General features: G+C 35.0%; 2 protein-coding genes across 4 annotated transcripts; one reads left to right on the forward strand and one right to left on the reverse strand.

Annotated features, from left to right (window-relative positions):
* Positions 1-4401: 4401 nt before the first annotated feature.
* VPS13A (vacuolar protein sorting 13 homolog A) lies at positions 4402-233640 on the forward strand. Of its 3 annotated transcripts, XM_053575663.1 has the most exons (72): positions 4473-4757; positions 19064-19107; positions 19835-19877; positions 21034-21129; positions 21499-21600; positions 31631-31740; positions 32421-32480; positions 34824-34883; positions 35097-35177; positions 35558-35615; positions 39494-39621; positions 39779-39885; positions 41194-41365; positions 47065-47127; positions 47612-47744; positions 48625-48719; positions 49079-49221; positions 53673-53862; positions 53950-54064; positions 59452-59588; positions 61708-61840; positions 64909-65026; positions 73572-73710; positions 82916-83000; positions 92816-92970; positions 94274-94430; positions 98397-98476; positions 100044-100103; positions 100304-100457; positions 101141-101257; positions 101333-101436; positions 105451-105618; positions 107499-107803; positions 120115-120262; positions 120773-120920; positions 127705-127832; positions 128166-128335; positions 128868-129085; positions 130104-130336; positions 136906-136998; positions 137472-137828; positions 139037-139138; positions 141015-141173; positions 141343-141598; positions 143080-143240; positions 155613-155716; positions 159879-160161; positions 162067-162462; positions 162742-162846; positions 162993-163139; positions 168318-168446; positions 169811-169944; positions 174740-174869; positions 179843-180075; positions 184255-184408; positions 185247-185393; positions 185597-185678; positions 187513-187582; positions 188407-188512; positions 191815-191928; positions 193282-193427; positions 194627-194708; positions 195955-196068; positions 196953-197028; positions 197115-197278; positions 197591-197636; positions 197745-197868; positions 205191-205302; positions 224490-224575; positions 227904-228027; positions 229604-229678; positions 232222-233640. In XM_053575663.1, the coding sequence occupies exons 1-72, from the start codon at positions 4658-4660 to the stop codon at positions 232270-232272; spliced, it is 9519 nt and encodes a 3172-aa protein (XP_053431638.1). In that variant the 5' UTR covers positions 4473-4657; the 3' UTR covers positions 232273-233640. The 3 variants fall into 3 exon arrangements, with proteins under 3 accessions (XP_053431647.1, XP_053431638.1, XP_053431656.1); XM_053575672.1 differs by lacking the exons at positions 224490-224575; positions 227904-228027; positions 229604-229678; positions 232222-233640 and adding an exon at positions 205483-208433 and having other exon boundaries at positions 4402-4757; XM_053575681.1 differs by lacking the exons at positions 224490-224575; positions 227904-228027; positions 229604-229678; positions 232222-233640 and adding an exon at positions 207686-208430.
* On the reverse strand, positions 43067-44589 carry LOC128574792 (high mobility group protein B1-like). Its single transcript, XM_053575695.1, has one exon. It carries the CDS (start codon positions 44139-44141, stop codon positions 43509-43511), a length of 633 nt encoding a protein of 210 aa, XP_053431670.1. The 5' UTR covers positions 44142-44589; the 3' UTR covers positions 43067-43508.
* Positions 233641-239187: the final 5547 nt, after the last annotated feature.

Here is a 239187-nt window from a genome sequence, read left to right on the forward strand (position 1 = left end):
CAGTTTTATATGCACTTATGTGTGTGTGTGTAGTTTTATGTAACTTTATGTAACCACCACCACACTCAAGATACAGAAGCATACCAGAAACACAGACTCGTTCCTGGTATCCACTGTGGCCACACCTACCCACCTTGCTCATACCCAACCTTTGGCCACCTGTGACCTGTTCTCAATCTCTGTAATTGTGTTATATCAATAATGTTTTATAAATAAAATCATATGCTTTTTACTTAGTCTAATTCCCCTGAGCTTCAGCCAAGCTGTTGCACCTATTGAGAGTTCATTCTGTCTTATTGCTGAGTAGTATTCCATAGTATGGATGTACCACAGTTTATTTAATTATTCACAAGTTGAGAAACTTTGGGTTATTTCTAGGTTTTGGCTATTGTGAATGATGCTGCTATGAAAATTCATGTACAGTGTTTATGTGAATGTAACTTTTCATTTCTCTGGGGTAAAGGTCCAGAAATACAATTTAATCCATTGGTTCATGTGGCAAGGGCATGTTTTGTTTTTGCAGAAACTGACAAATCGTTTTGCAGAGTCATTTTACAGTCTTACCTCTGTTGAATGAATGATCCATTTTATTCATATCCTTACCAGCATTTGAGGTTATCACTACTTTTTGACCATTCTGGTAGGTTTAGTATGATAAGATATTCTGATACCTCATTATAGTTTTCATTTTCATTTCCTCAGTGACTAATAATGGTGAACATGTTTTCACATTCTTATTTGCCATCTGTATAATACTCTTTGGGAATTGTTTGCTCATATCTTCTGGCAGACTTTTGAGTCACATGCTTTTCTAAATCAATTCTCCAACAAGGTTGAGACCCTGCTCGCAACAATTCATCCATGTGCATATATAGTTTTCCTAAAGAATTATAAAAGAACATATAATATAATAGCATTTCTAACACATCTGTCTTCACCAATTTGGAAGAATAAATTAAAACATTTTTACTGTAAAAAAAATGAAATAAAAGAAAAAATACACTAATTATCTAAAGTCTTACCATCTAGTGATAACCACTGTTTGTGAACATATGTCTAGATTTCTTTTCCTATGTATATTTTTGGCACATGTAAAATCATGCCCACAGTTTATATAACTGGTGTGATACTATTCTGTACCTTGTTTTGCACAAACATATACTATTGATATCCTTCTATATTAGCATCAGCAATAGATCTTCATTATCATTTTAAAGCCTTCATAGAAACCCATTGTTTCCATTTTTTTTTTTTTTTTTTTTTTGCTATTATAGACAATGCTTTAATGATTGTTCTTGTCGGGATAGTTTTTTGGATCTTTATAATTATGTTCTTAGGGTAAGACTGTAGAAGTGAGATTGCTAAATAAAAAATCATATATAATAGGCAGGGAGAGGTAGCACATCTGTAATCCTAGCACTCTAGCACTCTGGGAGGCCAAGGCAATAGACTCCCTTGAGCTCAAGAGTTCAGACCAGCCTGAGCAAGGGTGAGAATCGGTGTCTACCAAAAATAGAAAAATTAGATCCCTTGAGCTCAGGAGTTCAGACCAGCCTTAGCAAGGGTGAGAATCTGCCTCTACTAAAAATAGAAAAATTAGCCGGGTGTTGTGGCAGGTGTATGTAGTCCTGGGTACTTTGGGAGGCTGAGGCAGGAGGATCACTTGAACCCAGAAGTTTGAGATTGCTGTGAGCAAGACTGATGTCACAGAACTCTCGCCTGGGGACAACAGAGTGACACTCTGTCCCCAAAGCAAAAAAGGTCACATATACATGTGTATGTATATAATATACACTAATTATATATGGTTATATAAATAATGTAAATGTTTAGGAACTGCTTTGTAGGAAAATTGTGTCAATTTTTTACATTCCTCCCATCCCCTGCCCTGAGATTCTTATAAGGTTCTTAGCCTTTTGCTTGTTCCCCTCCCAACAAATTTCTCTCTCTAAGGATTGAAACATATAAATTCAAATAAGTTTTTGTTGTTTAAAAAAATTAAACTACTAACTGAGACAGAGTGCAGGGCTCTGTGAGGTTAGATCAGTAAAAGTCCTGAAAAACAGCTATCTTCTAGACCCACTCCTCCAAGACACCTTTTGTGAATTGGATCTGCTTCAATGGCTTTGTAATCTGGCTATCTAGCCTGCTACCTGCTACAACAAGACCCCTGGGGAATAACAAGGACAAGCAGCACATCAATGATGTTTACTTGTGGACAGAGAAATTAAGATTAGAAGAGGAAAAAAATCCAAAATTACTACCAGCATGGCTATATTTCAAAGACAGAAAGATACGACATGTAAAGTAAACATAAAATGGCAAGCCCTACTTGCAAAGTTAGAGGATCATTGTAAAATTGGATGCTATTGCAGTCCAGGGTCATTTGAATGCTTTTTTTGTTTTTTTCATTTAGTCAAATAAGTATAGCACTTTTATTATAATCTAGGGAAAGAATAACTTACACTGACATATTCCCAAATTTGAAAGTAACTTTGGGATAGTTACTTTGAAAGTAGTCATTGGGATTATTTTTCAAGGTCCAACAGGTTTATTCCTCAATAAACCACTGAGTTTATTGGTTTAAGGAGTGCATTTATCTTTTATATTATGACAATATATTTTTGCTTATAACTTCCTCAGATGGATTAAACACCACAAGAATGCAAAATAGTATCTTCTAGTAACCAGAAAACATGGTCGTGATATAGCATATAATACTAGGTAAAAATTCAGTTACAATATGCACCATCTTATTTATTTCTTTTTTTTTTTTTTTTTTTGGCCGGGGCTGGGTTTGAACCCGCCACCTCCGGCATATGGGACCGGCGCCCTACTCACTGAGCCACAGGTGCCGCCCCATCTTATTTATTTCTAACTCTTCCTCAGAAGAATTTCTTTCATTGCTCTGTTTAGCAATTAAATACTTATACTTCTAATTTTTCAGCTTCCCTTTGCCTCTTTACCCAATTCCAAAAGATTTTCCTGGATTGTAGAATACTGGTATAAAAGTGTTGCAAAGTACTTAAGAAGTATTTTTGGAATGAGTTCTGGAAGTTCCTGTAACTTTAAATTTATGCCCTTAGATATAACAGTGGAATTTTGCAGCTACTATGCGTCTGGCCTCGTATTCATATCATAGTAGCAAAATACCTCATTAAAAAGACCTTTTCCCTTTCCTTTTATCCTCTGTTATTTTCTCTGTGCTGGTTTTCAGAGGTAAGTTTCCACTGTCGTTAGCCATAGAGGCCAATCAGAAGAACCAAGTTCCCTATCTACTTCCATAGAACCTTAGTTGTGTGACCTTGTACAAATCCCTAACAGCTCAGCTTCATTATATTTAAGACCAATAGGTTGGAGACCTCACAAAGGCCCTTCAAATATAAGCTTATATAATAAAATAATTCATAAATTTATGTAAAATATCACACTTTTTTGTCAGGCCTTCTACTTGCAAAGGCAAACCTTAAACCTTTAATTTTGAAAAATCTAGTGACTATGCACAAAAAGTCGTAAAATGATAGAGGAATTAACAGAAAGTTACGACCATTCATCTGACATGCAAAGAGTAAAAGTTCAAAGTGTACCCTTAAGTCCTTAAGAAGATGATTAATTATAGTTCTCTATACCTCTCATCTAGCCTGTGATCTTAAGACTTTGGGACTATTTCTACATAAGACCAAACGGGTAGGGCTGAAAGAGCATTAATTTTTATTTACTTATTTTAGGTCAGTAATTCTGTGGAGGCTCAGGACTCCCAGTATTCCTTAGAAGGCGCTCAGTGTCCAAATCTGCAGAGAAACGTGCCATTCTTCGGGAAGAAAGACGGATCCTCATAAATGCTCATCTGTTCATCTCACATATAAGGAAGGGGCCAGAGAATTCCATCCTCGACTTTACTCTTCCTCGCCCACTTCTCCCCATCCCTCCTCGTTTGCGTGCGGCCGGGAAGTCAAGTCATCGCAAGCGCCGGAGAGAATCAAGTTGGAGGGTTACAAGGGCCCGGACACCAGGCTGGCCAGTCTCTCCCAACCTGTCAAGACCGGAGGATGCTCCCTGGGACACGCCCTCATGAAGTCTCCACCTTTACAGCTAAGGGGCTGGAATGCCCCCAAGCCTTAGTTAGGAACAAGCCCTCGGGCCCTGTCACGGCTGGAGAACGTAGGTAGTCTTCTGTGCCGCGAGAGGGGCGTTACAGTCCCGGGTACTTGTGCCCCGCCCCGGGGGACCGTCCGGACTGCAGGAGGGGCGGGGTCGGAACAAATTTTGCAGCTCCTGAGACATGTCCGTTGCCAAGCGATAAAGAGGGGGTGGAGCCGACGGGAAAGAGGAGCCGACCCCGGCCCAAAAGGGACGCGAGCTGGATCCGGGGCCGCGCAGCCGCCCTTTCCGCCAGTCGGGGCGGCGCGCTCGGAGCCGCGCAGCGCTCCGCCCCCACGAGCGGGCAGAACTGCGCACGCGTGCGGCGAGCGGCCGTCTGCGCCCCTTGCTGGGCTCGCGCTGGGGCTGCGCATCCGGCTAGCCGTGGCGCCGCAGCCGGAGCCGCCCCGGAGCCGGTGAACCGAGCCGTCTCGTGGGAGGGGCGCGGGGAGAGAGGCGCAGGGAGAGAAGCGCGGAGCGTCTGGGACGGCCGCCGTGCCCACCACTGCTGAGGAAAATGGTATTCGAGTCGGTGGCCGTGGACGTGTTGAACCGGATCTTGGGGGACTATGTGGTGGACCTGGACACGTCCCAGCTCTCTTTGGGCATCTGGAAAGGTAACGAGACCGCTGCCTCTCCCGTGTCGCCTGCCTCCCGGCCCTTTAGCTGCTGGAACCCGGGTACTGTCTGGGGCTCCGGGCCCCAGCTCGCCTGGTGCTGCCACCTGCCGCCCGCCCTCCCTCCCGCCTCCGGGTCAAGTTACATAAAGCCGGGCGGCGGTTCCCAGGCCTCCGCCAGCGGCTTGTTTATTTCGGGGGTTGGGGAGAGAAGAGGGTCGTGGGTGCCGGATGAAAAGGTCTGCCTTTTCCCAGTGGAGCAGCTCAGGGAGCCCGCGGTGGGTTCCACGAGTCTAGAGTTCAAATCCCGATGAGGAGCTCTTTTCTGCCCGTCGTCCAGTGCTGGGAGAGGAGGACGACGTCACGCTCCTGGGTTTGGTCTTGTCCCTGTCATTTCCCCCCTAGCGTTGTGACGAAGGGCCTGGAGAGCCCACGGAGTGCCGCACGCCGCTTCGCACGTGGAGGCAGGGCGCTGTGACCCAAGACGCTCTTCTTCCTTCCCAGCCTCGGCAAGGCTAACTCCAAGGCGCTTTCTCGCCTCCGGGTTCTGGCGGTACAGCCTGGGTCGTGCTCGCTTGGGTTCCGCCGATCATGAAAAGGCAACTCACGTGGAGAAAAACTCAGACGCTAATGAAAAGGCAACTCACGTGGAGAAAAACTCAGACGATTGCTTGTGGGTTTTTAACTCACGACCTGACCCAGGAATGTGTCCCATTTTCACTGTTCTGGGGTTTGTGGGTCAGAGTGAGTTGCTGATTTTTTTTTTTTTTTTTTTTTAAATAGGCGCACTGTGCAAAGTCTCAGACCTATTAAAGACAGGGGTGAACTTGCCCTTGCTCTGCTTAGATCGTGAAAGATGGAAACTTTACTTGTTTCCGTTTGCTCTGTTTCTTTTTTAGAGTTTAATTTTTAGTGCTTCTTTTTCTTATACCCTCATTTGATTTTAAACACCTATTGGAAACTAGACTCCGTTATTATATGGATTTCTTAGGCCAAAGAGACGATTAATTTTTGTGTGAACTATGTATTATATTAATGTACAATTATACGCTGTATATTTTATGTATAATGTATATTATACATTTTAAAAGTAATTTTAACAATTGGATGTGCACACTTTCTGGCTTCTAAAATACTTATTTATCTTTATGAAACAAGGTAAAACAAGTAATTTAGTTTGAAAAAAAGAATCGTTACTTGTTTTTATTGTTGGTGTTTGGTACCATGATGAAAAGGCCTACACAAACTAGGGGCATAAGCTATAGCTCAGCCTTTCTGACTGGTACCCGAAAGTTGCAGACTGCTGCTTTTCGGTTGCAAAGTGAAAATAGTAAAACTTGTCTCCATTTGTCTCAGAAGGAAGCCTAAAAAACACTTGCAGGAGCTTTTATCTTTAGTGGAGCATTGCTTGTGCATTTAATATGGAGGTTTTGTGATTAATCAGTGGATTTAGGTACTTATTTTTACTTACAGTAAAATTCACTCTTGTAGTACAGTTGTGTCTGGCTTGACAAATGCTAAGAGACATGTATCTCCTGTGGTAACAGTGTCACAGCCAATAGTCCACCAAGCTCCCCTCATTCCCTCTGCTGCCTCTTTGTGGTTCACCCCACCACAACTCCTGTTGGTTGCTGATCTGTTTCCATCCCTGTAGTTTTATCTTTTCCAGAGTGCCTATAAATGTGCTTTTTTGGTATGTTTGGGTCTGGCTTCCTAGTTTCATTTCCTACATTTCTTAGAATGCATTTGAAAGTCATCTGTGGGTTACATACATCAATAATTCGTTCTTGTATTTTTGAGTAATGTTTTGTTCTATGGATGTACTATAAATGTCTGTTGGCCAGTTGAAAGATAATTCAGTTTTTTAAGATTATGAATACAGCTGCTGCAAACATGTACAGGCTTTTGTGTGAACATAAATTGTTATTTCTCTTGGGTAAATAAGAGTGGATTTGTGGAGTCCTATGTTAAGTGACTATTTGGTAGTTGTAAGAGATTGTAAGAAACTACAAAACTGCTTTCCAAAGTGGCTATATCATTTTCCAATCTCACCCAGCATGGGTTCAGGTTTTAGCTGCTCTGTGACCTTACCAATACGTGATATTGTCCTTAAAATTATTTCTTAGCCTTTCTCATAGGTATGTTGTGGTAAAGCATTGTGATTTTAATTTGTATTTCCTTAGCGATTTGTGAAATTGAGCATTTTTTCTTGTTCTTTGCTGTCTATTTCCATTTGTGAAGTACCCAAATCTTTTGCTTATTTTAAATCGGGTTGTTTTCATTTTCTTTTTCTGTTTAGATTCAATTCCCATATCATAAAATTCACCCTTTTAAAATGTACAATTCAATATTTTAGTACAGTCACAAAATCATGCAACCACCACTGCTGTCTAAATGCAGAATATTTCGATACCCCTCCAAATAAACCTCATGTCCATTTCCTCCCATTCTTTCCCACATTGCTTCCTTCCCACCATTCGTTTGCTTTCTGTCTTTATGGGTTTGCCAGTTCCATTCCATTTAAATGGAATCATATGACTTATTTATATAATTAAGGTTCATCTTATATTTTCATCATTATATGATAAGGATCATCATTATATTTTCAAAGTTTGCCTCTGTTGATGGATGTGTGAGTATTTCATTCCTTTTTATAGTTGAATAATTTCATCAGACAGATATACCTCATTTTATCAGTTCACCAGTTGATATTTAAGCTTATTTTTATTTTTTGCCTATTACGAACTATGTTTCTATGAATATTCATGTTTATGTATTTACTGGACATACGTTATAAATTCTTCTGGCCCTGTACCTAGGGGTGGAATTGCTTAGTCATATAGTAACTCTATAATTAGCTTTTTGAGAAACTGCCAAACTTTTTTCTGAAGTGTTTGTTTCTTGTTGTTGAGTATTAAGTTCCTTAAATATTATGGATACAAGTGTTTTTGTCAGATATGTGATTTGAAGGTATTTTCTCCCTGTCTTTTCCCACTCTGTCTTTTGCAGAGCAATTTAAAAAATAAAGTTCAGTTTATTAAAAGTTCTTTTAAGAATTATGGCTTTTGGTGTCATATTTATGAAATCTTGGCTTAACCCAGAGTCACAAGTATGTTCTCCTATGTTTTCTTGTAGAAGTTTTATGTTTAGGTTTTTGATTCATTTTTTTGAATGGATGTGATATAGGTTGAAGGCTGAAGTAGAATTTACATGTGGATGCAAAATATCTAGTTGTTCAGAACCATCCTTTGGATTTATTTTTGAACCATATTCTGTCCCCATGGTCTGCTTGTCCCATCATTTCATCAGTACTATACGGTCTTGATAACTATAGCTTTTTGGTTAAATCTAACAGGTGATGTGATTTCTCCAACTTTGATCTTTCTCATATAATTTTTAAAATAACATGTCAGTTTTATCTATGGAAATTGGTTATATTTTGATATATAAAACTTTAATAGCTGGAGTAGTTTTAAAAGATATGAGTATTTCAAAAGTAGTAACTTTTTTTTTCTTTGAGACAGAGTCTCACTTTGTTGCCCTGAGTAGAGTACCGTGATGTCACAGCTCACAGCAACCTCAAACTCTTGGGCTCAAAAGATCCTCTTGCCTCAGCCTCCTGAATAGCTAGGACTATAGGCGGCCCACCACAATGCCTGGCTTGTTTTTTCTATTTTTAATAGGGATGGGCTCTTGCTTTCTCAGGCTGGTCATGAACTCTTGAGTTTGAGCAATCCACTGGCCTCGGCCTCCTTAGAGTGCTAGGATTACAGGAGTGAGCCACCTGCGCCTGGCCTCAAAAGTAGTCACTTTTGATAAACTTTAGAGTATTTTTAAAAAACATTGTTTGAAAATTTTGATAATATAAAATAAATGCCATATAGGAAAAATTTTAAGATGATAGACTTAATATTTTATGATTTAGTGTGAAGGACCTGTTACTTGTAAATATGTGCTTTTGCTAGGGTTTGTGTAATAATTGAGCTAATTTCACGATTAGCATATTTAAAGTGTCAATTGGCATTGAGGCAGTAGTAATAATGGGTAGTGTTCTGAAAATTTGTTTCTGATTATTTGGAAATCAGAATCCATTTTTCCTTAGAAACATTATATATGAATGAAGAACTTCCAGAAACCTGTTTTATCATACTGTAGTAGAGGAGTGCTGCTATACTGGGTCCAATAGACTAAGTAGACTGCAGGAAGTATACACTTTGTAGGAAGAGAAAAAGAAAAATTCCACGACTGACTCTTGGCAAGTTTTGATGTTGGTAAAGTATACTTTTTATCTGTATCTATAATTCTCTACCCTTCTCATTTATCAAGTTAGGGAGGTTGTAATATTTCTTAGACTCATGTGAGATACATTCTTTGAACTTTGTCAAGCATTTAGCCTTTCACCTACTTCCTTTAAAAGCTGGACAGAATCTAATTTCAGAGTCAGTCATAGGTATTTGTTAGAAATACAGATTTTTGAACCTCTCCCCAGAGATTATTATTCATTTATCTAGAATGGGACGTCAAAAAAAATTTTTTTAAACAAATGACACTGGGGATTGTGATGCATAACTGGATGTATTTTAAGAGGACATTCAGGGAAAAAAACATCAGAAAGTCGAAGAGACAGGAGTAGTAGTAAGGGTGGCTTGTGTGATAGAGTTATCATTTGAAACACAGGAAGTACCTGTACTTTGTATTTATAGCTCCTTAATTTAGTCTTCCAAATTTATTTTCTTTCATTCTCCAAAATTATGATACTCTGACAAATCTGTAATTTTTTTTAAATTCTTGGTATCTTTATGTAACTTTAGAGACTCAGATTTCTTGTTTTTTAATTAACATGCATATTGTGTTTTTAAAATGTTAATCTCCCAGTTTTCTCTTTAAAAAAAAAAATTATTTATTTATTTATTTTTTTTTGAGACAGAGTCTCACTATGTCGCCCTCAGAGTGCTGTGGCATCACAGCTCACAGCAACCTCAAACTCTTGGGCTTCAGCTATTCTCTTGCCCCAGCCTCCCAAGTAGATGGGACTACAGGCACCTGCCACAACGCCTGGCTATTTTTTGTTGTAGTTGTAGTTGTCATTATTGTTTACCAGGCTCTGTCAGGGTTCGAACCTGCCAGCCCTGGTGTATGTGGCTGGCGCTCTAACCACTGAGCTATGGGCGCCACGCTGCAGTTTTCTCATTATAATAGAGTCTTACTGCATACCTCTTTATACCAGGGGGTTGCACAGGAAGATGAAGATTCAATTAGGATATAGTTTCTGATTTTAAGAAGTCACTTATCTGTGATAGGAATATACTGGAATGAATGATTCTTAAGTCTAGTGATAATTACCAATTCTAATTTCTTAAGTATTATTTTTATATCTGTGTTCTAATATACAATACTTTTATAGAACTTTGAAGGTGATGGAACATTTTACTACAAAAAGTATGAGATTTTACAGTACACATCCATATGCTATCTATATTTTATAATTAATATGTATTAACAGTTTTGTTGAGATATAATTGACATAGTAAAATATACATATTTACAATCTATAGTTTGGTAAGTTTTGGCTTATACATGTATGTCCACAAAAGTAATCATGGTTACAATCAAGATGATGAACATATCTACCACATTCAAAGCTTTCTTTGTGCCCCTTGGAAATCCGTGACATCTAACCTTCCTTGCCTCTTTCACCCTTCTGGTTCTCAAGCAGCCATTGATTCAGTCTGTTACTGAAATTTTGTATTAATAGGGTTGTATGATATGTATTCTTTCAGTCTGACCTCTTTTCAACATAAACAAAGGCTGCAGAACAGATTGGTTGCTCAAGTTGATTGAATTCCTATTATCTCCAGAGACTTTCCCTTCCTCCTTATAAGAGTAGAAAGAAAAAACTTTATTCTTTGACAATACCATATTTAGAGCTGTTTCCTGTTCCTTGTACCTCTTTATTTCCTTTTAAAAATCCCTCTTGTTTTGGTTTCCCTGGTTTTAATTGAGCATTTTGTATGATTTTGTTTTTTCTTCTCTCTTAGCATATCAATTATACGTCTTAATATATATACATATATTTTTTAGTGGTTATCTTAAAGTATGTGGTATTCATTTAGAACTAAGGTAAGTTTGCTTTCAAGTAACACTATACCGCTCCATGGATAATGGAGGTGTCTTACAATAAAGTATTCAAATTTTTCCTTTCCACTCATTGTACCATTTTTGTCTTTAATTCCACTTATCTATAAGCTGTAATCATCTAATCTCTTGCTATAATTACCATTTAAACAACTAGTTTTCCACTAGATTATTTAAGAATAAGGAAAATACAAGACTTAATTTTACCTCTGGGCAGCACCTATGGCTCAGTGAGTAGGGCCCCAGCCTCATATACAGAGGGTGGCAGGTTCAAACTTGGCCCCGGCCAAACTGCAGCAAAAAATAGCCGGGCGTTGTGGCAGGCGCCTGTGGTCCCAGCTACTTGGGAGGCTGAGGCAAGAGAATCACCTAAGCCGAGTTGGAGGTTGCTGTGAGCTGTGATGCCATAGCACTCTACCGAGGGTGACATAGTGAGACTCTGTCTCTAAAAAAAAAAAAAAAATAATAAATAAATAAATAAATTTTACCTTCATTTATTACTTTTCTAAAGCCCCTGTAAATCTGAATTGCTGACGTATTATTTTCCTTGTCTCTTAAGTACTCTTCTTTAACATTTCTTGCAAAGGAGATCTGGTAACAAATTATATCTGTTTGTTTATCTTGAAAAGGCTTTATTTCTCCTTTATTCTCCCTTCCCATTGAAAAAAATTGTGGTAAAATACATATAACATTTATTGTTCAATCATATTAAGTATACACTTTAGCGTCAATAAGTACATTTGCAATGTTGTGCAAACCAACATAGTTATCCACTTTTGGAACTCTTTATCTTGCAAAACTGAAACCCTGTACCCATTAAGCAATGACTCCTTATTTGGTATTCAGTGTAAGGGGATTTATACAGTCTTTGCCCTTTCTGACTTAGCCTAATGTTCTCAAGATGCATCTATGTTGTAGCCTATGTCAGGATTTCAGTAATTTTTCAGGCAGAATAATAACTCACTGTATGTTTGCATACACTACATTTAATTGTGCTTTTTTTTTTATTTTTATTTTTTGCAGTTTTTGACCAGGGCTGGTTTTGAACCCGCCACTTCCAGCATATGGGGCTGGTGCCCAACTCCTTTGAGCCATAGGCGCCGCCCAACACATACTACATTTTATTTCTCCATTCATCTGTTGGTGGATATTTGGGTTGTTTCCACCTCTTGGCTGTTACGAATAATGCTGTTAGGAACGTGACTATTTTCTTTTGAGTCTGTGCTTTCCCATCTTTTGTGTATATACCCGAAGTAGAATTGCTGGATCATATGGTCAATCTAATTTTTTGATGAACCATCATGTTCCATTGTGGCTGCACTGTCTTACATTCCTGCCAGTAATGTACAAGGGTTGCAGTTTTTTCACATTCTGGCCAATATTTATGTTCTTTTCTTTTTTTTTTTTTTGAGACAGTCTCAATATGTCACCTGCAATAGAGTGCTGTGACGTCACAGCTCACAGCAACCTCAAACTCTTGGGCTTAAGCGATTCTCTTGCCTCAGCCTCCCAAGTAGCTGGGACTACAGGCACCCACCACAATGCCCGGCTATTTTTTTGTTGCAGTTGTCATTGTTGTTTTAGTTGGCCAGACTGGGTACGAACCCACCAGGCCTGGGTGTATGTGGCTGGCCCCCTACCCACTGAGCTATGGGGGCTGCCTATGTTCTTTTCCTTTGATAGTATCATAGCTACTGTGAAGGGTATGGGTATGAGGTTCTGTCTTCCAGTGTTCATTTACATTTCTGTAATTAGTGATGTTGAGCATTTTTTCATGGGCCTATTGGCCATTTGTATATCTTCATTGGAGAAATGTCTAAGTCTTTCGCCCATCTTTAATCAGGTATTTGAGTTATAGGAGTTTTAAAATTTACATTCTGGATACTGGCCGCTTATCAGATATAGGATTTGTATTTTTATATATTGTCAATAGTGTCCTGTGATGTACAAAGGTTTTTAAATTTGATGAAGTCCAATTCACCTGTTTTCTGTTATTGCCTATACTTGTCATATCCAAGAAATCATTGCAAAATCCAATGCCATGAAACTTTCCCCCAATAGTTTATTCTAAGAGTTTTATAGTTTTAACTTTCACATACAATTCTTGGATCCATTTTAAGTTAATTTTTGGATATGGTGTAAGATAAAGATTCACCTCCATTCTTTTGTTGTGTATATACAGTTCTTTCAACAGCTTTTGAAAGAAGCTGTTCTTTCCAAATCCAATGGTCTTGTTGAAAATTATTTGGCTATTTTTTAAATATGTGAGGGTTTATTTCTGGATTTTCTTTTCATTTCCACTGATGTGTGGGTTTGTATGCCAGTAAGTTTTAAAGTCTGGAAGTGTGAAACTTCTTTATTCCCTTTTTAAAAGATTGTTTTGGCTGTTCAGGGTCCCTTGAGATTTCATGTGAATTTAAGCATGGATTTTTGTATGTCTTCAAAAATTGCTGGGATTTGGATGTGGTTTGCATCGAATCTGTAGATCGTTTTGCGTAGTATTTACACTTTAGCAATATGAAGTCTTGCAATCCATGAACATGAATTGTCATAACATTGTGTCTTTAATTTCTTTTAGCAACATTTTATAGTTTCAATGCACAAATAATTAGCCTCTTTCGTTAATTCCTAAGTATTTTTGTTATTTTTGATGCTATTGTAGATGGAATTATTTTATTTCCTGTTTGTATTGTTCATCGTTAGTGTGTTTAGAAACAAAACTGATTTTTGCATGTTGATTTTGTATCCAGCAACATTGCTGAATACCTTAATTCTAACATTATTATATTTTTTTTGGTGGAATATTTAGAGTTTTTTGTAATACATATAAGATCATACCATCTGTGAACAGATAATTTTACTTTTTTCTTTGCATTTGGGTTGCCTTTTATTTCATTTCCTTGCTAAATCGCTATGGCTATGTTTTTCTGTGCTATGTTGATTAGAAACAGCAAAAGTGAGTATCCTTATCTTATTCCCGATGTTAAGAGGAAAAGATTTCAGACTTTCGCCATTGCGAATGTTAGCTGTGGCTTTTGATACGTGGCTTTTATTATATTGAGATAGTTTCCTTTCATTCCTTATTTGTAGGGTGTTTCATTGTAATAAAAATAAGTGAATTTCTTCAAATTCTTTTCTGCATCAGTGAGATGATTGTGTGTTTTTAGTGGTGTTTTACCTTGATTTTTCTGTGTTGAATCATTCTTGCATTCTAGGAATTAATCCTGTTGAGTCATGATGTATAATCCTTTTAACATAAAAGAATTAATTTAAATTGATAGTAGTAAATAGCTCCTTCATTTCTTTCTTTCTTTCTTTTTTTTTTTTTTGAGACAAGAATCTCACTATGTTGCCCTGGGTAGTAGAGTGCTGTGGCATCGCAGATCACAGCAACCTCACTCTCCTGGGCTTGAGCCATTCTCTTGCCTCAGCCTCCCAAGTAGCTGGGACTACAGTCGCCTGCCACAACGCCCAGCTATTTTTTGGTTGCAGATGTCATTGTTGTACAGCAGGCCTGGGCTGGGCTCAAACCTGCTGGCCTTGGTGTATGTGTCTGGTGCCCCCCTCACTGAGCTATGGGCACTGAGCTTCTCCTTCATTTCTGGTTTTAGTTATTTGGGTATATAACTTTTTTTGGTAGTTTACCAAATTATCAATTTTGTCAATCTCTTTGGAAAACTAATTCTTGGTTTTATTGGGGTTTTTTCTTCTATTTTTCTATTTTGGTTACTTCTGCCCTATTTTTTATGATTTCCTTCCTACTACTGGAAGTGGGCTTAATTTTCTGTTTTTTTTCAAGTGTCAATTTAGATAGATAGTTAATTGGGAATATTTCTTCTTTTTAAATATGAGCATTTGTAGCTCTAAATTTTCCTCTCAGCCTTGCTTTCACTGCATGTTATTAATTACAATGACAGGTCTCAAGATATTTTCTCATTTCTCTTATGATTTCTTCTTTGACCCGAGTAGCTGGAACTACAGGCGCCCACTACAGCACCTGGCTATTTTTTTGTTGTAGTTGTCATTTTTGTTTTTAGCAGGCCCGGGCCGGTTTGAACCTGCCAGCTCCAGTGTATGTGGTTGGCGCCCTACCCACTGAGCTATGGGCACTGAGCCGTTTGACCTATTTTTTCAGAATGCTTAATGCTCATGTATTTGTGGATTGTTTTGTTTTTCTTCTGCTGTTTATTTCTAGATTCATTCCATTGTTATCTGAAAGGATACCTTGAATGATGTAAAAACTTTTAAAATTTAAAAGATTTTTGTCTTTAATTTACATATAATAATTATATATATATGGAATACAGTGTGGTGTTTCAAAACATGTATACCTTGTATAATGATGAAGTCGGAATTTGGCATGTCCATTATTTCATAACGTTTGTGTTTCTTTGTGATGAGAATATTAAAAAATCCTAATTCTCTCTTCTAGCTAATTTAACATAATACAATACAATATCCTTCACAGTCACCCTACTGTGCAATGGAAGGCTGGATTTTACTCCACCTGTCTAATCCTAACTTTGTATCCATTGACCAATTTATTCTTATTCTCTCTCCACCCCTAGTCTCTGGTAACTACAGTTTTACTCTTTACTTCTATGTGTCACTTTTTTAGATTCCACCTATGAGTGAGATCAAGTGGTATTTGTCTTTACATGACCCACTTATTTTACTTAGCATAAATATCCTCCAGGTTCATTCATGTTGCCACAGAGGGCAAGGTGTCAATATTTTTCTTATGGGCATTAGTATTTAGTTGTGTACATATGCCACATATTGTTTGGTCATTCATCTGTTGATGGACACTTAATGGTATTTACTGTGAATAGTGTGCTCTTGTGTATAATGTACACCCACATTTTTGCCCCGGTTTACGTTTTTACATTTTTGGCCTAAACGTTTGGGAAAATGCCCCTGGAAAAAGTGGCCAGCTGTCAGCCAGGAGAGACATATCTTACGAGGCTAGCGCTCCCCTGGTAAATGTGCAGATTGCACTGCTGGGCCCAGCTGTCTGCTCTGTGAAGGCCGACCCATCTCTCCCTTCTGGGGGCTTTTCCTCCCTGCCACGTTGCGGGCCGTGGCCAATATGGCTAAGTATGTGGCTGGTGGGGCAGGAGATTCCTAGAGAGCTTAGCCTGTGGGCAGTCAGGCCAGCCCCTGGGACCTTCACGGGGCTCCTTGTCCTCTTACATGGTCATGCCTTGGGCCTTGGCCTTCACCCCACATGGCCACAGACCACCTTTTCAGCCCCACCACCCCCTTCTCCTAATCATGGTGCTCACTGAAGGCTCGTAGGCTGGCTCCCACAGGATCCAGCATCCTCCCAGACTGGAATCACGTGTGCCTGACAGGCCCATGAAGGGGGTTGTGGCAGCCCCAGGAAGCCTGCAGGGCTCCTCTGCTCCTGAGCTGTACTACCCATGTATAAAGAGCATCCTTACATTTTCCTTAGAAATGTGGGCAAAAAAATGCACAATGTACATGGCAAAATACGGTCAGTTGTTAGTAGCCAACTACGGCAATACTCGGCTATTATGAATAGTACTTACAGTAAACACAAGAGTGTAGCTATTTCTTTGACAGAATTATTTTATTTCCTTTGGATATTTAGCCTGTAATGGGATTGGTAGATCATACAGTAGTTCCATTTTTAATTTTTTTAGGAATGTGCATACTGCTTTTATTATGGTTATACTAATTTAGTTCTCAATAACAGTATGTAAGCGTTCCCCTTTCTTCACAGTCATGCCAGCATTTGTTATTCTTTATCTTTTTCATGATAGCCATTCTAATTGGAGTGAAGGGATATTTCATTGTGGTTCTTGTTTGCATTTGCCTGATGATTGATGTTGAACATTTTTTCATGTATCTTTTTGCCCATTTTGTATGTTTTCTTTTCTCTTTTGTAACTTTTTGACACTTGTTTTATGTTCTAACATATGGTGTGTCATGGAGAATGTCCCATGTGCACTGGAGAAAAAGTATATATTCTGTTGTTAGGTTAAGTGTTCTCTATTTTTTTGATCCATTTGGTTAATGGTGTTGTTAAAGTCTTCTGTTTTCTTATTAATCCCCTGATGGCTCTATCCACTGAAAGTAGGGTATTGAAGTTGTCATTGTAGTGCAATAGATTTTTCTCAATTCTGTCAGTGTTTTACTTCCTGTGTTTTGGTGGTCTGATGTTTGGTGCATGTATGTTTATATTAATATGTAATACCTTCTTAGTGAACTGTCTTTTATCATTGTATAATGCCATCCTTTGTTTCATTGTAACAGGTTTTGACTTAAAGTCTGTATGTCTAATATTAGTACAGGTTGAATATCCCCTACCTAAATACTTAGGATCAGAAGTGTTTTGGATTTTTTTTCAGATTTTGGAATATTTGCAAATAAATGAGATGTTATGGAGATGGGATCCATGTCTAAAAATGAAATTCATTTATGTTTCTATATACCATATGCACATAGCCTCAAGGTAATTTTATAGGATATTTTACATAATTTTGTGCATGAAACAAAGTTTGTGTACATTGAACCATAGAAAAGCAGCAGTATCACTCTCTCAGTCACTTATGTGAATAATCTGTAGTTACTTGGCATCATTATTCCTGACTCTTAATTTATATGCTGCCAATAGCAGCATTTTCTTACACTATTCACACATACTTAATAGTAAGAAATAAAATATACCAACAATACAGTAAAGTAATGCGTTAAGTGTAAGGCAGCAGGACAGTGGCATCTCTAGCATACCTTATATCAGCTTATAAGCAACAGCAACAACAAACACAGCAGGCTTTTAATTTCTACCTACAGTGTTGAGTTTTGAATAAAAGGCTACTGTATACTGTACTGTATTTTTTAGGTGAGAAGAAACATCAGAAGCATTGAGGGACCAGGAATTGGTTCCTGTAGGGGTGAGGAGGCATTCTGCTGGATGGGTTTTCACTCTGCTTCTTTAGAGCCATCTGCCTTACTAACAAAGCGGTTTTGGTCTCAAAAGTCTCTTTGATTTTATAACCTGACATGATTTCTTGTTCTGAATGTTTGCTGCTCTGGGTCCTTCAGTAAGTCCACGGACACATTTTCACCTTGTGTTCTGTAGATACTTCTGCACTGTTAACAATGTCATCTTTATCTTTTTCTTTTTTTTTCTTGGTTGCTATAGATCCTTAATTGGTTTCTAGAGTTCCCCACAGAGTTATTTTGGTCAGTCTGTTTACTTGATGTTTCTTTGGGGAAATGAGGGCCTATAAGCTGCCTGGATTGCCATCTCTCTGACATCATTCCCTCCTCTTTTTAATTTCAAAGGGTAACTTCAGTGAATACAAAATTCTATATTGGTTATTATTTTCATTCCACACTTTACATATTTTCCTCATTTTGCTTTCATGGTTTATAAAGAGGTGTGATATAATTCTTCTACTTGTAGTTGTGTAGGTATGGTTTTTTTCTCTCCCTGCTTTCTCTTGAAATTGTCTTTGATTTTTTTGCAGTTTGATCATGATAATGCCTACCTGTAGGTTTTTTGGTATATATCCTACTTGGTGATTTCTGAGCTTCCTGAGTCTATGGTATTTTTATTACTAATTTTGGATTTTTTTTTTCTACTTTCTCTCTTTCCTTTTTCCTTTAGTACTCCTCATCACCTGTGTGTTACAGCTTTTATAATTGCCCTACAGTTCTTGGATATTAATGTTCTATTATTTTTCTCATTTTCTATTTTGCATTTGAATTAGGGAAGTTTATGTTACATATCTTGGAGCTAATTAACTTTGGATTTTTAACAATTTTTCCCCTGAGCCGTTCTTTACAGGTATATTTAAATATAATTCACTTTTTATATATTGATCTCATGTCATGCCTCCCTTGTTCGATTCACATTGTTCATACAATTCTGATTAAAATGTGTGTATACATTAAAGGAAAAAAATGTGTGTATACGTTAACATGGAGCTACAACTTGAAATAAGTGAAGTTTTGGTCAAACATTACCATTGTAGACAGGGTAGAAAAGTAAGCTAAAAAAAATCATAGATTCTATTTTCTGTTATGTGCATTATTTATGATTATTTTTCATTAGTATGGTTAGGAGTGAAGTATACTTCACTTCTTAAAATGAAAAATATTTGATTATTTCAATTTTTTTTTTTTAATAATTTTTTTAGGAGCTGTGGTCCTCAAGAATCTTCAAATTAAAGAAAATGCCCTGGTAGGTTTTAACTATGGTGAATTTGTAATGTTGTTGCATTTAATTATGTATACTTCTTCCTGATTCATTTTGCCTCCTTAAATTGGGAGTTGTAGGAGTACTTTATATATTTTGCATATTGATGATTTGCAGGTATTTCCCCCCATTCTTGTGGGTTGCCGTATCTCATAGTATCCTTTGATGCACAGAAGTTTTAAATTTGATAAAGACCATTTCAACTGTTGTTTTCATTGCCTGCGCTTTTGTTGTCATATCCAAGCAGCATTGCCAAATCTAATGTCAAGAAGATTTTCCCTTGCATTTTCCTCTAAGGATTTTATAATTTTAGGGTTTTACAATTTTAGCTTTTCTGTTTAGGTCTTTGATCCATTATGAATTAATGTTTGTATATGGTACAAAATAACGGTCCAGCTTCATGTTTTTGCAAGTGAATATCTAGTTTTCCTAGTGCTATTTATTGAAAAGGGTGTCTTTTTACCCATCAAATATGGTCATAGACTAATTATAAAAAAAGAAACATCCTGAATTTGTGGATTTGAGGATAATATTGCAGTTGCATATATATATATATATATATATGTTTAAGCATCGAGGGCAAAGAGAATGTGAAAATTAATTAAAAAGTCCTTCAAATAATTTTTTGAAGAAAAGTGTAGTTAACTGTTGTTGAACTCTGTATGTATTAATATTTTGCATATGTATATATTTCTATAAATTTTTTTTGTAGAGTCAACTGGATGTACCATTTAAAGTTAAAGTTGGCCATATAGGTAAGCCATATTTATTATTGAAATATCCTCCTTGCTGATCTGCAATAGAATAATATGGCTAATATCTCTATAATGTGATCTTTTTAATGTTTCTGGTCATTTATTGAAAATAATCATGTTTTTGTCTAGGTGGAGCTTAGTTGTGTAACATAAAAATATTGTGAAATCCATATATTCCTTTTTCACTTTTGTTTTTGGAGACAGGGTCTTGCTCTGTTGCCCAGACTAGAGTGCAATGGTGAGGTCATAGTTCTCTGCAGTGTTGAACTTTGGGGCTGAAGTGATCATCCGCCTCAGCTTCCCAAGTTGTTTGGATTATAGGCACATGCCAACATGCTCAGCTAATTTTTTTATTTTAATTTTGTAGAGACAGGGGTAGGAGGTCTTCTGTGTTGCCCAGGCTGGTCTCAAACTGTTGACCTCAAGTGATTCTCCTGCCTTGGCCCCCCCAATGTGTTGGGAGGGGGGTTAGCTACTGTGCCTGGCCTTAGGTGTTAAAATTGAATTAGTGACCTAACTGGGTTTTGTAGTCTTCTGACTAGTTACCATTGCTGTGTTCTGATTGATACTGGGTATGTGGTATAAAGAATAGGGTCTGGATCATCCACACATTGTGGATAGGGGCCAATCTGAAAACTCATTTCTGCTCTATAAGTTTTTCTAGGTTTCCAGAAAATATTGTGCTATTTCTTATTCTGCATTATTTTACCACTGTTTATAGTTTATATTTTAACTATATGGGTTGAGTAGAACTGGCAGAATATGAAGTTTTAAACATGCTTAATAAAAACTTCCCTTGTTTCTTAAATTATGTTGTAGTTTTATTGGTTTAAAGATCATGAAGATGGTCTGTCTAATTAGGGAGGAATATAGATATGTTTGTGCTACAGATCATTATAATAGAAACTTGTAAATATTTAGAATATAATCTACTTAGGTTTCCAATGATACTGACATAAATACAGTCATTTCAATCATCACAACAGAGCTTTATTATTTTTGATTATAGTTTTCAAAAAAGTCACTGAGCTCTTAAGGACAAAAGCTACTTTATTTCTCTTCTGATGCCTTACAGAAAATAGAATGATAGTAAATGCAGGTTAAATGAATAATGTTTTTTTGTCCTGTTTTATTTTTTTCCTTCAAAATATTGTAGGTAATCTTAAACTTATAATTCCATGGAAAAACCTTTATACTCAACCAGTTGAAGCTGTATTGGAAGAAATTTATTTACTCATAGTGCCTTCTTCTAGTAAGTCAAATTTTGAAAACTATTATTTTTTAGACAGAGTCTTCTCTTGCTGGGGCTAGAATGTAGTGGCATCATCATAGTTTCACTGCAACCTCAGATTCCTGGCTTAATGGCTGGAGCCTCCCTAGTAGCTCGTCTACAGGTGTGTGCCACCATATCTGGTGAAAGAGAAATCTTTGTTCAAAATGCTTTTGGAGAATCTCTTGAGCTACTATAATATTTAAATTTGGTATTATTCAAATTAAATTGGTTTTTAACTTTAGATTTTTGCAGACTTTGAATTAGTGGTTGTTTTAAAGAATTATTTGGGGGGGGTAAGATGAGTATATTTAAGGTAATTAAGATTATTCTTTTTTATGCTTCCTATAGGAATAAAATATGATTCTTTAAAAGAAGAAAAACAACTCATGGAAGCAAAGCAACAGGAACTAAAAAGGATAGAAGAAGCAAAACAAAAAGTAGTTGATCAAGGTAAAGAAGACAGTACATGTCAGTGGTTAGTAGAAAAGACGTTAGTATTTATCATAATAGAATGCTGTTTTTCTTTGGAGGTATTGTGATTATTTAACATATGTGAGAGAATCTTACTACATAGAGAATTTTAATGTCATTTTTGTGCTTTATCATGGGTACAGAAATTTTGTAGAAATTTAAGGCAAATAATAAATCTAGCTTATGTGGGTGAGTTTTAACCATAGTAATTAATTTTATCAAACATATATTTTTTACTTTTCTAGCCTTTGCTTTTTTATTCTTATATCATTAGTTCTTTATTCTTTTGGAGATACCTTGTTTCTTTATATGCAGTACATATTTTATTTTTGCCTTAATCTGTTTATTTGCCCTCTTTTCATCTTTCTCTCTTCAACTTAGACCACATGATCCATTACTACAGTCCCCTATTCTACAGCAGAAGAGCTGTCCTGCAGAAATCTTAATTCTTTTTCTCCTGTCTTCTGGTCATCATCACCAGCTACTTTTCACATACTTTGTCTATCATCTCTTCCCCTCCTGGGTCTTTCTCCTCAGCATGTAAATACAATGTAGCCTCTTCTTACCTTGAACCATAAAGTCTTCTTCCTCTTCCTAACCTAGTCATTTGTTTATCTTCTCCTCCTTCCTTTGTTTAATAGCCAAACGTGTTAAAAATGTGTGTGCACTGACTTTGCTATTCCTCCAGTGTATTGATATTTTTAAATAAAAAAATAAACTTCAATAATAAATGTTTTACCTGTTGATAAAAAGTAATGGAGATTTACCATGTACTCCATGGCAATACCTTTTGTAATTCTGTTTTCTTCTCCGTCACAGTTCTTTCATATCTTGTATAGTCATTCACCCCTACCCCTAACCCTCCCTACGTCTCCTAGGCTTTTTCATTTTTAAAGTTATTTTTACTTTTTCAAGGTAATACATAGACATAGCTTTAAAAGTTCAGTAGTGCTATAGAACACATAATTTCATTTATTTTTTATTTATTATTAAATCATAGCTGTGTACATTAATGCGATCATGGGGCACCATACACTGGTTTTATAGACCACTTGACATATTTTCATCACACTGGTTAACATAGCCTTCCTGGCATTTTCTTAGTTATTGGGTTAAGACATTTATATTCTACATTTACTAAGTATGTACCCTTGTAAGATGCACCACAGGCGTAATCCCACCAATCACCCTCTCTCCCCTCCCTCTCCCCCTTTCCCATATTCTTAGGTTATAACTGGGTTATAGCTTTCATATGAAAGCGATAAATTAGTTTCATAGTAGGGCTGAGTACATTGGATACTTTTTCTTCCATTCTTGAGATACTTTACTAGGAAGAATTTGTTCCAGCTCAATCCATGTAAACATGAAAGAGGTAAAGTCTTCATCTTTCTTTAAGGCTGCATAATATTCCATAGTGTACATAATACCACAATTTATTAATCCATTCGTGGATCGATGGGCACTTGGGCTTTTTCCATGACTTAGCAATTATGAATTGGGCTGCAATAAACATTCTGGTACAAATATCTTTGTTATAATGTGATTTTTGGTCTTCTGGGTATATATCTAGTAGAGGAATTATGGGATTGAATGGCAGATGTATTTTTAGATCTCTAAGTGTTCTCCAAACATCTTTCCAAAAGGAATGTATTAATTTGCATGCCCACCAGCAGTGTAGAAGTGTTGTTCCCTTTTCTCCACATCCACGCCAATATCTCTGGTCTTGGGATTTTGTGATATGGGCTAATCTTACTGGAGTTAGATGATATCCCAAAGTAGTTTTGACTTGCATTTCTCTGATGATTAAGGATGATGAGCTTTTGTTCCTGTGTTTGTAGATTGTGCGTCTGTCTTCTTTAGAGGAGTTTCTCTTCAAGTCCTTTGCCCACCCTGAGATGGGATAACGTGTTCTTTTCTTGCTTATACGTTTGAGTTCTCTGTGGATTTTGGTTATTAGACATTTATTGGAGGTATAACCTGCAAATATTTTCTCCCATTCTGAGGGCTGTCTGCTTGCTTTACTTACTATGTTCTTGGCTGTGCAGAAGCTTTTTAGTTTGATCAGGTCCCAGTAGTGTATTTTTCATAATGCTTCAATTGCCTGGGGGGGAGTCCTCATAAAATATTCACCCAGGCCGATTCCTTCAAGAGTTTTCCCTGCACTTTCTTCAAGTATTTTTATAGTTTCATGTCTTAAGTTTAAATTTTTTATCCAGTGAGAGTCTATCTTAGTTAATGATGAAAGGTGTGGGTGCAGTTTCAGTCTTCTACAGGTTGCCAGCCAGTTTCCCCAGCACCATTTGTTAAATAGGAAATCTTTTCCCCACTGAATGTTTTTAATTGGCTTGTCAAAGATCAAATAACAGTAAGTAGCTGGATTCATCTCTTGGTTCTCTATTCTGTTCCAGACATCTACTTCTCTGTTTTTGTGCCAATACCATGCTATTTTGATCACTATCAATTTATAGTACAGTCTCAGGTCTGGTAGCGTGATTCTTCCTGCTGTGTTTTATTGCTAAGTAATGTTTTGGCTATTCTAGATTTTTTCTGATTCCATATAAAATGAAGTATTATTTTTTCAAGATCTTTAAAATATGATAATGGAGCTTTAATAGGAATTGCATTAAAATTATATATTGCTTTGGGTAGTATAGACATTTTAACAATGTTGATTCTTCCCAGCTGTGAGCATGGTATGTATTTCCATTGGTTAACATCTTCAGCTATTTCTTTTCTTAAAGTTTCATAGTTCTCTTTGTAGAGATCTTTCACGTCCTTTGTTAGGTATATTCCCAAATATTTCATCTTCTTTGGTACTACTGTGAAAGGAATAGAGTCCTTGACTGTTTTTTCGGCTTGGTTATTGCTGGTATATATAAAGGCTACAGATTTATGGGTGTTGATTTTGTAACCTGAGACATGGCTGTATTCCTTGATCAATTCTAAAAGTTTTGTAGTAGAATCCCTAGTGTTTTCCAGATATACAGTCATATCATCCACGAAGAGTGAAAGTTTGATCTCTTCTTACCCTATGTGGATACCCCTGATCACCTTTTCTTCCCTAATTGCGATGGCTAAAACTTCCATTACAATGTTAAATAGCAATGGAGACAATGGGCAAACTTGCCTGGTTCCTGATCTCAAGTGGAAATGACTTCAATTTAACTCCATTCAATACAATATGGGCTGTGGGTTTGCTGTAGATGGCCTCTATTAGTTTAAGAAATGTCCCTTCTATACCGATTTTCTTCAGTGTTCTGATCATGAAGGTATGCTGCATATTATCAAAAGCTTTTTCTGCATCAATTGAAAGAATCATATGGTCCTTATTTTTTAGTTTGTTTATGTGCTGAATTATATTTATAGATTTACGTATATTGAACCAACCTTGAGACCCTGGGATAAATCCCACTTGGTCATGGTGTATAATTTTTTTGATGTGTTGTTGGATTCTGTTTGTTAGGATCTTATTGAGTATTTTAGCATGAATGTTCATTAGTGATATTGGTCTATAATTTTCTTTTCTTGTTGGGTCTTTTCCCTGGTTTGGAGATCAAGGTGATGTTTGCTTCGTAGAATGTGTTGGGTAATATTCCTTCTTTTTCTGTGTTTTGGAAGAGGTTTAATAATATAGGTACTAGTTCTTCTTTAAAGGTTTGGTAGAATTCTGATGTAGGGCCATCTGGTCCTGGGCTTTTCTTTTTAGAAACATTTTGTATAGTTGATACTATTTCAGAACATTATATAGGCCTGTTCAACATTTCCACTTCATTCTGGCTAAATCTTGGTAGGTGGCGTACTTTCAGGTATTGGTGGATTTCTTTCAGATTTTCATATTTCTGATAGTAGAGTTTTTCGTAGTATTCGTTAAGAATTTTTTTAATTTCTGAGGGGTAAGTTGTTATTTCATCGTTACCATTTCTGTTTGATGGAATTAGAGATTTTACTCATTTTTTCCTGGTTAGGTTGGCCAAAGGTTTATCTATTTTATTGATCTTTTCAGAAAACCAACTTTTGGATTTATTGATCTATTGTATAATTCTTTTGTTTTCAATTTCATTTACTTCTGCTCTGATTTTGGTTATTTCTTTTCTTCTGCTGGGTTTGGGGTTGGAGTGTTCTTCCTTCTCCAGTTTCTTGAGATGTCCCATTACGTTATTAACTTCCTCTCTTTTTGTTTTCTTGAGGAAGGCTTGCAGTGCTATAAATTTCCCTCTTAGGACTGCCTTTGCAGTATCCCAGAGATTCTGGTAATCAGTGTCTTGATTGTTGTTTTGTTTCAAAAATTTGGTGATTTCCTTCTTATTCTCGTATATATCCCATCTATCCTTCAGCATAAGGTTGTTTAGCTTCCATGTTTTTGTATGGGTACCCAGGTTCCTGTTGTTATTGAGTTCAACTTTTATTCCATGATGGTCTGAGAAGATGCAAGGAATAATTTCTATTTTTTTAAAATTTGCTGAGGTTAGATTTGTGGCCTAGGATGTGGTTGATTTCGAGTATGTTCCATCGGCTGATGAGAAGAATGTGTATTCAGTTTTGTTGGGATGAAATGTTCTGTAGATGTCTGTTAATTCCAGATGTTGAATGGTTAAGTTTAAATCTAAAATTTCTTTGATTAGCTTTTTTTTGGAGGATCTATCCAGCACTGCTAAAGTGGTGTTAAAATCTCCAACTACTATGGAACTGGAGGAAATCAAGTTGCTCATGTCTGTTAGAGATTCTCTTATAAATTGAGGTGCGTTCTGGTTGGGTGCTTAAATATTAATATTTGAAATCTCATCATATTGAGTATTACCTTTAACAAATATGAAGTGTCCATCCTTATCCTTCCTTATTTTGGTTGGTTTAAAGCCTACTGCATCTGCGAATAGTATTGCAACGCCTGCTTATTTCTGCTTTCCATTTGCCTGGAGTATAGATGACCATCCCTTCACCTTGAGTCTATATTTGTCTTTAAATGTATGATGCGATTCTTGTATGCAGCAGATATCTGGCTGGAGTTTTTTTATCCAGTCAGCCAACCTGTGCCTCTTTAGAGGACAATTTAAGCCACTCACATTATTGAGAATATTGATAAGCCTTTTGAGAGTCCGGTGGACATTTTTAATCCTTTTGCGACTGTGGAAGTTGGAATTTGATCAGAATTTTCTGGGTGGCTTTACTTTTGTGGTGGGGGATTATGCTGGTCTTTATGGAGGATAGGTCTGAGAATATTCTGGAGAGGTGGTTTAGTTATGGCAAATTTCTTCAACATGTGAATGTCATTGGAGTATTTAATTTCTCTGTCGTAAATGAAACTCAGTTTAGCTGGGTACTGGATCCTGGGTTGAAAGTTATTTTGTTTTAGGAGATTAAAAGTCAATGACCATCCTCTTCTAGCTTGAAAGGTTTCAGCAGAGAGATCTGCAGTTATTCTAATATTCTTCCCCTTGTATTTGATGGTTTTCTTTCGTCTGGCTGCTTTCAGAATTTTCTCCTTCATATTAACTTTAGTGAAGTTGATTATGATGTGTCTGGGGGATGTCTTATTTGGGTTGAGTAGTGCTGGAGTTCTGAAATTGTCAGCTATCTGAATTTCAGAATCTCTTGGCATGTCTGGAATGTTCTCCTTCATAATCTGATGGAGATGAGACTCTGTGCCTTGTGAAACTACTTTGTCACTTTCGAGGATCCCTGTAAGATGAATATTGATTTTCTTCGAATTATCCCCGTACTCTCTGAGAGAGTGATCTCTTTTTGACCTCCATTTCTCTTCCTCTTTGAGAGTTTGGGAATGTTCGAAAGCTTTGTCTTCAATGTCAGAAATCCTTTCTTCTGCTTGTTCCATTCTGTTACTGAGGCATTCTACTGTGTTTCTCAGATCTTTGAGGGCTGCAACTTCTTGTCTCAATGTGTCAAAATCTTTGGTTATTTGGTCTTTGAATTCGTTGAATTCTTGAGCTATCTTTTGGGTTACTGTTTGGAATTCTAATTCGATCTCATTTGCTATCCATATTCTGAATTCGATTTCTGACATCTCAGGTATTTGTTTGTGCATGGGATGTTGTGCTGTCTGCCCCATTGATCCTTGGGGAGTTGATCTACTCTGATTATTCATATTGCCAGAGTTTTTCTGTTGATTTCGCCTCATGATTGTTTTTCACCATTGCCTCTGGCCGTCCTCAGATTTGGGGAGGTGTCTCTCCAAGAACCCAGCGGGATCACTATTGTTGCTGGATTTTTGTAGGGAGTGACCCTGGGTAGCTCCTCTGGGGCTGCCCCAACCAGGGAGTTCTGGTTGTGGAAGCAGCTCTGGAGTGTGACACACCTGGATCCAGCAACAGGGCAAGAGGTGGTGCGCACAGTTTTGAGAGTGCCTGTTGCCCAGTGACTTTGGCACAGAGAGCCCAAGGCTTCAGCAGTCTCTGGCCAGGAGAAGGGCTCTGCACAGAGGCAGGTAGGGCCCTGGAGGGCATGCAGCTACCAGAGTCCCTGGCCAGAGGAGTGGGCCGGTGTGGAGGCAGGGAAGGTACAGGAGGGAGGACGCATGGTTGCGTGGTAGTTCCTGGTCAGGGCATGCAGAGGCCTGGCAGGTGCGGGTCGCGGGTTGGGGGGGGGTCTCTGCCCAGCTCTTATGGAGGTGCGGGCGGCGCCAAGCCCAGGAGTTTGAGGTTGCTACGAGCTGTGACACCACAGCACTCTACCCAGGGCAACGGCCTGACCCTCCAGTGTGCCAAAACCGGTCTTACTCTGCCCTGAGGGTTAAGGCTGTAAGGCAGCTCAGTCCCCCCCCCTTTAGGCTGCTCAGTCACTAGGTTACTAGCGCCCCCCTGATCCTTGCTCTGCAACCCTGAGGGCGGAACTTGCCAGGGCAGTTCTCTCACAATGGCTCCCTGCGGCCCACAGCCAAACACTATTAGCTCTGTCCAGGTCAGTGGCTCAGTGGCTCAGTCTGGGGCCCCAGACAATGCCCAAAGTTCTCCCCAAGGCAGTTCAACTGAGTGCCAAGTCTAAAAACACCAAAACAGTTCACAGCTAAGGCCTCTCCAGTTTGCTATCTCACCGCTGCTTGTACTCACGGCTGCCGGCGGGACTAGGTTGATCGAATACATGGAACCACTTGCCAGTTTTCCACTGTTTTTGTCCTCCTCTTGGAGTCCAGAAGTCTCTTGCTGACTCCCTGTCTCCTCAAAGGGATGATCATAGGCAGACCCCACCAGCCAGAGATGCCTGGAGTCTTATCTCCCCAGACTCACCGTGCCCAGTTGCAGGGAAGCTGTTACTTAGCCGCCATCTTGCTCCACCTCTCCTTTTTTTTTTTTTTTTTTGAGATAGAGTCTCACTTTGTCATACTTTGTAGAGTACTGGGGTGTCATAGCTCACAACAACCTGAAACTTTTGGGATTAAGTGATTCTCCTGCCTCGACCTCCCAAGTAGCTGGGACTGCAGTCCCCTGCTACAAAGCCTGGCTATTTTTTAGATTTGGGGGTCTCTCTCTTGCTCAGGCTGGTCTCGAACTCCTGACCTAAGGCCATCCACCTTCCTCAGCCCCCCAGAGTGCTAGGATTACAGGCATGAGCCACTGTGCCTGGCCTAGGGTTCTATTTTTTTTAAACTCTCCTTGTGTTCAATTGTCATCTTCATCTATGGGCATTTGGGATTGAGTTTCTTCCTCTCTTCTGTATTCTAAGGTCATCTGCTTTCCAGCTTCTAGATTTTTGTTGCTTTTTCATTTATTCTTTCTTCTGTCATCTTTCTTTTGACTTGGGGGTTTATTCTTCCCCCCCCTTTATATTTGATTTAATGAGGTTTTACTGAAGAATAGAGAAATGCATGTAATTTGCCATGTTAAATGAAAAGTTCCTCCTATTTATATGTAGGTCTACAATATAAATGTCTAATCATACTTAAAATTCATAGGTGAAGATATATCAGAGATCTCATGATCTGAATCCTGCCTACCTCTGCATGCTGATAACTGGCCTCATCATAAATCCTTTATTCTTTCCTCTAGCCATACAGAACTATTTGTGGTTTACCAAATATGACAAATTTTCTACACTTTATGTTTTCAGTATATGTTTGAAAGTTATCAGCACTAGGATGATAGTTTAGGCTGTAAGGTCTGGTTGAGCTTCCCTTCAGCAGTAAAATAGAGTGAGAAAAGAAATAACCTAGGACTGAGCCATAAGGAAATCAAATACTTTGTGATTGTATGGAGGAAAACAGACAAAGGATCAAAAGGAAAGGTAGGAGGAAATTTGCAGTTTATGGTTACATGGAAAAAGGGCTGTTTTAAGAAGCAAATAATGTATCAGATGATGCTGAGATGTTGGCTAAGAGGAAGATGAAGAAATCATTTATTCATGATATGTGGGTCTTTGGCCACCTTAGGAATAGCTGTATTGACTGAGTGAGGATGGCAGAGGAATTACCTTCCTCTGGCTTCTTTTTCTTCCAAAACTGGGGGCAAAGTCATCTGCTGAGCGTGAAGATAGCAGGGAGAGAGTTGTTGGAACTTTGAGGAGAATCAAAACAAAATTTAAAATGATGGTTCCAGAGAGTATGAGCATGCTGACCAGAGAAATGTAGAAGGTTGCTGGCGTTGAAATTGTGAATGACTAGTTTATTATAATTCCAATCTGTCTGGTTGTGGTTTTTTTTCCCCTTTAGTACTGGCAAGACTAGACTTAATTATCTCACCTGGCAAGACATAGGCATAGGCATGTTTTTATATTCATAGTTGGTTTTATTCAGCGTTGGGGCTTTATTGTCAAAGGAAAATGAGAAAAAAGAAGAGAGGAGTTCCAGGTGTTGGTGAAATGATGTATCATGCAATCTGGAGCATAAGGAAGTCAGGAGGAAGCTAGTGTGTAGTGAAAGAAAGATTTAGCATTTAATGTAATCACAATGAATTTAAAAGAGCAAGGGATTTATTAGATAGTCATGGGATTAAAGATAGAATATGATCCTCTGTCTTCAAAGAGCTTGACTGATACTGTTGTTTGACTTAATTCTCTAGTCCTTTTATGTTTAAATGTATTCTCTTAACTCTGGTGTCTTCATCAGATTTCCTTTTCCTAAGGCCCTCTGGGCTACGTGCTTTACAGAGTATGAATACTATCTACATGTATAGGACTAGAAATATGAAAGAAGGAACAGGACTAGAAATATGTGAGGATGTATAGCTTTTATTGGCATTTTTAAAGGGGGCAAAGGGATAGTAATTAGTGGTTATCAAAGTTGTATTTCAAAAAACTAGGAATCTCAATTCTTTATTATTTCCATTTCCTTGGAAGGCATTGGAACTAGAGATAGTAAATACTGTTTTCTGAAAATGAGAGAGATGATGAATTTCTTTCATCCTTTGAAAGAGGAGAGGAAGAGGATCTTATAATTTACTATTTTGCATTTACCAGGGGGAGGAACATATTCAACTATTTTATACCTGTAAGCACAGACAACTTATGAATGGTATCACTAATTTTAAGGGAGAATCTGCTTTATTGGATTTTCTAATTTCAACCTATTATAACCGCTACCTAATAATCTGCATTGTTTTTCGTATCTATTTGTACTGAAGCATATAGTTAAAAGATAAACTATAAAATTTAATGTTAGTAACTTCTACATATGGTTGGCTTATTTAAGACTCCTGGCACAAGAAACTGGCTTTTGAAAAATTGTGTTTATGGGAGGGAGAGTAGCCAGCAGGGAAGTTGTGGGTGCGGTGGTGTGTTGTGGCGTGGAAGGTGTGTACGGGTGGGCGAGTGGGGACATGAATGTGTGAGTGTGAGTGTGTGTGCCTCCCTACACATCTCCCCCTTTAAAAAAAAAGAAAAATTGTGTTTGCCTTTGAAAGACTTGGAAAGCAGGCTACTAGTGTTACATTCACAGATGTATATATGTATATAGATGTATATTTTTTTCTTTAGCAAGGAAACATAAGTATGTTATCTCAATGTGTGGATGTTTTTAGAGTATATTTTTTATTCAAGTTAAATAAAGGAATATTTGCATTTGTAGACCAACCTCAGGAGGAGAAGCAGGACACTTTTGCAGAAAAATTAGTTACTCAGATCATAAAAAATCTTCAAGTGAAAATTTCCAGCATCCATATTCGGTATGAAGATGATGTAAGTATTTTAATAGGTGACTGTTTTTATAATCATAATGTAAGTTATTTTATGGTTTATTGACACTTACTCTGTAGTGGCCAACCTATTAAATGCTGGGAGATGGAGAGATACAGAGCTGAAGATAACATCTTTCTTTTCTATAATTATAGGTGAATTTGTGGTAAGGGGAGTCCTTGATTTTACTCTTTCCTAAAATGGGAAGTTTCCTGATCATGAAGGAAAAAGCCTTGGGAGTTATAAATTTAATAGTTCTGCTTACCCCCTGGACCAGTGGTTCTCAACCTTTCCAATGCCGCGGCCCTTTAATACAGTTCCTGTGGGTCGTGACCCACAGGTTGACAACCGCTGCCCTGGACAGACCACTGGTTTAGGAATCAGTAGATTACACTAAACTGCTTGATTTTAAATGGGTCATTTGTTCTCTCAATGTATTATGTAATACATAATTGCTTGCTTTATAATCCAGTGTGTGTCCATATTTTTTTAAACGAAACTTATTTTGTAAACTGAAAAACATGCTGATATAGTATTATACAACGTGGATACATCAGTCATGTTCTGATTTATTTTAGGGAAAATAGTAATTTTTTTGAATGTTTGAAATAGGATACTTTTTCTATAAAGTGAATTTTGTTTAACTAAAATTCCAAGTAAAATTTACTTTCTTTTCTCTTTAGATTACTAATCGAGACAAACCACTGTCATTTGGCATTTCCCTTCAAAATCTCAGTATGCAGGTACTTAGATGTTAAAAAAAAAATCTTGGGTGGCTCCTGTGGCTCAAAGGGGTAGGGCGCCAGTCCCATATGCCAGAGGTGGCAGGTTCAAACCCGGCCCCGGCCAAACACTGCAAAAAAAAAAAAATCTTAACCATATTTAATTGTGTAGTATAGTCAAACTACTAATTACTATTTGCATATACCAGTATCAGAAATAGGTCTCTATATAGAATTGGTATAGAAAGGGTGTAGATTGGATTGGAATTGAGGATAGATAATGTTCACATTTCAAAAAATTGTTGACAATCAAATTCAGTTTAAAATACAGGGCTTATTATTGGTAATTATGTTAAATGCTTTTGCTTAAAAAATTCATTTCTAAATTTTTAATGAGTAAGTACAAAATAAAAGTAACAAATGTTCATATCAAAACTTTGATAAGTCTTGAAAAACATAAATCATTTGTTTCCTTACCGTCATTATGAATATTGTGGTATAATTTCTTTGTTTAATTTTTGATGAGGGATTTAGAAAATAGAGGAGCACAGAGAGATTTATGAAACATTGCTTGCCTTCAGAGTGAATGGATGCTTACATTTTTCATTTGCTTATAGTTTTAAATATTTTTATAGGAGTAAGCCATTATGAATAAAGTTTAAATCCCTTTTGTTCTCTGTTCTTACCTTTCCATCCTCCCCAGAGATTATTATCCTAAATTTTGAAACTTTTATATAATATTACCATTAAAAAATATATAATACTATTAAAAATGTAGCTTTTAAAAGGTTTACATAAACATTTTAGGTGTTTCTTTTATAAGTTCCTTTTTCACTTTACAGTCTTTTTTTTTTTTTTTTGACACAGAGTCTCACTATGTCACCCTTGGTAGACTGCTGTGGTGTCACAACTCACAGCAACCTCAAACTCTTGGGGTTTAAGTGATTCTCTTGCCCCAGCCTCCCAAATAGGTACAGGCGCCTGCCACAATGCCTGGCTATTTTTTTGTTGTAGTTGTTATTGTTGTTTGGCAGGCCCGGTCTGGGTTTGAACCTGCCAGCTCAGGTGTATGTGGCTGGCACCCTAGCCGCTGAGCTACAGGCGCCAAGCCCATTTTACAGTCTTTTTGACATTTATCCATGTTGCCATCTATAATTTCATCATTCAGTTTAACTGTTGTGTAGTATTTTATTACATACTTTTATTTGTTGTATCTGTTAGATTTTGGGTATGATTTCCTTTTAAAACCTGGCTCCACTGCAAGCAAAAAGAAAAATTAAAGAGAATAGCCAAGGGAAAAGTTATTTAGTAAAGAAGGGTGGAGTAAACTGTCAAATGTTACTCTTAGGTTGAAAAATAAGGGCAGAGAATTAGCCCTTGGATTTGGCAGTGTGAAGATCCTTGGTAACCATGTCAATAGTGGTTTTAATCATCACTTTTGGAGGTTCTTGGAAACCCAGACCTACATAAACCTAGCCAGGCGTAGTGGTGGGCACCTGTAGTCTCAGCTACTCGGGAAGCTGAGGCAAGAGGATGGATCAAGCCCTAGAGTTTGAGGTTGCTGTGAGCTGTGATGCCACAGCACTCTATCCAGGTCAACAGAGTGAGACTCTGTCTCAAAAAAAAAAAAAAAAAAGTCTAGGGCTGGGAATTGAGTAATCTATATTTTAAAAAGCCCTCCAGATGATCCTAATGTATACCTAAGTTTGAGAACCACTATTCTAATTAATCTTTTCAGTTCTCTATATAAAAATGGAAAAACATCTTTCTAAAATAAAGATCAGATAACTATTCTCATGGTTTTTCACTGCTGTTAGAATAAAGTCTGTAGTTTTGTCTTTAAATAGCATATGAACTTTTTTTGTAATGTAACTCCAGGTAGCAGTTCACCTCTTTTCTGTGTTTTGTATTATATTCTGTGGCCACACTGAACGGCTCTAGTTCCCTGACCATGACATGTATTTGGATACCTTCGGACTCCTCCTGCTCTGAATTATATTCCCTGTCAACCTTAGAATCAATAATTTTAATCTATATGTTAAATATAGGTTTATATATAACACTAATTTATCAATCTCCTGAATTTGATGCTTCTGCAATGTTCTCTCAAGTGAACTGTGTATTTAACCCCATCGTGGCACTAACTTATGTATAATTGCTTGCCTTTGTTTGGTTTTATGACCAGCAATAGGCTTCTTGAAAGCAGAAACTTTTTTTGTGGTCAGTTAATATTCTTTGACTTAATGATATATTTTCATAGGCATTTTCATGGGACATTTGTCTAGGTATGATAGTTAATGATGTATCACTCTGCCATTTCACATGTGATGAACTTATTACTGCTTTTCTTTTTGTTATTTTCAGACAACTGATCAATACTGGGTTCCATGTTTACATGATGAAACTGAGAAACTAGTTCGTAAGGTAAAATAAATAAATAATATATTTGTCAATCCCTGGACTTGATGAATGAGAATTTTAGAAAGATAAATGATAATATATAAATAAGGACTTATGTGAAATGTATTCTTTTTGCTTAATACTGTGATATGGCTTACTTAATTATTTGAGACTTTTGAAATAGTTTGTTAAAAATTCTTCAAAGGAAAAGAGACCTGTAATAAATTTTATTTTCAGTTAATCCGATTGGATAACCTTTTTGCCTATTGGAATGTGAAGTCTCAGATGTTTTATCTTAATGATTATGATGAATCATTGGTAAGTAAGTTTTTTGATCTATGTATATATTTCTGTGGGTACTATCTTTTGCATAAGGTTATTTTATTTTCTTTTATATAACACTATAGTTAGCATTTTTTTCTAGGCAAAATCCATTATCAAAATTTACAGGAATTGGTGAATATGTATGTGCCTACATACAAACAAGTACACCCACACACACTGTAATAGTTCCTGGAGCATTCTTTTATAATAGTGGTTTAATGGGATGTTGTTGCCATAGCTAAGTTCTCACAAGTTTGAGTTATTTATTTTTTTAAATTGCTTCTAAACATTTTTATTTTGTGGGTAATAGAATTTCTTTTTAGGATAAAGGTACATTGGCATAGTATAAATAAAAGCAATTTGTCTTTTAATAGGATGATTTGAGAAAAGGTATTGTCAATGGAAGTCTTGTTCCACAAGGTTATGATTTTGGTAAGTGCATTTCAAAAAGTAAAAAATGTAATTAATCATTAGAGGTTTTAAATTAACACTGTTAATACCACTAATATTTCACATTAAATTTTCTCTTCTACAGTTAAATATATTTATAATGTATATACAAAAGCAAAAAATTATCTTTTCTTTATACTTTATTGTTGTAGGTCCTTTCACTACATATCAAAACTGTATGGGAAAAAGCCCAATAAAAGAGGATGTAAATGAATTCTGATAAATTTCTAAGGATTATTAAGTAACAATTTGGCTGACATTTATAAAGACATTTTGAAATGTCAAGTATAGTTTAATAAGGCTAGTTCCTACAGCCAGTAAGGTGATCTTACTATTTTAAAAATGCACATTTAAATTTTCTTTCTTCTATCCTAATTTCCAAATTTTCTAAAATGAACATATATTACTTTAATAATCAGAAATGGATTACTAAAATATACAGGGAAAAGGAGTGCTGTTCTCTGTACTCTGAGGGCCCTCAACAAATGTTTATTGGCAGCAGATAATAGTCTTTGAATTTGCCTGCTTGATGTCACTGCCCTTTCTTACTTTTTTTCTTGGCTTTAGTGATACTGTTTTGCCTGTATTTTCTGCACTCATGATTACTCCTTTTTTCCTCAAGTGGTCCTTCTTGTGCCCACTCTTAAAGTACTATTTTCAGTGGTTTGAATTTGTTTTCATTTTCTTCATTCTCTCCTCATAGGAAACATTCAGAACAGATGAGTTACCTATTGTGTTAGTCTGTTTTGCATTGCTATAAAGAAAATACCTGAGACTGGGTAATTTATGTAAAAATGAGGTTCATTTGGCTCACAGTTCTTCAGGCTTACAAGAAACATCATGCCAGCATCTGCTGCTGGTGAGGGCTTCAGGGAACTTCCAAACTGGCAGAGGATGAAGGGGGAGCAGCAGGTTTGCCCTGTGGCAAGAGCAAGAGAGGGAGAAGGTGTTTATGATTTGACTTATTTCTCCTTTGTCCTACAGTCATTTCCTGCTGTATCAGTCAAGGACTGATGAGGAGAGAGAAATCACATAAAGTTTAATATAAGATGTAATTTCTATTAAGAGGAAATTGAACTAACAAGGGATTGGCTAATAAAAAGAGAGAATGCTAAAGAATGTAGGCCTAGTAGTTAGAAGGTAGGCCCTACCCTACGGCCAAGATGGGGTGTCTAGAAAAGAAGGCCCCCCCCGCCACAGGACTAAAATCTAGACCTTGTTAGAGAAAATATGGCATGGCTCATCGAATGGTGGGAAAGTCTCAGTGGTGCTTTGCCAGCAAAACATATTGGAAACTCACCCAGGATGCTGGGGGAAGTTGCTGCTTCTGGCTGCAATGGCAAGTGCTGAAGTCCTCATGCTGTAGGAACCAGATACTGGAGAAGCCACCTGTTGGTAGGTAGGAATTGAGTGCTGGAGACGCTGTGCCACTGCAGGAGCCTTTTGAATGAGTGCGCTGGAACTCCTTCCTCTTAGGTGTCTTTCCAGTGTCCTCTGTTGATAAAGCTCAACATTATGACAGCTGGTAGAAGAAAAATATTTAAACGTTCCAAAACCATTTCTCAGAGTAGGCAATTAAAGGTGAATTTAGGTGGCCAGGTGTGGTGGTTTATGCCTGTAATCCTAGCACTTCAGGATGTCAAGGTGATAGGCCAGGAGTTGAAGACCAGGCTAATTAACACAGTGAGATACTTGTTTACGAAGAGGGAAAATGGAAAAATTAGCCACATGTGGTGGCACGTACTGGTAGTCCCAGCTTTTTGGGATGCTGAAGTGGGAGGATTGCTTGAGCCCCGGAATTTAAAGTTGCAGTGAGCTGTGATGATGCCACTGCACTCTAGCCCAGGCAATAGAGGAAGACTCTGTCTTTAACAAAAAAAAATAAATAAATAAAAGAATTTGGAGCTTATGGCAATAAATTAATAACTAGCATACCAGCTGGAGAGGGAAAGAGGAATGAAGTCTTTTTTTGTCTATTTGATTGTTTTTATATTAAATGTGATAGATGACAGCTTGTTCATAGGCTGAGATTGGAACAATGCAGGAGAAATGTGGTGCTCTAGAGGAGAATTTTGTTTGTAGATAGGACCATGGTCAGTTCATTTATAAGACGAAGTTTAAAAAAGAAGTCCCACATTGGGTAGATGAGTAGATACAATGAAAGAAGTTTAAGGAATTTCTCATCTGAGCTCTGTTTTTTTTTTCTTTTTTTAATATTGGATTATTTTGGAGGAGAATAAAAGGTTATGAAGTAAGCATGTTATTATAGGAGTGAGAATGAATGTGTGAATTGATCGGGGTAGTATTCTCAAAGTATGGTTTAAACTAGCAGCATTAGCTTATTTATAAATGCAAATTTCTAGGGCCTATGCCAGATCTGCTGAATCAGGGTGAAGCTCAGCATTTGATACTTTATTAATCTCTCCAGGTGATTCTGACAAACACACAAATTTGAGAACTATTGGAATAGGGTAGGGGTTGGACAATTTTTTTGAGAAGGGCCACATAGTAAATTTAATATTTTACATATTGCAAGCCACATGTAGTCTCTGACACATTCCTCTTTGCTTCCTTTAAAAACATCCCTTTAAAAATGTAAACGTAATTTTTGGCTAACTGGCCTTGCAAAAATTGGCAGTGCCATGAATTTGGCTGATGCATTGACTAAAGGAATGTGTGATTGCGCAGCAGTATTAAGGACCCACGTCAGATTTGTGATATTTAAGTGACACTGAGCCGTGTGATCATACGTATTTTTTTCCCAGCCACATTCAGCTGCTTACAGATGTGGAGTTGAATCTCATTAGGCAAGTAATGACAAAGTTAGAATGGCAGAGAAGTTAAAGGTGAATGTAAGAGAATGATTAACAAATGATGGAATTTCAGGAGAGTGGGGATGGAACAGAGGACGTGAAGTGGAAGTGAAGGACAGAGGAAAAGGGGAGCATTAATGAATTGTAGGTCTAGGGTAGCGTCTGTCACCAACAAGATTAATTTATCTTTTCTTATTGCAGTTGTGAATGGAATGCAGAAGAAAGAGCAAGATCTTTAAGCATTTATTTCTGTTCAAATAGAAAATAGTTTCGAATGTTGAATATGTAAAAACTTCATTGTCAGTTCATAGGGATGATTAAAACAAAAAGAATATAGTTCATAGGGATGATTAAAACAAAAAGAATATATTATCTTTATTTACAGATTAGATTATAATTTAATGATTGATCTTTGTCTAGATTCTGCTATTAATACGATCTCGCTCTGTATGGTTCTAATTCTTCTCAGCACTAAATACAGAATTGAGATGAATTTTTCTTAGATTTTAGATTGAGCCAATCAGATTATGCTTGAGCAAGCAGATATTCCTGGGCAAACTCTCACTCGCTTTCTTCCCTTTCCTTTTACCAGTTAGGAGGGATAGGTAGCTTCAGAGAAATTGATCAGAAATTCAGAAATTATATAATGGAAATCAGTGTTAAATATTATCTTTTTTCCTCTTAGCATTTCTAATGTTCATTCATCCCCTTAAAACTGTACTTTTATTAGAACTATTTTATTAGACTATTTTTCCTTCTAGAGACTGTTTCTACTTGGGGTTATATTGGTGTTTTGAGGGGGAGTTCAGTTAGCCTTTATTGTACTTATAGAAGACAGTGAATTAAAATTAAGAAAAAGATACAAGAATCTTTTCCACTAATTAAGGAACAGTTTACGTAAACAAATCATGGCAGTGTGGACTTCTGGAAACTGTAGAAAGTTTATAAAAGAAATGAAAGTCAGTGGGTTTGACTTAAACCCTTTAATGTTTAAGTCTTTTGAAATATAACTCCATTTAATTTTTTTCAATTTGTATTATTTTTCAGTATTTCGCCCCATATCTGCTAATGCCAAACTGCAAATGAAGCACCGATCAGATTTTGACTTTTCTGACCCCAAAATAAACCTGGATGTTGAGTTACATAACATAGCAGTTGAATTTAATAAACCACAGGTGATTTTCTTTAATGAAATTTTTAATTGTGAGCTGCTGTTCAATGAAAAACAACTGAAATTTTAAATGTTTTTCCGAAATTGATGTTTAACATTTTTTTAACTGAACTAAAAAGCTGAAAAATTTTAAGAGCTTTAATTTTTCCATTCTTACTTAGTATTTCAGTGTTATGGAGCTTCTTGAATCAATTGATATGATGACACAAAATCTGCCATATAGGAAATTCAAACCTGATGTACCTCTTCACTACCATGCCAGGGAATGGTAAATGCCTTAACATTTTCTTTCTTTGGTTAAGATTTAAGAAATGTGTTAGGAAAGTAAATTTTTGATTTTAAGGAAAAATTTTGAGAGGTCTGATGCAAACTGTAATTGATTTGTGGCTAAGAATGTATGTAGCTGCCTTAGCTTATTAAGTTATTGAAATTGATTTTAGGTGTTCTAACACCATTTACAACTGGAGATAGTAGAATACCATAGTTTTCATTTAGTGTAGAGCGATCAGCATTTTTGGAATTACTTAAAAGCTTTATCTTATCAGGAATGGGTAACCTTTTTTCTTCTTTGCCATGCATTTGAAGAAGAGTTGTCTTGTGCCACAAACATTAATGATAAGCCAGGAAAAAAAGGTCTGTGCATAATTTTCACAATGTGCTATACCACAGATAAACAAAAAGTCTTCCTATCATCTGCATGTGGCCTGTGGGCCTCAGGTTGGATATCCCTGTTCATTTTCTTTTATTTATTTATTTATTTTTTTAAGGGATATTGAGGAAAGTTCTTTTTTTTTTTTGTAGAGACAGAGTCTCACTGTACTGCCCTCGGGTAGAGTGCCGTGGCGTTACACGGCTCACAGCAACCTCTAACTCTTGGGCTTCCGTGATTCTCTTGCCTCAGCCTCCCAAGTAGCTGGGACTACAGGCGCCCACCACAACGCCCAGCTATTTTTTTGTTGCAGTTTGGCCGGCGCTGGGTTTGAACCTGCCACCCTCGGCATATGGGGCCGGCGCCCTACTCACTGAGCCACAGGCGCCGCCCATCCCTGTTCATTTTCTAGCAGTCTCTTTTTTTCTTCCATCAAACTTCCTTATCAGGCATAGTACACCTGTATTACTAAACCTGTAATTTAAAACCTGAAAAAGTTACGGAGTTTACATAGTATAACCCAATTTTAAAATTCGTAAGTCTTGTTATTCTGGTTTTCAAACTATTTCCTAGTTTCTAAAAATTATTAATATAATTACTCTCTCAATTGACTTGTCAGTTATCATTGAGACAGCAAAATGTTATCTGCCAATATACTATCTTAACTAGTTCTTGTGTAGCACTATATTTTTAACAAAATTGAATGATTTTGCTTATTTTCACTTAGGAAAAAGGTAAGAGTAACAATTAATGGGTTGTTAATACAAATAGGGTTGGGTAAAAAGGAAATGCTGAGGTAATATGCCATTTTCATGGTCTCTGCGTTATAGTTATATATGTTGTTACATTAGAAGCAGTATAAGTTATGTTTCATATTGTTTATTCACAGGTGGTAAGTGTGGGGTTTTTCTTTTGTTTTTTAACTAGGTGGGCCTATGCTATCCATGGTATTCTTGAAGTAAATGTTTGCCCCAGATTACGGATGTGGTCATGGAAGCATATTAGTGAACATAGGCAAAAAATGAAGCAATATAAAGAACTGTATAAAAAAAAGTTAACAAGTAAGAAGCCATCTGGTGAAATTCTCATGTCTTTGGAGGTTAGCATTTAAAAAAAATTGTTGAATGTTTTGTACTGTTAACTATTCCTCAGTTTTTACTGACTAATTACTTCCTCTTTATTTACTCTTACTTTTTATTGACCATCTGTGTCTCTTTTGTTTAGTCTTTTTTGTACTTGTGCTCTTAACTTCACTTGGGTAATAAAAGATTTGGTGAAATTGTCCTGTGAGATTTTGAAATTTAATCTTGATCTGAAGGAATTTGGGTTCATGCATGTAGTAATTTGAAACCTCTATTTATTAAGGCATTTTTAACCATAAAAGCTTAAGAAGTGTTTGCTCCATTGATTCCAAACTTCTCTGTGCTGTGATTTCAAAACTTGTGTCTCCAGTACATTTCCTTTATGTCACCGTCTGACTGTGGATTGATGAAACTTTTCCTGTCTTCTGTCTGTATGATGCTCATCCTTACAGCCAGAGATGTGCTCATAAGGACCGTTTACCCTTCCTCACCTCTTTTCATATCCCAGTTCTATTCATCCCTAAAGTTCTGTATTACTTGCATGAACTTCCTTGAACTCTTCTGCTTATACATGTCATATCTCCAATTAATTATTTGGCTTAAGGTATGTACTATTTTTTTATTGGTCATTTAGCATTCGGGTGTATTATAAAAGTGACTCTTTTACAGATGAATGAAGTACAACTTAGACTAAGAGGAATTAGCATCTTGAAATTACTGTGACTATTCTGAATCCAGAGTGGAGTTCTAATTAGTAACTCTCTAAAGATTGAGTTTTACTTTAATTTTCAAGGTGGGAGACTTTCCAAAGACCTAGGGCTGTTAGGAATGCTTGGTTTTAGAGGCCTTTTTCGGTGTTGCTTCTGATTTTATTACTTAATTTTGAATCTTGACCCAAATCTTCCAAGTCCTGCTAGACAGCAGGACCCTGAGTCAAGTTGGTTTTCAGATAATAGTGGGTTGTGGTTGCTTCTCTTGGGGGAGAAATGGTTTGAGCTTGGAATTCTCAAAAGTGATCATGGATATATATAGGTATGGTAAAAGATTTAGCATATCTCAGTTTATTTAAATAATCATAACTTTGAGAAGTATAAATGTTAAAAATAAGTTTTAAATGTATCTAGGCATATCTCGTTTTATTTACCTTGCTTTATTGTGTTTCACAGGTATTGTGTTTTTTTACAAATTGAAGGTGTATGGTAATCCTGCCTTGAGCAAGTCTGTCAGTGCCATTTTTCCAACAAAAATCTATTCAGTTATATTCAGTGTATTTATTTCATGTCACTCTGTTACATTTTGGGAATTCTCAAAATATTCCAAACTTTTTTATTATTGTGTCAGTTATGGTGATCTGTGATCTTTGCTATTACTATTATTATTGTTTTGGGATGCCATAAACTACACTCATATAAGACATTGAACTTAATAAATGTTGAGTGTGTTCTAACTGCTCCACTGACTGGCCATTTTCCTGACTCTCTTCTTGAGCTGCCCTCTTTCCTAAGACAGAATATTGAAATTAGACCAATTAAGAACTGCTATGAAGGCCTCTAATTGTTCAAGTGAAAAGAAGAGTCACCCATCTAATTTAAATAAACGCTAGAAATGATTAAGCTTAGTGTGGAAGGCATGTTGAAAGCTGAGCTAGGCCAAAAGCTAGGTCTCTTGTGCCAAACAGCCAAGTTTTTTTTTTTTTTTTTTTTTTTAATAAAAAAAATTGTATTTACTTAGAAGCATTCAGAATGTCAACAAAACAGCTGCAACTTTTTTTTTGCAATTACAGAGTGGTATTCAGTTAACAGAACAACAATTATTTCATATAAGCTGCATCAGAGACAACTGAAGATGAAAAAACTACCATCCCCATATATAACTAATTTGTGCTGTGCACCAACAAGAACCTGCTTTAAATTTCCATGCCAATTTACAACCCCCATACTGTACCAGGCAAGGTTAGTGGCTATTGAAAATACCACCAGGACAGGGCTATCTAAAGACACATTCGGTAGTGTGTTAACTATACAAAAAAAGACACTGTACAGTTTAAAAACAAATCTTACACAGCCTTACATTTCAATTTTTTTCTTTAAAAGGAGTGAGTTGTGTGCAGGAGGGTTAAATGCTTTATAGACAAGAAAAAAAAACTGCGCTAGAACCAACTTATTCATCATCATCATCTTCATCTTCATCTTCCTCCTCCTCTTCATCCTCTTCGTCTTCCTCATCTTCCTCCTCTTCCTTCTTTTTCTTGCTTTTTTCAGCCTTGACTACTCCCTTTTTCGCTGCATCAGGCTTTCCTTTAGCTCGGTCTGCAGCAATATCCTTTTCGTATTTTTCCTTCAGCTTTGCAGCCGTCTTTTCATCAGGCTGCTTGTCATCCGCAGCAGTGTTATTCCACATCTCCCCCAGCTTCTTTGCAACATCACCAATGGATAGGCCGGGATGTTCTCCTTTGATTTTTGGGCGATACTCAGAACAGAAGAAGAAAAAGGCCGACGGAGGCCTCTTGGGTGCATTGGGATCCTTGAACTTCTTTTTTGTTTCCCCTTTAGGAGGGATATAGGTTTTCATTTCTCTTTCATAACGGGCCTTGTCTGCCTTTGCCGTATCTTCAAATTTTCCTTTCTCTTTAGCAGACATGGTCTTCCCCCTCTCTGAGCACTTCTTAGAAAACTCTGAGAAGTTGACTGAAGCATCTGGGTGCTTCTTCTTGTGCTCCTCCCCACAAGTTTGCACAAAGAATGCATATGATGACATTTTGCCTCTCGGCTTCTTAGGATCTCCTTTGCCCATGTTTAGTTATTTTTCCTCAGCGAGGCACAGAGTCACCCAGTGCCCGTCCGGCTCTCACTTGCCCTGGCGCTGTCTCTATGGAGCTCAATGTACTGCAATGGCTGTGAGAGCGGGAGCCAGACACCCAAACAGCCAAGTTTTGAATGTAAAGGAAAAGATCTTGAAGGAAATTAAAAGTACTGTTCTGGGGACACATGAGTGATAAGAAAGTGAAATAGCCTTATTGCTGATATAAAGATCGAGTGGTCTGGATGGAAGGTCAGACCAGTTACAGCACTCTTGTAAGCCAGTGGTTCTCAACCTGTGTGTTGCGACCCCTTTGGGGGTCGAACGACCCTTTCACAGGGGTCACCTGAATACATCCTGCATATCAGATATTTACATTACAGTTCATAACAGTAGCAAAATTACAGTTACGAAGTAGCAACGAAAATCATTTTATGGTTGGGGTCGCCACAACATGAGGAACTGTATTAAAGGGTCGTGGCATCAGGAAGGTTGAGAACCACTGCTCTAAGCCAAAGCCTAATCCAGAGCAAGGCCCTAACTCTCTTCAGTTCTATGAAGGCTGAGAGGTGAGGAAGCTGGAGCAGAAAAGTTTGAAGCTAGCAAAAGTTGGTTTATGAACTTTAAGGAAAGAAGCCATCTTAATGATGTAAAGTGCAAGGTGAAGCAGCAGGTGCCAGTGTAAAAGCAGTAGTGTTACCGAAAATATGTGACTGAGGTCATTGATGAAGGTGGCTACGTGAAACAGTAGATTTTCAATATAGATGAAACAGCCTTATGTTAGAAGATGTTATCTGAACTAGAGAAGAAGTCGATGCCTGGCTTCAAAGGTGGAGGAGGGTAATCGGTGGACCTCACCTATGGTGCATATTGCAAAGGTACATGTCAAATCTATTAAGAGTAGAGTATAAATGTCTTAACACAATAATTAAGTGAGGTGAAGGCTATGTTAACCAGTTTGATGTAAGCATTCCAAATTGTATATAAAGTCAGCACATTGTACCCCATAAATGGATTAACGTATAGTTATTCATGAAAAAGTTCAAAACAAAACAAAAAAAGATTCAAAGGACAAGCTGATGACTTCAAGTTGAAGCCAATGCTTATGTACCATTCTAAAAATCCTAGGGCCAAGAGCCCTTCATAATTACACTAAATCTACTCTGCCTGTGCTCTAGAAATGGAAAAACAAAGCCCCAGATGTCAGTACATCTGTTCACAGCATGGTTTACTGATGATCTTAAGCCTACTGTGGAGACTGACTGCCCAGAAAAAAAGATCCCTTTCAAATACAGTATAACCTGTGTAAGAGGATCACCCCTTGAGAGACTGTAAGACTGGTTAGCACACTGAGGTGGGAGATGATCAACATAAGGAACTAGGCCTACTGTACTGATATGTACAGGTGGTGCATATTTGGTCTGTGAAAATTAGGAGAACTTGAGGAGGTGGTCAGCTATGGCGGTTCTACTGTATTACTGCTCATTGACAATGGACTCAGTCTCACAGAGCTCTGTTGGAGATATGCATATAGATGCATGTTTTTATGACTGCTAACACAACGTCCATTCTGTAGTCCATGGATCAAGGAGTAATTTCAACTTTAAAGACTTAGTTAGGAAGTACATTTCGTAATGTGATAGCTGCCTCACAATGTAATTAACAATTCCTCTGATAGACCTGGGCAAAGTAAATTAGAAACTTTCTGGAAAGAATTCACCATTCTGGATGCCATTAAGAACCTTGTGATTCATGGGCTGAGGTCAAAGTATTAACATTGACAGGAGTTGGAAGAAGTTGATTCTTCTAGCTTTATCTTTAAGGGGTTCAAGACTTCAGTGGAGGACGTATCTGCAGAAGTGGTGGAAATAACAAGAGAACTAGAAGTGGAGCTTGAAGATTTTACCGAATTGTTGCAGTCTCATGATAAAACTTGAATGGATGATCATTTGCTTATTATACAAGAACAAGGGAAGTGCTTTCTTGATATGAAATCTGATGAAGATACTGTGAACATTATTAAAATGGCAACAAAGGATTTAGAATAGTACAGAAATTAGTTGATAAAGTAGCAACAGGGTTTGAAAAGATTGACTCCAGCTTGAAAGAATTCTCCTTTGGGTAAAATGCCATCAAACAGTATTGTATGCTACAGAGAAATCTTTTGTGAAAGGAAGAGTCATTTCATGCAGCAAACTTCTTTGCTAAGGAATCGCCACTGTCATCTCAACCTCAGCAGCCTCTACCCTGGTCAGTCAGCTGCCATCAACATCAGGGCAAAAGGTTACACTGGCAGAAAGGTTACAACTCTTTAAAGGATCAGATGATTGTTAACATTTTTGAGCAATATAATACTTTTAAATTAAGATATGTACATTGTTTTTTAGAATGCTGTTGCACACTTAATTGCACTATAGTTTAAACATAATTTTTTTATATGTACTGGAACACAAAAAGAATTTTTCTGCTTTGTTTTACTGTGGTGTTCTACAACCCACCCTGCAATATCTCCAAGGTATGCCTGTATCTTAATAATAACTTACACACTGTACATATAACCTGGTGGATTTATAATCTTATTTTATGGTTAAAAATGTCACTGACGTGCTGTATTTACACTTTGTTAAAACTCAAATATAAATCATTTTAAACAGTGGGTGCATATTTTTGAGTATGTTTTTATAATTCTGTAACTCTTACATTCATGACGTGTATTATTTTATTATTTACAAAGTTACTCTAATTTACTGTTTCTAAGCTGATGTATATTCCAGCCTGCTTCCCAGAATTTAACCAGATACATTATATTGATGGGTATTCTGTTTTTTGCTTCTTGTCATACATTTTCTTTGTGCAGCAGTCTGATAGATTATATTCTTATTATTTAAAGTTAACACATTTTCATTTATATTTTCAGGAGTTGGAAAGAACTCTGGATGTCTTTAATATAACTATAGCTAGACAGCAGGCAGAAGTTGAGGTAATTCAAGATTATTTTTCAGTTATAAAAATTATTCAAAAATAAATCTGAATTCCATATAGCTATGCAGACATTGTGGTATTATCATTGTGAATTGTATTATAACATTCTATTTTCTAAAAACGGTTCAATTTTCCTATTCTGTGTTAGAAGAAAATTTGATTTAATATTAGCCACATCCATTTAACGCAGCCAGAGTTTCTATGGGAAAAATTTTTTTCTAAATAATTTGGCTTATCAAATATTCAGAGTTCATATGAAGCCGTTTTTTTCCAGTTATGATCTTTTGTAAGATAGCAGGGAGAACTGTGTAGTATTTCTAAATTCTTACGTTTAGCTAACGTTCCATTTATTGTGGTGGTGTTAGTGTGTGTATTATTTACATTCATTTGCTTAAGTAAGTAAATCTGGAAATACTGTGCCTCTATTTCTATTGCTAAATACAAGACAGTGTGTCATTTATTTGAAAATTCATTCATTTCAGGTAAAGAAAGCTGGACACAAGATTTGTAAAGAAGGGATAAAAGATTCAGAGGATAATAAAGGATGGTTCACTTGGCTGTGGTCTTGGTCAGAACAAAATACTGATGATATACAACCAGATGTTAAACCTGGAAGTATGTCCATTTCATTTTATGTTACAGTCAGTAATTGAATATGAAAAAGCTTTGCAAAGAAATTTTTCTCTGATTAAAGTAAATAGATAATGTAAGTAGTTATTAATGACGTATAGTTTTAAATTACTAGTCAAACATTTTAAAATGTATATGGTAAATAAAAATTAAATAAAAAATGTTTCTAATCTTTCTCATGCTTACAAAAGAGTTTTATACCTAGAGGAGTTAGTGAATGCATAGATAAACATTCCAAAACAGTTTAAATAATGAGCCTTTATAAGTTTACTGAAATTGTTTCTTGGAAAGATTTTTTTAAAAGAAATTCTTAAGATCACAGCTTTGGCAGCTTAGAGACTTATGTGTGTATTGTAGCTCTGTCACTTATTAGTAGTATGTCTCTGGCAAGTGATTTAAACTCAGTAAACCTCAGTTTTATCTGTAACATGTGGAAAAATTATAATAGTAATACTGCCTACTTTGTATGCTAAGTGTGTTGATTCCCAGAGTGCTATATCAAGTGCCAGTACAGTTAGCTATTTTTGAGCTCTTAATGCAAACATTTAGAAATTTATATTGTTAAGTTTATATATTTAGTAATTTATATATACATATATATCTATTTTTTTTTGGCAGTTTTTGGCTGGGGCTGGGTTTGAACCCACCACCTCTGGCATATGGGGCCAGCGCCCTACCCCTTTGAGCCACAGGTGCCGCCCCAGTAATTTATATTTTTGGAGAATTATTTCATACAATTGCCAGTGCCTTTCTAACATTTGATGTCTATAATTTCTTAAAAGCATTAGAAAAAGAAAGTAAATTTTGTATTTCATTTATTAAAGCTAGAAAAATAATGTGTTTTTTTTTTTTTTATGATTTGTAGCTCTCGAAGAAATGTTGACACCTGAAGAAAAAGTTTTACTGTATGAAGCAATTGGCTATAGTGAAACAGCAGTTGATCCAACTTTGCCAAAAACAGTAGGTTTTTTTTTGCTTTAAACCTTGGAATTTAATATTATAAATGTCTATTTTTTATTCCTTTTGAAAATACAGGATGCCCATAAATTTCAATTGCACATGAAATTTATGGCCACCCTGCATATTACTGACTTATTCTGGAATCTCTTTTGGGTTTATAATTGCATTTATTTTAATTTCCAACATAGGAATAAAAATTGGCCCTTGATTTTTCTTTTGTGTTACTGTGGTAATTCTTTAATAGATAAAGTGTTGTTTTAGAGTTTTTGGTGAGTTGTGAAATGAATAGGCGGTAAGAATAAGATTTGTGGATTTTATATGTGTATTGTTTTCATTTTATTCTTCTGAATATGTTCTAGTATGAAGCCGTGAAGTTTTTTGTTCACTTGAAAAGCATGTCTATGGTTCTAAGAGAAAATCATGAAAAACCTGAGCTGTTAGATATTGTTATAGAAGAATTTAGCACTTTGATTGTGCAAAGACCAGGAGCACAAGCAGTAAAGTATGTATTCATTTTTTTTAATCATATAAGAACAAAATTTCACTGTGAGATTGGAAGTTAGGTCACAATCTTGCAGTCTTTTGTAAAGAGTACCATGCTTTAATGTGTCTTTTTGTGTTTTGAGGAACTTAGTTTTTCTTTTCAATAATACGTATATTTGGGAATTAATAAAATAATATACGTTTAGTAGAAAACTACATGCCAATGAAACATAGAAGATCTTTAAAGAATAGTACAAAAAATACCACACAAAAGGAAACATCATTAATAAGGTGGCTTTTATCTGATAATATTTTTATTTTACTTTAGTTTTTAAAAAAAAACTTTTTTGAGATATAGTTCACATATCATACATATTAAGTAGCTGAATTGTATGATATGTGAACTATATCTCAAAAAACTATATCTCAATTCAGCTATTTAATATGTGTGATTCATTGGTTTTCCAGAACTGTATTATATATACACTAAATACACATTGGTATATTTATAAGGTTATACAAGCATCACCACTGACTAATTCCAGAACATTTCAGCAACCTAGAAAGAAACACTGTAAACATTAGCGGTCATTTCCCAGTGTCCCTTCTGACAACTATTTCTAAGGACTTGGTCCATTCTGGACCTTTCATATGAATGGAGTCACGTGATATGTGGCCTTTTCTTTTTGTCTTTTTTCAGTTAACACGATATTTTCAATGTTATAGCATGAATTAGTACTTCCTTTTTATTAGCTAATATTCCATTGTATGGATATACCATATTTTGTCCATTCATTAGTTCAGAGTTTTTGTTTACTGATTTACCCCTTACTGGTTGTACATTTTACTATGGACCTATAAATAGGTTTTTAAAGGTTAAATTAAATTTTACTACAGTAAAGTTTTACTGTAAATCGATAGTTTATAGGTTCTCTAGTGTTCTTGTCTTCTCGGTTTCCTTTGCACTCTAATATGTATTATTATTTTTTTGTGAGCTTTGGATTTAGTTTGCTCTTCTTTTTCTAGTTCCTTAAGGTATAAACTGAAGTTATTTTAATATCTTGCTTTCTTTATGTAGACATTTGTAGGTGGAAATTTTCTTATGCCCACTGTTTTGGATATATTCTCCGTGTTTTGGAATGTTGTGTTTCATTTCCATTTATTCAAAGCATTTTCTAATTTCTGTTGTGATTTTTTTTTAACCTATTGATTGGTTAGGAATGTTTGTTTAACTTCCACATATTTGTGTATTTTTTCAGTTTTCCTTTTGTTGAGTTCTAATTTGATTCTGTTATGATCAGAGAAGATGCTTTGTAAAATTACATTGTTAAATTTGTTGAGACTTGTTTTGTGGCCTAACATTTGGTCTGTCTTGAAGAATGTTCCATGTGCCTGCATTTGAGAAGAATTTATTTTGCTGTTGTATGGCGCATTCTGTATCTCTCTGTTATATCTTTTGATTTATAGTATTGTTCAAGTTCTCTTTTGCCTTGTTGTTCCACTGTCTAGATGTTCCTCCTTTATTGAAAGAGCGGTATTAAAGTCTGTGATATTGTGGAGCTATTTATTTCTCCCTTCAAGTCTGTCAAAAGGTGATTCAGATATTTTTGAAGCTCTGTTGTTTAGTGCATGCATGTTTATAATTATTATGTCTTTTTTGAATTGATTCTTTTTACCAGTAAATAATCACGTTTTCTCTTTTAACATTTTTTGATTCTATGACTATTTTATATATAATTGTAACTCCCAGATCTCTTATGGTTGGATGGACTTTTATCCATCCTTTCTCTTTCAACCTGTATGTGTCCTTGGATGTAAGTGAATCTCTTTTGGAAAGTATATTGATGGTCCTGACTTAGGTTAGGTATATTAAATGCATTTTCAATTTAGGATGTTTTTAGCTTACAGTGGTCTTATTGGGACATAATCCATCATAAGTTGAGGACAGTCTGTGTTGTTGTGTCATGTTTTCTCTTCTCTTCTGCCAGTCTCTACCATTCATTTGGTAAATTTAGTTCCAGTTATGTTTAAAGCGATTACTGATAGGCAAGGAATTCTGCCATTTTGCATTCGTTTGCTGTGTGTGTTTTACCTTCCCTTCCTTCAGTTCTTCCAATACTGAAGGAGAGTCTTTTTTAGTGTTTAAATTTTTTCATAGTGTATCTTTTTATTTCTTCCTTGTGTCTTTTTCTATATATGTTTCAGTTGTTTTGTTAGTGGCTACTCTGGGGATTACAGTTAACATTTGGATTTAAGACGATTGAGTTTGAATTGACACTGATTTAATTTTGATAGCATATGAAACCTGTACTCCTATGTAGCTCCGTTCTTCCTTTTTATGATATCATTTTCACAGGTTAACACTTTACACATTGTGTGACCATTAATTTACATTTGTAATTGTTTTTATGAATTTTCTTTAAGTCCTAGAGTAAATAAAAAGAGGAGTTAAAAACGAAAATTACAACATTACTGCTTTTATTTCTGTGTCATGTCCTCTCAGTGCAGCCTTTAGGACTCCCTTTAACCTTTCGTGTAGAGTGAGTCTGTTAGTGCCAAACAGTTCAGTTTTTGTCCATCTGGAAGTGTCGCAATTGTGCCTTCATTTTATTTCTTTTATCTTTTCTTCTTCAGTTTAGAAGGATAGTTTTTCTAGACAGACTTCTTGGTTAATGTTTTCTGGGTTTTTTTGTTTTGTGGTTGTTCAGCACTTATATCATCTCACTGCCTTTTGCCTTCATGGTTTCTGAGGAGAAATAACTGTTAATTGGTTAAGTGTCTTTTATATGTGGAGGGTAGCTTCTTGCTGCTTTTAAGATCTTCTTTGTTTCGACTGATTATAATGTTGAACTTTTAAGTTTAAACTTTTAAGTTTATCCTAATTTATGGTCTTTGAGCTTTTTGGGTGTGTAGATTTGTGTCTTTTATCAAATTTGAGAAGTTTTGGGCCATTATTTCTTTGACTGTTTTTTGGTCTCTTTCTTTTTCTTTTGTCCTTCCTGAGATCCCATATTGCCTATGTTGGTCCTCTCCATGGTCTCTTGTTTTACACACTGCTCATTGTTCTTCATTTTTGTTTTTTTGCTCCTCAGATGCGATTTCAGTTACCCTATTTCAAGTTTGTTGGTTCTTTATTTTGTCTGCTCAGATTTTCCCTTCAACTTATCTACTCATGGTCCCCAACTTACGATGGCTTGACTAATGATTTTTTCACTTTACAGTGGTGCAAAAGTGATACACATTTTGTAGAAAATTGTAGTACCCATGCAAACATTCCGTTTTGATTTTCCATAATAGTATTTAGTAAATTACATGAGCTATTATAAAATAAGGTTTGTATTGGATAATTTTGCCCAGCTGTAGGCTAATATAACTATTTTGAGCCTGTTTAAGGTAGGCTAGGTTAACTTATGATATTGAGTTGGTTTGGTGTATAAAATGCACTTTTGACTTAACATTTTTCAGTTTATAATAGGTTTATTGAGATGTAATTCTTTTGTAAGTTGAGGCATCTGGATGAAGTTTTCATTTTAGCCATTATACTCTTCAAGTTCAAAAAAATATATTTTTTTTAACAATTTTTATCTCTATGTATATTCTCTATTCACATACTATTTTCCTCATTTTCTTTAGTTCTCTTTTCATGGTTTCCTTTGGTTTGAGATACTTAAGGTAGCTGATAGTGTCTTTGCTCAGTAAGTATAATACCAGTGTTTTCCTTTTCTGGGTACGTGTCACAGCTCACAGCAACCTCAGACTCTTGGGCTTAAGCAATTCTCTTGCCTCAGCCTCCCAAGTAACTGGGACTACAGATGCCTGCCACAACACCTAGCTAATTTTTGTTGCAGTTGCCATTGTTGTTTAGCTGGCCCTGTATTGAACCTGCCAGCCTCAGTGTATGTGTCTAGCACCGCAACCACTGTTACGTAACCACTGTAACCACGGGGGGCTGAGCCTTAGTAGATTTTTTTGAATAAATGGTTTTCCAGGTCAATTTCCAGAGATTTTATAGTTTTCACTACTTGTTTCACTGGTGGGTTTGCTGGGGAGAAGGTTTGCTAAGCTCCTCATCTAGTCATTCTAAAAATCTTGCCCAATGCTTGTTTTTTTTTTTAATGTTTATTTTTATTGTTACAAGAGGAAGTGCTTATAAAATTGTGTTAAACGTGAAAGACTTTCTAGTTTTTCATTGATTAAGCATTGTAGCAGTTTACAGTTATTTTAATTTTAGATTTTATCAGCAAATACACCAAACATTAGCTTTCTAACATAGAAATCAACATGTAAATAGGATTCTTTGTTAATTAATTTATATAAGTTCAGAGGAATCATTGGATAGTTTCATTTGATATGAATGGAGTCAGAAAATGCAAAGCGAGGTTATTTTCATTAATTTTTATCATTTTCAATTTGAAAAAATTTTTAAAATTGTAGTGATTGCTGATTTCTGTCTTATCCTTTTTCATGCAGATTAGAAACCAAAATAGGTTCATTTCATATTACTGGCTTACCAGATAATTCAAAAAAACCCTGCCTCCTTTCTTCATTGGATGATGCGATTTCACTCTTCCAGATTACATTTGAGATAAATCCTTTAGATGAAACTGCTGATCAAAGGTGTATCATAGAAGCTGAACCGTTAGAAATGATATATGATGCAGTAAGCATTTTTTTAATTATCAAGTTTTAATATAATTCAATTTTCCTTTGAATTTGTACCTCATGTCAATGATATTTATTTTAACAGAGGACAGTGAATAGTATAATAGAATTCTTTAGACCTCCAAAAGAGGTGCATCTATCACAGATCACTTCAGTGACTTTGACAAAACTTGAAGAATTTCGGTACAAGACAGCAACAGGTAAATGTCAATATTAATGTTGGTGAATTAAACACTGCACCCTATGTTAATCTGTATATTTATGGTAAAATGTACATTAAATTTGTTATATTTCTAGACCAGTTACATCTTAAGAAAAACTAATTTGGTGCTTTTAGGTTTGTTTGTTTCTTGCTCAGTGATAATCATGATTGTATCAGCTCTCTCATGTGCTCCTCAGGATCCACCACTAGAGAGCCAAGTGTTAACCCCTCCCATCTTCCTATTACCCTTCTTATCTTATCACCCTCCCTCCTCGCACCCCCAAGTTTGGCTTGTGGTTTTTGTTGTCAGTAACCCACTGCCTAAGGTCATGATCTCTTAAGATGAGACTCTCACAAGAGTTGATTGTGTGTGTCAGTGAGCTTTCTGTCTCTTTCTGTAATGAAGTCACTTGAAATTTCTTTACTGAATTAAAGAGTATTGGTAAAGTCTGTTTTGTGCCTGGAATACTTAGATCTGACTGCAGGAAGCTATTTGAGGGCTGCCTTGCTGGGTAGTGCTTCAGGAGAACTTCAGGGAGGTAGTTGTTCAGATGCCCTTGTCCCAACTCCTTGTTAATTTTAATTAGCTCTTTAAGTTGTTACCCATTTCCTGTGATTGCACAACTGCTTACTTTGATGTTACTTTGATGTTTGCACATCAAACAAGAGGCAGATGTTATAATGGATCCAAAGATATAGTGGAGTGAGGCTGAGGGAAAGTGAGAGTGAACATGTATTTTTAAATAATAAATTCTTAACTTTAAAGGTTGAATTAAGATACACTGATCTTCCTACTTTTAAGCCCTCTTACTTTAATCCTTCATAATAGTATACGATTAATATGGAGTCACAAAACATGAAAAGGTTTATTTGGGGGATTTGACTTTTGATGAAATACGGGTCAGATCATGGTAGTTCCATATAGAAATATTATGAACTGTTCAAATATCATTGAAGGTTCTGAATAAATTCTATTATAAAATTATAGTGTGGCAAAGGATTTTGGTTTAATCACTTCTCTTTAGTTCTTTTGGGATCTTTCCTAACTAAGACCTGTTCTGAACAAAATGTTTAGTTAGACTGCGTGTGGTCTTTGAGTGCAGCATGCAGATATACACATTGAATAAACTATATATCATTTAAATTTTTTTAGTCTACCCTATCAGAATTTTATATGTTGAGTCGTTAATAGTAATTTTAATTTTCTTATTATAATTCATGTTTTCAAAAATCTTGCCATCATGGTAGTTTTTATGTAGGTTTGCTTATTTACTTATTTTTTTCCTTTGAGATTCTTTATTTTTTTTATTAAATCAACACATAGATCGTGTATACATTAATACATTTATGGGGTACAGTGTGCTGATTTCATATAGAATTAGGCATGCTTATATCACACTGGCTAATATATACCTCACCCCATTTACTTAATTATTGTGTTAAGACATATTTATAATCTATACTAATAGATCTGATATGTATCCTTGCATTATGCATCATAGGTATGATCCCACCATTCACCCTCCCTTGATTTGACCTCCCCTCCCTTCCCTTCCCCCCTCCTTCATCTTGGGCCAGAGCTGTGATCTGTTCTTCATATGAAAGTGTGAGTGATTGTAAATTGGTTTCATAATAGTACTGAGTACATTGGATATTTTTTCTTCCATTCTTGAGATACTTTACCAAGTAGGATATGTTCCAGCTCCATCCATGTAAACATAAAAGAGGTGAAGTCTCCATCTTTTTTTAAGGCTGCATAATATTCCCTGGTATACATATACTACAATTTATTAATCCATTCATGGATCTATGGGCACTTGGGCTTTTTCCATGACTTGGCTGGTATGAATTGAGCTTCAGTGAACAATCTGGTGCATATATCTTTGTTATAAAGTGATTTTTGGTCTTTTGTATATACACCTAGTAGAGGAATTGCAGGATCAAATGGCAGGTCTACTTTTAGATCCCTGAGTATTCTCCATACTTTTTTCCAAAAGGGACATATTAGCTTGCACTCCCACCAGCAGGGCAGAAGAGTTCCCTTTTCTCTACATCCATGATCAAAACATCATGGTATTGGCACAAAAATAGAGAGGTAGATGTATGGAACAGAATTGAGAATCAAAAGATGAACCCAGAGACTTATTGTCATTTGATCTTTGATAAACCTATCAAAAATATAAATTGGGGAAAGATTCCCTATTAACAAATGGTGCTGGGAGAATTGGTTGGTGACTTGTAGAAGAATAAAACTGGACCCACACCTTTCACCATTAACAAAAATTGACTCTCACTGGGTAAAAGATTTAAACTTAAGACATGAAACTATAAAGATTCTTGGAGAGAGTGCAGGAGAAACTCTTGAAGAAATTGGCCTGGGAGGCAAATTTTTTTCCATTTATGAAGAGGACCCCCCTCCCCCCGGGCAGTTGAAGCAACACCAAAAATACATTGCTGGGATCTGATCATGAAAAGCTTCTGCATAGCCAAGAACACAGTAAATAAAGCAAGTAGACAGCCCTCAGAATGGGAGAGGATATTTGCAGGTTTTGCTTCTGACAAAAGGTTTGATAACCAGAATTCACAGCGAACTCAAACTTATTAATAAGAAAAGAACAAGTAATCCCATTTCATTGTGGGAAAGGGATTTGAACAGAAGCTTCTCTGAAGATGATAGGCGCATGACCTACAGACACATGAAAAAATGCTCATCATTTTCTTTTTTTATTAATTCATTTGTAGATAGATCATAAATACATTTATGCCATCATGGGATTCAATGTGTTGATTATTTGTATAAATTGGAGTGTCCTACTAAACAACGTAGCCTTCACCTCATTTACCCAATTACAGCATTAAGGCATTTGTGTTCTACACCTAATAGATCCAACTTGTACTTGCAATATGCTCCATAGGCATGGTCCCCCTCCTAACCCTCCCTCTGTCGACCCCCTCCCCCTTTTCCTCTCCCTCCCCTTCCATCCTTCATCCTTGGCTATAGTTGTGTTTCATTTTTCATATGCAAGTGTGAGTGATTATAAATTGGTTCCATAGTAGTACTGAGTACATTGGATATTTTTTTCCCATTCCTGAGATACTTTACTAAGAAGAATATTTTCCAGCTCCATCCATGTAAACATAAACAAAAAAAAATCCTTTTTAAATTCTGTATAGTATTCCATGGTATACATATACCACAATTTATTAATCCATTCATGGGTCAGTGGGCCCTTGGGCTTCTTCCATGACTTGGCAATTATGAATTGAGCTGCAATGAAAAATCTGGTGCAAATATCTTTATTGCCAAATGATTTTTGGTTCTTTGGATATACACCTAGAAGAGGAATTGCAGGATCAAATGGCAGGTCTACATTTAGATCCCTGAGTATTCTCCAAACTTCCTTCCAAAAGGAACGTACTAGCTTGCATTCCCACCAGCAGTGCCGAAGTGTTCCCTTTTCTCCACATCCATTCCAACATCTGTAGTTTTGGGATTTTGTGATGCGGGCTACTCTTACTGGAGTTAGATGGTATCTCAGAATAGGTTTGGTTTTCATTTCTCTGATGATTAAAGATGATGAGCAGTTTTTGGCCAGGGTTGGGTTTGAATCCACCACCTCTGGCATATGTGGCCGACACCCTACTCCTTTGAGCCACAGGCCTCGCCCAAGATGATGAGCAGTTTTTCATGTGTCTGTAGACCATGCGCCTATCTTCTTTAGAGAAGCTTCTGTTCATGTCTCTTGCCCACAATGAACTGGGATCACTTGTTTTTTTCTTAGTAATAAGTTTGAGTTCTCTGTAGATTCTGGTTATTAGACCTTTGTCAGAAATATAACTTGCAAAAATCCTCTCCCATTCTGAGGGCTATTTGCTTTACTTAGTGTGTTCTTGGCAGTGCAGAAGTTTTTAGTTTAATCAGATCCTGATAATGTATTTTTGATGTTGATTCAAGTGTCTGGGGTGTCCTTCTCATAAAGTATTCTCCCAGGCCAATTTTTTCAAGTGTTTCCCCTTCACTCTCTCTAAGAATTTTTATAGTTTTGTGTCTTAAGTTTAAGTCCTTTAACCAGTGAGTCAATTTTTGTTAGAGGACAAAGGTGTGGGTCCAGCTTGTGTCTTCTACAGGTCGCCAGCCAATTCACCCAGCCCCATTTGTTGAATAGGGAATCTTTCCCCCAATTTATATTTTTAATAGGCTTATCAAAAATCAAATGATGATAAGTGTCTGGGTTCACCTCTTGGTCTTCAATTCTGTTCCATACATCTACCTCTCTATTTTTGTGCCAGTACCATGGTGTTTTGATCATCGATTTATAGTATAGTCTGAAGTCTGGAAGTGTTATTCCTCCTGATTTGTTTTTATTTCTGAGTAATGTCTTGGCTATTCGAGGTTTTTTTCTGTTTCCATATAAAATGAAGTACTAATTTTTCCAGGTTTTTAAAGTATGACAGAGGTGCTTTAAATAGGGATTGCATTAAATCTGTAGATTGCTTTAGGTAGTGTGGACATTTTAATAATGTTGAGTCTTTCCAGCAATGAGCATGGTGTATTTTTCCATTTGTTAACATCTTCACCCATTTCTTTTCTCAGAGTTTCATAGTCCTCTTTATAGAGATCTTGCACGTCCTTAGTTAGATACACTCCCAGATATTTCATCTTCTTTGGCACTATCGTAAAGGGAATAGAGTCCTTGATTATTTTTTCCCCTTGACTATTGTTGGTATATATATAGATTTGTGCATCATCTTTAATCATCGGAGAAATGCAAATCAAAACCGCTTTGATATACCATCTAACTCCCGTAAGACTGGCTCACGTAACAAAATCCCAAAACTATTTACTTATTGTTATTTATGAAATTAGGTACACTTCTTTTTGAGTATCAGATCTTTTTAAACTTCATACATCAAAATATCTTTTGCTCACTCAAACTGATTTGATGGCTGCTTAATTTGTTAGGCCTGTATCTTTCTCCTTAGTTTTACCCAACTTGAGTTTATGGGTTAAAAAAATTTTTTTTGAGGATGACGCCTGTGGCTCAAAGGAGTAGGACACCAGCTCCATGTAGTGGAGGTGGCAGGTTCAGATCCGGCCCCGGCCAAAAAGTGCAAAGAAAAACAAAAAAAAAAAAATTTTTTTTGTGGAATCACTTTAATTTTATACTCAGTTAAATTAAGAGAGAGTGTGTGTGTGTGTGTGTGTGTGTGTGTGTATAGACTAAAATTTTAAATTGTTATTGGAAATACTTTGCTAAAGTAATTTTAAAACCACTACCAATTTTACATTATTTTAAGATTATATTATCAATTCATATATTTAGTAATACTCTATATCTTTAATTTGTGAAAAGTATTTATTGTGAAGATTTAAATTTCTTACAGGTCTACTGTATATTATTGAAACACAGAAAGTTCTTGATCTCAGAATTAATTTGAAGGCATCATATATTATTGTCCCACAAAATGGAACTTTTAGCCCTACATCAAATCTGCTGCTTTTGGATCTTGGTCATCTAAAGGTATCTGCTAATAATATTTGACTTATGACATGGCATTTAGGGTGTTTCCTCGTTTAAAATGTATTTTGTTTTTTAGACAATTTGATTAGGTTTATTGAATTTTTTTTTTTTTTTTTTGAGTGAAATAGTTTCATTTAACTAGGTGGCTTTCCTACATTTCTTTTTTTTTTTTTTAATTTGGCCGGGGCTGGGTTTGAACCCGCCACCTCCGGCATATGGGACCGGCGCCCTACCCGCTGAGCCACAGGCGCCGCCCGGCTTTCCTACATTTCTAAAAGCAAAGTGACCAATTACTTTCTGTAGGTCAGGGTTGAATCTAAGAATTATTTTAATAGAATTTGAGTCATACTTCTCTGAGAAGCTTATTTCCTTCTCAATTTAGATCTATTACTTCATTAATCGAAGTGTACAGAATGGGAGAGAATTCTAGACGTGATCAAATTTCATTTTCTGAAACTTTTGTAGATATTGATACTTTAATATTTCTATTAAGTAATTCTAAATTAAGAGATGAACTTTTCTTAAGTCATTTTCATTTCCTTCTAATTATGTACTTTCTAATTTAAAAATTTTCAGTAGGGAATAATTTTTTTCCTATATTTTATATTTGTAGTGTTCAGTATAGTCTAACCTGCTAGCCACATATGGTTATTTAAATTAATTAAATTAAAAATTAATTTTCTTAGTCACGTTATCCACACTTAAAGAGTTTAACAGTCAGAAGTGAATAGTGCTACTGTATTTGATAGGCTAAATATAGAATATATCCATCATTGTAACGTTCTTTTGGACAGCATTACTAAATCATTAAATGTAGAGGAATACCAATAATGATTTAAAGACTCAAGAGGGATGGATATTAGAATGCTTTTTCTAAATACTTTACAAACATTTCCTTTTCTTGTTATAAACATCCTCCCTTATTCTTTTTTTTTTTTTTAGCACTTATTAATTATATAGAACCTGCTGGTTATTATAGTTCTTATAAAATTTATGCAGCTGATTTTTCATATTTGAATTTGGTTATTGAATTGGTTTAAGGGTAATTGTGGTGTAGTAAAAAGAGTATAGGGTCAGGAGTAAGGGTATCTAATTCTGTGACTTTAGGCAATTTTCTTGACATAGTGCCTAAAGTTTCATTACTTTTGTAACAGATAATTTTTATTGTTTTGACTGTTTACTACATGACCTATATTAAATAGAGGAAAACATTATTAAAAAGAAATATATATATATATTATGTACGTATATATATTAAATATACATGTAAGATCTTTATAGTATATTGCTGTAGACTGACTTCCAGGATGCTTAAGTAAAAAAAGTCGTGTGCATAGTATGTCCAGAAAGTACAGATACAAGATACAGATGTAAGTGTAACTTGCCTGGTTTTGCATAAATGGCAGAGTTGGGACTAAAATTGAGCTATCCTAATATTTAATCTTAGACTCCTTTTACTTCTTTTATTTTTTTTTTCTTTTTGTGGTTTTTGGCCAGAGCTGGGTTTGAACCCACCACCTCTGGCATATGGGACCGGCACCCTACTCCTTGAGCCACAGGCGCCACCCTCCTTTTACTTCTTTTTTTTTTTTTTTTTTTATTTTTTATTATTTTTTTTTTATTGTTGGGGATTCATTGAGGGTACAATAAGCCAGTTACACTGATTGCAGTTGTTAGGTAAAGTCCCTCTTGCAATCGTGTCTTGCCCCCATAAAGTGTTAGTGAGTGAGTGTGTGCCTCCTTTTACTTCTTGTTATAAATATCTGTCATTGTGCCATAGACATATTTTATAAGCTAAATTTGTGTCTTGATCTTCTTACTGAGAAGGTTTCTTACAAGATTTTAAGAATTTGTAGATAGATTATTCTCTAGGACCTTCTGGGTTCCTCTCTTTCAAATAAGTATATGGGAAATATTATTAAATATGTAAAATTCACTTTATCCCTGACTACTTACACATCTCATGGATAAGGACCTTCTAATAGCCTTATAATGCATGTGAATTTGTGAGTTTATCCTCTCCTATTAAATTTTTATATTATAGGTCTGAAAGGTAAAAACTTCATACTTATACATTGAAGTATTTTCCATAGTCTAAACTATTAAAATTAACTTCAAGGTGACAAGTAAAAGTCGTTCAGAATTGCCGTGTATGAAGCAAGGTGGGGCTAATCGTGAGGAAATAATGCATAGAGCTTATGATTCCTTTGATATTCAGCTTACAAGCATACAGCTGCTTTACAGTACAGTTGGTAAGTATAAAATATATTATTCGTTAATTGATTTTGATGAAATGAGTAATTAGGGATGTTTTTGTTTTTTTTTTTTTCTTTGAGACAGAGTCTTACTATGTTGTCCACGGTAGAGTGCTGTGGCATCACAGCTCACAGCAACCTCCAACTCTTGGGCTTTAAGCAATACTCTTGCCTCAGTCTCCCAAGTAGCTGATGCCCAACTATTTTTTTTGTTATTGTTGTCATTGTTGTTTAGCAGGCCTGGGCCAGGTTCGAACCCACCACTCTCGGGGTATGTGGCTGGCACCGTAAACACTGTGCTACAGGCGCCAAGCCAGTAATTAGGATTTTAAATATTTTGTAGACCTTTCTCTTAGATGTGTTAGAACTTTTATGTTTTTGAATTAGAAATGATAGTAAATGTTGTCTAGTGGTTCTCAACCAAGAGATGTTCAACAGTGTCTAAAGACATTTTTGATTAGCACAGGTGAAGAATGAGGGGCACGCCTGCCATCTAGTGGTTGGAGGTCAGAGATAATTCTAAACATCCTTCAATATATATAGGTCAGCCTCCCACAACACTTACCTGGCCCAAATGTCAGTAGTACTGAGGTTGGGAAATCTTGATCTATACCAGTGTTTTCCAGTCTTTTACCAAAGTTGGCACAGATTGAAAATGATACTTGTATTATATAGTTGGGTAACCAGAAGGGACTATTTAAGACCAGAGACAATCAGCCGAGGGGCTCTGATAGTCCAGAGCCTGTATACCTGCATCCTGTTCACTGTGGTGTATAATCCGGAGTCTCTGATCTAGAGTGAGTTTTTTAGGTGACAACAGAGATTCGCTTGACAAGAGCTGTTCAGCTTTATTTCTAATCTCTCATAATGCGTACTGCTTTCCTAGAGTATTCGTGAATATTCAGATAATTTATCAGAGTTGATGTTACTTTACACATTGTGTCTGTGGTTAGATTTTAATGATCCAAACTGATAAAAGGAGAAACAATGAGAATCCATGGTAATTGTTATTAAAATCCTTCATTTATATAGGACTGAAACATTTTTACTTCTTTAATTACATTTGCTTTTGGATAATGAACATGGTTTCCATTTTTTGTTATATTCTAGTTGTTGTGGAATAAGCCCAGAAGTGTAGTAGATCTCGAAAGAAAATTGTTTTCATAAGTCATGAAATTCTTTTTCGGGGAAAAAACTGAGTGTATTTGAATTATATATTTTGTTCACAAGTTTTCAAAGTCCATGAATTACATTTAATATTTATGACATTGAAATGTTTTATAAAATAATTTTGAGAAGGTTTCATTGTTGTTGCCTGAAGATTATTGAAATTCCTTGGGTGGTTTTTGATAAAAAGTGTTTTTAAGTAGTTGAATTTTCTATTTGTGGAGCAGGTTTGGTTTTTTTTTTGACATTATGATTGTTTTAAATAATTGTTATAGAATGTCATGATAAATACTGAAACATAGGCTTCCAAAACATCTTAGTATTTTTTAATTTGTAACATGGGAAGTGAAGGAATTATTTTATTTATCTCAATATTGGTAGAATTAAAAAAAATAAAGTCCGGGGTGGCGCCTGTGGCTCAGTCGGTAAGGCGCCAGCCTCATATACCGAGGGTGGTGGGTTTAAACCCGGCCCCGGCCTAACTGCAACCAAAAAATAGCCGGGCGTTGTGGTGGGCGCCTGTAGTCCCAGCTGCTCGGGAGGCTGAGGCAAGAGAATCACTTAAGCCCAGAAGTTGGAGGTTGCTGTGAGCTGTGTGAGGCCACGGCACTCTACCGAGGGCCATAAAGTAAGACCCTGACTCTACAAAAAAATAAATAAATAAATGAAGTCCATTGTACCATCTATCTCTTAAGAGTATAATGTTTCCTTGATTTGGTTTTCCTTAACTGGGATTTTATCTGATTCACAGAATTATTAAGTTCAAATGAGGTAGCATGTTGAAAATGGAATATATTATTATATCCTTTCTGATTATAAATCCAACTATTTTAGAAAATCTGAGCAATTTAGCAAAACAAAATAGATCATCTTTTATCTTGCTGTTTCCACATGGACACTTGATATTTTGGTGCATATCCTTTTAGTGTTTAATGTATATGCTTATGAGTGTATGGGATGTGCTTGTGTGTGGAAGTAATTTAGATGTGTTTTTTAACATAATTTACATAGTTTTATATCTAAATTGTTTTTTCATTTAACTAGTAATATTTTGTCCACATGAATTCATGACTTTTATTGTCTTATGTTCAAGGCAATGCTGTCAATTATTTAACCATTCCCTTATTAAATATTTAGGCTAGTAACACGTTAGTATATGTTGCCGAGAGCCCACATGTTAGTAAATCTGGATGTGAATTTCAGCTTTATCACTAGCATATATACCACAGGCAAATTAAAAATTCTTCTAAGTCTTGCTTTTTAAAAAAAAATAAATTTTCTTTTTAGAGAAAGTATCTTGCTCTGTGGCTCAGGCTGGAATGCAGCGGTGTGATGACAGCTCATTATGGCCTTGAACGCCTGGCTCAAGAGATCTTTCTGCCTTCACCTTCTAAATAGCTAGATCTTCAGGCACGTGCCATTCTGGTTTTAAATTATTGGGCTCAAGCAGTCCTTCTGCCTTGGCCTCCCAGAGTGCTGGGATTATGAGCATGAGCCACTATACATAGCTTGAGTCTTTGTTTTCTAAAGTGGGATTATTATATATCATTTTGAGAATTAAAATGTAAACATTGCTCGGACTGTACCACTCATTAAATCTTGAATAAATGGTATCTTTTATTAGTTACTATTAAGGAATCTCACATCTTCCTACCTTTTCCTTCACTGTTTTATAGCCATATTATTTTTCGGGTAAGGTATCTGGTTTGCGTAGTGGATTATCAATGTATGCACAGTAGTTTTAATAACCTGCATATTTGTATGTACCTGGGAATGTGACATTAAAATTATCTACATATGGCAAGATTTCCCCATATCATACAATGTGTGACTATGAAATATTAATAGTAATTTTAGGTTTTGTGTGTTATTCAACATAAACTATTTTCTATAATTAGGTGATAATTGGAAAGAAGCACGAAAACTGAATGTATCTATACAACATATTTTGGTACCCATGCACGTCAATGTGGAACTCTCTAAGGCTATGGTTTTCATGGACATAAAGATGCCCAAGTATGTATTATCTGCTTCATGGGATTGTGGATTTTCTCAGCAATTCAGTAGCTAAGGAAACACCATATTTATTTGACTCTTTGTGTATATAGTAAAACAAACACAACATGAAATTTACTATTTTAATATCTGTAAGTATATAGTTCGGTGGCATCGGGTACAGTAGCACTGTTGTCCAAATCACCACCGCTGTCCATCTCCAGAACTTGATATTGCAAACTGAAACTCCATACCTATTAAACAGTAACATATCATTCTTCCCTGCCCTCAGCTTCTGGCAACCACTATTTAATCTTCTGTCTCTATGAATTTGACCATTTTAGGCATAATAATAATATTTGTCCTTTTGTTTCTAGGTTACTTTGCTTAACATAGTATCTTCAAGGTTCTTTCATTTTGTAACATGTCAGAATTTCATTCATTATTAAGTAATACACTGTTTTATTTATCCTTTCTTCTGTCAATGGACATTTGGTACACTGGCTGATGTAATGATGCTGCTATGTACAAGTACTTATTCTAGTCCCTGCTTTCAAGTTTTGGGGGGTATATGATCAAAATAGATCATTTTATAAGTCAGAATTTATGTTTTCGAGGAACACTGTGCTGTTTTTCATAGCAGCTGCCATATTTTACATTCCTACCAGCAATGCACATGGGTTCCAGTTTCTCTGTCTCTGCTCCAGGATTTAGTATTTTCTGTTTTTATTTTAAATAGTCATTTTAATAGGTGTGAGTGGTATCTCACTGTAATTTTGATTTGCGTTTCTCTAATTCTTGGTGATACTTAATATCTGCTCATGTGTTTATTGGCCACTTAAATATTTTTTCTCTTGGTGTTTTTATTAAATCATAACTGTGTACATTAATGCATTTATGGGGTACAATGTGCTGACTTTACATACAATTTGGAATGCTTACATCAAACTGGTTAACATGGCCTTCACCTCACTTACTTATTGTGTTAAGACATTTATACTCTACACTTAATAATGTACCCTTGCAATATGGACCATAGGTGAGGTCCCACCGATTACCCTCCCTCCACCTAACCTCCCCGCTCCTTTCTTTTCCCCCTCCTCTTTCCTCCTTCATTCTGGACTATAGTTGTGTTTTATCTTTCATATGAAAGTGTGGGTGATTATATATTGGTTTCATAATAGTACTAAGTACATTGGATAAGTTTCTTCCATTCTTGAGATACTTTACTAAGAAGAGTATGTTTCAGCTCCATCCATGTAAACATAAAAGAGGTAAAGTCTCCATCTTTTTTAAGGCTGCATAATACTCCATGGTATACATATACCACAATTTGTTAATCCGTTCATGGGTCCATGGGCACATGGGTTGCTTCCATGACTTGGAAATTAGGAATTGAGCTATAGTAAACATTCCGGTGCAAATTTCTTTGTTGTAAAGTGATTTTTGGTCTTTTGGATATATACCTTGTCGCTACAGGATTGCAAGATTGAAAGGCAGGTCTACTTTTAGTTCCCTAAGTGTTCTCCAAACTTATTTCCAAAAGGAACGTATTAGCTTGCATTCCCACCAGTAGTGCAGAAGTATTCCTTTTTCTCCACATCCACACCAACATCTGTAGTTTTGGGATTTTGTTATGTGGGCTACTCTTACTGGAGTTAGATATCTCAAAGTGGTTTTGATTTGAATTTCTCTGATGATTAAAGATGATGAACATCTTTTCATGTGTCTTTAGGCCATGCGCCTGTCTTTTTTCACTGAAGCTTCTGTTCAAGTCTCTTGCCCACAATGAGAAGGGATCATTTGTTCTTTTCTTATTAATAAATTTGAGTTCTCTGTGGATTCTAGTTAGAGAAATTTGTACTTAAGGTCTTTGTCCATCTTTTAATCTAGTTGGTTTTTCTTTTTTTTTTTTTTTTGTCATTGTTGTTGAATTGGAGTAAAGAATTATGTCCATATTTTGGATATGGACATTAACCTATTATTAGTTACATGATTTGCAAATATTCTCTCTCTCGGTTGCCTTCTCACACTGTTGACAGTATCCTTTGATGCATAAAAGTTTTTAATTTTGATCAAGTGCAATTTATCTTTGTTGTGTATGCTTTTGGTGTCATATCTAAGAAATTATTAGCAAGTCCAATGTCATGAAACTTTTTTTCTATATTTACCTCAAAGAATTTTATAGTTTTGGCTGTTTAAGTCTTGGATCTAATTTGAGTTAATTTTTCTATATGGTGTAATAAAAGGATACAGCTCATTTTTTTGCATGGAGATGTCTAGATTTCCTAATATCATTTGTTGAAAAGACTGTCCTTTCCCCCATTGGCCTTTGTACCCTTTTTGAAAGTTATTTGTCCATGTATGGAAGAGTTTATTTCTGGGATTTCTGTTCTGTTCCATCAGTCTCTATGTCTGTCTTTATTCCAGTACCACACTGTTTAGATTACTGTAGCTTTGTACCAAGTTTTGAAATCAGGAAATGTGAGTCATCCAAAGTACTTTTTCAAGTTGTTTTGGTTATTTGCGATCCTTTGATTTTCCATATGAATTTTTCTATTTTTACAAAAATTATTGAGAATTTGATATAGATTACACTGAATTTGTATATCAACTAATTAATTTTAAGACAGGATCTTAGTCACCTTGGGGTTGAGTGCTGTACAGCATAACTCACAGCAACCTCAAACTCTTGAGTTGAAGGGATCCTCTTGTCTCAGCCTCCCAAGTAGCTGGGACTACAGGTGCCCACCATAGTGCCTGGCTAGTATTTCTATTTTTTGTAGAGACGGGGACTCGGTTTTGGGTTGCTTGGTTTCCTGAGCTTAGGTGATTCACTGGCCTTGGCCTCCCAAAGTGCTGGGATTACAGGTGTGAGCCATTGCACCTGGCCTATGTCACTTTAAATGTATCGACATCTTAATAATATTGATGCTTCTAGTCCATGAATATGGGATGTTTTTTCATTTATTTGTGTCTTTAATTTTAGCAGCATTTTCTAGTTCTCTGCATAGTCTTTTGCTGACTTGGTTAAGCTTATTCTTTTTGATGCTCTTGTAAATGGAATTGTTTTCTTAATTTCTTTTTGGATTGTTTATTTTTAGTATTGAGAACTGAGCTGATTTTTATGTCCTGCAACTTTGTGAATTTGTTTATTCTAACAGGTTTAAGATTTTTTACATATAAGATCATGTCACCTATGTACAGAGGCTAGTATTTTCAATACTTTCTTAAATAGAAGTGGTTTAAGTTGACATCCTTCTTTTGATATTGAGCACAGAGGAAAACTTTCATTATTCCACTGTTGAATGTTACATTAACTATCGGGTTTTATGAATGACCTTTATTATGTTGAGGTAGTTTCATTCTAGTTTATGGAGTGTTTTTATTATGAAAGTGTGTTGAATTTTTAGAAATGCTTTTTCTAAATCAGTTGAGGGAATCACATTTTTTTCTTTCATTATGTGAATGGAGTATATTACATTGATTGCCATATTCTATTCTAGGAATAATTCCATTCCAGGAGTAATTCAATTCCAGGAATCAATCTATTCCAAGAATAAATGGAGCATAAGCCATTTATTAATGTGCTTTTGAATTTAGTTTGCTATTTTTCTTGAGTTTTGCATTAATATTCTTTGGGGATATTGAGCTATAGATTTCTTTTTCTTATATATCTTTGGTTTTGGTATCAGGGCAATGTTGTCTACATAGGACGAGGGAGGAAGTATTCTTTTCTCTTTAATTTTTAATTGCTTGATAGAATTCACTACTGAAGCTATTGTACTTGAGTTTTTCTTTGTTGGGAGATGTTTGACTACTGATTTATTCTTCATAGTAGTCTAGGTCTGTCCAGACTCCTGTTTCTTCATAATTCAGTATTGGTAGGTTTGTATTTCTAGGAATTTGTTCCATTTAGATTATCTAATTTGTTGGTATAAAAATTGGTTATAATACCCTCTTATTCATTCTATAAAATCAATAATAATGATCTCACTTTAATTTCTGATTTTACTTGTCTTTTTTTTTGTCCTAGATCTAGCTAAAGTTTCATCAATTTTGTGAGTCCTTTTGAAGAAGCCCTTCTTGGTTTTATTATTGTTTTTTCCTCTGTTTTTCTGTGCTTTCTTTTCTTTATCTCTCCTCTCATCTTTGTTATTTACTTATTTCTGCTAGCTTTAGGTTTAGTTTGTTGTTCCCTATAAATTACACCATGCAGTATTTTTATTTTCATTTGTCTTAAAGATACTTTCTAATGACCCTTGTTATTTCCTCGACCCATTGCTTGTTTAACAGTATGCTTTAAAAAACCATTTAATTAATTAATTAATTAATTATAGAGACAGAGTCTCACTTTGCCACTCAGGCTGGAGTACAGTGGTATGATCAGAACTTACTGTATCCTCAAAGTCCTGAGCTCAAGTGATCTTCTGGCCTCAGACTCCTGAGTAGGTAGGAGTACAAGTGTATTCTACCACACCTGGCTAATTTTTTTTTTGTTGTTGTTGTTGAGACAGGGTCCCACCCTATGCCCCTGACCAGAGTGCAGTGGGCGTGGTAGCTCACCACAACCTCAGACTCGGGCTGCGGGCACCCCGCTGCCTCAGCCTCCGGAAGCCGCTGGGATTACAGGCGCTCGCCGCGGCGCCCGGCTGGGTTTTTCCATTTTTTTCAACACCTGGCTAATTTTTAAGTTTTTTGTAGAGACAAGATCTTACTGTGTTGACCAGGCTTATTTTGAACTCCTGGCATCAAGTGATTCTTAGTCTTGGCTACCCAAAGTGCTGGAACGACAGGGGTGAGCCACGAGGCCTGGTCCCAGTAGTATGCTTTTTAAATTTCAGCGTATTTGTGCGTTTTATATTTTCCTTCTACTTTTGCTTTCTGAAATCATTCCATTGTTATTGGAAATGATGCTATTTATGATTTTAATCTTTCAAGATTTTTGACACAGTTTTGTGACTAACATGGAGTCCATCCTCGAGAATGTTCCATATGCATTTGGGAAAATTTGTATTCTGCTGTTGGGTGAAGTGTTCTCTGTATGTCCGTTTGGTCTAGTTGGTCAGTAATATTGTTCTAGACCCCTATTTCTTGATGGTTAAGTATTTCATAAAAATGTTTATTGTTTATTTCACTTCTGTCAATATTTCCTTCATATATTTTTGAGCTTTGTTGTTTGTGGTATCTTATATTACTTGATAAAGTGACACTTTTATCATTATCATTATGTATTTTTCTTTGTATCTTATGACAGTTTTTGAGTTGGAGTCTATATTGGCTGATACTGGTACAACCATTTCTGTGCTTTTCCGGTAATTATTTTCTTGGAATATCTTTTTCATTTTTTTACTTTTGACCTATGTGTTTTCTAGGATCTAATTAGATCTCTTAGAGCATATATAGTTGGATCTAGTTTTTTATTCATTTTATCCAACTTAAAGTCTTTTGATTGGATAGTTTAAACCATTTACATGAAGTAAATACTGATAGGGGAGGACTTACCTTTGTCATATCATTATTTGCTTTCTGTATGTCTGATAGCATTTTTTGTCCCTGGTTTCTTCCACTACTTCCTTTCTTTGTGTTTGTTGATTTTTTTTCTTTTGTGACATGTTTTATTCCCTTCAGATTTCCAGTTTTATATACATATATTCTATAGATAATTTCTTTGTGGTTATCATGGAGATACAATATCCTAAAGTTACAAGTCTCTTTAAAAGTGCCATCTTAACTTCAATTGCATAAAAAATTCTCCTTCTTTGTTTTACCCCTAGTTTATATTATTGATGTTAAAAATTATATTTTTATTTATTGTGTACCTATTAACATAGAATTATAGTTATTGTGTATGCATTTGTCTTTTAAATCTAGTAGAAAACCAGTAGTAGAGTTAAGACTGAAATTATAATAATTTTTATATTTGTACATTTATTCACCTATGTCAGGATCTTTCCATGTGTATTTTATTGTTAACTGAAACTACCTTAGATCATAAGTAGAGAAGTCTGTTGACTAGACTGGATTATTTAGGAGATTCATTCCTAAATAGTTTTAGATTGTAGGTAGTCGTTTCACCTCTTGTTTCTACCGGTAGCTTCTTTTTTTTGTTTTTCATTTCCTAACATTGAAATAATCAGCTACAAGTATGTTTTAAAATGTAACCAAAGACGCATTTAACATCTACTTTGTACTTCCAGGAGAATTACTACTGGTGAGGCAGTAAGAGATGGCTCCCATGGTGTAAGACTTAAGGTTTTATGCCAAGTGAAAGTGTAGGAGGAAGCATAGAAGCAATTAGGGACAGGCAGGCTTTTCCTGTAGGGTATGTGGTGTGGAACTTACTCTTCCTACTTACTACTCTTACCTTCTGAAAAGGAGAGACTTATAGCCTTATTGTTGATATTTACCTCATAGTGACTCTGTCTGCTAGCAGACATTGTCCATAGCTCTAAATCTTGTTCTAAACTTCCTTCTCTTAGAAAAGTTAAAGCAAGCTCAGAGCCTTGAGGCAGGGGGGTACTAGGCATATGGTTTAAGAGAGAGGGAAAGGAAACCATTTTGGACATTCTCTCTCTCTCTCTCTTTTCTTTTTTTCCTCATCTAGCTTTAGGTATGATTTGCTTTTAGAGACGAGGTTTAATTTCTTTGTTCTTCCCCACCTGTCCCCCTGCCTGTTTGCTCTTACCTGATATTTCTTACACAGTTTTTCAGTCTAGGATAAAGAGCAAAGATGTATATAATATCTTGTAAGCATATGAGTATGGATTGATATTTTTTTAGCATTAACTTCTTTTTTCTTGGCAATTATCCTGTAATCTAGGAAGTTGAGGATACAAGAGAAAAGGAGATGTGATAGTTCTCTGAGGGAATAAAAAGACAACTTACCTTTCTTTGCACTTGCTATGTCAGTATATAATTAGGGAGAATTTATGTCTGTGATGCAGGGAACACTTGAATGTAGTATAGTAGGAATTAAAATAGCTGATGTTAATATGTATACAATATAAGTATATCTATATTATATATCAGTATCAATAGATAGGCAATGGCCATAGGTTTGAACCAGGGAGGTATAATTAAAATAATCATGGGCCAGAAATCATGATGGCTTAGAAAGATGAAAACTGAGATATTTGGGGTTTCTATTTGGTAACATCTTGAACAGTATGAAGTGGGTATGATATTATGCAAAGTCATGGAACTCTACAAGTGTCAGAGTGGAGTAAGTTTAAGGCATATAAAAGGAAGCCTGTCATCTGGTAAATAGACAGTATTTTGATGCCCAGGATCATCAGAAGATACAACTTGTATCTTTCAAGAAAGTGAAACAGTTTAGGTATATTCAGGGACTGATTATAATGTGCAAATTATGGAGTAAGTTTAAGGCATATAAAAGGAAGCCGGTCATCTGGTAAATAGACAGTATTTTGATGCCCAGGATCATCAGAAGATACAACTTGCATGTTTCAAGAAAGTGAAACAGTTTAGGTGTATTCAGGGACTGATTATAATGTGTAGATTAAAGTAAGATTTATAGGATTAAATCCAAATACTGAAGCTTTTATAGGGAAAAACATAATTTTTTATAGGAATTCAGGTAAATTTTTAGAAAGATAGCGTTAGCAATTATTGTGTTAATTGAAAAAATAAGTTTCAGGGAAAATGCAGGAATAAAAATGGCAAGTTTCCTCTCTCTGATGCCCAGCTGTAAACAAAGAAGACCATCAAGGCAACTGAAAGAATTCTAAAGCACTCGGATCTTGTTTTACATCTTGGTTTTAGGTACATAATCTGTGGGACAAGCTATTTGAACTTGCTAAGGCTTAGTTTTCTTATAGGAACTATGTCCCCAACCTCTTGGCTGTAGACTGGTAGTGGTGGGTCCATGGCCTGTTAGTATCTGGGTCACATAGCAAGAGGTGAGCAGAACAGCAAGTGAAGCTTCCTTGGTATTTACAGCCACTCCCTATCTCTTGCACCATCACCTGAGCTCTCCTCCTGTCAGCATCACTGGGGACATTAGATTCTCATAGAGCAAACTCTGTTGTAGACTGTGCATGCCAGGGATCCAGGTTGCACACTCCTTATACGAATCTAATCCCATTCACCCCCCTGTCTATAGAAAAATTGTCTTCCATGAAAGTGGTCCTTGTGCCAAAAAGATTGGGGATTGCTGATGTACACGTAGGAACTTGCAAGAAATAGGGAGTGGAAATATTCTTGACTTCATAGATTGTGGGAACTATTTACAATAATGCATGTGAAGTGCTTTCCTCAATGCCTGTCACATAAACACTTGATAAATACTGATTTTCAACTATACTTGGTAAATAGTAAAGGAAAAAATACATGAATAATACTAGAAAATAAGCCTCTGAAAAAATCAAGAGGTAAGCCCATCTTAATGTAGACTGGTTAATAAGGTAAGATCAAAATTGGACTAGAGATTTTTAGTGCTTTAATCCCATGTGATTTGTATGCTTTGAGGGGAAGTCTTTAAAAATTAGTCCACTTACATCAGAATGAAACTTCTCCTATAATGATTCCTGTCTTTTAAAAACAGATTCAAGATTTGTGGAAAGTTACCTCTTATTTCTTTACGGATCTCGGATAAAAAATTACAAGGGATTATGGAATTGGTTGAAAGCATTCCAAAACCTAAGCCTGCACCGGAAGTATGTGCCCCTGCCAGGTCATCACAGGTAATTGTTATTTTAAAAATTAATGTATGTGTGAATGTAAAAAGAAAGTCAAACAGTATTTGAAACAAGCACAAAATACCAGATAAAACAATTTTCAATTCATTGAAGAGGAAGTTGATCAAATGGTAAAAATACAAATATATAGTCAAAAAAGATAGAAAATGATAAATCTACCTTTCTTCACTTTTGCAGCCTCCAGTCCTCTCCAGTGACACTGCTTCTCTAGTTTAAAAAAAAGGTTTATGGGTGGGCGCCTGTAGTCCCAGCTACTCAGGAGGCTGAGGCAAGAGAATCGCCAAAGCCCAGGACCTGAAGGTTGCTATGAGCTGTGATGCCATTGCACTTTACCGAGGGTGACAGAGTGAGACTCTGTCTCTTAAAAAAAAAAAGTTTATGGGATATGCTAGTATACACATATACGTGTGTGTGTGTGTATATACATGTAAATAAATTCTTACATTCTTAATATTTAGAGCATCATGCTTATTCTGAATCTGTATTCTTTCCACCACTGTTATCATATATGCTGTATACCTTGGAGAAATTTTCATGTTAGCACATACAGATCTCTTTTTTTCATGGTGATGTATTACTAAATTGAGTGGATATACTATCTTTTGCCTAATATAGCCCCTTTTGATGTACATTCATCTTGTTAATGTTTACAGATAACTTATGTTGAGTAGTCAGGATTTCATATTTGATTTAACAAATACTTTACATTTTTATTTGGGCTTGTAACAGTGTTGGGTGGAATTCATAACTTTTGCTACTCAGACATCAATGTCCATATGGATATTTTAGGCCTATGTGTATAATTGACTGAAATAAATAATGAATTGCCTGTACTTTTTTTCTACTCTCCTTGGATCCTGCCAGTGTTCTCTGCAAGATTGTAACAGTTTAAAATTAGATTTCATTACGGGCTCAATTTGTCTTCAAGTCTTATTGATAACAGTAAAGTCTGACTTAACTCATACTAAATTTAAATAGATTGCTTGGGGACATTATTTATCTCTACTGCTTTTAGCTGATTACTCCGTTCATAAGTTTTGTATCTTATTGCCTAGAGGAAAAAATTATTTTTTTGCCTGGTCTTTTGTATTCTTCCTGTCTTTTGTATTCTTCCTTTTGTAGCAAAACAACTTCTGCATTCAGACCTTGGTGACTGTGATTGCTAATATGATTTGAATCTTAGTGTGGTTGTTACTAGTATATAGAAATGCTTCTGATCTCTGTACATTAATTTTGTAGCCTGAGACTTTACTGAATTTACTTATCAGTTCTAGAAGTCTTTTGAAGGATTCTTTAGAGTTGTCTAGATAGGTGAATATTATATCATCACTGAACAAGGATTTTTGTTCTTCCCTTTTTTGATTTGGCTGCCCTTTATCTCTTTTTCTTGCCTGATGTCTCTGGCTTGGACGTCCACTAGTATGTTGAATATTAATGGTAGCAGTGGGCATCCTTGTTCTAATTCTTATGGGGAATATTTTCAACTTTTCCCCATTATATATGATGTTGGTTATGGATTTGTCATATATGGCTTTTATCATTTTGAGGTATTTTCTTTCTATGCCTAGTTTGTTAAGGTTTTTTATTATTAAGGGGTGCTGGATATTATCAAATGCTTTTTCTGCATCTATTGAGATGTGATTGTATGTTTTTTGGTTTTAATTTTTGTTTATATGGTGGATCCCATTTATTGATTTGTGTACGTTAAATCATGTTTCGCCTCCTTGGGATAAAACCCACTTGATCAAGTTGAATGATCTTTCTGATATGTTGTTGGATCTGGTTAGATAAATTAATATTTTGCTGAGGATTTTTGCGTCTGTATTTATGAGGAATGTTCATCTGTAGTTTTGTTGTTGTTATGTTTGTTATTTTCCTGGCTTTGATATCAGGCAGATACTGGCTTCATTGAATGAATTAGGGAGGATTCCCTCCTTCTCCACGTAGTGAAACAATTTCACTAGGATAAGTGCCAGTCTGATAGAATTCAGCTGTGAATTTTAGGTCTGATAGAATTCAGCAGTGAATATCTCCGTTTCTGGGCTTTTTGTTGTTGGGAGATTTTTTATAATGTTTCAATCTCTCTACTCATTGTTGCTCATTTAAGGATTCTGTTTCTTCCTGAATCAAGCTTGAGAGGTTGTGTTTTTCCAAAAATTTATTCATTTTCTCTAGGTTTTCTAGTTTGTGTCTGTGGAGGTTTTGTCATCACTTGTAATGTTTCTCTTTCTCTCTCTCTCTCTCTCTCTCTCTCTCTCTCTCTCTGTTTTTTTATTTCTGATTGAGCTTATTTCAATCTTTCTCTTTTTTTCTTGGATAAACTGTTACAGCTAGGGGTCTATCGACTTTATCTTTTCTAAGAACCAAGTTTCTCTGTTGGCTTTTGGTTCAGTTTCATTGAGTTCTGCTCTGATCTTTATTATTTATTTTCTTCTGCTAGGTTTGGGTTTGCTTTGTTGTTTTTCTCATTCCTTGAATTGTGACATTAGGTTGTTAATTTGTGACCTGTTGTCTTTTTGATTTAGGCTATTTGGTGATGTGAACTTCCCCCTTGGTGCTGCTTTTACTATATTTCAGAGATTTGGTAGCTTATGTCATCATTATTAAATTTGAAAAAATTTTTGATTTCCTTCTTGATTTTGTTACTGACTCAAGGATTGTTCAGCAGCATATTGTTTAATTTTCATGTATTTATGTAGTTTTGAGAGGTTTTGGAATGGATTTCTAGTTTTGTTCACTGTGGTCTGGGAAGATACATTGAGAGAGATCAGTTTTTTTAAAATATGGTGAGACTTGTTTTGTGAGTTAACATAGCTTCTATCTTGGAAAATGTTCCCTGTGCTGCTGAGAAACATATATTCTGTAGTTTTCAGTTATAATGTTCTGTAAATGTCTTAGGTCCATTTATTCTTGAGTCCTGTTTAATTGTATTGTTTCTTTGATGATTTTCTGCCTCAGTAATCTGTCTAGTTCTGTCACTATAGTGCCAAAGTCCCCATCAATTATTATGTTGTTGTTTATTACTTTCCGTAGGTGTTTTATGAATCTTGGAGATCCTGTGTTAGGTACATCTATAATTATAATTGTTCTGTCTTCTGCTTGAATCTTTTTATCATTCTACAATGACCATATTTGTATTTTTTTTTCCTACTTTTAATTTAAAGTCTATTTTATCTGATGTAATAATAGCTACTTCTTTTTTTTTTTTTTTTGTAGAGACAGAGTCTCACTTTATGGCCCTCGGTAGAGTGCCGTGGCCTCACACAGCTCACAGCAACCTCCAACTACTGGGCTTAAGCGATTCTCTTCCCTCAGCCTCCCGAGTAGCTGGGACTACAGGCGCCCGCCACAACGCCTGGCTATTTTTTTTTTTTTTTTAGTTGCAGTTTGGCCGGGGCCGGGTTTGAACCCACCACCCTCGGTATATGGGGCCGGCGCCTTACCGACTGAGCCACAGGCACTGCCCTTAATAGCTACTTCTTTTGCTTTTGGTTTCGATTTATGTGGAACATTTTTTTCCCACTTCTTTTCCTTAAGGCTTTGAGAATCTTTATGCGTCAAATGGGTTTCTTGGGCCTGGAGCAGTGGCTCTTTCCTATATTTCTAGCACAACGATGCCCCTTGCACTACTGCTATTCAATATTTATTAAAGTTTTAGCAAAAGTAACTTTACTCAGGAAAAAAAAATAAGGGCATTTAAATTGAAAAGGCAGAAGGAAATAATATCCTTATGCACAAATGATGTGATTTTCCATGGAGAAAATCTTATGGAATCTCACACATACTCACACAAACTACTAAATCTTAAAAAAAATAAAATAAAATTCAGCAAAGTTGTAGGGTACAAGTACAATCCACAAAATCAGTTATGTTTTAAGGTACCAGGAATGAATAGTCCAAGATGGAAGATAAGAGTAATTCCACTTAGTAATAGCAAAAGAATAAAATATCCAAGAAAAACATTAAGAAGGTAAAAAACTTGTATGTTGAAAACAAGACAGTGCTGATAAAAATCAAAGACAATCTGAGAAAAATAGTAAAATACCTCATATTTATGATTTGGAAGTATTAATATATTTAACATGGGGACACTCTATAAACTGGTTGTCAGGTTCAGTGCAATCTCTATCAGAACCCTAAGGCATTTTTCACATAAATGGAAAAGTCAATCCTCAAATTCATATGAAATTAGCAGAGGCCTAAATAATTAGAATGATTTGATAAAACAGAACAGATCACCCCCCTTCTCCCACTAGTCTGTGGAAAAGTTGTCTTCCGTGAAACTAGCCCCTAGAGTAAAAAATGTTGGGGACCACTGTTATAGAAGACCAGCATCCAAAATATATAAGGAAACTAACCAAAAACTGAATAATAAATGGGTAAATAGACAACAAGAAAAGGTATTTGACTTTTACTCATCAGGAAAGTATGAAGCATCTGTACATTAAAATACCATCACACAACGGTTAGAATGGCCAAAAATTAGAAGTCCCATGATGCCATGTCAAGGTATTGATACGAAGAGGATTTAAAACTCTTGTACATTATTGAGGGAACTTGAAAACTGTGTAACCCTTTTGTAAAAAAGTTTGGCAGTTTTTAAAAATAAAGTTAAATATATACTTTCCATGTAACTTGGAAATTCCACTCCTAGGTTTTGTCGTAAGAGAAATGAAATCATATGTCCACTAAAATACTTGGGGGACTAGAATGCTCACAGTAGAGTTAATTATGATAGTAAAAAGCTGCAAAAAACCCAGTTGTCCATTTGGAGGCAAATGGATAAAACATAGAAGTACATTTGTATAGTGGAAAAGGTATTAATACATACTGTATGGGCAGTGATGATGGGGAGCAACCTCAAAACTCCAGAATATTTTAGGGAATAATTGTGGGATTAATTGCCCACTCATTTTGTGAGCTAAACAAAATTTATATTCTAAAACCTAACAATTACGTAATAAAAAAAGAAAATAATAGAACAGTTTCTCTCATGAATGTGTATGTAAAAATTTCAAAACATTCCTTAAATTTAGGTCTTTTATCCATCTTGAATCAGTTTTTATAAATGGAGAAAGATATGGGTCCAGTTCTCCCAGCACCATTTGCTGAATAGGTATTCTTTCCCCCAGTGTATGTTTTTGTTTGGTTTATCAAAGATTAGGTGGCTGTAAGATGTTAGTTTTGCCTCCTAGTTTTCTATTCTGTTCCAGATAACTATGCCTTTACTTTTGTGCCAATACTATGCTGTTTTGATCACTATGGCCTTGTAGTACAGCCTGATGTCTGGTAGGCTGATGCCCCTGGCTTTGTTTTTATTACTAAGAATTGCCTTATCTATATGGGTTTTTTTCTGGTTCCATATAAAACAAAGAATTATTTTTTCCAAGTCTTGAAAGTATGATGTTGGTATTTTATTAAGGATGGCATTGAATCTGTAGATTGTGTTGGTAAGTATAGACATTTTAACAATGTTGATTCTTCCCAGCCATGAGCATGGTATGTTCTTCCATTTGTTAATATCCTCCGCTATTTCTTTTATTACGGTTTCATAATTTTCTTTATAGAGGTCCTTCACAGCTCTTTTGTTAGGTATATTCCTAGATATTTCATTTTATTTGAAGATACTGTAAAGGAGGATTGTGTCCTTAATTAGCTTCTAATCTTGGCTATTTTTGGCATTGGCTACTGATTTGTGGACATTACTATATTTTTTGATGACTTCCAGGAGTCTGTGGTTGAGTCTTTGGGGTTCTCTAAGTATAAGATCATATCATCAGCAAAGAGGGAGAGTTTGACCTCCTCTGCTCCTATTTGGATTGCCTTTATTTTCTTTTCTTGCCTGATTGTATTGGATAGAACTTTCAGTACTATGTTGAATAGTAGTGGCAATAGAGGACAACCTTGTTTGGTTCCATTTCTACATGGAAAAGCTTTTAGTTTTACTCCATTCAGTAAAATATTAGCTGTGGGTTTGTCATAGATGACTTCAATCAGTTTAAAAAATGTGCCACGTATGCCTATACTCTTCAGTGTTCTAATTAGAAAAGGATTCTGGATTTTATCGAATCCATTTCTGCATCTTTTAAGAGGATCATATGATTTTTGTTTTTGCTTCTCTTGATATGGTAAATTACGTTTATGGACTTATGTATGTAAATTTAAGTCATGAAATGATAAAAATCCTCAAAGCATGAGAAAAACACTTGAAGATAATGCCTGGGGAAAGACTTTGTAAAGAAGACTTCGGTGGCAATTGGCAACAACAAAAATAAACAAATGAAACTTAGGCTGAAAAGCTTCTGTACAACTAAGGAGACAACAACCAAAGGAAATGGACAACCTACACAATGGGAAAGGATATTTGTATATTTTGACAAATATCCACAAATCAGTAGTCTGTGTTTACACCAATAACAGCTAAGATGAGAAACTAGACAAAAGATTGATAACTAGGATTTATAAAGAACTCAAATTAATCAACATGAAAAAAGCCATCAATTCCTTATATAAATGGGGAAGAGAGATGAATAGAACCTTCTCTAAAGAAGACAGATGAATGGCTTATGAACATATGAAAAAATGTTCATTGTCTTTAATTATTAGAGAAATGCAAATCAAAACTACCCTGAGATATCATCTAACCCCAATGAGAATGGCTCACATCACAAAATCTGAAAACTGCAAATGCTGGTGTGGATGTGGAGAGAAGGGAACACTTTTACACTGCTGGTGGGACTGTGAACTAAAACAACCTTTTTGGAAGGAAGTATGGAGCACCCTCAACTCAAACTAGACCTCCCATTTGATCTTGCAATCCCATTACTGGGCATCTACCCAGAAGAAAAAAAATCCTTTTATCAGGGTGGTGCATGTGGCTCAAAGGAGTAGGGCGCTGGCCCTATATACCAGAGGTGGCGGGTTTAAAACTGGCCCTGGCCAAAAAAACTGCAAAGAAAAAAAAATCCTTTTACCATAAGGACACTTGCATTAGACTGTTTATCACAGCTCAATTTACAATCGTCAAAATGTGGAAACAGCCTAAATGCCCACCAACCCAGGAATGGATTAACAAGCTGTGGTATATATACACCGTGGAATACTATTCAGCCATTAAAAAAGATGGAGACTTTACATCTTTTGTATTAACCTGGTTGGAAGTGGAACACATTCTTCTTAGAAAAGCATCACAAGAATGGAGAAGCAAGAATGCTGTGTACTCAATTCTGATATGAGGACAATTAATGACCTGATACATGGTAGGGGGTGGGGGAAGGGGAGAGCAGAGAGCGGGAAGGAAGGAGGGGCTGAGGGGGTCACAGTGTGTGACACACCTTTCGGGGTTGGGACGCAATTATAAGAGGGTCTTTACTTAACACATGCAATCAATGTAACCTGGTTCTTTGTACCCTCTATGAATCCCCAACAATAAAAAAAAAGGAAAAATAATAACATTCTCAAAATAAATAAATATTTGAAAACCTTAAAAGTTGAAATTAAAGTAGCATAATGGTTACTTTTTGGGAGAATGCCTAATGATTGCAGGAGCGTGAGGTAGGCTTATTAAGTTGCTTGTATTGTTTTATACTGTATCTGGGTATTTGGGTATGTTTACTTTTTGAAAATTTATTGAACTTTGTACATATTATTTATGTACTTCTGTGTAGTAGATTATAATGTATTTCAACAAGTATTGCTGATGCTCCCCCAAACAGAATTTTTAAAAAGTCCATCAGAGGAAACTGTGATACGATATGTAACTATAATGTGTGTGAAATTCTAATTAAAACTATGGCAAAATGACCAGTGAGATTGGCAAAATATAAAATGTTTGAAACTCCTAAGAATTGTGACGATATGGAGAAAGATTACCTCTGATCTATTGCTTGTGTTAATATAATGTCAACCATTTATGTAAACAGTCTGATAATACTTGGTAAGTTGAACATAATATGATTTCACTCTTTTGAAGTCTTGCACATGAGCACCTGAAATCTTGTTCAAGGATGCCTACAGTGGTGGTCTAAGTAAAAGCGAAAATATGTAAACAATTTCACCAACAATTCAGTGGAGAAATAAGCGATCTATTCATAAATGTAGTATCATGTAACAGTGAAATACAGTAAACTATCAGTATGGTTAAAAATTAAAGATTGTTTTATAAAAGAGAGAAGTCACAGGAAAATATATGTAGTATTTCCTGGCTGCCTGTCACTGTCAGCCAGTACGCACAGATGGGGTTTAGGTCTAGGAAGCTTTGTTAGAAGCCAGCAATTCTGCCTGTCTGTTCTATCTTACCTCAGTTACAATTCTAATACCTTTAGTGGAATACAAGGAATCCAAACTAGAAATTCTTAACTTTATCTGATAGGAGGTAAAATCAAGGTATTCTCCATTCTAACAATACAAAATGTTTAAGCAACAGGTGATTTTTATTTTAACAAAATGTTTTCTAGATACCATCAAAATAACGTTTACTCTACCAGTATCACAACACCTATTGTCTGTGTGTGTCTACTTTGTCATAGTCTCCTGAGATAAAATCCTCACCAATTAATCGTGAAACCTTAACTAGATAATCAGAAGGGAAAGGTGTGTGGGGAAGAATGTGAACTCAGCAGACAAGGTTCACTGTGCTGCTTCAGCTTAGCTTCTCAGACTCCATCTTGTAGGCCACTTTTCTGGTTTCATTTACCATTTAGAAAGAGACAGGGGTAAACAGTGTATTATTTAGAGAATCATCATAAAGGCTTAAATATAAACTAAATGAAAGCAAAGTTTTTGTTTCTTGGCCTGGTTGGAGGATTCAGAGGTATCTCTTATTATTTTTTATTTTGTGTATTGTTTATATGCTGTATTTTTCCAAACAGTAAAAGGTAAACTTACTGAAATACCTTTTAAAAATTAAAAATAAATCTGAAAGCTCTTCAACTCTATGTCTGCTTTCAATCGATATCTTGAGATGGTTTCCCTATTTAGTAAGATGTCAATTTAAAATATAAGATCTATTCAAACCTTGTCATCAAGGAAGTAATTACAACCTTTTTAAAATCTACATTTATTGTTTATTTTTTCTAACTATACTTGGTATCTTCTCAGTGCATTCAAATTGAGCACTTCTTTGGCAAAACTGTTGTAGAGCTTTGAATAAATGTCTTTGTGCTAACTGACAGTATTACTTTTCTTTCAGATTCAAACATCTGCTTCTTTGGGAACATCCCAGTTTTCACAGAAACTATTACCTCTCTTGGAACTTCCGTCTGTTTCTGAAGATGGTAAAATATCTTCCTTATTATACAGATATTATTATAATACTTTTTATTTTTAGGTGTATTTTTCTGAAATGACCAGATAGGGCAAAGACAGTGTCTTTTCCTTTCAACCTGTGGGTTCTTGGCTGAGGCTTTGTTAACAAAAGACAGATTAACAAGGGGAAACCAGTAGAAAATACTAACATTTTTATCTTGTGTACATGGGCAAAACTCAGAGATGAGGAACTCAAAGGGCTGATTAAAAGTTGGATTTATTGACCAAGTCGAACTTAAAATATACAAAAGTGGTTTTGAACTTCTGGGCTAGTGGGAGGGGGACATATCCAGAGGCAACTCAGAAAAGTGTGGTAAACGAGGGTAAAGTCGGCACGTTTAAGTGGGTACGTTCTCCTTTGATAAGAATGTCTTGTGATTAAGACTCATCTTTCTTGGTACTGAGGAGATACTTTTACATAGGTAGATGTCTGTTATGAGTGTTAATTTCCCTTACAAAGGGGGAACTTATGCTCTGTCTTCAGAATTTTTCTTGTGTCTGCTGTTTCTTAGATAATCCCCTCAATATAATCCTTATGTCAGAAACACACGCTGTAGAGTGGCAATTTCTACTCTCTTACTGTCATATAAAAAATTTCAGGTAGTATCAGATAGTTGTATATTTTCAGGAAATTTTCACTAAAATTTCATTAATATAATTTGGATGGGGAGGGGAGACAAGATGGCGGACTGAAGCCAGCTTTCAACAGAGGCTCCCGTCCAGAAGGAGAGTTAAGGGACAGGAATTTAGTAAGTATCCTGGTGGACTTGAGCCTCACCAAGAGAGAAGGTTGAAGAACGCACATCAACACCGCTGAGGCAAGCTGTGATCACAAGGACGCAAACAAAAGGTACAAAATCCACCACCAAGCGGACGGGAGTCCCCCTCCCCCACGGGACCGGCTCAAGAGCCCCACAATTGAACAAGCGGGCAGAAATTAAAGGCCCTCCCACTACACTCCAGGGAGAGACCTTCTAAAAACTGGACCTACCTCCCCTACTGGGGTGCCATGGCGTTCTCCTGCCGGGCATAAAACTGAATAAAACTTTGGGAATCCTTTGCCGGCAACCCTGAATCCCCGGCGCTCCCCTCCCGCCCACTGAGGTCTGGAGGCCTGTCCCCCAGGAGTTCAGATCCTTGGGTGATTACTCAAGGGGAGTGGACAGTCCCCGAGTTGCGACTGGTCAGCATTGACTCTGAGGCGCGCAAGTGAGGAGAGGGCACCGGGCTGAGGGGGAGTCATGCCTCGCGGCACTTCTCTGCGGTGCAGTCAGCAACCCTTCCCGGGCAACATTACGGGCAGGCACAAGACTGAATAAGATTCTAGCCTCCCCACTGAGAGCTGAGAGCCCCTACTCTCACTCGGGGTCTGAGGGCCTATCCCCCAGGAGTTCGGCTCCTTGGGTGATTTCTCGAGGGGAGTGCACAGTGCCTGAGCTGCGTCAGGTCAGCGCTGACTCTGGGACACGTGAGCGAGGAGAGGGCACTCTGCTGAGGGGAAATCAAGCCTTGGCGGCACTTCCCTGCGGTGCAGTGCAGGAGCCCTCCCCGGGCCGTAGTGTTGAGTAAAACTGAATGAAACTCTAGCTTCCCCCCCCACTCCCAATCGGGGACTGGGGGCCCATCCCCCAAGAGTTCTGATTCTTGGGGGATCTCTTGAGGGGTGTGGACCCAGCACAAACTGCGGCGCTCAGTGCTGACTCTGGGGCACGGGACAGAGGAGAAAAGGGTCGCCTGAGTGCCCACACCAGAGCAGCAGTTCCCTGGAGGTAGATCAACAGCCGTTTTTTCTTTAACGGCAGAACGCTCACTTCTGGATATTCTGAGGCCACACCCCCTGTCTCCCTGGGCAACCAGAGGAGGCCACCGGTGAGCGGGGGATTTCCTGACACGGCTCACAAACCCAGGAAGCTTCCAGGGCGGGGCCGACCCAGAGAGGTGTTCGGACACAAATCTCCAGCAGCAAAGACGTTTGAACTCAAAACAGCCCGTCTTCTGTAGGCGATTTCGACAGGAACAGAGAAAGAACCCCGCAAAGTTGTCTGTTCTGTTCTGTTCTGTTCTGTTTGCAGCATCCATCAGGGACGGGGCTAAGCCTGAGTGAACACCTCCTTCCCATCACCTGCATCAAACACTCAAAGATGTCAGGCCCCATCTCCTCCTGCTAGATAGCGGCAGTCTGCGGGGACCTGGCAGACTTCCTTGCGATTCAGGCAGGTGCAAACCCCTGGAGTGTCTGTTCACTGCAGGCAACTGTGTTAGCCATCTGCAGAGATACCAGTGACTGGGTCCGACGGAGGGGCAAAGTGGGGAAGGAGACGTCAACCTTCCCAGACTGCTCTGTTTGCTGGGTGGCTCCTCCTGACTCCACGCTGCACTGGGGTGAGCCGTGTCAGAGGAGTCACCAGGCCCCTGTGATCCAGTTCCCAGAGACCTCTTGAACTCTCCCACCCGATACAAGTGCCGATTGAGACAGTTGATTTGGACCTTTTGAACTGGGCTAATAGACTGAAGACTTTTCAGGCGATGCCCTGGGTGTGCGATTGTAGGAAGGTTTGATTCTCCTTTTCCAACTGGGGCCAGAGGTGGGCAGGCGGGGTGACTTAATTGCTGATTTTTCCACACAGCTGAGACTTCAAGCCAGAGTAGATGTTGCAATAGGATCGAATAGAAACCAGCTGAAAGCAAGACAGAACCACTTTGCTCCACCACACCAGACAGGGCCTCAGTTTCTCAGGCCACAACACTGTACGGGCCCTCGATAAAACCCCAGGGGAAAAACCAAAGGGAGTAAAATAACCATGGGGTGGAATCAGCAGAAAAACTCTGGTAACATGAATAACCAGAATAGATCAACCCCCCCCAAGAAAAGATACGGCAGATGTGATCGAAGATCCCATTCATAAACAACTGGCTGAGATGTCAGAAATCGAATTCAGAATTGGGATTGCAGACAAGATTAATAAAATGGAATTAGGAATTGGAGGAGAAATTCAAAAATTGTCTGAAGAAGTTAACGAATTTAAAGACAAAACCACCAAAGACTTAGACACACTGAAGCAAGAACTTACAGCCCTCAAAGATATGAAAAATACAGTAGAATCCCTCAGTAACAGAATGGAGCAAGCAGAAGAAAGGATTTCTGACATTGAAGATAAAGTCTTCGAATGCTCCCAATCTCTCAAAGAGGAAGAGAAATGGAGAGCAAAAACGGATCACTCACTCAGAGAACTCTCAGATAATTTGAAAAAAAAGCAACATAAGGATTATAGGAATTTCTGAGAACGATGAAGTTGCCTCCGAGGGCACAGAGGCCCTTCTGCATGAAATTATGAAAGAAAATTTTCCAGACATGCCTAGAGAATCTGAAATTCAGATAGCAGACAGCTTCAGAACCCCAGCACGATTCAACCCCAATAAGTCATCCCCCAGACATATCATAATTAGCTTCACTAAAGTTAACATGAAAGAGAAGATTCTCAAAGCAGCCCGGGGAAAGAAAACTATAACGTACAAAGGTAAGAATATTAGAATAACTGCAGATCTCTCTGCTGAAACTTTTCAAGCCAGAAGAGGCTGGTCATCAACTTTTAATCTCCTAAAGCAAAAAAAACTTTCAACCCAGGATCTTGTATCCAGCTAAACTGAGTTTCATCTATGATGGAGAAATTAAATACTTCAATGACATTCATATGTTGAAAAAATATGCCATAAGTAAACCAGCTCTTCAGGATGTTCTCAGACCTATCCTCCACAATGACCAACCCAATCCTATACCACAAAAGTAAACTCACTCAGAAACTTCGGATCAAACTCCAACTTCCACACTGGCGAAAGGATTAAAAATGTCCACTGAACCTTTGAAAAACTCAATACCCAAAATTCCACCAGACTTATCAATACTCTCCATCAATGTGAATGGCTTAAACTGTCCTCTAAAGAGGCATAGGTTAGCTGACTGGATACAAAAACTCAAGCCAGATATTTGTTGCATACAAGAGTCACATCTCAACTTAAAAGACAAATACAGACTCAGGGTGAAAGGATGGTCATCCATATTTCAGGCAAATGGTAATCAGAAAAAAGCAGGTGTTGCAATTTTATTTGCAGATACAGTAGGCTTTAAACCATCAAAAGTAAGGAAGGACAAGAATGGTCACTTCATATTTGTTAAGGGTAATACTCAATATGATGAGATCTCAATTATTAATATCTGTGCACCCAACCAGAATGCACCTCAATTTATAAGAGAAACTCTAACAGACATGAGTAACTTGATTTCCTCCAGCTCCATAATCGTTGGAGATTTCAACACTCCCTTGGCAGTGTTGGATCGATCCTCCAGAAAGAAGCTGAGCAAAGAAATCTTAGATTTAAACCTAACCATCCAATATTTAGATTTAGCAGACATCTACAGAACATTTCATCCCAACAAAACTGAATACACATACTTCTCATCAGCCCACGGAACTTACTCCAAAATTGACCACATTTTAGGTCACAAGTCTAACCTCAGTAAATTTAAAGGAATAGAAATTATTCCATGCATCTTCTCGGACCATCATGGAATAAAACTTGAATTGAGTAACAACAGCAATCTGCATACCCATACAAAAACATGGAAGTTAAATAACCTTATGCTGAATGATAGCTGGGTCAGAGATGAGATTAAGAAAGAAATCGCCAATTTTTTGGAACAAAACGACAATGAAGACACAAACTATCAGAACCTCTGGGACACCGCAAAGGCAGTTCTAAGAGGGAAATTTATAGCACTGCAAGCCTTCCTCAAGAGAACGGAAAGAGAGGAAGTTAACAACTTAATGGGACATCTCACGCAACTGGAAAAGGAAGAACATTCCAACCCCAAACCCAGTAGAAGAAAAGAAATAACCAAAATTAGAGCAGAATTAAATGAAATTGAAAACAAAAGAATAATACAACAGATCAATAAATCAAAAAGCTGGTTTTTTGAAAAGGTCAATAAAATAGATAAACCTCTGGCCAACCTAATCAGGAAAAAAAGAGTAAAATCTCTAATATCATCAATCAGAAACAACAAAGACGAGATAATCACAGACTCATCAGAAATCCAAAAAATCCTTAATGAATGTTACAAGAAAATTTATTCTCAGAAATATGAAAATCTGAAGGAAATAGACTGATACTTGGAAGCACGCCACCTTCCAAGACTTAACCAGAATCAAGTGGAAATGTTGAACCAACCCATATCAAGTTCAGAAATAGCATCGACTATACAAAACCTCCCTAAAAAGAAAAGCCCGGGACCAGATGGTTTCACGTCAGAATTCTACCAAACCTTTAAAGAGGAATTAGTACCTATATTACTCAACCTGTTCCAAAATGTAGAAAAAGAAGGAAGACTACCCAACACGTTCTATGAAGCAAACATCACCCTGATCCCCAAACCAGGAAAAGACCCAACAAGAAAAGAAAATTATAGACCAATATCACTAATGCATATAGATGCAAAAATATTCAACAAGATCCTAACAAACAGAATCCAGCAACACATCAAACAAATTATACATCATGACCAAGTTGGTTTTATCCCAGGGTGTCAAGGCTGGTTCAATATACGTAAATCTATAAATGTAATTCAGCCCATAAACAAATTAAAAAACAAAGACCATATGATTCTCTCAATTGATGCAGAAAAAGCTTTTGATAATATCCAGCATCCCTTCATGATCAGAACACTGAAGAAAATTGGTCTAGAAGGGACTTTTCTTAAACTGATAGAGGCTATCTGCAGCAAACCCACAGCCAATATCATATTGAATGGAGTTAAATTGGAATCATTTCCACTCAGATCAGGAACCAGACAAGGCTGCCCATTGTCTCCATTGCTTTTCAACATTGGAATGGAAGTTTTAGCCACCGCAATTAGGGAAGAAAAGGCGATCAAGGGTATCCATATAGGGTCAGAAGAGATCAAACTCTCGCTCTTCGCAGATGATATGATTGTGTATCTGGAAAACACTAGGGACTCTACTACAAAACTCCTAGAAGTGATCAAGGAATACAGCAGCATCTCAGGTTACAAAATCAACATTCATAAATCGGTAGCCTTTATATACACCAACAACAGTCAAATTGAAAAAGCAGTTAAGGACTCTATCCCATTCACAGTAGTGCCAAAGAAGATGAAATATTTGGGAATTTGCCTAACAAAAGATGTGAAAGATCTCTATAAAGAGAACTATGAAACTCTAAGAAAAGAAATAGCTGAAAATGTTAACAAATGGAAAAACATTCCATGCTCATGGCTGGGAAGAATCAACATTATCAAAATGTCCATACTACCCAAAGCAATATATAATTTCAACGCATTCCCTATTAAAGCTCCACTTCATATTTTAAAGATCTTGAAAAAACATTACTTCGTTTTATATGGAATCAGAAAAAACCTCGAATAGCCAAGACATTACTCAGAAATAAAAACAAAACAGGAGGAATCACACTACCAGACCTCAGACTTTACTACAAATCGATAGTGATCAAAACAGCATGGTATTGGCACAAAAACAGAGAAGTAGATATCTGGAACAGAATAGAGAACCAAGAGATGAATCCAGCTACTTACCGCTATTTGATTTTTGACAAGCCAATTAAAAACATTCAGTGGGGAAAAGATTCCCTATTTAACAAATGGTGCTGGGTGAACTGGCTGGCAACCTGCAGAAGACTGAAATTGGACCCACACCTTTCACCATTAACTAAGATAGACTCTCATTGGATTAAAGATTTAAACTTAAAACATGAAAGTATAAAAATACTAGAGGAGAATGCAGGGAAAACCCTTGAAGAAATTGGTCTGGGTGAGTATTTCATGAGGAGAACCCCCCGGGCAATTGAAGCAGCTTCAAAAATACACTACTGGGACTTGATCAAACTAAAAAGCTTCTGCACAGCTAAGAACACAGTAAGCAAAGCAAGCAGACAGCCCTCAGAATGGGAGAAGATATTTGCAGGGTATATCTCTGACAAAGGTTTAATAACCAGAATCCACAGAGAATTCAAACGCATCAGCAAGAAAAAAACAAGGGATCCCATCGCAGGCTGCGCAAGGGATTTGAAGAGAAACTTCTCTGAAGAAGACAGGCGCAAGGCCTTCAGACATATGAAAAAATGCTCATCATGTTTAATCATCAGAGAAATGCAAATCAAAACTACTTTGAGATATCATCTAACTCCAATGAGACTAGCCTATATCACAAAATCTCAAGACCAGAGATGTTGGCGTGGATGCGGAGAAAAGGGAACACTTCTGCACTGCTGGTGGGAATGCAAATTAATACATTCCTTTTGGAAAGATATATGGAGAACACTCAGAGATCTAAAAATAGATCTGCCATTCAATCCTGTAATTCCTCTGCTGGGCATATACCCAGAAGACCAAAAATCACAACATAACAAAGATATTTGTACCAGAATGTTTATTGCAGCCCAATTCATAATAGCTAAGTCATGGAAAAAGCCCAAGTGCCCATTGATCCACGAATGGATTAATAAATTGTGGTATATGTATACCATGGAATACTATGCAGCCTTAAAGAAAGATGGAGACTTTACCTCTTTCATGTTTACATGGATGGAGCTGGAACATATTCTTCTTAGTAAAGTTTCCCAAGAATGGAAGAAAAAGTACTCAATGTACACAGCCCTACTATGAAACTAATTTGGGACTCTCACATGAAAGCTATAACCCAGTTACAACTTAACAATAGGGGGAAGTGGGAAAGGGGGGGTGGGTAGAGGGAGGGGAATCGGTGGGATCACACCTGTGGTGCATCTTACAGGGGTATTTGTGAAACTTGGTAAATGTAGAATGTAAATGTTTTGGCACAGTAGCTGAGATAATGCCGGAAAGGCTATGTTAACCACTGTGATAAAAATGTGTCAAATGGTTTATGAAGCGAGTGTATGATGCCCCATGATCATATCAATGTATACAGTTATGATTTAATAAAAAAAATATATATATATATATAATTTGGATGGTCCTTAAATTTGCTTGTACAGTGGAATTGTTTTGGAATAGAAAATTTGAAGTCGTAAGTTAATCATCTTTATTCAGCTGTGAGCTAAGAAACTCAACAAAACTTCATATTTGTTTAATTTATAATGCGTTATTTGTTTAGAAACTTTTACTATAGTAATTTTTTTAAAACTTTAAAAAATGTCTTTGTGATATTAAAAGAAAAAGTCCATTTTTAATGTCTGCATTTACATAGAAAGACTTACAAATATCCTGATATCAAGTATCTGCTTTTTAATGATCACATTAGAAAGAAAAAGGAGATGTGTTTCTGTATTTCTGAGCCTTAAAAAAAAAAAAAAAATAGCTAAGTGTGGCACAGCGGCTCATGTCTATAGTTCTAGCATTTTGGGAGTCTAAAGTGAAAAGATTGCTTTGAGCTCAAAAGTTCAAGACTAGCCTGTGCAAGAGCAAGATCCCCTCTCTACTAGAAATAAAAAAACTAGCCTGGCATAATGATGTACGCCTGTAGTCCCAGCTACTCAGGAGGCTGAGGCTGAGAGAATCACTTGAAGGTAGGAGTTTGAGGTTGCTAGGAGCTATAATGATGTCATTATACCCTATTGTGGCTGCAGAGAGAGTTTCTGTCTCTCCCTCCCCCCGCCACAAAAAGCTAAATGTTAAATAACATAAACTGCTGTGTCGATTCTTGATTTTTCTAGAGAACATTTTCGTTTATGGGTGGTCACCAGAGAGTAGATATTATTTGTGAGCTATCTACTCTAACTTCAATCTTAGGTTATTATGGATATACTTCTGATTGTTTTAGTTTCCTTTAAGCCTCTTTTTAATGATTTTACTAGTGGTTAAATATTTTTCTAGTTTGGATCCTTTTTAAGATCAATGTATAGTATGTGTGTATATACATTAATATGTATATATACACACACACACACTCCTACGTTTATTTCTACATATATAAAATAGAACTTGATCTCAGTTTGCTTCATTCAGACTTCGGGATCTGCCCTCTGCTGCTACTATTTCAATTTATAGCTAAGTCCCATTATACTATCTAGGAGGAGTGAGCAGCATATTAACCTATGAATATGCAACATATTACTTTGGGTACCCATGATGTGTGTAATCATAGGTATTGTCAACGCCTGTAAAATTTTCTTAGGGAATTTTAAAATTGACAAATGATTTCAAAAGATGATCTTTAAAGTTTACATTTTGTAATTTTTCATTTTTTTTGTTTTCAAAATGTTATTTGTTGCTGGGCACTGAGGCTCACTCCTGTAATACAAGCACTGTGGAAGGCTGAGGAGGGAGAATTGCTTGAACTTAGGAGTTCAAGACTTGCCTGAGCGAGAGTGAGACCCCGACCCCGAAAAACATGGAAAAACCCAGCTGGGCACCATGGCAAGCGCCTGTAATTCTAGTGGCTTCTGGAGGCTGAGGCAGTGGGATGCCCACAGTCCAAGTCTGAGGTTGCAGTGAGCTATGATGCCATTGCAGTCTGTTCAGGGGTGGGACTCTGTCTCAACAACAACAAAAAAAGCAAAGAAATATAAATGAAAAAAAAGTAAGGAAATGAAAAGTTATTTGTTTAAAAATACAGTGATCTCTATTTTCTTTTGTATTTGATTCTCATGTTTATATTCAGTTTTTAAAACATACCCTTGGTGTTTTAATGTTCGTATTTATTTCAGAAAAACTAAAATGTTATTAAATTGATTACTTTTATTATTGACTTAAATAATGTTCTATGTAATTTAGATTCAGAGGAGGAATTTTTTGATGCACCATGTAGTCCCTTGGAAGAGACTCTTCAATTTCCAGCTAGAGTTAAAAGTAATCGACCGAGAAAGTTACAAAAGCAAGATTTTTCAGTAAATATGACTACGTTTAAAATACGATTTGAAGTACCAGAGGTAAGTTACATGGTAAAATTAATGTGACTTATTCAGATTATTTGCCATTTCTAATATTACAACTCATTTATATAGTTTTATTGCTAATAAGCAACCTCATTGAGGTAAATTCTGGCGTGCTGTGTGCTTCCTCTTGTAGGCTTTTGCTCTGGGAAGTCTTGCTAAAAAAAATCACCTAACAAAAGGTAGATTAATTGGAGAAAAGGCATGGCAACTTATTTGCTCTTAATTTTCCATGACTTTGGAGCCTTCACAATGAAGACCCAGCCACCCATTGGGAAGCTTATATACTTAACTATCTTGAAGTTGTAGAAAAAATGAGGGTGTAGTCCTAGCAAAATGGGTGTGGGGAGAGGGTGAGAAGAGGAATTCTGTTAAGGACAGTAAACTATTACTGAACAAAACTTAGTAAGCTTGTGGAACATATATATGATGGTTTTGGTCTGTTTAGCCTCCAGTGTGGGCCATGGTTTGTGACAGAAATCTGTCCCGTTTTTTTTTTTTTTTTTATTGTTGGGGATTCATTGAGGGTACAATAAGCCAGGTTACACTGATTGCAATTGTTAGGTAAAGTCCCTCTTGCAATCTTGTCTTGCCCCCATAAAGTGTGACACACACCAAGGCCCCACCCCCTCCCTCCATCCCTCTTTCTGCTTCCCCCCCATAACCTTAATTGTCATTAATTGTCCTCTTATGAAAATTGAGTACATAGGATTCCTGCTTCTCCATTCTTGTGATGCTTTGTTAACAGTCTTCAGTCTGCCTTCCTTTGATATGGATTAAGTTTAAAAAAAAAAAAAAAAAAACTCAGGGAAGGGACCAGAGGTAATTGTTTTCTTCTTTGTTAGGTCTGGAATTCAGACAGGTAAGGGAACTTCAGAGGACATCTTCGTCCTGTGCTTTGGGAGAGGTAGAAGCTTGAGGGGAATGGGGAAGAGAAACCGTTTTTCCCCTTCGTGAGCCTGTCTGGTCTTTATGTAGATAGGGTAGAAGTCTCTTCTAGCATCTGTTGATCTCTGAGAGCCTTTTATTATACCACAGAGACATATTTTAGGGTGAAGTTCCATGTGCTACTTCACCCTCTTTTTCCGAAGATTAACTTTCTTAATCAAGAATTGGGTGTTTAGATGATATATTGTGGGTATTCAGTACATATTTTATAAGAATGATTATTTATGCAGTTCAAGCATGTATTGTATATATGTGTGAGTATAAAACCTGTCATAATTTTAAATACATGATTTTTAACCACTATGGATGTGTTTTGGTTTTATATAGTGGTAGTTTCTCTTTTCTTTTCCAGGTTTTGCTTCAGTGCTGTCATCTTGTAGGAGGATGTGAACTACCAGTAGTAGAAATTAATGTTTTAGGATTGGGTACAGAAATTGACATTAGAACATACGATTTGCGAGCTCATGCATTTTTGAAAGAGTTCTGCTTAAAATGCCCAGAGTACTCAGGTAAGAATCTCTATTCTTTTTTTTTTTTTTTTTTTTTAATTTTTTTATTAAATCATAACTGTATATAATGATATGATTATGGGGCATCATACACTCACTACATAAACCATTTGACACATTTTTATCACAGTGGTTAACATAGCCTTTCTGGCGTTATCTCAGTTACTGTGCCAAAACATTTACATTCTACATTTACCAAAACAAATTTATTCCATTGTGTGACTACCTCCTACTTTAGGCTCTGAATCAGTACATTTTCCAAAAATATTCTCAGAGAACTATCAACATTATGAGTTAATCTTTAACTTGTCTAGTTGGTAATCCACAGGAAAAAATGAAGACAATTTTTTTCATTAAGGAAAATCAAATTGTCAGCATTGAATTTTAAATCTATTTAACTGAATACTGGAATACTGAATTAGTTTTCTATTTTTGCTGTAACAGTTTATCACAGACTTAGTGTCTTAAAACAGCATATATTTGTTATCTTAACATTCTCTGGAGCAGAAGTCTCATACAGGTATCGCTGGGCAAAAATCAAGGTGTCAGCAGGAATTTCACTTTGAAGACTTCAGAGGAATATTCATTTCCTTGTTCGTCTGGTGTTGGCAAAATTCAGTTATGTGTGGTTTAAGTCTTTCCTTGTTGCCTATTAGCCTGGGGCTGCCCTTAGCTCCTTGAGACTTCTACTGGTCCTTGCATATGTCCCCTATATCTCAGAGCCAGCACAAGGTGACAGAGCCTCCTCACATGGCCATCTCTCTTAACTTCCTTTTCTGCCTTTTGCTTCCACTTTAAGAAAACTCTAGTGATTAAATTGGACCACCCTTGCTACTCTCCTTTTATCCTTACCCTTATTCAGGTCTTCAGAGTCCCATTTGCAGTAAGAGGTAACATATGCTCAGGTTCCACAGAAGTAGCGTATAGTCATCTTTGTTGGAGGTAGTAGAAGGCAGTATTCACCTTACTGCCTTTGTGTTCCAGAATCATAGTGGTTATGGTTTCCAAGAAAATATTGTTTTCTATGTTGGGCATTTGGGAAAGTACTATTAATATTATATTTCTTCTTTTACTTTTTTTGAGTTTCTCTTGAAAAAAATTGTGAATGGTAGAGAGAATGATTTAGATGACTGTTTAGTAGTTTAATTTCATTAAACATTTAAGCAAAATCATATTTGAGTAGAGGTGACATTAAAAAATTTTTAAATGGGCTTCATTTTTAGGACAGTTGTAGATTCATAGTACAGTTAAGAAGAAAGTCCAGAGATTTCCCTCATTGCACCTATACTTATATGGCCTGACCCATTATCAACACCCCTGCCAACGGGTACATTTGTTATAATTGATGAACCTATGTTGACATATCATTATCACCCAATATATAATAATTTATGTTAGGATTCACTGTTGTTTTTATACATTCTTTGTGTTTGGACAGATGTGTAATGCCATGTATTCACCATTGTGTTATCACACAGAGTAGTTTCACTGCCCTGAGAATCCTCTGTGCTGCACCTGTTTGTCTCTCCCTTGTGCCTAACCCCTGGCAACTACTCATTCAGTGTCCCCATAGTTTTACCTTTTTTAGCATGTTGTACATATAGTTGGGATCCCGCATGGTATATCCCTTTCGATTGATTTCTTTCATGTATTTAAGTTAACCACCTGTCTTTTCATGGCTTGATAGCACGTTTCTTTTTAGCAGTGAATAATATTCCACTGTCTGGATGTACTACAGTTGATCTATCCATTCACCTGCTGAAATACATCTTGGTTGGTTTAAGTTTTGACAATTATAAATAAAGCTGTTGTGGACATCCACAAGCAGGTGTTTATATAGATTTAAGCTTTCAGTTTCTTTGGGTAAATACCCAGGGGCGTGATTACTGAATTATATGATTAAGGGTAAGTTCGGTTTTGTAAGAAACTGCCATACTGTCTTCCAAAGTGCCTGTACTATTTTGCATTTTTTCTGGCAATGAATGAGACGCTGCTCTATATCCTTTCCAGTTGTCAGTGTTTGGGATTTTGGCTACTCTGATAGGTGTGTAGTGGTGTGCATTTCTCTGATGACGTGATGTGAAGCTTTTTTTCTATATGTTTATTTGCCATCTGTATATCTTCTTTGTTGAGATGTCATTTTTAAATTGGGGAGCAAGCTATAGTGGTTTATGCCTATAGTCTCTAGCACTTTGGGAAATTGAGACAGAGGATTATTTGAGGTCAGGAGTTCAAGACTAGCCTGGGCAACATAGCAAGACTTCTGTCTCTATGGAAAATTAAAAAAAAAAAAAAAAAAGCTGAGGATGGTAGCATGTGCCTGTGTTCCCAACTAGGTGGGAGACTCTACCTATAGTCCCAATTAGGAGAGCCTGGGAATTCCAGGTTGCAGTGAGCTATGCTTGCACCACTATACGCCAGCCTGGATGACACAGCAAGACACTGTCTTTCAAAAATATAAAATAAAATAAATTGGGGAGTAAATTAAGTACAGTGATCAGGGATATGATTTATTCACTCTTTGCCTCATGTTCTATACATGTTCTGTAGTTCTTTAGAACTTGAGTATGGAAGATTGTATTATGATTATCTCTTGCCAAGAAGATGTAGTAGATATGAAGTTATATTTTATTATGCTTTGTACGTCAAGGATCAGTTCGTTCTGTTAATGGTGGAAAAAAGTAACTTGACAGTATTCTCTAATAATCCTGAAGTATTATAGCAGTTGTAAATATTTACTTTTTTTGGTTTGTTTGTTTGAAGGAGATGGAATCACTCTGTCACCCAGGCTAGAGTATTATGCCGTGATCATAGCTCACTACAAGCCTCAAACTCCTGGACTTAAGTGATCTTTCTGCCTAAGCCTCCCAAGACGTTGGGACCGTAGGCACATACCATCATGTCTGGTTAATTTTTTTATTTTTAAGTTTTTGTAGAGACAGTTTCCTTATGTTCAAGGCTATTCTTGAACTCCTGGCCTTAAATGACCTTCCCACCGTGGTTCCTTAAAGCACTGCACATGAGCCACCATGATTGGCCTCAGTTTTATAATTTTTCTTATTTCTTATTTATTTTCCTAAGAGCAAAGAGTAAAACAACTCTTGAAAAACAATACATACAGGGTACAATTTTCACTGCATCTATTTTTGTAGTATCTTTACTTCAGTGTTCTCAGAGGGAATGAATTGTACAGTTTCTTGAGCAAAATAAATGATCAGTATGATAGCTGTCAGTGAATGAATAAATATGTAAACAAAGGGTTGACATGCAGGGTTAGCAAGCTCAGTATAAAGCTGGTTCAGCCGGTTCACGTGCTAATAAGCATTTAAGTTTGTAGGACTTCATGGAATTTATGGCTTTTTGTCTTCAAGAATAGTATTAGTTTGTAATCATTTTGGTCTCTAGATATTAATTTCCAGCAGCCATATGTAATTTGGTTATGATACTTTTAAATGGTTATATAAAGATCTCCTCAATAGTAGTTTTTCTAGTACAACAGGTTTTGACCAGAACTATATGGTATCAGGTTTATTTTAATCTAACCAAAATACAGAAAAACTTAAATTCCCGATTTGTTTTCTGAACAACTGGATTTTCAAGGTCTTTGATTTTTTTGTTTATTTTAAACTTATTTCTGTGATCCAGGGCCAGAACTTTTTCTGCCCTTTTTTCACGGTTCCTAAAAGCCATCTGGTTTTGCTTTAACTGATTGCCTTTTTTTTTGTTTTTTAACCTTACTATCTGGGTTTATAAAGGTATATGAAACTTCACTGTTGTGTTGCACAAGATAAAGAGAAGGAAATTTTGAGGAGAAATCAAGAAGAAACTTGACCTTGGTAAAGTAGAATCCAGGGTCCAGAACTGATTGAAGAAAGCTTTTGTTTCTAGTTGTATAATTATAGTATTCTTGCAATTATTTGCAGTTAATTGTCCTATGAAAAGATAATTTTTTAAAATTATTTTTAGATGAAAACAAGAAACCAGTTTATTTGGTCACAACACTGGATAACACAATGGAAGATCTGTTAACACTGGACTATGTGAAGGTAAGCAATTCCATTTATATCTACTTAGTATGGTAAGTAGGCTGATGATGTGTTACAATCAAGTTTTGTAAATTTAATAATCTTTAGTTCTTTAAATTTTCATTCTAATGTAATCTGTGTAACTTCTAACACTTTAAGGTGTTTTTCTCTCATCATCCTGTATTAAATAGTTGTGATTGATAAATGCTTTATGTAGCAAAATAGAGGTCTTTGTTTTACATAGAAATGACCAGCAATTTGATCTTTTTGCCCCAAAAGAGTATTGAAAAAGAACTAAATTTTTTAGTCTTGATATAATTTATTGTTGTAGATGATACAAGATGTTGCTTTCACTTCATTTCCCACTGTTGAGAGAATTTATCTGATTTTTGTAGTCTCAATAGCACCACTCCTTTCTTATTGATTAATGATGCCCATTTCATCATCTATTATGTTGTTTTATGTACTATGGACTATTTCTAATTTATTCTGTGTTTCTATTGACCTATTTTTATGTAAGTGCCATATTATTTTAACAATTATATTACTAACAACAATACTGAAGGAGCATTTTTATCACTTTTAAGGCCATTTTTGCTATCCATTATTGATGGAGATATTTTAGGATTTTTTTATATGTATTAAATAGCTTTTAGATTACGAAAGTGTTCTAGATCTAAAGGAAATGAATGGATAAAGAAAATGGGGTATTTGTGTATTTACACAGTGAAATACTATTCAGCCTTAAAATGGGGTGAAATCCCATCTATGACACTATGCTATGTGGCACAAGCCAAGCACAGGAAGGCAAGTGTTGCCTCATCTTTTTATGTAGAATTTTAGTGAAGTTGAACTCATACAAGTAGAGATTAGAATGATGGTTACCAGAGGCTGGGGGAGGATAAGGAGGGAATGGGGAGTTGCTGATCAAATGGTACAAAGTTCTAGATAGGAAGAATAATTTATGAAATCTGTTGTACAGCAGGGTGACTAGTCAATTGTATGGTATTGTATATTTCAAAATAAGAAAGTAAATTTCGAATGTCTTATCACAAAAAATTATGGGAAAGTAAAGTGATATACATACATATATGTGTGTATATATATGCTTAAGTTAATAATTTCCCATTATGTACTTATGTCAAAGCATCACATTGTGCCCCCTAAATGGTATGCAATTATGATTCATCAATCAAAAATAATATTTTTTAAAATAAAAGAGCAAATACCTCAGAGTATTTAGATACTTGAGGAACAATTCTGTCACAAATTATACTTTTAAATCTGAAAGAATTAGGAAGAACTGTACAGAGTTGTTTATGACTAAATGATTGTTTTCACACTTTGATAATATCCAGCATTTTCTCTCTTGATAAGAATGATAATACGCATCACTTACTGAGTACTTACTTCCTTGTAAAGAGTTCCATACTTACCAATTTTCTTTCATTCTGGTGAAGCAGTTATTTGGGTAATTTTTTAAACACACGGATGGACAAATTATAGAAATGTGTATTACGACTATCATGTGATTATATATACATATTTTCTTAACTTGTTCTAATAGACTTATTTTCTTTTTGGATAGGCTGAAAAGAATGTACCCAACTTCAAAAATGTCTATGATAATGTTTTACAACTGATTAAGGTATGAGTAGATAATGATTTATTTCTTAATTAGATATAATATTTTTATGAAAGTTATTTTCTAACTGAAATTACAGGATTCTTGAACATAAAAACAGAACATTATAAATAGTGTCCTTTATATCACAAGTGTAGTGCCTAATAGAGAGCAGACAAGTGAATATTAATTGACCTATTACTAAAATCAGCTTTGTTCTTTAGGTGAATTTTTCCTCTTTGGATATCCATTTACACACTGAAGCACTTCTGAATACAATAAATTATTTTAATAATATTCTTCCACAATCAGAGGAAAAATCAGCCTCAGTGAATGTTACAGAGACTGAAGACAAAGGAGAAGTCATTAAAAAATTAGGTATGTTTCTTTAAAAATTATATTCATTTACTAGTATATCAATAAGTCCAGGCCCTGGTTTTATTATTAATTTACAATGTTGGCTTCATAATTCTATTGCCTAGATTAGTGTCTAGGAGGATTCATTATAGGCTAGGTTAATTTTTAAAAATAACAGTAAAGAAAACTGATTACTGCTGAGGAAAATGTGGCTTTGTTTATTATATGTAATAATTAGTTTTAGTTGAAGGTTGGGCAGAAGTGTTTGATTTAGATTAAAATTTATGCATGTAATAGCATGATTACTTTAGATTTAAAAATTTGACTAAAATTTGACAAAAACTTTAGAGTAATATCAGAGCATATTTTAAAATTATAGGTTATTTGCAAGCAATGAAAGTTAAAATTTTGATGAAGTATTGCCTAATAATTGCGTTTCAAAACATTTAGGAATTTTTACCTATAGTTTCTTAGTTTCAAATGTTTCATCTCCTCTAGAAACAGTATTTTGTCTGTTTTTTCCATTAGATTTGATTGCTTTTATAGAATTCCCAATTCACTAGAAATTATACCTTGCTTGTGAATCAGATTTTTTGTAATATTGTCAGTACTTGTGGTGACATTTCAGTTATGATATATGTTTGATAAGATAGATAATTAAAATGTATTTTCTTATTTTTTATGATATGATCTTTTTCTGGCAGCTTTAAAAATATCCACGAATGAAGATATCATTACCTTGCAGATTTTAGCAGAATTATCATGTTTACAGATTTTTATTCAAGATCAGAAACGTAACATTTCTGAAATTAAGATTGAAGGTAATAACATTTTATAAAAAGTAAATTCAGGACTATTAAATGAAAGAAAAGACAGTCATCCTTTTATTCCCTTAGGACTTGATTCTGAGGTAATTATGAAGCCTTCGGTAACTGAAATAAATGCAAAGCTAAGGAATATAATTGTTTTGGATTCTGATAAAACAGCTGTTTACAAAAAGGTAAGAGTTTGTTTTTTATTTAAATAATAGTACCTCATTAAATTGGATTGCCCTTTAAAAGTGGTCATAGGTTTCAATTAGATAGACAGTTGTTGGAATTTAACAATGTGGCTTATTAGTCCATGGGTTTTGGAGTTAGGCATAGTTGGGCTCTTAGCTCTGTTCCTTAGTAGCTGTATGACCATTAGCTAGTTTCCTTATCTGGGATTATGTTTCTTTATTTATAAAATGAGAATTATAGTATCTCACAAATGAGGTAAGTATAAGTAATGCTCCTGGAACAGAGTTTGGGGAAGGAGCCTGGTAAATACCTTTTTCACTATTTTTGTTTCACATCTCTTCAAATACTCTGCGCTTTGTAATAACATTTTAGATTCATCTAGGGATCTGAAGTCTTAATTCAATATGGAGATATTTTAAAGTTTATTTTCATGATTATTAATATAGCTGTCATCATGTTAAGAGAGTAATTTGAACTGGATAGTTAGTGGTTGAAGGGTTAATTTGTTACTGTGTCTAACAGTAAGGTTCTCTACTGTTTTGGAGTTGGACAGGTAATTCTGAATATTGAGGCATACAGATAGAGTGGTATATTTAATGGAGTGAAAAGAATATGAAATATCAAGATCAGGAGTATCTGAAGTACCTACTGAGACAGGAAATCAACATTAGGAATGTGGCAGGAAGAAAGGAAGTAGATAACGTTTATATACTCAGCCAATAAAATTGATGATGTAGTGATGACCTGATGTTAAAAAAATCCTATTTATTCTGTCTTCTTCTTACGGCCTATTTAATGTGAGATAAAAATAGACTGAAAGCATCAAACAGGGATGGCTCATGAATAAGGAACAAGAACGTTTCCAGAATGGTTTTATTTGCTTCTGTTACTTTTACTTTAAAAAATCGTAGGATCAGACCACTTAAGAAGTAGATTATGTAATTTTTCCTTTCTAGAAAGTAAAGCTCATAGAAATAAAGGTAAATACTAAAAGTTATACAGGTGGTTACTGACAGAACTGATACAACCCAAGCTATTGATAGTTTTTCTCTGTAATTTTATTTTTAATATACCTACAAGGTTAAAAATTGAATTCACAAAAAGCTACGAAGTGAAAAATTTCTCTAAGGTCTGTCATCTTGCTTCATTCCCATTTCCCTTCTCCTGTTTTTGGATTCGATTGCAGTGTACATGAATCAAGTCACGTTACTCAGTAACTCTCCACATGTCAAGAAACCAGAGACACCTAAGCCTTTGCCCTATATCCTTGTGCCAGGATATACAAGATGCCATGAATGGGTTTTAGGTACACTGATACTTTGAGCCCCTCAACTTTGAAGGTTGGAGCCCATTCGACTCTGTCCTGGAGAAGCATTCTTCATTTTCTTTTTTTTTTTGCTGGGGCTGGGTTTGAACCCGCCACCTCCACCATATCGGGCTGGCGCCTTACTCCTTTGAGCCACAGATGCCGCCCTCTTCATTTTCTATTGTTGTTATGTGTGTATGACATAGGTAAAACAGGTTCCAGCTGACCTGGCAGGCTCATAAAATGTCATAGTAAGTTAGCTTCTTCTGTCTTCTTTAAAGAAAAGTGTTTCATAGTGAAGGTTTAACAAAAATATAATATAAAACATTTGTTATTTTAGGATGGTAGATACACAAATAATTCCTAATTATTCTGTACTTTTCTGGCTCTGTTATTAGGCTAATACTGGCTTTATAAAATGAGTTGAAACATGCTTTCTCCTATTTTTTGAAAATTTTTTGTAAAATGTGTGTTATTTCTTCCTTGTACATGTGGTAGATTGACCACTTTAAAAAAATATATACATATATTTTACATATCATGTGTTTATTAGGTTTCCACTTTTGCCTTCACAGAATTAAAAAGGCTTAAAATTTAATAACAATAACAATGTTTAAGATAAGGATTAGAAACAAAAACTTCATAAAGAACGAATGACAATAAATAAAATTCAGAAAAGAAATCAGATGATTACTGCATTGAAATATTAAGCAATAATAATGCTAATAATAATAAGAAGAAAGAAATAATAATACATTCACATTGTCAGATAAGAATATGTCTATTTTAGAATGGTTTGACTCTGAGGTTCAGTATGGAGTCATCAGTTAACTTCTTATTATTATTTTTTTCCCAAAGTCTCAAAAAATAGACAAGTAATATTTATAAATAAAAGTAAAAAATAATTAAAAAAAAAACAGTTCATGCCAAATCTTATAGACAATAGAAAAAGAAGAAATACTTAAAAATCATTCTACTTAATCTGGATACACCTGATATTAAAATTGGAGAAAACGTATTATTATAAAGGGGAAATTACAAACATATTTCACTTATAAATGAGGATGCAATATCCTAAACAACATATTAACAAGTTGAATTAAAAATTAATGTTGGGCGGCGCCTGTGGCTCAACAGAGTAGGGCGCCAGCCCCATATGCCAGAGGTGGCGGGTTCAAACCCAGCCCCAGCCAAAAACTGCAAAAAAAAAAAAATTTAATGTTTAAGTAAAAAATATTTCTTTTATATATTTAAGGCTGGAATTCAATTTTATTTTTTTCCACATATTACTTAATTTTTCAATATTGCTTACTGAAATAGCTATTATTTAACTTATTTGTCACAGCCCCATTGAGATCAGAACTTCATTGTTCAGTTTTACAGGTAGAGAAACTGAAGCATGTTACTTCTTGAAATCACACAGCTGGTAGAGCTTTATCTGACACCTAGATGTAAGAACCAGGCACTTTGTTTTCCTGTGACCTCAGATTTTTAATGGTTTTAAGAACACTGGGATTTTGTAGTTTATCTGGATTATTTTTTTTTCTTGTTGATAGGATGTGGAATGACCCTTACTCTGTCTTTGTGCACTGTAACCAGAGGCAGAACTGTAGACTTCTTTTCAGCCCCATCTTGTACCTCAACCTTCAGAGGACTTGCAACCTTGGTTTCTGAGGATTCTTTGTTCTGTGGTTGGCATTCATTTGTTTGTTGATTGCTTTTCAGTTCCCTGTTCTTGCTCTTCGATTCAGGAGAGTAGAGAAAGCTAATATACTCAGTACTCTGTTCATCTACCAATTTTTTTTTTTTTTTTAACAATTTACACACCTTGTTGTCACCACCATTTTTAACTGACATTGCGGAATTTGAAGTTTTAAATCACAGTAGGTAATTCCTGGTTGACAATTAAGATGGTTCTTCATGAACTAATAAGAACCAGAGGTATAGAGATAGGAGATTTCTTTCAAGAATCCGAAAAATCTATTCACATACTTTAAATATACAGAAGTGGATTTCAGTAAGTTGTAGTGTACAGTGTTTTTCAAACTTTTAACAATAAATCAGGAAATGTACTTCAGTATAAAAGTGCACATACAGAATGAAAGTGCATATTCTGGACTGGCATGGTAACTCCCACTCATAATCCTAGCATTCTGGGAGGCCAAGGTGGGAGAATTGCTTGAGGCCAGAGTTTGAGACCAGCCTGAGTAAGAGCAATATAGAAAAATTACCTGGGCATGGTAGCACGTGCCTGTAGTTCCAGCTACTTGGGAGACTGAGGCAGGAGGATCACTTGAACCCGGGAATATTGAGGTTGCTGTGAGCTATGATGATAAAATAGCACTCCACCTGGGGCAACAGAGTGAGACTCCATCTCAAGAAAAGACAAAAAGAAAGACAATACATATTTTGATAGTTTTCAATGTTTTGTCATTTAAACAAAAATGCTGGGCCAGACCTGTTAAATTGATTTCATGACCCACAAAGGGAGCTGCCACCACCAATTTGAGAAACTTTGCCATGAATATCCCAATAAAATGGGATTGTCGCCTTATTTGTACTTGCATGAATACCTGCAAAATGGTCCAAATATGTGTATATGTTTTGTTTGTTTGCTGGGGGTTTTTTTTTTGTTTTTTTTTGCTTTATGGTTGTACTGAAGGCATATCATTTCTGGATTGTGACAATTCAATTTTCTCTCATTTAGGCACTTTATATCACTGGAAAAGAAGTTTTCAGCTTGAAAATGGTTTCTTACATGGATGCAACTGCTGGTCCTGCATACACAGATATGAATGCAGTTGACATTCAGGTTAATTTAACAGTTGGTTGCATTGAAGTAGTGTTTGTCACAAAATTTCTATATTCTATATTGGTAAGTATTTTAATAAATTATTTTCTTTTATAGTAGTTGGATGTTTGCTGTATTTCAAACATGGGTAAAGAATAATGAATTCCTTGTTGTTTTTTTTCTCCTGATTTTTATAATTTTCTGATTACCACTTATCATAATGAAATGTATAGTACTTTACTAATATATAACATCATTTTCACAGGGGAAATTAAAATCTTCATTTTATACATCATTGGCTTAAGTCTTTGTTTTTCCTAAAACCCAACTCTATAATTAAAAAATACTCAATATAGAAGCCGAGTGTGGTGGCTCATATCTGTAATCCTAGCACTTTGGGAGGCTGAGGCAGGTGGATTGCTTGAGCTCAGGAGTTCAAGGCAAACCTGAGCAAGAGCAAGACCCCATCTCTAGTAAAAGCAGGAAAAAAAAATTAGCTAAGTGTTGTGGCAGATACCTTTAGTCCTAGCTACTTGGGAGGCTGAGGCAAGAAGATTGCTTGAGCCTGAGAATTTGAGGTTGCTGTGAGCTATGATGCCAGAGCTATGAAGCCAGATATCATCCTAGCGTGATAGAGTGAGAGTCTGTCTCCAACGCCTCCCTCCAAACAAAACCAAAATACTGAATATATAATTAAAGTTTGTTCTGGTCTCATGTTATCATTAAGAATATTGTATTATACATTGTAATTCTGTGAATATCAGGGATTTAAGGAGGTAGATTTAATCCCTATATGAATCTGCCTTAAGGCATTTCTACTTTTTGTAGTCTCTTTTCTGTGTTTTCCCTTTACTGTGTTTTTCTTGTGTCATACCTACATCTATGATCTCATTTTTTATTCTTTTAAAATGTGCCTCTCAATTTTGGTATATAAACTAGATAAATCTAATATTACATAGTGTGTCTCAAATGTCAACCCTCAAGTCACCATGCATAGGAAAAATTGAAAATTGTAGCCAAATGTACCTTTATTTACAAAATACTCCTTAAAAAATTTTATAAAGAGGTGGCCAATATGTAGAGAATTATTTTGTAAATAAAGGTGCATTTAGCTACAATTTCCCACTTTCCCTATAAATGGTGACTTTAGGGGCAACTTTTGAGATACCCTGTAGAATAAATAGGCCAAGTATGGCAGTTCTTATAAGCAAGGAGAGTATTTGTGTATTTATGTGGATATATTTGGAAATGTGGACCCCTTTATTGTTATTTGAGAATTTCAAGTTAATTCTAAAAGTGTCATTATTTTTGTGTTCTTTTAAATTGAGGCTACTGTGTAGCTTTTCCTATAGCCATAAAATATTTTTGTACACGTAAATGTAGAGATGAACAAGTATTCCTTGTTAATTTCTTTGTACAACTCAAAATATTATGTCACTGAGCCTTCTTGTAATAGTCTTTACTTAGAAGTTACTGAAAATGTCATTTTTGTCTTTGACCGTGAAATTTACATATAAGTCTGGATAATTTTACATCATTGACATATTTTTTTCTGGAATTCAGAAATTAGGAAACATATTTGAGAGTTCTTAAAGGAAGATTTTATTGCTTTTTCTCTTTAATCTTAGGAATATAAATAAGGTCCTCTGACCATTGAGGTTGTTTATAGGGATCTATTATTGTTTAGCTATTGGGCAAAGTGAAGTAATAAGAGAAAAAATGTTAATGAAACATTACCGCATCCCCACTTTTCTTTGTACCAGGGACTAGGTTTTTATTTTATCTATTTCTTTGTGTTTCTTAGTATTTGCAGCAGAAAGTTAATATTTAATATAGATAATCAGACTCTGAATAAATAATGCTTATGCCAAGTAAAAGTTTTTTTCATGGTAGTAAAATTATCAATGCATATTTAATGTTAATTATTAATTGCAACTTTAGGAACATAATTGTTATATTTGTAGGCTTTTATAGATAATTTTCAAGCAGCTAAACAAGCCCTTGCCGAGGCAACCGTTCAGGCGGCAGGAATGGCTGCTACTGGTGTAAAAGAACTGGCACAAAGAAGTTCCAGATTGGCATTGGATATTAATATCAAAGCCCCAGTTGTGGTCATCCCACAGTCTCCAGTTTCTGAAAATGTTTTTGTTGCTGATTTTGGACTAATTACAATGACAAACACGTTCCATATGGTAACAGAGAGTCAAAGCAATCCCCCACCCATTATTGATTTGATAACAATAAAGCTGAGTGAAATGCGACTATACAGGTAAGCTTTTCAGAAGTATATACCCGATCTTTTTCTAACTGTTTCACATTAATGGCTTTGGTATCTCAAGTATTCTTTTTGCATCGAGATTTTATTTTATTATCATTATGTCCCCCTTAGGTATATTCTTGCAGAATCAATGATGAGTCTTCAAGCTTTCAAAAACCTAGAAAGTAATAAAAATTTTTTCTTAGGTAATTAGAAAAAGGGTAAAATTTATTATGTGAGGAAGTATATTTGTGCCTTCCATGGTTCTTTAGAAATTATTAGGCTGTGGAAGAAATAGGGAAATTTCTTACAGAATACATTTATTCAGTTTGCAAACCCAGTATCATCCAACTACTCTGTCAGCTTTGTGCTATGGATTTGATGCTCTAATTGAAACGAACAAAGAGTAGCAGGTAATCTTATGAAATCACTGAGCATTGGATAGGGAAATAAATGAATATTCAAAGCAGTTCCAGACCTTTTATACTGTGTTCTCTGTGTTTCTGTGCTGTTTATAATCACTTGTTCTGGATTTATTGTCTGCTTTCTTTTTTTATTTGGATTCACCTCCATGCTTCTCATTTGCCCTTTCTTCCTGTCTTTTTTCTTTGATCTCATCCTATTATTTGTCTCATCACTTTTATTTTTATTTCATTTTCCACTTAATTAACTCTCAAGCTCTACTTCTGTTTGGCCTATGGCTGGGTGGTTTTTCCTTCTTCCCCTTCCTTCCATTAATTGAATATTTTTAAAAGCAGTTTTATTGAGAAATAATTGACATACAATAAAATGCATATGTTAAACATATACCATTTGAAAAGTTTTGACATAGCTGTCTGGGCCTAGAGTTTGCTCATGGGAAGTTATTAAAGTACAGTTTTCCTTTCCTTCATACATTTTGGGCTAGTCAAGTTATTTTTTTCTTGAGTGATCTTGACACCACAGCACTCTACCGAGGGTGACAAAGTGAAACTCTGTCTCAAAAAAAAAAAAAAAAATAAAAGGAATTTGTCCATTTCATTTAAGTTTTAGAATTTAATGTCATAAGGTTTTTCATACTATTCCCTTCTTATTTATTAATATCTATAATGTTATCTCATTCTTGATACTTATAATTTATGCCTTATTTTCACAGTCTGGCTAGCTAGTATTATTGATCTTTAAGACCCAGCTTTGATATTATTGTTTTCTCTATTTTTTGCTTTCTCTTTCATTGATTTCTGGTTTGGTAATTATTTTTCTTTCTTACATTAGCCTTGCTCTTTTTGAAAGTTTTTTAGGTGGTGCCTGAGATTATTGATGTAAATATTTCCTCTTCTAATAGAGGCTATAGTACTATAAATTCAAGTGCATTATATAGTGCTATGAATTTTGAGTTGCTCTCTGTTGCTCTCTTCTCTCTGGCATTTTCTTATAGAACTGTGCCTTTGTTTTGTTTGGTCATATCTTTTCATATATGGGAATTTGCTGGCCGTCTACTGAGTTCCTCCTCCCTGTGTCATGGCCTCAAAACAATGGTAAACTGCAGCAAGGACTTACCTTGTTTTTCCCCCCATCTCCTTGGAATTACTGTGTTTTGATGACCTGTGTTTTGAAAACTATTTTCAAATATATTTTGTCCTTTTGAGGGGGGAAGTGGGATGGGTTGTTTCAGGTAGGAAGGTACCTGAAACTGGTATCTTGTTACTCCATCTTGGATGGAAAGAGATGTTTCCATCAATTGAATATTTGAGCATTTATTAAGCATCAAATATATCCTAGGCACTATGCTAGAAACAAGAAACATACTGGTGAGCACTCTTTATAAGGGCTTAATAAATAGTACCAACCTCATTGTTGTAGGTACTACTAATAAACTTAGTGAGCTGATGAATAAAAATAGGAATAACCTTTGGATTTTGGAAAGGTAAGATATAGACAAAATTGGTGGAGGTTAAAAGAATGGTTTGGCAGCTATTGCAGTAATTTATATAAGGATCATAGATAATTTAGTATAAGGTAGGAAAATGAGGTAGTAATGTGAAAACCAGTTAATGAGAAATTTAAAAAGTAGAATTAACTGATAACCAAATAGATGTGGGAGTTAAAGGAGAGGGGAAATTAAAATTTTCTCTAGATTACATGCTGGGAAATAAGTATTTCATGATAATACAGTTCACTTTGATAAGAGAGCAATACAGAAAAAAATAGAATGAAGATAGTAATGATTTCTTCAGAGGACAAAGTAACTTGGAAATGGTTGTGTGGTTTCTATATGGAGAGATCTTGCAAGAGATCTAGAAGGCAGTGATATACATGTGTATGGATATTTGGAGAGTGACTGTGTTTAGATTTTAGTACTACTTAGAATTACTTTAGTAATACTTAGCTAATTCAGTACTTATTGAAGCCATTGGAAGATCAGACACAGAGACCTTGTAGAATGGACATATGGGGAAGAATACTGGGGAATGTCAATAATTAAGACATTGTCAGGGGGGTGGGACAAGATTGAGAACTAGAAATATCTCCTTACCAGCCTTTCGCAGTGAGCTGGTGGGAAAAAATATTCCAGCCACCTCTTGCTGGGGGAACCTACCCAGGGACATTACCCTGGGGGCACAGTGAAACAGTGGTAGAGTACATGAAACAGCAAAGAAGTCTGGAGCTGAGGAAAACCATCCAGGACTGGCCAGCCTGCCCACGGAAGAACAGGGACAGGAAAAGGTTGGCCTTCAGTTTTTCGATTTTAGTCTAAACTGCTCTCTGGAGCTGCCTTGAAAGGCCTAAATATTTGAGTGAGTGGACTGGAGTAACATCCAGAGGCCGGGATTGAATTCTGGGTGGGGTGTATCACCCGTGTGCTTGGCTACTCTCTGGGTGCCACCATTGTGGGAAGACTATGTGGGAGAAACAGTCTGTAGGATCCTAGTGCATGGCTGGCTCTGGCATGCCTGCTGAGCTTAGACATCAATCCGTGGAGTGAGCTGAGCAGCCCTGCACCCCCAGTAAGGCCACTTTGTTGGCAGGGGGCACTGTGTTACATGCCTCTGAAGGAATCTGGCAAGAGATTTAGGACCACAGTCTCGCGGGGACTGGATGCTGAAGAAGCAAACAGGTCCTGATTGAGGGTAAGTAAGTCAGAAAGATAGGACTGGATCTCCTCTGCAACTAGAGAATGGCTTTGGGCCCTAATTTTAAACTGTAAAACTAGCATGTGTTTCTATCTCCTAATAGCACAGCATCAATAGGGTCCAGCATATATACATATAAACATGCGTACATAGTTATATACACACACACATATAGTTATACACATACATATATTTTATTCATTTTTGCTTCTTTCCCCAATTTTTTTCCTTGAATTTTTTTTTTTTTGTAAATATTTGTAGTGCCTGTTGTTTTCAGTTTTGTTTTGTTTTTTGATTGTACTTTTATTTTTTCATTTTTACTTTTTTCAATAGCAAGGGCTCTACCATTTTTGTCATGGTTTTTGAGCCCCTTTTATTCTTTCTTTTTTTTTCTCTTTTGGTAGAGATTTTTCTACTTTTCTCATCTTACCCACATAAATTTCTCATACAACAGCTAAGATATCCCTTTTCTTTCTTTATTTTACATAATTGAATTTTTAAATTTTCTTTATTTTCATTTATTTTTTTCTTTAGGGGCTAGAGGAGGTCTTATTCATAGTCTGCCTGGGACTCACAGCATTGGTCTGGCTTAAGGAAGTCATGAGCTTATGGTCAGGGGTATCCTTCTAGCTTTGCCCTTCAGAAAGATAGTATTGGTAGGTCCCTACTGCAACATACTGCTGATTTTTTTTCCCTTTCTATGTTTGGCAGAGGTGGGGGGTCTCACTTTTCCCCATGTTGGTAAGGAGTTCCTGACTTTGAGACACCACCCAGCCCAGCCCCCAGAAGTCCTAGAGTTTCAGGTGTAGTCATAGCAGCCTGCCAAACAACACTGTCTCTTTCTCTCTTTCTGTCCTTCTCTTCTTTTGTTCAATTCTTTTCTTTCACCCCCCACCCTTCTTTTTTTTTTTTTCTTTTTCTCTTCCTACCTTATCGTTCTTCACCGTTCTCTTCATGTTGGCCTTACACACGAGGAGGAGGAGCCAACAGAAAAATTCTGGCAACATGAAAAACCAAAATAGAATAACTCCCGTAAAGGACCATGAGGCAGCTAGTTCAGAGGATTCCACCTATAAAGAATTAATGGAAGGGCAGCGCTTGTGGCTCAAGGAGTCAGATGCTGGCCCCATATGCTGGAAGTGGTGGGTTCAAACCCAGCCCTGGCCAAAAACTGCAAAAAAAAAAAAAGAACAAGAAAAAGGAATTAATGGAAACACAGAAAAGGAGTTTAAAATATGGATGGCAAAGACAATAAAGGAAATTGATGAGAAAGTAGAAAACTATAACCAAAAAATGGGTTCAACAAGATTTGAAAAATATGGGAAGGATAAGGTAGAGCTTAAGGAATTTAAGGAGTTAATTAGAGAACTTAAAGATGTACTAGAAAGTATCAATAACAGATTAGAACCTGGAGAAGAAAGAATCTCAGGCAAAGGGTAGAGCTGTTGAGCTAACCTAAATAGTTAAAGAGGCTGAAAAGAAGAGAGAGAAAGCAGAACATTCACTCAGAGAATTATAGGAATCAATGAAGCATTCCAATATACAAATTATAGTGACCTTTGGGAAGAAGAATGTCCCAAAGGAATGGAAGCCCTACTGGAGGATATCAGAAGTGAAAATTTACTAAGTTTCACTGAAGATTCTGAAACACACTTCTCAGAGGAATAGTGTACCCTGAGTCATCTCAACACAAATAGAACATCTCCAAGACACATTGTAATGAATCTGTCCAAAGTCAAGATGAAAGAGAAAATTCTGCAAGCAGCCAGAAATAAGGGTCAACTGACCTACTGGGGCAGATTCATCCAGGGTTGCAGCATTAAGAATGTTGAGAACTACTGCTCTAAAACAAAACCAAACAAAGATACAAGGGTCTTAAATATAACCCTAGAACAAATGAATTTAATTGACATATACAGAATATGGCATCCTAAAGCTAAGGAATATAAGTTCTTCTCATCAGCTCATGTATCATACGCTAGGACACAAATCAAACCTTAACAAAATAAAAATAATTGAAATTATACCTGTATCTTCTCAGACCACAAGATAATAAAGGTGGAACTCAACTCCAATAGAAATTTTCATCCCCACAGAAAGGGATGGAAACTAAACAGCCTTATGCTGAATGACAGTCGGGTTAAGGAAGAGGTAAAGGAGGAAATTGTTAAATTTTTTGAACATAACAACAATTAAGCTACAAGTTACCAAAACCTGTGTGATATTGCAAAAACAGTCCTAAGAAGGACATTTATCTCATTAGGTGCCTACACCTGAAAACAGGAAGAGAGCACATCAACAAACCAATGAGTTATCTCAAGGAAATAGAAGAGGAAGAGTAATCTAATCCCAAACCTGAGATAAAAAGACATAACCAAAATTAAATCAGAAATAAGACTGAAAACAAAAGAATATTCAGAAAATTAATGAAACAAAAAGTTGGTTCTTTGAAAAAATATCGATAAAACTTTCACCATATTAATTAGAAACAGAAAAGTGAAATTTCGGATAAACTCAATCAGAAATGAAAAAGTAAATAACAGCTATCACAGAGAAATAAGACATTATCTTTAACTAAACAAGAAACGCTATGCCCAGAAAATTGACAATGTGGAAAAAATAGACCAATGCCTGGAATCACATTATCTCCCTATACTTAACCAAGGAGAAATAGATCTCTTGAACAGACCAATATCAAGCACTGAGAACAATGAAACCATAAAAAATTTTCCAACAAAAACCCCTCAGGACCAGATGGTGTCACACCAGAATTTTATCAAACCTTCGAAGAAGAGCTTGTACCTATACTGCAGAAACTATGTACCTATACTGCAGAAACTATTGCAAAACATTGAGAAGGAAAACCTTTACCAACACATTCTATGAAGCAAACGTCACCCTGATTCCAAAATAAGGAAAGGACCCATCTAAAAAGGGGAATTACGGACCAATATCACTAATGATTATAGATGCAGAAATACTCAGTAAAATCTTAGTTAATAGACGGCAGCTACACATTAAAAAAATTATATATTATGATCAAGTAGGCTTCATCCAAGGGCTTCAAGGCCAGGTTTATATATACAAATCCATAAATATTATCCACTATATCAGTGAAAGCAAAAACTAAGACCATATGGTTGTCTCTATAGATGCAGAAAAAAACATTTGATAAAATTCAGGATCTTTTTCTAACAACAAGACTTAAGAATATAGGTGGTAATTTTATCTTTTTTTTTTTTTTTGTAGAGACAGTCTCACTTTATTGCCCTCGGTAGAGTTCCGTGGCGTCACATAGCTCACAGCAGCCTCCAACTCTTGGGCTTAAGCGATTCTCTTGCCTCAACCTCCCGGGTAGCTGGGACTACAGGCGCCCGCCACAACGCCCAGCTATTTTTTTGTTGCAGTTCGGCTAGGGCTGGGTTTGAACCCACCACCCTCAGTATATGGAGCCGGCGCCCTACTCACTGAGCCACAGGTGCCGCCCTATCTTTTTTTTTTTCTTTTAATTAAATCATAGCTGTGTACATTAATACAGCCATGGGGTACAATGTGCTGGTTTTATATACAATTTAAAATATTTTCATCAAACTCTTTAATAAACCCTTCATGGCATTTTCTTAGTTATTGTGTTAAGACATTTATAGTCTACATTTAGTAAGTTTCACATGTACTCTTGTAAGATGCACCATAGGTGTAGTCCCGCCATTTACCCTCCTTCCACCCAACCTTCTCCCTCCCCTCCCTTCCCCTCCCTTTCCCCATATTCTTGGGCTATAATTGGGTTATAACTTTCATATGAAAGCTATAAATTAGTTTCATAATAGGGCTGAGTACATTGGATACTTTACCTCTTTCATGTTTACATGGATGGAGCTGGAACATATTCTTAGCAAAGTATCTCAAGAATGGAAGACAAAGTATCCAATGTATAAGTTTCTTAATCTTATCGAAGTCATCTATGAAACCAAGTGTGACTCTGTCTCAAAAAAAAAAAAAAAAAGTACAAGACCTGTATACTGAAAATCATAAAATACTGCTGACAGCAATCAAAAAAGATCAGAAGTTATTTGATACTTAATAATCACAGGCAGCAAAATCATTTGGTTACAGTTTTACATTGTTGCCAAGGTTATTTTTCTAACATGAATACAAACCCACAGCTGATAACATAATGGAGTAAAACTGAAAGCTTTGACAAGTAGAACTGGAACCAGACAAGGCTGTCCTCTATCACCACTACTATTCAACATTGTGCTGGAAGTTCTATCCAAGGCAATCAGGCACAAGAAGGATATAAAGGGCATCCAAATGGGGGCAGAAGAGAACAAACTCACTTTTTGCTGATATTATGATCATATACTTAGAGAATGCCAGAGACTCAATCACAAAACTCTCAGAAGTGACTGAGAAATACAGTAAAGTCTCAGGATATAAAATCAGTGTCCCCAAATTTGTATACTCCAATAACAGCCAAGTTGAGTAGCTAATCAAAGATATAATTTCCCTTTACAGTAGCTTCAAAGAAAATGCAACACCTAGGAATATACCTATTAAAGGTGGTGAAGGACTTCTACAAAGAGAATTATGAAAGCCTAAGAAAAGGAATAGCAGAAGACATTAATAAATGGAAGAGCATACCATGCTCATGGCTGGAAAGAGTCAACATTGTTAAAATGTCTGTAGTTCCCAAAGCGATCTACAGATTCAATGCAATCCTCATTAAAATGCCAACATTATACGTTGAAGAACTGGAACAAATAGTTTTTTGTTTCGTATGGAACCAGAATAAACCCCATATAGCTAAGGCAATTTTTAGTAATAAAAAGAAATGGAGGCATCACTCTACCAGACTTTAGGTTACATTACAAGTCCACAGTGATCAAATCAGTCTCTTATAGCCATCTGATTTTCGATAAACCAAACAAGCATATAGCAGGGGAAAGAATCCCTATTCAGTAAATTGTGCTGGAAGAACTGGATAACCACACCTGAAAGACTGAAGCTTGACTCCTCCCTTTTACCACTTAAAAAATTGATTCAAGGTAGATAAGAGATGTAAATCTAAGGCATGAAACAGCAAAAATCCTGTAAGGAAGTGTAGGAAAAACTCTTGAAGATGTCAGCCTAAGGAAAGATTTTTATGAAGAAGACTTCAGTGGCAGTTCCAACAACAACAACAAAAATAAACAAATTGGACTTAATTAAACTGAAAAGCTTCTGGACAACTAAGTACAGAACAATCAAAGTAAATAGACAACCTTCAGAATGAGAAAAGATAGTTGCATGTTACAAATCTGACAAAGGCTTGATAACTAGGATTTATAGACAACTCACATTAGTCAAAAAAGGAGCTAACAGTCTCATCTGTCACTGGGCAATAGACATGAACAGAACCTTCTCTGAGGAAGACAGATGAATGGCTAAGAAACATACGAAAAAGTACTCATCATCCCTAATCATCACAGATGCAAATCAAAACCACACTGAGATAACATTTAACCTCAATGAGAACAGCCCACATCACAAAGTTCCAGAGTTGCAGATGCTGGCATGGGTGTGGAGAGAGAGGGACACTTTTACACTGTTGGTGGAACTGCAGAGTAATACAACTTCTTTGGAAAGAAGTATGGAGAATTCTCAAAGAAATCAAATTAGACCTCCCATTTAACCCTGCAATCCCACTACTAGCATCTACCCAGAAGAAAAAAAATCATTTTATCGTAAAGATAGTTGCGCTAGATAGCTTATTACAGCTCAATTTATATTTGCCAAGATGTGGATACAACCTGAATGCCAACTTAAGAATCGATTAACAAGCTATGGTATATGTACACCATGGAGTACTATTTAGCCAAGACAAAATGTGGTGACTTTACATCTTTTGTATTAACCTGGATGGAGTTGAAATATTCTTCTTAGTAAAGTATCACAAGAATGCGGATATCCAGTGTACTCTTTGATAATATGAAGCCAGTAGAAGATCTCATTTGCACCCACATAGGAGAAAAACTCATTTCAAGTTGAGGGATGGGAAAATGAGGGAGAGGGAAGAGGACAGGGGGATGTTTGGGGTGCTCCCACTTATTTGGCACAATGTAGTGCTGTATGGCATACCTTTTGGGGGTGGGACACAACTACAAGAGGGACTCTACATAACATTGAAATATTGTGACCTGGTTATTTGTGCCCTCACATTAACCTGAAATTAAAAATAAAAAAAAAGTAATTGTCTGAAGAGGAACACTCAAAAGAGATTAAGAAGAAGCAGGTCTCTTGAGATGTGAGAACCCAAGAAAATGTTTTGATAAAGTTTTAGAGACCTGTTGATATTGTTAACTATGAATTAATATAGTAGTATATGACTTTTTTTCCATTCAGTACTTGGTATTTTGTATTGGGAATCTAAAAGTCAGTTGGATCCAGGCAAGACTGAATAATCACCAGGCAAGTATGACTAAGGATCGTGGGATAGGATTTTAATGATTGATTGGATGTTGATGTTGATGGATGGTAAGAGAGAGAAGTTAGAAGACAAGAGGGTACCAAGAGTGTAATAGACTGTAAAGTGTGGTTTATGGACAGGAGACTAAGCCATCTCAAAGTCTTCAAAAATAAGCACTGAATAGTTGATGAATTATAGCACAAGTACAATATAGTAAAACTGCACATTTTTATTCTTAAAGGAATGAGAGAGTTGGGAAGTAGCATTGCAAATTATGAAAAATTATTTCTATTTCTTACTCTGAGATAGGATGTTAGAGAAAAATTGGCCTCTATTTTATAAAAACCCAGGGACAGGTTTCCCTTAAAGTAAGAAAGCAATGATAGATTTTGTGAAGATACTGTAAAATATAGAATGATTTCCTTATCCATCTATGATTTCAGAAATTACAGGAAAATATTGAGGTGAGAGATTTTTATATTGGTAGTAGGCTAAAGATACACGGTAATAAATTTCAGGGAGTTCATTGAATTGCAGTTTAAATTGTGTAAAGTCTGAATTGACTAAATATAAAATATTTATATATCTATAATTAATCATATCTTGTTTGATTTTGAGAAATTTTAGATGTATTAGTTGGAGGTCTGTAATAAAAATGGATTATGTACTATTAAGAGTTTATAAATATCTGTAGAGCATTAAATCATATTTCTTTCAGTTCATTTTATCTGCTTATATGTTTAACTTCAGAAAAAGTAGAATTATATTGTATGTTTTCTTTTTTACATTGCCTTTTTCCTTAACAATATGCTATAATTATTTTCCATGTTTTTTCCAGTACATAGTTTCGCTAAGTATTTTTATTTTATTCCGTAGTTTTTTAAAAATTCATTTTCTCTTTGTTAGATATTTAAATTCTTTTTTTTTATGGTTTTAAATATCACTATAATAATGATTGATATCTTTGTTCATCAGTACTTACGTGATTGTCCACACACTTCTTTGGGATAATTCACCTATTTAGGAAGAATGCCTATAAATCGGATTACTCAATTACAGTGTACAATCAATTTTCTTTGAAATAATTTTAAGATAGTTGATATTTAAAAATTTAGTTACAGCTTTTTAGAAAGTATGTTTTTATATTTGTGACTACCTGTACTGTTGTTTATACTTTAATATCTTGAATGCAACTTAGTGAATATTTATTGACAATATAACATGCTAATAATCTAAGCCAAGTACTGACAACACAGGAAAGAATAAGATAAACATAGTACCTGTCCTGATGAAGCTTTCATCATAACTGGAATGGTAGAGGACACAATAAACTAATAAAATGCAATATATTGAATGCAGTGATGGAAAAAGTTCAAGGTACTTGTGGGAGCACATAGGAAGAGCATCTAACTCAGATGTGGGGTAGTGGTGATAAAAATTTTTCCAGAGGAAATACATGGGGCATTATGAAAGTTTTGAGGTACTGAAAAATCAAGAAACATAATATCTGTGTGGACAGAAAAAAATGAATCCTTCCCAACAATACTGATGAGCCAAGCAATTTGAAACTTTCAGGAGGGAATCAGAAAGAACGCTGTTGACTGTTTTTTGGAAGTGAAATAGCAGACCATAACACAGTGTGTCTCAAAACTTTTCATAGTGACCCACCTAATCTTTTGACATAGCAATTTTCTTTCTTACAGTTGGTTTAAAGGAAAGAAATTTACTCAAAGATACATACAGAAATAATGATTCCAGTATTACAGTGAAGAATTGGAAACAGCATAATTTTAATAATAGAAGATTATTTAAATGGATGACTTATGGTATAGCCACACACTGTAATACATAGCCATTAAAATTGTGCATATGTGCAGTATAAGACTGTTAGATTTCTTATTACCGCTAAGTGGAGACTGCAAGGATGCATGTATGTATAAGTATAGTGTTACTGTACTGTTCATTTGTAAAAGGATTTGATATCAGGCATTCTGAGAGAGCCCTGATGAACTCCCTTATTTCTCTCTGAGTAAATGATAGCTAGACTTCTGTAGTCCTAGCCTCATACCCTACTTTAAGAATTTGCTGTCTGTTAAAATATGTTTACATTATTGAGGAGTAACACTTTCAGATTGTCACTTGAAGGTCAATGGGAGGCTTCTATGGTCACATTGCCACTTGAAGGGATTCAGTGACCTCCTGCTCTTTTTTTAGTTCCTAAACATCATTCTTACTTTTACAGGTGCTTGGAAAGGCAATTAGATTCAATCTAACTTGAAATTGTATATTTTAGCTATTCTGATTTACAGAAATACAAATTTCATGTCGTGCTACTTGTTTCTTATAAAGTCACAGGATATGCAGTGTTTTGTTACCTATCTAAATGAGTAAATTAAGTTGTTTTTATAATGCGGTCTTATGGTATATTTGTTTATAAATTATATAAAGATAATTCTTATTGTAATGGTTTACTGTAATAACTTACTTATTTTTGGCACTGTATTGAAAAATCCTTTTTTAATAATTCATTCCCCTATAATACGGAACACTTCAGCTCAGAGAAAGTCTCCTTGATGTCTAGTGGGTTGGAACATCTCTCATTTTGAATGTAAAAGCCTGATGGGTGTTATTTTTCTCTTTATATGTAATAAATAATAGTGATTTCTGTTATTTTATATAAAATGATAAATTTAAGTTAATCTTTTTTATTTTTAGTATTTGAATGTATAATTAACAATTTAAAAGAATTTTATTTATATTTACAGATCTCAATTTATTAATGATACATACCAGGAAGTATTAGATCTACTACTGCCATTAAATCTCGAAGTCATTGTTGAGCGAAATTTATCCTGGGAGTGGTATCAGGAAATTCCTTGTTTTAATGTAAATGCTCAGCTAAAGCCCATGGAGGTAATGTTTAGAAGCTTATTGATTTGTTTTGTTTGTTGAAAAATATTCCAACGGCCAAACAGCATTTTTTGAGTGGAATTTATATACACATTACGTTCGTCAGAATTGAAGGGCAACTATATTAATGTAGAATTCACTTAACAATCTCCATGCATTCTTCGAATAAATCCTGGAGTGTGTGCTATGTGCTAAGCCCTGAACCCTGTGGTAGATCCTAGAGATGGTGGCAAGGAAGCTATGATATTGTCTCTGATTTCCTGGGACTTACGAGTTTAGTGCAAGCATTGGTGGTGGTGGTGGTGGTCTGGAAGGTTTAGTAGTACTTAGTAAAAAAGGGGACTGGAGGTGGAGCTCAAATGGTGATGCTGTGTAGCCTTGTTCTTAGTAGGCCATGGACCGGTCCTGGGATTTGTAAGATTGAAATGAAAACAGTCTCATTTTTCTCATGAGAATTTTGACTACATGAAGTAGAGCAATGCTAAAAAGAACAAATCATTTTTTTTTGAACAGTTCATTCTCAGTCAAGAAGATATAACAACTATTTTTAAAACATTATATGGCAATATATGGTATGAAGAAGGTGGTAGTGCCTCACCTGCTGTCACAAAAGACCAAAGTAGTGTTACCAGTGTTTCGAATGCTGCATCCCATTCCGGAGGTATGTTCTTAACCTAAATTAGTTCTTGCCATGCTCTCTTTCTCTCTTCTCTGTTCTCTCTCTTTCCTCTCCTCTCCCCTTCTCTTCTACTTTGCTCTTCTAATTTCTCTCCAGCCCCCCTCTCTTTCTTCACTTTTTTAGGCATCTGTAAATTGTCTGTTATTAGTCAGTCTGATTTTTTTCTTTGATTCAAATTTTCTAGCCCTGTTGTAACAAAATTCCTTAATATTTATTTTTATTTTCCCAAATTCCCTGTAGGTCCTTATTTTCAATTGTCTTCCTTCTCCCCTCTTTTTTCTTATCCTGACTATAGCATTTTTCCCAGATGGAATATTTTATATTGATATTAGGAATATAAAAATATTAGAGAAACTAAGAGAGGGTTATCACTAATAGATGATAGATTTTAACATATTTGGAAGATAAATTGGGAGAACACGTAGAAGGAACCATAACTCAGAGGTTTCATTCAGCGTTGGGTCTAGTGTACTTTGAGGAATATGGCTGGGTTCTGAGTTTAATACCAGCACATACAAAGAGATGGGTTAGTTAAGGGTTCTAGGAAGATTTTTCTACACAAGAAGAGTTCTTATTCGGGTATTGTAGTTGATCAATAAACCTACCTATCCAGTGAGACCTACCAGTCCACAAGATCCACCTTAGCAAAGCTCTGGATATTACACAGAATTCTCACTCAGAGTCCTAACACAAAAACAAGCCTACATTTACAACATTACATGTAATCCTATCCTTACTAGATAGAATAACAACCAGTTATTTATTATAAAGTGTGAATGGTTAGATATGAAGAAAAGAACTCAAGGATGAAAGAAAGTAAGATAAGCAAAATAGTGTTTCTAAATGAAACAGAGATAATTGAAGGAATGGAAAAGAAAGTAAACGAACAAAAAAACCAAACTCCAGATAGTCTAAGAGGATTTCAAGATGACAATGAAGAATTGGATTCTGCCAGCACCACTAGCCCTGTAAAGATAGGAAGGAATTCTTGGAAAGCGAAAATATTGCTGAAATTTTGAAACAAAAATACTAAGTAAAAGGGGTAGACCTATTAAATTGGAACATTTGGTTGAGACAATCACCTATGATAGGGGAAAAAAGCTCTTTACCTTAAAAGATAAAACGTAAGAGTGAGGCTTCAGTTCAAAAAGATTCAATTTCAGAATAGGAAGTACTGTAGGAAAAATAGCTGAGAAAATGGAAGGGAAAAATCTTTCAAAGTAGTACAGTAGTGCCCCCTTGTCTGTGGAAGATATATTCCAAGACCCCCCCAAGGATGCTTGAAACTATGAATAGTACCAACCCCTGCATATGTTATGTTTTTTCCTATATATGCATACCTATGACAAAGTTTAATTTATAAACTTTATAAATCAGCACAGCACTGTTACAGTAGGCACAGTTCTCAGTATGAGTAATCTGTGCATAGTAAGAGATTAAAAACAATAATAGTAAAATAGAACAATTATAGCTAAATACTGTAATAAAAATTAAGTGAATACAGTCTCTTTCATAATAACTTAGTGTTTTTGAACAATGGTTGACCATGTTAACTGATGCTATGGATAAGAAAGGACTACTGGAACTCTTCAGACCCAAGTAAATACTGAAGCAAATTCTTAGATAAACAATCAACTGAGTTTCAAGCAGGTTAAGTAAACCAAAACTCTCTGTTGAAACAAATTTTTATGGACTGGGTGTGGTGGCTCATGCCTATAATCCTAGCACTTGGGAGGCTGAGGCAGGTGGATTGCTTGAGCTCAGGAGTTCGAGACCAGTGAACAAGAGCAAGACTCTGTCTCTGCTAAAAATAGAAAGAAAAAATAGCCAGGTGTTGTAGCAGGTGGCTATAGTCCCAGCTACTTGAGGGTCTCAGGCAATCTTGCCTGAGCCCAAGAGTTTGAGGTTGCTGTGATTAAGGTAAGATTTTTAAAGTTTCAGAAAAGAGTAACAGGCTATTTATCAATGGCTTGGGTACAAAATGATTAAATAATTTTTTTGCTTGTTTATCATCAATAGAAGTGGATGCAGTGAGTTGGTTGGATTATAGAAGATGATGGAGGAATGTATTCAGAATTCTAATGAAAGTGATTTTGAGGCTAGGATTCTATGCACAGCCAAACTGACACCCAAAATGTTAAAACAAAATAATCCACAGATTTTCTGACTCAAAGTCTACTCAATTTTGTCATACCCATTTCTAAAGAAATTAGTTTGAAAATATATCCCAGCAAGACAAACAAGGAATCTAGGAAAGAGGAAAATGAGAGAGCAAAAACTAGCCTACTCAGGAGGGCATTGATAAAAGGAATCCTCCAATTACCTCTGTGACTAGGCTGGAAAGGTAATTGATTTTCATTAAAAAGAAATTCAGAATACTTTAAGGAAAAGCTACATGAAACAATATCATAAAGAAGAAAACTAGCATAAATTTCACATAGTAATGTAGGATGAGGAGTTAACTACATTGTATAACTGATACAGAAAGGGAGACGTTTTCTGTTCTTAACAAAGAAATTGCCACTATCTACTGTGGCCCAGAAGTGAAGTGGACTAAATTGTGCATCATTGGAATGTGAGAAGAGAGAATCTTTTCATTTTTGAGATATGCACTCCCTGTAATAATGTGTCATCACAGGCAGTATTACTATGTCTCTTCATTGAAAAATGTTACGTAGTCAAGCAACACAGGAAAGGCTTGCTGTATAGATAAGAAAGTTAAGTGTTATCGACTATGATAACATAGAAGTAAAAAGGTAACTGACCAAAGCTGTAAAGAAGAGGATGGGAACAGGTGAAGGAAAAGGTAAGAGTTTAAATAGTGGCGAATATAAAGTAATGTCTAAAATTGATGAAACGTACCAAAGTAGAGGGGATAAGGTAATGAACCCATGTGTACTTGTCACCCATTTCAACAATCAGTAGCATGTGCCTAGTTTTATTGCCACACTAATTCTGCTCTTCTTCCTCACACTTAATAGATTATTTTAAAGCAAATCTCAGTGTTACACCTTTATTAGCTACTTATCTATATTTGATAAAGACTTTACTTTTAAAATGATAGTAACATAGTAACATAATCACCATTAAAAATTAGCAATGCTTCCATATAACTGTAGAAATATCCAATTAGCATTCATATTTCACCTAAATGTCTCATAACTGTCTTGTTACAAGTTTTATTTTTTAAAAAATAATGACAAAGGAGTCAGTTCACAAAGAAAATAGAACAGTCCTAAATGTGTATGTCCTTAATGACAGAGCTTCAAAACGTATACGGAAAGACTGACAGAACAAAAAAAGGAAATACTCATATATAGAGTCATAGCTGGGGATTTGAACACACCACTTTAAGTAATTGATAGAATGTGGACAACTAATTGAACTCTTGACCTAATTGACATTAGTATAGTATTGTAATCAACAATTACAGAACATAAAAGAGTCCTGGAATGTTCACAGAGATACCCCTTTTGGGGGCTGTAAAGTTTTCTGACCACATGGGATTAAATTAGAAGTCAATAGGCTATCAAAAAGCTTGAACTATTTGGATATTACATAATTTCTAAGTAACCAACAGGTCAATAATAAATGAGAAGGGAAATTAGGAAGTTGTTTGAACTGAATAGTAATGAAGATAACATATCAAAATTTGTAAGATCCAACTAAAGCAAGCCGTGAAGAAATTTTTAGCTGTGAAAGATCATATTAGAAAAGAACAAGAGTTTTAAAATCAAAGATAAATCTTCTACATCAAGAAACTAGAAAAACAGAGCAAATTAAGCTCAAAGTAAACAAAATGGAGACAGCAATAAAAATAAGAATAAAAACCAACAAAAGAGAATCACATGAATAATAGAGAAAATTAACAAAATCAGAAGGTTTTATTGGAAAGACAGATAAAATTGATAACCCCCTAGCAAGGCTGATGATAGAGAACACAGATTTCCAATATCAGACATAGATTACTACAAATAACTACCAGGACAATATGTGGATATTATGAATAATTTTGTGAGAATGAATTCTGCAACATGGATGAAATGGACAAATTTCTTATAAAGCACATTTGCCAAAATTGACATAAAAAGAAATAAAATGTCTGATTATCCCTGTTTTTTATGATAGGTATTAAATTTTACTGTTGAATTCTATTAAATTTTTAGACAAGAAATGATACCAGTGTTGACTATATAGAAAACCCTAAGAAGTCTTCAACAAATTAATAGAATTAATGAATGGATTTTATATATTTTGAATTTTGTATTTTTTAACAAAATATATCAATATATAAGGCTAACATGTAAAAAATGTTTTATCAGTTAATATTGGGAAATGAAATTTAAATAATATTTGCAGTAGCATCGTAAAACATAATATACTTAAGACATTTAACAAAAAGCATCCAAGACCCTTCCACTGAAAAATATTATACAATAATGATAGAAATGACTTAAATATGTGGAGAGGCATATATGCTATGTATGTGGACTGAAAAAAAATCTCAATATTGTTAAGATAATTCTTATCACTGCATTGATTTATAGATTGAACATAATTCGTATCACACTTAATAGAAATGGAAAGATTGCTTTAACAATTTCGGTGGACATTTTGAAGACCAATAATAGTTAAAAATACAATATTGTGAAAGACGAATAGGGACTTATACTATCTAAATTTTAAAATTTCTACAAATCTATAATAATTGAGTCATAAAATATTGGCATAACATAGGCATATGGGTTGGTGAAAGAGAATAGAGTCTGTTAGATACATAGTCAAGTCATTTTCAGCAAAGTTTATTCAGTAGAGAAAGGGTAGGCTTTTTAACAAATGGTATTGTCGCAACTAGATAAATGGGGAAAAACTTGAATCTTGCCCTTACACTGTATGCAAGAATTAATTTTTGAGTTGGATGAAAGATATAAATTTAAAAGCTAAAATGTTAAAGCTTCTAGAAGAAAATATGGAAGAATATCTTCATTGACCATGAGATAGCCAAAGACTTTTTAGGGAGATAGAAAAGCACTAATCATAGAAGAACAACTATATCAAAATTTTAAATTTCTGCTCATCAAAGATAGTAGCAAGAGAGTAAAGCCATTCCTCATTTTGAGACATATTTGTGATGTGCACATCTGACAATGTTCTTATATGCATAACATAAAGAACTTCTGTACTTCAACAGCAACTTTAAAAAAAATTAATAAGCAAAAAATTTGAATACTTGAGAAAGAGTGGTATGTAAATGGACAATAAATATGAAAAATTGCGAATGTGCTTACTTTATAATTGTGTACTACTATAAAATATTAAGAAATGTCTCAGCTTACCACACTAGTTAAATTTTAGAAACTGACAACACCAAAGGTTGACAAGAATGTGGAACAGCTGAAACTCTCCCATTTTGCTGATAGCAACATGAAATAGTATTACCACTTTTGGTAAAGAGTTTGGCAGTTAACATATACCTACATACCTAACAGGCCTGGGTATTAACCCCAAATCTACCTTAAAATAAGTGCATATATACAAATGACTTATTTAAGTATATGTGTTATAGGTTTATTCACAGTATCCAAAACCCCCAAAGTCACCAATAGTAGTATGGATAAACTGTTTATAGAGTATATGGCTTCTTAGCTATAAGAAAGAGTGAACAACTGGTACGTGAAATAACATGGATGAATTTCAAAAACATTATGTTGACTGAATGAAGCCAGATTTGAAATAGTACAATCTGCTGTATTACTCCATTTATGTGGAGTTTAAGTACAGACAAAACTAATCTATAGTGCTTAAAATTTGAATGGTAAGAAGGTTGGAATTGGCTGGGAAGAAGTAAGAGGGAACTTTCTGGAGGGATATAGATGTTTGGCACATTAAATGGAGTGTCAGTTACATGGATATATACATGTACCAAATCTTACTGAATTGTTAAGATTTTTATATTTCACTGTATGTAAATTTTATCACACTTAAAAATAAGTTACCTGGTGTGGTGGTACTTGTCTCTCCCTTGGTAGAATGAAAATTAGAAACTGATGTATTTTCATTTTATGTTCATTTGATATACACCATATGCATATAATACTTTGATTCAGTGTTTAAATGTAGGCAACACATTTTTGATTTTTCAGAATAGCATACCAGTTTTAAAAATGCCACCAATATCTTGTTTGGTTTTAGTTTTTTAAAGTAGCATTTGAATACTAAACTATGTGGCAGGTACTTTAGTATGCATTTCACACATGCTGTTTTATATTATACTTAATCCCCGTAATAAACCCAGTGGTGAGTTCATTATTTCCATTGTACAAAAGTGGAAGCAGAAGTAGCAAGAGGAAAAAGACGCACCAAATATTTGATTAGTATTCCCAACTGGGGATCAATAGGGGGCTTAATGTGGGAAAATTGCTGAGCCTGGGAGTTTGAGACCAGCTTGAGTAATAGCAAAAAATAAAAAAGTTAGCCTGGCATGGTGATGTACACACAAGTTCAACAGTGAGTTATTACACCACTGCAGTATAGCTTGGGTGACACAGCAAGACCCTCTTAAAAAAAAAATTGCAAATTATTATGGAGAGAGTTCTAAACCAAGAGTTACTGAGTTCTACATTTAAATTTTCTATTTTTTATTTCCTTGGGTGTCATTTTATTATACTCATTTAGTTAATAATTCTGTTAAGTCTATTTTAAAATTGTTTCAGTGAGATACTTTTCGTGATTTCTTTTTTTATTCAATAACTTAAAATTTTCCCAGGGACCACTGTGGTGACAGCTGCTGTGGTGGAAGTACATTCATGTGCATCACAAGTTAAGACAACACTAAATATAAGTTTCAGAACTGATTATCTCACCATGGCACTGTATAGTCCAGGTCCCGAACAGGTAAGTCAAGGGAGAAAAGAAAATGTTTTCACTTGTGAAAAATTGCATATAGGCGGATGGTTATTAAATAATAATCATTACTGTTTCATGTGGATTTTGTAGTATCTTCTTCCTCTGAGAAAAATGATGAATCTTTTCACTTTAATAATAACCTTAACCAATGTGAAAAATAACATTTTAAAATTGGGGGCTTTCATTAGAGAGTCCTTTGGAGATAGAGATAATCGATATTTTCTATAAGCAGAGGCAATAATTTGTGATGGTGCATATCATTAAAATATGCTTTAGACTTATGTTTTTGTATAATTTTTATATTAATTTCTCCTTCCATAGGCATCATTTACAGATGTTCGTGACCCTTCTCTGAAACTTGCTGAATTTAAATTGGAGAATATTATAAGTACTGCAAAGATGTATACAGATGACTCAACATTTTGTTCTTTCTCATTAAAAAACTGTATTTTAGATGACAAAAGGCCTCATGTCAAGAAAGCAACTCCTAGGTGTGTATTGTAATAGTGTTCCAAGGTTTCACTTGAGGAATGGTTGATAAATTTTACTGAACACTGTCTAAAGTTGAATGTTTATTTTGTTGGGGCAAACCTAAGGTCTTCAGAGTTTCAGTTCAGTCATACTATGATACTCAGTTAACATTTAAAATGTCCTAGTTCAGTTATGTGCTATTCTTACTGGATAGTTGATCAGTGAGTAAATGAAAATAATGAATGCAATTATATTTGTTTTTACATTCTCTACTATAAATTATATTCTCTAATATTAATCTAACAAATTATAGCACATGCTAATTGCAAGGGGAAATGCACGAAAAATTGAAAAAATATACTGAGATTCAAATTGTGGTAATTTGTTAAACCTAACACTTCCTAATTTATGATACAATTTTGCATCAGAAACTTGTAAGTCCATTATTTGGAATACTTTGTGAATCTTTCCAAGAGGCTTGACTTTAGAATGCTTGTTTGCTGCCTGTCAAAGTCTGGATTTTATTGCTATTATTGTGATTGTGTTTTTCAGAATGATAGGACTGACAGTTGGGTTTGACAAAAAAGACATGATGGATGTAAAATACAGGAAAGTCAGAGAAGGTTGTGTGACTGATGCAGTCTTTCAAGAAATGTATATCTGTGCAAGTGTGGAATTTCTGATGACCGTTGCAAATGTCTTTTTTGAGGCCTTCACCACGGGTACTACTGTAGAAACCAGTGTTCAAACATGGACTTCTAAAGAAGGAGGTTAGTTATGGGCTAAAATATTTAATCTTTGATTTATTAAAGTGCTACAGCAGCACTTACCTTGACTAGCCTTTTATATAATCAGGGTAAATGCATCAATAAGTTAAAATCTTTATTTTTCAAAGAAAAACAATGTATTTTTGGGAGAATGTGCAGTTTGCATTTTGTTTGAAAGTGCAAATATATATTGTGTTCAAAAATTATGAGATCTACAATTAGAATAAGTAATTATACTTCTCCGCAGGTAGTAATTTGAATTTTGTTGGGGAAAGAAACAAGCGGGGAGAATAATTAACCAGCCAGTTCTTTTCACAACTAAAGATAGTATTTCTATTTAAAACACTCATATTCATTCATTCATTCATTTCTTTCTTTTAAGACAGGGTCTTGTTTTGTTGCCCAGGCAGGAGTGAAATGGTATCAGTATAGCCCAATGTATCCTCTTCTTGAACTCGGGTGATCCTCCTGCCACATCCTCCTGGATAACTGAGACTACAGATATGTGGCATTGTACTTCACTGATATTTTTCTTTTTTTGTAGATCTGAAAAAATTGTTTGCTCAATCTGGTCTACAACTCCTGGGCTCAAGTGATCCTCATACCTCAGCCTGTCAAAGTGCTAGGATTACAGGCATGATGAGCCTCTGTACCCACCCTATTTTGCTGTATTTATTTCTAGCTTTTAACGTATATTTTTTTCTGTTAGCCTTGTACATGTTTCATTCATTGTGGTATAGTAGAAAGTGTCAAATTGAGAGTTGGAAACAGATTAGTTTCTAGCTTTGCCATTAAATAGTAGTTTTTTTAATCATATTTTTTAGTATTCTTATCCCTATAGCATCTTTAAATCTTTATTAAGAGAGTTGTAGGAGATTAGATCCTTTGTGATCTAAGATTATTTTACTTTTTACTTAAAATGAAAAAAGTTTCTCATAAATAATAATATGAGTAGGATATACTACCTATAACAAATACTCATAAATATTTTAAAGTATTAATTTATTTTTATTTGTTTTAGCACCTATACAGGAATCAGATAAGTGGGAAATAAATATTTTTATTAAAAATCCTGAAATTGTGTTTGTGGCTGATATGACAAAAAATGATGCTCCTTCATTAGTCATTACAACACAATGTGAAATTTGCTATAAAGGTGACCTTAAAAACAGTATCATCACTGCTGCCATTAAAGATCTCCAAGTGAGAGCATGCCCATTTCTTCCAGTCAAGAGAAAAGGCAAAATTACTACTGTGAGTTAACTGTTTAATTATCTGCTTAATTTTAAACTGTTTTAGATTTAGTATATGCCACTTTAGAAAATGAAAATTTCTTCCATGCTTTCTAACCTTGCTGTATAAAATACCTTTCTTTCTGCTCGGAGAGTCAAATTTGGAATATTACTTACCAGCTTTGACATTCTTTTCATTCTTCTAGATCTGTGGTTCTCAACCTTCCTAATGCTGCAACCTTCTACTACAGTCCCTGTGGGTCACGACCCAGAGGTTGAAAACCGCTGTTCTAGATGCTGCTTATTGTTACTTGTTTTTATGAGTATATTCTCACTAAAAATTGGTTTCATCTTGACATTTCAGTTAAGATCTTACTTTGACTCTCTAAGTCCATTCCAAACTACTCTTTAGCTTTTGAGACTTTCTCCTAGTTCTCGGCTACGTGTACAGATTACTTTCACTGCGTACTATGCCTATTATAAGAATACTGTGCCTATTTATAAAGTTTATAAATTAAACCTTTTCAGAGGGATGTATGTACAGGATAAAATGTAACATATGCAGGGGTTGGTATAATCCATAGTTTCAAACATCCTCTGGGGTTTGGGAACATAGCTCCCACAGAAAAGAGCACACTACTGGAATTTGAACGATTTTTCCCTTCCATTTTCTCAGCTGTTTGTTCTACAATACTTACTATTCTGGAATTGGATCTTTTGAACTGAAACATCACTCTTAAGTTTAATCTTTTAAGATAAAGAGCTTTTTTTCCTCTTTAAATCATACATGATTACTACTGTTAGTATAGCTATTCCAGTTTTTTTGTATGGCATATTTTTTCCCATTATTCATAACATTCACCCTTTCACTTACTTATCTTTAAACTGTGATTACAACTTTTGTAAGCAGTATTTATATTATTTTGTTTTATGTAGTTGACAATTATTTCAATTAAAATATTCATAGCCAGGCATTGTGATGGGCACCTATAATTCCAGCTAATTGGGAGGCCGAGGCAAGAAAATAGCTCAAGCCCAAGAATTTGAGGTTGCTGTCAGCTGTGACACCATGGCACTCTACCGAGGGTGACGTAGTAAGACTGCCTCAAAAAAAAAAATTTTTTTTCAGAGCTTTTATATTACTGTTATTATTGATATATTATTTATGTCATTTGTTCCTTATGTTTTATGTTCTGTTCTCCATGATCTTGCCATTTGGTGGATTAATAAGTACTTTTTTATTGTACTATTTTCCTCTTTATTTAGCTTGTTAGTTATGCAGACTTCCCCCACTTTCTATAAAAAAAGAAGGATGAATCAGAGGATAGAGCTAAGAGCCACAGATGATTATTCTTAGACCTTCAGATCTAATCAGGATATTCATTTGCCTGGATGAATTTCAAAATTGCTTTGGGCTAGTGGCTCCTTTTTCTTTCCATTATCCCAGTTTGAACGGGAATGTCTGTAACTGATATCCTTTGCCTGTTCAGCATTCTGTTTTGGAAGTGGTGGGGACAGATAACTCCTGTCTGTGCCCCAACAGCTGTACTTTGGATTAGACTGTGAACTGATACAAGATAGATGAGATTCTGAACTTTTGAATTAATGAGAGATGTAGATGAGATACATGATGAGAGAGTTAGGTGTTGAGATTTTAGACTGTAGGCTATAGTGGTGGGATGAGACTCAGGGATTATAGGAGATGAATTTGAGAAGACATGAGACATGCAGGGGATTTTACCACAGGGGAAATTCATTTAATCTAATTATATTAGAGAATTACTTAATAAGTCTAATGGATTTGTAATTTTTCTACTTGCCTTCTGTAACTTTTTCTGGTTAGATTAATTTATATCGTTTCAATTTTGTATTTTCTTTTTCTTTTTTATTTTTATTTCTTTTTATTTTTTAGAGACAGAGTCTCACTTTATTGCCCTCGGTAGAGTGCTGTGGCATCACAGCTCGCAGCAACCTCCAACTCCTGGGCTTAAGTGATTCTCTTGCCTCAGCCTCCCAAGTAGCTGGGACTACAGGTGCCCGCCACAATGCCTCGCTATTTTTGGTTGCAGTTTGATCAGGGGCCGGGTTCAAACCCCGACACTCGGTATATATGGCTGACGCCCTACCCACTGAGCCACAGGCATCACCCTTTTATTTTTTAATGTATGTATTTTTTTAATTTCAGGTTAATGTGAGGGTACAAACAACCAAATCATAATATTTGCATTTGTTAGGTAGAGTCAGTCTTGTAGCTATGTCCTGCGCTTAAAAGGTATACCATACACCTCCACATTGTACCTATTCAGTGGGAGTACCCCAAACCCCCCTCCCTTTCTGCCTTCCCTTGTTTCCCCTTGTCCAAGTTGACTTGAAATGAGTTTTACTCATATGTGGGCATGAATTAGAAGGTCTGCTGGCTTCATAGTAGTATTGAGTACATTGGATATTTGCTTTTCCATTCTTACGAAACTTAATATTGAGAAGAATGTGTTTGAGCTCTATCTAGGTTAATACAAAAGATATGAAGTCATCGTCTTTGTATGGCTGAATTGTATTCTGTGGTATACATATACCAGTTTGTTAAGCCATTCTTGAGGTGATGAACATTTAGGTTTTTCCACTTCTTGGCAATTATAAATTGAGCTGCAGTAAACAATCTAGTGCATATGTTCTTATTATAAAATGATTTCTTTTTCTTCTAGGTAGATGCCTAGTAGTGGGATTGCAGGGTCAAATGGGAGGTCTAATTTGATTTCTATGAGAATTCTCCAGACTTCTTTCCAAAGAAGTTTTATTACTTTACAGTTCCACCAACAGTGTAAAAGTGTCCTTCTCTCTCCACACCCATGCCAGCATCTGCAACTCTGGAACTATGTGTTGTGGGCTGTTCTCACTGAGGTTAAATGACATCTCAGTGTGGTTTTGATTTGCATTTCTGTGATGATTAGGGATGATGAGCACTTTTTCATATGTTTGTTTAGCCGTTCATCTGTCTCAGAGAAGGATCTGTCATGTCTCTTGCCCAGTGATAGATGTGATTTTTAGCTCTGTTTTTGTTGATTAATTTGAATTCTCTATGGATCCTAATTATCAAGCCTTTGTCAAATTTGTAATATGCAAAAACATTTTCCCCTTCTGAAGGTTGTCTATTTGCTTTGATTGTTGTGTCCTTAGTTGTGCAGAAACCTTTCATTTTAATTAAGCCCCATTTGTTAATTTTTGTTGTTCTTGTTGCATTTGCCACAGCAGTCTTCTTAAAATCTTTCCCTACACCAACATCTTCTAAATTTTTTCCAAAATTTTTTCTATGATTTTTGCCATTTCCTGCCTTAGACTTAAATCATTTATTTACCTTGAATCAATTTTTAGAAGTGATGAAAGGTGTAGGTCAGGTTTCAGTATTTTACTTATGGTTATCCAGTTCTCCCACCACCATTTATTGAATAAGGATTCTTTTCCCTTCCTGTATCCTTTTGTTTGGTTTACCAAAGATCAGATAGCCATAACAGACTGTTTCATCTCTTGGTTTTCTATTTGGTTCCAAATCCCTGTTTTTCTATTTTTTTCCAATACCATTCCATTTTGATCACTGTGGACTTGTAATATAACCTGAAGTCTGTTGAGTGATGCCTCTGTTTGTTTTTATTACTAAAAATTGCCTTGGCTATACGGGGTTTATAATGGTTCCATACGAAATGAAGAACTATTTTTTTCTAGTTCTTCAAAGTATGATCTTGGTATTTTAATAGAGATTGCATTGAATCTGTAGATTACTTTGGGACGTATAGACATTTTAACTATGTTTATTCTTTCCAGCCAGGAGCATGGTATTTGTCAATTTCTTATGCTATTTCCTTTCTTAGGGTTACATAATTTTCTTTGTAGAGGTCCTTTACCTCTTTTGTTAGTTATGTTCCTAGGTATTTCATTTTCTTTGAAGCTACTATAAAGGGAATTGTGTTTCTGGTTAGTTTCTCAACTTGGCTGCTATTGGCATATACAAATGCTACTGATTTGTGGACATTGATTTTGTATCCTGAGACATTAATGTATTTCTTGATCACTTCTAGGAGTCTTACAGTTGAGTCTCTGGGGTTCCATAAGTATGAGGTCATATTATCAGCAAAGAGTTAGAGTTTGACCAGCTTTACAGGAAATACACCTATTTTTAACACTGACTATCACAATAGACAGCCAGCAAAATAAACACCCTGAAACATAATGGACAAAACCTAGTTTCCATAGTGGCACAAAGGAAAAAAACTAAGCAGTGAACTGTCAGAAAATAAGATGAATAGAACTCTACCACACTTTTTAATTCAGTAAACATTAATGGCTTGAATTCCCCACTGAAGAGGTACAGACTGGCTGATTGCAAAAAAAGAAACCATAAGCCATCCATATGTTGTCTAGAGGAGACACACCTACCCCTGAAGGACCAATCAAAACTCAGGGTAAAGGGATGGAAGACAGTATTTTAGGCAAATGGAGATCAGAATAAAGGAGAGGTCACAATCTTATTTTTCAGATACCAGTATATTTAAAGCAACTGAAGTAAAAAAAGACAAAGATGGTCTCTTCATTCTGGTCAAAGGAATAAGGCAACAGAAAGACGCTTCAATTCTAAATATTTTTGTTCCCAGATTTATGAAACAGACCTTGATTGTTCTGAGCAATATGATATACCATAACACCACAATAGCTGGGGACTTTAACACCCCTCTGACAGAACTGGACAGATCTTCTAAACAGAAACTAAGCAAAGAGACAAGGAACCTAAAGTTCACCCTAGAACAAATGGGCTTAATAGATATATTTAGAATACCATCCAAAGCTAAGGAATATACATTCTTCTCATCAGCCCATGGAACATACTCCAAAATAGATCATACCCTAAGATATAAATCAAACCTTAACAAAATTAAAATAATTAAAATTATACCTTGTATCCTCTCAGACCACAGGGCAATAAAGGTGAAATTAAACTTCAGCAAAAACTGTCATTCCCACACAAAGGCATGGAAGTTAAACACCTTATGCTGAATGACAGTTGGGTCAAGGAACAGATATGGGAGTGGGGGATTGTTAAATTCCTCAAACATAATAATGAAGCTACAAATTACCAAAACCTGTGGGATACTGCAAAAACAGTCTGAAGAGGGGAAATTTATTGCTTTAAATGTCTACATCCAAAAAACAGAAAGAGAGCATCAATATATTAATGAATTATCTTAAGGAAATGGAAAAGGAACAAAAATTTAATCACAACCCTAGCAGAAGAAAAGAAATAACTAAAATTAATCAGACATTAATGAAATTGAGAACAAGAATCATTCAAAAAAATACTCAAATACTCATTCAAAAAATGAAACAAAATGTTGGTTCTTTGAAAAGATAAACCATTGGCCAGACTAACTAGAAACAGAAAAGTAAATCTCCAGTAACCTCAATCAGAAATGAAAAAGAGGAAAAACAACAGATATCACAGAGATACAAGAGATTATCTCTGACTACTACAAGAAACTCTATGCCCAGAAATTTGACAATGTGGAGAAAATCGACCAATACCTGGAATCACACCCTCTACCCAGATGTAACCAAGAAAAAATAGATCTCTTGAACAGACCATTATCAAGCACTGAGATTGAAGAAAGTATACAAAATATTTCAACAACAACAACAACAAAAAAATGCCCTGGAACAGATGGCTTCACACCAGAATTTTAGCAAACCTTCAAAGAAGAGCTTGTACCTAGACTGCAGAAAACTATTCCAAAACATTGAGAAGGAATTTTCCCCACCACATTCTATGAAGCAAACCTCACCCTGATAGCAAAACCAGGAAAAGATCCAACTAAAAAGGAGAACTACAGATCAATTTTACTAATAAATATAGATGCAAAAATACTCAGCAAAATCTTGGTCAATAGATTATAGCTACAGATTAAAAACACTATGCACCATAATCAAGTAGGTGTCATCCTAGGGATATAAGGCCAATTTATCATATAGAAATCCATAATGTAATTCACTATATCAATAGAAACAAACACAAGGACCAAGGACCATATGATCCTCTCAATAGATGCAGAAAAAGCATTTGATAAAATTCAGCATCCTCTTCTAACAAGAACATTTAAGAATATAGGCATAGGTGACACATTTCTTAAACTGATTGAAGCCATTTGCAACAAACCCACAGCTAATATCATACTGAATGGAGTAAAACTGAAAGCTTTTCCACTTAGAATTCATTTCAATTTTACAATGGAAAAAATAGTACAAATTTTTATTTTAGTAAGTAAAATAAAATAGATAAGTGTTACAGGTTCTTCATATATTTTAGTATTTGTAAGAAGTGCTTCCACTTACATTGTTATATTAATGTTACTGCTAATAGTGTTACCAACACATTATTATAAATAATCTGTAAAGAGAATAAGAAGTGTTACTGAGTCACTTGTTTTTTAATAAAGTTATTTTTACTAATTTGTTTATTTGACATAGATAATTACTAGGAAAGTCTTTAAATAGAAATGTTTTCATACATATTTAAGCATTAATTTAGTGTTATTGATTTTTCTCTTACAGGTTTTGCAACCCTGTGACTTGTTTTATCAGACTACTCAGATAGATACAAATCCGCAAGTGATTGATGTTTCAGTAAAATCCCTGACATTAAAGGTAAGTATAATCATTCAAATGTTTAGTATACTTTAAAAAAAATTAGTAAAACCCAGAAACAGGCAATTTTTATATTAAATCTTTTAATTGTTAAGCAAAATAGATGCATTCGTGTTTTTCAAAATATACTTTTATGAGTCACTTACACATTTTAAATGTGCTTTTGTAGTTAAATTAACATCTAATATCCCCATACTATATATAGTTGAAATTATACTTGGTGAATTTAGCATCTATGATTCATCTAAGTATTTTAACAAATCAAAATTTGATATGGTAATTTAAATTTTTTTATATCTTTAATAGTTTCATGGTAACGAAAACGTATCTATAATAAATTGTGTCTTATGATTTTGTAGTAGTGATGTTAGTTAAGTATTACTCATGACCTTTAAGTATATTTAATATTTTTTTAAATTATGAAAGTGGTATGTATAGATTTTTTTTTATTATGTTAATTTTTTTCTATTTAGGTTTCACCAGTTATTATAAATACCATGATTACCATAACTTCAGCACTGTATGCAACTAAGGAAACCGTTCCCAAAGAAACTGCTTCTTGTGCAACACATTTATGGGAAAAGAAGGATACGAAGAATTTAAAAATGTGGTTCCTTGAAGAATCAAATGAATCTGAAAAAATAGTTCCTGCAACTGAATTGGTACCCAATGGAGAGACAATAAAAATGAACATCGATTCTATTTTTATAGTTCTTGAGGCTGGAATTGGTCATAGAACAGTGCCTATGCTTTTGGCAAAGTCATGTTTTTCAGGGGAAGGCAAAAATTGGAGTTCCTTAATAAATCTCCACTGTCAGCTTGAGCTAGAAGTAAGCATATATAGTATTTTTCAAGTTTTGTAACAGATAATGACACGTGGAATATTATGGGAATCTTATTTTAGCTATATAAATAATGTTTATTATAAATACGTTGGCTCAAAAAGTTTTTGAAGAAAGCTTACAAATTTTTCTTTTGAATAATAGCTTTTATGTGTAACTACTTTTGCTTTTAAAGTATATATTCGCTAATTTATAGTGCATGTATTTCAATTGGTGTTACCAACTTAAAGATCATATATTACCAGACACATTGTTGGTTAAGGTCAGAATTCTTATTTTTAAGAGTTAAACTTGAATACTTTTTTTTTTTTCAAAGGATAATGGGTTGGATTTATGAATATGTGGATAATATCTTCTAATAGTAATATAACAAATTAGAAGGAATATGCCTTGTATTTTTATGTAATGTAAAATCTGTATATTTTAGTGACAGTCCATTAAGATCTTGCAAACTTTCATGAGTACTTTAAAGCCAGGTTTTTTTAGTTGATATTAAGAGTTACTTGATTTAAACAACATTTTGCTTCAGAATTTATCTATATAGAATCATCTCCAAGGTTTAAATTAATTTTTATTTCTGTTTGAATTAATCTAATATTCTGCCTTTATAACGGTGAATATGAAAATGTATATGCTGTTATTTAAATGTGTTGATACAAGGTTATATTATGTACTGATAGAGGTAAAACTGTGCCAAGATTTCACATTCGCAAATTTTGGTTAGCATTCTGTATATTTTGCAGATGATTTGATCTCGGATGTCCATTAAATTCAGAATATTTAAGTAAAAAGTCATTGAATAGTGTTCACTTATTTATCAGTGGTGTATTCATTGATGTGGTACTGACCTTCAAGGGATTTCAGTCAGTGAGAGTAGACAGACAGGTTTAAAATGTCAATAATACATGTATGTGTCAGACAAACACAGAGCTTGCCTGGAAGTCAGAGTGAGATGCTTAAAAAAGGGTTTTATCTGGACTAAATTATGAAGTACAAATAAAGGATTATGAAGTTAGCCAGGTGAGAAAAATGCCGAGGGAGTGCTTATATAGGAAGCTACTGAAAGCCATGTAGACTGGTTTTCACACAGAAGAAATGACAGGGCCGAAAGATGTGGTGATGGGTAACAGCATGGAAGATCCTATGATGAAATCTCAGAATATTTCATTTAAAAACTTAAAAATTCTGTCTTACAGGTGCATTATTATAATGAAATGTTTGGTGTGTGGGAGCCTTTGCTTGAACCCTTAGAAATTGATCAGACTGAGGATTTTAGACCATGGAATCTTGGAATTAAGGTATGTGAATGTGTTGTGTTAATGTGTGTGTGTGTATTTTAAAGTCTTTATTGTTTTTTAGGACAGATTTAGGCTCACAGAAAAATTAAGAAGAAGGTACAGAGATCGCTCGTATACTTACTTCCCTTGCATAACCTCCCCCTTTATTAACATTTTCTCGTCAAAATGTTTAAAATCTGAAATTTCAAAAATTGAGGATATTCATAGGATATTTACCTCAGTTACACACTAGACACTTGAATTTTAATGACAACAAAGTTCAGGTTGTGTCATCATGAGCCTTATCAACATGCTTCCCTGTTTGACCTCTGAATAGTCCAAGACCTATGCAGTGTGTGGTTCTAATACAAATAATCATGTAATCAGACATTGTTCTTAAAAAATGTATCTTGTTTTTAATCTGGACAGCAGGACTCTGAGGAGGGTATAGTTTTTATCCTTATTTTAACATGTGAAGAAACTGAGACCAGAGAGTTTAGAGTTCCCTGAAATAATGATAGCTACAAAGTGGAAGCAAATCCAGCTGCAGAGTCCCAGTCTTAAAACACTATGTTATAATGCCTCTATTGTCGTCTTGTAGTTTATTGTCCATCCCAAATTTCCTTCGTCCTCAGAAGGGTGAACACTACGAAGATAAATGGACAGATAGACTGATACATAGATAGAATGTATATTACTATTTTTAAAACATATATTGTGACTTTATGTAATTATAAGAATCAGGGCCTTTAGAAAAATTACGCTTCTAAAGCAAGAAACTGCAGAATTATGAACATGTCTCCTGCCTAATAATGATTCAGTTAAACTGCAGACAAATTTTTAGGGGCTTAAAGCCAGTTTAAGTAATGACAAAGGCAGCTTGGCATGTCCAGCCTTTTTATATTAAGGTCATTTCATTTAATTTTCCGGATATTTTAGTTGAACAATTTTAATAAAAGAATTCCTTTGGTTGTTTAAGTCAGATTATACATGGTCAAGGGATCTATTCATCCTAAAAAATGGCATTGATTATTAGTCCTAGGTTTGCAATGAGGTCCTGCTACTCTTGTCTGACTTTGTAAGGTTTCTCTATTTATTAGCATGACCAATAGACTAAATTACCTTAGTAATTAGGTACCTTCCATGTTGCTATGAAGTATGTGCTTTTAAATTACATTCAGATGCCACACATAGTAATTTTAAGGGTTCTTTTATGTCTAAATTCCACCTATCGTTTTACTATCAATGCAGATGAGATATGGTTGTTTTGTTTTTCAGTTTGTTGCATTTTTAAGAAAGAGTCTTGCTTTGTTGCTCATGCTGGAGCACAGTGGTGCAGTCATAGTTCACCGCAGCCTCAGACTTCTGGGCTCAAGTATCCTAACTGCCTCAGCCTCCTGTAGCAAGGACTACAGGCACACACCACCATGCTTGGCTACTTAAAAATTTCTTATATACTGGGCGGCGCCTGTGACTCAGTGGGTAGGGCACCGGCCCCATATACCAAGGGTGGCAGGTTTAAACCAAGAACCTGGCCAAAACCTGCAAAAAAAATTTTTTTTTACATAACAAGTCTCACTGTGTTGCTTTGACTTGTCTCTGACTCTTGCTCTCAAGTAATCTTCCTGCCTTGGTGTCCCCAAGTGCTGGGATTACAGGTGTGAGCCACTGTTCCCCACCAATGGGTGACTTTTTCCTCTAAAACTGTTCCTATCTGCAGTGACTTTAATTGGCTGATGTCCAAGTAACTTCAGTAAGACAGTAGAACAGATAAAATTTTTAGCTCTGTTTAACGTTATCATTGGGATTTGTCTAAATTTTGTTTTTACTATGCAGGACATTATTTTGTTTTCCTAGGAATAATTTTTTCTTATATTTCTATACTTTATCATTGTAGATGAAAAAGAAAGCAAAAAAGGCCCTTGTTGAGTCAGAAACTGAAGAAGAAAACTACAAAGTGCCAGAATATAAAACTGTCATCAGTTTCTATTCAAAAGACCAATTAAACATTACATTATCCAAATGTGGTCTTATAATGTTAAATAATTTAGTCAAGGTAAGAAGAGAAATTTGAAACTTTAAATGTTGAGATATTATATGTAGTCTGAGTTGATCTGTTTACTGAATAATAAGATTGTTACTATGTTATTTGTCATATGTGCATTAGTGTTCTGTTTGTTTAGTTTTCTACATTTTGTTTATCTAAGATAATTCTTCTTTATTAGGCATTTACAGAAGCTGCCACTGGATCTTCAGCTGTCTTCTTAAGGGATCTAGCACCATTTATGATATTAAATTCTCTTGGACTTACTATTTCTGTTTCGCCAAGTGATTCTTTTAGCGTACTTAATGTTCCTTTGGCAAAATTATATATATTGAAAAATGGAGAGAGTTTAAGTATGGATTATGTTCGAACTAAGGACAATGATCATTTCAATGCAATGACTAGCCTAAGCAGCAAACTCTTCTTCATTCTTCTCAGTAAGTGATTTATTACCTTTCTGGGGCTATAATTTGTTTTAAACCACACTTTACATGTCATTTTGCTCATTAGTGTTATCTTACTTTTTTTTTTTTTTTTAATCTCCTTCCTAGCAGATTGGGAGCTGTTTTTTCCCCTTTGCAGTGATCCGGTTGCTATTGGTACTAAACCTCTTTCTTTATCCACTGCTTTATTTAGAGCATGGTAATGTACTGGTTTGTTGTGGGGAAAGAAAATACAGGATGGCCATAAATAAATTGCACATGAACTTTATGGCCACCCTGTATTAGATTTCATTTTCACTCAGGTTTTACAGGCCATAGATATTTAGGTGGCGGTGGTTTTAATAATAAGTGGTATAACTTGATATTATTCCATTAACTTTTTAGGCTGAAGAATAAATTGAAATTATATTTTAAAACGGCATTTTTAATGGTTTTGGGATTTGTGAATGGTTTTTTATGTTCTGCCTATTGAGGTGGAAGTTTTTTCCTTTGTCTTTTCTGCTTCGCAGAGTTTTTTATTTTTATAACAGATGAAATATGTAAATTTTTAAATTATCCTAGTACCTAGTCATTTGATGTTAAATCGTTTGAAAGCCACATCCACTCCACTTTTTGTCACTCTGGCGTTTAAATAGTTATTGAGAAGGGCATCACTCGAAAGGCATTAGACTTGGGGTGGAGGCAGGCTACTAAAACATAGCTGGCGCATTCTTCTAGTTAGGAAATAATGTATAACAGGTGTTCCAGGTGCTGTCGTGGCATTGTCAGTGAATTGTTCTTATCAATTTTACCTCTCTTTGTTTTTGAACTAATATTTTAATGAATGGGGGTGGTGAATGAAATGTATGCAAATAAGTAATTTCATCCCCAGTTGAACATGTGTTTAATCAAATCCAAGATATAACTGAAAAGCAACACAAGCCATTGGAAAAATTAAAAACTCAAAAGTTACACCTACCTTGGTTATTTGCCAATTTCTTCCTGAAAGTTTTAAGCTCTGATTGTTATGACAACAAGCCAGAGATCAGTGTTAAGCTTCATAATTCCTTGCCTTACTAAGTTATTTTTGAAAGGTTACTATTGCTGTCTTAGCTTGAACTCTTTCTTTTTTCTTTTCTTTTCTTTTTTTTTTTGCAGTTTTTGGCCAGGGCCAGGTTTAAACCCGCCACGTCTGGTATATGGGGCTGGTGCTCTACTCCTATGAACCACAGGCGCCGCCCACTGAACTCTTGAATAATTTTTTTTTTTTTCAAAGAAAAAAATGCTTTTTTTATAAAATGCTTTAAAGGTTTTTGTGACTACTATGGAAATATATGGTGGCTTCTTAAAGGATCATTTTGTATGGATTATAGCCAAAGACCTCAGTGACTATTATTTATAAGTTTAAGATAATCATCAGACATTTTTCATATCGTATATTCAAATTAATGTTATGAATTATAATAAAAACTTTCAAACATATTCATTAAATTTAGCACCTGTTAATCACTCTACTGCCGATAAGATTCCTTTAACAAAAGTGGGACGACGTTTATACACTGTAAGGCACAGAGAGTCTGGAGTTGAAAGATCTATTGTTTGTCAAATTGATACAGTGGAAGGAAGTAAGAAGATAACAATTCGCTCCCCAGTACAGGTATGAAATCATCAATTTGGGGGGACATCCTATTATGTATATCTGTGTGCTAATAAAAAAACTAAAGTGAATTAGTACCAAAAGAATATAAATTCTTAGAGAAATGCAGCTAATATCAAAAAGAAGACTCATCACTAGTAATTGCCATACTCTTAATATGACCAGTGGTAGAATTTTGTTTAATATAATTTTTAACAAGACTATTTTGTAAAATCTTTTACTAATAAAATATTCATCAGTATTTTGTTTTAGGTCTTTATTAGTACCTGTTCATTCTTTCTCTTTGAGTAAAGAATTTAAAATTATACCAATAGAAAAAAATTTTACAGCTTTATTGAGGTATGCACATTCAGGATGTCCCTAAAGGCACCATACATAGGGAAAATGGGGACTTATAGCTGAATGTGCCTTTATTTACAAAATATTCATTACAAAATTTTACAAAGAAGTAGCTAACGTATTAAATATTTTGTAAGATTTTGTAATGAATATTTTATAAATACAGGCACATGTAGCCACAAGTCCCCTTTTTCCTTATGTATGACAACCTTTGGGACACACTGTACAATAAACTGTCAATAAACTGTATGTATTTAAAGTTGATTAAGTTTTGACCTAAAAATACACTTGTGAAACCATCATCACACTCAAGGTAATAAACAAATTTATTACTCAAAAAATTGTTCTAATCTTTCCACTTTCCCATTCCCAGGCATCCCATGACCTATTATCATTGTATATTAGTTAGACAGTCTAGAACTTTATATGAATAAAAATGCAGTGGAGTACAGATAGTGTTTGGCTTCTTTCACTCAGCAAAAGTTATATGTATGTATCAACTTCCATGTATCCATGTTGTTACATGCAGTTAGATGTTGCTGAATAGTAATCTATTATATGGGTATACCACATGCCCATTTTGAGTGAATCTTTATATATGGTGTGAGGTTAAGGATTGAGTATATTTTTCCATATGAATTTATCTGAAGGATTTTGGATTTTAAGTCCTTTTCATCCAATAAAACACAGTATTCAAATATCTTGGCAGAGCGATCTGTCATATAAAGAGCAAATTAAATTAACTACACAGACTAAAAACTATACAACCTACCGTCATCATTATCATTTAAATTTGAGAATCAGGTTATCAGTTTTTATCAAAAATTTGGATAAAATTGGCTTGTTTGGGGCGGGGGGGACGGTTTATTTGTGTTTGTGTGTTTTCGAGATGGGATCTCACTCTGTCTCCCAGGCTAGAATGCTTTGGTGTGATCACAGTTCATTGCCGCCTCAAGCTCCTGGTCTCATGCAGTCCTTTCACCTCAGCCTCCCAACTAGCTTAGATTATAGGTGTGTGCCAGCATGCTCAGCCGATTTTTGTTTTTGTAGAGATGAGGTCTCACCATGTTGTCCAGGCTGGTCTGGCCACTCTTTGCCTCAAGTGATCCTCTGGACTCAACTCTTCAAGGGCTGGGATTACAGGCATGAGCTACCACACTCAGCCTAAAATTGGCTTGTTTTTAAAATTCTGATTATTCATTGCTAGTATTTAGAAATACAGTGTCTTTCTTATTAACAAAACTTTGCAAACTTATACTCACATATTCTAATAGAATTTTGTAGATTTAGTTATGTTTGCAAATAAAGACATTTTACTTCTTTTCCAATTTGTATGTATTTTATATTATTTTTATTGCCTGTTATACTGATTGGAACCAAATAAATTTGAGTAGACATGCCAAGAGCCCATTTTTTTGCCTTGTTCACTTATTCACCATTAAGGTTGATTTGAGTTGTAATTTTTTTGTAGTGCCTTTTCTCAGGTTGAAAAACTTGCTTTGGTTCCTAGTGTGCTGAGAGATTTTTAATCCATAATGGATATGGGATCTTGTCAAATGCTTTTTCTATATTTATTAAGATGGTTTGTTTTTAAAATTTGTTAGTATGATGAATTACGTTTTTTTTTTTGAAATATTAAATCATCTTTGCTTTCTCAGGATAAATCTCACTTGATCATGAAATGTTATTAACCTTTCAGTATATTTTTGGATTTGATTTGTTAATATTTTGTTTAGATTTTTGCTTTTATATTCATGGGAGGCTATTGGTTTAGAGTTTTAATGTCTAGAGGGAAGATTTTTTTGTTTTTGAGATGGAGTCTCACAGAGTCTCTGTGGCATCATCGTAGCTCACAGCAGGAGATCCTCTTGCCTCAGCCTCCCAAGTAGCTGGGACTACTGGTGCCCATGTCAGTACTCAGCTAATTTTTTCTATTTTTAGTAGAGATGGGGGTCTCATTTTTGCTGTTCAGGCTGGTCTCAAACTCCTGAGCTCAAGCAGTCCACTCATCTGGGCCTCCCAGAGTGCTAGGATTATAAGCGTGAGCCACTGTGCCCGGCCTGGGGGAACATTTTAAAATCTTGCTCTTTCAATTTATGTAATGGATATAAAGCTATTCAGGTTACCTATTACTTTGGAGTAAGCTCTTCTAATAATTCTGTGTCTTTAATGACATTTGTTCATTTCATATAAGTTTATGGATTTTTTGACCTTAAATTGTTTATAATATTTCTTCATTTTAACATGTATAAATTTGTAGTGCTATCCCTTTTTTTGTTCCTGATATTGCTGATTTGTGGCTTCTCCAATTTCTCCTGATACTTTGGCTAAGTTTTATTGATCCTAAAGAATCAGCTTTGGTTTTATTTATTTATTTATTTATTTATTTATTTATTTATTTTAGAGACAGAGTCCTACCCTGTCGCCCTTGGAGTGCTGTGGCATCACAGCTCAGAGCAACCTCCAACTCCTGGGCTTAGGCGATTCTCTTGCCTCAGCCTCCCGAGTATCTGGGACTACAGGTGCCTGCCACAGCGCCCGGCTATGTTTTTGTTGCAGTTTGGTGGGGGTCAGGTTTGAACCCACCACCCTCAGTATATGGGGCTGGTGCCCTACCCACTGAGCCACAGGCACCACCCTGGTTTTATTTTTTTATTTAACTTTTTAATTTTTATTTATTTATTTTTTTTTTTGTCACCCTGGGCAGAGTGCCGTGGCATCATCATCACTCACAGCAACCTCAAACTCTTGGGTTCAAGTGATCTCTTTCCTCAGTTTTTTTCTGGGTTTTTTTTTTAGTAGAGATGGTTTCTCACTCTTGTTCAGACTGATCTCAAACTTCTGAGCTCTCACTGGAGTTAGATGGTATCTCAAAGTAGTTTTGATTTGCATTTCTCTGATGATTAAAGATGAAGAGCATTTTTTCATATGTCTGCAGGCCACACGCCTGTCTTCTTCAGAGAAGTTTCTCTTCAAATCCCTTGCCTAGCCTGCGATGGGATCCCTTGTTCTATTCTTGCTAATGCGTTTGAGTTCTCTGTGGATTCTGGTTATTAAACCTTTGTCGGAGACATAACCTGCAAATATCTTCTCCCATTCTGAGGGCTGTTTGCTTGCTTTGCTTACTGTGTTCTTGGCTGTTTAGAAGCTTTTTAGTTTGATCAAGTCCCAGTAGTGTATTTGTGAAGCTGCTTCAGTTGCCTGGGTGGTCCTCATAAAATACTTGCCCAGACCGATTTCTTCAAGTATTTTTATAGTTTCATGTCTTAAGTGTAAATCTTTGATCCAGTGAGAGTCTATCTTAGTTAATGGTGAAAGGTGTGGGTCCAATTTCAGTCTTCTACAGGTTGCCAGCCAGTTCACCCAGCACCAAAGCCTATATCACAAAATTCCAAGACCAGAGATGTTGGTGCGGATGTGGAGAAAAGGGAACACTTACACTGCTGGTGGGAATGCAAATTAATACATTCCTTTTGGAAAGAGATGTGGAGAACACTTTAGAGGTCTAAAAATAGATCTGCCATTCAATCCTGTAATCCCTCTACTGGGCATATACCCGGAAGACCAAAAATCACATCATAACAAAGATATTTGTACCAGAATGTTTATTGCAGCCCAATTCATAATTGCTAAGTCATGGAAGAAGCCCAAGTGCCCATCGATCCACGAATGGATTACTAAATTGTGGTACATGTACACCATGGAATATTATGCAGCCTTAAAGAAAGATGGAGACTTTACCTCTTTCATGTTTACATGGATGGAGCTGGAACATATTCTTCTTAGTAAAGTATCTCAAGAATGGAAGAGAAAGTACCCAATGTACTCAGCCCTACTATGAGACTAATTTAGGGTTTTCACATGAAAGCTATAATCCAGTTACAACCTAAGAATAGGGGGAAGGGGGAAAGGGAGGGGAGGTAGGGGGGAGGTGGATAGAGGGAAGGGGATTGGTGGGATTACACCAGCGGTGCATCTTACAAGGGTATATGTGAAACTTGGTAAATGGTCTGTGAAGCTAGTGAATGATGCCCCATGAATATATCAACGTACACAGCTATGATTTAATTAAAAAAAAAGAATATGAACAGCAAAAAAAAAATTATACACTGCATTACAAAGCTGTTATGTGTATAACGCAGTAAAGCTGTGTTGCAGTAAATGAAGTTTATCTTTACTTCTCTTAATTTGTTTTTAATTAGTGTATTTCAATATTAATATCAAGTCTGTAGATTTTATGGTTATGGTATGGTGTAGTATGGGGCATAGAATTTGTCAGGCCTACTTTTAATAGTAACTCCCAAGCAACAGGAAACTGGGAATCTACCAGTCCCCATTGGTGCAGGATAACAGGGATATGACTATATTATTCTCTTTATATTTATGTATGCTTTAAAAATTTTGTAATAGCTATAATAAGTGATACACTCAAAAAAAAACAAAAAAACAAACTTCTGAGCTCAAACAGTCTACCCATCTCAGCCTCCCAGAGTGCTAGGATTATAGGTGTGAGCCACTGTACCTGGCCAGCTTTGGTTTTATTGATTTTCCCTTATTTTTCTATTTTCTGCTTTATTAGCTTTCACTTTGATCATTATTATTTGCTTTACTCTGGTTACTTAGGTTTTAACTTTTTTCCTGCTTTCTTAAGGTGGTATTTGAGACCATTGATTTACAACCTGTCTCTTCTAATACAGGTGTTTAGTGTTATAAATTTCCTCAAGGACTTTTCTTATGGTATCTCACATATTCTTATATGTTGTTTATTCATATTCGGTGCATAATAGGTTATAATTTCTCTTGAATTTTTTCTTTGATTCATGGGTTATTTAGAATTGTATTATTGAAGGTAATCACAAATATTTGGGGATTTTATATAGGGATCTATTATTAATTTCTAATTCTACTTTAATTAGAAAAAATACATTGTATGACTTACAGTCTTAAGAATTTATGGCGAATTCCTTTGACTCAGAATATGGTCTAGGTAAAATTTCTGTGTACATTTGAAAAGAATGTCTGTTCTGTTGGCTTGAATATTCTATAAAAGTCAAATATGTCAAGTTGGCTTATAATCTTTTTCAGATCTTCAATTTTGTTTTCTGTTTACTTGTTCTCTCATTGACAGAGGAGTGTTGACATACATATTCAACTACAAAAATAGATTTATCTGTTTTCTCATTTCAGTTCTTTGAGTTGAACTAGGCAGTTCCATCTAGGGGTGTTGGGAGACAGTGACAGAGGAAGCTTTGCACAGCTGCAGTTCACCTCCTGTGCAGTTATCAGTCCTTAGGCCTGGGGATTGGGGCCTGCAGCTCTATAGTATTCAAAGTTTTAAACTGTATGTGTTAGCATCAGATTTGTTCTGCCTCCTCCTTGGAGGTGGCTCTTTACTAAGTCTTAGGTAGGATATACGTGTGCTGATCAGTATTCAAGTAAAGTACTGGGGAGAAGGGACACTTTTCTCAATTCTCAGGAGTTCTCTCACTGTACAGCATTCCCATCTCCACCCAGGGCTCGCTCTCCAGTACAGTGAGCTGTGCCTTTCAGCCGCATTGGTCTCCCCAGATTTTCAGATCTGGCTCTTCTGCTTGTTGATGTCCCTCTTTTCACACAGTAGACTGGAAACTTTACAGAGAGTAAAGTGGTTAGTTATAGGACTTAGCTTGTTGTTTTCGGTTTTTTTAGTTTTTTTTTACCTATGCTGCGTATTGCCCAATGCTTAAAAACTCTTGTGTAATGTGTTTGTTATTTCCCCGCTTTTTAGCTGTGTAAGGTAGGAAGGTATATCTGGTCCCTTTTATTCCAGCATAACTAAAAACAGAAATGCGTTCTCTTATTTTTTATTTATAATTAACTATTTTAAAGGCTATCAGCTTTACACATTACCAGTGAATATTTTGTAGCTTGATTAAATAGTTAAATGTTAATTTTGCATTTGCTACAGGTATTATTTATAGAAGTGCAAACATTTCTGTTGTTTCAAATATGTAGAGGAAACACTTTTTCTAGAATTAAGAAATTAAGATTATTCATGTACCAAATTCTTGGTTGTAGCATGTTTTATGATTTGGCATAATTTTTTTAAAATAGATTTTGGTAAGATATAGAAAGGTTGTAATAAAAAAATTACACTAAATAATTTGTTGTTATTCATCTTAAAGATAAATTTAAGTGTTTGGAAGTTTTTCTGATAATGTATAATAATTAGTATAACATTATCTTTTTGCCTCACTGTTGTATACCACTCACTGGATTAAATACTTTCCATACTTTCTCTCATCTAATCTTTAAAGAAATTATGGGTGTAGTGTTGATTCTCTCTTAAATGTGAAGAAATTAAAGCCCTAAGAAGTTAAATAATTAGACCAAGATATGTTTTTACTTAGTTTTTTATTGGAAAGCATAAATTAACTCAGACATGATTTTTTTTTTTGAGCGGTGACCATAAGAAGATTTTGATTTATTTAAAACAAGTTTATTAGCTACTTATAACACTTCATTGTCTATAACTTACCTATTACCTCTCCTGGCAGACAAACCAATTGAGACCTCTAAGATACTATTCATAGTTCTTAGTATTATTAAAAGTTAGAGACAAGCTGCATATCTATGAGAAGTTAGTTAGGAACACCACAGGACTATTGCAAATAAGAAGGAATTCTTAATATCATAGGTAAATGTTGAGACATTCAGTTCAGAAGATTATACAACAGTGTATAAAGGACTTCTAGTCTTGTTTTACAAAATACAATGTTTTTATTTACAGAGCAGTAAAAGATTTTAGGGATAATTACAAAAGGTTATTTATACATAGTAATGACTTACAGCTTTCTTGTTGCATTTTTCTGTTTATTGAATGTTCTCATATAGGCATAACTTGGAGATAATGTGGATATAATTCTCAACCATAGTAAAGCAAAGGTTTCAATAAAGCAAGTCTCAAAATGTTTTTGGCTTCCCAGTACATATAAAAGTGATTTCAACACTGTACTGTGGTCTGTTAAGTACCAAATGATATTATGTCTAAAAAAATGTACATACCTCAATTAGAAATACTTTATTGCTAAAAAATATTAATGATCATCAGAGCCTTCAGTAAGTCATATGTGACCCTTTTGCTGGTAGAGGGACTTACCTCTATATTGATAGCTGCTTACTGATCAGGGATGGGGGTCACTGAGGGTTATGATGGCTACAAGAATTCATAAGATAGAACAACAAAGAAGTTTGATGCTTCACTTGACTCTTCCTTTCACAGAAGATTTCTCAGTGGCATGTGATGCTGTTTGATAGCATTTTAACAATAGTATATCTCTTTCAAAATTGGAACCACTCCTCTCAAACTCTGCTACTGCTTTATCAGCTAAATGTATGTAATAGTCTCAGTCCTTTGATGTCACTTCAGCAGTAGTCATGGTATCTTCACCAGGAATACATTCCATCTCAAGAAACCACTTTCTCTGCTCTTCCCTAAGAAGCAGTGCTTGTCCATTGAAGTTCTACTGTGAGATGGCAGCAATTTAGCAATTTAGATATGCAGCTTGTCTCTAACTTTTCATAATAATAAAAACAATGAATTATCAGGCTCTGCTTCTAATTCTCTTGCTGTTTCTACCACATCTGCATTTACTTTCTCCACTGAAGTCTTGAACCCCTCAAAGTCATCTATTACAGTTGAAATCATCTTGTTCCAAACTCCTGTTAATACTGATATTTTAACCTCTCGTGAATTACAAATGTTCTTAATGGCATCTAGAATGCCATGTTTTTTTCCAGAAGGGTTTCAATTTTCTTTGCCCATATCCTTTAGCAGCGGTTCTCAACCTGTGGGTTGCTACCCCTTTGTAACAATGAAAATACATCCTGCATAGCAGATATTTACATTACGATTCATAAAAGTAGCAAAATTAACAGTTATGAAGTAGCAACGAAAATAATGTTATGGCTGGGGGTCACCACAACATGAGGAACTGTATTAAAGGGTCGCGGCATTAGGAGGCATTAGGAAGGTGGAGAACCCCTGCTGTAGAGGAACCACTATCTATGGCAGCTTCAGCCTTACAAAATGGATTATCTTTAATGAAGTTACTCCTTGATTCACAGGCTTCGGAATAGATGTGATAGCTAGCATGAAAACAAAGTTAATCTCCATCAGAGCTCTTGGGCAACTGAATACATTGTCAATAAATAGTAATGTTTGAAAGGGATCTTTTTATCTGAGCAGTAGGCCTCTACAGGAGGCCTTAAGATATTCAGTAAATTGTGCTGTAAACAGATGATCTGTCATCCAGGATTTGCTGCTTAATTTATAGAGCACAAACAAAATAGACTTTAGCATACTTCTTAAGGGCCCTATGATTTTTGGAATGGAATTTTGGATTCAACTTCAAGTCACCTAACATTAGTCCCTAACAAGAGCAGCTTTTAAGCCAGGCATTGATTTCTCTCTACTTATGAAATTTCTGGATGGCATCTTCTTCCACGTTGAAAATCGGGTGATTTGTAGAGTCATCCACATCAAAGATCTTGGCTAGATCTTCTGGATAACTTGCTGAAGCTTCTACATCAGGACTTGCTGCTTCACTTGGCATTTTCATGTTATAGAGATTGGCTTCTTTCCTTAAACCTCATGAACTAACCCTCTGCTACCTTCCACTTTTCTTCTGCAGCTCCCTTACTTCTCAGGCTTCATAAAATTGAGGAAGTTAAGGCCTTCCCTGGATTAGGCTTTGGCTTAGGAGACATTATGGCTGTTTGATATTCTATCAAGATCACTAAAACTTTCACTGTATCACCATAAGGTTGTTCTATTTTCTTACCATCTGCGTGTTCACTGGAGTAGCACTTTTTGATTAATTTCCTTCAAGAATATTTGATTACATTAATGTACACAGCTATGATTTAATAAAAAAAAAAAAAAAAAAGAATATTTTTGGGCGGCGCCTGTGGCTCAGTGAGTAGGGCGCCAGCCCCATATGCCAAGGGTGGCGGGTTTAAACCCAGCCCCGGCCAAACTGCAACCAAAAAATAGCCAGGTGTTTTGGCGGGCACCTGTAGTCCCAGCTGCTGGGGAGGCTGAGGCAAGAGAACCCCGTAAGCCCAAGAGTTAAGAGGTTGCTGTGAGCCGTGTGACGCCACAGCACTCTACCCGAGGGAGGTACAGTGAGACTCTGTCTCTACAGAAAAAAAAAAAAAAAAGAATATTTTCTTTGTAATCACAGCTTGGTTAACTGTTTGGCACAAGAGGCCTATTTTTTGGCCTATCTCAGCTTTTGACTTAAAGTGCAACTCTTCCTTTCACTTGAACACTTAGACGCCTTGGGAGTGTTATTTAATTGGCCTAATTTCAATATTATTTTGTCTCAGTGAATAGGAAAGCCTGAGGAGAGGGAGATAGGAAGGGTAAGATTCAACTGAGGGAGTAGGCAGAACACAACATTTATTAAGTTCACTATCTTATTGGGAAAATCACAGATCACCATACCAGGTATAAAGATAATGAAAATGGTTTACATACTGAGAAATAACCAGTGAAGTGAGCACAGGCTGTTGAAAAAATGATGCCAGTAGACTAACTTGAGAGGGTTTCCACAGACCTTTAATTTACAAAAAAATGTAAAGTATCTGCAAAGCACAATAAAACAAAGCAGAACAAATCAAAAATGATGTTATGACTTCATCACTTTAGTAGTCTGTAAAAATGGTATTTTTGAAAATAAAATTTGCCCAAAATCACACACCTAGTAAGGAGCATGATTTATCTCAGATTTGACTCACCTTAACATCCATGTTTATTCAGCTGTTACACTGCAGTTGTGTGATCATAAACTTTAGGTATTGTCCCAGCAGGATAAAGTTGCTTTTGTATGGATAGTTGCTTTCCTTTTCTCTGTCTCCTTTATCTTTCCAGGCTTGTTTCTATTTCTTTTTCCAGACCTTTGACTTTTCTTCAGATTTCAAATCACTAGTTTATACCCTGCTTCTAGCCAACTTCTTCCACACTAAATTTGATAGGGAAAACGAAGCAGAATCAAACTGTGGTAACTAACTTCACTTTCCAGTCACTGTTGAGAATGTATGTCCTAATAGATTCTATTTAGATCAGTAATAAGTTGAATGTGAAATTTATTTGAAAGTATATTTATAATAAAAATGTGATTATAAAACTTATAAATAGTATCTGTTATTGCTTTGCACATTGGTTATTGGTTTGGTATGAATTTCTTTATTAAGAGACATTATTCAATTCTGTTGTTTAATTTGAGAAGTTTATTGTAAGATCAGCTTCTTTATCAATGACAGAATTAAACAAATGTTAACCTTTAAAATTTTTTAAGAAAATAAGATATAGATGAAACTGAAGTCAGCTATTTTGCTTCCCTCTCAGTCCACTCTCTTTCCTTCTTCCCAGAGGTTATATGATCAGTTTGGTGACATGGTATATATATTTCTAGTCCCATGTTTTTAAGACTATTACCTGTGTCCATATATACTTGCTTTATTTTTAGTGTCTTATATAAATGTTGTATTACTCACCTTACTTTGCTATTTTCTGATTTCATCTATTATTTGGGGGATATAATCATACATTGATACACAGAGATCATTATTTTAGTTTTTCTTACATGAAATATTCATGAATATATCAACTAGAAGACAGTCTTTTTAATTGTTTCTCTGTTCTCGAGGTTGTTTTCATTTCGTTTTTTTAATAATAAAGTCAGTGCTATAATGAACATGAATGTCTGTAATGAATGTAGTGACCATGAATGAATGTACATGTGGAAATATTTCTCTCAGTATGTAACTAGGAGCAGAATTGCTAGGAAGCATTTTCATTTGTTAATAAGTTTTTGTCAAATTATCCTTCATAATTGTAAGTTTGCATTCTACCAGCAATGTATGAAAGTTCCTGTTCACTACATTTTCAACTGTCAATATTAGAAGACTTGGTTTTTGTTTTTCTTTTTTTTTTTTTAAAGAGAAGTCCTTTTATTGAAGAGCTGGCCAGCGACTGCCTCAGTGTCCCAACATGGAGTTTCTGAGAGCAGCCCTGAGTGCTTAAGGGGTCAGGGGTTTCTTTGTTTGTTTGTTTTTATTAAATCATAGCTGTGTGCATTAATGCTATTATGGGGTACAATGTGCTGGTTTTATATACAATTTGAAATACTTCCATCAAACTGGTTAACATAGCCTTCACTGCATTTTCTTAGTTATTGTGTTAAGACATTTATATTCTACGCTTAGTAGATTTAACTTGTACCTTTGTAAAATGCAGACTTGATTTTTTTTGTTGTTTGTTGGTATAAAAAGATATACTGTGGTATTAATATGTATTTTTTGATTACTAGAAAAATTGAGCATCTTCTCTTTATTGGTCATTTAGTTTTTCTGTTCGGTGGAAAACAGAATCACCTGTTTATATTTGTTTTCCTCTTGCTTGCAACTTTCTTTTTCTTTTTGATCACAACGTTCTTAATGATTTTTAGGATTTTTGTGTGTACTGGTTATAAAATGGCTGTTAAAAATACTACAGATATTTCCCAGCCTGTGGTTTATTTTTTATTTTTTCATTTAAATATTTAAAAATTTGATATTTTTTTGCTAGGTATTTTTTTTCTACTGTTCCTGTCTAAACAAAAACATTTCTCTAAACAAATTAGTCCCTATCCCAAAGGCAGGACGATATTATCTCATTCCCCTCTAGGATACTTAAAGGTTTTTTTTGTTTTTTTTCTTTTGGCCGGGGCTGGGTTTGAACCCGCCACCTCCGGCATATGGGACCGCGCCCTACTCCTTGAGCCACAGGCGCCGCCCAATACTTAAAATTTTGTTTTTGATATTTAAACTGTGAAACCTTTCCTTTTAGTTTTTAGGGCAAATAATTATTAGTTTCTTTTACAGTTTATATAAGCATGATGAATATTGTCTGATAGCACCTTTCATAGGATATTTAGATAGACATATTTTTGAAATATCTTTACATTCTTTGATTAATGACACTGAACATTATTTCTTTTTCTTTCCCAGATTAGAAATCATTTCTCAGTCCCACTCTCTGTTTATGAAGGGGATACCTTACTGGGAACTGCTTCACCTGAAAATGAATTCAACATACCATTACCATCTTACCGGTGATTTTTCTCTTTATTGTTTTATTTGCTATGAGATCTCTTGTGGAATTTTTATTTCTTAATCTATATGGATAACTTTGATCACATACACCCTACTAATATCTGACTTATTTACATTTCAGGCCATTTACATGGCTGTTTTAAAAAAGATGTATTATTTAATTTAATGTATTTAATTTATATCAGCTAAATTGTTTCACTAGTAAATAATTACTTGACTATAATATAACCATCATAAAACCATCTTATATGTGTTTATGAGTTTTAAAAATGTATAATAGATCATATTTGGTGGTTTTGGAATTACACTATTAGGAAGGTATTTTTACTGTTCAAAGGTTTTATAATAGATATATTTTGATATTCCTTTAGAAAATAATATTTTGTATTTTTATCTACATATTTATCTGTTCAATTATCAGGGCTAGAATTGTAAATAGAAATATGTACGACATGGCTCAGTGACTGTAGCTCAAGCAGCTAAAGCGCCAGCCTCATAACTCCAGAGCTGGCGGGTTCGAATCCAGCCTGGGCCTGCCAAACAACAATGACAACTACAACCAAAAAATAGCCAGGTGTTGTGGTGGGCACCTGTAGTTTCAGCTACTTGGGAGGCTGAGGCAGGAGAATCGCTTGAGCCCAGGAGTTGGAGGTTGCTGTGAGCTGTGATGCCACAGCACTCTACCCAGGACAACAGCTTGAGGCTCTGTCTTTAAAAAAAAAAAAAAGTACAACATAAATCTTAAATTAGGTAAAACTTGATAAAATGTTTTAAGAAAAGATTATTAAAAATATGACAAAATATAAATTAGGAGCTAGTCTTATAGTTTAATGTCATAAATAGTAAGTACTGTTGTTCAAGATATTTAATCTGGAAGTGAAAATAATCTCTTCTACGGTGATTAAACTCTACTGGAAAATAAACCCTTCTTGGAATTAAGCATTTGAGTTTGGTTATCATTTTATAACACACACTAGAAATGGACACCCCCCCCATGCTACAGAAGGATACAGGCAAAACTGCAACAATGCTTACCAGTCCCCTCCTTGCCTGTGCATGTATTCATTCTGACCTATGCCTAGAAGTTCAGGATGCAAGCCCTAATCCTTAGAAGTCAGTCTAGTGGTTTTAGACACATATTTTCATATAAATAGACTTGCTCTAACCCTCATGTGTATTTTATTGCTTAGTTAGATTTGCTAAGGGAAAGAATTGCATTGTGGAGAGATCAACAGAATACTTGTTGACAACATCTTACCAGTTCTAGAGAGGATTTAGGGTGGGTTATACATAGTAAGAATAGACTAAATTAAAGATAGTATGTAAGATGTTTAAAAATTTTTATGAAGGTGTGTGTTGCGCCTGTAGCTCAAAGGAGTAGGACACCAGCCTCATATACCAGAGGTGGCAGGTTCAAACCCAGCCCCAGCCAAAAACTGCAAAAAAAAAAAAAAATTTTATGGGGTGGCGCCTGTTGCTCAAAGGAGTAGGGCGCCGGCCCCATATGCAGGAGGTGGTGAGTTCAAACCCAGCCCCGGCCAAAACACTTGCCATTTTTTTTTTTTTTTTTTAATGAAGATCTTTCAATTCGTTTTGTTCTTGGCCACTATAAGTTAATGGCATTCTGATTTTTAATAAATGTCTAATTTTTAATAAATGTAAATATCTTTATACCTTTTTGCTGAAGTCCCAATGTTAATTTTTTACACGGCAGCTGATCCATCTTAATTAGAATTATTAGGGACTAAATTTTTAAACCTGACTTGATTAGATTAATTAGTGACTGACCAGCTTGAATTTCACATTAGATATTCTTTAGATCTAATAATCTGATGTAAGTGCATTATATTTAAGATATGAAGTTTAAATGGACAAGTGCCTGTGTTTGTGTATTGTATTTACTTTCCTAGATTAATTACATAGATTTAAATACAGACAAATATATATAAATACAGAGTACATTATATCAGCTATTTTAATGCAAATGAAATATACTGATTCTGAAATTTAATTCATTTAACAAATATTTATCCAGTGTTCCGTTGTGGATGAGACACTGTAGGGTACCAAGATGAATTAGATATGGCTGTTGCCATCAACAGGTTGATAAAGTATGTAAATGTATACAGTAGGTAACAGTGGGTTGCAGAGAGTTACAAAAAATGTTATAATCATAGAAAACTATGGAAAACACAAAATGTTATAATCATAGAAAGCTATGAAAAACGCAAAAGGGGTCTATGATTGACTCCTGGATGAGGTACATGAAGTATAGGTAAAATATAGTTTGTGGAGATTATATGGGGAGGACAAACTGAGGGTAAGGAATTGCATGAAATAAGATAAGGAACTACAAAAGCGTAATAGGGATATCAAGAGTAGTTTGGATTTCATTGGAATGTAAAGCTTGTATTAGAAGATGAAATTTGGAAGATAATTTAAATTTGGAAGTTAATTTAAGTTGCTACCTCATTTTCTTGCTCCATTTTCTTAAATTTTATCTCCGTTTCTGTTAATATAATCTGGTTTTTCCTCCTTATCTCAGGACATTTGAGTTTTTCTGTTTCAAGACCATTTATTCTAAAATCTCTTCTTATTTAGAACCTCCTGCTACTGGTATCTTTCTTTCCTCTCTCTTCATTCATTCCTGGAACTTTCTTTTAATCTTTAATTTCTTAACTCAAGCCTTCTCTTCAGAACATAGCTTTTTGGGAAAATTGTCACTTCTACAAAACGGATTGATTCTGTCTGGAAAGTGCTGATGACACTCTCATCGCTTCTGATGACTGTACACATGTGATTTTTGGTACCTTTCACAATACTGCAGTTATCTTGTAACATAGTATTTCCCATCTGATTGCGATCTTGAAAGTTAAAGTCTTACTCATTTGTATACTTTCAGATTTGCCTTCTTATCAGTCCAATAATGAGTCCAATAAATGTTTAATAACCGGATGAGTGTATTGGCATTAATTTAATTTGAAGAAAATTAAATTTTTAATCTTTAAGTATGAGAAGAATGTAAAGGAGAATAAAAATTATAGAGAGAATATAGAAATAGAATAGGTAAAATCTCCAAGGAAGAAAGAAAAGTCTAATACTATTTTAAAATCCAGAGGGTCAGTAGCTGGAAGTCACTGAAAAAGGATACACGGAGAAGTGGGTGTGTGAAGGGTTCTGTGTTCAGTCTAGCAAATTTAAAATTCCATTAAACATTATTACAGAAATAAACAGTATAATAGACAGTTTAACATTTTTGGACTACAGCTTATGAAAATAGTAAGGGACTAGAGGTTGTTTTGACAGTTCATCTGTAAGGGATAGTGTCACAGTGATAGCTAATTAGCTAATAAATTTTATATTACTTTTACAAATATAAAAATATTTCTTAAATGTTTATTCTTGGACACAGATTTAAAAAATCATTTAATCTAAAATGCTAAAATATAAACAAAAAATGATATATTCACATGTAAAGACTAATACATGTCAGCCAGTGATTTTCCCACTATTTTCTTAAAACTGCTTCCTTGCATTTATGGCCCACATTTTAGTAAAGTATCTATTGAAGGCTTTCATTTGATTAACTTTGAAAAGCTAGTGATTATTTTTTCAGTAGAAATCCCTTTTAGTTCATGAATTCAATTGTGACATTTCCTTTTAGGCCCACATATCCAGGAAAGCCAACTCCTTTCAGTTAACTATACAAGTGACAGATGCTTATATGTGGTTTGCTTTGCATATATGACTGATGAGGTTTTTTTTTTATGTTTTTGATTATGTATTTTTATAAGAAACCAGTTATTGTCTGATAAGTGTTCTTTTAAAAGAGTTAAGTTTGCAAGAAAAATACTCTCCTCTTAAAAGCCAAATAACTTGATTAGCTTCCAGAAAGTTTCTTTTATATTTATGTATCTTACCTGTATCTAAAAAATTATATGAAAATATAAAAATTTTAGTTGTGTCCCCCACCCAGGAAGTGTGCCATATACCCTTACATTGTGCCTCCACAAAAAAAATAAATAAAATAAAAATTGTATTACAGTATCATAAAAGGAGTTAGTTTTATTATGCTGAAACCTAATTTGTATCTATAAATTCATCTAACTTAATGTCTTCTTTTAAAGCATTTTAAAGTGTATTATTTAATCTTTTACGCAGATCATTCCTTTTTTTGAAGCCAGAAGACAAGGACTACCAAATGAGTGAAGCAGTTGACTTTGAAGAAATTAGAAAAAGTGACGGAGCTCTTCTAAAGAAGAAATGTAGATCTATAGACCCTTCTAAGAAATCATTTCTCATTAATATTGTCCCAGAGAAAGATAATTTGACATCTCTGTCAGTGTATTCAGAAGATGGTTGGGACTTACCATACATAATGCATTTGTGGCCTCCTATCCTACTCCGAAATCTTCTTCCTTACAAAATTGCTTATTATATACAGGTATTGTTGAATTTTTTTAGTGCCTTTCTGTCTTTGATTTTGTAGTTTTAGTTATATAAAATCATGAACACTAAAAATTGTTTTAGTTCTAATAAAAATTAGCATAACAGTAAAAATGAGAGTGCAACTATTTTGCAATAAGCATGAGAATTAGTATTGAAATAACATTCAAATACTAGTCTTAAAGAAACAGAAACCTTGGGCGGCGCCTGTGGCTCAGTCGGTAAGGCGCTGGCCCCATATACTGAGGGTGGTGGGTTCAAACCCGGCCCCCGCCAAACTGCAACCAAAAAATAGTCGGGCGTTGTGGTGGGCACCTGTAGTCCCAGCTACTTGGGAGGGGAGGCTGAGGCAAGAGAATGGCTTAAGCCCAGGAGTTGGAGGTTGCTGTGAGCTGTGTGAGGCCACGGCACTCTACCGAGGGCCATAAAGTGAGACTCTGTCTCTACAAAAAAAAAAATAAATAAAATAAAAAACAAAAAAAAAGAAACAAAAACCTGCTACATTATTTTATATTCCTTCATTGCTAATTTTCTCAAAGGATTGTGTGCTCTATAGAATTCCTTTTTCTCTTACATATTTGTTATTTTAGCAGATTGTTTGGTTCCCTTCTGTTTTTATAAAATAGGAATCTCTCCATCTTGAGACTTTATGTGAATATTCCATTTGCCATGCTCATCAAAGAAAGAAAATAGTTCTTTATTGTTTACAGTCTGTTAAATGTAGATTTATTTTACTTTGGGAATTACTGTATGTTTATACTTTTCTAATGCATCTTTTTTGGGGGAAAGAAGTTAATGTTTATAGTTTTAAAATATCTTTTTCCATACCACAGATGATGGTTTAAGAATTTTGCTGTCAGATAGATTTGAGATTATATCCTAACTGTGTCACTTTCTAGCTAGCTGTATATTCTTAGATAGGCTTTATTGCTGTCACAATCTTTTATCCTACTTTAAAAATGGGAATAATAATAATAAAATTTGCATGGTTAGCATAGCAGGAAAATAAAATTAGATGATTTATTGCAGTGCCAGACAGACACATGGTTGCCTTTTATTGACCACTCTAGCCCTTGTTATTTTGTGGAATCTTATTTGATATATAAAGAATCAGGAATTCATATTATTTTTGCTTTAATTTAAAATCTTGAGATGAAGAGATTTTTGTGTTATAATAATAAGAGGAAGGAGGGGGATGCTAGAAAAACTGGTGAGATACTCAGATGCCCTATTTACACTTACATTTTCATAGAACTTGCTATTTGATGCGTTTAATTCCACCAGTTTCCAAAAAATGTGATCAGTTTTTAGAAAGACAGTTTACATGTGGTATGAGGAAGAGACTTAAGGGGACAAGAGCCACTAGGAAACTCTTCGACTGAGAACTCACAATGACATGAATAAAAAGTGTGGGCAGACAGAAGTGAATGGTTTTGAGAGATACATAATACATAATATAAAAAGAGTAAAATTGGAAATGGGTAATGAAGGATTATCAAAGTGAATAATGAGAAGTAGTAGCAATTGCTTATTTTGTGGTTTTCTCCTGTATTTTTCATTATTTTGTAGCTTTCCAAACTAAAGTCACTAATGGATATGATTTTCAAAATTTCCAGTGGAGTTACCTCTTGTAACATTTAATAGAATCCTCATAATTGTCCTTTGAAGTAAGTCCTTTAGAGGATTTTACAAATACAATAACAAATACAGTAACTAAAATTTCAGATTAAATATTTTACAGAAGTTTACACATCTGACAGAGTTAGAACTTGAATGTAAGACTTTTAATGTGTTCTGACAGTTATTTCAAACCATGGTGTGTAGCATTTAGACTAAATTAAATACAATTTGGGGGCATATTATTCTGAAACATTTTTAAATTTGTTGTATTTTTTTATTACAGGGAATTGACAATTCAGTCTCTACTCTAAATGAGGGACATTCTGCCCAGATTTGTGCTGCACAGTTGGATAAAGCCAGGCTACATTTAAAATTACTTGACTATCTGAATCATGATTGGAAAAGTGAATATCACATAACACCTAACCTACAAGACATTACTTTCATCAATTTTACCTGTGTTACAGAAATAGAAAAGACTGATTTAGATATTGCTGTCCATATGACTTACAATACTGGTCAGACAGTTGTGGCATTTCATAGTCCTTACTGGATGGTCAATAAAACTGGCCGAATGTTACAATACAAAGCAGATGGAATCCATCGGAAGCATCCACCTGATTACAAAAAGCCAGTTCTCTTTTCTTTTCAGCCAAATCACTTTTTTAATAACAATAAGGTATGAGCTATTTCTTCTGACTTCCACTTTTCTTCAGCTATTCGTCTCTCCTTCGAGTGTTTAGAGTTTTAAAGAATAAAATGTTATGAAACTTGGACAAAGATAACATTTGTTAAATATTTGAGGTTAAAAAGATTAGAATTTAATATTGGGAAGGTTTAGTACATTAGCAATATAATATTTAATTTATGATAAAAGCAAAAAGTTTATTAATCTAATCAAGATTTTTTTTTTTTTGAGGTGCCTAAATCCTAATAATTTTGAAATATTTTTTCCTAGGTACAGCTTATGGTAACTGATAGTGAGTTGTCTGATCAATTTTCAATTGATACTGTTGGTAGTCATGGAGCTGTTAAATGCAAAGGCCTGAAAATGGAATACCAAGTGAGTTCAATCTGTGTGCATGAAGAAACTTTTATTTTATAAGTGTCTATTAAGTACTTAAATTTTATATGAATGCTATAATACTATAATAGTTCTGATGCTATGATAATATAGCAGTGTTTGAACTTTCATTTTTTTCCCCATAGGTTGGTGTCACTATAGACCTCAGTAGTTTTAACATTACTAGAATTGTGACATTTACTCCATTTTATATGATTAAAAACAAAAGCAAGTATAAGATATCAGTGGCTGAAGAAGGAAGTAATAAATGGCTCTGTCTTGATTTGGAGCAGGTGGGTAGATGAATTTCAGAGTCTCTTTGGATTCTAGTTTCTCCTTGAAATTAGTTACTTGAAATCACTATGTAATGTTTTAACTCCCCCTGCCTCAGTTTGGTTTCAGTTTCATGATCTTTTTTGAATATTTGTATCTAGATGTCTCATAATTAAAAACTAAGCCTTGCCATCTAGGAGCACATACAGGTAGCTTGATAAGAGAGGTAGGCATTTAACAATTACTAGCAAATTTGGCTAAATAAAGCAGTAGAAGACTATACAAGGGAAAAATGCATCAAAAAGAAGGAAATGATTGTGTTCAGAAAGCTGTTCAAAATATCTTCAGGTTAAGCCAGGCTTTGCTTAAAGTAATTTGGAGAAGCAGTAATAAAGTAGAACTGAAATTTTAATTCTGTGGCATCATTAGCTATTAAACTTTTAGATAAGAGTTTTCTAAACAATTGGCTGAAGTTGATACATTTTACTTTTTAACTTTTATTCTGAATGTTAGGATTATAAGAGTGGTGTTTGCTATTTTTATTCATTTTTTTTCTTTTTGCATATAAAACCATCCTAGTGGGATTACTCTTGAAATACTAGTACATCCTTTAGAATTTCCTTTAGAGCTAGTTTTGAAGGTAAATGCCATCCGTTTGTGTTTATAAAATTTTTATCATCTTCCTTTATTATAATTTTTCTTAATATCAATTTTAGGATGACATTTTTTTCTCAACATGCTGTAGATTTTTCCCCACTGTCTTCTCACTTTTGTTTTGTTACAGAATATGCTGTGAGTCTGTCGTTTTTTAGAGGTGATCCTTCTTTTCTTTCTGGCTCCCTTCATGGTTCTTCTCTTTGTCTTTGAAATTGTGCAGTCATCCTACTCTGTGTCTATATGTGGGTAGCTTTATTTATCCCATTGAGATGCTTTACTAATGTATTCATTTTTTCAGTATAATTAGCAGCTACCATTTTTTAAAATATTGCCTCACTTCCATTCTTCCATTTTTTCCTTCCAGGCCTTTAATCAGACATATACTAGACATTCACATTCTGTACTTCGTATCTCTTAATATCTATTTTATATTTCCTGTTTAACTTTCTTTGTTGCATATGGAATAAATTCTACTTTTTTTTTAGTTTTTTTACTTTGACTTTGTCTAAACTGATATTTAAAAATTACCTCAGTTTATTTGAATGATTACATTTATTTCTAAAAGTTCCACTTTTTTTCAAGTTTGTTCATTCAAGAAATATTTATTATGTACTTTTTATGTGACCTGCAACACATCTGTTAGGAAAACCACAGTTTTTGTCTTTGTATCGTTTACATTTCAGTGATGTGAAGGAAAATATTATTAATGGTTCAATGGATAATATATATAGGGAGTTTAAAGATGACAAGTCTAATGAGGGAAAAAGGAAAAAAGGCAAGGTAAGTAAGGATTATTAAGAGTTGTAGAGAGGAAGAAGGGTGCTGTAATTTTATATATCGTGGTCAAGATAGAACTTAATGAGGTCACATTTGAATAAAGACATGGAAAAAATGAAGTAGTTAGCAAGTGTCAAGAGCTTTGCTGGGTCTTTGTGATGTGGGCCATTCTCACGGGGGTTAGGTCATCTCTCAGGATGGTTGTGTTTGCATTTCTCTGATAATTAGAGATGATGAACATTTTTTCATTTGCTTGTTAGCCATTCGTCTGTCTTCTTTAGAGAAGGTTCTATTCATCTCACTTGCCCATGGATATTACAGGGGATTGTTGGCTTTTGGTTGTTGTTGCTTAATTTGAGTTCTCTGTAGATTCTAGTTATCAAGCTTTTGTCTGATGCATAGTATGCAAATATCTTTTCCCATTCTGATGGTTGTCTCTTTGCTTTGGTTGTTGTCTCCTTAGTTGTACAGCTCTTTAGTTTAATTAAGTCCCATTTGTTTATTTTTGTTGTTGTTGCAATTACTCCTGGAGTCATCTTCATAAATTCTTTCCCCAGGCCGATACTTTTAAGTGTTTTCCCCACATTTTCTTCCGTATTTTTATTGATTTATGCCTTAGATTTATTTAGATCTTTAATCCATCTTGAATAAATTTTAATGAGTGGGAAAAGGTGCAGGTCCAGTTTCAGTCTTTTACGTGTGGTTATCCAGTTCCCCCAGCACCATTTATTGAATAGGGATTCTTTCCCCCAGTGAATGTTCTTGTTTAGTTTTCAAAGATCAGGTGGCTATATGATTTTAGTTTCATCTCATGGTTTTCTGTTCGATTCTAGATGTCTATGTCTCTGTCTCTATTGCAATACCATGCTGTTTTGCTCACTATGGCCTTGTAGTACAGCCTAAAGTCTGGTAGCCTTGTTTTTATTACTAAGAATTACCTTAGCTATACAGGGCTGCAGATGCTGGCATGGTTGTGGTGAGAAAGGAACACTTTTACATTGCTGGTGGAACTGCGAACTAATACAATCCTTTTGGAAGGAAGTATGGAGAATCCTCAAAGAACTCAACTAGACCTCCCATTTGATCCTGCAGTCCCATCTACCCAGAAGAAAAAAAAATCTTTTATCATACAGACATTTGCACTAGACTGTTTATTGCAGTTCAATTTATAATTGTCAAATTGTGGAAACAACTTAAATGCCTACCAGGAATAGATTAATAAGCTGTGGTAAAGCGTACCATGGAATACTGTACAGCCACTAAAAAGGATGGTGACTTTACATCTTTTGTGTATTAATTTGGATGGAGTTGAAATACATTCTTCTTAGTAAAGCATCACAAGAATGGAGAAGCAAGAATCCAATGTACTCAATTCTAATATGAGGACAACTGATGCTAGCACATGGTGGGGGAGAAGGGGAATGGGGAAGGGGAGAGAGAGAAGGAGGAAGGGAGGTATGGAGCCACAGTGTATGGCACACCTCTTGGTGGTGGGACACTATTAATAGAGGGGCTTCACCCAGCAAATGCGAACAGTTCAATCTGGCTCGTTGTACCCTCAGTGATACCTCAACAATTTAAAAAAAAAAAAAAAAAAAAAAAAAAAGCAGCTTTGTTGGGCAGAATATGTGCTGCCTGGTGTCAGAGTAGCTGATTAAGATAAGCCAAAATGAAAGTAACAGGGCGGTGCCTGTGGTTCAAAGGAGTAGGGTGCTGGCCCCATATGCCAGAGGTGACTAGTTCAAACCCAGCCCCAGCCAGAAACTGCAAAAAAAAAAAAGAAAGAAAGTAACAGTCAAAGTTTCCCAAAAGTGCTTTAAAATATGAAACTTAGAGCACTAGTATAGCACTGTAAGTGAAAAGTTCTACACTTGACACATTTTTTCACTGTATGAATGGTATGTTACATTATTTACTGTTAAGTACTTAATGTGTGAATAATTGTAAGAAAATGATTGCTTATTAGTTGCGTATAAATTCAGAGCCAGGAATGCTGGTAAGGGCAAATAACTACACATTGTCCAGATGGGTGGGTGAGAAGGTGACCCATTTGATTTATGATGGCCCAGAGGTAAACAGTTTCATGCACAAATTTATTTTTAAAATACTGTATAAAATTACTTTGGGGTTATATGTATAGGATATATATGAAATATAAGTGAATTTCATGTTTAAACTTAGATCCCATTTCTAAGATACCTCATTATTTGTATGCAAATATTCTAAAATCCAAGAAAAATTAAGTCAACCAGTGTGATGAAAATGTGTCAAACTGTGTGTAAAACCAGTGTATGGTGCCCCATGATCACATTAATGTACACAGCCATGATTTAATAATAATAGAAAAGAGAATAATTTTGGTCCCAAGCATTTCAGGTAGGGATATTGAACCTGTATAAGGAGTGAGCTGAATCAGAGAAAGCACAATCTAGCCCTGTTCCCTGTACCTTTTTTTTTTTTTTATTTTTTTTGGATTAGTATTTTTTCCCCAAGGAATGGCATTCATTAATTGTTAGTTGGATCAGCACAGATAGAGCGATCGTCTCACTGTGTAGGGAGCCCTGAACAGAAGACTTCAGCAGTTTTATGGAGAATGGAGGAAGGCAAGGGTTAGGGCCAAAGAGTGGAAATGTACTGAGTGCTGAAAATGGAGAAAAAGTGACTTCAAGGTTCCTCCTCTCGCCTTGACAAAGAGGTCCTTCAGAGGCTCCTGAGGAAGTCCTATGCTGAGGGCCCTAGTAAAAAAACCCTTACCTTGTCTTATTTCTTTTTCCCCTCATTAGACTTGTCATCTTTAAACATGCCCAATGTAGAGTACGCAGGCAAGGAATGCAGATATGCATAAAACTCTGGGGAGGGGAGGGTCTTGAGTCCTTGAGACTGCAGTGCCCTGGCTGTGTACCAAGTCAGTTTACATTCTTCACTGTGTCTCATATCTACTTCTATTAATTACCTTTTGTGGTTGAATAAAACTGCCTTTAATAAGTTAAGAAACTTAGCTCTAACAGCCGGATTCTCCTACATTCTCCCCAGATCATGTAGTGATGATCAGTATCATGCATGAAAAATCTCATTGAAATACTATGTGAAGTGACCACTCTGATTAGGGCTTAATAATTTCAGGCCAGTACTCCATTCTTCTTCTTTTCTCTTTGTTTTCAGCTTCTGTTGTCCAGTCTTTTTCTGGTACCTTAATTGTCTCCTTTTAATTTAGCTTTCAGATCACTTACGTCCATGTTATTTCTTAAGACTCTGAGTTTCTTTTCTACTCAAAGTCTGGATACTTATTTTATTTTTTTATCCTTATTTGGTGTCCAGGACCCTAGGCTTATTATATGTCCTGACTTGCCATTCGTATGCACTTTGAGTACTGCTTTATTACCAAATGGTGCCCACAGCCTGATTTTGATTTTTAGTGACTGAATGTACTTTTGTTTTAAACCCATCTTCTGCTTCCCAGTTCTCAGCTCAGCTTTCTTGATGATTTTTCAACCACGACTACATTAAAATCTCTTTCCTGCCCAGAACTCCACTCACCATAGCTGTTCGGTGTACACCCTGTTGCTGCTGTGTTCACAGCGTCCTTAAGTGGCAACCCATATCTAACTTGCCAGTGTACAATGGATATAACTATCCCAATAACCAGAGCAGTGCTGAAAGAGATTTTTTAAAAAGTTTAAGTCTACTGTGATGGATATATTAAAATGATATAAGTATTTATGATGAAATCTGTGTTTTATAAATAAATGTAATATATGTTTTAGTGTATCCCCTTTTGGCCTGAGTATACTTCTGGTAAACTTCTGATTAAAGTTGAAAGGAGTGGAGATCCTCCCAAAAGGATATATTTTAACAAGCAAGAAAATTGTATTTTATTGCGTCTGGATAATGAAGTAAGTGATTTGTCATTGCATATTTCATTAGAATAACTAATAGATACTTAACTAGTATTTTTTTAATCAAATAATTACCTCTTTATTTTTCCCTTTTACCAAAAAAAGTACAAACATTTCTTTTTATAAAAGGAACAGATACCAAAAGGTAACAGAGATGTAACTTACAAGGTCTGACAATTAAGTTTGCGAATTTGCCACTGTGTGCTTACGTTGGCAGCACTGTACAAACAACTCGGTAAGGTTTCATAACCTTGGTATATCAGTGTCTCACAGCTGTGTTTGTCTCGGTGTGTGGTGATGTCTTGCTGAGTGGCATTCATTATTTTTGCATGTTTTTGTGGGCCAACACAAGAATGTCAGAGCTTGAATTAGAGCAATGAACAATCATTAAATTTCTTATTAAACTTAGCAAGAGTTTTGTTATTAATTCACAAATTAATAATAATTTGTTATTAATGGTTAAATCAGGGACATTTTAGTCCAAATTTGTGGGAATAATGCCATGGAGAAACAGCAGTGTATAAATGGAGAGAAAGTGTCACTGATGAAGAGAGGTCAGGGTGTCCAGCAATGAGCAGACCTGATGAAAACATTGTAAAAATTCATCAAATTTGTGCATCAAAATCAGCAGCAGACTCTTGAGAAGCATACCAGACTAAACAAACATTGATAGAGACACAAGAAAATCTTAATTGGAAATCTTGGCATGAGAAAGTTGTGTGCAGAAATGGTCTCTTGCATGATGGCAATGCACCAGTTCACACAGCACTTTCTGTGAGGGAATTTTTAGCCAGTAAGCAAATAACTTTTTTGGAATACCTCTTTATTCACCTTGTCTGGCCCCCCGATGACTTTTATCTTCACCTAAAGATAAAGGAAATATTGAAAGGAAGACATTTTGATGACATTCAGAACATCAAGGGTAATACGATGACAATTCTGATGACCATTCCAGAAAAAAGAGTTCAAAAATTGCTTTGAAGCATGGACTAGGCTGTAGTGTTAGTACATAGCTTCACAAGGGTAGTATTTCAAAGGTAACCATAGTGATACTGAGCAATGAGGTTGGTAGCACTTTTCCTAGGATGAGTTGACAGACTTAATTGTCAGACCTTGTAATTTGTTAAAAAAAAGTTACTTGGAATGCTGGGAATATTAGAATATACCACATCTGTAATGTCATTTATCTCTATACAGTAACTTTTCCCAGTAATGTAAGGCAAAATTCTGAATTATTTTTCAGTCATCCCAAAAAACTAAATTATCAAATTATGAATAGTTTTATTAAAACTAATATTTTTTAGTTAATATTCTTAAGAAAATAATCCCATTAAAGAATGTTTTTCTTTTCTTTCTTTTAGCTTGGAGGTATCATAGCAGAAGTTAATTTGGCTGAGCATTCTACAGTTATTACATTTTCAGATTATCATGATGGAGCAGCTACATTCCTGTTAATAAATCACACAAGGAATGACCTTGTTCAGTACATGCAGAGGTAAGATTATCACAAATACAATAACTCCTGATTTTAGCACTGTTTAGGTGGTAAACATTGACTTTATGATGATTTCTTAAGAATATTAAACTGATAGTTATATTGTATCTATGTAAAACAAAGTCCCATCTCTTAAAAAACATATATATCTTGAGGTATATAAGAGTAAAATTGCTTTGATATCTGTGTACGATGTATTTTTAAATGCTTCAAAGAAAGAAAAATGGGAAAACTGCAGCAAGTGTGGCAAAAGCTTCATCTTTTTTGCATCTGGTGAGGACTGTGTCAGGTTTGTTATAGGTGTATGAATTTTGTCTATTTTAAAATGTTTTCATATTTTTAAGATAATGTAAATATTTGAAATTTCAATTTTTTTTGAATAATAGCTGCTCTGTTTTTGTTGAGGTGTTTGGGAAAGGGACTGCTTCCTTAAAGGCCATAATTAAATCTTGATCATTTAGGACTACTCTTAAACATCATTTATTTTCATTTGCTTAATAGTTAATATAACTTTCTGACACTCTACTTAGTGGTCCCAAGCTGTCTTGAATTTATTTTGTCAACTTTCTTTGTTTATTTTCACTTATTACATGGGCCAAAGTTTATCACTGCATTTATACTTTGATTAAAATCAAATAGGCATTAAACAAAGACTACAGGGGGCTAGCATGTACCTAGAACTCTTTCTTGCCTATCATTCTCTCACTGTTTGATAATAAGAAAGTGAATAGCCTATATTTTATTACTATTCATATTATAAAAATAATAAATTGTGGGGCAGTGCCTGTGGCTCAAAGGGGTAGGGCGCTGGCCCCATATGCTGGAGGTGGTGGGTTCAAACCCAGCCTCGGCCAGAAACAAACAAAAAAAAAAACAACTTTATCCTGGGTGTTACCTGTGGCTCAAAGGAGTAGGGTGCCAGTCCCATATGCCGGAGGTGGCGGATTCAAACCCAGGCCCGACCAAAAAATGATAATAATAATTGTACATGTAATAAAATTGTACATGAATCCATCTTGGCTGTTAGAACAAAAATACCTTAGACTAGGTAACTTATAAATAACAGAAATTTGTTTCTTGCAGTTCTAGAGGCTGGGAAGTCCAAGATGAAGGGGCCAGCAAATTTGGTGCTGGATAAAGACAAAAACTCTGTTTATAAGGTGGCCCCTCTTTTTGCATGTTCACATGGCAGAGGGTCAAGGCACTTCCCTTCAACCTCTTATATAAGGGTACTAATTCCATCAATAAGGGCTCTCCATTCCTAAAGGCCCAATTTCTTAATGTGCTGTCATATTGGTGATTAAGTTTCAATATATGAATTAGGGGGGCATAATGAGATCATAGCAATTGTTCAATTAAAACTGACAAAAGCAAATTGAAATGATTGTTCACTTCTCCTTTAACCCATGTGCCTCAAGTAGCTTTCCCCCATCCATTGTTCACAGAGTTAAGAACTGTAGAAAATTATTTGAGTGACTAATTTCTCAGTTCTCTCAAGAGTGGGTAGTACATAGCTGGTAACTTTTTAGACACATAGGAGCTAAGTTAATTCTTTATATACCAAGGATGGCATTATAACTAGTTAATTCTCTGACAAATCTTACTGAGACTAGCTAAGGCTGAACTAGAGTCTTCGTAGTCTACTTTTTGGCCGTGACCTGTAGTTTTTTTAATGGTATAGTGCTGATCTGAGATGTTTAGAAACCTTGTCTGTTGCATTGTTACAGTTGGAAAAGAAAGGGACAAAGGAGATATACATAATAGAATATGATCTAGTATTGAAATTTTGAAACTTAAAAAATTATTTTCTTAGTGAAAATTTATAAAATTGCCAAACTAGAAGAGTGAACATTGGACTTGGATTTAGAATTGTCTGAAGAAGTAGTTATTAAATTAAGCTCTTGAAACTGGTTTAAAAGAGTATCAAATCCATAAGCATTTTGGAAGATTGCAATTGTTTCCATCCCTCTTTTTAACTATTTCATAGGCTTTTTCTTCCATCTGCCATTAAATATTAAATATAGATAGATATTTCTAGTCCCATTTTGTTCATATTTTTACCTAATTTCATTCACACCAGTAAATACATTAATTACTTATTGTATGGTAACTATCTCCAAATCTTTACTGCAGCATAGAGTTCTCATAAGTTTCAGTCTTCTATGTCCTTATAAATGTTTACATAAGACCATAAAGGGAGGCCGAGGTGAGTGGATCGCTTGAGCTCACAGGTACAAGACCAGCCTGAGCAAGTACAAGACCCTGTCTCTAAAAATAGCCAGGCATTGTGGCGGCTGCCTGTAGTCCCCCATACTTGGGAGGCTGAGGCAAGAGGATCACTTGAGTCCAAGAGTTTGAGGTTGCTGTGAGCTAAGACACTGTGGCACTCTAAATAGGACAAGAAAGTGACTGTCTCAAAAAAACAAACAACAAAAAACTATGAAGTAATTCAAAACTTACCTCATCATTTGCACTGCAAAATCTTCTTTTGTTTTTTCCTTCTCTTAGTAAAAGACAGTATCATCTACCTGTCATCCTCGATTTTTCCTGCCTCACTATACCATGCCATTAAACTCTAATTTTTTAATGAATCTTCTCTTCTGTCATTATCTTAGTTCAGGCTCCCAACATTTCTTATCTAGTTGACTAAACTTCTGATCTATCGAATCTAGTAAATCCTTCATATTCTGTCAGAGTGAGTTTCCCCCAAATACTAAATATAATCATATCTCTCTAAAAGTTTTTCCCATTTGTTTTAAAATATGTCACTAGTCTTTTTACCTTTCTAAATACTTACCTTTCTGTAGCCTTTTATGCTACACTTAAGATAATCTGAACTCTTTATTTCCTGAATGCCCGGGGTCTTTCCATGTGTTTCTACTGTATCGGTGTTCCTTTCTGTTAGAAAAACACCACTTCTATTTGATGCCTTCCCTTGCCACCTTAATCTGTATACCCAGTTTTTGATAACACCTTTGCATGTGTAAATTATAGCATTGTCACATTGTCTTGTCATTTTCTTGCGTGTTTAACACATGTGCACATACGTAGTCAATATCCTGAGGAGGACTGTGGTTTAGTTTTCTTTTTCTTTTAATTTCCATTGCCTATCAAAGATAGCCCAGTAAATTTTTGCATAGGAAATATTCTGCACTGAATTAGACAGATTAAAATTTGTATTTTTAAATAGAAAAACTAGGAATATGTGATTTTTTTTCTCTTCTACTTCGCCTTCCTTGGCTTTTTAATGGATATTAGTTATTTCCTAAATATAAAAATAGTTAATTAGTTTTTAAAATTATGTAGAAAAAATGTAAAAGGGAACTATAATTGCTGTAATACCAATACTATCAATATTTGGTACATTGTTTTTCTTTTCTTTCGCTTCTGTTTTTTCCTTTCTTCCTTTCTTTCTGTCTCTCATTTTAACAGATGTTGTGAGCATATAAATTTGCTTCAAATGAAAATTTTTAATGAATACATGATATTATATCATTTAGATATACTACAGTTAAATAATATTTTGTTGTTGAGAGTTTTGGTTGTTTCCAATTTTATAATTTTGAATATTTTGATTCTTATTAATCTTTTAATAAGAATTATTTGTGATTCTTTGCCTTTTTTTGGTAATATAGATTATTTTCATCTAAAGATTTTTTAAAAATCATTTGTTTTTGTTTCTGTTCTAGATAATAATATTTTTGTTCTTGAATATTTGATGCATTTTAAATCAATTCAGTATCTACTAACATGCCCGTAGAAAATTTGGAATTTTTTTGGAATTTTTAATATTTTCTTCAATCTCTTTTCAAATTTCCACCTCCTTGTGAATATAATTTGGGGTTACTGACTCAGGTTAATATAAAATGCTTTTTTTAATATGTATTATTTTAGTAAAGGCTCTTTTGGTATTTGCATTGATTTATGTTACCAAAAAGTTGACTTTGCAGTATGGCTTTTTGACATTCAACATAATATAACGTGTAAGATCAGCATTTTTATTTCTTTAAGGATAACTATGATTTTCATAGATGTTTATGGGTTTTTATCCCCTCTGTTTTCTTACAAAGGTATGTCTTGGATGTTACTCTGTTTTTATTAACGTTATCTGATACTCAATAAGATCTTTTAATCTGCAGGGTAAGCAACTTAAGCTCAGAAAAGCTACATTTTATTATTTAGTTTATAACTTTTATAACTTTTGTATTGTTTTTTCTTTCTAAGAATCTTTTTCTGTGAGTTGATAGAATTTCTTCCCATGTGTTGGGATTTTAAAATGGATTTTAAAAATAATGGAGGTATGTTTTCGCTACAGTAAGATCAATACTTAGAAAAGGGTTATCAATAAAATCTCTTAGAATTAGTATAGATAGGATAAAGTACTCGGAATACTTTTTTATGTAATTAATTTGTATTAAAAAATTGACAAAGTATGTTTAAAGACTTTGAAGACCTTTATTTCCTGAGTGGAACAAATACAGGCAATCTCTGGGTTACAAACAAAATAGGTTCATAGGTTTGTTCTTTGAATTTGTATCATTACATTTACTCTTTTCATAAGTACAAGTTGTTAAGTAAGTCGGACGTTTGTAACTGGGGTCTGCCTATGTTTTCTAAGTAGAAAAATAATGAGAAATAGTCATTACAGAATTGTATAAAGAAAAACTTTTAATCTGGTTTAACTAGAACTATTACTCAGTTCATGAACTAAGAATCAATGAGGCGTTAATTTTGGACTCTTTGTACACCTGTGTACTTGTATTTAATTTAATGTATATTTTTCTACTTATGTCAGTTCTCTCAGTGAAATAGAAGATTCCCTCCCTCCTGGAAAAGCAGTGTTTTATACGTGGGCTGATCCAGTGGGTTCTCGAAAGCTGAAGTGGAAGTGTGGAAAAAGCCAAGGAGAAGTAACACAAAAGGATGTAAGTACTGGGTTGATTATTATGGTGTTTGCAGCAGCCTTTTTTAAGTTTGTGTTGTTGTTTTCCTCAGCCGTCCTCATTTTAAGGACTGTTGTGGCTATACTTCTAAAAAATTTCCAAAACTTTTTAAAAGCAGTATTCAAGCCTTAATCAAAAATTTTCGAACCTGGAAGTAGTATTGCTACCCATTATTTGCTTCTACTGTGTTATGAAGTTTAAAGCTATGTTTAGAGAAGTGCTTTCAGCATTTACTTGATAAACATATTCACTCATTCACAATTGTATTAGTGCATTTAGCTTCTGGAATGAACACCTAAGGATCCACTGAGTTAACTAAGAAGAATTTATTTCTCGGTGACAAGCTATGATGATGAAGTTATATATAAACATTTTACATTGACATTTTAAATAACTTTCAGAAATTATTTTGTTAATTTTTTTTTTTTTTGTCCTTCAAAATTCATCTTAATTTCACCCTAACCTCATGTGTTTTTTCTTACTATTCTTCCAGCCTATCAATAGTCCAGGGGTTCTCGTTCTTAGTTTAGTGGGGAAAATGAACATTTCATTATTGTATATTTTTGCTAAGTGGTCTTTAGATGTTTTTTAAAATAAATCCCCTGTATCAAAGTAAAGCAGTTGCTTTCTATTCTTGGTTTGTTAGAACGTGTATGTGTGTTAGTCTTAAGTATATATAAATGAATTAGTGTTGAATTTTTATTAAATGCTTTTTATTTTTATCTATTAAAAATGATTGTATACTTTCGGATTTTATCTTATTTTAGGATGAATTGATTGATTTTTAAATATTAGGACAATATCTCATTTCTGGAATTGATTTGCAAATGATTTAAGTCTTTTGCTACTTATTTATGAGAAAAATTGGCCTGTAATTTTCCTATCTTATACCTTTCTGAGTTTTTATCTGGAGGTAATACTGACTTCTTAAAATTTTCGGGAAGTACTTAAAAATTTTCTCATTTTGTGGAAGAGTTTAGGTAAGACTAATATGGTTTCTTCCTTGAATATTTGTTAGAATTCACCAGTGAAGCCAAACCATTTTAGCCTATAGTTGTCTTTGTAGGAAGGTTATGTGTTTTTTGTTTTGTTTTTCAGAAAAACTATTGTTTTCTTTCTTTTTTCCTTTTTTTTTTCTGGGATAGAAGTCTCACTCTGTCTTTTAGGGTAGAGTACAGTGATGTCATCCTGCCTTTCTGCTACCTCAAACTCCTGGCTTCAAACAGTGCTTTCCTCTTGGCCTCTGAAAGTGCTGGCGTTAACAGACATAAGCCACTGTACTCTACTTGTTTTGTGTTTTTGTGATTTCATTTACACCTGTGTTTTCAGTTTCACCAATTTCTGCTCTAATCTGTATTATATTCTTTTATTTCATATTTCTTTGGGTTTATTTTGATATTTTTTTTTAAACTCTTGAGATGAAAACTCTTATTAGTTTAGGCTGCCATAACAAAATACCACAGACTGGGTGGCTAAAGCAACAGAAATCTGTTTCTCAGAGTTTTAGAGGCTGAACGTCTAAGATCAGAGTGCTAGCATGATCAAATTCTGGCTTGCAGATGACTGTCTCCCTTCTGTGTTCTCCCATGGCATGAGGGAACAAGGAGCACAAGCTCTCCGGTATCTCTAATGACACACTAATCTTCTTGGATCAGAGTCCCACCCTTATGACCTTACGTAACCTTAATACTTTGATAAAGACTTCACAGTCACATTGAGGATTGGGTCAACATAGGAATTTTAGGAAGAAACAGTTCAGTTCATAGCAAATGCCTAAATCATCATTTTTCACATTTTCACTTCTTATTCGAAGTCACTTAAAGTTACAAATTTTCCTTCAAAAACAGCATGATTTTTATCTTATTGCCTGTTACTTTTTTAAAATGCGGGAATTTTATAGTTATCTTTGTCAAATTCTAGCTTAATTCTACTGTGATCTAAGAACATACTCTGATTCATTCTTTTGAAATTTATTGAGATTGACTTTGTGGGCCAGCATGTCATGTAGTCAAATTTAGTGTTTCATAGATATATGAAAAGAATATATATTGTACACCTTTTAGTTACAATGTTCTGTACGTGTAGTTTGCTCATTTGTTAATTGTTGTTTAAATCTGTCATTAATTTGTTTGCTTGTTAGTTACTGTGAAAGCTGAGTTAAAAATCTCCCATTATAATCGAAGATTTATGCTTTTCTCCTTTTTGTTCTAATTTTGACTTTTATACTTTTTGAAACTGTGTGATTAGGTGGTTACAAATTTAGAATTGTTATATCTTCCTAGTAGGTTGATCCTTTTATCAGTATGTAATGTTACAGTGTCCACCATGGTATTTTTTAGGCCTAAACACTTATGCTTTGTAAACTATTATACCATTAGCCACAGTTTGCACCTGCCTATTCAGAAAGAGACATGTCAAGAAACAACAAGCTAGCAGGGAGTGTCAGGCATTCCTCTTGAGGGGAAATGGATAGAAAAGTCCCCATCACAGTTTAGGAGGTACTCTCTTTGGTTACTGCAAATGACAGGTTTTATGTGAGGAAACAAGGTTCACTTGGATGTGGTAAAAGCCACCCTAACTTAGAAATCTCTACTTTATAAAATCAAAAACAACCTGAAGGCATATACAAGCATATATACGAGAAGAACCCTAAAGCTACAGCTTCCTACCATGTTACATGTATTCCTGACTTAAAACCTGCTGTAAATTACTACGTATACCACCTATCAGTAATGTAAAGAGAGGCTTTAGAACCCTTTAATTCTATTTACTCTCTTCCATTTAATACACTATTGTGTATTTTATTTCTAAATAGATAATAATTTCCATACGATGTATTATTGTTTTCACACTAGCAATTTAAATTCACCCATATATTTCCTTTTCTTGCTCCTTCTCATTTCTTCCTGAATCTTTATGCTTCCATTTGGGTTCATATTCTCTTCTCTTTAGTATTTTTTTAGTGTGAATTTATAGCTGACAAAGTCTCTTTGATTTTTTTTTTTGTTTGTTTTTTGGTAGGTTATTTTTGTTGGATGTCAAATTTCAGAATTGGCACTTTTGTTTTTTCCTCTAATGTCTTTCATGATTTCTTCTTTTCATTACTTTTCAGCAATTTTATTACGATGTTCTTAGGTATGGTTTTCTCTATATTCTTTACTTATTATACTTCTTAAAATAGTGACTTGAAGTCTTTGGTTTAGAAATTTCTCAGGCATTGTATCTTCAAATGTAGTTTGTGCTTGTTTTTCCTTCTTTACTTTAGGACTCCACAGTTACATAGATGTAGGTTTTTGTACAGTGTCTCTTAATGACTTTAATGTGGTTTTAATATATTGCTTCATCTTTTTCTCTTCATCCTTTTTTCTGATCTGTCTTCCACTCTACATCCCTTGCTATGTCTGATCTGGTCTTAAACTTATCCATTGAGTTCTTAATTTCAGTTACTGAAATTATCAGTTGTAGGATTTCTGTTCTAGAAATTTTTGTTCCTAAGTTCTGTATCTAACCACATAATTCCTTGATGTATTAGTCCTGGCTCCTTTAAAACCAAGAGTACCCAGCTAGACAATTCCCATATCTGGATTTCTTGTGGATGTTTTAATATTTTCTCTTTTTTTCTTAGTTTTCCCTCAGATCTGTTCTTTGTGCATATCTATTTTTTATTATGCTGTATGTGGTATGTGAAATTTTTTAGAGATAATTTAGGGCTCTGTATGATGTTCCTTTTGCTTCAGTCCATCTTGGATCACATTCTTTTGCCATTGGTTAATTTCTTCCGTAGAATTTCCTTGGGTGAGTCTCTGTTGATGATGAGCTATAATAATTTTCATTCTTCTATAAGTATCTTTATTTTTGCATACTTTTCTTCAATGAAATATTTTTGCTGAGTAAAGAATTACTATTACTAATGTTACTATTAACATTTTGATGATATTTTCTATTGTCTTCCAGTGATGCTATTGAGAAGTCCAGTTTGGATTCTTTCTTTAAAATTGTATTTAAGGGGAATGCCTATAATTGGCTTAACTTTAATTGTTTATTCATAATTATTACATTTATTCAGAAAAATATTGTTTTAATATAAAAATATTATTCATTCGATCTATTGATCAATACTTTTGCATATTTCTGTCAAGGTAGTGAGTTAAAAATTGTAAAGATAAATATGACATTCAATGCAAGATATTAGGAAGACTTTAGAATTATTAAGAAATAAGTTCGTTTTCTTCTTCCTCAATGTATTTTAGTACTATATATTTTATTTTAGAAAGTATTGTAACACAACCATTCCTAGATAATGATTTTATGGTATCAACTTCAAATTTTAATTTTTGTGGATTGTAACATGAATTCTTATCATATATTAAGAGTTTCTATCACTGAGAATATTCCTTACCTAGAAATTTATGCCTGACTGTTAATTATGAGAACTTGCTGTTTTTGTCTTGTCAAGACCTTGATAGCAGCACAGTGTTGTACAAGGGCTTCCGACAGAATTAATTCCATGATGAGTATCCATGGTTTGTAGAGCATGCAATTGAGATAATCTGATTTTTTCCCCTATTTGATTCAGCTCTATAAGGAAATATAAATTTCAGACTAAAACAATTTTTAACACGTGTCACATTGTGGTAGTCTTAGAATAAAGCACAAAAAATACTGTGTTAATGATAAAGCCCACTACTGTGTTAGATTTTATTAAAATGAAAACAGTTGACCTGTCTTCCTAATTAGTAACTTATAATAGTAGTGGTAGTAAGTAACATCAAATGATGTCAATAAAGTAAATTTTCAAGTATTATACAAATAATTCATTTAGGGGTCACTAATCCTATGAAGTAGGTGCCATTAATACTCTCTTTGTAAAAATGTGAAATTTAGATTTTGTGTTTCTCAGGACAAAACTCTAATTTTTTTTTTTTTTTTTTTTTTTTTTGGTGGTTTTGTTTTAGGATATGATGACTCCTATAGATTTGGGGAAAAAGACCATTTATTTAGTGTCATTCTTTGAAGGCTTACAGCGCATTATTTTATTCACTGAAGATCCAAGGGTATTTAAAGTAACATACGAAAGTGAGAAAGCAGAGTTAGCAGAACAAGAAATTGTATTGGCATTACAAGATGTTGGAATTTCTCTTGTCAACAATTACACAAAGCAAGAAGTAGCCTATATAGGCATTACAAGGTTAGATGCATTCAGTTTTGGATAAAAGTAAATGATCAGTTTTTAATCATTAAGAAATAATTATTGTAAAATCTGAAATGACTTAGTTTAAATTTTGTGCTTTGACTATTTGTTGATACTAGGATAATGCTAATTTAAAAGTGGATTTGAGATCTTTCTTGTCTTTTGAGATAAAATATGTCAAAAATCAAACATGTAAATCCCTTATATTGTTGATCCTACTTCTCTAAAAAGTTATATTTATCCAGCTTATGAAAAGTATACTTTATTTGGCATGTCATAAGAAATGCTTAATTGTCCGATGTCATCTGCCATAGTATAGGATATACTATAGATTCTCCATAAATAGTCACTGGAGAATTCTAATTTAACTTTAGCATTTTAAGATTCTAATAAAGTAATATTATATTTATCATAACTCATATAAGACATTTCTCCATATGCCCTTGTTACTCATATTTATAAACACACTTAAGTTGAAATTAATTTACATGTATTAGTACATAATGTGAGAGTATTTTTTCCAGTCTATATAACCAGTGTAATGTACTTTTAATTCTTTACTTGGGTTAAACTCCTGGATATATGTGTTAGTACATTAATCTACAAATCCCCTGACCTCTCATCAAATGGAATTAATGAATTTTAAAAATCTATTTTCTTAAAAATTTGTGTTCTTAAAAAATCTTAAGTTTTTGTTTAAATAAGAACAAACAGATTTTAAGACTGTTAAACCTATTAAATGTTATCTCCTATGCTAAATGTTAATGCAAGGATGAGTAATACATGCTCTCTACCTTTCTATTAAGTGAATATAAATTTTATATAGAGTAAATAAGTAGAATACTTAAACAACTTAAATTTAACTCAATTTAAATACTTAAATGGAAGAATAAAGTAATTCCAGAATGTGGATAGATTTTTTTTAATTTTGTATTTATTTTATTTTGTCTTTCCGCAATTTGATTTCAATATAATTGTATTTCTTCCTTTGATACTCTACTATTTTGCCCTCTGTGTCTCCTCAAGTTCCCATTCTGTGAGCTCACTACCTTGCATCTCATTTTGCTAAGAAAATTGAAGCAATCAAATGCAAACTTCCACAGACTCACCTTACCCTCCTAGTATCACACCTTCCTGCCTACCAGCATTTGCACCCCCATCCTACTCTGCCAGACTTGCCCACGGTTGCAGTAGATATATCATACGTGCACCTATTTAGATGTAGTTTTCTACTTTTGTGCTGCATTTTATTTCCTTTTACCTACTTAAGGATAGCAGCCCTCTTCTTCCTCTCACCTAGGGCAACAACTTCTGTCTCTCTACTGGATTCTTTCCCTCACCATTATTTCTCTCAACTTAAGTTTTCTTGAGCCTACTTTCCTTACTACCTACTGCTCATCTCTTTGTTTCCATTTACTCCTTAAATATCTTTTCTATTCTAAAAAAGTTTAAGATATTCACTATTCTCCATTTCTTTTTAAACCACTTTTTTAACCACTCCAGTTTTGCTTTCAGTACACTATGAACCTGGTCTTGACAAGATTACGAATGACCACTGTGGCGCAAGGTCCAATACAGAATTATCAGTTTTCACTTTAATTTGTAGCGTTTAACACAGATCTTCCTAAATGAAGTTTCTTTTTCTTTTTCTTTTCTTTTCTTTTTTTGAGACAAGAGCCTCACTCTGCCGCCCTGCATAGAGTGCCGTGGCATCGTAGCTCCCAGTAACCTCAAATTCTTGGGCTTAAGCAATGCTCTTGCCTCAGCCTCCCAAGTAGCTGGGACTACAGGCGCCTGCCACAACGCCCGGCTATTTTTAGAGATAGGGTCTTGCTCTTGCCCAGGCTAGTCTCAAAGCCATGAGCTCAGGCAACCCACCAGCCTCGGCCTCCCAGAGTGCTAGGATTACAGGTGTGAGCCACTGCACCCAGCCTGTATAAAGTTTCTTTCCCTTAACTTCCAGAATCCCTCCCTGTCCTACTTTTCTTCCTTTCTTAATACTCAGTCTCATTCACTGTTTCTTTTTTCTGCTGTTTATATTGAGTGCCTTGAGGCACTTAGACCTTAAGGTGTCCCCTTCTCTTGTCTATTTCAGTTTTATGATTTCAAATACTACATATACATGGGTCATAACGGCAGTTTTAAGATACACAAAAATGAAGAAATATAAAATCCATGCAGACAGAAACAAGGAAGCCCTCCGAGCAATACCAGTAAACTAAAGCAAGTCAAAACTTATACAGGTGAATCAGAAAGGATGCAGTCCGACTGTGTTTCTTGGAAGTGGAATAATGAACCATAACACAGTCTGTCCCAAAACGTTTGTAATGACCTGTGTATGACAGAAATTTCTCTGTCTCTCTCTCTACATATATATGAAATATATACGTGTGAAATATATGTATACAAACGTATTATATATAATTTTTTGCCATACTTGTCATCTGAACTCCCAACCTGTATATCCAACTGCCTGTGCAAAATCTCTGTTTAGATACTTCAGAGACTTCTTCACCTTCATGTCTATAACACCAAACTTTTAATTTCTTCTTTCTTCTTTCCAAATCTTGCATTCCTATCAGAATTAATCACAACTAACTTCTAGTTGCACAAGCCCAAAACTTTGGGATTCTCTTTGTTTCCTCTCTTTATCTTATACCTCATATCTAGTCCATCAAGAAGTTCTGTGCTGGCTCTATCTTCAGAACGCACATAGAATCTGACCACTTTTTTCTTTTTCTTTCTTTCTTTTTTTTTTTTTTTTTTAGAGAGTGTTGCACTTTGTTGCCCTTGGTAGAGTGCCTTGGCGTCACAGCTCACAGCAACATATTGCTCTTGGGCTTAGGCCAAGAGAAATGATGATTGATATTTACATCAATTCTCTTGCCTCGGCCACCAAGTAGCTGGGACTACAGGTGCCCACCACCAATGCCCAGCTATTTATTGTTGTGGCAGTTTGGCTGGGACTGGGTTCGAACCCACCACCTTTGGCATATGGGGCTGGCATCCTACTCACTGAGCCACAGGTGCCGCCTCTTTTTTTTTTTTTTTAAAGACCGGCTCCCACTCTGTTGCCCAGACTGTAGTACAGTGGTATGATTATAGCTCACTGCAGCATGAACTTCTGGGTTCGTATTATCCTCCCAAGTAGCTAAGACTATATAGGTGTACATTACTAGAATGGCTAATTTTGAAAAATTTTTTGTAGAGAGAGAGGGTCTTGCTGTGTTGCCCAAGCTAACATCACACTCCTGTGCTCCATCAGTCCTCCTTTCTCAGCCTTCCAAAGTGCTGGGATTATAAGTGTGAGCCACAATGTTCAGCCCCGACCATTTTATTATTATCTCTTAATACTCTCGTCAGAGCCATCATCATTTCTCAGTAGCTCACTACATTAAATTCCTAACAAGTGTTCCTTTTTTTTCCTTGACCCGTTTTTTCTTTCACCCCACCCCAACCCACATTGTATTCTTAACTAAGTATAAGTCAGGTCAGTGGTTATAATCTTCTTTTAACCATTCCATGGTTCTTCATCTTACTCAGAACAGAACTGAGAATATTTACAGTGGCCTACAATGCCTGCAATATTTGTCCTCCTATGGTATGTCATACTTTATCGTCTGCTTTTCATGCCAGCCTCCTATTCTCCCTCATATACTATGGGTGTGCTCCTGCTTTAGGATCTTTGCTACAGCTGATTCCCTTACCTGAGATGTTTATTCTCTTCTCTGGTAGCTGAGCTCCCACCTCTCTAAGCCCCCTGTTGACAACTGTATTGCAGCCCGATCACTTTTCATATTCCAGTTCTCCAGATCCGACTTACCCTGCCTCCTTTTTCTTCTTTCAAAAGTGTTTTCTCCTTCTGTATCTTGAAATTTACTAATTTATTTTGTAAATAAATATTTACAAAGTATTTATTGCCTCTTCCTATTTAAAATGAAGCTCCAGAATGGCAGAGACGTTCACTGATAATGTTCTTAACACCTAGAATAGTGCATGAATAGGAGACCAGTAAGTATTAGTTGAATTAATTCATGTTTTTAAATTTGGAATATGCGTCCTTGTAACTGAGACTATTGTAAAATTTTACTGAAGGTTTTGTAATTTATATAAAAACCAGTTAAAATAAAGGTGTTGATGAATTACAACTGTGATTTTTGCTTTTATGTATATAAGTTCTGATGTCATTTGGGAGACAAAGCCCAAGAAGAAGGCAAGACGGAAGCCCATGAGTGTGAAGCACACTGACAAGTTAGAGAAAGAATTTAAGGAATATACTGAATCTTCACCTTCAGAAGATAAGATCGTTGAGTTGGATGCTAACATTCCGGTAATTTTTTTGTATTTAAGACTTAAATATTTTAATAGTTTTAAATATTTCAATAACATTAAGTACTGATGTGAAGTTTGAATTTTTATTTGTTGTAGTTCAGTGTACCACTAGTTAATTTTAAGGAAAATACGTCTTCCTTAAAAAGCAAATTGAACATAATTAATCCTACTGTACATCGTTTGTATATAAAATATCAGGAAACCAAACTTTCTCTTAAGGTGCTAGATGCTAATGATTTGTTCTTTGGGTAAATGAGAAACAAAAAATTTTTTACTTATATATACTTTATTTTTTAAAAAAATCATTTTTTTCTTTATGAAATTTTAATACAGTAAATTTTAGTAAATTTTTATAAAAAGTGTTTATAGGCAAGATATAAAGGTTATGTAAATATTTTTGTGAATTTTATGAATACGGAATATAAAGATCTGAATCTAAATGTAATCAAGTATTTAGTCTATTCTTTTAATAAGTATTATCTTTAAGATTTTTTTTTTTTTTAGAGACAGCCTCTTACTTTGTCACCCTCAGTAGAGTGCTGTGACATCACAGCTCACAACAACCTTCAGCTCTTGGTCTTAAGTGATTCTCTTGTCTCAGCCTCCCTAGTAACTGGGACTACAGGTGCCCGCCACAACACCCGGCAATTTTTTTGTTTGCAGTTTGGCTGGGGCCGGGTTTGAACCCTCCACCCTTGGTATATGGGGCCGGCACCCTACTTACTGAGCCACAGACGCCATCCTATTATTATCTTTAAGTTTTTTGGTATAACTTTCTAATCAATTGTGAATAAAAGAAATTATTTTTTGTTTGGGGGTGGGTATTTTTTTTCTAGGTTCGCTTAACACCTAGTGGTAATAACATGAAAATTCTGCAGCCACATGTGATAGCTTTACGGAGAAATTATCTTCCAGCATTAAATGTGGAATATAGCACATCTGCACATCAGTCATCATTTAGAATTCAGATTTACAGAATACAGGTAAGTCTTTCTGGAAAATGCAGACAAAACTGTCTTCTAAAGGAATAAGGTAAAAAAAAAAAAGCTATTTTCCCATGGTCTGCTTTTGGTACTTCAATTCCAGTGTTGGGCTAGATATTTTTATTCCATTTCTTAAATCCTGTTATTCTAGTTAGGTTGTATAATAACCTACTAATATACTGACTTGTTTTTTATTTTCTTAGATCCAAAATCAGATACATGGTGCTATATTTCCATTTGTGTTTTATCCTATTAAACCTCCAAAGTCGGTCACCATGGATTCAGGTTTGTTTTTATTTTTATATTGCCATAAAAACAGTTGTATTAGCTATTTGGTTTATTTTACTATAAAAATCTAAAATGAAACCACCCTCATGTTTAGTTTCTGTAGGGTCTTTGGAAAATTAAACTGCTTAAGACCAGTGAGTACTATACTCAGCTAACTTAAAAAAAAAAAAAAAAAAAAAACTTTCAAGGGAATTCTGGCGATTAATCATAAATATTTATTTAAATTTTTTAAAGTATTAATTTAAAAAACAGATTACTATAGTCCCCTGATTTAAAAACCGTTGAGACATTTGAATAAAGGCTAAGGAAGTTCAAATCATCACAGTTTCTAATTGCAGAAACTGTCCTTTGTTCTCTAAGTAAGAATAACTGGGCCATGCCCTGTAGCTCACACCTGTAATACTAGCACTCTGGGAGGCCAAGGCTGATGAATTAATTATGCTCAGGAGTCTGGACCAGCCTAAGCAGGAGTGAGATTCTGTCTTTACAAAAAATAGGACAAACTATTCCCATGGGGTGGCGCATGCCTGTAGTCCCAGCTACTTGGGAGGCTGAGGCAAGAGGGTGGCTTGAACCCCAGGGCAAGGCACTCTACCCAGGGTGACAGAGTGAGACTCTATCTCAAAAAAAAAAAGAATAACAAGTTTTTTCTTGTACCCATTTCTTTTGCCTTCTGCTTTCTCCTTGCTTGCCTATCCCTCTTCCCTGCACTTTTTCTTCTCTCCCTACTGCCCTATTTCACTTCCCTCTCCTCTTGCTTTCTCACCCCACCCCCAGTCACTGCTTCTGAACTATCTTGGGTGTATATATATATATATTATAACTTCTTTATAATCGGTTTGAAATCTCTTTGACCAGTGTATGTGCTGAAGCCTCTCTCCTAGAAGTCTAGCATAAGTCTTCAGATTCTGTTTTCATAAAGTTTCTCTGATGATTATAATTCATTCTTCTAGTTTAAAATCACGAATTTATAGGGTTAGTTATCTTTGTAAAGTGAATGCAGATAATTAAAAAGAACAATCCTGGAGTTTGAAATTAACATTGTAATAGATCTTGCCAATTTTACTTTTTTGTTTTGTTTTGTTTATTAAGATAGAGTCTCACTTTGTCACCCTCTGTAGAATACTATGGCATCATAGCTCACAGTGACCTCAAACTCTTAGGCTCAAGAGATCCTCTTGCCTCAGCCTCCCAAGTAGCTGGGACTACAGGCACTGCCACAATGCTTGGTTATTTTTTTTATTTATTTTTTTTTTTTGTAGAGACAGAGTCTCACTGTACCGCCCTCTGGTAGAGTGCCATGGCCTCACACAGCTCACAGCAACCTCCAACTCCTGGGCTTAAGCGATTCTCTTGCCTCAGCCTCCCGAGCAGCTGGGACTACAGGCGCCCGCCACAACGCCCGGCTATTTTTTGGTTGCAGTTTGGCTGGGGCTGGGTTTGAACCCGTCACCCTCGGTATATGGGACCGGCGCCTTACCGACTGAGCCACAGGCGCCACCAATGCTTGGTTATTTTTTAGAGATGGCATCTCATTCTTGCTCAGGCTGGTCTTGAACTCCTAAACTCAGGGGATCTACCCTCCTAAGCCTCGTAAAGTGCTAGGATTACAGGTGTGAGCTACTGTACGCAGCCCAATTTTAGTACTGACACTCATCATTTAGTAAGTGATTTAATTTTCCATTGTGATATATATTAAATTACAAGAAAAAATGCTTGTCTTTATGCCAGCATTGCATGGGGCTGAAGGAAAAAAAATTTTAAAAAGAAAGAAAATGCTTATCTTTTGCTTAAAGCATCATGGGAATAATTATATTTATAACCTTAACAGCACCAAAGCCCTTTACAGATGTCAGTATTGTCATGAGGTCTGCAGGACATTCCCAGATATCACGTATTAAGTAAGTGCCTTAATACATTTCTTGTGTGTTTAATGTTTTGACTTAAATGTATAAATTATTTCTACTTTTTAAAAATAAATTTTAGATAAGTTGAAATTTAAACATAAAATTATAAAGGTGAAAAATACATCGCTTATCCTATAATCTTGGCAAGTCAGAAAACTCTGGATGAAATATATATAGGTATTTCCAATAGTTTCTGAATTTGTAGTGTTTTATTATTCTCCTTTATGTGTAGTTCTCACTTTTAAATTGTCTACAATCACATATGTTGTTTATAAAAAGGTAGAAAATAATATTTTCATATGCACTCACTACCCATTCTGAGGAATAGAACATGAACAGAAACATCCATCTATGTGATAATACCTATCACATTTCTTCTACCTTATCACTGAGATAAACTATCTTTATTTCCTTGCTTTTTACTTTCAATTTTTTACTAAATTTAAAAGAATATTTCAAGCTTTAAATAGACTCCTGGGACTTGAGTGTGTTTTTTAAATTCAACTTTTTTATTTACCAGTTTTGTTGTATATAGCTGTAGTTTATTCATTTTGTACATAGCTATAGTTTATTCATGATCATGGATATATAATACTCTATGATTATATGTCACAGTTTATATATCCATTTCCTCTCTGGCCATTTTTATATTTTGAGCTTGTTTCTATTATAAATAATACTGCTGTGATTTATTTACTCACCTAAAAAAATCCTATTTCAAAGTTCTAATATTTATCTAGTAACTTTTTCCTCATCTTATTTGCTTAATGCAGTTACATTGATTTTTTTTTTTTAATGTTTTTTACTTTGTAATACAGATATTTCAAAGTGTTGATTCAAGAAATGGATCTAAGGTTAGACCTTGGGTTTGTCTATGCTTTAGCAGATCTCATGACAGAAGCTGAGGTGACTGAAAAAACAGAGGTAAGACCGAAAATAATAATATTTGATGGGGAGAATTCAGGAAAGAGGAAAACTTTAAAAAATGAAATCATTATATATTTTTAAGTTACTTACTGGTTTTGTTCCATTTTTAAAATACAACCAAAAATTTTTATTCTTTCACTGGGGGTGGTGGCTCACACCTGTAACCCTAGCACTCTGGGAGGCTAAGGCAGGTGGATTGCCTGAGTTTAGGATTTGAGGTCAGCCTCAGCAAGAGACCCTGTCTCTAAAAATAGTTGGGCGCTGTGGCAGGTGCCTGTAGTCTCAGCTATGTGGGAGGCGTTTGAGCTGTGAGCTCTGACAGTATAGCACTCTACCAAAGGTGCCAAAGTGAGATTCTGTCTCGGAAAATAAAAAAATTATTGTTTCCTTGTGAACACCTTGTTAGAAATTATGTTTTCAAATGCTTGAAGGTGGAAAGAAAACAAGTAAAATTGCCTTGTTGAGTTAGCAAATATAAAGAAGCGTTTAGGGCCAGTAGTAGGGAGAAAAGGATAATTACATTCATATCACTTTTTTCATCTTTTATTTTCCTGGGTTACTTTTGCTTTGCTTTTGTTAATAATTTAGAAATGCTGGGTATGACCAAGATACGTAGTAAGAGAATGAATAAAGCAAATTAAAAGGTGGTATCTTGGTGACAAGAGACTGTAAAATCTTAGTGATAGAGTAGATCAAATATGGTCTCTTTTTAACTTTTCCTCATAGAAATAATTCTTAATATAAGGAAAAATTTCATGCATGAAGACAAGATCAAGATAATAGTAGTTCAAGTTCATTGAAGCATAGTGCCCATACTGTATGCTTTTTGCTAATTAAAAGTATACAGTTCAGTAACTTGTAATACAGAATTGTACAGCTATCACAATTAACCTAATTCCAGAATATTTTCATCACCCCTACGTAGAAATTGCTCTAATCTTATGTAATTGCTGATGTACCTTCTGCCTCTTTAAGTTTTCTATTCTGAACATTTCATGCAAATAGAATCCTATATTGAGGTCTTTCATGAGAACTTTTTTCCCTCGGGATAGTTATTTTCATGGTTCATTCATACTGTGGTATATATCATTCCATTTTATGGTCAAGTAATATTCTGTTATGTGGATAGACCACATTTTGTTTATCCATGCATTAGTTAATGTACATTTAGATTGTTCCCATGTTTTGGCTGTCATGAATGATGTTTTTATGAATATTATGCACAAGTTTTATGGGGACATACGTTTTTATTTCTCTTGGATATATATACCTAGGAATGGACTTACAAACCTATGTTTGATCATTTTAGAACTGTCAGACAGGTTTCCAAAGTAACTCCACCAGAGTATATGAGGGTTCTGATTTCTTCATATTATTGTCAACACTTGCTATTATTGTTCTTTGATTCAGGCCATTCTGATAGGTGCGAAATTGTTTTTCATTGCAATTTTGATTTGCAGTTATCTGGTGACTAATGGTGTTGAGCATCTTTTGATGTGTTAATTGGCCATATAAAAGTTCTTTATATATTCTGGATATAAGTCCTTTACCAGACATGTGATTTTCAAATATTTCCTCTCATTCTGTGTATTGTGTTTCCTCTCATTCCGTGTGTTATCTTTTGAAGCCCAAAAGTTTTTTTTTTTTTTTATTAAATCACAGCTGTGTACATTGATATAATCATGAGGCATCATTCACTAACTTCACAGACCGTTTACCCAGTTTCACATATACCCCTTGTAAGATGCACCGCTGGTATAATCCCACCAATCCCCTTCCCTCTACCCACCTCTCCTCTCCCTCCCCTCCCTTTCCCCCTTCCCCCTATTCTTAGGTTGTAACTGGGTTATAGCTTTCATGTGAAAACCCTAAATTAGTTTCATAGTAGGGCTGAGTCCATTGGGTACTTTTTCTTCCATTCTTGAGATACTTTACTAAGAAGAATATGTTCCAGCTCCATCCATGTAAACATGAAAGAGGTGAAGTCTCCATCTTTCTTTAAGGCTGCATAATATTCCATGGTGTACATATACCACAATTTATTAATCCATTCGTGGATCGATGGGAAGCCCAAAAGTTTTTAATATTAATGAAATCCAGATCATTTTTTCTACTGTTTCACATGGGTTTAGTGTCTTTCAGTGAATCCAGGGTCATTAATTCTTATGTTCTGAGAGTACTTTTAAGTTTTACCTCATAGAATTAGGTCTTGGACCCCTTTTGAGTTCATTTTATTTGTGGTATGAAGTGTAAGTCTGAATTATTCTTTTGCTGTATCTCTCCACTTGTTCTGGTATCATTTCCTGAAAAGACTATTTATTATTCCTCATGAAGTATTTTTGGCCCTCTTGTTGAAAATCAGTTAACAATACACACATAGTTCTATTCTGTTGATCTATGCCAGCGGTTCTCAACCTGTGGGTCGCGACCCCTTTTAACTGTATTAAAGGTTCACGGCATTATGAAGGTTGAGAACCCCTGATCTATGCATTTTTCCTTGTGCATACCACACTGTCTTAATTATTGTTGCCAGTAGTTTTGAAATTGGGAAGTGTGAATCCTTCTATTTTGTTCTTTTCTCAAGATTGTTTGAGCTACTCTGAGTCCCTTGCAATTCCATATGTATTTCAGAAGATGTTCTGAAAGGGATTGTGTTGAATGAATTGATTAATTGGAGGGGTTTTGCCATCTTCATAGTATTCAGTCTTCCGGTCCTTGAACATGACCTGTTTCCTCATTTATGTGGATTTTTAATTTCTTTTAAAAATGTTGCATGGTTTTCAGAGTATAAACCATGAATTTTCTTTGTTAAATATATTCTGAAGTATTTTATTCTTATAGCTTTATGAATGTAATTGTTTTGTAATTTCATTTTTGGATTGTTCATGCTAGTATATGGAAATAGAATTGATTTTCTTATATTCAGCGAAACCACTAGATCTCTTAATGGAAAATTATTTTCAGTGCCACCTTTTTATTATATTATTGGTAAGACTGTTACCGTAATGCTACAAGTATATGATTGTGTTTAAAGAAACAAATATTTCCAAGAAAGCATTAATGTAATGATTTCATGGCATTTTAAAATAAAATTTATAGTTACATGAAGAAAATAATGGTCTAATATCAACATTGCTCATGATTGGAAAGTACTGCCTCAGAAGGGAAACGAATAAACTGTTATGGAAGAATCTGGATATGATAGACATGTTTCCACAAAGTGTGAACTGTTGGTTTAAATATCTCATGCAAATAGGTTCCCTCATTTTTTTTTTTAATATTTTGTGTTCCTTTTATAGGTTGACCTTTTTCACAAAGATATAGAGGCTTTTGAAGAAGAATATAAAACAGTTTCCTTCGAAGATCAATCACAAGTCAGTCTCTATGAATATTTTCATATATCTCCTATCAAGGTATGGGAAAAATAAGTTTTATTTTCCTTTATAATGTAGGTAATAGCACATTGATCCATTTGGGAGGAATATAACATTTAAGTTATGTTCTTTAATAGTTTATGGAATCATGGTTTTAAAATCACAAATATAAATAAATAACAAAGGAATAATCCTCATAATAGTTTTTCACTATGTGGAACCATCTATAGCACAGATTACATGTTTATAATTTGGCCTAACATTATTTTGCTTTGATTTTTTTTTTCTTAAGCTCTTTGGTGACAATTTCCAAAATTTTGTGATGATATGTATGTTAGTTCTAAATTAACTCATAAAGTAATCTTGATTTAATAACTAAAGATTAAATGTAATGAAATCTAAGTTTTTAATGCAAAATGTCTGAGTTAATTAAAGAAAGTTATTGCACAACCATATGTACAGAATGTGTATGCAATACAGTGCAAAAAAGCTTTTTAACTGGCTTCATCCCACTGACTTAAATAGGTGAAACATACACTTTTGGAGGTACAGATGCTCTTCAGTTTACAATGGTCAATATTCATTGTGTTGAAAATCTTGTAAGTTGAAATGCATTTAATGCACCTAACCTACCAGACATCGTAGCTTACCTACCCTACCTTAAACATTCATGAAACATTTATATTAGCCCACATTTGGACAGAATCGTCTAATATAAATATTCTAATCGAGTTATAAAGAATTTTGAATCAAAATAAGTACATTTTCTCCCGAATGCATATTGCTTTCATACCATTGTAAAGTTGAAAAATCCTAAGTTGAACCATCATTAACATGAGGACTGTATGTGTTTGAGTTACTTTGAACAGCTTCAGCTTCTAGACCAGTGGTTCTCAGTAAGACACTATTCAGTGTCAGGACCCTTTAATATAGTTCTTCATGTTGTGAAGAACCCAATCATAAAATTATTTTCGTTGCCACTCCATAACTGTAATTTTGCTACTGTTATGAAACGTAATGTGAATATCTGATATGCAAGATGTATTTAGGTGACCCCTGTGAAAGGGTCGTTCGACCCCCAAAGGGGTCACGACCCACAGGTTGAGAACCACTGTTCTAGACTGTTAATGTTACTAGCAGATATGTAGAAACTAATATTTTCTTAGGTTTACAGAAGAGTAGAATTGAACCAAATATCATATGATTTTAAACTGTTTTATTTAAAATTTAATCATATAACTATGTTAGATTTTAAATTTCCTTTATGTTTCCACTTAATAATTTTGTTATTTATGGTTTAGTGAATTTAAAAGGAAATTAATTTTTAGAAAACGTTAAAATTGTCAACATGAAGAAAGTACTTTTAAATATTTATCTTTTTTATCTCTTTAGTTGCATTTGAGTGTTTCACTGAGTTCGGGCAGAGAAGAAACTAAGGATTCACATAAGGATGAAGGACTGATTCCAGTTCATTCTTTAAATCTTTTGCTGAAAAGTATTGGTGCCACTCTTACAGATGTACAAGATGTAGTTTTTAAGTATGTTTCAAATCTTTAAATTGATAAAAAGTCTATGCTATATTTACCTAAAAATTTTGTAGATGAAAAAGTGTGAATTATATTGCAGATCATTTGCAAATGTGGTTTTTGCCTTTAAATAGACTATAAACAACACCAAGTATATTACCTGATAATCCTTAATTACTAAATTATAGAATAATTAGTAAATAATTTCCTTAAGACAAAGTAACATAAACCCTTCAAGTTTTTGCATTTTAGAAGATCTTTTTTTACCTAGGGAAGGACTCCTAAGATGTGTATGCTCTAAAAGTATGGTGATTAAAAGATAAGGCTTTGAAGCCAATCGGATCAACACTCTTCAAAGCATAGGCAACTAGAACAGAATGAATGAAATAATTGGGAAAATAATTGAAAAGGATCGGTTTTAATATTATAGTCAAAAACTTATGTTTTAGTATGACTCATAATGTGATCTAATAGACTATTTATCTAACTGAAGAGACTTAAAGTCTGGGTTGAGACTTTAGGATGCCAAATGCTATAGGTAGTATCTATCACTGATTATTAAGTACAATAGTAAGAATTAGTTACTCCAATAAGAAGTAACTCTGAACCTAGATAAGGTTATGTAAGTGTCAAATAAAAGAATATAGCTTTGATGACAGCAGGAATAGGATGAAATTTCTAATCTTGCTGCTGTCATCTTCAACAACAGGAACATAAAGCTTTTCAATTAGTGGGATCAGGTATATACTGTGAGTGGGTTGTAAGTTAGCTGATGTTGACTTCTCAGCTCTCAGCCCACAAAGCAGGACCTGGCCATTCTTGAGCCATTCTCTTCTGTTTACCTCAGTGGGTTGAACATTTTCTTTGTGGGCCATGATAGGATAGAGTTGGGAAATACAGTCCTAGTGGTCCATGAATTGGATCCAAGAGGTCTCTGAATGCCCTAAATTATATGAAAATTATGTATATGTTGGTGACTTTTGTGGAGATGAGAACTATAGCTTTTATCAGATTCTTAGAGGAGTCTTTGACTAGAATGTATGGAGATCCATGTTAAACAAGTAGATTTTCTGATTGACATGGGAAAATGTACTAAAAAGAAAAATTTGAAGAAAAAATTCTAAAGAAAATAAAGCCACTCATTAATATGAAAAGCACTTTCTTGCTCTATACACATGCATACCCATACATGTATTTATATATTTTTTCAGGCTTGCATTTTTTGAACTCAACTATCAGTTCCATACAACATCCGAACTGCAGTCTGAAGTAATAAGACACTATTCGAAACAGGTTTGTCTAAGATTATTTTACAAAAGGACGATGATATAGACTAATGAAAACTTATGTGTCTGTACATGTATAATGTAGAATTGTCACAGAGTAAAGAGCCTTTTTTTTTTTTTTTTTTTTTTTTGTGGTTTTTGGCCGGGGCTAGGTTTGAACCCGCCACCTCTGGCATATGGGACTGGCGCCCTACTCCTTGAGCCACAGGCGCCGCTCTGAAGAGCCATTTTTTAAATTTTAAAGCATTTACCCCTCTCAGAATTGTAGAAAGAAATTGAGTTCAACCACTATTTCAGTTTTTTTGTTGTTACAGTTATTATCCACTGACAGCGATTTTTTCCGGCTCCGTGCTGGATTTTTCTTTGTTTATTAAAGAAATAAACAAATCTTTAGTAAAATATTAACAAAGTGATTTATCACATTTAGTTTAAAAATGGGTTCAAGGAAAACTATTAGTAACCAGTGAAAACAGAATTTTTTTGATTTAACTAGTTGTTGAGTTAGCTACATATATTATTTTAATGGATTTTTTTCTATCTCTACAAAGACTCCTGTGTTTTATGATACAACTTGCAGGGCATCTGAGATAGCTGTGGTATAGCAGACAGATCATAGAGCCTGACTCCAGGGATATGGGTTTGGGTCTGTCTTTTGTTGTATACCTACTATGTGACTTTTGAGGTACCATTTGACCTGTATGTTTCTCCAGTTATCACCAAGTGATAGTAGTAATAGCAACTGTCACAGATAATCATAAAAGTGAAAGTATTTTAAATATTCTAGCACTTTATGTGAATATAGCATCATATTATTTCTAATAGTATAATGTCAAATTACTTTTTAAAAACTAAGAATAGTGATAATAAGTTGATACAGTTAAGGTATTAAAATTACTGTTAAATGTGTTAGCCAGAGGGGCAGCGCCTGTGGCTCAGTGAGTGGGGCACTGGCCCCATATACCAAGGGTGGCGGGTTCAAACCGGCCCTGGCCAAACTGCAACAAAAAATAGCCGGGCATTGTGGCAGATGCCTGTAGTCACAGCTACTTGGGAGGCTGAGGCAAGAGAATCACCTAAGCCCAAGAGCTGGAGGTTGCTGTGAGCTGTGATGCCACGGCACTCTCCCGAGGGCGACAAAGTTAGACTCTGTCTCTAAAAAAAAAAAAAAAAGATGTTAGCCAGAGAAAAATAATCCATAAGAATAAATTAGGTCTAATTACCTGAATTTATTAATGTTCATATTTTATTTTTAGGCCATTAAACAAATGTATGTACTCATTCTTGGACTTGATGTTTTGGGAAATCCCTTTGGCTTAATCAGAGAATTTTCTGAAGGTGTAGAAGCATTTTTTTATGAGCCTTACCAGGTAAAATATTTATACTTGTTTAGTATCTCATACTAATACTTTCAAGATAATATATTTCTGTTATTAACTTGAGTTGTAGGTATAGTAGCTTTGGGGAGATACACGAAAGGACCTTATTTTGCAGCAAATAAGGGTAATAGGTTTGGGGAAGGTTTGAGGGAAATTTTTACCTTTTCCCTCAAAATTTAAACTGAAGATTTTGTTAAGATATATTAAATTTCAAGTGTTCAGTTGGAAGGTCAAAGACTATAATAGAAATAAGATTGGCAGGTACAGGCAGTCTTGTTTCACACAATAGTATGGAACTGTAAAAATAATCTTGCAAACTGACAGACACCATGCCAAGCAATCTTAGTAACCAATGAGAAAAATTAGGAATGTTTATATGTCCCTTAAAATTTACTGTCAAAAAAATCTCTCGGCTCGGTGCCCATAGCTCAGTGAGTAGGGCACCAGCCACATAACACTAGGGCTGGCGGGTTTGAGCCCAGCCTGGACCTGCTAAACAACAATGACAACTACAGCCAAAAAATAGCCGGGCATTGTGGCAGGCCCCTGTAGTCCCAGCTACTCAGGAGGCTGAGGCAAGAGAATCGCTTAAGCCCAGAGTTGGAGGTTGATGTGAACTGTGACTCCATGGCACTCTACCCAAGGGCAACATAATGACATTCTGTCTCAAATTAAAAAAAAAAAAAAAAAATCTCTTGTACTTCCACTTATAAATGTATAGGACAATACCAAATAAATTAAAAGTAACATTTATTACAATTTAAAACATTAGAAGCATTAAGGGATGTTAAAGTGTTTATTTCTTTTATTAAAACTTGTCACAATCACCTTTACAAGTGAATTTAAATTAATTTATTAATTCTTTGGCCTTTTAGGGAGCCATCCAGGGTCCTGAAGAGTTTGTGGAAGGAATGGCACTAGGACTTAAGGCACTAGTTGGGGGAGCTGTTGGTAAGAAACAGAGTGTCTACCAAGTATTATTCTGCTGGAAAGTAATGTCTTGTTGATTTTACTAAAGATACTATAATTTCTTTTAGGTGGTTTAGCTGGTGCTGCCTCCAAAATCACTGGTGCTATGGCTAAAGGGGTAGCAGCTATGACTATGGATGAAGACTACCAACAGAAAAGAAGAGAAGCTATGAATAAGCAACCAGCTGGTTTTAGAGAAGGCATCACTCGTGGAGGAAAAGGCTTAGTTTCTGTAAGAAATTTCACAAGATTGTGAGCATTTTAGGAAATATCTTTGAAACCTATATTTTTTAAATAAGCCACTAAGCATATAACTCTTACTTTTAAAATTATTATTTGGATATTTTAAGAACTGTGGTTGTTGGCATATAAAATATGTTAATAGTTTCCAAAAACATTCTATTTAAATAAAATACTTAAAACAATATGTTGATTCTTATGGTATATAAAAACCCAAGTATTGCATGTTTTGTATAAGCAAGACTTGGTTCTTTTAGGCTTCATATTGAAAGTATGATAAGTTTTCAATTGTGCTTCCCTCTAGGGTTTTGTAAGTGGCATAACAGGAATTGTTACAAAGCCAATCAAAGGCAAGTATAGTGGTTCTTTTGAGTGGTTTACGTTACCAAGTCTTTCTTTAGTTGATTCTGTTCTCATCTTGAATCTGTGGTTTAAAACTTTATCTGTTTTCTTCCCAGGGGCTCAGAAAGAAGGAGCAGCTGGGTTCTTTAAAGGTGTGGGGAAAGGTCTAGTCGGAGCAGTAGCGAGGCCAACAGGAGGCATCATAGACATGGCCAGCAGCACATTTCAAGGAATAAAAAGGTGAATTTTCTTTGTAATGTATGAGCAAAATGCTTAAGCCATGAGAAATGAAATATATCTGTTGTTTGGCTATAGGCACTTAGTTATTATCTGAGTTTTATGCTGCTGTAACATACCACAGACTGAGTAACTTATAATGAACATAAATGTACTGAACCAGTGAACATTTATGTTCACTAGAAATTCTTTAGATCTCGAGGCCAAATCTAGCTAGGCACTTCTTGCTATATCATCCCATGACAAAGGAACAAAGAGAGGATGAGAGAGAAAGGAAAGGGAATTAAACTTGCCCTTTTAGACAGACCCCACACTGTATGAGCAGCACTAATCCATTCATAAGGACAGATGCTCATGGCCGAAGTATCTCTCATTGGACCCTGCCTCCTAACATGAAGAGGTGAAGTTTCCAGTATCTGCTTTCAAGGAGACACATTTAAACCATAGCAGTTGCGAATACTATAACATAGCAGATTGCATATAATCTTTTTAATTACTTTTGATATTTAAGTTGCTGTCATTGTATTATTTCAACTTTATAGAGTTCTCCTTTATTATTCAGCAAGCTTTTCAGCTTGCTGCATGTCAATTACAAAATTAGCAAATATACTTGTCTCCATTTTTGAGAAATAAAGAATAGTATTTCATATTCCTTAGTGCAAACTCAGTTTGTCTTCATGCTTCCTTTATGATCTTATTTTTTTATAAAACTAGTATAGTGGTCCTCCTTATCCACAGGGGATATGATATGTTTCAAGACCCCGAGTAGATGCCTAAAACCACAGATAGTACTAACCCTTTATATGCTATGTTTTTGTTTGTTTTTTTTTTTGAGACAGAGTGTCACTATGTTACCTTTTAGTAGAGTGCCGTAGCATCACAGCTCACAGCAACCTCAAACTCTTGGGCTTATGCGATTCTCTTCCCTCAGCCTCCCAAATAGATGGGACTACAGGTGCCCACCACAACACCCAGCTAATTTTTGTTACAGTCGCCATTGTGGTTTAGCAGGTCTGGGTCGGGCTTGAACCCGCCAGCCTCAGTGTATGTGGCAGGCACCCTACTTATTGAGCTATGGGCGCCCACGCCTATATGCTATGTTTTTTCCCATATGTACATACCTATGATGAAATTTAATTTTAAATTAGACCCAGTAAGAGATTAATAACAATAATAAGAAATTAGAACATTTATAACAATATGCTGTAGTGAAAGTAAAAGTAAAATCAGGATGACTTGAACACAAGCACTATAATACCCCACCAGTCAGTCTGATAATGAAGGTGGCTACTAAATGACTAATGGACCGGTAGCACATAGTGTGGATGTGCTAGACAAAAGGAGGTTCGTATCCCAGGATTGACGAAACAGGATGCCATGGGATTTCATCACATACTCAGAACGGCATGCAAGTTAAAAGTAATGAAATGTTAATTTTTGGAATTTCCCATTTAATGTTTTTAGACCATGAGTGAAAAAATAGAACCAAAGATAAAGGGAGACTACTATATCTGTCCATTTTCTCTTTGTTTGTGCAGGTAGTTTTAATACACATTCCTTTTTCCTCAAAATTAAATTTAGCTTAAGACTGAAATTTATTAGTTTTATTATTGTTACCTCTGTCCTAGAAATTTGGACAGATTTCACATACACTAGATGATGAAATTAATGCTAATGAGACCTAACTTAAAAAGTTGTGAGTATCTTCCTAAATTTTTTCCTCGTATTTTCTCTTGCTTCCTACTCTAGCAGGATAAGTATTGTCAAGATATGAACTGTTCCTCCTACTAGTTATCATAATTAGGTGTTTCTGTTTGACATTTAGAATTAATATGGGGAGGAAGAGGTCAGTCTCCTTACCTATAATTTAGTTTTATAGCTATAATATGTTGTCATGATTTAAGAAGCTCAAAAATCAATGTACCATAAGGAGTTCAAGACATAAAAGCTTCTGCCAAAAGTTGCTAGAATTACCTTCTATTTATCTAAAACCCTCTGCCCCATTACATTACTTGTATTGATTGAGAACAAAATAAAACGTAATTTAGAAGAATTCATAAAAACTAAGAACTATTAAAAATGTACTTAGACGTTGAAAACAAAAAGGAATGGGTTATAAGAATCAAAGGTGAAAATATAAGCTGGTGGGTAAATCTAACTGAGCTATGTGAAAACAACATTGGAACCAAATTATTAAATAATAAAATACAATTTGGGAATGGAATATTTGGCATTAAGCATTCTAATGTCATATATTTGTGAAAAGGATATAGTTTCATGTCTTAGGTCTAAATTAAATCTTGTATTATCCATCCTGAGTTAATTTCTGTATGTGGTGAGAGGTGCACATCTAGTTTCAGCCTTTTACAGGTGTTGCCATGGTTCTTTTGCTGGTTTCTTCTCATTTGAGTTTTCTCCTCCCAGATCAGGGCTAATAAGTTTTTAGGGTACCTGTTCACCTTTGCTGGGAACTCTCCTATTTAGTTAAAAGTAAGGTTAACTGGTTTCTGGGTGGTACTTTTGTGTCCGACTCTGGAATGTTGACCTGGCAGGGGCGGGGTGGGTGCAGTGAGCCCCTGTAGTCCAACTATTCTATTTTGTCCCATTCCCCTGTGATTGCCATAGCTATGGTGCTAGATGATCTTCATGCAGGGTTGTTCCTCAGATTGTTGTTGAAAATTCCAGTTGGGAGCTGAGTGAGACACTGTCCATGGAGGTTGGCATTGTCCAAGCAGAGGAATGCTCTGATTGGGGTCTCCCCACAGAGCTGAAATATGCATTTGGGTAAAGCTGTCCAGGCAGTGGTCATGGGCAACTGAGCTGTGGGCATTTCCTTAAAGCACTAGCTGTAATGGCAGCTTAAGGCTGGTGGGTCCCTGACAGAACAATAGACCCCAGAGTGGTTTTACCAGCTCAGTAGCAGTCCCATTCTGCTTTTAATTTGCAGGATTTATTCATATGTATGTACTTACATATATGGATACATTATGTAGTAATCTCGTAATATTTGTTGAATGTGTGGTATTTGTTGAGTGAATGAACATGTGAACCATTCTCACCTATGACCATAAAAAAGTTAAATAAAATATTCCTATACTAAATTCATTAGTGCATATATATGTTTAAAATAATACATACAGAAGTTTACAAATTCCCAAGAGCTGAGTCACCAGGGAGAGGACCCTGCGTGTGCATCCTTGTGGTCTCCTTGAGAAACTTGTTCTCCTGGACTTCACCCTTCCCAGATTTATGGGTTTTTTTGATATATCCTGAGTGCCAGTCTTTTGTCAGGGTCAGTATTGCCAACTCTCCCTTGAAATTGCTAACAAGAAGAGACCAGAGGTCACCTCCAGAAGAGCTGCACCGCGACCCGTGATCGGCACCAGCCCAGACCTCCAGAAGAGCTGCACTATGACCGGCGATGAGCGGCCACCCGAACCCCGGTAAGAGCTGCGCAGCGACCCACGACCCATGATCGGCACCCATCCGGACCCTGGTACAAGCTGCGCCACAAGCCACGACCAACGCCTGCCCAGACTTCCGTACAAACGGCACCGCAACCCGCACCCAATGCCCCGCGCCCGCCGGGCCTCCGCACGACCTGACCAGGAACTCTGGGAGCCGTGCAACCCCATGTCCTCCCTCCTGTACCCTTCCTGCCTCCAAATCGGCCCTCTCATATGGCCAGGGACTCTGGTTAGCCGCATGCCCTCCAGAGCCCTCCCTGCCTCTGCGTGGAGCCCTTCTCCTGGCCAGAGACTGCTGGAGCCTTGGGCCCTCTGTGCCAAAGTCACTGGGTGCCAGGCACTCTCAGAACTGTGTACACCACCCCCTGCCCTGTTCCTGGATCCGGTGTGTCACACTCCGGAGCTGCTCCCACAACAAGAACTCCCTGGCTGGGGCAGCCCCAGAGGAGCTACACAGGGTCACTCCCTACAAAGATCCATCAACAAAAGAGTGATCCTGCTGGGGTCTAATCTTGGAGAGACACCTCTCCAACTCTGAGGACGGCCAGAGGCAACGGTGAAAAACAATCATGAGGCGAAATCAAAGGAAATAATAAGAATAATCAGAGTAGATCAGCTCCCCCAAGGAACAATGGGGCAGACACAGCACAAGATCCCATGCACAGACAAATAGCTGAGATGTCAGAAATCAAATTCAGAATATGGATAGCAAATAAGATCGAATTAGAATTCCAAGCAGTAACCCAAAAGATGTCTCAAGCATTCAAACACCAAATGACCGAAGATTTTGACACATTGAGACAAGAAGTTGCAGCCCTCAAAGATCTGAAAAAAAACAGTAGAATCCCTCAGTAACAGAATGGAGCAAGCAGAGGAAAGCATTTCTGACATTGAAGACAAAGCTTTCGAACGCTCCCAAACTCTCAAAGAGGAAGAGAAATGGAGGGCATTTCAAAAACAGATCACTCTCTCAAAGAGCTCTGGGATAATTCGAAGAAAACCAATATTCACCTTATAGGGATCCCCGAAAGCGATGAAGTGGCCTCACAAGGCACAGAGTCTCTTCTCCATGAGATTATGAAAGAGAATGTTCCAGACATGCTGAGAGATTCAAAATTCAGATAGCAGTTTCAGAACTCCAGCAGGACTCAACCCAAATAAGATATCTCCCAGACACATCATAATCAATTTCACTAAAGTTAATATGAAGGAGAAAATTCTGAAAGCAGCCAGACGAAAGCAACCCATTACCTACAAGGGGAAGAATATTAGAATAACTGCAGATCCCTCTGCTGAAACCTTTCAAGCAAAAAAGAGGATGGTCATCGACTTTTAATCTCCTAAAACAAAATAACTTTCAACCTGGGATCCTGTACCCGGCTAAACTGAGTTTCATTTATGATGGAGAAATTAAATACTTCAATGACGTTCATATGTTGAAGAAATTTGCCACAACTAGACTAGCTCTCCAGGATATTCTCAGACCTATCCTCCAAAAAGACCAGCATAATCCTCCACCACAAAAGTAAACCCACTCAGAAAATTTTGATCAAATTCCAACTTCCACAGTCGTAAAAGGATTAAAAATGTCCACCGGACGCTCAAAAGGCTTATCAATATTCTCAATTAATGTGAATGGTTTAAATTGTCCTCTAAAGAGGCACAGGTTGCCTGATATCTGCTGCATACAAGAATCTCATCTTACATTAAAAGACAAATATAGACTCAAGGTGAAGGGATGGTCATCTATACTCCAGGCAAATGGAAAGCAGAAAAAAGCAGGCATTGCAATCCTATTCGCAGATGCAATAGGCTTTAAACCAACCAAAATAAGGAAGGATAAGGATGGACACTTCATATTTGTTAAGGGTAATACTAAATATGATGAGATTTCAATTATTAATATTTATGCACCCAACCAGAATGCACCTCAATTTATAAGAGAAACTCTGACAGACATGAGCAACTTGATTTCCTCCAGTTCCATAGTAGTTGGAGATTTTAACACCCCTTTAGCAGTGTTGGATAGATCCTCCAAAAAGGCAAAGAAATTTTAGATTTAAACTTAACAATTCAACATCTGGACATAACAGACACCTTAAAACATGTCATCCCAACAAAACTGAATACACATTCTTCTCATCAGCCCACAGAACATACTGCAAAATCGACCACATGCTGGGCCACATCTCAGACCATCATGGAATAAAAGTTGAACTCAATAACAACAGGAATCTGCATACCCGTACAAAAACATGGAAGCTAAATAACCTTATGCTGAAGGATAGATGGATTATAGACAAGATTAAGAAGGAAATCACCAAATTTTTGGAACAGAACAACAATCAAGACACAAACTATCAGAAGACCCAAAAAAATCACATCATAACAAAGATATTTGTACCAGAATATTTATTGCAGCCCAATTCATAATTGCTAAGTCATGGAAGAAGCCCAAGTGCCCATCGACTCATGAATGGACTAGCAAATTGTGATACATGTATACCATGGAATATTATGCAGCCTTAAAGAAAGATGGAGACTTTACCTCTTTCATGTTTACATGGATGGAGCTGGAACATATTCTTCTTAGCAAAGTATCTCAAGAATGGAAGAAAAAGTATCCAATGTACTCAGCCCTACTATGAAGCTAATTTATAGCTTCCATATGAGGGCTATAACCCAACTATAGCACAAGAATATGGGGAAAGGGCCAAGGGAGGGGTGAGGTTAGGGTGGAGGGAGGGCAACAGGTGGGCCCCCACATATGGTGCATCTTAGAATGGGTACTGGTGAAACCTACTAAATGCAGAATACAAATGCCTACGTACAATAACTAAGAAAATGCCATGAAGGGTACATTGAACAGTTTGATGAGAATATTTCAGATTGTATATGAAACCAGCACATTGTACCCCTTGATTGCACTAATGTACACAGCTATGATTTAACAATAAAAAAAAAATAATAATAATACATACAAGCCCAAGTGGAGTGTGAGAATTGTGTGAGTATTTGGACATTGGAAAACAATGTAATATGATTTATAACATTAGTAGATTGAAAAAGATAAACCATACCATTTCTGCAATGATCAGAAAAGAAATTCTTACTGAAAATTCATTGCCTATTTAAGATTTTCAGACTATAACAAGAAAAGATTTATGAACAGACTAAAAATAGAATGAACTTTCTTGGCTTAATAAAGGATGCCTTTGCAAAAGAAAAGAAGAAAATTGCTAGTATCTATACTTAATGGAGAACGCATAAAAGCTTTCCCTATAATGAGGAATGACACAGGATGCCTGCAGTCCCCTTTTGTTTCTAGTACTGTATGGGAGGAACTAGACAACATAATAAAAAGAGAAAGCAACCTAGCACTCTGAGAGGACAAGTGGGTGGATCGCTTGAGCTCAGATTGGAGACCAGCCTGAGCCAGAGCAAGACCCTGTCTCTAAAAATAGCTGGATGTTGTGGCGGGTGCCTGTAGTCCCAGATACTAGGGAGGCTGAGGCAAGAGAATCACTTAAGCCCAAGAGATTGAGGTTGCTGTGAGCTGTGACACCACGGCACTCTACCAACGGAGACAAATTGAGACTCTGTCTCAAAAAAAAGAAAAAGAAAAAGTAATAATTACTAATTCTCTGATTATTATCTCAAAAAAGTCTTATAGCATCTCCAAAAAATTCTTATAATTCTATATTTTTCTAGAGAATGTACATTATGTGATAAAAACATTTAAAATTAGAAAACCTATATAACAATATTCTCTCTAAGAGTTTTAGTAATTGTATTAGTATATTTATGAGTTATTGAATATCTTTTTAATTATGTTGTTGTTTTTCTTTTTTTCTCTAGAGCTACAGAGACTTCAGAAGTAGAGAGTTTGCGACCTCCTCGATTCTTTAATGAAGATGGGGTTATTAGACCTTACAGGTTGAGGGACGGTACTGGAAATCAAATGTTACAGGTAAGTGAAGAAATACTTTACAAATTATTTGATTTTTAAAAGTAGCAGTTTAATGTTTTAAATACATAGAATTATTTGGGCTTTTATATGTTTTGCTTAATTTCATTTATAAGTTTTTTATATTTACTTAGGTTTTAAAGTACATTTATTTACTACAAGATTTTTTTTTCTTTCTTACAGGCATCAAAAAGTTTGATATGAGAACAGTTAATGCATGACTTTGCAAGTGAAAGCCAACAATAGATTTTAGTCTAAAAATTTACAAACTACGTGCAGCTATTTCAGTATTTTTGAGCACAAATAGAAGCTTTTGCATTGGTAACTTTTAATAGGAATTGTAATGAATCTGATCTTTTTATAGGGTATTCTTAGTTCTGCACTGAATTTGTTAGATTTGTTGAAAGCCTATGTGCCTTATTTGCCCTCATAGTTGATGGTGCTTATTTAGCCAATTAGACAATTTCTGTTTGGGATACTTCCTCCTTTTTATCAAAGCACTAGTAGCTTTTATATCAGATATAATCTTCGAATCCAAGTCAGCATGAAGAAGGAAAAACAAAACAAACATTGCTTTTGCAAATTACTCTTGGATTCTTAGGCTTGCTTTTGAAAATGCTCACATGACATGACCTTCTTCCTGCTTTACCGTAGTGTGGTTTATATAGAATTGTATGGGATTTTATAAGCAGTTCACATGAAAACCAGTATCTGTGAAAAAGGAAAATTGGTTTTTGGAATAACAGACAATTTAGACTATTCTTAGTTGGTAAATCTGACTTGTAAAAGTCTGGATTCTGGTATAGGTAACATAGTAATCATACCTACGCTATTCCAGGGTAAAGTCTCTTTTATGGTTTAGATTTGGAATACTAAATTAAATCAATTGTTTGAAAACCAGCAAGGGCTCATTATGTTATATAACCTTGACAATATTCATGGTAAAAAGTAACTCTTGAAATGTAGAACTTCATGGCTTCTGATATTTTAAATATTGTCAAGTTTAAAGAGATCAGTGTAAAGATTTAAGACTAGTAATTTACCTAATGCAGGGTATATATAATACTGCATAAAACGTACTCCTAAATCTTTTTCTGAGCCTTCTAATGAAGGATGGACATAAAGTTCATGTGCAGTTTAAAATAGTTTAACGTAGTGAATTATACATGAACTTTATGTTCACCCTGTCTGTATTAAAAAGTAACCATAGAGTTAATGTGTAATACTTAGTGATTCTGTATGACATTTACAGTGTTTTTAAAGCATCAAAATAATTGTGTATTGAGGTAGAACTGGCAATGTATTGTGAGGTTGTGCTCTGAAGGACATATTATGCAATCTCTATAATGATAGCATTCTGTTGTTATTTGGAAAATAGAAAGATTGCAGAGGTCACCTATGGCTGATAGGATCAAAATATTTATTTCCACCCAATACCTGCTTTCCCTTATTAGAATACCATATGTTGCTAACATTTTTTGGAAACTATTTTAATAAGCATATTCAAAAATAAGGATGAGTAGTGAAGAGAATTTAGAAGTATATCCTCATTATTAATGAGCAGCTTTTAATACACAAGGAAGCTGTGAGACATCAATAATTTCTCATATTTGATAAGATGATTTTCAGTGACAAGTACATTTACTCTATACTTTCATTAATTATTTTTTGTCCTTATCAGCCACAGTACTTAACAATCCATACTTCATCAAAACTATTCATGCAGTATTAGCTGGAACACCTATAGAAATTCACCAGATTTCTTGACATGTTCATAGTTGGCATTATTTTCCTACATATGTAAGAAGTGGGCGGTGGTTTTGGCTGTAGTAGTGTGTTTTTGAATCAAAGCTCTAATGTATGTATTACTAGCAAATTTTCTAAACTATGTGAATACCAGTACTGTGGAAAATAATTAGACAACATGTAAACTGAATTTAAAATTTCATGTGCCTTCATTCTATCTAAGTGATTTGGTGATGGTGCCTTAGAATATGTTTGGTATTTTCAAATGTTTCTCCTTTTATTTTCTTTTTAAAAAATCACTAATTTATATACATCTATATGTAATAATTATTCTTTACCATGATAGTTTTCATGTATTCATAGAATACATTATTGCTATCATCAAACCATTTAATACTTTGAGTTTGTACCAACCTTTGGAGTTGAGTCTTAGGTCTGTTATGTTATGGAATATATATATATATATATATATAATTATGTTATATCCATAATTACAGCCTGAGTCACAGCTGGAAAACCTGCTTTAAAACCTTTAAAATTACTGACTCCTTGAACACGTCATAATTTTTCATGTATTTTCAAGCAGTTTGCCATATTTAACTAACATTTGTGCTTCTTTTTTCCTTTACCATGCTTACAGAAAATTCAGTTCTACAGGGAATGGAATATGACTCACTGTAGCAGTAGTGATGATGATGATGATGAGTCAGATCTAAAACGTTAAAATTCATATGTTCTCTATCATTTTACTTGGAATGTTTTATACGACTGCTACCATAATGCCCATATGTACATTTTTTAGGGAGGTAAAAATACTTCTTTTAAAATGTTTATCTACAGAGCTTCGTAAAGCAAAATGATTGCATTATTTAACCATAGAAAAAAATGTATATTACACCCAAAATAGGACATACTACATATTACAGTATAAATTTGCTTTTATATATTTTAAACCTTTGTATTACAGTTTGTCTCTTAGATTTAATATTTAGAAATATATATATAATTTAAAATGTTCGTTAGTTTTGTTTTAAATTTTCTGCTTGTTAGCAAAAAAATTTTTTTAATGATCTCTGTAAACTTTCTGGGCTATAATGTAATGCCATTGTGTAAAGAAAAAGAATAGTAATAGCCATTCAAATTTTATATTTATTTAGCATTTTAAAGATTTTTGTCAAATTTCTTTTAATAATAATAAACTTATATAACTTGAAGCAGTGTGAATTTGTTATTATATTCCAAAAACATGTAGGTGAAACTATTATTATAAAAAGCAATCAGGAGGTGTCACGGGAGGTTAGATAATAATTAATACTCTGAGAACGAAAAAACAATGGTCATTTTTTCCTTTGGTTTGCTTTTTATTGCTTAATTTTACATAACTTTCTGCAAAACAGGAAACAAATTGTTTTTTAGTCTTATATTTACTTATTAATTTGGATATCCATTTACTATATTCCTGTTATAAAATGATAGAGATTAATTCAGGACATTAGAAAGATTTTTTATATAAAACTTAATTTTGTATAATTTTTCTGACTAATGTTAGGAAAAATATTATCTATGTCTCTGAAAGATCCATGAGTAACTCTATTTTATGTTTTGTGTCCTGAACGGTGTTTTTTTGTTTTAATTTCAACTTGGATGAAACTGTTCTATTTTTCTAGTATATCAAATGTACTTAAAAAAAAAAAAAAAAAAACTTTGAAAAGTGAATGATTTTTAGTAGTTATAAAGTATTGAGCTTCCCACCTCCAGAACAAAAGGTAAAAATTAATCAGCTTTTTGGAAATTTCTACCTGCCTAGTATTCATTCAGATTAAATAGAAATCAAGGTCATGTATACTAGGACTGAGAAATAATGTTTATTATTTTCATCATAGTAGGATTCTTATATTTTTAGAATAAGTAACTAGAAACAGTTAAAATAGAGACTGAATTTATACCTTCTTCTTTCTCACTGTTGGTCAAAATCAAACTACTACTTCTAGAAACTAGAAAGAACACAGGCTGTAGTTACATATTGTTTACGCCTGAGTAGGGAAGGGTCTGGACATGCCTCCTGGCTTCTTAATTCCAACTCTGCTAGGCACAAAAGCCTTTTTAAAAAAGAAAATACTGAACTAATTGTTTGCAAGACATTGCAAGAATTTCTTGGGGTTGGTCTATGTGACACTGAATTTATCTAGAAAAAGTTATTTCAGCAGTGACTTAACATTCTAATAAAAATATTGGAGCATATCTTAATATTCAGTACTCCAAAAGAATATTGGAGTTAGGATTGTGTTCATTTAAAATCTTAACAGTAAAAAGGTTTTAAGCGATATTCTAATAACTAGTAAACTTTGCTCATGTGGTCTTAGAGTTCCATCATTCTTCATTCATTATCCCTTAGAAGTGAAATATGCTCCTTAGCAGTATAATTGCCCTTGTTCTGTTTCTGCCACAATGAACTTATCTTTTCAAGTTTCTTTCACAAGTATTGATTATTTTTTGAGTATTGTAAAAAAAATAAATTTGTTCCTTTATTAGAAAAAAATGTAAGGCTGAGAATTACTGTCTTGATTTATGCTATTTTTTTCTTGATGGATATACAGGAAAACCCAGACAAAAATATTTTCTTTTTCATTATCAAATATATAGAAAATAAGTTCACCTTTAGGATTTTAATGAGATGAGCTGTTCTTTTGTTTATTAGTGGCTCTATAATTACCTGGAACTTAATGGTAATATCTAATAGGAGAGTCTAGTGAGAACTGTACATTTGAAATTGATACTGTAATACCACATTTTTTCATATCCTTTAACTTTAAGTTCCATATTTCTGTGTGATCATTGTTTATGTGCAGAAAATGGAAAGGAATATTCTTTCTTCCTTAAGGGAGTGAGTACCTTAGGAATTCTTTATTTTCCTTTGTGTCAGCTTCACACTTAAATAACATTGAAAACTGGCAGGAAGAGAAAATTGTGAACATACTGAAATTGTGGACAATCATGCTCGTGGCTAAATAAGTTTACAAGAGCTTAAATGAAATTAACTTATACTCACATTGGATATATGGAAGTGTCAATCCAGAATAATATTACTAACTTTTAATATTCCTTATAGAGATGGAAGTCAAAATAAATTTCCATTCAAAACACATATCATTGATGCACTGTTGATTTTAAGGTCATGTTATTAAAATGTATAGTTAAAACCTTTGTAGAACTATGAGTAAGACATCAATATTCAGTATGGAAAGAAGGCTATTTTAGCTGTGTCTCAAGATCATGTGCACTCATGGAAATGACTGTGATCATAGCTACTGATTTGTTTCATTTACCTCCTGTAATTAAATTCTGCAATAAATAAACTTTGCTATGGTGATGAGAGGAGAACAGAAACAATTATCTAAAGCATTATTGAGTACTCTTCGACTATATCTTTTAAGTTTCAGGGTTTTTTTTATAGATTTCTTGCAAATGCATTTATAGTAGCTCCAAAGTGTCCAAATAAGATGATGTTAAGTGTACATATAAATCATTAATTTAGAAGTAATAATTATGATGGATTTGTAAAATTGTCAGTTTTGCTTACTCTGTTCTTGTACCTTTGGGGTAAATGGAGATCAGTTAAAAATTGAAAAGATTGTTAATTCATTTCAGTGAATGAATGTCTTAATTCAGGAAGTACAATGAGTATGATCAACACGGTTAAAACATTATAGAAAGTTTTGAATGAGGCTTGGCGCCTGTAGCACAGTCGTTATGGCACCAGCCACATACACCAAAAGTGGCGGGTTCAAGCCTGGCCTGGACCAGCTAAACAACAATGACAACTGCAACACAAAATAGCCAGATGTTGTGGCGGGTGCTTAATCCCAGCTACTTGGGAGGCTGAGGCAAGAGAATCGCTTAAGTCCAAGACTTTGAGGTTGCTATGAGCTGTGATGCCACATAACTCTACCCAAGGTGACAAAGTGAGACTCTGTCTCAAAAAAAGGAAAAGTTTTGAATGAAAGAATAAAACATGATTTCAAATAGGTCTGTGTTAGGGGACTAATGATAGCAATTTATGATTTTCATACATATAGATTTATGATTTGGTTTGTTTTGGTGTGGTAGGACATTTTCATGTTCATAATTATCCCTCAATGTGATAAATTTATTTAGCAATTATTCCATACCAAATATATATAGCAACAATGTATCTCCAGATACCAATTTTAAAACAAATGTTAACAATTTTATAAAGAAAAAATACTGACTTTTAATGTAATCATTTTTGCCTATGCATATTCTAAGCAATGAATTGGTAACAAAAATTTTACTAAATTTCATTATGCCATTCCTCTGGATCTTAGAGATTCTCAACTATGTGAGCATTCAAAATATAGTCATTATTTGTGTGTTTTACAAACAAATAATCAGGACAATCACAGATTTAATTTGTCTTAGTTGGGCCTGTTATATTTTATGTTATAAATTATCATTTATTAATAACCTGTTTAACTGCATTATGTTTATAAAGGTTTTTCTGAGTGTGTTCGATACAAGTTGGCATTTCTGTGAATTAAAAAATTCAGAGGTCCACATTTCCATGGAAAGAGCTAAACCTGTTACCAGTTTGCTGACATTATCAGTCTGTAATTTTAGTATTTTATAGAAAATTGGAAAAAGTTTCAGAAATTAATAAAGATTCTTTCCTGCATCATTAAAGTAATATATGCTCATTAAAGAAAAGTAGGAAGCTATTGAAAAAAGTTATCCTGTCTCCCCACCACTTATGGTGTATTTCCTTTTTGAAATTTTTATGCATATGGTTATGAGCAAAATATATAAATTGCCATTTTTTAATTTTTATTTTACTCTACATTGATATCAACAGCATTAACTCTAAAGATTAAGAAAAGCATCCCATTCATAGTCTAGTCCCCAGTGTGAGAAACCTAGTCATTATTTTTGGAGCACATAAATAACCAGCAGATCTTTTTATTTTTATGGCTGATGTAGAAACTTTTTCTTTTTCATTTTCATTGAACATATTTCTACCTCTTCACTCTATACCTTTTAAAAAAAAATTCTTTCCTTTAAATACATAAATCTCAAAATCTGTGGGAGTGGGTTATGTATGTCTCTTGTATTGTGTATGAATATTGACAGCTGAATTGTCTCATGGGATAGAATATTCTCAACCATTTCAAGTATTTATGAATTTTATCTCGGTAGTCTTGAATCATTTACAAAGATATAGTTGTCATTATGTAAGTTGTTGTAGAAGGGAGGCTGTTTTTGTTTGTTGTATATTTCTTTTCTTTCAGAAATTGCAGATGTTTATAATTAGCCTCAAACACTGCCATAATAGCAATTGGACGATAATTGCCTTCAGCCGACGTGGCCTTTCCCTTTACCTCAGGAGGAGGATCACAGCTAATCTGGAAGAAAGGGCTTACTGTAGCAATCAGATCACCAGGGTAGTGCTGAACACTTGCGGGCTTCATCTGAAATTTTGAGTAAGTGGAATAGAACTAGGAAACAAAGGCTTATTTGCTTTCCTTCTTCATTTTATAACTCTTCCTCTTCAGAAGGATACTTCTGAATAGGATGAGAAAACTGAAGAGAGTCAAATTTTGTTATCCAGGCAAATTAGAGTTCTCAACATCTCAGATAAGGCAGATCCCATGGAAGGGATTGCCTGTCCAACTTGGATACAGTTCCCATCCCTCACTTGTTAGTTTAGCAGGTGTCTCTTAGTCTTTGGCACATCATTTTCAAAGTTCTGGGCTATTGAACATTTAACAGCATGTACCCCTGACTTTATTTAGGAGCAGTGGAGTAGTTCACCCCCGCTTAACCCCTTCTAGTATCACATAAAAATACTTTTTATTGTATGATTTTGCAATTAATTATGTCTTCTGTAATTAACGGAAGTGATATCCTAGTCACTTCTTATGATGACTCTTGATATAAAAGTAAGAGTAATAATAAATTTTTGGTGAAAATTTATCACTGTAAAAGGCCTCATTCCATTAGGGGAGGTTCAGGTTTTCTCTTCAAGTGTAAAATAAATTTATTCTCTTTAATTCAGTAACTTGAATGAGACTAATTTGATTTTTAGCTCTTTAAAGTTTGTCATTATTGCACCCCTTAAGTTTGTAAATATATTGACAGAGGGTAAATACTATTATAATACTAATTCAGTATGTTATAATACTATTCAGTATATTTCAGAATTTCTATAACATTAATAGAAATTCTCAAATGTTAAGCTCAGATGTATTTAATTTGATTCTTACCCGCTTTTTACCAAGGTTGTGTAAATACAGCTAGCACTGCAGTAAGTAAAATTAGTTTAGAAGATTTTTAGCCTTAATTAAGCTAACGGTGCTGAATTCTGATATGAGACTCAACTCATGACTTCTCTACTGATATTTTAGAGCTCTACCTAATAACATAGTTATTTTGAACAGACACAAAGATTCTTAGTATAAGGTGAGTTTAGTAAAGTTCATTCAAATGTGTGTGTGCGTGTGTGCGTGCGCGCGTACAAACTGACAATATTGTTAGAAGGTTAGTATAAGTTATGAAAAGTCTGTTTTTTCATTGGCCAAATGACCTGTGAATGAAAGGATTTGCCTCCCAAGTCAAATAATTTTCATACAATAATTGATTTGAGACCTCTTTCATTCGTCTAAGAAACAAAATTTAATGTCACCTCTGAAAGAAACCACCCCGTGTTTGTCTTATTTTTTGTTTTTGTCAGTTAAGAGTCTGGTTATAAATTCTAATGAAATTGATATCCTAGTCACTTCTTATGATGACTCTTAATAAAATAAGAGTAATAGTAAACTTTTGGTGAAAATTTATCACTGTAAAGGGCCCTATGAGAATCATTGTGAAATGTAGACATTTCTGTGGTACTTCATGTATGGAGTAGTTGTTAGAGATTTCACAAAGACACAGTGTTGGAATACAAATATGGGAGACTGAATATTTTATGTAAAGTTAACCATTCTGGAATAATTACCTGCCTACTTTGAATTTACAGTTGCCAAAGAATAAAATGTATGATTGTGTATGTGTAATTGAGCTTTTGCTGGCTTGATTTGGTAGAACAGTTTATATGATTTCAAAGAATAACACTAATGCCACTTGTTTATTTGTTCTACAAGTTTTTATTAAACTCTTTGTTCATTAGGCATCAGACATTTTTCTAGCTGTTAGAGTTGCAGCCCTGAAGAGAGTAGTCAAGAGTCCTCCTCATCCCACAGGAGCTGTAATTGTAGTTTGCCCTCTTCTGGTGATGGGGGATAAAAACGTGCCCTGTTAGGGGCCAGCCCTATAGTGTCAGATCTTCCAAGTCTCCTTCCTATGTGTTGTTTAGCTACTACATACAAGGCTCCAAGAAATAGTCGGAATCAAAGACGTGTAAAATATGAGCTGTCTTCAAAAGAGATAAATAGCCCTAGATATTACATGAAATTGAAGCGTTATAAGAAACATGATACAGCTGGGGTTATCTGAATGGGAATGGATTCAGTTGGACCTGAATATGGAACTGTTAAAATGGGATTCCGCTGCTTCTTCTGGAATATGTATGGTTCTTCTGTGCTAGCTCTTTTTTTTTTTTGCCTACAATTTCTGGCTGGGGCTGGGTTTGAACCTGCCACCTCGACATATGGGGCCAGCACCCTACTCCTTTGAGCCACAGGCACCTCCCTGTGCTAACTCATTTTGATAATAAAAATTATTTAAGATACAATAATACCTTGTGACGGAGGGCCTAGATTCTGGAGCCACATAAACTGAGTTCAATTTCAGCCTTTTACTAACATTATTATCTTTTATTATGTTTATCTGACCTTAGTTTCCAGACTACAGAATGGAGATAATTGTAGTATCTACTCCGTGGTGTTCCTGTGATTAAAGCAAATGAGGGAATATATAGAGAGCAGTACCTCAAAGTGATTGCAAATTCAGTTCCAGTTCCAAAGCAAGTCACGTGAACTTTTTGGTTTTCAATGCATTTACAAGTAGTAGTCACACTATATTGTAAACTATCATGTATACAATAGCATTGCATCTGAAAAGTCAGCCAAATATGGCAGCTTACACCTATAGTCCCAGCTGCTCAGGAGGCTTTAGGGGGGCTTAAGCCCAGGACTTGGGGCTATAGTAAGCTATGATCCTACTACTGCTCTCCAACCTGGGCAACAGAGCCAGACATCCTCTGTTTAAAGAAGTAAATAAATACATTATTGGAAAAACGCTGAGGATAATCTAAGCCTGCAACAAGTCATAGTCTTTTTGTATGCCTTAATATTGATGGCTGCTGACTGATCAGAGTAGGCATCACTGAAGGTCAGCATGACTGGCAATTTCTCAAGATACGACAGGTTTGCCACATTGATTGACTCTTCCTTTTATGAGAGATTTCTCTGTAGCATATGATAGTTTGATAGCATTTTATCAATAGTAAAACTCCTTTCAAAATTGGAGTCAATCCTGTCAAACCCTGATACTTCTTTCTCAGCTAAGTTAATGTGATATTCTTTTTTATTATTATTATTAAATCATAGCTGTGTACATTAATGCGATCATGGGGTACCATACACTGGTTTTATAGACCGTTTGACACATTTTCATCACACAGGTTAACATAGCCTTTCTGGCATTTTCTTCATTATTGTGTTAAGACATTTATATTCTACATTTACTAAATTTCACATGTACCCTTGTAAGATGCACCGCGGTTGTAATGTGATACTCTAAATCCTTCATTGTCATTTCAACAGTGTCTTCACCAAGAGTAGATTCCATCCCAAGAAACCACTTTCTTGGCTATTACAAAAGAAGCAACTCCTCACCTGTTTAGCTGTTACCAGGAAATGGCAGCACTTCATTCATGTCTTCAGGCTCCACTTCTAACTCTAGTCATCTTGCTATTTTTACAACATGTGCATTCACTTCTCCACTCAAAGTGGTCCCTGAATGTTGGACTCATCTTCTTGCAAACATTTGTTAATGTTGATATTTTGACCTCCTCCCAGGAATCACAATGTTCTTCATGGCATCTAGAATGGTAAATCTTTAATTTTACATAAAAATTAAAAACCAGACCCATCAGAGGAGTCACTATTTATGGTAGCTAAATAGTATTTTTTTAATTATAAGACTTAAAAGTCACAATTACTCCTTGATCCATGAGCTTCAGAATGTATGTTGTTTTAGGAGTCATGAAAACAACATTTATCTCCTTATACATCTCCATCAGAGTTCTTGGGTTACTGAGTGCATTGCCAATGAACTAATATTTGAAAGGGATCTTTTTTTCTGAGCAGTAGGTCTTAGAAAGCAGGGAGCCTTAAGATACTCAATAAATTGTCCTGTAAACAGATGATCTGTCATCCAGGATTTGTTGTTTCATTTGTAGAGCACAGAGTAGATTTAGCATGCTTCTGAAGGGCCCTGTGATTTTTGGAATAGAACATTGGCTTCAACTTCAAGTCACCAGCTGCATTAGCCCCTAAACGAGAGTCAGCTTGTCGTTAGAAGCTTTTAAGCCAGGCATTGATTTCTCTCTACTTACAAAATTCCTAGATGGCATCATCTTCCAATAGAAGGCTGTTCCTTCCACATTGAAAATCAGGTGATTTGTGTGGTCACCCATATCAAGGATCTTGGCTAGATCTTCTGGATAACTTGCTGAAGCTTCTACATCAGGACTTGCTGCTTCACTTGGCAGTTTCATGTTATAGAGATGGCTTCTTTCCTTAAACCTCATGAACTAACTCTCTGCTACCTTCCACTTTTCTGCAGCTCCCTCACTTCTCAGCCTTCATAGAATTAAGAAAGAATAGAATTAAGGCCTTACCCCCCTAGATTAGGCTTTGGCAAAGGGAATATTGTGGCTGGTTTGGTTTAGTATCTAGACCACTAAAACTTTTTTCATATCAGCAATAAAGCATTTTCTTCTCTTATCATTTGTGTCCGGACTGGAGTAGCATTTTTAATTTCCTTCAAGAACGTTTTCTTTGCATTCACAGCCTGCCTAACTATCACAAGAGGCCTCTTGTTCAGCATGTCTTAACTTCTGACTTGATTTCTCACTAAGCTTAATCATTTCTAGCTTTTGATTTAAAGTGGGAGATATATCCCTCTTTCACTTAGACACTTAGAGACTATAGTAGGGTTATTAATCAGTATTACTGTGTGTCAGGAAATAGGCTCAAGAAAGGGAGAGTTGGGGAACATCCAATTAGTAGAGCAGTCAGAACACATTTATTAATTAAGTGTGTTGTTTTCTAAGGGCATGTTTGTAATGCCCCTAAATAATTACAAGACCACAGATCACTGTAACAGATATGATAGTAATGAAAAAGTTTGAAATATTGCAAGAATTACCAAAAGAATTATAGAGAGACACAAACTGAGCGGATGCTGTTAGAAAAATGGCGCTGATAGATTTGATTGACGTAAGGTTGTCACAGACCTTCAATTTGTTTTAAAAAAAAGAAAAAATGCAACGTTTGTGAAGTGTAATAAAGCGAAGCACACTAAAGAAGGATATGCAGGTAATTATTAGAATGGTGCCTAATAAGAACTGTTGTCATGCTTTATTATTCCATATGAATACCAGTTTATGCTAGTTCTTAGTTACCATTATTTAAATGCATCATTCCTCATTTGTTTCCTCTTTGTCAAGATAAAAGAATCTTACTTTTTTTTCCTTTCAGAATTAATAGAATAATTTTTCACACACTAATTGGTTAACATTGGAAACTGTCTTACACTGCTCTGAATTATGCGGTATTTTTATAAATGTTACTGTTGTGTTCAGGTATACGTAGTACGCATATTATGAATCAGTAAATGTTGATCAGTAGAGATCCTGCTAAAATTGCTTTAGTGAGACTTTTGTAACTATGGACCTTCATTATTCTTGACACACCTGCTCAGGCTCTTCTAGAATGTATTAGGCAGGTTAATAGATGGTCTGCTGACATCAGTGCATATAACTATTTTATGATCATAATTCCATCCTTTCTCTAGGCTGTTTTGGTCACCCCAATTGGCAACTGCTCACATTTCTTAAGCTGGGATAGTTTCTTTCACTTGATTTCATGCCAGAGACACTTAACTTCCCTGCCTGAAGCTGTCAGCATAGCCTGTGCCTGTGCTTTGGCTGACAATCATATAGCTCATTAGCATGAGAAGAGAGCAAGGTCTGAGGGGTAAATAAGTTCTAGTTCCTCTTGAGATTTGATAACACAGCCAGTGAGATTTGATTTTTATTGAAACTAACTTGCCTTACACGATAAACAGTCATTTCTTTACTCTTGATTACATTTAATCTATTATACATGAAATCATTGAGTTCTGAGCTAATAATTTCTGCTGTATTTGATCATAAAGCTACATGGAATACCTTTTTCCGGTCTATGTCATGCAAGTCTGGGATTTGAAGTAAATTAATAAAACATTCTTTATTCCTAAACCTTAATTAGATACATAACTCTTAAGGAAGTTATACTTATCAACAATGCTTTTTTCTGTAGATAAGATTGTTTTGAACAAGTTGTTTATTTACTTCGTACATAATTGAAAATGGCAGCATTTACGATTTTATAATTAACTCCTGAATTTTCTTGACTGTAAAAGTACGCTTAAATTTTGAGTAACATCTATTCATAAGCTTTTCCTTTTGCTGTCATCTTCTGACTATTCAGATCAACCAATCTATAGAACCATTTGTTACCTAGCAGATTTGCTTGCTTGATAGCATTTGCTCTTTATCTTTTATCCAGATGAATTTCATATTTTTTAAATCCTCCTTTTTTTTTTTTTAATTTCATTCATACATCTATGAAACACATGTTTTTCGAAAGAGATTATACTTTGGTTTTGTGTTTTGCTAAACTACATGTTCTTAAACCTTTAACCAATTTTCTTAAATACATTTCCTGTGAATGATTAGCACCATTTTTAATTGGGCTTTTGTTAGACTTAAAGCCTTCCGTCTTAATGATTTATCTTTTTATATTTTGCTTTGTTTTTTTTGAGAAGTATTTTTGTTAATGGAACTCTGCTACTTTATAACATTTAGATGATTTCAGAGAATTAGAAATGTTTTCTGTGTGATTATGGCTATTTGGATAGGAAATGTGGATATTTCCAGGGTATCTCCAATACTATCCTTCAAGTTCTGCTTTCATTGTGTTTCTAAATACATGATTAATTTGGTTTGAGTTTATTTACATCTAATAAAGTATAGTTTACATATTCATCTTTTCTGAATGCAAAGGGAACCTGTTTATCAATAACCATACATTGTAACTGTTTCTGTGGATTCTGACAGTTATATATAATGATAGTTTCCTTTGTGTTTCTCTTAGAACATTCTTAAACAGTGATAGGTAATTCAAATAAACTCTTGATGAATAAGGCAAAAACTGTTTTTTCTTTAACCACGAAAACATATAAATGAAGCTAACATGCCTAAAGTATTGGCTATAATAATTTCTTGATATTTCAACCAAATCTTGATTTTTTTGTAAATGCCCTCTCAGGGGTGTCCAGCCTGCAGCCCACAGGGCTAAAGCAAATTATTTGAGGACTGTCACACACATCTGTGGTGCTGGATATCACAAAAAATAACGCACAGACCTTTTCTTTTGCTCATCAGCTTCCATTAGTATTTGTGTAGTTAATTTGTGGCCCAAGACAGCTCTTATTTTTCCAGTGTGTAGCAGAAAAGAGAAAATGTTGGACACCTCTGACAGGTAATTCCTAAGTCTGATTTTGCTAATTCTTCATTTATTTTAAAGAGTATCGCAAATGATTTTAGTAGAACCATTCATACCTGGCATCTGTTTGGGGTAAAGGAAGGATAGGGTAGAAATTGACACTAAACTGTTTGACACTGTTGACCTAGAAAAACTCCAACCAGTCTGAGCTCCTTTATCAGGCCGCCTCAACAATTGCAGCATCCAGGGATATCAGAGATATATTTAAGGTATCATGGGGAAAGTGTGACTGAAGCCATAAGAAGAGGCATAAGTTAATGAAAAGTACTGGAAGTAGAAGTGAAGAAACCAATTTTCTGAGCCCCATTTGCAACTAACCCCCAGCAAGTATCTTATTACATGAGATTATTGTGAATGAAGATTTAGATCAATTGATTAGAAACTTTACCTGATCCTCAGTTTCTTTATAAGTAGAAGAAAAAGATTGGTTTGGATAAACAGTAACATTTTTTTTCAGATCTAAAATTCTGGGTTTTCTATATAAAATATATAGTGATTTGAAAAGTATAAATCTTCATCTATAATATATTTGTAAGGTCAAATAATTAGAAAATTATGGCTAAAGCATGAAAGTTGTAAACTCTCTAATACTTCTTTGGATTTAAGTTTCAAAATTTTAGATTCTGCTAATAATGTTTTTATTCCATATTCACATTTGTAGTAAAGACTGGCCAGCAAGATTTTGCTGTACAGAGAGTTATGTTTCATGTATATTCAAATATATTTGCTCTTTTAACAAAAGATACAGTTGATTATGTTTCAAAACACACTGACTACTATGATCATAGTGTTCATTTATCTTTCAAGTGTGGCATTTAAGGTTTTGGATGAACTCTAGAAAGAATTGTATGAATTAACTTTTTTTAATTTTTTTTTTTTTAGCTTTTGTTTAAGCTTTGTGACCATTAAAATTGAATTAATTGCTTATATGCTCAGGTTAGATTTAAGTTGGGTCTAAAAGGTGGAAAGTGATAAGAGGTGGGCTCAACTCCAATGCTCAGACTTAATACTGAAATAGAAGCTAGATACTTGGAGTGAATGATAGATCTCAAATTATTTTAAGGTTAGGATCTATTAATGGGATATGTAGACTCTTGACTTCTATTTATAGTGGTGGTTTTGAGGAAGTCATATGTATTTCTTCATTTTAAAACTTAACCATATGGAATAGAAGAAAGACTTTGTAAACCAGTTTCTTTTCAGATATCAAAAAACTGAAATAGAATAAAAGGACATAAAGTTAAAAGTTTCACTTTCACCTGAAGTTTCATTACCTTTCAGAAACCTAGAGATCATTGCTATTAGCAGATTGATGTGCACCCTTCCAGAAATTTCTTATTCACATACAAGTGCTGCTTTTCATTTTCCCTATATGTTCTGCTCAGTAATATAATTTCTTTTTACTTATTATACATCTTTCTGTATCAGTACACATAGATCTACTTTTGTTCTTTTTTATGACTTCATAATGTCCTCTTGTATGTTTACACTATATTTAACTAGTCCATTTTGATGAATATTTTGATTTTATAATTTTAACATAATATTTCTGTGAAGCTTCTTATATGTATATCTTGGCATAAGTTTGCATAAAATAAATTCTAGCAGTGGAATTGCTGAATCAAAGGATATGCTTAATTGACTTGCATTTTCTTAATTTTGAGTTAAGTTGAATATTTTCTTATTTTTAAGATTTTTTTGGCTGAACTTCTTGTTCATAGTGTTTAAACATTTTTCTATTGGTTTGTTCATTTTTTTTCGGCTGCTGATTTATTCAAATTTGTAGAATTTTCTATATTATGAAATGAGCTCCGTATCTCTGTATGGACAGATATTTTCCCAATTTATTTTTGTGGTGTTATTTTACTTGATTTCTATTTACTTATTGTTTTGTTGTTCATTAGTGTTTAATTTCTATGTACTTAACAAGTTTTTTGTCATGTTTTATGGACTCTGTTAAATTTTAGCCTTTCTTGCTTCATGATTATTAAGATAATACTTTTTCTAGTACTTTGCAGTCATTTTATACATTTTAATCATTGATCTATGTAGAATTAATTTGGTGTAAAGAGAGAAGTAAGGATCCATCTTTTTTTTTTTTTTTTAATTAAACCATAGCTGTGTACATTAGTATGACCGTGGGGCACCATACACTTGGTTCATAGATCGTTTGACACATTTTCATCACATTAGTTAACATAGCTTTTGTAGCATTTTCTTAGTTATTTTGCTAAGACCTTTACATTCCACATTTACTAGGATTCACATATACCCTTGTAAGATGCACCGCAGGTGTAATCCCATTAATCCCCCTCCTTTCCCCCTCCCTCCCACCTCCCCTCCCTTTAGGATCCATCTTTACTCAGTGAATTGTCTTAAAACACAATTTATTTGATAGTTTGTTCATTTATTTACTAATTTGAAATGTTAACCTTGATTTTTAAAATTCTGATATTTGGATATATAGGATTTTATTAAGTCTTATATACATATTGGTCAGTTTCTGTAATCTGTATTCTTAACTTTGATATGTCTGTATGTATGTTGACCAGCACCAAACTGTTTCACTACTACTACTTTACAAATGGTATTAATGTCTCTCAGGATAGTTCCTCTCATTCTCCTTTCATAATTTACTGGATATTATCACAATTTTTCCCTATATAAATTTGAGTATAATTTTGGGAAGTTACTTCTCATCCTACACCCCTTTCTCAAAAGCACCATCTTGGGGTCCCATGGAGAGAGTACATGTGTGTATGAAAATTATGGAGGGAGATGAATAACATCTTCAGTATAATGAACTTTTACATCCAAAGATAAGATATAGATTCCATTTTAAATAATTTTTTTATTACCCTCAATAGAATGCTATGGCTTTTATCACTTAAGTTCTGCATATTTATTAAATTTAGGTGTAAATGTTTATCTTTTTTATTACCTTGTAAATAGAATTCTTTTCCTTTCATTTCCAAATTGATTACACAGTTTTGTGCACTTGGGTTTTCCAGATACACTGCAAATAATTTCCACTCTTCCTCTCCAATATATGACATTTCTTTCTCTTAATAATTTATATTTTCTTAAAACATAGTCTATTTCATCTAAGTTTTCAAAATTACTTGCATTTTATAAATTATTTAATATATTAGTTCCACCTTATCCATTGTCCTTTTCCACATTTTCACTTACTGTGGGATGAAAATAAATGAAAAATTTCAAGATTATTCATGTAGCTTTATTATAGTAGATTGGCATAATTGTTCTGTTGTATTGTTGGTTATTGTTAAACTCTTACTGTGCCTAATTTATAAATTAAACTTTACCATAGGTATGTATATACAAGAAAATGCAAAGTATTTATAGAGTTTAGTACTAACCGTGGTTTCAGGCATCTGCTGGGGTGTTAGAATGAATCCCCCATGGATAGTAGGGAGCAGTATTGTAATTCTTATTAATTTCTTCTGAATCTGTGGTATATCCCTTTTCCGTTTAATATGTTTATTTGCCCTACCTACTACAGTAAGTAGTAAATATACTCTTTCCTCAATATTTTATAATTTTTGAAGTTAGAAACTTCTTTGAGGCAATTAATTTGTGTAATTCATTCTGCTGTTTTAGTTGGGTTTTTTCTTTTCTTTTCTTTTTTACTTATTTCTAATAAAAATGAAGACTGTCCTATGAGCCTTCAATACCAAGATTTTTATGAAGTTACTTCTTAGCTTTCTTCTAAGCGAACTAATTTTAGCTTTTTGATACAAGTTCATGGAACACAATTTTCTGAAACCTTTATATCTTTTTTTAGAACTTCTTAAAAGATTTCTCACATTTTGACTAAATTCATAGCATGCCTTTTCTTGAGGGATCTTAGTCACAATTACTTTTCTTGTGTTTAAAAAGAGTATTCTTGCTTGCTGTGTATTTAAATAGCCAAGCAAGAATGGATCCAGCTCCATCCTTAGAGCAAATCTTATTGAAAATAAAATTTTAAATGATTTTATTTATATGGTTATGTTTGTATTTTCTAGATCAAATAATTGCTAATATCATAAATAAGTAATGTTTCAGCAGTATTAAAAATAAACTTGAAGATTATGGCATAGGCTAAGTAGGCTTTGGAGCCCCCGTTTGTCTAGAAACTCTTGGTTCCTTATTTTTGAATGAGTTGTGAAATTGACAAAGAAAAGCATGTTTGTAAGGCAGACAGGAAATGTCCAGAAAAGAGGCAAGGCAGAGGCTAATAGTAATTTATGTGATACACATGTTTAAATAAGTGTTACTGCTGGCATATATTTTTGGACACATGTAATTAAATACTAATATATTTTACAAGGTAAAATGACTGTTATAGTTTAATACCTCATTAGATTAAGTTTAAACTTTGTAAGATAACATTATCCTTTAAAAATCTAGCATTAAAGATTGGTATTGCTGAATTGAGTAGTACTGAAAAAAAGTAGTCCAGGTGGGGTTTTTTAAAAAAAAACAGCAATGATTTTTTTGAGTAATTAAATAATTTTTCTGATATTATGTATATTTGCTGTATGTTAATGATTTATGCTCATTAAGAAATGTTTTTTAGAGGCTCATACGGTATTACTAGCATTAAAGTAGGAATTTTATCAATTTTCTCACTATATCTCCCTTTCTTTTTAGGTCATGGAAAATGGAAGATTTGCAAAATACAAATATTTTACCCATGTTATGATCAATAAAACAGACGTGTTAATGATAACCAGACGGTAACTTCATTTCTTTCTCTAATGTAATTGGGTAAGGGGTTAACTGACAGCCACTCATTAGGCGAGGAAGTTGTTATTCACCTTTTCTTTGGTATGGACACACTGGTTCCTGCTAGTTCAGGTCCTCTTACTATACAAGCCTGGCCCCTAAAACATGGCATAAATTCATGTTTAGTTTTATGCATGCATGCAGACACATAGTCATGCATTTGCATAATTATAAATTAAATTTTATTATTTGTTATAACCAATTCAAATGGATGCAGAAATTCCATAAAGCTGTCCTCTCAAAGATAAGCGTCCTCTTCTCTGAAAAAGTATACAATTTTAGATTATCCCAGAAGTCCTCAGTCCTCTGGTGGTATCTATTTATTAGATAGATTGGTATTGCAGTGGCTCATGCCAATAATCCTAGCACTCTGGGAGGTCTTGGCGGGTGGATTGCCTGAGCTCAAGCATTCAAGACCAGCCTAAGCTAGAGTGAGACCTTGTCTTGAAAAATAACCGTGCACTGTGGCAGGCGTCTATGGTCTCAGCTACTTGGGAGGGTGAGGCAAGAGGATCACTTGAGCCCAAGAGTTTGAGGTTGTTGTGAGCTATGATATCAAGGCACTGTACCGAAGGCAACAAAGTGAGACTCTGTCTCCAAAAAAAAAACCAAAATTACATATATATGTATGTATAGATTCACTCACATAAGTGGATGTAACAGGGGAAACCTACAATTTTATATGGATACTCTCAGCTACAGTGACGTCTTCAGACAGCCCTGTGCAGTAGAGCAGTATGTACAGAATTACACTGTGGAGGCCAGGCCTGGTAGTCCACATCTGTGATCCCAGCACTTTGGGAGGCCAAGGTGGGAGGATCACCAGAGGCCAGGAGTTTGAAGCTATAGTGAACTATGATCTCATCACTGCTCTCTAGCCTGGATGTCAGAGCAAGACCCTATCTCTTTAAAAAAAAAAAAAAAAGATACAGTGGTATATCCTTAGAGGAGTAAGGGTGCAGGAGGGGAGGAATGAGCAATTGCAATATTAAGAGGGGGTAAAGAGTAAAAATATGGCTAAGGGGAGAGGTTATGACTGAATAGAAAAGAATGTTCAATAGATCTATATGGTTTTGTTCACTTTTTTTTTTTTTTTTTTTTTTTGAGACAAAGTCTCACTATGTCGCCCTTGGTAGAGAGCTGTGGCATCACAGCGCACAGCAACCTCAAACTCTTGGCCTTAAGCGATCCTCTTGCCTCAGCCACCTGAGTAGCTGGGACTACAGGCACCTGCCCCAACGCCCCGCTATTTTTTTGTTGTTGTAGTTGTCATTATTGTTTTTAGCAGGCCCAGCCAGGTTCAAACCTGCCAGCCCTGGTGCATTGTGGCTGGCACCCTAGCCAGTGAGCTACAGAAGCCACTCCAGTTTTGTTCACTATTTGAAAGTATAAGCATCTTATTGGTTCAAGCTGAGTACTGCACTTAGTGGTTGTTTTTTTTGTATTTTTAATCCTAATAATTTCTGAGTCTAAAATTTACAGCCCTATCTTAATTTTCTTAAAAAGTCATACCAAGTAGAAAAATCACACAGTATTAGAAGTTATATCTATAAAAATGAGTTTTCATTCCATTCCAGATACCAATCCCTCTGTTCCCCTTCCCAGAGGCAGCTGCTTATTTCCTTTGTATTATTCTTTAAATATTCTGTGCCTGTGCACGTATACACACGTACGTATTTTAATATAATTAAAAATCTGTTGTACATACTTAGTTTTAATTTTTTACCTGAGATGCATATTTTGAAGTTTATGTCAGAATATGGAGATGTTTCTTAATTTGTAAATTGCAGCCTAACATTTATTTAGAAGTATGTGTCATAATTTATATGTAACTTGTTTGTAAATGTTTATACTTACAGGCAATGATTTAGTGGTCATTTTTGCTACAGATTTTCAATCATATATTAAATAGCTCTCCCTCTTTTCACTAAAAGAAAAGTGACTCATCAGAGTTAAACAAGGGTCACTTACATAGTTTGTTTACGTATTTTGTAACATTTTAAAAATTATCTTCTCCACCTAATAATGGACCTCTTTAAATGAGACTACAGTAGATTGACAGAATAAGAGAAGTGAGTTTGGTGTAGTTGACTAAATGGTGATATTTACACTTAGGATTTCCTTTTCTTTCTGAGTTTTGGGTTGGAGAATAAAGGATCTTTGAATCAGGAGCAGTACCAGGTACTTGCTACATGGGCCTATCTTTGATTTTTCACATAGTTGGAGATACACTGGAGTACCATTAGGTTTGTCCCAGCAGCCCCTATTATTTAGGATTGGTGAAAGAGAACAGGGACAGAAGATTGAGGTGAGAGGAATAAACCTTAATCAGCTTTCTCCATTTCTGTCCCATGCAGGAGCCAGAGGTGTCTTTAACTCATTCCCTTAATGTAAACTATATGTGACTTAAACCTTTGTTTGCACCTACAATTGATATTTTAATCAGAAAGAAAAATTGGGAAGAAAGGCCTTTAAAGGAAAGATTAAATAGAGTTATTACAGAAAAAATCCATTTTCATTTCTTGTTTTCTTTCCTCAAAATGGGAAAACAAGAAATCAAGACAATGGTTTTTGAAGTTTTCCTCTAAAATTGACAATAATGGGACTTGATTTTTCCTGTAAAAAGCCCAAAGTTCTTAGAATGTTGGTTGTGCTCAACATGGTCAGAAAAAAACCTCTTCGTGATGTAGGATGGGAAATATATTACATGGAGCCTGAGTAATGAAAGCATTTATTGTAAAGCATTAATTACATCAAAATTCCTTCAAATACTGGCTAATTGGTTCCTAAATATGGAAATGTTCATAAGAAATAGAATGTTTGTATTCAATTTTATACATGCTTCAGTTTTTCTAATGAGAGTATGTCGTGCTATAAATTTACAGGTAAGCATTACTTTACCTGCATCCACAAGTTTTATGTTGTATATTCATTCTCATTCCGTTCAAAATATTTTGCAATTTCCTTGGAGATTCTTTGACTCGTGGATTATCGAGACATGTTAATTTCCAAGCATTTGCAAATCCTCTTTTTATCTTTCTGTTAGTGGTTTCCAGTTCAGTTCCATTATGATTTGAGAGCGTACTTTGTGTGGTTTCAGTTCTTTACAATTCATTAAGGTTTTTGATGACCCAGAATATAGTCTCTCCTGGCAAATGCTTCATGTGTACCTAAAAAACAATGTGTCCTGCTGGTTGTTAGATGTAAATGCCTCAATTTTAAACTGGATTCTTTCTCTTTCTCCTTTTTTCTGCCTTTTTTTTTTTTTTTTTTTGGCAGTGGTGTATTGTTTGTAACAAAGGGAACATTTGGACAACTCACATGTGAGTGGCAGTATAGTTTTGATGAATTTACCAAGGAGCCATTCATTGTTCATGGGAGAAGATTGCGCATTGAAGCAAAGGTGTGTTGGATAGTTATTTTTTGAAAACTGGCACTGAAAATCACTTTCAACTAGTCTTCCTTACTTTTTAATGTTTTATAAATGTTGCTTTGTCTTGGTATGGTTTTCCTTTACATCTACTGTTTTACTCAGGCATAAGGAAAAGAAAACTAGGCCAAGAAAAAAACATGCTGTTTTCTATGCTGTAACATTGACAGCAACATTCCTGGGCCCTCATTTCTTATTCAGTTATAAAACTCCACTTTCCCACATAGGAAATAATGGGCAGTAGCTATTAGCCTAGCCAGGGGTCCTCAAACTTTTTAAACAAGGGGCCAGTTCACTGTCCCTCAGACCGTTGCAAGGCCGGACTATAGTTTAAAAAAAAAAAACTATGAACAAATTCCTATGCACACTGCACACATCTTATTTTGAAGTAAAAAAACAAAATGGGAACAAATACAATCACACCACCTCATGTGGCCCGTGGGCCGTAGTTTGAAGATCCCTGCTAGGCCATACTGCTCTCTTGGCTTTTTTCCTTTTCTAAGTGTCACATTTTCTCTTATCTCCTTAGTTTCTTCCCCTTCTACCTTTTCTTGAAAGCTTCTATCAGCAGTCATCCTGTTTGGCTTGTTTTTTGTTTGCTTTTTTGTTGTTGGAGACAGGGTCTCGCTCTACTGTTGCCCAGGCTGGAGTACAGTGGCATCAACATAGCTCACTGCAACCTCAAATTCCTGGCTCAAACAGTCCTCCTGCCTTAGCCTCACAAGATGCTAGGATTATAGGCATGAGTCAGCACCCTGGCCCCAGTTCTTTTAAGTAAAAGAATCTGATTTCTTTTGAAGTATATATTTGCACGAGTACCTGAATTATGGGGAATTAGAATTAGACTAGTAAAACATCCACCCTGTTTCTTCTATGACCTTCACCATAATTACAGAGGCAAACATCATCCTTGTCCTCAGTGCTTTTACTTCTTTCTATTTGTTCCTCCAATGCTTAATGTCTACTTAGAACGTTCTCCCCCACAGATACTAAACATAATACCCAAGGACTATCAACAGTGGCGGAAAATCACCTAGGATCCAGGACCCACCCTGCTTTGATTCTAAGCTACATTCTTACAGCATGTCTGGTCTAAAATATCAGAAGTACATGCATATATACATACACACATGCACATACCCATATACCACATGTATGTGTATGTAGAGATATATATGCATACATAAACATAAGTTTATTATTTTTGACCTGGACTCAATTATGATTCCATGGCCAAATATTAAGAACTATCTAGAAAATTATTTGGAGATGAAAAACAGGAACTACTCCCTGACTTATCTCCTTCTCATTCTTTATATTAACCATTTATGACTTTATAAATTGAAATCTCACCTTAGGTTTTGTTACAATGTAGTCTTCTTTTCCATTTGTTTTGATTCTTCTCAGTTCCTCACTCATGATTTTTTTAAAGTATATGATTTGTGTAAGATGACACTTTAAGCATCTACTAATAAAACTTTATGGCATTTTTAATTGTATTTTTACAACTGGATTTTCTTTTTAAGGAATTTACTTGCTCTATTTGTAGGAACGGGTGAAGTCTGTATTCCATGCCAGAGAGTTTGGAAAAATAATTAACTTCAAGACCCCAGAGGATGCGAGGGTAAATATAATGAATCTTTTTATTTAAACAGATAGTAGCTACTTACTTCAAAGCTGTGTAAATGTTCCACCTGTTAGGGAAAAAAGATTTTTTTTTTTTTTTTTTTTTGTAGAGACAGAGTCTCACTTTATCGCCCTCGGTAGAGTGCCGTGACGTCACAGGACTCACAGCAACCTCTAGCTCAGGCGTCCTCAAACTGTGGCCTGTGGACCACACTAAGCGGTGTGAATTGTATTTGTTCCCGTTTTTTTTTTTTTTTTTTAATTCAAAATAAGATACATGCAGTGTGCATAGGAATTTGTTCATAGTTTTTTTTTTTTTTTTTTTTAAACTATAGTCCGGCCCTCCAACGGTCTGAGGGACTGTGAATTGGCCCCCTGTTTAAAAAGTTTGAGGACGCCTGCTCTAGCTCTTGGGCTTACATGATTCTCTTGCCTCAGCCTCCCGAGCAGCTGGGACTACAGGCGCCCGCCACAACACCCAGCTATTTTTTGGTTGCAGTTTGGCCAGGGCTGGGCTTGAACCCACCACCCTCGGTATATTGGACCGGTGCCCTACTCACTGAGCCACAGGCACCACCCAGGAAAAAAGAATTTTTTTAAAGCCATGTAAATGAATTATTTTTAGGGTAAATAAAGTTTTTTTAAAATTTGCTTTTTATGTTTTGACAGTTTTTAGTATATGTAACCAGACAATATTTCCCTCAAACTTTTTTCGCTAGATTCAATACACCTACTTGTTTTTCAAACCAAATTACTCCATCTTATTTTAAATCCTAACTGTAATACTTCGTTTAAAAAAAAAAAATCAATGAACAAAGGAAGTATTACATTCTGGTATTAATCTATCAGCTCCGGCAGAGAAAGTATAGTCCTACATTGTTGATTTCTCTACTGCATAGCTACAGTTATTTAAAAAAAAAAAAAAAAAAATAGTTACCATAGCATAGTACAGGCCAAAGGGAGCCAGGCCTATAGTCAGGAAATCAGCCTTTGAGTACTGATTTTGTTCCTTCTTAACTGTAGAATCTTAGATGAAGTCAGCTAACCTTAGTTTCTTCAAACTGGGAATGAGATGAACTGAAAAGCACTGTGTGTACTGATTTTGTTCCTTCTTAACTGTAGAATCTTAGATGAAGTCAGCTAACCTCAGTTTCTTCAAACTGGGAATGAGATGAACTGAAAAGCACTGTGTGTACATTAGGGATTGTGGCAATTAAAAGACTGTACAGTAGCAAGAAAAGGGAGCTATGGAGTTGATTCTCTGACCTTATTGACCCTGGGACTCTGAGTGCTCCTCACTATGTCCTGAAACTTAGAACACAAGGCTCCTTTACTTGGTCCCTGGGTCTCCAGCCCACTGAGAACAGATACCTGGCCTCCTGCCTCCTGCTACTCTCTGGTCCTGTCTGCATATGACTAGTTAGCAGTTTACTTCTTACATCTAGACCCAAACTAGGGGCCTCTCCCAATCCTACCCCACACAAATACCTTGGACCAGTTAGCACGTGTTGTGCAGTTTTCTGTCTGTGCATTGTGACATAAGGCAACACTGGCATACTAACAGTAGAAAACAGAAAGGGGGGGTGGAGGGGCAAGTTACAATGACGAATAAAGTGACTAGAGCCTTCATATGCACGTCACCTGGAATAGGGGGACAGAATAGAACATGGTAAGAGTCAAGACTTCTAGGCTGCCTTCTTTGATGTCACTGAAGAAAATTACCACCTATTTCAGTGTCTCTGTAATAAATTTCCCATTTAATCCCTGTGACCATGTGACTTTATATCCCAGAGGTTGTTTTTAAACCTCCTGCTCGTCCAGAGAAGGCTATGAGCTCAGTTCTCTTTCTCTGCTTATTTTAGGGTTTTTCTTACTAGGTTCTTCCCAAGTGAAAGGGGCACAAACATCTCCGCTAAATCTTTTTATACTGGAATAACCCCAGGATTGCCCTCATGTTTTTTATCTGTCATTTTAGGCCCAATAATGGACATTATTGGTAGAAAGGTTTGCATTATATTTTATTTTTGTAATTTCAAATTCTTTTAGAATAGAAAAGGCATCGTGCAGCACATAAATTAGCATTTTGTTATGCTACTACCTACTGTAGAATTGTATGTACTCCTGTTTAATCAGTAGAATCCTATATATGGAAACATGGAGGTTTGTGGTAGAGAATTGGTGCAGGTTAGAAGGAATTTTGCAGAAACAGCTTTTTACCATTTCAGTTATGCAGTCCAGCTGACAAAAATTACTCTTTCTCTCAGGATGGTTCATTTTACTTTTCTTATTCTGAAGATAAACATTCAAGTTCAAAGATCTTAGAAAAACATTCCTGCTGCTAATCAAACCCTATACCACTGTCCCTGAGCCATCTAGACCATTTAAGTGAGTGCTTTCTCTGCAGGATAATTTTTATGTATTGGCCATCAGTATACACCTAAATAAATCTGGAAAGTCAACTTCCAGATGTCCATTCATTCCATTTTATTTTATTGCAAGTTCATTGAAGTAAGCAAATGTCGGTTTATTTTCCCACAACAGTGGATCCTCACAAAGCTGGAAGAAGCAAGGGAACCTTCTCCGAGTCTCTGATGGAGATACAACCTGAAGACACACAGCAATAAATTATTACAGCTTCTAGATGATACCTTCCAAAACCTGTTTGGGAAGCATTTTACAGAAATAATTTCAAGTACCCTGTATTGTACATGCTTCAAAAAAAAAAAAAAATCAGAATCAGGTAAAACAACTATGTGATTAAAATATTTCAGCTCTTCAGAGATCCATTCAGTTTTCTAACTTATATCAGTGCATCTGTTTGTAATCCTGATTATTTTATAAAGGAAGAAACATTTCTTTTCTGAATCTTAAATATTTGCTCCAAGTTATTTTCTGCAGTGATGGAGAGGTTACCCACAATTATTTTCCACATGGAACCAAGTTTAACCTTCTGATTCACCTTTTAGACTTCTATCATGCTTATTTCAGATTCCCTGACTGATGGATAAAGGATCAAATTAAACATTGTATCAGTGATATCAAGAGAACTTTGATGGGGGTTTCTTCAGAATCATGAAGTTCTTTTTACAGATAAATATTTTGGTATTATTTTCCTTATTTTTTTAAAATAAAAGATAGGTTTGAATTATACTTAAAATGCATAGCATGATTATGAAAAATAATCTTTTTACATAATGTATAACATAGATTGAGTAATCCTTCTTCAAGCCTCGCCTTAAGAAAGCTTCAAGAAATGAGTAATCGTACCCAAAAAGGGAAGGTCTCTCTGAGAACTTCAGAGCCTATGAAATACTTTCTCAAGCCAACTCCATGAGATCTACTTAGTTTACCCAGGAAATGTTTTTAATAGGGTGCTGATTTCAAAGAAAAATTTCTAACGCCTTAACAATACCTACTTTTATTCATTGGTAACATGAAATAAATTTGCAACTTCTCTAGATATAGCGGTTATACTTCATAAGAGATTGCCTCTTGTAAGTAAATGGATGCACCCTAAAATCGAACCCAGTAGCTGGTCCTGTTAATGATAGATTGAGAATTTCTGGTTTGCTTTCTCTATTCAAGTGAACATTACTTCTTTCAATGTACAGCACATAAGAACAAAAATTATGGGCTGTACATTAGTGAAGATTAAAGACATGGGATTTTTTTTATCTTGGTTTTTGTCCAAGATCTGTGCACTTTAATATTAATGGACTGTTTTAAGTAAAAAAAGATACGAGTATGTGATTGTGAACTATAAAAGGAATGATGCAGTGTCTTTTTTAGTCACCGACTAATAGTGAATATTTGATGCATGTTCTGTGTGCTACCAGGTTATTGTAAAACTGTTCTTGGAATTGAAAACTCTGTATAGTAAATGATTGTGAAATTCTTCTCAGGCTCCTCAAACCCTTGCTCTGTTGTAAAGGATAAAATAAACAGCATGCCAGACTGTAATTGTATTTCTTGATGACCAAATGCTTTTACTAAACACTATTGACGTCTCTATGATTACCGAAATATGTGGTTTATTATCATTAGTTTCCTCAAAATGCTTTCTTCTTTGCTGAACATAAATTGAACCAAAGGTGACAAATTTCAAACTACATGAAAATGTGTGTCCTCATGATGATCTATCTCTGCTGCCAAGCTCCGTCACCAGAATTAGAATTCATCAGAATTAAACCTAAGAGTAGAGGTAATTAGAAGGCTTGCATCAGATTGTCCTCCTCCAAAATGTAGTTTTACTAGAGTTCCATTCAGTGCCATTAATTAAATACTTCATTACACACTTCACTGTCTGGGTGTCAGCATTCTCAGAAAATTATTGACCCATAACTCCCTGGGTATACTGCAGTGCAGTGGAAAATCCTAAAGTAGTAAACACAGATACTCTTCTGGATCCTCTGGCAACTAACAGTAGGGTCTTGTAACTAGTTCACATACAAAGCCAAATGTGTCTGTTCCTGCTCCGTTACCATAAGAACCTAGATCTTTCTTCTTACTCTTCCTCTACCAGCTACCCACCCATCACCTGCTCCTATTATTTCCTCTCTCTAGATCAGAGAGATCATAGTTTCACAAGCTATAGCATATTGATGGTTTTCGAAGATTGTCTTCATCTAAAAGAACCGGTAAAAATGAATCAGTCTTCAGCACCACATTTTGTAACTTAAAAGACCTTGGGATTTTTCCTAGGGCCTGGTTAGTACAGCTGAGTTGCCTTCTGGTCCCTAAATAGTCATTACCACCTTTAGGCATTCCTTCCCTTCCCCTCTTTCCATAATCCTAACCCATTTGGAGGCAACTATCCTATGGTCTCCAAATAATAATAAAAATTTAATTTACATGATCTTTTCATCTCTCTCATTTTTTTTTTTTGATGGTGAATAATAGCAGTAATATCCCAGGGAATTTCTCCACACCTAGCTCACCTCTTAGAAACATCACACAAGGTGGTAGTATCCTATGCCTGTTTGGTTAAAAAATAGGCACTACTCAGTGCTACAGTTTCTACACCTTGGTTATTCAATTATCAGTTACCCATATAGCTGATCCTTCAGACTGTGCCAGTGCCCCCTTGCTTAGGCCCCTACATTGAAAAGATTGGAACAATGTACTTGGCTAGTTTGTCTGTAGGAGCCAAAATTGTGTGCCATATACAAGCAGAAGTCATCAGGTGGCTCTGGCTGTTTTGTGGCCCAGCCACCACGATTCAGATTTAGATTCCAGGGCCACTGCTTCTTACCTTTTGTCGGGATCAACCAAAATCCTCAAGCACAGCGTTTTTCAACCTGTAGGGTATAAAATTCAATACAACAGACAGCTCAAGAACAGCATATTTTAAAATGGACTAGAAAAGAAAATAGAGAAGAGTGATAGAGCATGTAAAAAGGTTCTGTAGTCTCTTGACACGTTAAGTGAAATACTCTCTATTCTGTGTATACTGTGCTTTCCATTGTGAAACACAGTATTGAAGTAAATAAAAAGCTGGAAAGAACAACGTGGATAGTGTGAAGCCTGACCTTAGATGAGCATAAAATCCTCAGGAAGTCTTCAGAGTGTAAGCACTGTCTTTCTCTTTAGTTTAAGATAGGATTGCTCTTGCTTTGATTTATAAAGTATTTTCCTTTCTTGCTGTTTGTCAGATACTTTCATATGACTCAGTGGAATGAGAAAAAGAATAGAAAATTTTCTAATAGAAAAATTAGATGTATAAACAGCACTCAATAGAGGGCACAGGCTATCAGTTAACTAGCTGTACTTGGACCTCTTTACTGCTAAGCATTTTACTGTAATAAGGGGACAGAAGTTTTCCTTTTGAGTAAGTCGAATTTGCTCCACCTGCCTTTCAAAAAGTGAAAGCCTTTAAAAAAGTGTGGGTCTAATATATAGGGCACACCGTTACAAAGCCAAAACATTCATTTGCTGGGGAGTGCTATATAAATGTTGATGCATTTTAACTAAAGATAATGGATTTCATCATTACTTTAAGATCCAAGTAGAAAATGTTGATAACCTATATCCCATATGCAGGATCGATACGGAACTTAACCTGATTTTCTTTGGTGCTATTCAGTATCACATAGAGTTCTTTAACTTTAAAAGGAAACTCATTCAGTCTCCTGCATAATCCTTTAAAATATACTTCTGAAGTTATTCCTTATTTTTAATGCAAACCTAATTAAGCTAGGATGAGTCCGTTAAAATTTTATGATTCTCGTAGTATTTTCAGTTGTTGGCCAATAGATTTTTTTTGCAATCAAGTTTTCTGTCACAATTGATCTAAAGTAGTTATTTCAGAGCTATCTGGGAAGCAAGGCCAGCACATTGTGGAGATGCTGAGTCCTGCTCTATTACAAACTTCATTCATGTTTCTTTAATTGAAACCTTTTTCTACTTTGTTTCCTCTTTTATAAAATAAATTTTTCTGTGACATTTTAAAAGTATTTTTCTTTAGAATTATGGATTAATTCTATTTTTTAAAAGCATTATGACATTTTTAAAAAATGGTAATTTTGGTTATCCTAAGAGCTCCATGAGAAATGTAACTTCAAATTGTGTTTAAGTTGATAAAGGTGTATTTTTAAAGTTATTACTTTATGTAAATACAAATTAATTTGTATTATAATTTAACACTTGCTATGATAGATATCAAACTGCTATGATAGAAAATCTGTTGCTGAACTATTCATTTAGTATTACTCTGATACCTTAATGATGTTTTCCTTCCAGGGAAGCCCTTGTAACAAGAAACCCTGTGAGACTGGTAAAATGAAATGTCTGATAATCAGAATTTACTTAAAAGTAGAACATGTTGGAAAACCTCAATATTTCTGTTAGGCCTTCATACTTCAGCATTCAGTTGGTTACCCAAAGATTCCCAATTCTTGGACTGAAAAACATTGAAGTAAAAATAGAGCATGTGTTGCACTGAAATATTCTCGGTATCAATTATGTTATACTCACACAAACTTAGAAATTATATCTGGGACTTGTTACAAGGTCAGAGATTGTTAATGCTTTTTAAAATGATCATCTCTGTGACTTGTGTATTACATATAAAAATGAAATTTTCAGGAAAAGTGCACTTTAAGAATACTTTCTCTTACTAATTTTTATATTGACCAAATAATCTGTGCTCAGTCCTTGGAATGCTTATTCTTTGGTGAAAATGTCATTGGTTATGATAATTAGTTGTATAATTATTTTTGCATCACTGCAACATTTCCTTCACGTCTCTGTTCCTTATCCCTCTTTTCTGTAAGCTCCCCTCAGTTGCCTGTTACAGTCTCCGCCTTGCTTTTGCACATTTTGATAATTTATAAACACAAATGTTTACAGTGAACTACTTCCTCTTGAAACTGGCCTGTTTTTTTTTTTCCTAAGAATTGGTTAATCATTCTTACTAGTGACTTTTTTCTAAATAGTGTTTCTTGGTTTTTGGTAGATTTGGATTGCATGGTAAAATGCCCATTTTAACCATGTACACCTTTTTCAAATAAATTGAGTCAAATAAAGATTTCTGATCTTCCATGTGCGTCTGTTTTTAGTTTGGGGCTAGAACTAGCCTTCACTTTGCCTATCTAAGTTCTAAATGAATGTGGGACCTAAATGAATGTGAATAACAGGTTGCCCAAGATCCCAATTTTTCAAAGCAGACAGCATTTCAGGCCCGTGTGATTATTGCTGACTGAAAGCTTTGGGTAGTAATACTTAGTAAATTGTTAACTACCAGTGCTGTGCCTGTCACCTAAGAAAACTTTAAATGGCTCATCTCAGTAAAATATTTTTATTTCAGATTAATATGAGGGTACATACAACTAGGTTACATTGTTTTGGTGAATTCTGAAAAGTCTTAATTGTAGTTGAGTCCTTCACCCAAGAGGTGTGCCTATACCCCTACATTGTACCTGTTTGGTGGGGACCTACCAAACCTCCTCCCTACTTCTTGAATTTGTTTTTCTTTCTCATGTGGGCTGCCTGTAGTTGTTAATCTTTTAGTGTCAATTTAGTAAGGTATCTTGGGCATCCCATGTACTCAATAGTAAAACAAATATTCCCCACATCCATCCAGGTAAATAAAAAAGATACAAAATCTCCATCTTTTTTATGGCTGAAGAGTATTCCATGGTATACGTTACATACACCACAGTTTATTAATCCATTCATGTGTTGATGGGCACTTGGGTTGTTAATGAGTATATTTTGAAAGCATTAGGGGAGAATTTTCTACCTGCAGAATCAGTATTGGCAGAGGTGATTAATTCACCTCTGACAAGGAGGGTTTTGGCCTTGACTGAAGAAAATGATATTGTTATCATTAATGATTTGAATGATTAATGTCAGATAGCTCTTGTGCAACTAGAGTGATCATAAAGACATCAGTTTCTTTTATGCTTTGTCAGCCAATAATTCAATGCTAGAAAGGATTCCATATTGCTTAATTTCCCTGATTGATTACTGGATTCTCTTGAGCTCTTTTCATGTTAATTGGCAATAGCTTTATTCCACTGGGAGGGAGGAGTTTTCTTGCTTTTTATGTTTCTGGATAGCCTGAAGAGCTACAGGATATCCCTTTCTTCTCTTGTGCAAAACTACCTTGGCTAATTGTGGCGCTTTACTGTCCCAGATACATTTTAACATCGGTCAGGTTCCATAAACATTCTTGCTATTGCATTTACCTCTTGAGTGAGGATTCCTTTTTAAAGTTTAGGATCGCTATTGTAGCATCATTACATATAAGCACAATTTCACTTTTCCCAGCACTGATGCTCTTCTTTAACAGCTTCACACTTGAAATTTTTCCCACAAAATAAGAACGTAATAGTCCAACAACTGCCTAAAAGGCAGCTCTAGGAATGCTGATGCAGTACAAAACCAACCCAGATACATCATAGAGACTGATTTCAAATAGATTGATCACACCTTAAATTCCAAAGTGTACTTTTGTGTATGTGCGTACATGTGCACCCTCAGATAAAAGGCAGAAACAACTATCTTGGGTCTCTAGTTTGAAGCATTCTGTGCTTCCCAGAGGGTTTTGCTGTTGCTTTACCCAGCCAGCTACCAAGGGCATGCCAACATGAGTACAGACTTGCCCCCAGAAAGAGGAAACTTTAAAGTTTGAGTTACTAACAATTAAGACCACAGTATTTTCCTTTTCCGGAGCAAAACAATCAACCATGACCTCTAAGAAACACAACATAATCCAGTGTTAGTAGCAGAATGGTATATTCTTTGGCCTACTCAGAAAGGCACAGCATACATCATTCAAACGTAGCAATCTGTGGTGGCCACCACAACCTGGGTTTTTAGCCATTTCATAAGTTTACAAGAGCTGGTCATATACTTTGGTGGGGGGGAAATGTATATGTATACACGTACACCAGCACACATACACCATCTACCACCCACATGTCACTTCGGCTTCATGCTTATCAAATGGTGGCAAAACTAAATTAAATAAATAAACATGCTGATGTATTAATTTAGCTTAGAAAG

The sequence above is a fragment of the Nycticebus coucang genome, chromosome 2, assembly GCF_027406575.1.
Source record: "Nycticebus coucang isolate mNycCou1 chromosome 2, mNycCou1.pri, whole genome shotgun sequence".
Classification (NCBI taxonomy): domain Eukaryota; kingdom Metazoa; phylum Chordata; class Mammalia; order Primates; family Lorisidae; genus Nycticebus; species Nycticebus coucang.

Bases quoted from the DNA above. Each gene is read 5' to 3' on its own strand.
- LOC128574792 (XM_053575695.1), bottom strand. From the start codon at position 44,141: ATGGGCAAAGGAGATCCTAAGAAGCCGAGAGGCAAAATGTCATCATAT.
- VPS13A (XM_053575663.1), top strand. From the start codon at position 4,658: ATGGTATTCGAGTCGGTGGCCGTGGACGTGTTGAACCGGATCTTGGGG. The intron at 47,128-47,611 runs GTAATTCAAGAT...CATTCATTTCAG, and splicing joins GACAGCAGGCAGAAGTTGAG to GTAAAGAAAGCTGGACACAA. The intron at 48,720-49,078 runs GTAGGTTTTTTT...AATATGTTCTAG, and splicing joins ATCCAACTTTGCCAAAAACA to TATGAAGCCGTGAAGTTTTT.